Genomic DNA, 205,440 nt, shown 5'->3' with positions numbered 1-205,440 from the left:
GGTTGCCCACGGTGCCCCACTGCGCTCCCTCCCTGCCCGACCCACCCGGGCACTCTGTGAGGGCCGCCCCCCCCGGCCTCCAGCCACGCCCCTTTCCCCGCCCCCCGGCGCGCGGGCCCGGCGCGCGCGCAGCCGCGCCAGTAAACAGGCCCCCGCGGGCCCCGCCCCCTCGCACCGCCCCCGCGCGCAGGGGCCGCGCGCGCGCCGGCGGCTGCGCAGTGTCGGCACATCCGGGCACTGGCCAGGATGAGCGCTCCTTTCCAAGATGGCGGGCGGAGGGAGGTGGGAAGGAGATGAACGAGATTAAGACCCAGTTCACCACCCGGGAGGGGCTGTACAAGCTGCTGAGCCACTCGGAGTACAGCCGGCCTAACCGCGTGCCCTTCAACTCGCAGGGCTCAAACCCCGTCCGCGTCTCCTTCGTCAACGTCAACGACCAGAGCGGCAACGGGGACCGGCTCTGCTTCAATGTGGGCCGGGAGCTCTACTTCTACATCTACAAGGGGGTCCGCAAGGTACCGGGGCTCCCCCGCCGGGATGGGGCGGGGAGTGGCGGGGGCTCCGCGTCGCCCGCCTGCCGGGGTGCGGGAGCCCCAGGGCCGCGGGGCCGCGCCGGGGGCGGGGGGCAGAGGCCGCCCCGCCGGGCCGCCCCTCCCTCGCTGTCCTCCCTCCCCGCCGCCGTGGGGCTGGCGGCTCCTCGGCTCCAGCCGATCTCCCGATTAACCAGGTAGCGGCTGGGGAGGGGGAGAGCAGGCCTGGGCCGAGGGCGGTGTGAGGGCATCGGCGCTGGGTCGGTGCTTGGGGCTGCTCCAGATACGGTGTCACCGACGGGAGTTGTGTGTGTGGGCCCTGTGCAGGGATGCGATCTCTTGGGCCCTCCTTGTCGTGCGGGAATGAGGGTTGGCTTTTCCTCCCTGGGCCTCCTTCACCTACTGCTTCAGGTCAGAATTTGCTGGACACACTAATGCCTGTTGTGATTATGGTGGTGTTAAATCCCTGCTTCCAGGATCTTTGTAGCTGTGGCTGCATGGCTGAAGCATTCGCTGCAGTTTTAGGCCTTTGTTGTGACTTGGAAATGTGGGTTGATTTTAGGATTGTTTCTAAATGGGAGCGGTGCAATGAGATTAGTCTTAAATATCAGATAATTGACAGAGAGAGTTGCTTTTGCAGGAAAGATTGATGTGCTTGAGAGAGAGAGACTCCTTACCTGTCGTTATTGGATGCAGGACAGTGCATGCATTTGATCTCTCAGGTCACCATATTTATGAACAAACCCTGGATTTTATGAGATTCGGAGAACAATTCTGAATTTGTCATCCTAGGTGAACGAATGTCACTCTCAATAGACATAAACACAGATATGAATGTCAGCTTTCTGTTTTGTTTCAAATAGTGGGTGTTCATTATTTTACATGCTTGGGTCTCAGCTGCCATCATGTGAGTACCTTGAAATCTTCCTGCTCTTAGCCAACCATTCCACATGGGATGAGTGCGCAGAGTGCTAGAGACTCACACAAGGCAGTGCAGGAAGCTCGTGGATAACAAGGAATTATACCTGATTCTGCTGTGTCCTAGGGTAGTGCCCCTCACACTCTTCCTTTATATGAAATGTCAGCACCAGCAGGAGTTTTAAATCTGTATGGTTATTTGTTGAATGTGACCTAACAGATCTGATATGTCCTGTATAATTATATGGAAAAGTGTGTCTGTGTGTAGTTTAGTTTCACCCTTTAATGAATTTTAATAATTTAGTTATGTTTCAATTAGTGCTTGGACAATGGCTTCTTTAAGCATACTAGGAGTATTTAGTGTCAAACAGTATTTGCTATTTACAAGTAGTTGCTATCTTTACAAGGTATCCTGAGGAGCAATATCTCTGAAAATCTACATCCTATATTATTGCCATGGTTGGGTTCTGCTGTGTTTGTTTGTTCCGTGCAAAGTAGCTGCAGAGTTTTCTCAGCTCACAGAGCGAGCCTTTATGTAGTTTAGTAATGGTACATGTGATTCTTGCAAGTTCTCTTAGTCATCTCTTGCCACACTTCTGAAAAATAAAGATCTAAACCCTGGAACTTCGTTGAAAATAAGGAACGGAATAATTATATCAAATTACAAAAATCTCTTTGAGCTGAGTATTTGGATATTTTTTCAGATGCCAAAAGCTACTGGTATGATACACAGTAACTGAGAAGTTTGAGTTTGTGAACTCATGAGCTCTGAGGCATTTGTACCTGTTACAGTGTGAAATGCTTTTTTCTCTGAATTGAATAAAACATACACATTGTTAGGAAAGAATTCATCTCAATAACCTTTTACAGTATTAACTATCTAAAATAATACTGTATATTCTATATGTGTAATATATTAGTAAAGTGAACCTAAAGAAAGCTGAACTAGATTGACTCACTCTAAGGGAAGTGCTTTAAATGAGAATGGGAAGATGGTCTGTCTAAAATCTGCAATACTTGCTGCTTTGGAATTTATTTTGAAACTTCAGTTGGAAGCAACTGTTTTGTCTATGTATGAACGTGAAACAGGAACAGGCTGACAGTCTTGTCAACTGATTATGTAAACTTTTCAGAATCAAAAGTTCTGTCTTGTGGCTATCATAAAGGGGAGAGAGCTATTGTTACCTCAATGGACAGGATGTAATTCTGCCTTAAACTGGGCAGATTATCACATTCTGTGTTCCTTCCTGTTCCTGGGAGCAGGATGGGGAGAGGGACTTGACCTGTTTAAGACCAACCTATCTGTGCTCCTCTGCATAACACAGATGCTGATAACTTCAGTTTTAGTTGTTAGCTCATAATTATTTAAGTCTCCCTTAAAAAAATTTCCCTGATTACTTTTAAGATTATGATTTTCATTCTGGCTAAATCATATTACAGTATCGAGTTGTATTTAATGAAGCTATGCTGTGTGAATATATCAGCTAACTATGTATGATTTTATCTTTTTTTTTTCTTTTTTTTTCCCCATTTTTTTAAAAAGAATTTTTAAACACTTCTTTTCTGGATGGAAAAATGCTATATTTTTCTTAAAATGAGTGAAAAAACTACCAGGACTGTATTTTAAGTGACTGTGTCTGTTAGGTACTGAAATAACCCATTGCAGATCAGTACACATCAAGGAAGAGTAGCACTTAAGCCATGAATGACACTTCAGAATAAACAATGTAATACGGAGTCAAAGATACCACTTGGGAGGATATTTCTTGACATCAGTAGTGCTAATCTTTCTTCTTTTAGTTTCCCTTAAATCCTAAATGCATTGTGAATGTTATGTCTGGTTTCTAAATCACCTTTTTAAGTGAACTGCTGATGTGTGTGTTGTGTTTAGGAGATTTAATTTATATAAAGAAAAATGTTTCCAGGTAACCTTGATCCTTCTTCCAGGACACTTGGTGGAGAAGTTAGATCTGGCATCCAGGACAATGATGTGGAGTTTGTCTATTCATACTCAAATCATGAAGGTTTGTAGAGAGACAGGAGTTTTGGACAGCATTTCAAGCTGTCTCTAGAGACTTTTCAAAGCAAAAAGGTATTTTCTCCCAACTTCGTTCTTCAACTCTTTAAGAAGGAAGCTGAGATTTTACTGTTTAGTGTTTCGATGTTACTACTAAATTTTACTATTGTCGTGAAATGGACATGGTCCTGTAGTTTAGTAAGAAATTAAACTGTGATGGAATGAGATGTGGTTGCTTTACTTAGATAAGTATGTAATTGTTCTTAACTGCTCTGAGTGTCAGTGGGCTTTCCTCTTCAGTCCTCCATTACTTTGGCTGTAAGATTAGATGTGTGCAATGATCTCTTATTAACCAGAAAGGGTAAATTTTCATGAACTCAACTGATCTAGTGACAGCTGTAAATGATGGACTGGCAGTATAGGATCCTCTTGGCGGTGTGCTCCTATCTCCTTGTCTTTGGCAGTGCTCAGCCTCTGGGTGAGCTAGTTCAGCTTGCTAAACCAGCAGCAAAGTACTTGCAGTTTTTCTGGGTAGATTTTCTCTTGTTTTGGTGAGTTGAATGGTGTCATCTTGGGGTTGATTATTAGCAGGTACTGTGACAGCAAGGAAAGGGTTGGAGGGGCACGACCCCCTTCAGTGGCCTGGACTGTCTGCTTGGATCCACTGCCTTATGAGGTCTCTCCTGAATAAAGCCTCTGCTTCAGCCTTAAGTCAGTTTTGGAATGATCTGTTCCTAAGGGATTGTTGACTTAATTTTGATTAAGAGAGTTACAGGTGTTAAAGAAGGCTTTTCCTGATATTTTAGGCATTTCCCTCTTCATGGAGTGAAAAGACAAAAAATTATAACGTAATAATTCAAAAATTGTTCAAATTATGATGCTATGATGCTCTGGGTAAGTTGCTTTTTCCTGCAGCCCCTAATCAGGAGTGAGGGCTGTTACTTGACTTTTTTTATGAGACAGTCTTGAAGTACTTAAATATGGTTTGTGGCTAGCTTTGCAAAATGATTTATTAGTTGATTCATTAGACTGGAAAAGGAGAGTGCTATATCATCTTCCTTGCCTTAGGAATGACTAACAAGACAAGGCTTTCCAGATTGCTGCTGACATTAACTATCAAGTCCTTTTCCCTTCCTACTTCCTGCAAGGAAGCTTGTGCGTTTTCCTTATAGAAGTTGTGTGTGTGATGATGTGTTATTCTCTACATGTTGTAAAAGTTTGTGGGGAAATTAAGCTGCATCTGTCATTGCAACACAAGTACATATTAGCAGTAGTGTTGCATGGTTCACAGTCCTAATTTTTATGTAATATATCAGCAAGTTAATCTGAATGTATAGTTTAGCTTATTACATGACATAAAACCTTTTGCATTGTAGTTAAATTCTGGCTACCTACTCTTTGGTAACGTGTGGCAGACTTCCTTAACATTGGTCATTTCATTTTCTGAAATCACCTTGTTGCAAGAAGAGGCTTTGTCTTTAGTTTGACTTTTTTCTTGCAGCTACCTAAAGCAGCAGTCTGTTAATAACTACGAAATATTATAGTATGTTGCAGTAGTGTTGGATTAGAAACATACATAGGTGAGAAGCACAGGTTGATGGAGGCATGGAGGGCAGAATTTGTTGACTGTCGTTTTAAGCTTAGACTTAAGCGTCTTGGAAATTATATTTGTACTAGGATGAAAATAATCTTGTATCTCAACTTTTTTTATTGAGAGTTGGCATATTGGTAGTCCCTGCTTATCAGTAAAAAGACTGAAGTACAGGATTCCTTCTTTTGCAGTTCTCAAAATTACCTTTTTTTATGTCTGGCTTGATTTGTTGTGCAGTTCAGTGTTATCCTTGGTGGTGACTTTCATTCTATAGTCTGTTCACCTGGGAACTTGTTGCAGTGACAGAATGATAATGGGTGATATTTGTCACTGTGCTTAATATATTGCTGACAAGAGCAGGGCGAGGCAGTTCTGTGTTGGAAGCTGGGATGTGTGGAGAAAACCATCATGTTTTCTCAGGATGTGGTGGGAATGTGAATTAATATTACTGTATTCTTAGCGATCACTAAGCTGTGTCAGGCCCCTGAAAACGATGTACATTTAAATAGCATATATGAGCTATAAAAATACTGAGGTTTGTAAGGATCTTGGAAGATACAGTAGTTCTGAAGCAGAGGGAAGTATACCTACATCTTAGTCACCAGTTCTTAAACTTGCAGTAATGAGAATTCCACAGTTTCCTTCAATAACTTTTTTTGGTGTTTCTTCTCTTTCTTCTTCCTTCAATATCTGACTAAACTTCTTGTTCAGGGAAAAACAAACGTGAAAGCAAACCAGGCTGAACAGAGTTAATTTACTGTGGACATAGAGGACAGTTGACTATTGCCTTTGGCTTTTGCATATTTAAAAACTTGTTAATTTGTCCTTTCAGTTTTCCTAAGGTAAATAAATCCAGCTCTTTAAACCATTCTTTTCGGATTGTGAGTTCAAATGTTTCATTGCTCTCCTCTGTTGGCTTCTGTTGTCTTGCATTTGTGGTACTTAAACTAGACCCAGTGCTTGCACTGTGACTGCAGTACAGAGCAAGGCAGAATGGTTGCTGCTGTGTCTGTCTTCTAATATTCTTGCTAACATATTGAATAATGTTGACATTTTTGAATCCTGCTTATAGTGATGACTCACTTGGGTTGTTTCTTATCATATTGCTGCTTTTCTCCATTTTTATCCATGCCTTGATTTTTGTTGATGTTTATAAATGCCATGTAGCATTTTCATTGAATTTTGCTCTATTAAGATTATTAGAGAGTGGTTTTATTTCCAATTCTGTGCTGCATAATGCAAAAAATCCTTCAAGTCTTGATGTTATTCACGAATTTGATGCGTACTCTCATCCATTAATGAAAATCTCTCATAGAAGAGAAATCCAGCCATGTGTTGGATTTGCTGCTGACATTTCACATTTTTCAGGTGTGTTGGATGTGACTCTATTCTGTCCCTTCTTAAAAGGGTGTTGTAGATTTCTTTTTTTCAAGAAATCCCTTAATTTCTTGCTGAATTTTTTTTCTTCTCTTTGTGGGGGATAATAGTTGTTATATTGGGACTGGACTAGCCAGTCTCATGGAGGTATTGTTGCTAGATCAGTAATACTTTACCTCTTGATCTGTGATTGTGAAGGTATTTGAGAGCCTCTTGGACGTTTGTTTCAGGTGTTTAATGGGTGGATATATTTACCACTTTGAGCTTTGTGATGTAGGTAGATTCTTTCTTTCTTAATTCTAGCTGGGCTGTACTAGGGACTGACAGACACGTTACAAAATACTCTGTAGACTTTTCCGAAGGGTAGAATTTTTAGTAATGCTTTTTTTTCAACAACACTGCTGAAGGAAACAGTGAAGAGTTAATGTAGAATTACAGATGTGTAGGTAGCTTTCAGTGTTTAATTTTGTTATTAGGCTTATGTAGAGCAACTAGGAGTAAGATAAAAAGACTATAAAGCTGCTTTAAAATGACAGTTACACTGTTAAATGTTTCTTGCTCTGGAGGAAGATGAAATGTCTATGGTTGACAGAGCTTGCAAGATGATTTTTATGTAAGAAGTGGTATTAGTCTGTAGTGCTTTTTCTTGTTCTAGTCTGTGCTTCAAGCCCATATCACAACTGTTTGACTTCAGTGAGCTCTTGCTCTGTGTTCACTGAAGGATTGCTCTCTGAGGTAACAGTTCATTTGTCTATGACTGCTTGTTTGGCTGGCATGTTTGACAGTGAGTGCTGGGCTATGCTGGCCAAACCCCTATGTTGGGATGCAGTATTTTATAGGCAGGGAACTTTTGTGTGTGTCTTTGCTTGGGGTTTTTTTTGCCATAGCAGTTATAATTTTGGAGGTTTTGTTTTGTATTGAAGTGCATTTATGGTAATATTGTACTTACATGAATTCAGTTGGGGAAATTTAGGTTAGCGTAAAGCCAATAATCGTGGCACTTATTCTTTGCATATTGACAAAATTTTAGTCATAATGCTTCACAGATGCGAAGAGGGGTCATTTGTAACAAACACTTCTGTGCCTGTGGTGAGTTTTATGGGCCAGCTTTGTCAGAATATTTATAAAAGTGTTGTGCTATGTGCTTAAATTACAAGGAGTTTGCATTATATGTTGGCATCTGGGAGTCTGCAAAACAGTTAAAATAGTTAACTGTTAATAGTTAAAATGTACATTGAAGGTGCCTCACACTCTAATTAAAGGCTGCCTAGACCCACCTCTGAGAGGATTGCCAGCCATAATTGTCTTGTTTGACATTCTAGATTCAAATTTAATGCCCTAGTTTGAAGTATTATTGTAGTTTTCTGGCTAAAAGGAACCATCTGAAGTACTTTCCTGTGAAGGACATGTACCCAAAGGCCACTTGCTATCCAGTTGGCATGACTATGAGTTGACACACTTGGACAAATGACTATTTGAAAGTGGTGTCATTTAGTGCAAAAATAGTGCCTAATATTTCCATTATCTGTCCTCTTAGAAGGCTTAAGGAAAAGAAACCGCAACATTAAATGTGCTATACTTTAAGTAATAATATTTGGTTGTGTCTTTCTGGGAAATAGAGTATTTTTCCTTCCTTACATCACCCCACTTTGCGGCCCAAGCAGCCCATTTTTTAGCATCTACATCCCACCCATTTCTTGCCCCTGAAAACAAAGCAGCTGCTGTTGCCTGTTGGGCTCCTGTTGAGCAGCTGTTGGTGCAGTGTTTGCAGCCCCCTGCTCTTTGTGGGCAGGACCACCAGCTGCTGCATTTGAAACCTTTCCAGTGGCAGTGTTGTAATTTGCATTGGGATTTCTTGTGCGTTATTCAGTCCAGCTGTTCATAATGGAATGATAGATCTCTAATAGATACTTCCTGCAAATTGATTTCAGTTTTGGTTTACCAGCTATATTCGTTCTTTAATTTCCTGAGTTAATCATAATGTTTACATGTGGTTGTAATGGTAAAAAAATAATATTTATAATTTTTTATTATTACTTTTTAACTCCATGTGGGATTGGAAGGTGACTGTATTAAGTTGTTCATTTAATAGCATATAATTTTTGTACAGCTAGAGATTGTGAAGTGCTATGTCAGACAAAATACTAGTCTAAGCAAGAAATTTAACTTAGGAATATGCTGGTGTAGGGAGAAAACATTGTGTGTTGTAAACAAACTCCATTATCCCCAGTTTCCTAGTAATTAAAAAAAAAAATTATTTAGCAGGAGTTTTCGATATATTTTTTCAGGGAAGTGATATCATGTGAAAGTTGGAGAGGACTCAAGTTTATGGTTTTAATGCTCTCTTTCAGCTAAAGAAAGGGGGAGCAATGACAACAGGAGAGAGAATGGATACCAATATGCATTGAACTGTGTGTTAAAAACCCACAAGTCTGGTGAAAGAAATTATTTAAACAAGGCCTTAAGGACACTTTAGCCTGCCCAGGGCTACAGTCAAGGGGATAACTGTCAATCTGAGTAACAGAAATGTCTTCTTTTCCTAACTTAAAAACATAACAAATACAGAATCCTAAAAGTTGTAGTCTCATCCTGTTTTAACTGTGGCAGTTTATTTCTAAGGATTTTTTGTATGGTTCTTCTAAGACTTCTACAAAGGTTTTTTTCAGGTTTTCTTGGTATTTGAGGTGGGTATTGGAGCATGACCGTGATACATGTTTGAAGCTATCATTGAAATGAAATTTTGGCACAAGTTGTAAAGGATTTTTTTTGTTGTTGTCTTGATTTTTCTGGTTTTCTATTGGTAACTGTCAGTATTATAGAAAAATAATTTTGCAATGATTTGTTTTTTAAGTCATGTTACTAAGATTTAAATTATAGTCTAGTTGTTCAGATTTGCATATTTTAGTGGTTTGAATGGCAAATACTACCTCATAACATCAACTTAATACTGTATTGTGAAGCCGTAGATGAAGGCTTAGTGTGCATTTTTCTTCAGATTTTTGCCTTTCTTGCAGAACAGCAAACAGTTGGATTTCTTTTTCAGACTTTATTTTTAAATGAAAGTATTTGTAGAGATTGCTTTTCTTTAGCCTTTTTAATAAGAGAGTGGGCCAGAGACCTTCAATAGCTACCTGTTTGCACTTAAGGTGTCAAGAGGGTCTGTCTTTAAAAAATAATTTATGGGGACAGGAATAGTTGCATGGTTAGGCAAATACCACTTTTGAAATTTGATATCATATACTGCCAAATGCAGTATTTCTTATGTGTTTTGCAGCCCATTTTGCATTGTCATTTTGTGTCAGTTCGAATTATTACTTTACTGTCCATAAATAACTAAAGAAGAATTTTTTTAAAGTGTGCCTGTTCAGTGTGGTATATTGATCCAGGAGATTCTTTCTCAAAGGAGACTTTCAGAAATACAGGGTGCAGCTTGTAAAAGGAAGATGCTTGTGTTGACTAGAGAATTATTGCTATTTAATAGCATTAGCTGTATATCTCAACATGTGACTTCAAGAAATGTCTTGCTGTTATTTCAGTGTGAACTTATGCTCCCTCCCTTCTAAAGGTAACTGTCCAGTTACATTCTCATCAGTTTAACACACGGGATGGCCTCTCCTGCCTTCAGCAGTGGAACTGTGGTCCCTTGTACAGAATAACTTCTGTCTGTGTGTCATGAACTGTTTGCCAACACCTTCAGAGTTTTAAGATGCTGTTCCAGGTGACGTTTCTGACCTAACAGCATTGGCAGAATAACTTCTGTGCCAATGAAGTGACTGTTCAAGTGTAGTTCTGTGTTTTAGCCAAAATGCTGCCTCTGTAAATTCACGAGATGGAACTGGGATGGTTAAGCGTGGGCACATGTTAGCACTTCTAAATCAGAAAGATGGGGCAAGCAACTGTTCTGAAGAACTCAAATGCCCAGGTTAAGCTGCCTCTAGTGATGCTCAAGGTGATCCATGCTTCTCATTTTTAGAGTGACAAAGTACATGTTACCAGTGAACTGCTGCAGCAGTCCAGTGGCAGCTTGCTCAGCTGCTCTAGGTGCTGCTCTTTAAGATCTCTGTTCCCTGTGAACAGTAGGTAACACCTTGTATTGGCTTTGTGTGGCCAGGTTTTGGGGGCTTCTGTTAGAAGCTGCTGTGAGAAGCCTGGGATGGACCTGCTGCTGGCCAAGGCTGAGCCAATCAGGAATGGAAGTAACACCTCTGTGATAATATATTTAAGGAGAGAAAAGTTATTGTGTGGATGTATTTGCAGCCAGAGAAGAGCAAGGTGAGACTATGTGAGACGGATAGCTCTGCGGACACCAAGGTCAGTGCAGAAGGAGGGGCAGGAGGTGCTCCAGGTGCCAGAGCTGAGATTCCCCTGCAGCACGTGGTGAAAACCATGGCTATACAGGCTGTGCCCCTGCAGCCCATGGAGGGCCACAGGGATACAGGGATCCACTTGCAGCCTGTGGAGCAGATGTACATCAGAGCAGGTGGATACCTGAGAGGCTGTGAACCTGTGGGAAGCCCAGGCTGGAGCAGGTTCCTGGCAGAGACCTGTGAACCCATGGAGGGAGGAGCCCATGTAGAGCATGTTCCTGGTAGGACTTGGGACTCATGCTGGAGTAGGCTGTGCCTGAAGGAGTCAGATTGGAAAGGTTCATGGAGAACTCCGTCCTGTGGGAGGGACTCCATGCTAGAGCAGGGGAAGGACTCCTCTCCCTGAGCAGTGCCAGGAACAACATGTGATGAACTGACCATAACCCCTATTCCCTGTCTCCCTGTGTCACTGGGGAGGAGGTGGAGCTAGGAAGAAGGGAGGAGTGGGGAGAGGGTAGTTTTAAGGTTTGTTTTTACTTTTCATTATCCTGCTCTGATTTTGTTAGTAATAAGTTCAGTTAATTTCCCCAAGTTGAGTCTGTTTTGCCTGTGACAGTAATAGGTGAGTGATCTCTCCTGGTCCTTATCTCCACTCATGAACCTTTCACTATATTGTTTTCTCCTCCGTTTGGTTGGGGAGGGGAGTGATAGGGCATCTTTGGTGGGTGTTGGCATCCAGCCAGGGTCAACCCACCACACGCGTTCTGCGAAAACATGTTGGACTGGCATTGACCTGGTTGATCTGTATGTTGTGTTTTGTTAATCCTAAACTGATAGAGGCATTGTGTGTACATAAGAGAGAGCCAGAGGGGTATGCTGGTAAGATCAGGGCCTGGAGAAGCCCAGTCTTTGAAGGCTAGAAAAGGCTTTTGCTGTGCTTTCTCTTCACTCATCTGGGAACCCTTTCTTCATTTCTATCTCCTCTGGTTAGTAGGCGTCTTGCAGTTGCGGCACTTGCAGTGCAAATTGATATAAAGGAGAGTTTTGATTTGGACAGTGTGCTGACATCAGGTGGTTAAAGATACAATTATTTTTGACAGCAGAGCTCCCTAGCATGCCTGGTATTAGTATGCCCATATCAGTGGGTGGGACGATTTAATAGCTGGGCTATGTTATGTGTCCTGACGCAGTCTCCTGGGAGGACCTTCAACAAAACGCCTGACGTGGGCAGTGGCCCCTCAGTGGGCAGCACTGTGTCTGTGAGGTCTGTTGGTGACAATAGACAGTCTGATCACTCCCTCCTCCGCTTGAGACAAAAATCAGCCAGAGGAAGGAGACTGTTGTGTGACCATTTGGTACGTGGAATACTTTTGGCCCTTTGAAGGTAATTTTTAAAGACAATCATTAATAGCAGGCAAAAGGTTGTGGGATTTTTCCACATGATATCTATACCAGTGAAACTGCTAACACTTATTATTACTTAAAATATCTTAATACTTTGCTTACTTTAAAAGAAATATTTTTATTGAGAAAGCTAGTGCCTGCATTTGGAACATACTGCCTTTTGTTCTAAAAATTCTGAAGGAGGATTCAGCTTTGCAGACTGGGTTATATCCCAGAACTTGTACACATGGGATTGTGGGAAATCAGAGTTCGTTGTATTTGTTTTTGGGGTTTCGTCCTTGATACTTGTTTTCTAGTAGCTGTGCTTGTTTTGCAGCACTTTTCATCTTGTTGGGCAGGCTTGTAATGAAAGGTCTTCAGCCCCAGAAGGAAGATGCATCTTAAATTGACAACTGCAGGACAATAGTTAGAGCAAGTATGTTATTTCATCTGTCTGTTACTGTGTATGACCACAAAAAGCATAAACCAATGGGCCTCATCCTGGTTTTGGAACACAGGTTATACATTTGCTCAGTATTTTATTCACGTAACTTCTGTGGGACTGTTCTGGTGCTCTTAGGATAAGAGCCAGCTCTATCTTATTTTTAGTACTGAAGTAATTAGGGCTTTCTTCTAGTAATATTTTCTTAACATGCTGCAACATGATGGAATTATGGGCTTGATAAAAGCACTGTATCAAAAATGTCCCAGATTCCTGTAGGGCTTGCAAAATCCAGCAGTAGCCAGAAGAGACGTAATTTGGACTTGCTGGACAGACATGACAGTGTTGCATTTGACTTCTATTGAGCTTTGTAATGAAGAATTATAAATTGATTAGCAATTAACTGCTACAGTGAAGTAAGTTTCTATAGCAACAGGACAATGCAGGGTACAATTATTCAGACTGGTTTCCTTAGCAGATATTTTTTTCTTGCACGCACAGAGTTTACACTGTTGGACTAAAACATTGTTTTGTTATAGCAACGGATAATCCTCAGCTTTTGCTGCTGTTGCCTTTTAATTTTTTTTTTTTTTTTCTTTCCTAAAGAGATAACTTTTCCTCTTGTGAGCTGAAAAGGGAATGGGGGAAACTTTCTGAGATAGATAGCAGTGTGGTAGACTGGTGGGAACTCAACCTGCAACTGTTTACCTGTATGTTATTAGTATAATGAATGGAGTTATATTGAATATATTGTTATGCAGTATGAATTTCTATTTCAATTTTTCATGTTGACAAGTCTACATGAAACTGAACCTGCTCGAATTTAATAATAATGGTGATCATATAATAGCTTGCAAATTTCAAGGAAATCAATTTAGATAAGTTGTAATGCTGATTCCCTGAATCAGCCAGACTTTTTTTTATTTGTTTTTTTTGCGTTTAAAGTCTCTGTATTTGTTTTTTGGTTTCAATACTTCTGAATACCTTTAAAGAGAGGAATATTATACTTTAAGCTTCACTCTTAAAATCAGAAAACATTAGGGTTTTGTCAAGGGACTGCAGGCATTTGGGGTGTTTTGCCACAGAACACTCTCATAAAGCCCACTTTTAAGTGTTACTATATTTTGATCTTTTTAAAGTTAGAGGAAATGGAATTTGAACAACTTCAGTGGTGAAGCTACAGCAGTCTTGTTTTTTTAACGGAACACTTAGTTTTGTGTTAAGTGTTTTAAAGATACCTCAGATGTCTGATCACTTGAAAGAAAAAACAAAAGCACTTTTTGCTTTTGTCAGTCAGCCTCAATGTTTGCAGTTGATAGGTGTGCATGTATTGCACAAGTGCATTTTCCCAATATTGTCACAAAACCATACCAATGTTTTAGAAAAGAAAAAACAGGATTCAAAGGTAAAGTGAAAGTAAAGGCTTTGAAGGTGTGACTGACTAGAGCACTGGTCCAACAGGTCAGGTAACTTGTGTGTGCATGGGAAGGAGGTGATCAACTCAGAGATGATGATACCATTAAGTCATGCAATGTTTCCAGTTTGTTCCATGTTTTGGGTGCCATCTAAAAGTAGTCTGCCAGCTCTTAATAATAACTTAAATAAGTGTTGCCTTTAACAGGTATGATTTTTTAACCAGTTTTGCTTGCAGAGCTGGGCCAATTTAAACAATTTCTCAGTGAAAGTAACTTACTAAGTGTTTAATAAGTATTGCAGCTGAGTATGTGAACTGAATGAGAGCAGCTGTTGAATTGTGCCAGTGTGTGGTTTTACTTGGAATCCATTTGCTATTTACATACCTATTTTCCTTATTTTAATTTGTTTCTTATATCTAGTACATGTATTCTTATCTCTCTTAAGCTCATCTGAATCATGCCTCACTCAGCGTTAAAAACAGGTGAGAAAGGACTGATTATAAGTGTAGGCAACAGTGTGACTAGACTGTAGGAGTAGAAGGAAATAAAGGGATACACTGGAAAATAAGGAGCAAGAAGGAGATCAGAAAAGTAACTATTACTTTTTTGACTTTAGAGCAATGAATCTGTTAAAGGTACTAAATTGCAACTATTGAGAAGTGAATTATAGTTAACTAAGCATAAATATTGAGACTTGCAGAACTTAATTATGAAGTGATAAAGGAAAGAGATAATTGTTACAGTACACTTCATTTTCTCAGTTCCTCAAAAGTGAAGAGACTAAAATGTGTGCTTCAGTGCCTTCCAGTCTTTACAGAAGGTGACATGTTCTTTACACAGCTTGTGACAGTCCATAAGTAGTATTCCAGCATGAACTTTATTTAGTGCCTGTGAATATTTGGAATGCTCTGTGCTATTCTGGAATCAGTTGCTTTTTAATTCACTCTATTCCTAACAGTGAAAATTTCTGCTAAAAACCTTCTGACTGCCTTTGGCTCAGCAACAGGCAGGTATTTTCGTAAGGCTTATCCTGGATTGTATTCAGACAGAGAAAAACATGCAGGAGTGCTATTTAACACATACCCCACCACAACAACAACAACTACAAAAATCCCTTTTCAGTTTTAGCTCTTGAAATTCAGACATTGTAGACTTCTGTGTTAGGGTTGGGTTTGTTATTTTGCTGAAAGTAAAACATTGTCTCCCCGTGGTGGGAAAACATTAATGTATAATGTGTATATATAGACAGCTTTATATGAAGTTCAGGTGCTCAGCCTTTCTAGTGTAACACTTTGATAGTAAGGGAGAGTTGTAACTTACTAAGTTCATGTCCTTGCATGAAGTAGAAATTTAGATCCATGTAATAGATATTTAAAAAGAGGGAATTTTAGAACTTGGAAATTCTGTTACAAAATGTTGAGAGAATTAAAAGCTTAGTTCTTTATATCCGAGACAACCATTGGGAAGAGACTTTCAAGCTGAGGTCTTCTAGGAGTGGTTTTGGAAATAATTTAATTGATGACACTGATACAGAGAAGCAAGACCATGTACATGATACTTATAATAACTTTGGGAGGCATCACTGTTCATAATCAGAGTTACTTTATAAGGAGAAACGAGCTGATACCACAACCATAGATGAAATGAAAATTCATTGAAAAAATGCACAGGGAATTTTTGCTTCAGCAATAAAACTTTGAAAAGATGATAACCATAGTGTAGTGTTGATTACAAGCTGAGCCGGCTTGTGATACAGCTGTTGAAGGCTGGAGGAGATAAATGCAATTCAAAGATGTATCAAATGAGGTTTACCAATTGAAATAAAGAATGTCTTTAGTGCCATTGTACTAGGCATTGAGAAGATGGCTTTAGTATTGTATGAAATTCTGGTTGCTTGTGTTGAGGGTGATTTTTAACTCCTTCTACTAAAACAGGATAGTGTCTAATACAAAACAGGAGAAAGGAGTGTGTGATTTTAATTTTCTGAGCCCAGCAGTCAGTAAATATCCTTTTAGTCTCATTAAAAGGAAGAAGAGAGGAAAGAAGGGAGAGAATAAATAATACAAAACCTTCCCTGGATGTATGAGACATTACCAGATCTCCCACAAATCCCAATCATGCAAAATTTACTATTAATTTAGAAGGATCCTGCTTTTTGACCAGCCCTGCTGTAAGCAGTTAGTAATAGTTGAACTGCAGAATGAAAATACTGCGGCGTGATAGGCTGCAGACCCTAAGGGAAGTACAGAGTAAGTTTTACCAAGAGACAGAATGTTTCCACCAGAAGCCTCTTAGGGCTGAGCCAGATGAACAGAGTGAAGAAAATTTATTTTTAGTGATACAAATCCAGCTCTCTGTGTGGTACCCAGTGAGGCCACCTTACTGGCTTTCACATCAGGAGAGGAAATGACTGTAAGAGACTGAGGAGCTGGAGGCAGTAATGTTTAGTGAAAAAATGGATGTACAGCTCACTTGGCAGATGTCATGGAAAGAGCAGGAGATGTTTAGTGGTAACTAAATGGATGCTAGAGTATCTCAGTAGTTTTGAGGGGAAGCTTTAGGAGGGGATTTTGTATTTTGTGTATTCTTGGAGGTGGTTTTCTATATTCTGAGTCTCCATTTGTATAGCAGGCATTGAAGGTCAGAACTATTTCATCCTGTCTTTAACCATGAGAAGAGTAAAGGATGATATTTTCTGAACTGTAACATCAGGTAATGCTGTGTGCAGTAATTGATTACAAAAAGAGGTGACCGGGCAGTCCTTACCTTTTTTTTTAAATTCCTGTGGTGTAGTGAGACTGAAAATGATGACCAGTAAGCCTGCTTTTTTTTCCGGTTTTCCTAATCTGTTTTTTACTTTTATATAAAATTTTACTATGCTGAGGTATTTGATAGGTTTTACAGGAATTGGAAAAGATTCTGTGTGCTTAAAACATGTTTTCTCATGATTCTATTTGAGAGAAATGTTTGAAGAAAGATCTTTCTTCAAAATGGAAACTAAAAGGAGCAAGCAGCTGTGCTTTGGCTTTGCCCTGCTAGTGTTAATCCTAGAACTTCAAGTTAGCCAGTTACCTGGCCCCTCTTGCACTGGAACAGAACAGTTTTCCACCAAGGGAACAAGCTTTAATGCAGGAAACAGTCTTTCTCATTCAAATGTACTCTTGGAGCAAATTTTCCTTTCTGATGTGCATTCAAACTCTTCATTCACAGGGGAGAAAGTAGTGTCAGATAGAGACTGCTGTTCTAGTGTAGCTCCTTATAAATTGAATATACTCCTTTCCTCATATCTGAGTGCATTCTCTTTATTTGGTAGCTTTTTATGTACATCTTTGGCAGAGAAGTTTCCCTGTTACCCAGCCATTTTAAACAACAGCAAAAATCCTTTAAGGTTTGTAGTATACGGTGGTTCTCCAGTATGAGAATGGCTGCTTCACTCTTTGGAGTACTTTAGGATGTTAATGTATCTTGATCAATATGCAATGCTAAACAGTTAAATGGAATTTCAAATAGAGGCTCAGGCTGCTTGGTTACCATGGCAGACACAGTAGGAAATTCATGCCAAAGTTTGGAAACTAAGATACACAAAAGAAAACTTATAAACGGAAATAATCACTTTGGAGAGCAAATATACTTGTTTATATTTTATTAGAGTCTGCTTCCCAAAGTATACAGTTTTAAAATCCTATTTTATCAAGCAAATCTTAATTGCCAGTCCAGAGTTTTGCACAAAGGAGGCAATATTTGCAAGCAGGGAAGAGTGAGATTCTTTGTTGGCTTGCCCTCTAACTGTAAGAGCATTGAGTGAATAGAGTAGCCTCTTGGAGACAGAGGAATTGAATTGCTTAAGTACTGTAATCAAGGTTGACATATTTTCAGTGTACACTGCCTTGTTTCACAGATGACTCAGATACACTCGTCTCTCTAAAATTTGTCTGTGTTAGTGACTGTATGTATGTTAGATCATATATGTATGACATGTATATATATGATCTCTATATATTTAATGGTTTGTCTATGTTCCTGGTTGCATATATATCCTTTAATTACTTGTGTATGTTGAAGATCTTGCCATATTTAGTTCACTTTCCCACAGCTGTCTTAAGGCTTGCTACCTGTAACCAAGATCTATATGTGACTATTTTATTGGGGTGATTTTCAGTTTGATAGGTTCCCTGTGTAATTAGCTGTCTGTGAACACAATATTTGGGACTGCAGTCCTGTCAGGGTGTTGTGGCAAAATCTGATCCTGTTGCATGTGACTTGCTGTACAGTTTTCCATAGGTGTAGTCACATGCAAATCATGCAGTTATTTTTCTCTTTCTGAATGTAAATTAGTATGTCTATTTCCATGTATCTTCTCCAAAGTCTTATCCCCCAAAGGGGAAGCTGTTGCACAGAAAGGCCAATCTGTGGCTTGAGGGAGATGTTACTTTTAAAGACTTCCTGAAGATCGAGGTTAGAGCTCGAGTTGGGCATTGCAATTATGAGCACCTACCCTAACATGTGACTCTACCTTATCACTTTATGCATTGCATAACCTGGATTGGAGATTATGGTAGACAGTTGGAGGCTCAGGGAAAGCAGTTTAGGTTATTATTAAGAAACTATGATGAATTTGCCTCTGTCTTTATTATACACGGTCTCTTGGGAAGGGAGGCTTGATGTCATTATAACTGGGAAGTAGTGGTACTGGAACACGAAATGTTGGAGGTGATGGAACAAACAGTTTATTAAATGGTGTTCAGGAGTTCTTGTTGTTAACAGTAACTGTTATATTGAATTACAGGTTAGTCTGCTTTTTGCTGACCTCTTTTAGAAGGACTTACTGAGCACTTTATAATTAAAACAAAAGTAGAACGTGAAAACATCTGGAAGATTATACTAGGGCTTAACTCAAAGGAAAATAAGAATTTGGAGGCCACAGGAAGAGAAGAATTGTGCCACTGATTAGCCACAGTAAATAAAACTGTTTCATCCCACTAAGTTTAACATATGGTAATTTATAGTTCTATGGTAGATCTGTAACTTCAGGAAAAGAAGTAAAAGGGGAAAAGCAGCAGAAGTGGAAAGTGGACTGATGTGACTGACTAACTGGCAAGAGGCAACTGTAGGAAACTTGGGAGATGCAGCTAGGCTACTTGAATGTATGTGTTCCCACTAACCTCTTGGTAGCATGCAGTGGAGGAAGATACTTGAGTCAGTTTGGAGGCACTACACAAAAAGAGGGGATTGATGTTGGTGATTGACTTAACTGATCAGTACTTGAGTTCTAATAAATATTTAAGAAATGGAATGGAGAAGAATGTTAGAAACAAGAATTGAATAAATCATATTGCATTGTATAAATCAGTAGGTCCATCTCTTCATACAGGTCTATAAAAGTGTATTATTACAGAGCTACTTAGAGAAGTGGTAAAAATTGTGACATCTGAAAACTTTTGTGTAAATACTGAGGACAGGACTGCTTATTCTAGTAATCAGTGTAAGTGCTATGTATATAAGGAATGTTAGACATCATTGTCTCTTCCTGGGTACAAGACTGTGTTCAGCAAAAATCAGAGGGGAACAAAATTTGGAACTGACACTTTTTTCCACGTGTTAACTTACCAGGGTACCTTGCTTCGATTGTATAAGTGAATAATGAACAGGAAGTGGGAGTTAAAATCTGGCAATATTTGCAATTCCATACAATAGTTAATGCAAAAAAAAAAAAATTCCGTAAGGGTTATTAAACTTCCGTATTTGCAATTTAAATGGCTTCATGAAAGAAATCTAGGATGGACAATATTCCATTAATGCAGCTGACTTCGTGAGTTTACTTCTGGAACATGTATCTACCACTGTTGAAGAAATGGTAATGGAGTAAAAAGTCGCAGAGAAGAAGTCCAGTTTGGGGTCCATGATTATGAAGTATGTATTTGCTATGACTTGTTAAATCTGTGTCTTAATTTTTAAGCCAGTGAGGGGGAGATCAGTATAAAATATGACCTGTCACCCATGGTTTTTAAATAGCCCTGAGAGATCGTTATTTTGAACTTAAAACTGCACAATGAGATCTCTTTCTTACATATGTTCTTAAAAAGAGCTGAGTAGGGGGAGAAGAGGAGGAAGGTGTCTGCATCACATGCACAACATACGTGATTCTGAATTAGGTTTCTGCTGGAGAGGTTTTTATCCAGCAGGCTGAGTTACAGTTGAGGAAAAAAAGACCAGGCACTGGGGAGAGACAATAATGCTGATATCACAGCTTCTTCTCCCTTCTTCCTATTAAAAAGAAGGCAACTAATTGCTTAAACCAAAATAGAACATCTAATTCAGTTCATGTCTGTTGGGAATGTGTGATACAGTGACTTTATTCAGAGTTGTTTGAGTTTAACCAGTCTGTTTACAGATTTAGTGTGACCAAACACATAACACTGGAGTCATAGTCTCAATTTTTATCTGAGTTGATCATGTCATTAACTGGCACCCGCAATGAGGGGAACTTTGCAAAAGGAACTGTGGATACCTCTTTTGTTAGCTCTTCTTCAGTATAGGTTTCTGAGGGATTGTTTAGAGGCTCAAGAGCAAGTTAAAGCTCATACATTCTTTTTGTCTCGTAGTAAAGCAGTGTTGTGTAAAGTGTGTAATTTTAAGTGCTTTTAGTGAGCAAAGGGAGCAGGTTTTCTTCTGCAGGTGTAATAAATAATTAACTTTGTTAAATATGGAGAAAGAAACACCTTTTGAAAAGTTACAGTGTTACATCACTTGCCTGAACCTTAGTGGTTTCATTATAGTGCAGCTGAAGATTGCTGGAGTTGCTTAAAGTGCTTCCAGTCGACTTTGTGCAGTGGGCAAGCTGTTGGGTTTCTTTTGGAGATGCTAAGCTCTCAGACCTTCTCAGGACTGACCAGGACAGGCTCAGGAGAGCTGTGTCATGATCAGTTCATTAGAACAATTTGGGTCTGACCTGGCTCTTTGAACAGCACTGTCCCAAGTTGTGTTTTGGTCTTCCACTCAAAAGAAGCAGTGTCAGCATGGGTGAAAATTTTACCAAGTGAGTAACGCCTTGAATTGAAGATGCATGAAGTTTCTAAAGGAACAGCTTCAGGGACTTCAGACCTCTGTTGGGTTGTGACAGGTGGAAGCAACAGCAGCATCTGTGCTCAGAAGACAGAGGGATTTTTGTGTGGAGGGGTTCAAAACCTTGTTTCAACATCCCTTAGCCTTCCTGGCCTGCAGTAGTTCAAATGTGTTAATATTCCTGTACTGTTTTAGTTCCCTTTGCTCAGTCTTGTAAACAAAGGGTAAATTGATGCTGTATACACCTGTGAAGTGAATGGGGACTTGCAAACAATTTTTTTTTCTTTTTGAGTGTGCTGTTCTGGGGTTTTGAACACTTTTTAAAAATAAAAATATGTACTTTTTTTAGAATTATTGGTAGACTAGTGCTTTCACCTTAGACGACTTCCAAAAGAATGTGCTGATCTATACTGTAACCACAGAAATGTTTTGGTTTATAGCCTTACTAAAATGGAGTTAACATTGTTATGGTATGCTGTAAATCAAACAGTCCTTTATGTGTGTTCTTTATGGTGTTCACATCTACTTTCTTGATCTTGCCAATTATATAACCATCAGTTCAGTTAATAGGACATAGATTTATTTCAAACCAGTGCATGCTCTTTGCTCTGTTTGAGTGCTTAGAGTAATTCTTCTGGAAACAGAATATGATTATTTTATTGGATCCTTCAGAAAACTGCACTGATCTCTGCCTAAATATGGATTTATGTCCAGTTATCTGGATTAGAGCTTTTCTCTAAATGTAAGTGGTCATAGTTGTCAGCTGTATGAATAAATGCTTAAATCTTGTTAAGTAATGTTTTTCTCCTTTCAAAAGTCACGTGTGTGTCGTATGGCCCCAAGTGGGAATTAAATCTAGAAGGGAGAAGAATATCAAGTAGCTTCCCAAATTTGCAAGCAGCTTTGTACAAAATTGATCTTTAAGACTTTGTTATGGATGATTTGTGTGGCAGACTTGAAAAAAATTAGGTTAAATAAAATTACTTGGTGTCCGTGTTTTACTAGCAGAGCTGTTCTTACAGAGTATCCTAGAAACTATCACATGCCTTAAGTGTTCCTGTTCAGCATTTAATCAAGTGCTTTGTAACTTGTAAAAAACCTTCTGCAAAGATATAGGAACCCATTTATGAGGAACAGTACTGCGAGTGGCAAGCTATTGATGCTTCAATTCATGGAGTTGAAAGATCAGCTAAATTTTAAATGCAGAACTAAAAATAATATTTTTATTGATGTTTAGAAATGTGACTTTAATATAAAGCAGGTGCATTGAATGCAGTATAAAGACCTAAAATTTCCTTACCATTAATGGCTTTGCAAGGCTCAGGAGACATTTAAAACTACTCTGTGTACACACACAACACCTATTATGCAACCCTTGAAACTAAGCACATCACTCAGGTATGGAAAAAGCAGCTCTTATTTATTTAAGAAACTATCCTTACATTTAAGAAACCTATTGTCGCTATAAATAGGGCAACTTTACAAATGGTGATTGTCTACTGGCTTTTTATTGAATCCTGAAGAGAATTCTAAATTTTTATTTTCTTTTTGCTTTCTAAGTGAAAGATGAGAAGCTTTTAAACCATTTTTTCTGGGGGGCTTCTGAAGTGAACTTGTGTTGACTTGTACACTACCTGAAAGGTTTGTGAATAGGAAGGGATGCTGGAACTGATGTGAGTTCTTGTCAGACTTTAAACTTTTTGCTGAGAAAGCCAAGTCAGCAGTCTGTCAGCTTACGTGCAGTTATATTTGTAGAAGCCAGTTTGCTACTGACAGGCTGTGGCACTGTCAGCTGCACTGAAGAGTGTTTTGTTAGGGCTTTATACTTGCAGGAAGTGTTGCCTGTTGTGTATTTTATACAAACTAAGCAGAACTCTTGCCCTACATCAGTGGTTTTTATAGGGAAGGACAACCAACTTGTTCCTGGAGATTTTTTTGCTTCCTGAAGTGCCTTTAAGATGCAAACCAGACCTGTTAAGTAAGCTGGGAGTGGCCCTGTTGCTGCTGCTTTGGTTGATCCTAAGCTTAGGATTCCAGGGCTATTCAGGTTGGAAGGGACCTCTGAGAGTCTCCAGTCTAACCTGGCCAAAGCAGGGTCAGCTGTGAGATCAGACCAGCTTGAAACAACAGTAATGTAACTACAAATTATTCTGTTGCTAATATTAAGTGATCTGTATTTGGGATATAAAACCAAAAAATCTGGAAATCTACTCCTTTGGTAATAAAGTAATTAGAGAAATTTCCAGTGTGAAGTATTGACGCTGGTATTTCTGGCAGAAATTTGTGTACAGAAACAAGGAACAGAGTTGGCCAGAAAATTCTACAGAATTATTCCACTTTCTTGTGTTCCTCAGCGTTCTCTGTCCTTCGTCTAGCTCTGCAGGAAGGAGAGACATGGAGGAAAAATAAACAAGTTTAGTTTTCCTTGTCCTTGCTAATGCAGTGAGCAAGTCAGGTAGGGCTCTGTCCTGTTCACAGGAGAATCTGTAAAGCAAAGGGCTGCAGCAAGGGTTGCCTTGCCTCTTTTTTCAGCTAAGTTTTAAAGCGCATCTGTGAAGTTCAAAGAAATTCACTTAGTAATAATTCTAAGAGTTGATTTCTTCTGTTACTTGTACAGCATTATAGCAAGCACAGCTTTCTCAAATTGTTCTGTTTCTAGACCAGAGACCAGAAAATCTCTGACCAGCAACGTGTGGAAGAGATAGCAGGTTACAGGCAATCAGTTGTGAATTCCAAGCTCCAGAAATACTGAGGAAATTGTTTTCAAAAGTACATCATCTTGGTTCTGTGTCTTCTCTTTTGTTGTGCACTAGAGCTGTACATACATAGCCAATCTGTAATCTGCTGTTCAAGATCAATTAATTCTCTGGACAAGAGAGATTTTCTTAAGAGGATTTTTTGGGAGTAAAATTTCTATTAAATGTTTGCCTTCAATATTCTCAATCTCACAGCTATGACCCATTGAAAGCCAGTCTCCTGGCAAATGTAGTATTAAATACTATTAAGTATCTAAAGGAAACCTTTAATGAATACAGTTGAAATTACCTGAAATAAACTAATAAAGTAATTAATTTAATGTCTTGGCAATGTTTTCAGCTTGGAAAGAATTGTAACATATATGACACATTTCATTCAAGTAAAATTGCAGAAAGCTGCAAATATAAGTTAGGAAAAGAAAAGATACAGTAAGAAATAACAGCTGTCAAGGAGTGTGATTAAATGCTGACTTAAAATAATGTGATTCACTGTTTAGGCAATCTTATTATGGAAGCTCGAAGTCTAGGATCAATAAAATAAATTTTGGATAGATATTAATCTTTGGCTTTGACCTTAGAATTACATGCAGCTACAGAACCAAGGTTATTGATGTCCATCCGAATCAGACATCAGAATCTGAATACTTAGGTATTTGCTTCAGACTAAGTTACCTGTTTTTGGTTGGGTTTTTTCTGCCATTTTCTTCTTAATGTTTGTGCAGTTAAAGCTGTGATTAATATGTTCCATTTGACTGCCCTTCTACTGGAAGTCATGAATCCAGGGTGAATAGGCTACTGTTAGACTGTTAGATGATTTTTTTCCCCTCCCTCCCTCCTCAGCAGAGTGGCAGTAATTTTGCTAAAATAGTGTGCTGTGAGAATTAACTAAATGAGACTAGGAAGTTCCCCAAACAGTTACATGGCTCATGTTTTATTTCTAGAGTATGTATTCATCACAAAAACCTAAATGTTCAGTTTTTCTTCTGTGAGTGTGAGGTTCTCTTAAGGTAGAGTTTTAATCTGTCCAGAGACAGGACTTGGAAGCTGTTGATGCCCAAGGAATACCAGTTTTGTTCAGCTGTGTCACTGGCACTCTACAGGTGTGCGAGGTTCCTGTTGTTGCCTAAAAACTGTTATTCCTTGTCCCTTTGCCCGGGGGGTATTTGCAGTACCCGCTGTTTGTTGGAAGGAACAGACTTTTAGCACAGGTATCAGTTGGCCAAGGTGCCAGTACCAGAGCCTTGATTAGCTGGGATATACTTCAAGGCTTGTACAGGTAAGGGATGATGGTCTTGATTCCTTCCCTTGCATCAGCTGCCCCATTCTGCTTTCAGTCATGATTACTGAAAGTGTTGCTCTCATCATGAATCATCCACAATTGAGTAAGTTTTCAAAGTGGACAGGCTGGAATAGTGCTGAGTGTTTTTCAGAAGAAAATTTTAAAGGCATTGGGACAGGAAGTGTGCAAATAGCTTGCTGCCAGCTGCCATGGTGAGGGTGCCTGCCCTGTGCTTTTAGCCTCCATGTCTGGCAACACTTAGTCCCAAGATCTTTCTGGGTTTTTTTAAAGTACATCACCATTCTTCTAAGAGGGGGGCAGTTCATATCACCTTGTTCAGTAAAGAGCATCAAATCCTAGGATTTGACAGTTTTTTATGGACTCAGATCTCATGTAAAAGCTTTTCTCTTGAGAATCACATCTTGCACAAAATAGCAAATGGGCTTAGTGGTGAGCTAATGAAACGCTGAGTCCCAGGCAAGATTGAATTTTATGAGTAAGCACTTTTCTTGTTTATAGCAAAATCCGATAGCAACCTTCAACCATGCAGAAATAAAGAAAATGTCTCCTAGTTCCTGTGCCCATTGATTCTACTCTCTTTCAACTAAGAGAGATCTAGACCAAAGCAGTACTTCAGTGCTTGTAGATTTGACTTATCTCCATGAGACAACTGTGCTATAACTGAAAGCAGTAGCTGCATGTAAATAAAAGGCATGGCATCCCTATCAATAGAAGCCTGGTTAATTCTGGGTTGAATTAGTTTATTTATACTTCATTAAGTTCTGACAGCTTTTCACTGCCATCAGGTTCCCAGAGAACAGCTAGAATAAGCACAGTGAAGTCTGTGCTTAGATTTAATTTATCAGAATTTCATGTCTTGCTGGGTTTGTTACCACACAATTTCATGAGATGGGGAACTTCATTCACACCAAAGTTGTTGGGCAACAAAAACAAAAGTTAGTGATGTAAAACCTCACCCAGACAGAAGAGCAAGGTAATAGTTTGAACATAGCCACCTATTGACTCTGCTGCTTAAAGGGACAGTGAAGATTCAGAAGGTGGTGGGTGGTAATGCCTGTGTCCTCTGCTGGCTGGGAGAGTCTGTGGTTCTTTCATCATTCAGTATGATTCAGGCCAAGTTTACTTTAGAAGGGATCTTCATTCTTGGGCATTGAGCCCTGCTGCAACTTTTGTCCAGAGGACAGAACCTTGAGTCTCATAGGTTTGCTCTAATTCCCTATTTATTTGCAGTATGGAGGATGCATCTGTGTGTTTGTGTAGCTTGCTCTTCCAGATAGAAATGCTACCCCAATTCTGAGAGTTCTCTCTTGACATCACTTGTTTTGTAGTGATACAGGACAATGGAATGTTACACAGTCTAAGACCTAACAGCAAGGCCTTTAGGATTTGATCTCCAGCTTTGAATCCCAGATTTGCATCAGCCTGGGAATGCTCTGTGGCAGGCATGCACATTATCCTGCCATCTCCCAGTAGAATAGTATTCTATTTAATTTCTCCTTGAAGAGGTATTGGTAATACTCTTTTCTAGCTTATAATGGATCTCTGGGCTCTGGGGAGTAACTTTTTAGTCTGCTGACTTAAGAAATTGTAATACATCATTTCATTTTGGAGTTTTTAATCAAGAGGCCATACACCTGATTAAACTGGTTTATAATACATGCTGCAAAACATAAGTGCAACTTTAATATTGTTGTGTATATATGCTTATCATGTATATCCTGTAGTTAAATTTGCCTTGGAAATGGCTCACCTGTGTAGCTAGTTAGGATTTTTCCCTACTGACAGGTCTAGTTTCTCTTGGAGTAACTCTATGAATACCAAAGATCTGCTGCTCTTCCGACCTTGTCCTCTAAGGTTTAATACTCTGGAGCAATTCTATTTTATGTGAAGCTTGTTTACTTTCTCTTTTATTGCTGGCCTGATTTCCTCTGACTAAATATACTGAAAAAGTAGATATCAAATTAGAATTCGAGCCCCAAATCACAGCTACATCTGAGGCCTGTAATACTGTTGAGTATCTGCAGCTTTCTAATTACAGACTCTGAACCTAGTAAATAGGGAGGTTAAAAAACAAGGTTGAACCTGATGTATGATCTTGCATATTTAATGTGTGGGGTTTAATCTCTGGATGATGAAAGATTTAGTTGTCTGTTCAGAAGTGATATGGGGATAAACACGGGTGACACAACTGAGAGGGCATTTTAAATTGCTTTTCTGTTCCTTTTGATTCTTCTGACACTTAGTGCTAGATCTTAATTTGTTTATATTGAAATTCCTCAGTTTTGTTAGCACTTATTTTGTCTGAGTTATATTTGAATTCTGTTTTCAGAAGCAAATTACTTTGTAGCTCAGTGGTGTAAAATGTATTTTATAATCAAAGTATCAGTATCTTGAGTCACTGTTCCTAGAAAATGCTCTCCTAGGAGCTGGTTGATCATTTTTTGTGATTATGGAGAACAATATCATTTGTTTGCCTGTTGTTAAAAGATAGACTTACAGTTCAAGAATTGTGTGATTGAGAATATGGTATTTTTAATGCAAAATTGGTTGTACTCAATACTGAGAAAGTGCTACTAGAAAAGTAGGATATACCTTGTCTCTGTGATGGCTCTTGTGTCAGGAGAAGCCTTGTGGTATCTTGAGGGCTCACAGGAACCTTCGTGCTACTGAGTGGTTGTCATTGGTTTGTCACATGCTGTAGGTGCAAAGGCAAGGGCAGGTGTAGTTTGTAGCAAATGTGAAAACCATAAATATTGCGTAATACAAAGAGAGAAACATTTTGATAAGATCTTGGATGTCTTTCATAAGTGCAGAGCTGCTTTTTAAAAGTAGGGTTTTGTGATTGCATAAATTGTTGTGTAGTATAAACATTATTTTCAAATAGATGTGGTTATGTGCACATATTGTGATAAACTGTCTGAATTCTGTTTGCTCTCTTTGCAGGCTGCGGACTTGAGTAAACCAATAGACAAAAGGATATACAAAGGAACACAGCCTACATGCCATGACTTCAATCACTTAACAGCCACAGCAGAAAGTGTGTCTCTTCTAGTGGGCTTCTCTGCAGGCCAGGTCCAACTTATAGACCCTATTAAAAAAGAAACTAGCAAATTATTTAATGAGGAAGTAAGTAGAAATCTTAATATTGTTGCATGCAATGTATCTGTCATATTGAAGTTCCTAGATTTTCAAAGTTCAGTAGATGTGGCTCCATTTTCCTGTGTAGCTTATTGTTCAGTCACTGCCTTTGTTTTTCAGCTGTTCCATTGGCTTGGAATGCTTACACAAAAATGGTATTAATCTTGAAAAGATAAAGGCATCTTGTGGGGTTTAAGAGTAAAAATTAGAATTTTCTAGTTTGGGTAATACTGTAACTAGAGTTGATGGCCGTTTACTGATGGAAGTAAGGTCTACAAATCTAAATGTTGCTGTGTGTGCTCTGAATTCAGTTGTTTCTGAGGCTTCTGGTTGTCAGTGAAGAAGACTTTTAAGCCCCTATTTAACAATATATTATAGTTAAAAATACAAATTTTTATGGTCAGGACATTACAGCAGAGACTGCCTATATCAAGTATTCCTAAAGGCTTGCTTGGATAAGAGTAGGATATAAAGCTGAGCGCACAGAAGAAGCTGAGGGCTTATGAGGTCTTGGCCATGTGATGTTCGGAAGGAAATTCACCCTCTGCTTTTTCTGCTGCAATGCAATAAGGAAAGATAGAAGGAGTACTATGGGGGGCACTAATGCCAAGTTACAGGACCATTGGCTCTCAATATCTGGTAGCATTGACATTTTTAGAAGAGTAAGTGTCCAGATGCTAATAAGGAAAGAAATCTGGTAAGTGGGACAACTTATGACAGCATTTTCTGCAGGGGATAAGCTATGGGAATTTGGGTGGTCTAGGGGAGGTGATTTTCTTTTGGGGGTTGTTCTTTTGCTCCTTTTTTGTTTTAATCCAGCTCTGTAGAGATGTTTGCAGGTCCCTTGGTTGGTTTTTGTTTGTTTTTCTTTTCTTTTTTGAAATTTCAAATCTGTATTAGAATCTTACAAATGAAGTTAAAACTTGCTCAGCTTTCAAAGTATACCTTTCCCGCCTCAGAGAGATGTGTTGCCTTGCTCCTTCCTTGTGCAAAGAAGATTGAAGTATTGTTCTCACTGGGGATGTTTTATAATTAGATGTAATTCCTCCTCAGCTTTCTAAAAGTAGCTACATATAGATCAGAAGAGGACCCTTTTTCTTCCTACCTGGCCTTGTCCCGACTGCTCTCTCTCTCTGCTTGTGTTGAGTGGGAAACAGTGCTGGAGAATCTTTCAATGAATCTTTTGTCTGTTGGTAGTTGAAATGTTAATTTTAGCATTGTCCTACCACTCCCCAACCCCCCCCCCCCCCAAATAGTCTTATTTATTCTTGTATGATAATATTGTAAGTATTAGGAAGAGTAGCAGACATACTCTAAACAGCTGGTTTCATATCACAGAGTAGTTCCCACTCCTGTAGCTGAACTATAGTTCCTTTGAGAAAAACCAGTTCATTTGCTTCAAGATGAAGGTGCCTGTTGGGTTCTGAATATATTGAGTTTAGATGGTGTTTAAGAATAACCAGAGGCATAAGGTGGTCTGAATGAGTTTTTACATTGTTCTACAAATCTAGCACTCATGCCAGAGGTAATAGAATTCACCACCTGTCCTGTGAGTAATTTGGTGCTTCAGTTAGCCCAGAGCTCTGCTTTGACTATCAGCTGTGGTAGAGCAATCAGAGTAGCAATGAGAATATATGAGATACATGAAATAAATCAACCTGTTGTGATAGGTTATGTTGAACATAAAATGCAATAGCCCTAGCATAGTCTTAACTTGTTACTCATTTTTGTTAATTCTACTGATGTAGAAGATGATAGGGACTTTAAAGGCTGAGGTGAGTGATAGATACTGTGCAGTGGCTGCCTACATAAATCCATATCCACAGTGGTACTCCTTCCAGTTGTGTCAAACTAGTGATATTTTCTTACTCCCCAAACCAGCCAAGTATACCTCACAGATCCAGTTGTTTCCAGGCGGTAGTTAGTTATTATCAAACAACCCAGTGCTTTTTCATCTTATTTTTTAATCCTTTCTAAAATTTAAACTGAAGCCTTAAGCTGCAATTTTTTTCCTAATAAACTTGTCCTGTATCTTTGTTGCCAAAGCTGTGTCAGACCTTAATGCAAATTCTTTGATTGCCTCAGATTTTTCAGTCCTTTGTGGCCTGCGCCTGTAACTTTGTCCCTTCAAGTTCTTCAAAACATGACCAAGATAACCTTGGCTCGTGTTTCTGACCGGTGACTGAAGCTTCTTCACTTACTATTCTTCCATCAAACTGAACATAAGCTCTTTATCCCACCTCTCTCACTGATTTGGTGATACTGCATTCAGTCCATTCTTGTAATGCATTTGCTGCTCCTACTGACTGCAGGTCTGGATTTGTTATGCTGCAGAACTTTGTGAGCCCAGTTGAAAGCTTTTAAAACTCCTGAAAGTTGTAACTTTAGTTTTAATCTTGAAAAGGGGATGCGTTGTAGTTACTTGTACTTGTCAGGTTAAAGTCTCTCTGCATCTTGTCTCCTTGAGCTGATCTGCTCTCATTGCAAATGGTAACCTCTTTTTCACAGCGTCCTTGAAGTAAAGATCAGGTTTGCAGGGTTTCTTTGCAGTATTTAGGATCACGTAGCCCAGCATGGTTATGGACATAAAGTGCCATTTCTGGTATAAAAGTTGAGCAGGTGCTGTTATGAGTAGAGGTTGTATGTCAGATTGAGGTGCTTTAATAGAAGAGAACAAGAAACTTTGCTTTTGTTGCCATGTTGGTGATGAGAAGACTGTTGCCTACAGGAAACCAGTGGGCTGGTGTTCCCTGTCCATGTTCTCCTGGTGTGTGCCAGGTAACTTTCTCTCTAATGTTTATGATACCATCATTATTGAGATGTGCATGATATATATCAGTGAATACATGACAAACTAGTTAATATATCACAACAGAATCATAGACTTTATTATTTTAAAGCTACCCCATTTGAGGGAACTTTGCCATATTTAGTTACACCTCTCAGCTCTCAAATACAGCATGGCTGTTTTGACCAATGAGAAATTACAGGAGAGAGACTTTCTGGTTTTACTCTGAGGTTGACAGCAGCAGAAGTGTAATTTAAAATGGCCAGGTGCTGCTTTCCAGTGACAGTTCCAGAACAGGTAACAGTTGATGTATTGTCCCTTAGTTTGAGGTTTTTGTGTGTGATAAACAGCACAGCAAGGTTTTGGGGGGGTTCTTTTTTCTTTGATTTTAGGGCTTTTGTAACTTGTTCTGGTATTCCTTAGGCTCTATATTTGCACTCTTGCCTTTTGTGTAGCTCAGCTCTTCTTTCTGCTTATAATCAATATGCCAAATAAAAATCTTGAATGTGCTTGTAAAGAATTACTTGCCTGTAAGTTGCAGTTCAGTGGTGCCATGGCCAACGTGGTAAGTTGTGGAAGTCCACCACGACTACAGTAGTCAAGAGTCAAACTTTACCTCTCAGTTCTTAGACCATTGAAGACATTATGACCAGGAATGTTTGTTCAATGTGTGTCCATTCTTTTACAATGATGAACTCTACTAAAATGTTTTGCTCTAAAGGAAAGTGCTTAATCAAATCGTAACAGAGTATTGACAGGCCCTTGGCTATTGAAAGAAAAATAATTGGAGGTTGGGGATTCCAAGATGAAAAGTACATGGTGCCTTGTGAATTCACCCAGGCACGTGCATTTACCTACTGACTTTCCAGCCCCATGATAACAGGGTCACTGTGTATGCAGCCTTTGCTTCCTGAATCAGTAAAAGCTGGTAGAGCTTTTTTCAGAGATTGGATTTTATTTGTGATTTCAGATAAAATCAGAGCCTAAATTTACTGTTGTTGATTTGTAACCTGTTTGCTGTATAATACAGATGAGTTAACTGCCTTTTTTCCCTTCAGCTCATTCAGTGTTTTCTTGTTTACTTCTCATGCTCTTAAACCTGCACAGGGAAAGTAAACCGAAGAGCACTGCTTTTAGATTCGTAACAGATTGGCTTGATTGAAGTATGGTCTTTGTGGAATGTGACTGGACCATAATAATAACCTTTGATAGCACTTTGAAAATAATTTCCTCTTTACTGCCTGATAAATTTTTGCAAATACAGTAACATAGTTCCTCTCTAGAAAGTTGAGTTCACTTTATTTGAGTATTGTTCCTCATCCCCCTGCAAGCTCAGATTTACAGTTAATCATGAAAACTTTAATTTTCGGAGTTTCTGATGTGTATCTTCTTTGTTTTTCACAGAGACTAATAGACAAGTCCCGAGTAACCTGTGTAAAATGGGTACCAGGTTCGGAAAGCCTTTTCCTAGTAGCTCATTCCAGTGGCAATATGTACTTGTATAACGTGGAGCACACTTGTGGTACCACAGCCCCGCACTACCAGCTACTTAAACAAGGAGAGAGTTTCGCAGTGCACACTTGCAAGAGTAAATCCACAAGAAACCCTCTGCTTAAATGGACAGTAGGTGAGGGTGCCCTGAATGAATTTGCCTTTTCCCCTGATGGGAAGTTCTTGGCGTGTGTGAGCCAGGATGGTTTTCTTCGTGTGTTTAACTTTGATTCAGTGGAATTGCATGGTACAATGAAAAGCTACTTTGGAGGACTGCTGTGTGTGTGTTGGAGTCCTGATGGGAAATACATAGTGACAGGTGGAGAGGATGACTTGGTGACAGTTTGGTCTTTCATGGACTGTCGAGTTATAGCAAGAGGCCACGGACATAAATCGTGGGTCAGTGTCGTGGCGTTTGATCCATATACCACTAGTGTAGAAGAGAGTGACCCAATGGAATTTAGCGGAAGTGATGAGGATTTCCAAGACCTTCATTTTGGCAGAGATCGAGCAAATAGCACGCAATCTAGACTATCCAAAAGGAACTCTACAGACAGTCGTCCAGTAAGTGTAACGTATAGATTTGGTTCAGTAGGCCAGGACACACAGCTCTGTTTGTGGGATCTTACAGAAGATATCCTCTTCCCCCACCAACCTCTCTCAAGAGCGAGGACACATACAAATGTCATGAATGCCACAAGTCCACCTTCAGGAAGTGGTGGAACTAACCCAGGAAGTAATGGAAACAGTATCACAACACCTGGAAACTCTGTACCCCCTCCTCTTCCACGGTCTAACAGCCTTCCACACTCTGCAGTCTCAAATGCTGGCAGTAAAAGCAGTGTCATGGATGGTGCCATTGCTTCTGGTGTTAGTAAATTTGCAACCTTATCGCTACACGATCGGAAGGAAAGACACCATGAAAAAGACCACAAGAGAAACCATAGCATGGGACATATATCTAGCAAGAGCAGTGACAAACTGAACCTAGTTACTAAAACCAAAACGGACCCAGCTAAAACTTTGGGAACACCTCTCTGTCCCCGAATGGAAGATGTTCCCTTGTTAGAGCCTCTTATCTGTAAAAAGATAGCACATGAAAGACTGACTGTGTTAATTTTTCTTGAAGACTGTATAGTCACTGCTTGTCAGGAGGGATTTATTTGCACATGGGCAAGGCCTGGTAAAGTGGTAAGTTTTAATCCTTAATGCTGCATCAAAGAACTAGAACTCTGAATAGATAGTTTTCTTGAAATATAATGAATGTTGAATATAAAATTTCTTTATGCTTAATGTAAAAAAAATATCCTCAGAGCCATACTTTTGGATACTGCATGCCATATTTCTGAATGATTTGAAGTGTCTTGGATACAATTATTAAATATAGTTGCCTTCCAGCAGAAGAAATAAATACTGTGCATCTAAACTATTGATCAGTGTTCTTATACTTAAGCATAACCACAATATGGTGAAAGCTATATATGTAAAAATTGAAGTAAAACCTGTCAAACACTAAAATAATTATAAGCCTTCTAATGTTTTCTACAAAATAAGCACTCCCAATGAGAGTAGCTTATGAAAAGCTGCTGCTTCTAAGTCTAATGAGAAACTTGAGCCTCTGAAAAAATTAAAACCAAAGTGGTTTATTCCTCCATACTTTTCTGTGGTGGCCTGCCATTAATGTGAAACCACTTATTAAAACATCAGCCGTTTTATGCACAGATTTGTGAGCCCTGTACTGACTGTAGTTTATGCTCTTGAATTGTGAATCAGTATTATCAAGGAACTCTAATTTTAGCCAGATTTTGATTTATGTATTTAAGTTGGGGAAAATCTTGCAAGCTTTCTCTCAGTAGTCTCAGTGTTCTGTTCCTGTTAGGTTTGTTAGGCAGCTCAACCACTACAAGCTCGTGCTTTTGATGGCATCTGTTCCATCAGCTGAACCTACATTAGTCTATTACTAGTTTTCACTCTTGTTGTTGATGCACTTGAACACCTATAAAATTTTATTTTTCTTCTGTCCAGTGTACAGATAGCTAAATTTTGACTGAAGCTAAATGTGGTGATTCTTACATTAAAAAGTACTTCGTGCTACAATAGCTCTGCCTGCCAGCAACAGTTCAAAGGAATACAACTATGAAAACGTTTCCAGAGTAGATCTGGAAAAAGGACCATTATTTCTGTGAAAATTTCTGAAAGGGGATGTAGATTATCACCTGAAGTAAAAGAAATGATCTGGTAATACCCGAATATTGCCATGTCGAGCAACTTAAATGAAAATGAAATTGTTGTTCGTTAGGTTTTAACCATTTGGTTCATAAATCTGACTTTTGGAGTAGAGGTACTGTATATCTTTAGATACCACATCTTCATTGCTATAAACTTGCAAGTAAAACTCAGTAATTTTTCTTAAAACTGTTTGTATAATATAGACTTTTTTGAGATCTTACTAAATTTGTCACAACATAGATATGCATAAAAATCTGTGTCTGCTCTGCATCTTAATGCATATTTAAAGATTGAATCTAAAACCTAAAAGTGAAAACCCCTTTATGGGAGAAGGGAGGAGGGTATTACCTAAAAGTATTTTTTTGCTTGAGAACTACAAACCCAGCATTAATTTAAGGAAAAAAAAAAGCACTTCCTCAAAATAATAAATTTTAAAATGTTTGCTCAAAATGAAAGTCTTAAAGCAGTTATACTTTTGTGACTCAGTGCACTTCACATCTTGTTAATTACAGCAGTGCCTCAGATTGCTATTGTGAGCTACATTATCTTTTTTGTTCTGAAACTCCTTTGCATACTATTAAACACTACACTGTCACATTTATTTTCAGTGGCTGAGGTGGGTTTTGTTAGACTGAGTATAACTTAAATAGATTTGTGTATTGACTTTGATTTGGAATATGACATTTCAAATATTTCAGAGATAAAGTATGCAGTACCAAAAATCAGGATTTATGTATTGGCCAATATGGAAAACTTTAACTACAGGTAAGTAATTTTCATGCTGAAGTTATCATTTTCAAAATTAATATATTGCACACTGATGTAAATGCCATATTCTTTAGGATGTATTTACTTAGAAATTTTCAGATTAATTTGTTTTTCTGATTTCACTTGCATTTCTAGTGAGCTCACTCTGCTGGTAAAAACTAAATTTTGGTGGCATGTTTACAGGGCTTTGATAGGAAAATACTTGTGCCAGAAGGACGTTATGAGCATCCTTTTTGTTTATAGGAAAGCACTTAATTTTATTTAATGAGAATTGTCAAAGTATAAAACACTCATGGTGATGTCTTTCTTACTGGGTTATATACCATCATTTCTGTTTCACCACCTGTTTTATCCTAGGATGTCCCATTACTGTGGGCTTTAAAGTTTCTATTTCTAGTCTTCCTTTGACATATGGCTCCCCAAGTGATCTTAAAGCTCCATCACTTTTTTGTCTGCCAACTCTATAGAGTGAAAGCCTCTGAATCTTACTGCTAATTCCATCATTGCCTCAAAAGGCCTTCATTAAATTAATGCCACTGCCAGCCTAAAGAAAGAATTGGATGGAAAAGCAAAGGAGGCTTGCAGTGTCTAATGTAATTTCCACTGAGCCCGTGCTACCTTTCCCTCTCATTTCCAACAGCCATCAAAACACGCTGGATAAGTGGACAGTGTATGACAAGTTCTGATTATTTTTCTGGTTGGGCTTGTGCTGCCCTGAGTGGAAAATAAATCCAGAAGTGTCTCTTCAGCCATGATCCCTATGATAGTCGATAGTGTGTATAGTGCTGACAGTGTCCTGAGAGTTTGTTCATAAATTTTCCAAATTACTGCTTCAGTGCGTACAAAATCATACCTTGAGCTTCCTCACGGGATGTACTGTTCTTGCATTGCACTTCCAGAACTGCTCTGCCAACTCCCAGTCAGTGAGGTGAAGTGAATGGCAAAATTCAATTAGAAACAAGTTGGACGAGGCTCAGGGTTCATTAGTTTCAATTTTTTTTTTTTTTTGGGTTTTTTTTGGTTTTTTTTTTTTTTTTTTTTTTTTTTTTTTTTTTTTTTTTTTTTTTTTGTTAGCTAGTTTCTCTGAAAGAAGCTTCAGGGCAGTAAGAAAAATAGGTTGCCTTAACAAGAGTATGAACTTTTCTTCTCAACATGGTGACAATTAGCTGTCATCTCTCACCCCTGTCTTTCCCAGGCCCTGATGGGAAACCTAAATGGGATTACAGAACTGTTGGATTAATCTGAAAACACAGGAAAAGAATTAGGAAGGAACAAAAGTAAACTTTATTGCACTGTCTTTGTAGCTACGTCAAACTGAATTACAGGATCTGCAGAAGCAATTTAAAAAACCCAAGAAAACCAACCCACAAAACCACCAAAAACCCAAAGTGGTACTTGGATATGCAAAGTAAGTTTTCTCTGAACTCAGTGGTCAGAGTAACTACTTACGTGATTTCTGTGTTGGACTTTGGAACTGACTATTCACTGTCTGTACAGCAACTCCATTTCATGTGAATGGAAGCTGCCGATGAGTTCCCTGTGTAAGAAAGCTCAAGGTAAGATTGGCCAGAAGTACCCCCAGGTGAAATGGCAGTGTATAACCTAGCAAGAGAAACATCCTACCACTTTGTAAAACAAATGCACATGGAATTTATTTATTTGACTTATTGTACAGGAAAACTTAGACTTAAATTATAACATCCTTGAATTTTCTAGTTAACTACAATTGTAGTACAGTATCATGTTTTAGTATGACTTCTGTTTTAGTGAAAGTACTTAAACATTCATGTACTATATTTGAGTGAGACGAGCAGCTATACATACTAATTCTTCCTCAGTGGAAAGGAGCATTTCATCATTACAATTGAAGTTCAATTGCTGGTATTTAAGTACTATCAAATAGATTTCTTTCAACGTGATACGGTATCTGTATAAACTTCAGGGATGATTATAGTTAAACTGAAACACAGCTATACGACTTCAGGTTACCATGCTAAAATTTGAAGCTTTCTGTAATGTGCGCAATAGCAAAGTTGCACATGGCATACCCGCATTATCAGGGTGAATTAAACCTAGAGTACACTGGTGTGATATTTATAGCAAGGTATGTGTGTGTGCGTGTGTGAGGAGGTGTGACAAGTGGCTCCAGTAAAGCCAAGAGAGATCATAACCCTGTAAAGGCTTTATGATGAGGATGTCTGGATTAGGAAATAACATGACTTTTACTAAACACTTTCTAGAAAACCCATGTTCTGAATTATCACCTCTTAAAATTTGAGTATGTACTTGGAATGACTGTGTATGTCTGCCCCTTTAACAACATAAAACTACTAAATTAATATTTTAAATGCTGGCCTGCTTATGTTACAATAATAAAATTTGTGTCAGTTAATTTACTGTCAATTTACATGTAAAGATTAAACTATTTTTTCTGCATTTTATGATTCTGTATACTGGAGTTTGTTAAAGATTGACATGTTAGGTGATACTGTACAAAATTGTATTGACTACCTTTAGTGAAAATCAGAAGTAAAATTCATATGTATTTCCTTTTTACACTTCCATCTAATTTCTTGACAACTTGAATAAATTTCATAGAGCCTTTCTAACATGAACTATTGTTAATTTAACTGTTGCAATAATTAAGCTTTAAGAAGTATTGTTGGTATATTTATAATTTTAAGAAGATCATGTTTGTTTCATACTGCTTATTTTTAGCTGTTCTATTGTCACTGTTACAGCTGAAGAACTTTACTAAATACTTGACATTACAAAATAACTTGCTGGGGTTGTCCTCTGTATACTGATGTTAAATAAAAATGTGTGATTGAACTGTAAATGTAGATAACTTTCAATAGTCCTTTCCACATTTGAGTTTTAACTTGCAGTGCTTAGGTGGTCTTATGCTCTCGCGCTGTGCTGAACAAATGGCAACAACAAAACTGTTAACTTGCCATGCTTTAAAGTAAGAAGCTGATCACATCTGTAACCTGCTCTGAGAAAATGTTTCAATTCATCTCAAGACAATGCAGATGTTTTGATGTTTAAATCTTGCTGATAAGGACATGTCTCATGGTAGCTATTTTTTTTAGGACTAGAGTAACATTAAACAGAATACTTACCAAACCACTTTTCAAACTTGTTTAAACTCAGATTCAGCAGAACACAGACATGGCTGTATCTAGATTATCTCTGCACACCTGTCCGGTAGGAGCTGGGGCAGAGTGTCGTCATTCCTTCTAGGACTCTACAGGAGCTCTTTCCTCTGTGGACTCTGGTGCAGGGTATGTTCTTTATTCCAGCTTTAGATCTTGATGTTTACCTAATGATTGCTGAATTTACAGCCCCAAGTATATGGCTCATACAGATGATACAAGCATTTTCTGTCTAGAAAAAACTAGTCTAGAATAAAACTCATCTGAACTAAAATTAAACTAGTCCAAAACTTAGGCTGCAAAATTTCTTGGAACAAATTTAGGTGAAGACTTAAGATGTTGCCCTTCCATTTAAGGGGTTAGGGATTGTCTCACCCTTGCAGAAGTGATTCTTTGTTAACCAAAGAAAGAGCCAAACAAGTGCTATTTACTGAAGTGTTTCAGAGGCATTTTTGAGGAATTTAAGTGTAAAAGTAGTTACTTTGGCTCCAGTATGAGTGTGGGAGGACTCTTGTTTATCTCTTATGCAAAAATACTCTGTAGACTAAAGCCGAGGGAATCATCTTATGTAAACTTGAGAACTTTGTGGTGCTTCAAAGGTATTGATTGACCATTGTGATGATCTATACATAGAACATAGATGTATATTTAAGGACAGGGGCTAGCAGAGGAACAAAATAAAATCTGCTTGAAAGCTTCTGGAACATTCAGTTATATCAAATGATGCAAGAACTGGCTGGTCCAACCAGTTTCTCAACAGTCAGTGTGAGTCTGAAACAAAGCCCAGCTTCCACAGGTTTTGTGGTCAGAGAAGGTATTTGGCAAAAGATGTCTTGAAACATGAAGGTGTCATTTTACTTGTCCTTAATAGTATTGCACAAACTTCTCAAGGAAATAACTTGTATGATCATGTTATTTTCTGGGTTTTGAAGCTGAATTTTAGGTAGGTGCTGATCAACCTTATCAAATTCATTTGGCTCCTTTCTTCTGCTAAGACCACAGTAACTTTACAGCTAACGCACATGGGGTTGCCTTAAGTCATATGCTTTTCCCTGCGGTTTTTCCTGGTTTATCTCAATTTCATTATTTTTTAAACTGAAAATTTTACTCCTTACTGACTTTTGTAGTTCGAGGTAAGTAGAGAAACAACTGTTTCTAAGCATGTGAGCCCTTACTACTTGAATGAAGCTTAAGGTCCTATTCAAGCCAGGTCAGGTTTCTGCTGGCAGAAGCCTTTTTTGCATTTTCAAGCACACAGGTAGTTGCATCTTAATTTTTTTCTTCCTGTTGGACCTGCCTATCTTCCATTTACCTAGTACCACTGGACAGATTTTAGTTACTCTGATGGTTTTCTACTGGCCTTGAATTTGGTTTTTTTGTTGACAGTGACCTCTGTTAGGAGAAAAACTCCTTTATGTACACAGAGGAGAAGTTGCAAGTGAAACCCTGAAGCTGCTACAGTCTTTTATAAGGTCTGGTGTCAAATGGTTTATGCCTTTATACTTTTGTGTAATGTTAGCAGAACAGAGAAAAAAAAAAAGGCAAATGGAATAAAAATTTAAAAGCCCATTTAGCAAATACACAAACTGTGTAAAGATTGGTATCACCCTAAATCCCATACGAAATACTGCTCTGTAGCATTTTATGTGACTGTACAGCATGTGCTTTCCTGAGCATTTTCAGTTAATTAATTTTATTACTCCATTAGAGATTAATACCTGATTTAGTGACTATATGCAGTTCAGAAACTTTTGCTAGTAAATGCTTATTCATTTGGATAAGAAACTTGGATATTTTGTTCATGCAAATCTTAAAACCAGTTCAGCTGATTTAACTACAGAATTTTAAACAAATGTGAGAAATCTCTCTGTGGTTTTGGGGTATTATTCCTCAAACACCATAATGGACCATGGGCTCTTTCCTCAAGCAAAGGTGTCAGTCCAGATTACTTTGTAACCCTGATTACTCCAGGAATATCACAGTTGTGTACAAGAATAAACTACTCCTGGAATATTTTTCAAATAATAATTTCCCATTATTTTATATACTGGCAATTGTAAAAATGGTTTAACAAACCAGTGCCATTCTTGTATGGGCATTTGTTAATTCAGCCATATTTTACTGGGTTTAATTGCATTAGTGAAGTGTACTATGAGACTTCTTTTTTTTTCCATGGGATTGTTTGTTATGTTGGACCCTTTCCTTTGTTTTTCCTACTTTTCAATTTCAAACCAGAAAGCAGAAAGTTGAGCAGTTTGACATCCAGCATGTTCTGAGTGCCAGCGGAGCTGTTTCCCTGAAGGAGACGTGCACTTTCTGTGTCCTCCTTGCCCTTTATTACCTAGATTAGTGAAACTATGTAGATTGCAGCTTTGTCTCCAATTAAACCTCTTCTAATTTAAATTAAGAAAATATTAACTCAGTAGTTACTGTTGACTTTTTTTCTTGCTTAGTATTGTAGTATCTTCCTGATTTTTTTTTTTTCTTTTTAAATACAGCAATTACATACTGATCATTCATAGATTAATCTGTTTCTGTTTTGAAACCTTATGTTTCATGTCTTTGGAAAAACGCCCCAGACTTTTGTCTGGATTATATGTGGAATTTTTAAAAACATACCCACCCCTCTCCTCACAATCTCATAAATGGGGAGGAGGGTTTGTGTTCATGCTGCTGCAGCGAACAGACCCCAGCAATGAGTGCCACGAAGCCCAGGTGCAAATGGCCTTCCTGATTGTATTTGTTACGGCTTTTCATTCTTACCCATGCCAGCCTATTTTTACCAGATGTGCAAAGTCCTGTGTTTCAGGAAGTCAGAGAATGCATCGATAAACAGGGTAGCCCTAGCAACTAGTGCTGAAGCAGCCTGTGTTCAATATTCACAGCACTAACTGATTTAAGAAAAATTATCCCATCTGAAAGCTGCATCGCTCAGCTGTGGAGTGTCCCATTAAGAAGGCAGATGGGATAGTGGCTATTTGGAGGACCCTCTCTGAGGTTGAGATGAACATTACTTTACTAAATTTCCTGTCTTGGATCTTGTAACTCTTCCGTTTCCCATGCCTGCTAGACTCATATGCTGACGAAATACCACTGCTAATAAAACACTACGTTTATTTCCAAAACTTTGAGCGGTCTCTTAATTTGTTCCTGCTGCTTGCTCAGTGGGATCTGTTTGTCCTTAAGCCTGAAGCTGCTGCACTGCACAGCAGAGCTGCAGCTGTTGTTGCTCTGCTCTTCCATGGTTCCTGTCACAGCTGTTAAATGGGCCAGCTTGGCTGTTGCCATAATAAATTGCTGCAGCTTTTGTTCCATCTTTTCCCACCTGATTGACCAGACTTGGTAGTTCCACCACAAAAAGCACTGCACTCCAATGGCTTTATTCTTTCTTTACAGGCACGAGCTTTTTATATATTTTCATAACCTTACCCATCATATTATTCTAGAGAATGTAACTACACCTATTCCAATCCCACACCCTTTGTATCACAGATGAGACTCTTACGGTGAACTTTTGTATCAAAACAGTAACTTTATTTTAGCTCTCACTTGCTTTTCTTATATTGGTTTCCTATGTTACACCAAACACAACCTCATGAATAGCCTTGCTTGGAAGGCTCCGATATAATGGCAAAATTCTGTAGAATTTTTGTTGTAATCAGGACCCACTGAGAACTACCACTTCAGTGAAACTTATGTGCCTAAAAAACAAATTCATATTCTTGCTTTTCTTGTATGAACATCTGTCTTCTGAAATCAGGGACTTGGAAGAACTCAAAAACCTTCTGGTCTGTCCCATGGGAGTGAATTTCTGAACAGCCATCATAGCCTAGTCCAACTTTTGAGGCAGTACTTGCATACATTTTTTCCATCCGCAGGAGCACAAGGATATTGGTCTTGAGGTTATTTCCACTTCGGTGTTCCCATGGCTTGCCTGCTCAGAGTTGCAGAATTAATTCAGAGCAAGGACTGAAATAAGGAAATCCTAGTAGTCACTGAAAGCTATCTGCACTGCACTGCTGCTCTTCAAAGCAGGGAGCATTCACAGCCTACAAGATGGAACAAGGACTGACTCTTTGTTCCTAGTATTGGAAATTGTATTCTAGAGTGACTGGTAGTTCACAGGGAATAAGGCACCACATTGAATTTTAGTATGTGCTGCCAGTTTCTAGAGGAATCCTAGGAAAATAAATAATTCTTCATTTTGTTTCCCAACAATTGGTTGTGTTACAGCATAAATCCAATACTAGAATTGTATTGGAATATAGAATACTAGAATAGTGCTTATTTCTCCTTCTGTCTAGGGTAGTTATGAGCCTGTTGAAAAAGACCTGACATTATGCCATCCCTAGAGCTTTCTGTGTGCTTATAAAGCACATATTTGCATATGAACAGTTTGGATTGCTGATTTAATTAAGACTGAAACAAATACCTTTGGACGTCTTTTTCCAGGGTACTTCAAAGTTGCTTAGTGGATGTAATCTTCTGACAAGAAAGACCTTCCAGTTGCTGCTGAATTTAATAGACTTGTGAAGAAAGCAGACTTGTGAAGAAAGCTTCAGTAATGAACTAGTGAATTCTGATTCAACCTTGTCATTTTCCAACAAAACTTCCCTGGTAGAAATTTCTGAAGTGCTTCAGTGGCTTGTTTGCTCTAAAGTTCTGCCTTCTTTCACCATCTAGTCCTTAACTAATAGCTAGGAAACTTTTTGTTCTCATGAAATAGGCAGGATCTTTGCACATCCTGAATGTCAAGTGTAAAGAACAACCCACTTCAGTATACCTCAACAGTATTTGAATCAGATATTTCCTACATAAACAAATACAGTTAAAGGTGTTCAGGTTCTTTCAGGTGGTCTGTGGAGGGCACCAAGTTAAGTGCCATGTGCTTTGTTATCTATAAATGTAATATGGACCATGTGCAAATATACACACAGAGTCTGCCATAAATCCTGCAAACTATCCAAATTCATGATGTGTCTGAAATGATCAGATGGTTTTTTAAAAGGGCTTTGGTTGTAACAGAAACTTGATGACTTGAATCCAGTCCATCTGGCCCTCTTTCCCCTCTTTCTGCCTGGTCTGAGGTCAGGGTTTACTTCCATCATCGTGATCTCTCAGTTCTTGGATCCAAGTGTGAAAGAGCTCCTGTAGATTCTGAAGTAACATGATTCTTGTATGCTAATTGCTGCCTGATCTTGTCTAGTTTGATGGATCTGAGTCCTGGGATCTTAATTTTGAGGTAAGAACATAAGCTGGGAGCTGCTTAGATGAGTTGCTGAAAGTGCATTTATCATACCTACAAGGTGAGGAGTTGCATGGGGATACTTGCTGGTGTGCTTCCAGCTGCCAGTGTGCTTCCAGCTGCCAGCATGCTCCTTGGCCTGCTGGCATTCCGTAGAACTAACTAATGACCTTTTAAGAAGGCTAAATTGTATTTTGACATTAAGCTTTTCCTAAATAAGCCTGATCAAGTTTTATGTGAATGATTAAAAATGGGCTACTGTGTATAAATCTGGAGTCCGTCCATTGGTACCCACAGGTCTAATCCATAAGGTGTAGTTGCCTTAATCCAGAGCAGCAGCCTCTGTGTAGTGAGGGGTACCACGCAGTCGTGGGGCTGCATGTGAGATAAGTCTCTTGATTTGAATGGCACGGTAGTTAAAAGAGCTGGTAACAAGTTTTCCTGAATGTGAACTTAAATTATAATGGAAAATCTTTACTAAACTCTTGTCAGCGTTTCATTCTGTTTTAAAATTACCAAAACAAGTATTTGTTTAGACAATCTATTTTTCTATTCAAAGCTTGTAATACTCAATCACATATACGAGATGGAGCATTTCCCTGTGTCAGGTCAGGTGTCAAACATACTGATACTGGAATAGGTTTGTTTGTCACCACCCTAGTAAAATGCTGATCACTTCTTTGGTGTATGATTTTTAAAGTTTCACAGTTCACAATGACTCCAAGTGCAAGGTATATTAAACCAAATGCTGGGATCAGATCCATTCCATGTCATAAACGCACACATTTCTTCCTGAGAGCTCTGTGTGCTGCTTGGCTGAGACCATGGTGGCTTAGAGCCTTTGTAGGAGAGAAGGATGTCTGAAGTAAGCAAGTGTTTGTAAAAATCAATTGTACTTATTGTAGGTTCAGGTTAAGAACTTTATAAAATTCATGTCAGGTTCTCTTGCTGGATTAATGTAAACTGCTTTGTTTGCAGGGTTTATTGTCATCCCAAAACCAGGCCAATTCTCCAAGTGGAACTGTAGTATAGCCATCACACTACTGCTAGCAAATCTCTGAACACAGGACAAGAAGTAATGACAGTGGAACCAGGAGCTGTTCTTCAGGCAAAGAGCATCACAAATTATAATGTGGCAGAGTGTAAACATGGAATTATGTGAATCACATAGTGACTTGCAAAGGACAAATGTAAGGAGTTCTCACTACAGCTGATCCTGCTAGGCTGCTCACCCAAGGAAGAGTTTGCATGGAAGAAAAAGCAAAAAGCTTCCTTTGGTGCTGCAGGAAAAAGTAGTAACATTTTTGTTTTCTTTATACTTTTTAAGTCCAGTGTAATTTAATCTCTCTATAAATATATAAATAAAAGATATATATATATAGTGTAAAATAAGATATGTTTCTTAAATTCAAGTAAGTTCAATGGTTAAACTAGTACTTCACCATTGTTTATTTTGCACTGATTTTTTTAACCAGAGATGGCTAGAAGACAGCCTGGAATGCACTCATGGAAAATGAAAGTCATTACTTTCTGGCTTCAAAATGTTTTTCAGGAAGATGGATGCTGCAATCATAGATTTTTTTAAAACAAAATTGTTTTGCACTTAAATAGTTTAATGCTAATAGAGAATTACTTTAAAATTGGTGTCCAGACACCAGAAAAACTATGTTGTGGAGAAAAGATCCTTTGTATCTATTAAACATTTATTTTAATATTGTTGTTTCCAACTGCAATTGGCTCTGTATTATATGTATAAATAATGTAATTCAGTGATGGGGGAGGGGAGTAATGGATCATTACACTAGAAATTCTCATTCAAGAAAGTGATATTTCTAATTCAGAAAATACATATTAAACTATATTGAATATGCATTTTTGTTTACTTTCTGTTCAAATCCAATCACTTTTGATGTAACCAATTCTTTGTTGAATTAAATGTTTGGTACAGAAATACTATCTAAACTTTGTAGAACAAATTCCTTTCAAAAATATCTCATCTAGAACATTGCTTCATATTTAATAGAATTGAATTTCAATTAGGGAAGTGAAATACAATTGTTCTGTTCTTGTTCTTAATGGCTTATCTCCAAACATGTCCTGAAGATAAATACATCATACACCAGCAATCTCACAGAGAGGCAACTTCATGGGGTAAGGATTTTATCATGTAGTCCTGTGCATTTGGAGTTGGGAAGTGGAAGATCCCACAGTAGTACCTGCACACACTTTCTGACTTGTCAGTCAGAAACTGGGTTAACGTATTGGAGTAGCATTTCTGAGACTCGTTTGTCTTACATCAGGCATCTCATTTATAATTCAGTGGTCTTAAACGGGTAAGTGTGATAGGGATAGGTATATCCATGGATTTGCAGAGGTTAATGCTGCTTGTCTAAACACTTGTCATTTTTCATCAGTCAACACATCACTTAACTTGTTTTCAGTAGTTCTTGCCAAGATTAACCACCCATGTCCAGCCCCAGAATGACAGAAAATAGAACTATCCATCATACACTTCTCTTTTTCCTGTAGCAGTGTTCACAGTAGGGATGTGCAGAATCCTGCAGGCAGAATGGAACAGCAGCTGCTTGCCCAGGACCATGAACTTGCCCGAGGGTGCATGTGCTGTATCTGTGGGCACATTAATGCACTTCCTGCTCTCCAACAAATAAAGCTGGGTAGAATTTTTTTAATTACAAGTAAACTTAAGACATTTTTTTGGCACGAGAAGTGATTTGTTTTCAGGAAATGAATGAACATTTGGGGAGAAGCAACTGCAGTAGCTTCTAAGTAACTAAGTCTTATCCTTGCAATACAGCTGGCACGTTGAAAACTGCCAGATCAGTTTATAAACCAGGAATTAGTTCCCTACTTTATTCAAGATGGAGCTGTGCTTTACAATCTTATCTGTCTTCTTCTGTAATATGAGGAATGGGGAAAATACTGAAACTGAGCAGGATTATTTTTCAGAAGTTTTGTTTTATTAACGTAGTGGGTTTAACTGTTAAAATACAGATAAACCTCATCACTGAAAACTAGTGTAGTTATCTCCCCGTAGATTTCTTTTATATGAGTGCTTCATATGGTCTGAGTCAAAATGAAACAGTTGAAAAAATATGCAATAACTTTAAAAGACTTTTTTTCCTTCAGCTGGAAAAATACAAAACCAGTAGGGAAAGAATTGCAGTATCCAATATCAGGGTAACAACAGGAGCTACTCACATCTGTGTTGGCAGGGTATGTCCCCGCCACAAATTGTAGTTCAGCAGCACACAAGGAATGTGTTTGGGTTTTCTTTTTTCAGCCTCTTCTTTACTATTAGGGCAGTCATCTAGAAGCTTCAATTGCCCATACCACACTCTATTCCATATGGAAAAAATTTATTTTAGTAAGAAATAGGACACTAATAACTTACCTGGAAAGAACTTAAGTCCTCTAGTGTAGATACAGCTTTTAATAAAAATCTTTTTCCTAATACATTTAAAATAATAATTAAAAGTGAGCAGAACAGAGATAATCTCAGTATGGAATTTTAGCTGGAAGAATCAGGGTAGGAACCATACTTGCCAGTTTGTAGTTTAAAGTTGGGTGTATTTTAACTATAAAGCAGGTGGGAAAATTCAAGTTTGCCTATTCGTCCAACAGCCAGGGAAGTGTAAGTTGTCTCCAGAGGTTTAACAGCAAAGAACTTGTTAGGAAATAAATATCCTTGAAGCACTGTATGTGCCAAACCGAGTAAGATCCACCTGAAAGCATAAAAGAAATGAAGAAAAATTCCAATGTGGTCCTTCACTTAAGATTTGCAATTTTATAGCAAAAATGATCTGCTGAACATGAAATTGTCATTCTCATTATAACAGCCTGACAGCCCCAGGTACACAGTATGTGATAATACACAAGATGTTACTCTGGTAGCCTTTTCCCTCCAGGTTAAAACTTACCAAAAATTCTGACTTCATCTTCTTCCCCATGTATGAATAATCACCTGCCTGATGTATGAATTAGGGAAGCAAACAGTGGCAGTAACATTTGAAATCAGAAAGGTACCTTGTGCAAACATAATTTGATGGAATTTTATATTTTTTAGTCAAATTACTTGAACTTCAGCATCTGTGGTTTGAGGCTTCCAGAAAAAGATTACAGGAGGCAACCAATACAATTAATATATCTCCATCAGGAATATAGTTTTGATAATCTGAGCTTTGACTTACTCTGTATAGTGCTAGGTAAGAGAGCTCTGAGTCAGAACAATCTATCAAATGTGGGTAGTTGGATTTGTCCTCTTTTTTGTAAGAAATTAACAACAGTGGAGAGCAAGCTCCCTTGGATCCAGTTAGTTACCTATTTTTAGACCATCAGTTTTAATGCTACTCATTATGCTCAACTCCAAATATATCAGCACTAAGCAACTCACCATCTTCCTCTCTAGAAAAAAACACTGGACAAGCTCATGGCACCTTTTCTCAGTGTTCCAAAGGTAAGAACTTGGAGGTTACTGTTGCACTGTGTTGCCTATAGACCTGCAGTCCTTAATTTCATTTTCTAAGTGTAGCATCACACCTTTCTCTTATCTATATCTATCTATAAAAAAACCACTATGGTAGGTATTCAGGCAAATACTGTATTGCCTTATTGTTGAAGTTCTCTGTTCTATCAGTATGAGCTGCTAACATGAAAGCATGACAGAAGTGGGGAGATGATTCACTGAAACATAATAGAGCAGGAAAACTCAGCCACTCACTGTGGTTTTATGTACTTTCACAGCACTTTGAGCTACTGTGTTCAGGAGAACACTTTTTGCTTGGAACAGGAGGAAAGCAGCATCCATGCAGTAGGAGTTTCAGTAAAATGAGAAAGAGCAGTTAACTGTACCGCTGTGTTCTGCTGTTTCCCTTTGCTACAATGCTCTCATTCTACTGATGTAAAACACTTCCTCCACTAAAACTTGGCTTATGTATTTGTTCAGTCTTAGTATGAGAAATCTGCTCTTCCTTTGGCACACGTAATACGAGTAGAGGTTTCCCTGCAGAGCCTTGTTCAAATGCTTTAGGCTTATTTTAAAAGAATTCTTCCCAGGGCTGGGATATTTTTTCTGTTCTTGATATTAAGATTCTGAAAGTTTGCTATGAAGAAATTACATAAATTGAGCAGTGGTGCATGATGCAGGTGGCATGATAATCAACTTGGACAGTCAAATTTGAATCAGTATCAAATACTCCCACAGTCTGCACCACATTTACCTGCAAGTATTTTCACATTTTCAAGAATCTCCTTAAAAATGTCATGTTGATCCTCAGTACAGTATGTGATAGTAATACCATCTTCTAAACATGAAGATAAACATAAGGTAGACAAGTGCTTTTAAGCAGTCGATGTCAAAAGGATTCATAAAAAATTCAAGCTTCATGAGCTTCTCCACATGGAAAAGCTACAATGTGGAATTTGGGCATGCTCAAAGTTGTCCAGAACCTGAACAAGGATTAGGATCTAATCCAGTCAAAACAGAACCCTGTAAGTGCTGAGATGCCTCTTCTTACAAGAACAATCAACCAATCAACAAACCACAGCAAAAAAACCCACTTACTGGAAGACCTTAAAGTGAAAAGAAGAATTATTTTCACAAAGGCACAGCCCTGTGGAATCTCAGAAGAGCTGAGAGCAGGCATAATTTTTACTCTTACAAGATCTTTATGTTAGCCTGAATTTTACTGCATTGTTTTGGCTGCATCTTAACTGGTTAGAATAAATAGTTTGTCTGGATCTAAAACATCAGTCTCAAATTGATGGATAAGTGTTGGCTTAGTGACTTGGATGTGATGTGCTCCCCCCAGTGCCCCATTTTTCCATGGTGCCTCCCCACAGCAGGGCCTCTCACACAAAATGCCCTTTGCTTCCTGCTCTCCTGCTCATGGCTGGGGTTTTGAACAGCAGCACCAGAGCCCAGTGTTTGGTTTTGGAAAAAAATGATGATCACTTCCCAATTATGAGCAGAGTTAACTTTTCTAACTATAAAAATGTCCAAAAAAGTTATTTGCCGAACTTGTCTTGCATGCACGCTTGGTAGGCAGAAGATTTTTAACCCCCAGACAAGTATGACTTTCACAGACTTTTGTTTTCTAAATAACAAAACTGTTCTGTAACACATCACCAAATTTAAGTATTGCAAATTAATTAAAGCAAATTTTTAGATCTCAGGAATTTTAAAATCAGTGGTACCAATTTGGAATAAAGATTCTTTCCTAGTTAGATAAGATACTGCCTTTTAACTATTACCTTATATAGCAATCAGAACCATTCTATTAAATTGTCACTGATGATCTGTGTCCCAGATTTCTGATGCATGATCAGCTATGTGTTTTTACTGCTCTTTGAAGCAACTGGCTGCAATATCAGCCCCTGTTAAGACTTTTGATTAATGTTAAGATCAATGGCTTGAAGCAAATGGTGACTAAGTTTTATTTGCTTTTGAATCAGATAAAAGGCTGGTTTAACTTTAAGTTATAGTTACATAAAAATACTCAGCAGTTACAAAAACTGCATCAAAATCAAGTATCTCATATGATTGTACAATTTGCACATTCTCAGTAAAACCTGAGGTGGAAGTTACTGAATAGAGGAGAGGAATAATTTCCAGAGCTAACTGAAAAGAACCCAACCAAACCCTTACATCTAAAAAAAATACAGCAGTTAGCTGTCATTTGTAATACAATTTGAAAACTTAAATTCTGTAGATAACATTCCATTCCTAATACTTGAGCTCAAAGAATCCTTTCATGTTATTTTTAACTAACCTCCTCCTCCACCAGGTTCTAAAAGGAACAAATACTTAGGAAGTTCAATGCAGAATACTCTCTGTGCTCTGCAAGAACAATGCTTTAATTAAATATTGACCCCCTTCAGGAACAGAGTATCAAAATGGTAGGAAAGCAGCCCTCAAACTTTGTGGGGTTTTCCTACAAATTGTCAGAACAATACAAATTCAGGCACTGCTGTTCTTGTTAGATCTCTAACAACAGAAGCATGACTGGGTCTCTGTCACTGCATAGCCAGGCTTTTCCTCACTTCTGCTCCTTCTATAACAGGCAAATGGAAATGTTTCAGGGAAGACTGAAGTGCCTTCTGTTTCTCAGACTGTTGAAGAAACAACAGAAGTTTCAAATGTGCTTCAGTGGGCAAGTGAGAGTCTACACCTCAGTATTTGATCCAATAAATCTGACAGACTGGAACACAGGGGTTCCACCACCTTCCTCACATCCCTGGAAAACTGAATGCAATGTAGGAGTAGAACAGGAAGTCAATTTGGCTACTCCAGAAAAATTTAATTTTGGTAATTCTCCCAGAGGAGGCCAATGTTGCGGATTTGGGTTTTTTTCCTGGATGTTCCTAAGAGAATGCTTTTAAAATAAATAAAAAAGATTCAGTTTCTTTCTGAGAACATCTTAAGGAACACAGATAGAAGAGAAAACCCAAATAATCAGAAATAAAAAACCCTCAGCCAAATACAATTTCACCTCACTCCTTTTTAAAAATTACTTGCCTTACTTGATGTTTCTTGAAATCTTGCCCAAAGGAACTTCTTAGAAAACCTACACTGATTAACCCCAGAACTGAATTAGTGGGAAAAGTGGCTTCTCCCATAGAAGGAGAATTCATGCTTTCAAAGCTGAATGCACAACAGAAAATAATTTATAATTGTTCTTTGGTAGTTTGTGGGGGTTTTTGAGAAAAAACCTGTATTTGGAAGTTTTCCATGTAGTACTAACTTCCACCTCACCTTGTTGATAACAGCAAGTGAATACGAGTATTTTTCACATAGCTGATATATAAACAAAGTTTCAGTTTGTCAGAATTTTGAATCTAATTATTTTTTATTTCATGTCAAATACACACTTAGACTTTTCCTAGATATTGACTATATACAGGATAATTAAGTTTTTTAAAAAAAGTTTTTATTTGCTCAAAATGTAGACTGAAGCCCTGAAAAGGCAAAAGCATAATCCCTGTCTCTGCCAGAACTTCATCTGGAAAACTCTTTAACTCAAAGAGAGACATCAAAAACAGAATGATGATATTTAAAAATAAGGTGGAGCTGACCCTTTAAGTAACAGCAACTCTAACTAGAGTCTACTGAGGGGATTATGAGGTATCCGAGCTTCTAAATTTTAACTCGCGTATGTTAGGGATTTGGGGGGAGGGGTAACTGCATCACACCAAATAAAGATCTGTGTTTAGGCAGACAGAATAAACCCAAGTAATCAGCTTAAGTAAAACATTTGTTTCTAGCTAACAAGCTCAGTGCTACAAATTACTTTCTCTAAATGGGCTGACAATTCTTCCACTTAAGTACTACCTGTCTTGGACTTGCCTTTGAAATTTGACACAAATACTGAGGCACTTGCCCTGATGTATTTCCTACTAGTCTTAATTTTTTGTGCATAGTTAAAGCTTGTGTACTGGCTGCCTTAAAAAGGTTGGGGCGAAAAGAAAAATAGAGACAAACACCAGTAGTGTTTTAGGTAAGGTTCGGACTCAATGCAAAGAACTACGCTGACTGAATTATGTTCATTGTTGAGAAGCCAAGGACTAGCACTGGAAACAAATTTAATTTTACTCCACTTGAAACACGGACACAACATTCCCCCCACCTTTTGATTTGAGTCTTCAAAATTGAAGTGATTTGAAGTCACTTGCCAGAATTCTTGAAAATAAGGGTGCTGTAAGGCTTGATGGGCAGCAGTTCTCTCACTGGGGTAATATTTTAGCATTGCACACAGGAAATACAAACCTTTGAAAGGCAATTTGTGCAAAATAGAAGATTTTCCTTTTCCTTTCTTTAAAGGGAGGATTCAAAACTCAAAATTCTTGACCTGTGTTAAACAAGTTTGAGAAAAACATTTATTCATGCATATTCAGAGAGGATTACAATTTACTGAAAAGAAAGAATTCACCTGATTTAGGTAATCATTCATAAGAGAAAAGTAAGCAGTACTTGATAAAAAACCCTTTTCTTTCCTAAAAATTTATGTCATTGGCCTTAAAGGTACTAAGGAAATAAAAGGCCAAGTAAGGCTCAGATTTCCTCTGCTCTGCCTGTAAGGTTCATTAATGGGTGACTGTCTCTGGGTAGAGATTAGAAGACACTGCACAGATTTAGGTTTTCCTGGTGGTTCCCTGGGCAGAAATTGCACACAGCTGTACAGCTCTATTGTGGATATTGAAACAGTGAGATTAGTAACTATGGGAGTACATACTTACTGCTTGCACTTCCGGAGTTTTGTTACCAGGAGTGCCTGTAACTTCATGGATTTTTGAAATGTGGTCCAGCTCACTAGTTCCAAGAAAAAGAGGCTGGAAACTGCAAGCTAAGAGATGGTATTAGCACTAGAGAAGACGGTTAAACTGTCACTTTTGATTTAAAAACCCCTTCTTTTATGAGGAAGAGAACATGTTAGAATTATTCGTGGACAGTTTAATACCTATCAACAACTGGAGGATAATGTGAGCAGCAGAGCAACACAGCTGCTGGTTTGTATTGAAGGAGTAGCTTGGGTTATTAAATGGAAATCTGTAGCTTCCCTCTCCTGCTGGTTTGGGGCAAAATAGGTAAAGAGAACATCCCTTGTAGTGAAGGGCAATGGATCTGGGATTGTGTTTGTTTCTAGTAAAGTGGCAGATCCTAAAAGACAATGTGTAGAATCAAGCAGTCCCTCTTTCTGTGTATGCACATAGAAATGTATTTATAACACTCCATTCCTACACAGGTTCTTTATAAGCAGCAGTACTGGAAAGATGGTAATTTGAACTGCATTCCTGAGCTTGATCCTCAGTTAATATAAAACTTGCACGGAGTCATTGAAAACACTGTTATCATATTAAACCAATCTGACTTTAGTCAGGTCCACTAACATTTATTTCCTGCACATGTTGCTTTTTTCCTTGGGCTTATAATATAAGAAACACTTCAGTAGCACCACATGACTCTTGAAAGCAAAACACTCAGCCCCTTTGTAGACATGAGAAACTTCTTTTTAACTGTTTGCAAATTCAGTCAAACAGCTGGCTGCACACTCCTCTGAGTGTCTTCATAAAGCTTAGAGTAGAGGAAGGCGAGAAAAGATCTGATTCACATTGTGCAGCTGCATCAAGACATGCAGCTGGGACTAGCTTCTGTGTGAACTAAAAAATGTGCTGTCTTTGAATCTAAAACTGTACCAAAGTGGAGAACAACTGTGCAAGCCGCTGAAAAGTGTGATCCAGGAATCATGATTTATAGGGAACAGAAAGAGGGAGTTTTGCCCTCATGGTGAGACAACAAGATTTGAAAGATCAGCACAGCTGTGTAAAAGACTAAAAGTTCTTATACAAGGTGGTGTAAGGCATAAAGGCTTATGCAACCATTCAACAGCAACAACTGCAGGAGGCACTGAAAAAGAAACAAACCTGTCCGTAACTGCCTTTAGTTTGGCAAGACTGTATCTCTTTCAATTCCGTAATTTCCAATGAACATCCCTCCTTTCTCTCTGAACACACCTATAAGGCGTCTGAAAACACTTAGTGGTTGTAAAGCGTGAAATTTTTTACATTAAGCTGAAACAACAAGGAAATATTTTTAAGGTTTGCCTCTTTTTCCCTAAGAAAACTTAAGTTTGCAGCATGTAATTTTCTTACAAAGCTACAAAGCCCAGCTGATTCAAGCTGAAATGAAAAAACGTGGCATTCTTAAAGCTTTTGGTCCCGATTTACTTTGCAAAAGTACTGCCACATTTGGGATTTTTCTTTTAACAGTTTTCTGGCTGGAGAAGTAGAAATGTTTCTACAAGTTAGCAGGCAAAGCATAATGGTTGTCATTTAATGTGATGGTGATGGCAGCAGCTGCACTTGCCATGTGGAGGAGGAAAGAAGCAAAGCAAATGTTATCAGTCCTGGTTGCATATCAGAGACAGCAGTGTGGGAGGAGAATAAAGAACTGCTGCTGTTGCTAGGGCACAAAGATACTGGAGAAATACTCATGGGTATTTTTCCTTTTTCCTTGAAGACCAGTGACAAATTTTTTGAGTTATAGTTTCATCATTACCAAAAATCTTAAAAGACTTTGTGTTTTCCTGAACTCTTCCTTCATCAGAACCTGATTTCAAAATATACCAGCGCACAAGATCTTAGTAGCACAGTGGTCTTAGACACACTATACTGTAAATCAAAGTCATAAATTAGAGGGAGGGTATTCTCTAATCTCTGTTTTTGCAGAAAGTATTAGTAAGTCCAAAGAAAGCGGGAAACACTTTACCACTAAGTGCATTAACAAGACTGAGGGTATTCTGTGATGCTCATGAGAGGAAATGAGCCGTATTCTACACAGAGATAAAGCAGAGAAAATACATTTTTACTAAATATGAAGCCATCGGAAAAATGTTCCAAAGTGTTTCTTCGTAAATCACTTTTGTTTGTACTGTGTTCTCTTGAACTGCTTTATTACTAACCTGCCATTGGGTGAAGAGAGTGCCAGACCAGACCGGATTACTGCCTCATGAACCCTGCAGACTTAAGCACAGAAGCTTCTACAAATCCATGGAAACAAAGATCATATTACCCAAACCACATGCTCCTAATTTGAGCTATTTACCTTTGATTATCTTGATTAATGATACGCAAAACCCTCCACTGAACACTGTACCTTGTGATTTCATAGAAAGCACAGCCAGGACTCCATATACCAATTTTGTAACTATAATGCCCATTTGTAAGCAAACATTCAGGTGCTCAGTACCAGTGCGGGGAGGTACATTACCTATGTGCCTGCTGAGAATAGATATTCATACAAGATCCAAAATCTCTTAACTTCAGGGTGTTCTGCTGCAAAAATAAGTAATTTCCACAAATTACAAACAGTAAAATATTCAAGCAATGACTGTAATAATCATAAAAGAAATCACAGATTACTTTAAGAGGAAACTTTCCAAAATCCAGGGGTAGTAGTATCACAGCAGTAAAGCTGCATTAAAATAGTAAGTAGCTCCAGGTATGAAGATATCTGTGTCCATAGTATGTAATGCAAATACTGTTCTGTACATCATGAAAAGAAAGGCCTAAGAGCATAGGGACTATCACAGAAGGAAAGGCTACTAAATAGGACATCTGGATTAAGTTATTAGAGTTCTTCTGTTTAGCAGTGATATAATAGGTGGCTTTGGCTTTTCCTGTACTCTTCTATGACTTAAAAGAAAAATTTATCTTCAGAAAATAAAATTTCATAAACTAAATTTAAAAATCCTTGCTTTTCAAACATTAGCAAAATAACTTTGTAAAACTGTCAGGAGAGATGGTTACAATGAAATCTTCTGCAGGCCACTGTCTTCTGCTCTCTTTTGTATGTGTAACTTCCACTAAGTATAGGAATTGAATGTAGAAACAAAGAGCTGCAAAAGTAAACCCTGTTTCTTGTGTCTAGATTAAGACAGAAAGGAAAATATATATTAAGAGTGGATAAAGAATAGGTTTTTAGGTTGGAGGGAACACATGCAGGGTGTAATGCATCTCAGCCATTTTTTAGCCAATAACAAAATTGTTTGTTCATTCCCCTAGATCAGGAATACAGTAACCATCTATGTATTTCCTAAAAAATTTTACTTTTATTCATGAAGAAACATTACCTTCTCAGAGCAAAGAGAAAAATACTTATACATTTCACTTTTAGTTAAATATCCTCACATAAAATTAATTACCTTTATTATTATGTTTTCTGGTTGTCCATCTCTCTGAAATACTTCATTTCTGTACTAATACAAACACAGCAGAGAGAAGAATTCAGTAAAAAGATAAACATTATCAGTGCTTCCAGTTATTTGTAAAAAAACCCCAAAACTTAAAGAAACCAGCACTTTTTTCAAACTTATCAACAGAATAGTAAAAAATTAAATTTTGCCATCATGGTGAGACAACAGCTACAGATATGGGAATGGGGAATGGGCAAGTCCAGGAAGGAGAGGCCAGGCTTTCTGCTTCTGCTCTCATCAGGGCTACCAGAGGGATTGCAAGGGCCATCTCCTCCCAGGAGGGCTACCTGCAGCAGGTACTAGAGCTCCTTTGGGAGCTGGCAGCAGCTCTGGCTGCCTGCTGCCTCCTAGGGCTCTGCTGCAGGCAAAGATGTATCTGGGCCATGGCCTCTTCTCTGCCTCCAGCAGTCTGCTGCTGCCCCAGACAATTCTGTCTCTGCTTTGAGATGACCCTGAAACAAATGTATGCTACATTTGCTGTAAAGCTGTTGCTGAACCAGGTCTTTTACCTATGTAAAACCTATTGTACACAATCTAGAGATTTGCATAACTGGTACATGTTATTCCTAATTTTTTTTTTCAGGTGATGGCTTTCTCCGTCCTAGAATAAAATTTCAGGTGGTGTGAGTCCCTTTTAGTAAAGAACAGAATACAAATACCATAGTCTTCAGCTTCCCGAGGTGCACTGATACCACCTTTTTCAATTATACTGATGCCGTGAAGATTTTTGCCTTTTCTTTTATACCTCTGTTATACCTTTTTACAACTTCTGTATTCCTGGTGCTTTTTGCCTACATTCTTGGACTTGTTTGTCAAGCTAAGAGACTAAACATTTTAGAAGCTTTGTAGCTAGGGATCAGTGTGCCCCAGAGCCCAAGGTCCTCTCCAGAACACATTCTGTAAACCAAGACAGAACCATCCAGGGGAAGGTTCCTTGGGGAGGGGGGCTCACTTGAGCCTCTCATTGGGGAATCTTTGATAGATAAGCTAATTAGTAAAACCTATAATGTTATACCCAATGTTGGGGGGGGAGGAAGGGAGACACAGAGACAGAGGGGACAGAGATAGACTTGGCGGGGTGCATCTCGATGCATATGACCTGGACGTGTGCACCTAAGGATCCTTAAAATAAATACCAAGGTAAAATCCCTTTTCCCCTTCTAACTGTGTATGCCTCTTGATTTTAAGACCAGGAAAAGGCATCAATACTACTTCTGTAATTTATAGCTAGCTTTGTAATTAATTTTCCACTCAACTTCTGACATAATTTATATTTCAGTATGCACTAGAATAGCTCAGCTAACAACTGTCAATTCAATACTCTGTAAGATGCCTTAGTTTTTACTGCATGTATTACGTGCAGTATGTATTTCCTCAAGTTCTAGCAGAACTGCAGTACTTCACTTCTAAATATCTCATTTCCTCTCTACTCAAAGTAATTGTCTTTAAGGCTCAAGATTTGTATCAATCACCTCAAGTTACTGCAATGGTTAAATGACTGTGATTCACATCTGAATTGCAAATTAAAGGCTAACCTATGTAGTTTAGCTTGCTGTTGCCATTAGGCAATAATTACAGTTATAAATTTTATCTATTTTTCAGAGCCATTCAGTAACTGCTCAGCTTTTTTCTTTTATAGGCTCCAAAGGCCTTTTAATCTTGCTGTAATGCCTTTATGTAATGCTGCAATGCCATCAACGGAGGCAGAAATGATCACATTTTTGAAAAACAAAGCAGGTACTGATCTGCATGATGACAGTAGTATGAGTAATTGGCTGGGGAGGAGGAGGGAGATTATGAGGACAGTAACTCATTGAGGCCAGGGCCCCAGCAGCCAGTGGGATTTGTGTTCCCAACTGATTACAGTGCTCCTCCAGGCAGTCACATAATCCACTGAGCGGGATTAGATCACAAAGCACTTGGAACAGAGTACCATTTACATCGGGAATTGTAGTAGTAGTGCCCCTGTAGAGATAAATGGTGCTTTCAACATCAGGATTTTTGTCATTTATAGTGGAAAAAATATTATAGAATGCTGCTATTCAAATCAATTTAGATTATTATTTGTATTTAAGGAATTGGGCTTTCATAAAAAGAAGTCATGCTCAGTTGCTTTTTTATTACATGTCACTATTAAATTTGGAGCAGATGCTCTTCTGCTTCCAGACTTATCATTGGAGAAACCTTATTTGGCAGTAATGGTGAAGTGAATCCTAAAGCAGTGGCACTTGAAGTTTTTGTCATTTCTCTTGAGAGATACTCCACACCTCTCTCAGAGCCCCTTTTTTCTTTGCTTTAAATGACCAAACTGCTGTTGATTAAACAAAGGGCAAGACTGTTTTTCAGTTATTAAATGCTGCTGCTATAAATTAACAGCAAGAGAATTATGACTTTCTGTAAAGACAAATATCCTTATCTTGATTGAAGTAACATGGATCGCTTGATTTTTTAAGGAAAAAATCAAAAGTATCAGCTTTCCACATTAGCAGCATTACAGTGAACTGTCCTCATAATTACAGAAGTGTCTCCATACTCCTTGTCAAATTAAAAATTCGTTTTCAGTCCAGTTCACTTTCCTATTATATTCTATGATTTGACAAGCTCCACCCCATGTGCCACTACCTTATACAACATTAAAAATAAGGCACTGTATCATGGTAAACACAATCCAGACTCAAAATTCAGACCATAAAGAAGAATCAGCAGTTTACAGAAGTTCAGGTAAACCCAGATTAATGTTCAGATAATCCCCAACTGCAGCATTTCAGATTACTGTTGAACACAGATTTCATTTTGAACTGATTCACCATGCCATAGGAAAGGAGGTTACTACAAGTAGGTGGTGTGAAAACAATCTTCTTCTGGAAAACTTTGAAAGAAATTGTATTTTAAAATTAAAAAAAAAAAAATCTGAACATACTGAAATGATGATTCCAATTTCCATCTGAATACCATGCTAAATATAGCAAACCCAAAATGTCTTATTAAAACCAGTACACACTAATGTCTACTTCAGCAATCAGCAAACAACTCAATTTTCGTCTCACATTCTTATCTAGGTCAGAAACAGAGTTACTCCTTTTGTTAGAGATCTCAATACTCAGTGTCACCAGTGTCATGTTCAGGAACAAGTCTTTATTCTATTACACTGAATGACAGTTGCACGTTCAGTTACTTAAATTAATCTCCCAACTGCTAAGACACTACAAATTCTTAATTATTCATTTTTTAAATTAATACTTTTTATTCATATATATATTTTATTCATATATATATATGTATTTATATACTACATAATTTACTTATGAATTGTAAGCCCCTTAATTTGCTGTATACAATTCCTTTACTGTTTATATAAGATCTGGTTTTAAATCAGCTTTTGTTCTACATTTTTTTATAGGAACTCTTCCTTAAGCTTTATGGTTTCTGACCTGCTTTGACAAACAGCTCCAGAATTTATACGAGGTATCAGAGAACAGTGTTATTTTATAAAGAAAACTTAGTGAAAGGCTTTTTTACTAGGTATAAAAACTGAAAATCCTTATTCATTGATTCAATAGTTTTGAAACAAATGGGAATAATTTTCTTATTACCTCACTGCAGCCCTGACCTAAGAATCTGTTTAAGTTTTATTTTTTGTTACATAAAGCAATTATTTTGTGTTTTGCAGTCAGGGTTGTTTGACTGTAGAATAGATGGCTATGGACTTGACTCATGGGAAACCTGCATGCACCCATGCCTTAAACAGTTGATTATATTCCACTGGCAAGAACTAAAGGGTAAAGCAGTACAGCATAAAATTCCCTATGAGTTTTATAATCGGTAACAGTGAACAACCAAGGGAAAAATAATTAATTCCAGTATGTGATCTACACAAGGAGAGTTTGTGTGTTTCTTAAGCATATGCTACATACCTTTTATCAGCTCATAAATATTCATATACATAAATTCACATAACAGTGAAAGGGAGCCAGCATTTTCATCACTGCAGAAACAAATAAGGAGACTCTAAGCTAGAAATAAAACTTACACATTGATTTGTACACAGTGTAGAAAAAAACCACTTAGTTTAACCAGTACTAAAATGGACATTTTCATTTTTAATTGATACTGTCTCATAGAAGTTTTTAAACTTAAGTCTGACATATCATAGTTTTAGTTTATACTATCCAAAGTGCTCACTCCAGAAGTTAACTGATTTACTCTGTGAAGCTTTTTGAAGATATGTTTTCTGGGCATATCACACTGTTCAGTATCAAGAAATTTCCAGTAAATTCATTGATACAAACTTACAATAAAGGAGAGGGAAGCCATTACACCACATGTGAAAATACTTTGTACATAGATCTCCAGTAGTGTTCTGTTGCATGGAAATGAGTATCTGTCTGGAATCACTGTTTTGCTGACAACAGCAATTTAAAGTATAATCATGATATAAGACATCTGACACTTTATTTTCCATTTCACTGCCCTGCAGAGGCAGACATCTTTAAGTCTTCAGTTTTTCTTGTAAGATAATTGCATTACAGTACATCTCCCCTGCAATGTTGTGCTAACCCAGCCAATAAAAGGTTGAGGATACAGTCTGCAGTTCAGCTTGCAGACAGACTGCAGGAGCTCAGCAAGCTGGCTGGCCAGCTGGATTACACTTAGTTAACACCACAGCAGCTGAGGCTGACAATTCCAGAAAGCCAAACTGCTGACACAATTAGTGGCTTCCCATGTATTTGCAGAAAATGGGCCTGGCAATAACAGTGTAGTACCTGAGCCTTGAACAGAGAAATAAGACAGCCTGAAGGGCAAGAAAAAATACTTCAGAGCAGTCAACAAATTTTGTGTCAAGTATATGAATAATGAAGGTTATGTCTGCTGTTGCATAGTGATGAAATGTAACATGCAGTAGTGGAGTAAATGCTGTCATAAAACGTGATCACTCTGTGAGACAGAATGTGTCCCCAGAAGACACTGAAGTGCTTAATGAGGACAAGGAACCCAACTTTATCACTGACACCTCTTTCCAAAAGCATAGCTCAGCTACTGCCTAATTCTGACATCTAAACTTCAACTACTTGCACAGGGGTGTTTGCAAAGTTGTCTATTAAAAGATACTGCCAAATAGTTTGCCTGGATCCCTAGTTCAAATTGATAAGTCAAGCCAAGATCTTTACATACCAGAGGCTATTTCAGCTCTGAGTGTGCCTAATCAGAACACTGAGCCACGGTGTACAGTTAAAGGACTAACTGGATATGGGACATGCATTGAAATCACCAGCAAATATTCCATAGTATGAGATGAAATTTAACTATGCTTTGCATATATTTCATTTGTAATTTTAATACTGATGTTGAAATATTTTTGGTCTGTTGGAAAAGAGCCACAGAAAGCAAGAGCTACATCAGACTCTCTTAACAAAGGCAGGCATGTAGACTTCAGATTTTGAGAAACATGTTGCTTTTTTCTTTCTTTTGAAATAAAAAGCTGGTTAAGAATCTACAGGTTGTCTCTAGACCCAAAAGTTACAGGATATTGTTCAAATACAGGAATAAGGAAGAAAGAAATCAATGCACCATGGATACAAAACAACTTTATGTAAACATAAAGATAGTAAGACGTGGACTCAGCCTCCTTAGTGCTTGTATTTATCTCAGATTATTCACTTTTTCTACACTAAAGTTGAATTAAACAGAAAAGAGAAAGACTGACTTGCAGTCAGGGACTGGATTATAGTTGACTTTTTTCCCTGCCATGAGGCTGTCAGAACTTCAGTTTGTCACTGAACTTTCAAATGCAGGGCCTGATAAATTGCTTGCTTGTTGTTTCTTTATTGAGCAAATCAGTAATTAGTAAATGGCTTATTCCTTCTTGCAGCTTGGAGTAGCTGGGCTTACCCCAAGAAAAAAAGTAGTCATGTGTTGAGCTCCAGACACCAGTTACCATGCCAAGGAGCTACCCAGCAGGAATTTTGTGTTGCATAAGAGTATGTATGATACTGTTTACTCTGCGCTGCTGTAGCATACATTCCGAACATTGCTTAGTGTGATGCATTGCCAAATTTAATATTTAAAATTAAGTTTTGATGGAAACCTTTTAAATGAAAAATAGACACTATTCAATTATTGTGTATATTATTTCATTGCCCTCCTAGGCTTTAATAAACAAAAAAACCATGCTACAGAAACTCTGGGGAGGAAGCAGGAAACAAAGAGCTTTGCACACTATTGAATGGATCAGAGCAGGACATACGTCTTTTCCCAGTCAGACTTACAGCTAAACACCAAAACAATATTTTCCACTTTGAAACAAGGAGAAATACCTTGTATGGGCAGGTTCTGTTTAAAATAATGTTGTTATCTGTTGTTAAAAGAGTTCACTTCATCAAAGGAATTTGTCAGTCAATTTATCAAAGGGTTAAAGGCCTAAAAGATGTTTCAGATGAAAAGATGAAAGAGTCTGCTTGTTGTGCCTAACCACTGAGTTGTATACATCTGCCCTTGATACAGTTAAGCAGATAGTTTAAATATTGCTTTGATCATAAATTGGACAATTTTGTCAGTTGTCGGTAATGTATAAATTGACCAACAGATCTCTAACAATGTAACAGAGAATCAGAAGCCACATTCCTTGAAGATATTTGAGTTCTCTTTTTTTAACTTACATTCTTTGAAGCTCTGAGTTACATTTTGAAATCACACCCAAGAGCAAAATGTCCCATCTCACTTTGTATGTACAAATGAGTCATTCCCAGTGATTTCATTAGGAGCTTAATATATTTAACTGGGAATACAAAACCAGTAACCCAAGAGGCACTGGTTGGCACTTATATTCTTGGAGGACAATGTCAAATCTATGTCTACTTACACACAGCCCTCTCCTCTATTTTCCTAACTGATAAAAAACACCTATTTTTTTTGTGACCGTAAAACATCTGGATGATGGATGTAAATATAAATGCAAATATGAAGGAGAACTAATGCTATACATTGACTAAAGATAAATACACTGGTTTTAACCTGCAATAAAACAGTTATTTAAAGAAACTGAAAAAAGTATTATCCAAGGAGAGGACGGACACATTTCCTCCAATCATTATTGACAGCTAAAAGAAAAACAGCACAAGTATATTCAGTGCATTTTGGCAAGGCAGAGATCAACTATTTATTCCTCATTCATCTTGTTTCACCCTAGACCCAGTGGCCAGGCACCATTTAATACAGTGGGTGACATCAATTAAGAGTACTCAAGGAAATAACCCCCCAGTGCCCAACAGGAAGGCAGAGTTCCCTTTCTGTACCACATGCAAACCTTTTTAATTCATGTGTATTTAAAAAGCTTCACTTAGTCTTAATTTCGTATTCCCTCACTGAATTTAAACAAGATTTTCTGTAGAATTCCCATTATTAATTATGCATACCTTTCAAAATGTTGCTTCATGTGTTTACTTGCATAGTACTTTCCCTCCCTAAGACTCACTGTCTCCAGAACATCAGAAAATGTTCCCTCTCCTTATCTTACCAACTGGTATTTTAAAAACAAAAACACAGTTTCAGTATGTTTGAAATTGTTATGAAGATTGTTTATCAATCCTTATTTGATCTGTCAAATGCTGACTAATGGAAAACTTTCAACTAAGAGGTATTTTGTTAACATATAAGTTGAGAGAAAATAAAATGAAAAACAGCAAATGAAGTTTTGCTGCCCAGATTATTTTGCTGCCTATATTCCAGAAAGTAGAATACAGTAATTCTTAGACAATAAACTACCACCTCCTTGTTCAGAGACATGATGCCTCTTCACACTGTCCTTCGTACCTTTTTTATGCTGCAGCACATTAGCAATTCATATTTGAATTTATTCTTTGCTTCTTTCACAAAAGAAACAAAACCAAAGAACTTCCTTTATTTACAATGTACTGAAAACAAAACTGTCTTGGAAAGCAAGTGTATCATGGAATCATTGTTCCATGGGGGTTATTAGTTGGGGTTTTTGTGGAGGTGTTGTTTGGTCTGGTTTTTTTTTTATTTTAAGCAAAGCAGTTTCTGATTTTAAAGCTTTATTCCCATATTAAATTCAGATATGAGATTTGCACTGTGCCAAAAGTAATGTTTGGCTTTGATAAGTATGTGCTTCAAATACAAGGATGTGAAAAATCAGTCAGTTCTAATTCTGCACAACTTTAAGAGATGAAGCAGATAAGGGTTATCAGAAAAGTTTTATTTATATTAATTTTCAGGTCTTCTAATTTCCATCAGAATTGACTTTTTTTCTTTCCTCCTTTATTCTCCTTCAGCTTTGTGATTAACTGTTCCTTACCAATCCCAGTGCCTAGTTTCCTTCACCCACCTCATCCTCCTATTGCCTTTTATTTTTAGCACTTACAGATTCTATCCTGGATAATTTTTTTCAGTAATTTCACCTGAGCAAAATCCAGTTCTAATTAGCTTTATGCTACTGTTGCTTTTGACATGGTCTTATTATTCAAGAAAGATACAAACCCAGTCATTTTGAGGGAGGCAGGGCAGAAAACCTCTTTTATAATATTCAGCCCTTTATGGGTGTCAGAATAACTGTGGGAGTCTCAAGCTATGTCGATAGCAGTAAATTCAGTGAAGCTGCCTGTTATTAGTTACTGTGACAACAGTCCCTGGCAGGGATTTGGCCTGTGACAATCAGCACTTTCCGAGGCACCTTCCCTGCCTGGTGTGAAGACTCCTTCTAAGGTCAGTTCTCAAGCAGTTTCTGTCCTACTGCCTTGTTTTGGAAGATAAGAGAATTTACTAGCAGAGATGGGGGCCATTTCATGCCAGTTGCTCTTTGTGTCCAAGAAGATTTTCAGATATGCTTAATTTACAAGTATAAACACAGCCTTATAGTGGAGAAAGCCTGCCAAGAAATTTTGCAGAGGGAAAAGTTACTTAGGCAGGGATATTCTAATGCTGTCTTCCAACTAACAATCAATTTATGTTGTCTTATTCTCTTTTCATCTCCCCAGCTTTCACACTTGCTCCTGTTAAAAAGAAACAACCAAGTGTTTTCTTTCCTTGTGAGCCAAATGCTTGTATTTTAATTAGTAGAAACCTTCCCCTTGCAACCCCTCTTTATCCAATACAGTAGCAGCACTTACATGAGAATTGTCAGTTGCTCTTCTCATTTTTATCATCTGCTGCTTCTGTTTTCTGATCACTATTGATCATGCTGCATCATAAACTAATTAGGCCATCTAACTTTGAAAAACTGAAAATAGCAGAGCAATTTTAAATTAACCATCTAATGCACTCAATATAGACAATTTACATATAGATCTATTTTAAAAGCAGAAACTGAATTTGAAAATCATTGTGGGTAAAGGAGGCAATCTCTAACAGACACTCCCAAATGGGGAGGAGACCATGGGACTGTTTAATTGCTTTGGCTGTTAATTGATAACTGGTCAGTTAGTGCTTCAAGCGAGCTTATCGTCAGCCTTGACTAACAAGACTGAGGAAACAATGTCTTGACAGCAAAAATCACCATGCTCTCTATCCCCACCTTAAGTTTTAATTTCCTATCTAAATTGCTAAATATAAGATGGACATTGTGAATTCAGACTACTTAAATACTACTCTCACAGAATTCAGTGTAAATGGATATTTTTGGTAGCAACTGATACTCTCCAACCAGTCAGAAACACAATGGCTGTATGTTCTTAATGTCAGAGCCAGCCCTGGGGCCAAAATATACCCAAGATAGACACAAAAGAAGTTAGATATTTATTGATACACTCTTTTATTCTAATAAATGGCCATCCTGGTTTTTTGTTGGTTTTTTGGTTTGGTTGTTGTTGGGTTTTTTTTGTTTTTCTTACATGCAAGTAATTGGTTCTCTGGCATTAAAAAAAAAATTCAAATCATATGATCTGAAAATAAGATCTTAATATCTATGGCATACCAGCCATAGATGTTAATGAACCTAAGTACTTGGGCAAAGAGAAACGCTGGGAAAGCATTATTGCACAAATTTAATGAAAATATCTTTAGGCATATACAGAAGTCAGATAGTGTATGTTTATACTATTTGGTTATGTTTATATATTTTCTTCTATAAATGTATTTTACTCATACAAAAGAAGCCCAGATCACAGTGGAGAGCTCAAAACAACTTGAGTTGTTTAAATTTTTAACGGCAGAGTTCTAATACTGTACAAAGAGTTAATCCTTTACACATTTTAAAACATTCTTACAGCACTGAAGATCTTTTCCATGTAAGTGTATAAAGCTTGTTATTGTAATTCTTTTACAACAGAGTGCTCTGTAGACAAAATAAATACCCCACACATAACAAACAACTGGGGCTTTAACCTGGCACTTATGAGATACATCCAGTGAAAAGAATGAAGCAAAGGCCTGAATAATTTCAACTGACTGAATAAAGTGCAGAATCAGGAATGAAAATTGCATTATTTGAAATGTCTCTTTGATTAATAAAGTCAATGTGTAAACTCTGAACAAAACAGGTCACTAAAATAAGAGAGATTTTCTCCAGGGACACAATGAGAATGATCACATGACAAATTAGTTATTGTTTAATCAGCAGCTGAAAGAAAATCAGGTATTGTAAGAATAACAGCATAGAAGTTTATATAGAATAAGAAGAAATAAAATGTAGATGTACTAACAAAGTTTGATTTTTGCATTCATAAACCAAGATTCTTGGAGATTCTTAAAAATCCACTTCAGCACCATCCTGATCATGATGTGATCTCATCCTGAGAGTGACCAGACAACAAAAAGAATCCACCAAAACAAAAAACTTCAAACACACACTGAACAAAAAAAGCCAGGTCACAGCCTGGCAGCTTTAAGCTATGAAAATTGTTACAGCTACAAAACAAAACTTAACTTCCAGTTAGATTACCTGAATTTGGTGTACTCAAAGATGAAGACTCAAAGAAAGGTTAAAAATGTTATGAGCACTGTAAGACTGAAAGGTTTGAGGATAAATTAAAGGAAGTGTTTTAATTAAATTTGCATAAAACATTGAAGAATAAAAGAAACCTGATCACTGGGTAGCAGTTCTTTCATGCATCTGTAACAAAAGATGTTATCTAACCTCTTCCCTCCCCTCTGTTTCAGCACACATAAGCTTAGAATCGTTAGTGGAAAGGGAAATAAAGGTCGGGAAGAACAAGTTGTAGCAATATGAACTCGTCTAACACCCCCAAAAAAGTGGCCATGAATCATTCAACAGAATAAGATTTTAATGTGCAAGAGGCTAAAGAACCCAGGAAATAAGGAACAATCTAAATATAAATTATGGGCAAGTGATGGAATTCAAAGACAACACCCAATCACTGCAACTAGAGAGCGCAGAAAATTAATAATCATTTAGAATTAAAGAATCCAATACAAAATGACAGAGAAGACAGCACTACAGTAGTCAAAAGAGGGTATTATAAAAACGTAAAGCAGACACTTTGTTACAAAGATGCCAAGATACCGAGGAACAAAAAGCTATGATGTTTAAGTATGATATTGATACACGTAGGAAGAGAGAAATAAAGAAGAAATGAAGAAAGCAAGAAGTTGATCTTCAAGGCCATGGTACGTAATTATTGCACTCAGAGACACGCCAGATGTCTCTGAGTGCAGGGTGTGACATGGGATGATGTGAAGAAGGATGCTAAGCAATGGAAAGCAAGGCGTGCCGAACCAAGAAAACTTAGCAATTCCTGAGAAAGCACTTGGGAGAGACCAGCACCTAGGGCGATGCCCCGCAGGAGCCGAGAGAAAGACCTATTCGCACCCTGTTGCGGAGGAGTGGGACGAAGAGGCTAGCGTTGGCATGCGAGACCCAGGAGCTGCCCACGGGCGGCAGGGGCGGCAGGGACGGCATTTCCAGGGGCTATAGAAGCACCTACGGCCCCCTCAGCGCGGGTACTCCCTAAGAACACAGCCCCCTTGGTGACCGCCAGCCTCCCTGGAGGCTCCGAGCCCGCACCACCCCTCAGAAAGACCCCGAGACCTTCACCCGTACCCCCTTACTCTGCATCCCGCGCCGTCCCGCAGGTGACGGGATTGACGGAGGAGCGGCCGGGCCCGACCCGGCCCCGCTCCCGGCGCTCCCCTCAGGCCGCCATGTTGTGTTCCAGTCGCCCCGGCAACCGCGCACGCGCCGCTCCCACGCCGCGGCCCGCTGCACACGGCACGGCCGGGAGGCGCATGCGCGGTGTGCACGGGGCGCCGTCACCCCGCCCCTGCCCGCAAGGTGCGCGCCCAGGTGTGGGGCAATTGTGGATGTCGCACCCATGGATAAGCTTTCGTTTTAAGGAAAAGGGAAGACAATCCCAAAGTGAACGGGCTGTCTGGACGAGAGCCACCAGGACTGAAGTCAGGAGAATGGAGCAGTAAGTGGGAGAAACGTAATTTCGGCAGTGCGAGATCGCAACCCATTGGCCGCCTACCCAAAACGGACCCCAGACTCAACTGGAAGAAAGAACTGCGCCTGCGGACTAATTAGCATGAGAAGTGAGATGCAACTAGCAAATACTGGTTTCAGTACGAATTAATAGAAAACTTATGCAGGTGGTAACCAAGGAATGCTGATGTCTTTGTTTGTTAAAATGTATACGAGTTTAAAGTTTTGATGATCACTGAGCTAGACTTTCGTAGGTTACCACCCAACTCCATACTTTGCGCGAACTAGAATAAAACCCAGAAATACCTCGCCTAGAGGTGTCAGGTGGCGCTGCCCACCCGGTAACGAGCCCGCGTTCGGGACACACCACGGTCCCGACTTCCCGGGGATGGCGGGGCTGAGCCGCCCGTGGGTGAGGGGTTAAGGAGGGGAACCCTTGGGACAAGGGATGTTCTCCATGAGTCCAGCGGCGGGCCCTGGCTGCTGTCAAGTCTCCCGTGGCCGGAGCAGCGCCCCGGCGGCCTCAGATTCATCTTCGGTGATGGCCTGATCCCTGGCGGATCCTGCGCGCCACTGCGGGATGCCGAGGGCAGCTGTACCGCCAGCCCGGCATGAAGAGGAGCCCGGGGAGAGACCAGGGGCTGCGTTCTCCTAACTGAGCTGTCTCCAAAACCTTGCATTTTGGAGAGCTGTGTCGTCCCCTTCGTGCCCACCCCCTTCCCCCCCCCGGCGTTTGCCTCTTGCTAAACGGACATCCTGTGCTTTCATGTAGGCTTCAAAGGTGAGCAGAAGTTGTCTTTTATATGCAGCATATGTAGTAAAAATCAAAATACTAGGAAAAGGTGAATCGTTTGTCCGTGCAAACTAAGATCCTAGTAGTGCGTTAAACAATAGTAAATGCTTTTTAAGAATGTTCAAATATTTTAATTAAATGAAACTGGAATCATATCCTAGTAAACTTGAAGTATTACCCTACTGTCTTAGAGGGGAAGTTGTCCCCGATCCCGCTTTATGGTTGTTCCCACTACCAGGCGCTGCATCTCTCTGTAGGCAGGGCAGAGTTTTCCGGTTTGCTTTTTGGTCTTGCTGAGGAGTTAAGCGTGTGTTTCCATAAGCGCGGGCTCGGCTCCGGCGCTCCCGGGGACCAGGAAGTTTTTCGCCCAGTCTATCGTCTTCACTATTTTGGCTTGAGAGTGGAACATTGGCGCGGATCTGTCTTTATGTAACCCGGAGGCGGCAGCTGGTGCAAAGTGGCCGGTTAGCTCAGTTGGTTAGAGCGTGGTGCTAATAACGCCAAGGTCGCGGGTTCGATCCCCGTACGGGCCACAAAACTCTACCTTTTTACTTTTTTTTTCTCCACTGTCTCCAATTTGTCCCACCGATTCCCACCAACCTCGCGCGGTTCTGCTGAGACACGGTGTGACCTGCACACAAGGGCACGACCGCGAGGTGGGGTGTGTGTGTGCAGGGCTCGAGCACCCAGGGCGGCTGCAGCACTGGCCGAGCTTCATCGCGCTCCTACGGCTGATGGAGCCTGGCCGGTCCCGGCAGAGCGCGGATTTCTGTTTCTGCGCGGGCGGCTCAGCGTGCTCGGGTGACCCCTTCGGGCTTTTTTCTGCCGTGTGGATTGCCCTTCCCGCGTGACACGCGCTCCCCCGCCCGAAACCCGCCCGGTGACAGCGAGTGGGGAGTGATCCACAGAATGGGCCACGTTGGAGACCACATCTCGTACAACCTCCCTCCTCAAGCAGACTTGTCCCAGAGCACACGGCACAGGATTGCGTCCAGACTGTTCTGGGATATCTCCAGTTGAGGTAAACTCCACAATCTCTCTGAGCAACCTGTTCCGGTGTTCGGTAACCTGCACAGTAAAGTTCTTCCTCATGTTCAGGTGGAACGTTCTGTGCATCGGTTCCTGCCAGTTGTCTCGTGTCCTAGAGGTTGGCACCTCCGAGAAGAGCGTGGCTCCATTCTCTTGGCACAATCCCCTTTAGATATTTATACACAGAGATGGGGCCCCCTCTCAGTTGTCTCTTCTCGAGGCTGGAAAGGCCCGACTCCCTCATCCTCTTCTCGTAAGAGAGACGCTCCAGTCCCACAACTACCCCCCGTTGCCCTGCACTGGACCCGCTCCAGGAGGCCCACGCCCCTCTTGAACTGAGACTCGGTACGCTCTGCCTGAAGAGCGGGGAAACCCAACTCGCGGTAACTCCGCCCACAGGTCCCACCTCCAGCCCCACCCGGGGCCAGACGCTTCGGCTGCACCTCCGCCGGTTTTTGCCCGCGCGAGCCGCCGTCGGCGCCGGGCGGCCCCGCCCCGGGAGGGCGCGGCGGGCGCTGCCGGGGGTGCCATTGGCTCCGCTGCCGGTGCCCCGCGCATCGCCCGCGCCGCCGACACCGCCCGGGGCAGCTGCCGATGCGGCGCCCGCCCGCCTGCCAAGATGGCGTCTCCCGGGGCGGGGGGCGCCGAGGCGCCGCCGCCCCCTCCGCCCGCTGAGGACGAGCCCCCCGGGACGCGCGGGGCTCCCCCCGGCGCGGTAGCCGTGGCGGCGGGGCGGGAGGAGGGCGGCAGCGGTGGCGCGGAGCTGCTGGCGGTGACGGAGGAGCTGGTGCAGAGCTTGGCCGCCCTGGAAGCCGGTGCGGGGGCGGCGGCGAGCGGCACCGTGCTGTACCTGCGGGCGGACGGGAGCGCGGCGGAGGGCGCGGGGCTGAACGCCGGCGAGCGACGGCGGCGACTGGAGCGGCTGCTGGAGAGCCCGGGGCTGCCCCTGCCGCCCCGTCCCGCCGCCGCGCCGCTGGCCCCCGCGGAGCTCCGGCGGGTCATCGAGCAAGTGAGCAAGGCCCAGGAGCAGCTGAAGCCGGCGGCGGCCGCCGCGGCCCCGCCGCAGCCCTGCCCCGCGGGCGGCATCATGCAGAACGCCGCCCGGCAGCTGCAGAGCGTGGCCCAGCAGGTCGCCCTGCAGCAGGACAGGGCCGCCGCGGCCGCCCGCCTCCTCCCGCAGAAGGTAACCCCGGGGGCTGGGGGGCGGGAGGCTGCGGCGCTCCGTTGGGGATGAAAGCCACGGCTCCGGCTTTCATGATTTGTAATGAAATTTTTTTGTAATGATTTTTTTTTCTCCCCCCGTTTTCCTCCGTCACACTTGCCGTCGGGTGTAGACTCCAGTCCCATAGCTGAAAGGCACAGCTTTCAATGTGGTTTAGGAAAATCCGTGTTTGAATGTAACTAATAGCTGCTGTGGTCAGTATTTCGGTCTGACAACACGTGCAGCCAAGAACAGCTTAGAAGAGCTGTTTCACAGTGGTGATACAGAAAGTTAGTGCATGCCTTTCTTGCAGGTGACAGTATCTGGGCTTTCAACCCACGTTTGGGGTGCAGGGTTTGTCAAGTGATTGAGCCAAACTGAGGCAGAAATTTGGATGAAGCAGGCAGAACTGTGAGGGAGATGAACAGTAACGTCTGATTCTCTGAATCATCACCACGAAGTTTTTGTGAACTGAACACATACTATAGTATGTCCTGGACTGTTTTTTTTGGCCTGTGTCGTGTAGCATTGTAGTTCTCCCGTGTTTGGGGTTTGCTGAAGGTTATGAATGTGCCTTGGTGATGGCATTGACCCTGCTATTCCAGACAGGCCTGCTAGTAGGAGACAAAGCTGTGACATGGCTTCAGAGCAAACTTTACATGTTTTAGTTGAACATCAGTCACAGCAGTAAATGTGCAGGAAAACCCATAGCTTGGAGGAAGGGAAATCTGTGCTTTGATGTTAAATCTGTGCTTTGATGCATTAAAATGAAAAACTAATGATGTGCAGTGGTTTCTTCATGCTTTGCTTTAAGGGCATGTGTGTATTATCTAGATAAGTATTTATTGATTAATGCTATACTTTGTAATTGCAATTCTTCCCTTTTTCCACAAAAGCATCTGGAAGCCATTTGTGTCCAAGTTCAGCCAGGACAGATGAAGGAAACTGAAAGGCCAGTGACATCATTGGCACCAATCCAGTCGAAAACTCTAACGCTGAGTCAGCCAGTTGGTAGGAATTCTAGCATACCAGGACTTGGCATTATTAATCCCCACATAATTAGGATACAGCCTGTTTCAGGAACTGAGCAGCAACAGCTATTCCTGCAAAGTTCTTCTGAGTCTCCGGTTCAGTTGCTTATGCAGAGGCCTTTACCATCTCATGGCTCAGTGTCTGTGAGCAAGATTCCCCCGTCTAAGATGGTGAATGGACAGAGGGCTACTCGTGCCACAGCATCGGCTTCAAGGTCTCCAAATCCTACCATGGCTGCAGCCAGTTCAGCAAGTACACAATGCCTTGAAAAAAAGCAAAAAGATGACAAGTTAAAGAAATCCTTGAAGGTGAAAACTCGTTCTGGACGGATTTCACGCCCCCCCAAATACAAAGCTAAAGATTACAAATTCATTAAAATGGAGGATTTGGCTGATGGTCATCAATCTGATTCTGATGACTACTCTGAGCTGAGTATAGAAGATGATGAAGAAGGAAAGATGAAGGGAAAGGATGCATTATTCAGTTCTTCAAATTATAATCTGAAACCCAAAATGTTTAAATGTCAGACTTGTGAAAAATCTTACATAGGAAAAGGAGGATTAGCAAGACATTATAAACTTAACCCAGACCATGGACAGCTGGAGTCTTCACCTCAGAAAATACCTCTAAATAAGCCTAATGGAAGTATATTTGTGGAAGAGCAAATGATGAGTCCAGCACATTTGGATTCAACTACTGTCACTTTAAATCATGAAAAAGCACTAGCTACCAATCTGGAAGAAACTGTTGATTCAAAGGCTGGAGAACAGGTAAAGTGTTACTTAGAAAAACTGTCAGTTCTTTCATTCAAAGTAGAATGGCAGTTCTGTAGCTGCACAGTCTTGTACTGCTCAGAAATATCCATATTTCTGAAATGTAGTCATATCAGAAATATCCATATTTTTGAGCAGTACAAGTTATGATAGACTACATTAGGCAAATTTCCCATTGAAGTGCTTTAAAAATCAAATTGTCTCTTGCAGTGCTGCAGCAACAGTACTGTTGCACAGACACATATAACTAAATGTTCACTGAGTGCTCATTTGTTACTGGGCTTCTGACAGTTTTCACCTTGTCTGCATAAATGACATTCTTTGCATTTGGGTAAGAACACTGTTGTTCAGTTACAGCCTTTAGCATGACAGCAACACATCATCTGCTCTCTCATTTTCTGTTGCTGAAATAATGTCATCACAGAAAAATCTCTTATTTGGAACACAACAGTGAACTGCAGCTCTTCCTAGAGCAGGTTTTCAAAGTGGGGCTTTGAAACCCTGCACACCAAACACTGGTGAAATTTGAGTCTCCGGGTAGGAAGCTGCCTCAGCTGCTAATTTTTTCCTGTGATGTTTTAAGCTGGTCACTTCAAAGAAAAGTTTCTCTTCTAATATTAAAATGACTCTTAACATTTTGCAGCAACTTGATGCAGCTGCTGGCTAGGAAGAAGTACTCGTTTAGATGTAGGGGTGTCACATTTATTACTTGCATTTGTAATTGTGAAGTTGTTCTCAGGAAAGTGAAAATTTACAGCTTAAGGTGCCAGTGCAGCAAACAAACGTTCCTTCATTGTCTACGCTCGCTTATCATCTCTGGAAAAAGAGAATTGCAGAATACTGAAGTCTGCTCTCTGAATTATTGTACAGTTTTTTGATACAGATAGGAAGCCAATCAAGATCCCCATGCTCAACCCCATGTCTTATGACAAATTTAGAACTAATTTAGTAATTTAATCCCTGGATAGAACTGACATAAATTTGCCATTTTTAGAGCTTCCCTAATCAGTAGAATAGTAGGGAGTTACTGAATGTTGGGATGCAAATGTACAGATTATGCAAAGAAGCCTGATGTACCTCAGTACTATTATAAACTCATTTCTTAAAAGATGCTAGAACATTCTTAGAAATTCTAGCTTGGAAGGGAAGATGTTTAAGTAAGAAATCACTCCTTTAAACGGTTAAAAAGTTTTGTACTGAAATAATGATGATAACTTAAAAATAGAAAAGGTATTTTGAGTTTCTGTGTGATTTTATAACAGAAGCTACTTTCTAGCTGTGTTCCTAGGAAAGACTGGATTTTGAAATGTGGAAACTGGGCAGTACGTTTTGATATTTAATTACTGGGCTTGTCACTGTTCATGGTGCCGGAGTTTTTGTCTTTTGTATAAAGTCTTTAAGCTTTGATGTGGTTACAATGAAACCCAAGTTATTCTTTGAGTATGTTTTACTGCTAATTAAGTTTTAGTTCTGCAACTTCTTTATCTAAAGAGGATATATTTTACTTCAAAAATATTAAATGTATTTAACCCACTTAAAACAGCTCTTTTATTATGTTTATTTAATCTCTTTATTTTGTATGACATCTTGTGGTTCAAAAATGCTAACTTTGCAAATAATGACATATATGTGATGCGGAAATAGCATTCTTAACTAACGTGTTGGATTTATTCCACAACTTTATTTGCAAGTTTTTCTTGTATCCAGCTTTGCATTTTTTTAATATGCTATTATTGTTTGCATAGATGGCAAACTTAATTACAAAATTGTCTTCCTCAAAACTGTTTAAAATAGTGAATAAATACTTTTTCTTTTAATTAAGGCTTCAGAGTCTGAGGAAAGCAGACACTTGCCGGCAGAAAAACCAAATGAAACCAGTTCAGGACACCGGGGACCCGTAACACCAAAAGGACCTGGAAGACCCAGACGACCAAAGAGACGTGGTCGACCCAGGACGGGTGGAAGATCCAGGTGTTCTGGAAGGCTTAGCAGACCTGGTCAGTCCCCTTCAAAGTCACTTAGTAGTGTGTCAGCAGAACACAATGTATTCAGAAGAAAAGCTAGGTTAAAAGAGGTATGGTTCTCTTCTGCAATTACTTCACAAGTATTTTTCACCCGCCCTATTTTTTTTCCCCCCTTTTTTTTCATCACTTATTTTCAATGAACCATTTTCAAAAAGATTTTTTTTTTTTTTTTACATCCTTGTGTATGGACAAGATGAAAGCCCAAGATGGCTTCTAAGAAGAAAAAATTAAGTTGTCTTTTAAGAAAAATATATTTCCAACAGAATACTGGAAAAAGGGAAAATGGGAACTCAGTCTGGAAAGGGATTTTTGACATGTAGATATATTCTTGCTATCCTTTTTCTGGAGAAGGAAAGTTACTAGCTACTACTACATATCTTCTCCAACACAGTAAAAGAAATAATAATAAAAGAACCCTGAAAAACCAAAACAAACCCACAAAGAAGGTCTTGGGGGAGGATAGAATGGGGATTAAAATCCAACTAACACAACTTGTTCTTTGTTTTCTGTGTGTTGTAGATCCTTTATGGCTACTAAAGCTACTGAGGTTGCTGTTCTTTCTATGAATTGGCAACATTTTTGGGACTGAGTTTTGTCTGCACATGAGTAGTAACTGTTCTGAGGTCTTCTAGCTTACCCCATTTTGGAGTTAGTTTGCATGTATTCTTAAAGCTGCCTAAACATACAGCACATCTTTCAAAAAAACGTAGTGATATTTTATGTTCTGAAAATGGGGTGCATAATGTGTGGGCTGCTTTTTCCTAATAATCTCATTCTGGCTTTTGACAGCTAATACAACAATGTGATAATGAAGACTTAATGGAGCTGGCTCTCCCACGTCTTACAAAGCTTGTTACGGTGTATGAATTCCTGTTGATGAAGGTGAGTTTTTATGTAAAAATAGTAAATTATTTTAGGGATACTTCCATTAGTATACACAAAAAGATACCTTTAGAGACATAATCGAATTTCTTAAATTAGTATTGTGCAGCATGTAGATGTTCCACACATCACTTCAGTCTTACACAGGCAAAACTCTCGTAGGTTTCAACTCAAAGCCTTGCTTTTTGCTGCCTGGTTCAGTGGCATTTTGAATATTGCATAGTCTTTTGACTTGCATGTTTCTATTTTAAAATGTTGAACAAAACAAAACTGACAGATCTTAATTTAATCTCTTTTTAAAGTATAGGGAGGGAGAAACAAGCCCTTTTTTATTCCCCTCTTATTCCTAGGTTGAAAAAGGATATCCAGCCAAAGCTTACTTTCCAGATGTGTACAGGGAATTTGAAGACTTGCATAACATGGTAAAGAAAATGGCTTATGATCACCTCAGTAATTCTGATTCTGTGAGTTGCCAGCAGCCTGTTGAAATAAAAGATGCTAAGGTAATAAAGCACTCTGTTTGGAACTATGATTGGTTTGTTTGCTTGCTTTATTTTAGATGCCTTGCATTTTTAATTTTCTCTGATAAGCTTTCTCATGTAGGTAAATTTATTTGAAGACAACATGATTTTTGATGAGCAAAAGTAGACATTATTGTAAAAAGTCCAACAATTTACCAAGAAGAAAAAGAAATCCATAATAAAACTACAATTCTAGTTTGTCAGTGGATACACCTAGAAAGATTAAAACCAATTCTAGCAGTGCTGATACCTGCCTTGCATATCTGGGGTAGTATGAAGCTGCATGTTACTGCAAGGTGTCTTTAGCATTAACTGCTAATAAAAGTACATCCTGATGTTTGATCAGGAAGGAGAGGGGGGGTCTATATTTAAAATGAGTGACCTTGATTTGAAGGGATAAGTAGTTTCATTGCAAAATGAGGGCAAACTGAATGCATCTATACAGTTCACAGTGATACCAACAAATGTGAAAGGCAGGGACTGCATTAATAAAACTGCAAACTATTATTTCAGTGACTCCAGATGCATTGTTTATGGAGCTGTATCTAGAAAGACAGATGGAACCTCTTTCTTGCTTCTCTTCTGTGTTCATGTGCGTTCTTAATATAGAATGATGCTTTTTAAAAACTAAAAACAAGACCAAACCAAACCCCAAAACAACCTAGCCTTGCGAAGCTGGATAGTAGTATATCTACATAGGGATGAAGCACAGGAACGGAATGTGAGGAGGGGGGAAACTCCTTAACTACGCAGAGATATTCTAAACAGGAAGACTTAAATGTTTTTTATATGATGGAGAGCCTCAATAATCTTTATTAAACTCTGCTCTGAGTAACTGTCTCTGGATTCTATATATAACTATCATTCTTTCAAGGTTTGCCTGTTAACAGTCACCTTCAGAGGAAGATCATGTGTCAGTGTGAAGGCTAGGAGAAAACATGGGAGTCTAAATACTGGCATTGAGCTGAGGTGATTGTCAGGCTCGACATGGTGTAATTCTAGTTCAGTTTTAAGAAAACGAATCTGTATTTCAGCATTTATGTATTCAGATCTGAGAGGCTAACTTTTACTTTTTTCCCTGTATCTGTTTTTAAAGGTTGCTGAATCTCTAGGAATCACAGAAATACTCAGTGGAGAACAGAAGATGCAAGGTGCAGGCTCTTGTTCACCATGTGTAATTAAAATGGTTAGTGAGCAAGTGCCTGAGGATGTACTGGGACAAAAATGGTTAGCTGAGGTATGGAATACCTTTGTGAAAATTAACAATGAAACTAAGACAAATTAAAACTTTTTAAAACACATAATTATTCCTTACAAAATCATGCTAGTATTATCTGAGTCATGTTAAAGTAAGGCTTTTGTGGTGTTCAGAAATACTGAAAGTACTCTCTGCTGTGGTATCATAGCAGGGCATATGAACTAGCACATTAAGTATGTGCTTTGGGAAGACACTTGGTAGTGTTCAGGACAGAATATCAAAGACTTACAGGTCTTACAGGGACAAAAGAACTTCGTTGAGGTGCTGGTAACTGGGGGCCCCACAGATTCCAACCTGTGTTAGAGGAAATGGCCTAACCTACAGGAGGCTCAGACGTTGGAGAAGTGATTTCTGTGCTAATTGGTGGTGGATAGAGGGGCATGAAAACAGATTCTTTCTTTCTGACAAGTCAATTGACAAGCTTCAGTCTGTTTACAGTGTAGCAGAGAGCTGTGTTTTCTCCCCTTGGAGTTCTGGCGAAGTGTGAGGGCTGTGTTTAAATCCTTACCTTTTAGAAGACCTTTAGTGTAAACTCTGTTTTCAAGGATCATCAGTTCACTGCCATGATGTCTCCACAATTATCTCTTCCAGTATTTTCAACTGTTATAGGGGCAGCAGTTAATCATCTCTTATATTGACAGAGCTCAGGGGAAGAACTGTTGCCACCAGCCAAAAGGACCAAGTTAGAAGACGTAACAGAGAACGTGAACGATGCTTATGCCAGTCAAGATGAAGTGAAAGAAAATAGTGGAAATTTGTGTACACTGTTTGAAAAAGATGGTAACCTCTTCAGATTTTCCAGTTCTGTTCTGTTCATGGAGGAGTTGAACAAATCTTTGTTCTTCAGGCTACTGTGGTTTTTGTATTAAAGTTTCATTTCTTAACTTGCTTCCCAAGTCCTTCAAAAGCAACTGTTTAACTGGAAAGGCCTCATGAGGAGGGAAAAGTTATAGATGATGCAGACAGCAGTAGCTCAATTCTAGATGCATGATAATCCAGTTATTGATACTAAGGAGCATAGTACTGTCCTCTGCTGTGTGCTTCCTGTTTGTCCTATCCCTCAAAGTCCTTGACCATTGTGTCAGCTGTGGGAGAGCAGAGGAAGAGGAAGCAGAGTGCACATTCTTCCTCTTGATCCCTGCCAGCTACAGTAGCAGAATTCCCAGAGCTTTGTGGATCTTGGGGGAAATGGAGAGCTGGTGTAGGCTGTCCTGTATCCATCATTGGAATACATCTTGTATTGGAATTGAGGCACCATTTTTCACCAGTCTTCAGGTGGTTGCCTTTATTTTTATTATTTCTTCATCTTTCATCCTGCTGCCCTTCAGATTAGCAGGGTAACAGTGAAAGGAAAGTAAATCTGTAGTAAGGTGCGTCTATCAGTACCATCCTCTTTGTAAATACCTTGTTTTGTTGTTGGTGTTAAGTGGATTTGCTTTTGCCCTTTGCATGTTTTTCAGTCAATAGTCATTTTTGTTTCCCTCCATTAGATTTTCTTTCTCTGAAAGGCTCTCTGCATAACCATGCTTACTTCTTGCTGCACTATGATTTTCTTCTGGGCTATGAGTTTTTAAAATTATATTTTGCTTGCACCTGCTAGTAGGGCGTTTGCTAGTCTACAGTGCAAAAAATTAAAAACAGTCCTTTCTGCAGCGTTACATCTCCTTTGTTGTGCAGTGATATCTTTCATAACAAAAAAAATCCAAAACCAAACCAACCTACTTGTTCCTTTTGACCTTTAATAATAAAGACTGACAGCTCATACCACTGCAGCTTAGTAGTTATTGTTCAACTACCTTCAGGGTTTGGGACTCTGGTCAGGTCCAGGTCAAGTAACTGGTAGAACACTGCATTTCTTGTGGTTTTTACCTTTTCTGGCACAGGACAAAAGTGCCTCTGTGGCTCTTAGCACATTAATATGTAGCAACCTGATGACATATCTGAGTCCAGGATGTGCTTGATTAGGAATAGAAATTTAAACAAATTTAAATGCTTCCATCGACTTACTAATGGCGATGATGATGAGCAGCTGACAAGTTTGTGCCTGGTAAAGTCTATATCTTTTAATGTTACTGGCTGCACGGTGGAAGAAAATTGAGTTTGACTTTCAGCTCAGGTTGTTTTCAGGATTAACAGAAAAATGCTGCCTCTTAATGTAAGGTCTCTTAACATTTCTTAATATAGAAATACTTGATAAAATATCACGGTTCAAAAATTCCCTAAATATTTTTATACTGACTTTCTCATTGGGAAGTTCTGTGAAACTCTTGTAAGGTGCCTCAGGTTTGCTAATTTGGGGGAAAGAAAGCAGGGAAGTAGTCTAGCTTTTCCTCCAAAATTTTTGCTGAAAACCAATTTTTTTGGCATGCAATATTAGATTGCCCAACAAAATAATATTTCTTTTCCCTTTTCAGGTTTTAATCCATTAAATGGAGAAATCTTGCTTTCAGAAGATAGGCATATCACTTGCTGCACAAGTGGAAGTACATTACAGACAGCAGAAGAACATAATTCAGTTGCTGATTCAGGAGTTAGAAACTATGCTGAAAATTCAGGTACCTTCTCCCAAACTGTGGAAATGAGGATAGAGTATCCCCAGCCTGTGAGCATACAGGGAGCAGATCTGGCAGGTGCCACATCTCTGCTGCACACTGAAGTCGTGCTGCCTGTTGAAGCAGGTGGCTCAGCTGGGCTGGTTCAGGCGCACTTTGTGAGCGGGAATGCGGCAGGGGGACTGGCAGCTCCTGAACTCCACAGCTCCATGCCGAAGCAGGCAGTGGCAAGTCAGAGCACTGGCTTACCAACGAGTGAAGAAAATGGTCACAATCCAAAATATCAGGAACTGCAAGAAGAAAACCCTAAATTTGCAATTAAAGAACATTCTGAGCAACTTCATAATGCTGGTATGACTGATGACATACAGGAACTTGAAAAAGTTTTTTCAACAAACATTGTGCCAATAAACTACCCCCACAGTGCTCAGGCTGAATCGCATGAGAACGCTGTCCAGGGAGCCTCCCTGTCCACTCATGGGAGCCAGGAAAATGCTTTTAAAAATGAGAGTGAATATTCTTCACAGGAGCTGGCGAATACAGTTACTGTAGATGAAACTGTAGCTTTTGAGATTTCTGATGAGAGCCATGATTTTTTGTCTCAGGGACACGAACAGATTTTTATCCAGACTTCAGATGGGCTTATCTTGTCTCATCCAGACACTGCTGTTTTGTCTCAGGCGGAAGGCATCGTTATTGTGACTGATTCCAATGGTACTACAATGCACATTCGCACACCCGAAGGGATACCTTTGGAAACAGTGGAAGCACTACTGGCAATGGAAGCAGGTGGCCAAAGTGAAGATATTTTGCTCTCGCAAAGTGAATTGGAGCCATAAATTAGAAAACCCTATAAGCTTTCTTCTGGAAAAGACTGATTATAAAATGTATATTTTTCTAATGTGAATACTGAGATAATTGAAATTTAACTTATTTGTAAACTGTTTCTATGCCCTGTACTTTTTATAACTTATGTTTATATAAATCTAGCAGCATTGCAACCAAAAATTCTAGAATTAACATTGTTCTATTTGCTTTATATGTTGGGGATGGGTGGAAAGTAGAAATCTTGTCAACCCTAAAACTTGCACTGTTCCCTTTTGTTACATAATTCCTTTTCTCTCTAGCCATCTAAAAATGCAGTAAGTTGTACTGCTGTTCAGCAGTGATGTGCTGTGTACTGGCAAGCTGTATATGGGTAAAATAAAAGCTATATTAAAAATGTGCATTTTCTTTGCCACTGAGATTACAAAACACCATCATTGCACTTTTTAAAAGCTATCTTGAACATTCATTAGCATCTAGACTTGATGCACATAAATCTGCCTGGAAAAATTGGCAGTTTTAAGTATAATCCACACTTGTGCATTCCGGGAACAATGTGACAGCCTAGCTCATCCTTACTGAAATAAGCATTCACTGAGTTAGGGACAAAAATAGCCTCAAACAAGATATGTTTTGTACTGAACAGTTGGAAATGTATTTAAGTTGCTTGTCTAATGTTCAGCCACATCTTTAAAAACTGCTGTTGCGTAGACATAAACGGGAAGGTGCGTAAGTAGTGATCTAATTTTCCTTAATGAGGTACCAAATTCTTTTTTTGCTTTAGTCTGTCACAGCCTATTTTTGTTAGACTGGTATTAGACTTTTCTTTCAGATGACGCATCCTTTATGAATTCTACACTTTGACCTTCCTAGTAACTCCACACTACCTTGTACTGTTTAATCATAATACAAAGGGACTTTCTCTAGGCAGGGAGAGCACTTGGCAAATTACTTGAATTTTTGTCATACTCTCAATATGATCCTTGGATCATATTATATTTTTGTGGAGACCTACCAGCATCCTGTCTGAGGCACTGTCTTTTCTGTCAATATGTTTAGCAGGTGCAAAAGAACAGCATTAAATGAGCAGACATTACTGAAAAGTGGTAACATAAAATGTTACCTTAAAATGTGTGTGCTACCTCGTTGCTGAATAGATGCAGCTACTGGGATAATCAGGCAAATCTGCCAAGGACAGGAGAATTGTACTTAAGTATGAACACTGATTTTTTTCATGATATTGTTACTGAAGAAAACCACTAAAATTGAATCTAAACAAAAGAGAAGACAATTCACAGATTACATAAACTGCTCTACTATGTCCCTTTAAACATAGTTGAGTTAGGCTTTTTTGTTTGGTGGGTTTTTTTCTTGGTTGCCTGAGTAGGAGATGAATTTTATTACCCAAAATGTTGCCTTTTATGAGTAGTTGTGAAAGATACTGTATGTTAATGAGTTATTAATGTGTTACTATTTGTTTTGGGGTTTTTTCCCTCTTTTTTAGGAGGTGGTAATTGCCAGAGCATACAGACCTACCTTGTAAGTGAAGGTAGTATACAAAGCAAAGTTCTGCTGGTCTTGCAGTCTTCGATTGCAGTGACCAATTCTTTATGATACTCTTTTGTACTGACTGTCTAATAATTATATCTGAGGGCTACAAATATACCAATCAACTGCTTAGAGCTGGAATGACAAAACATCTCTGCAATGGTTTTGCAGTAATCTTCCAACGTCCAACAACAGTCAATAAGCAAGAGGGTCTGTGGATATGAAGACCTGTTCCTGAAGAGCTTCTTTCCTCTTAAGAAGTGAGAACAAACCACAATTACCTCCTGTGCAGAAAATGAAAATTGGCCTCAATTTTGCCTTCCCTATCAATTTGCACATGCTGGGAAATACAATACACCTACTCTCATCTTAAAAGCACAGTTCTATATGCGAACCAATCTTTTCTCCTTGGAAAATATTTTTGAAGTACGGAGATGTTTCCATAGTGACACAGGTCTGGCCCTACTCAGATGAATTAAGGTGGCTGTTAAACTAGGTGGAACACTTCCACTGAAAAAATAACAAAACCCAACAAAGCTGTTCCTAACTGTATTCTTGAGCTACTGCAGAATTTCTTTTCATATGCTGGAATTGCAGGCTAAGAATAGAACTCTTATTAGCTGCCAGAAACAACCTCATTGTTCAACAGAGCAACATTTCAAGAAAACTTTTCAATTCATGACTGTCTGTCCTGTTACTGCAGGAAACTGATGTTATTTCCCTACTAAGCTTACGAGGTTTCAGCTTGGAGCTAAGTAGGTAAGTGACCCTGCTTTTCCTGTCAGTACACAGGAACACACCTTCAAACCAAAACCACTTGACATCAGTAACAGTAATCTAAGGAAAAACTTACTGAGCCCCATGACAGGGAGCAAACAATATGGGATACAGCCTTGACTAAAGAAGGTTTTGTTTTATACAACAGATGCTTTCATGAAACATCTCTTAAAAAAAAAAAAAAAAAGTTAAAATTAATTAAAAGGGACAAGACCTTCTTATACCTTATACCTTCTTAAAACTTCCTGGCTGCTGGTTCAGGCTTGGATCACTCTCCAAGGGTGATGTACGCAACATCACCAGAATCAAAACCAATCCAGAATTTACACTATTGTCTGCAAGAGCATTTCAAAACCACATACCAAACTATGTGGATCCTTTTGGATTCTTCCTTTTGTGCTTCCCTCTCCTCCACTTATAAAGCAAGTACAAAAACATTTGCCCTGTTAATTCATGCAAAAAAAACCCCCATGTAGAGATCAAGAAGTGTTGAATTTTGATGGCAAAAGGGACCATGTAGGTATGTTAGGCTGTCCAGACTTTGGAGGAAGTAACATTTTTTGCTGTAGCTTCTCTTCTATATGCATTGAATCCCCCCAGACCATCAAGCAGTCCTTACCTCTTTCTGATTATAGAGGACTTAGCCTCCTACCTGTAGCCTCTGTGTTGCCCTAAAATAGATAAAACCAACCAAAACCAGATTGTCCCACACAGGAAAAGGAGTATCAGCTGAGACAAAGTAAGGAATACAAATAGAGAAAAATATTTTTAATAAGTTTTACAAAAAATCAACTTACTTGGTAAGCCTTGCAATTTGCCAATTCCGTTTAATGTAAGCATCACTAGAACCCAGCCATGTAACCTTTGGAATTCTAGCACTGCCTGTGTCCTGTTTCCAGCAGCATGGCTTCAAGCAGCAGTGTGCTGCTGTTCTCAATGTAAGGCTGATACAACCATGATGATAAATACACCATCATCAGATCCTGGTCAGCAGAATGAGCAATGTCTTGCACAATTGTTTGCTTGAGTTTTAGTTCCTTCTTGTACATTTCAGAGAGCTTCAGACAAACCTCATCTGAAATGGATTGAAAAACCAAACACATTGACCAGAACATTTCAGCAATTCTCTAAAAGCTAAATTATACTTGTAATATGTGGATCATAAAAACCCCCTACCTTACATAAGCTATTCCCTCAATTTAGCCATCTTTTTTTTTTTACAGCATTAATCGTGTTTTTACATTAGAATATAAAATGCTAAACAATTTGGGATATATTTTACACACTTCTGATTTTGACATGAGTCCCCATTTAATTATAGAATAAGCAGTGGCACTGGTTGTCAGGACCCACTGTAATATTATCAATTACAGCTATTCCTCAAATAACCAAAATTTGATTTTAAAATTTGGTAATGCTATCCTGCAATACAAGTGTCACATTTTAGAGTCCCTCTTGATTTTAGCTAATCTAAAGGATGCTCTCACATACTGTGATGCACTTCAGCAATGAATGATCAGCAATGAGTAACACCAATAGTGAAAAACAACAGCAAAAATCCCCAACAGATCAAAACTGAAGTGTTTATTGTAAAAACTGTTACTGGTTATGTTAGCAATAATGTTAGAGGGGTACAAATGCATCTGTAATCTTTCATTGTTTGACTTCTTAAAAAATAACCGCACAAAGTATTTTTAAAGAAAGACTGATCTTGTGTTTCTAACTTAACCTGAACTATCACTGCCTTCAGAAGGATTTAGTCTTTCATGGAGTAGACAGCATCACTAAATGATTCAGTCACAATGGGTGTTTTGACAGCAGTTGTCTTTGTCATTCTTTTAAGCTGGCAGAAACTAATACATAAGATTCCTGCTAAACTGTGGTAGTGAAGTACAAAGCAGGGCTTCACAGAGGTATGATTTTCACTTCACAAAGGCAGCAGGTGTCTCACATGAAATCAGGCTTCTCTTGAATTCCGTTTTAAAACTGGGGTAATACCAGTATGGAGGCACTACCTTTTGCCATCAAGTGAATGCTGAAAGAATTAATATTAACAGTAGACTGTAACATTTTTTTACTTGACTGACACTGAGATCAGAGGTATTTTTCTTTGACTGCTTGAGAATTAACTGAGGTATAGCTTGCTCTTTGCATTCAAGGATTTAATTTCAGTGTCAAGTAACAAGTCAAGTAGTTAAGCCTGCAGCTTAACACCAGCAAGTTGCAAATACATCTCTGCTTGCAGAGGATGTGGCTGTTGCAGCCTGGACATTGTAAACTGCTGACAAATTTAGTTCTATGCTGTAATTGTTGCATGTCAGACAATGCTTGGCAGTCATCAGCAGTAACCCTAAACCAAGTGGTGCATTCATGTGTTTATTGATTAGTCAATTGTAAAGGAGACAGCACTCTCTCCCTCTCAGGCAAGACATCCAGATAAGAGGGCTTATTTTTCAGTCATAAATTAGATGACATTGATGACACAATGTAACTAGCTAAAATAATCAATATTTTACTTACAGAAGTATGGTGTGGGCCATGTATGAAAGAAGGGTGCTGTGCAATTCCCAGCTCCATGGTGGAATGTTTCCAAGTCACAGATCGCTTTAGTAGTTGAAGTAAGCTTTTCCATTTTCAGTTGTATTTTTGTCTGAAAATGATGAACATGGAACGTTAATGAATATCTCAGGAACATTAGGCTACTGTAATATTAAGCATTTTTAAAAAACACACTATTTGTGAAGGCTATTTAGTATTAATGTTTCTAACTCACATTTTTTTAACTCCAGACAGGAATCAAAGCTGGAGTCTATATACAGATTTAGTATGAGATACCATGAAATTCTGAACTCTGCAGATATGACTCTGATTTTGCACATTCTTTTGTTTCCCTCATTTAGAAATACACTAGAGCCGTCTCATTTTTTCACCTCCCTAGTTTTTCCTATAGCAATTTAGCACTGGGGAAAAACATCACACAGGTGTAGCACAAGCCCTATCATGTTTTCTAACATTACCATATCGAGATGACTTTAATTTCAAAGGATCAGCAGCAGGTGAGAAAAGCAGCTCAAGCTACTACTGACAATATATCTAGGCTGATCTAACAGCTTGCTTCAAAAAACAGTTCATTCTATCCACTTCCTTCATGTTCACCTTACTTTGTGCATTTGGGTATGAATATTTACACCAAAATGAAGCTTGCGGGCAGTATCTTTAAGTCAAGCAGCTAAACCACAGATACATCTATGAACCTATAAGCTCACATAAACTCCTAAGGAATGAAAAATAAATTAGGTCAAAGTAGCTATGTTTAGTATCCAATCTAACACTGGCTGCTCAGACTCCTCTGTTACTCAGGAAGAGTAAAAAATTTCATCAATGCATTTATAGTCTGAATACAAAAGCACCTCAAGGAAAAAAAAAGAAAAAAAAACCCACATTTTCCCCACAGAACAAAATCTGAGGCAAATCTACCCAGTTTCCTATTTTTTCTAAATACTGGAGGACTGTATCCTGTCTATATAAAAAAAAGATCTACCGTCCTTTTAATGGGGGCCTCCACTTTGGCAAAAGGCTATAGAAGCTATTTTTGATAAGAATTTAAAATTACAGTACCAGGCAGAAAAAAAAATTTTTGCTTCCTGTCAAACTGACAGGTGACAATAATTCCTAGCAAGGTATCCAGAAAAAAAGGTGGGTTACATAATAATTATCTTACTCCACTCTCCAGAGGAGGAGATCTGCACAGCAAATGCAGGTAGGCAGGCTAAAAATATGACTACATTATGTCTGATCAAAGACAGCTGCACAGGTATGATGGCAGGTAAAGCACTGCTTTATGTTCTGCTGTTTCTTTTGTTCTAAACAGAAGGACTATCCAGGATGAGAAAACAGAAAACAGGTGCAGCTTTGGAATGCATTCTTTCTATGATTTGTTTCCAGATCACTTTATAAAGGGGGGAGCAGAACTATAAGCAGACAGCAGATGTAAAACCAACTTTCAAATTTACCAATCAATCAAATAAATGGTGCACTCTGGATTTATAGTCATTAAGGTTTGAAGCCAAAGAACTATAAATGAAAATCCCAATCTTCTGTCTACAATAAATACTTCAGGACATTTCCTTGTAACTTGAGCACGCTTAGAATTGATTCATATTGACTAAGTCTGAAAAATGAGTATTACCATATGCTTTAAGGTCTCTAGTAATTCTGCACAACAATTGTCCAACTCTTCATTGTATTTTGGGGTTGGCTTTTCAGGTTCTGTGGCATTGTTATCACATGCTATCTCCAGTTTGTTGTCTTGAAATCTAAAAGAGAAACATAAGGCAGTGTAAACAACTGCATATAGGTTTACTTGACCAGTGCAGATTTTAAATCCTTGTGGTCTGATCCTACAAAATCTCTCTCTCACAGGCTGCTTATGAGAATTCCTACATAAAAATAGCACAAAGCATAGCTGGCCATGTGAGCAAATGGGGCTAGTACCACAATCTTCAGAGAAAAACAGAACTACGCTACCTTAGAATATGTGCTTGAAAAAACATTTGCAGGTGTTAAGACAGTACTTTTTCCCTCTTTACCTTGCCCCTGTGCTGGAGGTTGTTCTCTCATAATGGACAAGGTATGCTCAAGCTTCAGCTGCTCCACGGGATAATCTGGTGCCTCACCACAAACTCACCTTTGTGCACAATTTAAGGCAAGACATTTATTTATCTGTGACACCAGAGCAGCCAATGTACAGACACCTGCCCCATCTGGCAGACTTTCCCACACCAGCTGTAAACTTAGACCGAGGAGAGAGAGCTGCTAGTGAGTAAAAACAACATCTGGAACCATTACAGCAAAATATTCCTCAGCTTGTACCTGCCAGAACCCTGTCAGACAAACCCTCTTCAGCTGTCAGGACCCTGGAGAATCTGCTCAAAGCCCTGTTGACTAAGGTTTTTCATTACAGCATGAAAATAAAAGCTCTACCAAAGTGGGTTTTTTTTCAGTTTTTTGGTGGGTTTGGTTTTGTTTTGGGGTTTTTTTATGGTGGTTGTGGTGTGGTATTTTTGTTCTTTGTTGGTTTTCTTTTAAATCATCACTGTTAAAACCTTTTTGTCTGTACAAATCAGTGATTCTTTCTTAAAATCTTCTGAACTTTTGACTTGAGTGAAACTTGGTAATACTCGCCTCACTGTAAAATGTGCAAGAGAATAAGGGAACTCACATGGGCTGAAGTTTATAGAACTAGATTTTAACTTGGTATATTATATAAGGATTTTAAATACATTATGTTTGACTATGTAAAATAAACATCTCTCATTTCTTGCAAATATCATTACTATATGAGACATTATTTGAATGTAAATAGTTTCTGTAACCAAAGAATGCAACTGCTGGGTTTGATCTAAGAGCTAGTTTATCCACTGTGACATGTTATTTCCCGATTACCAAAAAGAACTTTCTAGTGAAGAAAGCAGATTATTCTCTCAATAAAAGCAATCTTTCTGCTATCTGTACTCGAATTAGCATACTTACTGCTCACTGATCCTCATGTTGACTATTTTGTTTGCCGTAGTAAATCCATTATCATTCAGTCTCTCCCATTTCATCATTAAATTATGCCAGTCTGCTGCATTATCTTTAATTTTTCTTGCACTGACAGATAAAACAGGCCTTCTTGGAGTATTATCAGGAGGAGTTTTTGCTGTATGAGAAAATAAAGATATTGAAGCCATTTAAAGCATATAGAAAACAAATCAGTGTCCGGCAGCTATTTGTGTTAAGGATTTCCTTGCTTTACTGGTAAATATTGATTAAAGTAAAATGGAATTTACGTTAACCGTCTTTGATCATGAAATCTAATTCCTCAACTATTGCTATTTACAAGAAAACTGTATTATTAAACAAATGCAAGCACATTCTGAGATGTGATGTTGCAGCATGGACGGCAGTGGCTTTGTAGTGCTGGCAGATCTAGCAGTCTACTGACATCAAATGACAGATGCTTACGCAGGGTATGACAGAAAGAAATCATGGCAGCAATTACTGTGCATGCATGCAGTGCTCATGCCATGAACGTCAGAATTAATTCACAGCAACACGTGAGCTGTAAGAGTTTGGGGGAAGGCTGGGTCCCGCTGAAGGCGGTGAGTGCTTTATTGCTGAGCAGAAAGCCCTCGTTTCGTGGTGTCTGTTTGGAGGCCAGACAGCTGTAGGAACCCACTGCACATCCTCTGATCACACAAAGCACGCCCTGCCCTGGCAGCCAAAGCAGGGGTCAAAGCCAAGCCAAATGCCGTGCCTGAATGTTTGCTGGCTTCAACTTTTATCCACACAGATGCCTGAAAAGAGTTCGTCACATAAAAAGATGTAAAGTCGACACAGAATCGTAGAAAGGGTCAGGTTGGGAGGGACCACAGTGGGTCACTTGGTCCAACCTTCCTGCTGGAAGCAGGGCAATCCCAGAGCACGTGGCACAGGATTACGTCCTGATGGTTTTCGGGTATCTCCCGTGACGGAGCCTGCACAACCTCTCTGGCCAATCTGTTTCAAGGCTCAGTCACAGCACAGTAAAGAAGTTCTTCCTCATGTTCAGGTGGAACTTCCTGTGCATCAGTTTCTGCCCGCTGTCTCTCGTCCTGTTGGTTGGCACCACCGAGAAGAGCCTGGCTCAATTCTCTTGACACCCACCCTTTAGATATTTATTCACAGGGATGTGGTTACAGACATGGGGAGACACGGGAGGCCCCCGCTCCACCCGGGGCGTGAGCGAGGTGCTGGGCACGGTGCACACCAGGGCGTGACAGTGGCGGCCCGGCGGGCTGGCAGGGCACCACAGGCACATTAAACCTCGTTAGTTTGCTGAGAAAACGCCGACACGCGGCCTCTGGCTGCTCCCCACCGCCCCCCGTTCGCTTCCCCCAGCTCCCCCCCTTCACTCACCCGCCATGGCGGCCCCACCGCCCCGCGGAAGTTCGCTCACGTCCGGCCCCGCCCCGCCCGGCCCCGAGCGGCGCAGGCATCGGGGCCGCCGCCGCTCCGCCGCCTCGGGGCCCGGCGACGTCGCTCCCTGCTGCCCTTCCTGAGCCGCCGCCCGCGCTCCGGAGGGGTGAGTGCAGCCGCGTCCCCGCGGAGCCGGGGGGACCCTTCAGGGCCGGCCCGCTCCCGCTCCCTCCCTGGGCTCCGCAAGCGGGGCCTGCTGCGGGCGCCTGTTGCGGGCGTTGCTCCCGGGGCGCGGGCAGCGCTCGGTGAGGGGGCTCGGGGCGTGCTCCGGCGGGGGCTCGGCGGCTGTTACTGCTCGCGGAGCGGCTGGAGGGGCTGCGTCGCCCTCCCCTTGCCAGGGTTCTCGTCTGGGCGGTAAATCCGGCATAAGCCGAGGTAAAGCCGGCGGGAAGGCGAGGCAGCCCCGCGGGTGTCCGGCCGGGAGCCACTGGCTCTGTCCTTCTCTGGCAGGGGCTGCAGCGAGAAGGCACCTGTTGGGAAGGAATGATTTGGAACATCTGAATATGTTTCAATAGAATATGTATAAGAAATACATTTGAGGAGGGGAAGTTAAGACAAGGGGGAATGGCTTCAAACTGAAAGAAGGGGAGATTTGTGTTAGATATTAGGAATAAATTCTTCACTGTGAGAGTAGTGAGGTGCTGAAACAGGTTGCCCAGAGAAGCAGTGGATACTCCATCCTTGAAAGTGTTCAAGGAGAGCTTGGATGGGGCTCAGAGCAATCTGCCTCTCAGGTGCCTCAGGTGCCTCTGCCCATGGTGGGAGGATTGGAACTACCTGATCTTTAGGGTCCCCTCCAACCCAAACCATTCCAGGATCCTGTGACGGTTTCGTAGGGTGTCACAAGACCATCAGCATGAATACAGCTGAGTTTTCCCATCCCTATAAGGATGTGCAGCGACTGTGGGTTCTCCTTTTCTTACCCTTTCTGATGTCACACAGAAAAGAAACAAACCTCATTTGAGCCAAAAATGCAACATTTCATGAGTTGTGTAAAGCCAAGTGTCCGTTAATCAGGTAACCATGACCTGTGCGCCAGCTGGTCATTTGCCTGTGTGCAGGACACATGAAAGCAGAGCTCCTTTGGCAGGGTGTGTGTTTGTGGTCTTTGCTCTGCTTGGCAGCATTCTGCTGTGAAAAGCTTTGGAGATGTGACAGTGGGGTAGCTGGTTCTGGGGCTAAATGTGTGAGAAGTATTAGAAAAGAAAACCGCTTTCCTTTTTAGTTGGCAGGATCTAGCTGAGAACAGAGACTGTTGTGTGTAGCTGTGGTCATAGGGGAGTTTGTCTGTGCTCTGAAGAACTTACATTTAAGTTTTAATGTCAAAGATTTAAAAAAAAAAAATGGAGCTGTTGTCCATCTTCTACAAACAGGACCCTTGGGCTTAGAGAAATGCAGTGACAGCTTTAGCTTCCTGCAGTCTATCTGTGGCATATCCTGGCAGTGAACCTTTAACTACTGCCTGTCTGCTGAACTACAGGATTATCTCTCACTTTAGTTGCCTCCGTTAGGCAGCATTGAGCCTTATTCCTGGTTCTAAGACCAGAAAAAAAAAAATTTAAAAAGCTGCTTTTCAAAACAGCCTTGAATGTAGTATTTAAGAACTTGTGAAGTCTGAGAGTTTAGAAGGAAGGAGTCTGTCTGGTGATTGTTTTTGGTGTGCTGTTTTTCTCTACTTTATCTCTGCTGCAGGACAGCTGCTTAGCACAAGCTGATTTGCCATATACGACTGTTATGTACTTCAGCATAACTGTGGCCAATGCAGACTGAACAAATGCATCCAGTCCCAAAATCTGCTTAGAAAATAGATTATATCCACTGTTTGCCTTTGATTAATGAGGTAGGAAAACCAGATAACAATTAATCCTGAAGCTGTTAGAGACTACATGTGATACACAACTGTCATTAGAGGGATATTGAAGACTTTAGGCTCAAAAGCAGAGAATTGGGGCATTTATGCAGATGTTTTGAATGTACAGGCCACACTGGAGATATTCTAGTCCCTTACACATTTGGCTAGTGTAGATAAAATTACTTAATTAGTAGTATTTATAATGAAATTATGATTTTGAGCTTTCACTTATATTTACACAAGCAGTACAAGCATTGTGTTAATCTGTAAAGCACTCAAGATGAAACTAATTTGTATACACTGTAAAGAAATAATAGTTCATTGATAAATTTTTCCTTTTTTTTGATTGTACAGGGTGAATGGGTTATAGAGAACAAAATCTTAATTTGTTTTATTGACTACTTTGCCATCAGAGATTGTATTTAAATGTTACAAAGAGTGAGAACCTTAACCTAACAGCAGAGTTTTTTAACTTAGTATGTGACAAGAAATAATTCCTCCCATGTTTTTTTTGTGAGTGGGAAGAAAAAACCATATAAAATTCTCCTTTTTTGTGTTTTTTTAAATTAAATGTACGCTTCCAAAATATGTATCAGGTTGCAGATAGGGTTATTGTAGAGGAAAGAGGAAAAGTCTTTTTCTGGATAATACAAATTTGCATATTTCCATAGTTGGTAATTAGTTACTATATTTTAATGTTTTAGTTGAGCTGGAGGAATAAGTGATGGAAACTAAGAAAGAGGATGAATTCTGAGGGCTTGGAAGGTCCTCTAGTAACTGAGGAGTGTGAGATGGTTCTAGCTACAAGAGCAGCTTTGGATGCTGGCAGATGTAAATTGCAAGAGTCACAAAGGGGACTTAAAAACCAAAATATGTGAAATTCATGAGGCAGTAGCTGGATAGTGGTAGAAGTTGAGGTTAGATAGAGGAAGATTTGTACATATGAGACTCAGGACAAAGACTGGATTTTGTTTTATTAGAGAAAAGAAAAAAGACCATCGACTAGTAAAATTACTAAGATGGCAAAACAGCACATTTAGAACAGCAAACTAGACTAGCAGTGGATTATTTTTATATTTAGTTGACTGTAGGTAGAAAGTAGTAAATGCTGAAGGAAGGGGTAGGAGACTTAAAATATAGGATAGGAAATAGATGGTTTGTGAAAATATTGTGAAAATGTCATGATGCACTGAGGTTATCTGTTAACTTAGTAAACATCTCTGAAACTAACTCTTCATTCAAAAATAGTTTGGACACGTGTCAGCTGGCCTTTTTGCTATTTCATGAGATACATGTCATGACAGGTTGTAAACATTGGAGGAGAGTGGAGTTCATTTCTAAGCTCTAGCAAGCAGTAAAATTTATCACAATTAGGAACATCTAACAACGGGTTCTAGCATAGTTACTGAAAGTTTTTGTAACAGATAAAATACAAGCCAAATAACCAGTCTTTATTCCTATGGTGTTGGCTATGACATGCATGGGCAATGTCATGCAAACAGGCCCTTTGGATTTAGTGGAATTGTATATTTACAGCAAGTGTTGCAGGGCCCAAAGTGTGTGTGCTGAATGCTCTTGCCCAATAACTGAAGTAGTTGGAAAACTTGAGATGCCAGAGCTTTTCACAGTAATGGAGATATAAAACTAGGGCAGCTCTTTTTTTTTTTTTTTCTAATTTAGTTGATACACATTGCAAGCAATGTTTGAAGCTGCCAAACAAAAAACATTTTCCATCCTTAGAGAATTAAAAACTAGACACAATAGGACATATCACAAATTGCAGTAGGAGTACTTCACAGAATAATTGTGAGCATTTAGAAGCATTTCTAACTTCAACTGGCAGATTTCTGGTTTTTGTTTCTGTAAGGCAGTTCTAACTGCTGAACCTAAAGAAAATCTTCAGTGTTAAGATCTTAAACAACCACAGAAAACTTTCCTGTCTACAGAAATCCAAAATTCTTGTCTTGGAAAACTGCAAGTATTTTTGGTAGACTCTATACCATTCTGTTAATCGGACTTGCTCATGGCAAAATAAAATTTAAGAAGTGAAAGCTGCTTTGCTTTTCCATGTTTCAAAGTCACCCATGAGAAGCAGCATCTAGTGCTGCAAAATGTTCTTGTCATGGTTGTAGTGATGAGAAAAATTACTGGGTTTAATTAAATTTTTTGAATATTTTTACGTTCCTCATGGTCAGCTTTTTCTGAAGGTGCCAGTATGTTGTTGCTGTGATGAGCTCTGACTACATTGTTTTTCTTGGAGAAGGTAAACAGATTCTTTGTTTCTGTTATTCTTAGATATTGCCCACTAAGTATATTTACAGTATTGCTCACAAGCATGAAATTATTTTCTTATCCATAAAAGGAAAGCTGGACATATGGTACTTTTTTCCTGTTTGCTCCTTATCTTTCTAAATTCAGTTGCTACATGAATACTTTCCTGTGTCTGTCAAAATAGGAGTTCTTTCATTTTTACTTTCCCCATTTTTTCCTGCATTATTCTTATTTTTTGGTTGTTATTTGAATGTATAGCAGATGTAGCTCTAGCTGAACTGTTTCTCAGCTGTGTTTTTTCTTGGGCTGTGGGGCATTAAGGAGTGGAGCACAAATGCTGGTTTGTTGCTTTGATCTTACAGCACTGTCTGATAACAGTGAATATTCCATGCTCTTGGGCACTGGTTGGATTGTGGGTTGAGGTTGCAGAAAGATGAAGAAATATATCACATGGATTGTTCAGTGTCAGAGGCCTTATGGTTTTTTCACTAGAGAGATGAGAAATACTGCATTTGAACTCATCTTTGACAAGCTTACAGCTGCAAGAAAAAGTGGTTATCCCATATTTAATGGTTACCATACATCCTTATATGTTAGCTGAACCTAAGGAATAGACTTTTTGGTAAGGAAAAGTTTCTTCTAAGAATAGCTTACATTCACTACAAGAGTTTAACTTGCTTTTTCTTTATGCAAAGCAAAAACTGAATATTTTTTCTTATTTTTTTACTAAATTGTGGCTTTCTGTTAACCTTTTATTCTCTCCACACAAGTTAATGACATGTCTTTTGCTTTTGTCTTTCAGATTTCCTTATGTGGTCCTGTAGATGTGTTTATTTCAGCCTTAAAATTGCTGATGCAAATCCTTGCTATGGCATCTGTGGCTTCACCAGTTATATTTAAGGAATTTTGTCCCTTGTATTATCTCCTCAATGCCATTCCTACAAAGATCCAGAAGGGCTTTCGCTCTATTGTGGTTTACCTCACAGCACTTGATACCAATGGAGACTACATTGCCGTGGGGAGCAGCATTGGAATGCTTTATCTCTACTGCAGACATTTAAACCAGATGAAAAAATACAATTTTGAGGTAAATACTGACTTTTACTGTTGTCTGTTCCAATGAAGCTGAGTTGCTCAGAATTGAGCTCTCCTGTCGGTGTCTCATTAACATTCTGAGTTCTTTGTATGGTTTGTTTCAACAGGGGAGGTGTGAATCTATAACTTTTGTAAAGCTGTTGAGTTGTTTCGATGATCTGGTTGCTGTTGGTACAGCCTCAGGTCGGGTTGCAGTTTTTCAGCTTGTGTCTTCATTACCTGGAAGGAACAAACAGGTAAATCTTTGCATTTGGCTAAACTTCTGTGAGGTTTAGGATGGCCAATCCTGGTAGAGTGGTACTGTGATTCTTTATAAGAGTGAAACCCAGCAAGTGAAACCAAGCAATCAAATAGCTGTGAGTATGTCTTAGGCTTCATATGTTAAACTTATAAAACAATAATATTAAAGCATGCTTTGTGTTACAAAAGATGTATTTAATCAAATATGCTTCTGAGAGATTTCTCATGTGTAATAGTTGGCTAATCTCTTTGGCGGGGGGGGGGGGGGTGGATTGTTACGGGGTTTTTGAGCTAAGTAAACTTCAGAAGGACCTGCGCTTTTGTTCTTGATCTCCAGTCAAACCAGTCAGGAGTCACTGAATAGGCTTTGTGCATCCATTTTCTCTTCAGCTCATTCTTGTATTGCTTTGTTATTGTTTCACAGCTTCGCAGATTTGACGTTGCTGGCATCCACAAAAGTAGCATTACAGCTTTAGCTTGGAGTCCCAATGGAATGAAATTATTCTCTGGAGATGACAAAGGAAAGATTGTCTACTCTGCACTAGACCTAGACCAGGTGAGTGTCTGTTATAGGGACCTCAATTCACATTTGCGCTTTCTGAAAGAATGCTTGTGTGTTTAAATTTTTAGCAGTTACTTAATTGCTCAGTGTTAAGTGTTTAGTTGGATGGCTTTATTGGTATGTGTACACTTGGCCAAGTGTGTGCACACCCAGCAAGGCAACCATGGGATTTCCTGCACAGCTGCCTTACCTTTTTTAAAAAGTAATACATTTTAAAAGAAGTAGTGATTCTTCTCATTTTTCATGAACTAACTATCACATCTTTCTTCAGATTTCTGCCAGTACTTTCTCTTTTGTTTGGAAGGGGTACTTTTGACTGATGTGGCTCTATTGATGAAGTACTTCTTCCAAAATTGTTCAGCATCTCAGTCGAGAGTGTAGAATGAAAGTAACATTTGGTTGCTGCTGGCTCACTAGCATGTTACTAGTAAATGGAATTTTTCTTACATCTTGTTAGTTAATACAGACCTGAGATGTCAACAAAATGAATGCTAACTTGAATTTCTATATGGAAGAAAAGTTTAAACAACATCTGTCCTGATGTGTCTGTGACCGTCCCTCCGTTTGGTTTGACAGAAATCACCAAAAGTAATGATTGCCTCAGTGTGTGTATGACCTGGCAGTGGGGAAGAAGGAAGAAAATGTGTCCTAAAGTTTCTGTTGATTTCAAGAAAAATGTATGCACTCATATTGCAAGAGAAACTACATTTCATATTGTGTCACACACAGTCAAACTCCCCTCTTGCCTATGTAAATTAAGTCCATATTCATTAAGTGAATTTCATGCAACAGGAGTTCAAAAGCTTTTTTTGTTGTTTATTTGTTTTCTCTTGGGCTTATAAATTTCTTTGAAGTGTTAGTTACTACCTTGTATTTTTAGGAGGGTTTGACTCTTGTGAATTGTGTGTATCTTTGAAAGGGTCTTTGCAACTCCAGCCTTGTATTGGAAGAGCCATCTTCGATTGTCCAGTTGGATTACAACCAGAAGGTGCTGCTTGTCTCTACTTTACAGCGGACTCTGCTTTTTTACACAGAAGAGAAATCCGTGAACCAAGTTGGAACACAGCCCAGGAAAAAGTAACCCTCGTAAAATCCTGATGCAGGCTCATCTATTAATTCTAGCATTTCAAAGTGAATTACAGACAGAGTGATCTAGGCAGTGAAATTAATACAACACAGCAGTTTGCTCATAAAAAGCTAGTTACAATAGCTATGGGTGATCGAACATGAAATGACAGCTACACCTATTTAGAAAGTATGTGGTTGCAAGTATGTCACAATCATATTTTCAAGGCACTATTAGGCAAAAATATTTAAGATATTTTCTCATTGTTCAAACTGAAATCACTGCCAAACTTCCTCTGCAGTCCCTCTCTGTTTACTGTGAGAGAATGAGCAAGCGTTGTTACAAGTCTGTCTAACGGGTGATGTAATATTTGATGCAAAAGGCGAGTCAGCATCCTCATTTTTCTTATACACTGAAGTGAATTAATAGGGAGAATGTATAGTAAGCACTTAAATTTCAGTTGAAGACTAGGAACCTCTTGTGTGGCTTTGACATCTTCTCTTACACAATCTCTCTCGGGTAAGGAAGGGGGAACCTGGTCATAGAGCAGCATGACTGACTCTATCTCTAAGCAGAGGAAATTTACACTTGAGAGAGGGTTTATGATGTATCTTTCAGGGATATGAATAGTAAGAGGAGTACCAAGGGCCATCTTATAGGCAAAGGGTGTTCTTGGGTGATAGTAGTGGTGTTTCTATGTACGAGAAATGAAGGGTTTAACAGCTGAGGTCTGTTCTGTGCTTCTTGCAAGTAAAGGCTGTCAGTTTCTTTGCATTAGTTTGTAGTGTTTTGCTTGTTTTTTATTAATTCTGGGAGAAGGAAGAGTGCATAGTAAGATCTTTTTGAGATGGACAGAGGGGCATTAAGGCTATGAAGCTTATTAGGAAGAGTCATTTGACTTGCTTAATTGATGTCGTGTCTGACATCCAAAGCTGAGTGAAAACTTGTTATTTGGAATTACTGCTCTTGTCTTACTGTAACTCAATTTGTTCTTCAGACATTTGACTGACTATTTTAATCAAAGATTTTGATAATTTGTGTTTGTAAATTTGTGCCATTAGTTTTAAAAATTGTTTCTGAGTTGAGTATATAGCTTTTAAAATAAATTCTTTTGCATTTTAGCACTGGCAAATTTGGAGCATGTTTTATACCTGGCCTGTGTAAACAGAGTGACCTGACATTATTTGCTGCACGACCTGGGCTTCGTCTGTGGAAGTCTGATGTTCATGGGACTGTTCAGGCCACATTCATATTGAAAGATGTATTTGCTGGAGGAATAAAAACTTTTGAACTGTATCCTCGTTTGGAACCACCTGACAGAGGAAGTTACAGCTCTCCAGAGAAACACCTTGGGCTTGTGTCATGCTTTTTCCAAGAAGGATGGGTGCTGACCTGGAACGAATACAGCATCTATTTACTAGACACTGTGAACCAGGTAGATAAATCTTGTGGCTGCATATTTTGTTTCTTCCATGTTTTTGTTCACACTATGCCATGAGACTCTGTTTTGGTTATCCCATTATACGTCTGCAATTTACATCCATGTTTAAAATGAACAAAAAAGAATATTTATTGTCTCCCTCCTCAAGTTGTCATTGCAATGATATACTCACCAACTGGCTCAGTATGTTGTTTATGAAAATTACATATATTTAAAGCTTTCAGTTGAGGTCTTAACATCATAATCAATTTTGATGCTTAATGAAGCATACAGAAACCTAAAATCTAGGAGTTCATGCAAAAAGATATTTTTAGGCTTATAAAATGTGCCTGGAAGTATTTATTCTTTCCCTTCTACTACTGTTGGTGTCTGAAAAAAAATAAGTAATATCTTTTATTTGGTGTACAGTGTAGTGTTAGCTATTTCATTGTCTTAAAAATGCATATGCAAGTGGATACAAGTTAATATATTTTTGTCTAAATGATATTAAACATTTGTACTGTGACACTCTTCTGCCACCAAATTGTATATTGTTTAACTTGGTATATTTAGTTGCCTTTAGTTGGACAAAGAATAGATCTGTGGAATTTAGTATAAAAACGGAGCTGCATCATGATTAAAGGGTTCTTTCCTGTTTCTTTTTTTCATTTGCCTTTTTTTTTTTTTTGGATAGGATAAAAATCTTTATCCTGTAACTGCTTATGTTGATTAAAATCCAGCAAATGCTTTTGTTAAGAGTACCATGTTGTGCAAACAGTATGTTAATCTGATGCCAATTATTTCTTTCTCTGTTGACTCTTCATAGGCTTTGATTGGTGGCTTGGAAGGATATGGTGATATTGTGTCTGTGTCCTGTACCAACAATGAGATTTTTCTGTTAAAAGGAGATAGAGACATAATAAGAATTTCAAATAGACCCGAAGGACTGTCATCAATAGGTTTGTATAGATTAGTAAGTTTAATATGTATAAATTAGTGTGTACCTCATGGAACATGGTGCCTATCATACTTCTTTAATATAAAAACCCCCCAAACCAACAAAACGGAAACCAAATCCCACACAAAACTCTTCAGATTATTGCAAAAACCTGCCAGGTCCTGTAGAGTTACTCATCTGTTTTGATAGGTTATATTTAGAGATTTGGTCTATCTGCTTATCTGAGCTTCTCTTTTGGCTGCAGTGAGAATGGGGGCATTAAGAAATTAAATATGGTTGCCCTTTTTGAGAGTGGATCAGCATTAACCTAATGAGGCATCTCTAATCTGTGCATTTGAGAGCTCATTCTGAACCATGATGCTGAAGCAGTCTGGATTCCTGATCATGGTTATCCCTTTAGGATCAGTCTCAATAGCTGAATATGTTGATTTTTGCCGCCTGTCACCAGCCACATTCCAGGTGAAATCTCAGCCTTCCTAGCAATGAAAAAGAAAGAATTGGCAAATAAATCCAAAGAATGCTCACTAAAATTCCAGAAATAATTTGACTGTTGAATACCTGTTGCCATCTGAGTTAAAGATTTATGTTACTAGAACTCTCTAAAAGGGTCTACTAATGCATTTAAATACTCCATCTTAGCTTTGTATTAACAAAATGCTAGTAAATATGCTATGAAGTCTCACTGAATGCTGGAGATGTTGCTTGTCATTACATATTGGCAATAGCTTTAGTCATTTAGGCAGTTCTTTACTCACAAACTACTAGAGGCTGTTTATTATTTTAATCTCAACTTTCATGTATAGTTTTAAAGGAGCCTTTAGAAGTGTAAATCACCACAGCGATTTATCTGGTAATTTTTCTTGATTTTTTTTCTTAGCTACTGAATGTTTGAATGAAGAAGTTAAAGGTATAGGATGGCACTTCAGTGTGTGATACAGCTGGGTCTTCCAAGCTGCAGACCTGTACTGTTCTTTATACATAAACATAAATTCAGAATTTTGCTTTTAGAAGCTTGATACAGGGTTTAGGGGGGAAGTGATTTCATACAGATTAATTTTCAGGAAGTTTTATAGTGTGTGTGTGTGCAAATATTTATTTTTAAATGCTGTGAGCTTAGAAATTTTTTTTTTTTTGCATATATACTCTTTTCTTTCAATACTCTCCAAGCATTATGCCCCTACTAACTTGATGCTAGTACTTACACTTGAAATAGTATTTATACTTCTATTTTTCTTTTGGACAGTTTCAGATGTGAATTCAAAATTGTCAAATCTTTTAACAGATACAAGTCCTAAATTGCTGACCCCATCATCAGTCGTTTCATCTGTATCATCCAGCCCTTCAGTAGAAACAGAAAGAAAAATGGTTACTTCCCCTTCACTTACTGGTAATAAAAATGACACTTCTTCTTTAGTGAAAGATGATCTGGAAACTCCAGTGCTATCAGAGAAAAGTTTTGATAGAGTGGGAGACTTGAGCAGTGAAACCAGAAAAAGAGGCTGCTCTGTAGTAAGTGAATCACGGAGCAGGAGCAGCTCTGTGAACTCTGTGGACAGTGGCTCAAGCTTTATGATGTGTGCAGACCAACTTCCAGAAGCTCAGAGAGAAGGCCAACTTTCTTCACAACGGTTCAGCACCATCAGCTCTGAAGATTTTGATCAAGAACTCATTGTAAAGCCAATTAAGGTGAAAAAGAAAAAAAAGAAGAAACAGGGTAGGTCTAGCAGAACTTTCCCAGCCATGCTCGTTGTTAGAACATGTTACGTGAAAGAGTCTGTGTTTGGCAGGCTTCATTTATATTGTGGTGTTGTGCTTCTGAAATGATTGAGGGGTTGTGGTGGGCCATTTCTGTTTAAGATTAAAATCTCCTTTAAAAGTGATGAATTCATGAAGGCTTTTTAGATCTGTTTGGGGTTTTTTACTTTTAACTTTTGTTATGCTTTATGTAAACATGCTTCAAGTTCTAATGTATTCGTTAATGGAAGCATACAGTGGACTCTGCATCCAGTTTTATGTTGGAATTGTGTAATATCTATACATCCTATTCAGAATATTTGGCAGTGTCTTACTTAGCCATCCTTTTTAGTTTGATAAAATAGTGTGAGTACTTGATAATTTTAATTGTTTACTATATTAAGACTTTTCTTGGCTTTATATGTATCATTTATTATTAAAGTTGAAAAAAAAAAATCAGTATGGTTGAAATTTAGATTTAGCTTTGTCCTTCCTCCAGTTCTAAAAATATTTTAATTTCTTACTTGGCACTGGAATTTGATAGATTTTAGTAATATTATTTTTCTCCCTTCTCTTTGTGTGCGTGATAACAGAAAGTGGGACAAGGAAAAACCACAGCTCTCTGGAAGGCACACCAATTTATGAGCGTCAGCTTTCTGGTGACAGTCCACATTCCTTGAATGCAGACTCCTTTTCCATGACTTCCAGCATAATGAGTGGCAGCATTGATCATTTGAGTACTGGATCTCCAGATCAGGAAAGCATGTTCAGTATGGAGTCCCATACGATCTTGCAAGAAGATAATGGTTCAGAAACTTTCAGTGTCCTGCAGTCTCCAGAATCAGCAACTGTACTAATCAATGAAGAAAATGGAGATGTGGTTGATTTACAGAAACTTCCAAACAGTGACAGTGGCATGGGTACTTCAGCTATTATAGACACTTTGGCATCTGCATCTCCTCTGATATTCACAGAAGACTTGACAAGCAGTGTTGATGGTGAATGTAATGGTGGTGCGGTTTCTGCAAGCAATGAATGCTGTCCTGGAAAGCTGAGCCAAGAGGAGGAGGAGCAGGATTTTCCTACATTGTGTAAAATAGATGAAGACTTGGATAAAGTAAAGCTGCAGGATACTGAAAAATCTTCTGAAGATCCAGATCTTGCAGACCAGCTGTTCTTGGAATGCGACAGTACACTTGGTGTCCAGACATCCCTGACACCAAAGGAAAGTGATGAAATTGGTAGAGAAGATCAACAGCAGCTCTCTCTAATCCACAGCGCTTTGTCAGACCCTTCTGTGCTCCAGTTTGACATCTCTGACAATGTTCATTCAGATAACTGTTCCATTTCTGGGTGGAATTTTGAAAGTGCAATTGAAGCTAAATGTAGTACTAGCACTGCTGAAAGGGTAGCAGACACTCATGAAAGTAAGACTGAAAAATCTGCCTCTAGTGATGAGGAAGATATTTATGGACATGGATTACCATATTCATCCTCGGAGACCAGCATGCCTGAAGTTGGTGCTGTGCCTGGTGCACAGGATGTAGCTAAGATAAGCCTAGATGAAATGGTGCTCCTAAAATCTGATCAGGTATTTCTTCTCAGTTTAATTAAAAGTACCTTGAACCTTAAAAAGAAACAGCTTTTCAAAAGAAACGTTCCTGCAATTACTGTCCTTTACATCTTTAGGTGAGCAATTTTTTTTTTTTTTTTTTTTTTTTTTTTTTTTTTTTTTTTTTTTGGATTCAAGTACACAAGTAAAGTATAAAGCCAAACAAGAGTACGTGTTGTAACTCTTGCAAAATGTGATATATCTGACTTCAGAATGGGTGATGTGTGCTTGCAATGCAAAGAAGCTGTTCTGGCTGTATTATTCCCGGCTCGACAAAAATGCTGTTAGAAACCCATCCATTAAAAAGTGAACAGTAAAACCCAGTCACGCTCAAAGGCTGTTCCTGGTTTGGATCTCCAGCAGTCCAAGTTCTGCCTGATGCTGTTCCCAAATTCAGCTGACTTCATGGAGAATTAGTGCTAATTATCTCACATGGCTGGCTTCTGCTTAAGGATTATTTTATGTGTAAATACTCAGAATAAGGATTAGTCTTTGCCCACTAGCCAGCAGTAGTTAGTACTGTTTAAAATGTTGACAGTTTTGTTTTTCTGTTATCCCTCTTTCCTTCATCATTATTTTGTGGGTAGTCCTCATACAGACTATAGAAAAGAAGTACTGAAGTTAATTGTAAAATCTATAAAATTGCTAGAATCACTGGAACTTCTAGCAGAAGACTTAAGAAGGAAATGCAGTTCTTGTAGGCTGGGGATTTTGTTTCTTTTAGATCTGTAACAGCTTTGTATTGAGATCAAGCAAATACTCATTCATAAAGGTTGAGTTACAAGTTGGTGGTGTCCTGTCTACTAACAGCTGCAGCCTAAAGTGCAGAAGATTTTAGTTTCAGGTTAAGGTATTCTTATACTCTGTCATGTTCAGAAAACTCCCCTGGTAATGTAGGCAGTGCTTGAGTTCACCTCATGCAAGCAATCGAAATTTAAGAGAGCAGGCTATAAACCAGATTTTTGCAAGATGTGGCTCCTGTACCATACAGAGAGTACTGGAGTTGGATATTTAGCTGTCTCTGCCCTCCAGCTGTCTTGTTCCCTTTGCTCATCACTTCCTAGACAATGAATAATTTCCTGGACTACAGGCAGACTGTACATTTTTATGTATTCCTTTGTTGGAGGTGGATGATGGGTTGGAGGGGTTTATTTTTTTGCTAAATCTGTTGTTCTAGCAGTCTCATTATGCACATACAGCCTTAGAGAACAGTGACAGATGTAGTTTTATTTTACACAAGGCAAATTTCTTCATTGATTAAAGTACTTAAGTTTAGCTTTTTAAAAATCAAAACGTGAGAGCTGCTGTTCTTACATACCCGTTTTCTTATGCAGTTTGAAGACACCTGACACTGTTCTGACTGTACAGTTTTTAGTTTGCAGAGAGCTGGATGGGATACTCTGGCCCTGGTTATGGCATCCTGAGCCTGGTTGTCTCAGAAAAATACATTTGGTGCCTGGACTACCGAGGCAGCCTGTACTGCAGTGCCCTTCCTTCAGCTGGGCTGCGCTGGCAGAAGTTTGAGGATGGAGTCCAGCAAGTGGCAGTTTCCCCCTCAGGTGGGTTGGCTTCTGCTGCACTGTCACCTTGTAAATATAGAACTTGGACAGACTTGGGCATTTTGTTTGGGTTTCTTTTTTTTTTTTGCTTTTTTTTTGCCTTTTTTTGTTGTTTGGTTTGGGGTTTTTTTTGCTTTTTTTTTAATATCAGTTATTTTTTAATTAGGTGAAGCTTGTCATTTTTATGAGATTACAGATACAATTGAGTGCATATGTAATTTGCACAAAAATTGAGTTTATTGTTTGTTTGTTTTTTTCAAATAAATTACTTGCAGAAACTTGGTTGTTTAGGGCTTGTTTCATGTAGAAGTATTGTGTTGGTTTGGGTTTCTTTTTGTTAGTTTTTTAAATAGTCACAGTTATATGACTGCATCTTCACTACCTCTGCATCCCATGTTCTAGTTTAAGTGGCTTTCTTTCTACACATTTCACGTTACATTTTGGGAGGTTTTCAACATGCATTTGCCCAATTAAAGTGAACTTCAAAAGTAGCAGTTCAGTGGTAGGCACAGAAGAGTTCCTTGTCTATATAAACCTTGATTTTTGTTACAGAGCTATAGAAGTTCTTGGCTGTAAGGGTGGTGAGGCACTGGAACAGGTTGTGCAGAGAAACTGTGGATGCCCCATCCCTGGAAGTGTTCAAGGCCAGGCTGGATGAAGTCCTCAGCAATCTGGTCAAGTGGGAGGTGTCCCTGTCTGTGGCAGGGGGTTGGAACTAGATGATCTTCCCCTCCCACCCAAACCATTCTGTGATTCACAATTTTAAGGCTCTTTTTCTTGTAAATGTAGAATTGGCTTTGTGTATGCGTGGGTTAGTTGATTTGATTTCTTTTTAAATACTGGAGAAAAAAACCTTTGAAGTTTCAGTACATTTGCATATGAATTTGTTCTGGATGGTTGTGAATGAGGATTATGTTGGATTAAAAATAAGGAGGTTTTGGTTATAAACTTGCGTCACTTTTGGCCTTCCAGGTTGTTCCAGGACTGGAGTGAAAATAAGAAGTTTCTCAGCCATTTTAATCTCTTTGTCTCCTGCCTTGCCACTACTTTTCTTCCCTGTCATCTCTAAAAGCGCATATCAATCTTCCTTTCTCTCTGTAGGGGAACACTTGCTATCTGTTTTAAGAAGAAAGAAATTCTATTTGATCTGTAGCTGAGCTTTGCTATAGCCAAAACAATTTAAGAGTACTTGTACTAGGTGAGAGTGTGGGTTCATCCAGCTCAGTATCTTACCTTTAAGAGTGGTTAACAGCAGGTCCCTGCAGAAAAGTGAAAGGAATGAGCATGTGTCATGTTTGCCCTTGGTAGTTTCAGGCTGCAGTTTTTGGTGGCTCAGATTGCCTGGGCAAGATGTTGTTCCTCTGCATTTGTTATCCGTCAGTTCCAGGAGTTCACCCAGCTTTCCACTGAATTTGTGGAAGTTTCTAGCATCCACAGTTAGCCATGGATGTATTCATGCAGGAGCATGTTAACCACAAAATGTCAAAATGGAATTAAATGCAACTTTGTGGAATCATTCAAAGGGAATTAATATGACGATGTACTGTTCTGGTACAAGCCAGCAGTTAAGTTTGGAGTTCCATTTGATTTTCTTTTTTTAAGCTATTATTATGTATTAGAAGTCAGTTACTGTTCTGGTCTTGCTTTTAAAAAAAAATTGTGTTTCTTAAACTTGCATTTTTGATGCTACTGGTTTGCTTTTCCTCTCCTATTAGTGTAGGTGTAGGTAGGACACATCACCTGTGACTGTTGCAGTAATTGCTGAGTGCTGTTATGTTCTTTCTTTACTTCTCATACAGGGGCTCTTCTCTGGAAGATTGAACAGAAGACTAACAAAGCTTTTGCTTGTGGAAAAGTAACTATTAAAGGAAAACGGCACTGGTATGAGGCTTTACCTCAGGCTGTATTTGTAGCTCTGAGTGATGACACCGCCTGGATTATCAGAACAAATGGAGATCTGTATCTACAAACAGGTACCTGAATTAATTGCAGGCTCTTTGAATTTTTGTGGGCTGAGATTATTAGATTTCAAGTCTGAAGAATGATCACAATTTGCTATAAACTTTGATCTGCAGCCAGGACATAAGGATACCTTTTTATCTTGAGAAACACTAGGAAACAGTTGTGAGATTTTGTGTAATTAGGAGAGTGGAAAAGCCAGTTCATGACCACTTGTTTTGTGTGTGCCAAGTGGAGTACATATAGTACAGAGGATTTATGACATGGGGAGGATGTGATATGGATAGAGATAAATGGAAAGGGACTGTAGAAAATATCAAAATAATATCCTTGCTTTGAAAGTGATATGATGCACTGAAACGACTCAGCCTTAAGTGGGCAGAATAGGGGAAAGTAGAAGCTTTGTGTTTTGAAAAGCACAGATCTCTTGAAGATATGAGTTACCACTTAATAATGAAAGGAAGGTATTCTGAGACAGAAGATCATGAAGTGCTTTGGAAGTATAGACAAGTGGTATGTATTTTACGTGATTTTATGTGAGAAAGCGAAGCCATGGGGGAATGGAATGGGCTGTGGAGCAGGAATCTTTGCAGCTGCCTTCTGGATGTGAATGAGGCACAAATTGGAAAAAAGGATAGTGCAGTGACAACTTTGAAGTCATGGCTTTAGTTTTAAGCCCTTCAGTGAATAGAAGAGGATGTATTTGAAGGTGTTATGCAATCAATATTCAGGCTAAATGCAAAGAGCTAGGATGAAGGATGGCAGTACTAGTTTTAGAGTTAAGGGAGAAAAGTATGAAGGACTCTCAGGCATATGGGGCTTGCACAGGGAGCTGAGTTACTAAGGAAAAATTGCCAATAACATGATGAAGGAATTACTGGTGAATGAAGAGGAGGACTGGGTTAAGGGGAAGCTGTGTAAGACGTGCTGAAACAGGACAGCATCTCTGAGTGGCTGTCAAAATTTAATTTTGGCACTCTCGTAATTTGTCTTTTAGATTTAGTTACTGTAGCACAATACAAAAATTATTTGTGATTAAGAAAACTGTTTTAAGTACACATCACTGTTCCGAAGACACGCTATTAAAATTATTTTTTTAGTTAAGTGTAGTAGTTCCAGAAAAATCAAGTGGCCTGCCCATGGTCACATGCATATCGCCAACAGGCATGGATAGTGGTGATGGAGAGTGAACTTTGGATACTAATCATACAGGGCTCTGTGGAAGTTTGAATCAATGTTTTTCTTCCCTTTGAGAGACTGGTTTGATTACATCAGCTTACATTCTGCTGTTCTTAGGCTTCCAAATTTGTCTTTTGATGCAAAAAATAAATTCTCAGTATATTCTGTCTTCCTAATGTGAGGCAACCAGTGAAAATTGTTTCTCCAGGACCTTTTCATTCCCTCCACTGTCTTGTGAAACATTTATAACAAAAGTGTGTGCTCAGAGGTTTAGAAATGAGCATTCTTGTTAGTCTAGAATATCATACAGATGAGTCTTTTCATACTGGCTTTGGCAGCATGAGAAGATGAAACAAAAGCTGTGTCTCCTGAAGTGTTTCCCATGTAGTTTCACATGTGTAAATCAAGCTTCAGTGTAATTGTAAAGAAGACATGTTCCTGGAAATTAGATGTAGAAATGTGTGCAAGCTGCCTGTAAATCTACCAGAACCTCTCTGCTCCTTTCACTACTACACACTGTGGCATGCTCTTTTGTAATTGCTCTGCTGTCAGTATTCAGATCAGGTTGCTTTCCTCCCTGGCATGTTTTGGGAAAAAGTTCTTCCATTACTGGCTTTTTTTTTTTGATGCTTCTGTCAGCTTTAATAGAGGTTTTATAAATGGAGATTCCTGGTGCTGACACTAGAGGGAGAAAAGGAACAGAAATGACAGGACTGGACATGCACTGTGCAGGATGTTTAAGGATATGCAGTGTCTTATTTTTTAAAATGTAAACTCAGCTATATTAGAGGAAATTATTAATATTTTATAGAAAGAACAGTCACTCATGGAAATTATGATCAAATGACAGATGTTAGCATGTCAAGGAGATTCCCTTCTGCATTTTCTTTCACTGAGTTGCTTTATCTCTTTCCTTTTTGTTGCAAAAAGCCAAAGTTTGTAAAGCAATCCTCATTTTCTGATTTCTAGGCCTGAGTGTGGATCGTCCTTGTGCCCGAGCAGTAAAGGTTGACTGCCCTTATCCACTGTCACAGGTCACATCCAGAAATAATGTGGTGTGGGCTCTGAGCGAGCAGCGGGCCCTGCTGTACCGGGAGGGAGTGCGCAGCTTCTGTCCTGAAGGAGAGCAGTGGAAGAGTGATATTGTCAGGTAATAACTCTAGTGGGACATTCTGGGCGTAGGAATGACACAAATAACTGTGCTGGAACTCCTTGATGTTTGAAAAAGTGTTACCTGAACTCGTGTGTATATATCCCTCTGTGTGTGTATATATAGCTGTTTTAGCTATCTGTCTGTCTGTCTATCTGTCCTTCCTTCCTTTTGTCTTTGTCCAGACGTATTCAGAGTAACTGCTGTTTTTCTGTCAGGTGAATGACTGCTGTGTAATGAAAGGAATTGTCATAAACAGAAGCGAGTTTAAAGAGTGAGAACAATTAAAAAAAAAATCTTTGTAACGTCTGTCAATGTGACTTTTTTATTAAATATTGCTTCTTTAATCTGTGCCATAATGAGGTGTTTTTTTGAGGTTTTGTTGTTGTTTTTTTTTTTCTTTTTTTCTTCTGAGATTAAATCTGTGCATTTTCTTGGTCATCCACACAGCTGGGTAACACTTCTGCACTCCCCAGCCACAGCTTTTTATAAATATTTTGTGTAGTTGGTATTTAGCTTTGTAGTTGATCCTAGGCTCATGGTAGTTCCTTTGTGATAAAGTTAAAAGCACTGAGTCTCTACTGCTGGCTTTGAGAATGTAGAATATAGTGTCTCTTGTGACATCAGCCTGAAGCAAGTTTAGGAAGAAATTCAAGTCTTGTCTTCAGGTGATTTTGTCTACTGAATATCCTATTGTGAAACCTTAACTTGTGCTACCTCCCAGCCTGGTACTTGGCTCTTGAACAGTCTAAGAAACTACTGTGTCTTTGTTCAAATGTGAAATTTGCATGTACTTTAATGAGTTTGTTTAATGAAAATACCTGCTTGACCTACCTTAGGTACATTTCATGTTCTTGGGCTTTGTGTTAAAATTGCAGAAAGCAGTCACTATTTGTTCTTAAATTGTCAAGAAAGGTTATCTGAAAGAGCTAGCATTGTTTGCTGCCTTTTCAGTGTCTGATACGATCACCTCACCCTGTTGACTTTCTGAGCTTGAAAATCGTTTACTTATGCAGGAAACTTACAGTCCTGGATTCAGCATTTATCTTTGTCACATAGTTAGGTTGAGTTTTCTATTTGTGGTCCCTGAACTGCAGGTATTGTTCTCGGAACAGGTCAAGGAAGCTGAGGAGATACATTTATGAGGCTATTTTATCAAAAACTTAAAGAACACAGCTCTTGATTGCTTATTTTACTGAACAAAATAGGGTTTGTTTAGTTTTATTTTTATGAATCCAAGTTTCAAATCTTGAGTGATCTTTGAAGGACTTACGGTTTTTTGGTCGTTGTTGTTGTTGAATGTTTTTTACTTAAACAAATAAAATATAAAGTACTGAATAACTGAAAATTTGATATCAAATGTGTTTTTTAGCTTGGCTACACTGAGTTCAACCATGTTAAACTATTAGCATTATAATAGCTTTCTTAAAATACCATCAAGATAAATTTGAAGTAAGGTTTTAACATTTTTACTTGTTTGCATTTCCAGTGAAATGCAAGCTTTGGAACCAGTGTGCATAACCCTTGGAGATCAGCAGACATTATGGGCTCTGGATATCCATGGCAATCTCTGGTTCAGGACTGGTATAGTTTCAAAGAAACCACAAGGAGATGATAATCATTGGTGGCAAGTAGGCATTTTTTTATTTTACTTTCAGTTTAGTTTTTTACCTTGGGTTTGTTATTTGTGTTATTTTCCCCACAAGATTCTAAAAATAAATTCAATTAATCACTTGATATTTTATAGCACTCCTTATCGTGTATATTAAAACTTCAGTGTGGCTATGGCTGAAATCCCTTTCTGGGTCTATTTTAAAGAGGGGAGGAAAAACCATCCCATGGTCATCCAGAGCAGCATTGCAGAAGCTTTCAAGAGCACAAGAAATGCTCTGCCAGGTCATAGGACATGCTGTTGAGGCTGAGTATCAAGTCTGGTTGCTGAATGCAGCCTCTTCTCTTGTCTTCCAGTGCCCATCCTTTTCCTTAGCTAGATAAAACAAATAGTAAGTCACCATGCAAAAGAATGTGTTCTGCATTTTTCCATTCTCTTGAGGTTTCTTTGGGCCATGTGGAGCTGCTTGCTTAAGCCACAGTTCATGTGGATGAGACCAAGTCGGTTACTTCAAGTACTGTCTGGTATTGATTTGGAATTCCTGACTGGTTTCTCCAGCTTTTCTTGTTTTCTCCAGAGAAAGGGGTGGGGAAGAAGGGAGTACAAAAACAGTTTTACAGGAAATTTGTCTACATGCCACCTAAATTACAAGAATTTTGGTCTATGAGCATATATAATCCCTTTTTGCTTGTGGGCATCGTGAGTAGCTTGGCTTTGAGGTTATTGGCAAGCTGCTGCTGTTTTTGTGCTCTTAGGCATTTTGTTCCTTTCGAGGGGTATCCCAGAGTGTTGCCAGCCTAGTTGTCCATGACGGAACTTGGGCAATTGCTTATTTAGACCTCCATCTGCACTATGAATTAAAATGTCCATGAGGTAGTTGCAAAGGAGTATTGCATACAAGTTTTTGTCATGTGGTTTGAATTGCTACACCGCACAAGTTTCTCTCTTTCAGAAACTGAAAATTCACCTCTTAGTTTGCAGAGTTCAACATGTTTTCAGAGGGAGACATCCTAAAACAAAGGGCTTTCTTAGAATGCAGATTTCTAAATGGATTGTTGGGTAGAAGGGAGTTGTAAGATGGTGTTTAATATTGATTGTGGCTTATTAGCAAGACAATTACTCAAAATGTACCATTTTTATTTTTCCCTTCCTACACTTTGAATATTTCTAAAAAAGCTTCTGGTGAAAGATTGTGCAGTTCACCCCAAAGCTTAACTAATTATCAAGAGCATTTTTTTTCTTTTTCCCCCAGGTCAGCATCACTGATTATGTAGTGTTTGACCAGTGCAGCCTGTTCCAGACCATAATCCAGGCAACTCACACAGTGGCAACAGCAGCTCAGGCACCTGTGGAGAAGGTGGCTGATAAGCTTCGAATGGCATTTTGGTCACAGCAGCTTCAGTGTCAGCCCAGCCTCCTCGGAGTTAATGGCAGTGGAGTCTGGATCTCTTCAGGCAAAAATGAATTCCATGTAGCAAAGGGAAACTTAATAGGTTGGTGTGCTCTTGCATCTTAATTTTTTTAAGTTAAGAACATTAAATAGAAGGAAATAACTAACTACATCTCTGTCACCACTGAAATTATGCATGGCAAGTCAGAGCAGCTTTAATATGTTTAAAAATTAAATTAAATTATTCATTAGCATTTGGTCTTAAATACTTTCTCATTTAAAGGGAAATGTTTTTCATGGAAAAGTCATTGTCAGCCAGTGAGCTGTGCACAAGTTACTCTTTTTAACACCTACATGTTTCTCTTCTCTGGGATAAGAAAGCAATCTTAAGCTGTTGAACCTATTTTATCTCACACAGTGAGTTGGGCTCATGGCCAGTGTGACTATGTAAGACACTAATGTTACGGTTTTACAGAGCTAATAGAGGAATTGCTTTATTTTTCTTGCTACAGTTCTCAAAATAGAATTTTGATTTGCTACATTTCTTCGTTTAGGAAAACTAGCAATACATCTAGGATATTATTCAACCACATCACCAAATTGGTCCCCTGTTGAAGACCATTAATATTCTTCTTTATCCTCTTCTGCATTCCCAGTTTTCTCTGTGTGTGTTTACGTAGGTGTCAGGAGGAAGTTTCCCTCTCCTCCCAACAGTTTCTTGAAAGATTTTCATATACGATCTTGTCTAAAATATATTTAATGAATGATTGCAATAGAATTTCTTTTAAATTTTTGATAACATATTTTAATAGAAAACTAAGTTTCCTACTAATACTACTCTATTCTTTCTTTCAAGGCACATATTGGAATAATATTGTGCCTCGTGGTACTGCTTCTGCCACAAAATGGATTTTTCTGTTGGCTTCCACAGCTTCATCTAAAGAAGGTTGGTAAATCAACAGTGAAGGCATATAATATCTGATTTTTAAATAGAGTGGAATTGATGGTGTAAGTAATTAAATATCCTGAATTACTTCAGATTTTGGTTGTCTTTTCTGTTTGCAGGGATCTAAAGTAGTTGAAGTAGGGTGGAAATAGGTCTGTAAAACTACTGGAGATTAAAATAACATGTTACTCACTCTCACCTTTGGTGTGGAGTGGTATCCAGCAGAGAAATGGGTGGTCCTCAGGAGCAGCAACTTCCTAAACTGCCAAAGCATGAATTGCCAGAATTTGTAATTGAAGTTTTGGAGCATGCTTTGCTGGAATGCCTGTACTAACCAAGTGCTTCTCCTGTCAGTGCAGTTACTGCAGCAAAATCGCACATTATTAGTAAAAGTGAGACCCTGTGAGGGAATTGAACTGCTGGTTACAATAGTTAGCAATTGCATTATCTAAGTACAGTGGCTTTAGTGGCAAAAAGGTTTAGAGCTGAAAAGGAATGCTGCTTTTCAAAGGCTATTATCAAGGATAAAAAAGAGCAAAAGAATAGAGAGGTGATAGTGCACTGTTACATGTCTTCTCTGTATTAGTTTTGTCAAATGAAACATTTCTTCAAATGAGATCACTTACTACTTTCTTTATTTGAGAAAGGGTGTATTTAGGTGCCTAAATAAGGGCTTAGGATGTGTATCTGAACTTAAAAGGCTTACCCTATGAACATAGCCAAGAGGGTTTAGTTTTGCCTTCAAGTGTACTGATCACTTTTTTCAGAAAAAGTAGATGTGTAAGCTTTCTCAGAGTGGATTAGGAATTATTTTAATAACAGAAGTGTCCTTTCCATAGGAAGCTTTTTGTGGCTGTGCCAAAGCAACAAGGATCTGTTTTGTGTCAGTGATCAGAATCCTCATTTTCGTCCTTCTACGGTGCAGCTGCCACCAGAGGCTGAAATGGTGCACTACTCGGCCTGCCAGGATGCCATTTGGGGCTTGGATAGTCTTGGACAGATATTTATCAGAACACTTACCTCCAGCTGCCCAACAGGGATGCACTGGACAAAACTGGATCTCTCCCAACTAGGTATGACATTTTTATTGAGTAGACTATCTCTTAGCATACTGTATTTCCCAGAAGTATCTTCCAGTTTACTGATGCAGAATATAACATTTACTGGATTAAATAGTACCTACTGGCAGATGATTGTAAAACATCAGGAGCAGCTGTGGCTTTCAAAGAGTGTTCTGTTTAGCCTTTTCCTGGCCACAAGAAGTCTCCTGTTTGCAGGATACTTTGTGTGTGTTCAGTGCATCTTGCAGATGGTCAGTCTGAGGTGGCTTGGCCTGACACGGTGCTGTGCAGGGGCTCCAGCAGCTTTAACTAGGCTGGCTCTTGTACCTCAGTGCAGCCATAATCACCTGGTCTAGGGCAAAAAGGTCTGAATTTTGGTTAAAACACATTTTTAGCAGAGTCATCAAAGCTTCCTGCCAAGGAAAAATTATGCTTCAAGAGTTGCATCGTTCATGAGTGATGCAGCTGATACTCATGTTCAGGTTTATAGTGATGTAATAATTCAGCATAATGCTTAGAATGTGATGCTGGTTAACTGCTCTTTTCATTTGCTTAGGTGGTTGACCACTATTTGATCATTAAAATGTAGTCCCAGTTTGGAATTTGCTCTGGGGTAATTAGGTTATTTGCCAACTTCATCGGTAATATTCCAATCAGATTTATTTCTTGAATAGTCTGACTGTTAGAGCATTCTTACCTTCATGCTGATCTGCATTCCTATTTCAAGTGAAGATAAAGGAAATTGAGACTGTGTACCATTCTCTCACCGTTTTAAAAATAATTCAACTGTTTTGCAGTTTTTCCATTTTTGATGGCAGTGTTCATGACTGGTCTGAGAAAAGCAATTTAAACTTCAGGTGTAAGGAAAGGCAGACACAGCTGGCAGAGTTTAAGCTTCATGTGTAAAGAATTTTTGTGTATAATTTGTAATACTTCATGGAAAAATCCTAAAATGTGTATTTAAGAATTAACTTTTTTGTCAGTTGTATACCAGTAGTATTAGAACTGATGAATTGGTTCCAAATCACTCATCAAACCATAGTTAAACACTGATTGATGCCTTTTACTTTTACTGACCTGCAGGATAGATTTGTCCACTCTGTCCTTTTCATGTTCCTTAGTGGGATTTGAAACTCTTCTCATGAACCACTGCTTTCCAGCAGTTCAGACAGTAACTGTTTAAGTGAAAAAATAAATAACTTCTGGCTATTGTCTGAAAACCTCAGGAGAATTCATACAGGAAATCAGTGTAACTAGTGTTGGCTGGCTGTAATACCTGGCCTGTGAACTTCAGCAGTTCGGGAGTTCAACCTTCACATTCAGCTGTTCCTGTCAGCTCTGTGGTGCATGGTGGTGGCATAGCAGAGATCTGGGGTCAGGAAATGCTCAAACACTCCACTGTACCTGTCACTGTGGGTTAGCTCTGAAATGTGAAAATGTTTTAGGCATTTTTCCTCTAATTAATTGCATATGGTAGATTGCTGCTTAACAAGTGCATATCCATGGCTGTAATAGAAGAGCCTTTATTTGTTCTAATGGGGCTGAGGAAATTGGAGAACTATTGTTACTGTTCTAGCGTATGTTTAAGTTTACTCCAGAAATATTAGGACTGTAACTGGGTAGGGCAGGCGGGGTGAGAGCAACTTTATGTAAAGTTCAGTTCAGAATTCTGTATAGAGGTGATGGGGTTTGCCAGCATTAAGGTTGAAATATTCATCTTATGTTGGTAGTATCTTGCCTTTTACATTATGTAGTGGGAGTAGCACCTAGTAGATTATTTTGATTAGAGTTCCACTATCACTGTCAAGATTTCTAAACACAGTAGAATGACCTTTAGGTTTTAACAACAAACAATGCTGCTGGTTCATGCTGCTTGCTCTAAAATAGTAGGTGAATGTGGTTAGCATGACCTTCTCCTAAGATACAAGCGGTAAGTGGGAGGAGGGAGAAACCCCAAAACATTTACATAAGGGCTGTGTTTTTGAATATCAAATTGTACTGTAGACGTAAATAATATCAGCTATGCCGAGTAGGTGATATGTGATTCCACGTTTGAGTGCCTGATGCTTGTCTGGATCAACACTTTGACAGCTGAGGTATCATGTGACAAAGCCATTGCTTCAACTCATGCTTTATTAGAAGAAATAACGAGGTTTTAAGTAAGATTTTGGCTTTGCAGCTGAAAGTCAAGCCTCTGTCTACAAAAGAAAGTTGCTATAGATATTCTCATACCAAGCAGTAGAAGTTTTTGTTTGTCATTTTAGTTTTTATATGAAGCTGTATGGTTAAAGGAAATTTTGGGTTGAGATAGGTTGATCCGTGTTCCTGTGATTCAGAAAGTTAAATAATTTTGGTTAATGGGATCTGTTTACTATTACAGATAATTAAAAGATAAAGCTATGTTGTCCTGTTGCTTCCTGTCCTTTCCCCCAGCAAGCCCTAACAATGGGGAATATTGCCTTCTGCAGAAATAAATACTTTGAACTTGAACTCTGTGGGATAAAATTCCACGCCCCTCTTTAGGGAATGCTGCGTCTGATGCACTTTACAAGGATTAGTTGCCAGATTTCACATCCCTGAAGACAGAACTGTTACCAAGAATGGGATATCCCAAGCAGCATGGGATGTTCAATTAACCAGCAAGGCCTATTTTTAGAGTCTTTAGTTTGGAGTCTGACCAGAGCATTCCTTCTGTAGTGGATCTGTACTGCCTGGGTCCCTCTTTCTTTGGAACTTGTTTTTTCATTACTTAGCTTTGTTTTGTCCGACATGGAGTGAAAAAAGGAAATCAAATGTTAGATACATTACATCACATGGCTATTTTAAAATGAATGTGAAAGAGTAAGGGTTTCAGTAGACAGTTAGCTAGCAGTTTTTTGTAGTCTAAAATACCAGGTATGCATCTCTACTGTCTTTGCAGGAATCTAGACTAAACCCAAGCATAAAGCACACCAAAATTCCAACACACACTTCTTTTAAGGCAACTTTATTTTCATGGTGCTGACAGGGTTAAAATACTGCTGCACATTTCAGATTGATGTAATAAATATGTACAGTGGTGAATATAAATCCATTTGAAAATCAGTTCCTGTATTTACAGATGTGGCACTGGTATGTTAACACTGAAATGCATAACCCATGTGCTCTCATATTTTTGAAATGCTGGTGGCATTAAGAATGTTCTTTGCTGACTGTATTAGCAGATCAACACCTTTAAAAGTCTCCAAGCATGGCCAGCTACAGAGAAGAGTTCATGTTAGGTCATGTGAAAGTTTGTCTAGGTACTGATAACATTTATCACGGAATGGTTCCCTGCTTGAATTTGGTTATTTTAATAGTGTATTTGTAATGTGCTTTAGAAATTGCAGTCTCCTATGACTAAAACATTTATTTTTAGATTTAGGAGAGAAATGTCTCACAGATGCACTACCTGTTGGCTTTGTTCTTTGTATCCAGTGATTTTTTTTTTTCTCCCACAAGTTGTATTAACTTCTAATCATTTTTATGTGACTGTGTTTAAAGCTTGTTTAATACAATGAAGTCTAAATACAAGTTCTGATTATTTGCTGAATTTGAAAGGAAAATGCCAGGTTGCTAATACTCTCTTTGTTATTAGGTGGTGTAAAGCTGATCAGCTTGACCTGTGGAAATCAGCATGTTTGGGCCTGTGACACAAATGGTGGCATTTATTTCCGTGTAGGAACTCAACCTCTTAACCCAAGTTTGATGCTTCCTGCATGGATAATGATCGAGCCACCTATACAGGTAAAATGTTGATTACAATTCTTTGTAACCCGCTGTTTTAGCTCTATGCTAAACAATAAAACAGTAATTTTAGAATTCATGGAAGACAGTAGAGCCAGGTTTTGTAGTAGAGTGTAGCATTGAGCTATACCCTGAGTACCTGCTGTGTGCTAAGCAAGGGGCTGGATGGGCAAACAGCACAGGGCAGAGGGTGTGGGAAGCCTCTGCTCAAGTGGCGTGGTGCTGAAGTGCCTGCCTCCCTCTTCCTTTATCCTCCTCACCTCTGTGAGTCTGGGATGCTTGCTAGGGTGCTGTGCCTGAATTCAGGGACTTTTCCATGTTATGCAGTGATTCATAAGCATGCAGTACAAATGCAGCTCTTTTCCCTTGTTACCAGAATGAGCAAATTTTATATCCTTTCTACCTGCCAGCTGGGAGGATCAGAGTTGAAAGAAGCCTCATAAAGTAACCTGGAAGCATATTTGCAAAATACAGAAAACTGACAAAATCTGTTTCTCCAGTGTCTGTTTGTTGTTTAGTTTTTGGTTGTTTTCTTTTTTAATCTCTCCTTAAACCACAGTGCTTGCTTTCATTGCTGCTCTAATACTTTGCAAGTTAATCTATGAAATGGGAGTAATTTCTCTTGTGGTTTGGGACTGCTGTAATGGAGCTGACCTCTGACTACTGATTTCATTCTTTACTCCTTGGCACGAAATCGCTTGAACTGAACCATCTGCTGATCTAGCACAGTAGCACTGGATGTGTTTGCATACTTGATTGACATTTTATGATGTTACAGCATTTCTCTTAAAGATTTTGAAATATGTGGTACTTTCAAAAGTACACATTAAGAAATAGAAGTAAATCTGTGGCAGTGGAGTTGCAATCATTTATTTGGTTTTTACATAATTTGCTTTTAGTTTTGCTTATCTCTCATCGGCCAGTTGTTGGCTTGTGTGTATCTGAGGGTGTAACAGCAAAGAAGGGCAGGGGAACAGGGAAATGAGAACTGCAGATATGCATCCCATCAGTTACCACAGCATGGGTTAGATGACTAATTCTGTACTGAAGATGTGGTCCTGGAGAAATTGTACCTTGGTTTGCAGAATAGCAGGGCGGGCTGATAAATAGGTGCCAATACCACTTGCAAAAAACACTTGGTTACAGTGCTCATTCTTGATGTGCTGCAAGTGGGTCTTTCCGATGTTATCTGTAACATGTTGTCCCTGCTGACAAGGGTGTAGGGCAGCAGGAAGAGGAGATTGAACGTGTCAGTAATGACATCTCCCATTAAGGCAGTATTCTTAAAAAAAAAAAGGGAAGAAACATTCAATTTAAACTAAGTTTGCCAAGAGACAGAGAGTTAAACTTGTGTAGTACCTTCTTACCAAAGGTCTATCCAGGAGAATAGCCCAAAAAGCTGTTTCTGTATGCTGATACTATTTTCTCTGTACTAAGTGGTGCTCTACTCCTCCCCTGAAGTAGATTAAACTACTCAATACAAAGATGTTTACAAGAATTGGGATTTGCTGTGGCTAATGATGTGATGCAGTGACTTTCTTATGTAGAAAGTGGACAAGTTTGAAAATCAAATTATTTCCCATTATCTTATCAACAAAGCTGGATGATGTTGCCTTCCAAAAATTATAACCTTCTGGTACCCAGAGCAGTGTCATTCCCTTTCCTGTTATCTTGCCAGCTCCTGGCATGGCAAATTTAATGAGTCAATATGAAAGGGCAAGAATTCAAACATTGCTTGCAGAGAAGATGAAAACTCATGGGTTACATGCTTGTTTTGAGACAATTCCAGCATGTTAAGTCATTAAAGGACCAGCCATTCATGCTTTTACAGTGGCTTAATGCAAAATAAGAAAATATGTGAACTTTAAAAGCATTTCCAAATGCTAACTTAGTATTTGGAAAACAAATATAACATGATATCTGAAGAGTGAACTCTTCAGTGAACACTATTTGCTTATTAGGAACACCTTACTATTATCTGTCCCTTAACTGACTTTGCCACTGTTCATGCTGCTTCGCTCTTATGTTCAGAGCAACAGAAATACTGTAAGAAGTATTTGTGAATGATTCAGCCATTTTCTGTTTGAAGAAGGAAATCAAAATTGCTTTTCACTTGCTTTAAGTACAGGAGCACTCTCAAATAACGTAATTTAAAACCAACTATGGATATTTCATTCCCTAGTAAATGTCAGAGCCAATATGACTTGCCTGTCCCAGATCTCATGACTCATGAGCAGCTTGTGAGCAGCTGCAGACTCTGCTTTTATGGTGTCACTTCTTCCTAAAGGAGTTCTGCAGCTGCACAGCATCCATCTTTGCACAACTTCACAAAGGTATTCACAGACTTTGATGAGATTTTGCTCATGCTAAAATGAGTGAATATAATTTGAGTTCAGTCTGTGGCTCTGTGATGCAGTATTTTTTCTTAAATCAAGACTAAACCCATTCTCATTTGTTACTCTTCCCGCTGTACCTCCTTACTGAAGCATCTCTTGAGATGAAGAATAACATATGTTCTCTGCCCTCCTCCTTTTTTATTTTATCCAGTACTTCAGAAGTGGTTGATAACATCATTAGAGTATCTTGAGCAGTAGTAGTTTATATATAGATGTTTTCTGTGATTCATCAATTTGGTTCTGCAGTCTTAGAAGTCAAAATAATTATGTAGTTAAGCAGCTTTTTGGAAGCTGCTTCAAGGACATTGACAAAAGTGGTCAAAATGCTTTGATTAAATTATTTTAGACCAGGAAATAGAAAATGTTTTTCCATTCTATTGTTAACATTCAGGATAAAACTATCATCTGCTGTAGCTTGTCTCAATATACATATATATTTTTACTTATATAAAAAATGTAATTTAAAAAAAAGAGCAGGAAAAAGTATTATTTATATAGATAATATAGAGTATCTTTTTATGTGTGTGTATCTTTATTGTCATTTAATGTTTTTCAGATTTCTGGCCTAAAGGAACAATAACTAAAAATAAAATAGAAAATTGGTATAGACTGTAAGACTAATTTAGGTTTTTAAAGAGTAGAGCTTAATCAAAAGGTAAAAGTCTTTAAATTGCTTTCAAAGGTCCCCCCAAGTTGAACTGTTTGAAAATAATTCTTTGAACCTTTCAGCTTTGATTTCTGGTACCTTCTGAAAAAGATGCTGAGACAAAATCTCATCTTGAGAAACTCTTACTTCCCACAAGTACAGTTTAAAAACTGGCCTTGAGAACCACCTTCTCAGATTTACATTAAGGCATCTATCATCTAAACAACTTTATCTGACAAAATTACAGAACAAGTATTTGTAATTAGTGATTAGTCATCTATTCATTGTAAATAATCAGTCTTACTCTAAAAATAGATTGAGACATTTTATTGTCACTTCTTTAATTGCTGCTCTTTGTTCGTGACCAAATTTCATAGAGAATAGAATTGAAAAAGCAGTTTTATTAAATCCAGAACTCTGTTCAAATATCCACATAGCTTGTCTGAGCTGTGGAGTACAAGGGGTTTGTTTAAGGAAATGTTTGGCTACTGCATAAAGCTTTAGTTGATCATTTGTAGTTCCCAGGGTCTCAGCAGATGAGCACTGCTTAAATTAGTTTGCCATAAAATTGTCACCTGTGGTATGTGTATTTCAAGTTAGAGAAACTTCTGATTTATTATTCTTCCCATAAACAGCCTGGTAACTGTGTCTCTAAGCTTGATATCATCGGTAAGAGAAGTTACTACAGGTAGTAGAAGTTCTTACTGATGTAGGAGGAGCTATTTTTTTCTTACACACAGACTTCCAAAAAACTGAATTAAGGCTGTTCATGCTTTCACAGTTATTCAAAAATTATTAAAACTATGAAGCAAATGGATGTTTAAAAATACCATTTGAAATTAATGGAAATTATCTGTAATTCTGAAAAATCAATACAGGATAGATTTAACTTCTTTTCAATACCTTATACTGAACGTAGGTCAAGAAAAGGTAAGGAGGTTGGTTGTGCCTTATGGATGGGTGTTGACTTGTTAGAAACAGTGGTCAACATCTTTGTTTTGTTTCCTTTATTTAAATAAAATTATGCTTACCTTACAGAACACTTAATGTGGATCTGGGGACTTTCTTCTTCTGCGTCTGCCTTGCTTTTGCATTTCTCAGTGAGATTTCTGTTGTTATTAAAGCCAGTTCTGCATTAAGTGGTACTTAGAGGAGAAAGTGGTGAGCAGTCCTCAGGATTTAATTTTGCCATTGAGCTGAAATGTAGGAAGGGTTTGTTTGAAATGATCTTCAAGGATTGAATATTTAGAGGGGAAGGGATTTTTTCTGTTGAAAATACTTTGTAACCTCAGAATCATCTATGCTACTTTTGAACACACTTGGCATGGATATCTCTGTTCTTTCCGATGCAATATCCACATGCCTATTCTTTCCAAGTCCAGTGGTTTTCACTAGCACAGACCAGCTTGCATTGCTCAGCCATTGCACAGACATCTTCTGAGTTGATATGAATTCTGCTTTGGAATGCTAAGATGAGATTCTGAGGAAGCGTCTTTTATTAGCCAAAGTCTGCTTAGGTTGGAGAAGTAACACACTCATTAGGCCTGGTTATCTCTAGACCAGACTAACTAGTCTGTTGTTCTATATATCTTCACTGATGTGAGGCCTCTGAAGACATTAATAGGGAGAAGATTTTCCTGGAGGACTGCACTTTTCAAGATGATGTAGAGAAAAGCTGTTTGGCAGTAGTAAGAGCAGCTGTCTCAAGGTGGGTTGCAAATAAGTATAGGAGATCAAAGCTTCTGCAGATGTGTCTTTTGTTTAGCTCATTTAGAATGCCATAATGTTTAAGTTCAAGTCTGTGCTATTCTTCACAGGCATGCCTGTCTTAAGTAATTGTAAGTTATATAAAAGGTGCTTTTAGAGGCTGAAAAAATGCAATTCCAGCATTTCTTCTGAAGTGACCTCATGCTGATTCCATTGCTGAGTGTAGTGCTTACTATCTTCCTCTATGTTGCTAGTTAAGAAAACTGCTGTCACTGTATTTCCCTGTATTTTGCTGCTTTGGAGTTATAGCCTTCTGATACTTGTTTTAAGGCATTGCTATCACCACGTTCAGAAAAGTATGTGTGTGGCCTGTCACAGGAGATAGCAATTGTTATCAGCACCAGAAGCTTCAGATCACGGGAAGTGCTCAAAATGGGGTACACCCAGAAAATTCAGTAGGCAATCCTCCTGTGTCCTTCTGAAACATGATCTCAAGGTGGTGTATTTGCTTTTTGACAAGACTGGCTTACACTGAAAACAATTGTGGGAAAGAGAACTGTCAGTTTTCATACTTCAGTTTGGTCATGACTTGGAACTTCCTTATACCTGCAATTCTTCCAATATTCCCATATTTTGATTAGTTAACATAGAATTTGATATTATTTTTCAGAGAGATGAAGAAATACATTTAATATTCAGTTGGGCAGATAAAGTAACTACAACTATCATTAAGTTTTGAGAGTTTTTCAGAGCTACTCTATTTAAAAATAAAATCACCACAGTATAAAAATTCATGGGTAGAGGATGCACATCATGGTCTAGCAGGTACAAGCTGTGGTTGCACAGGGTAAGGAGACACCTTGGGATATCTGCTGGACACATCAGACCCTTTGACCTTGAATTAGGAGCTCGAAGGCCCCTCCCTATAATGTATTACTGTCTCCCTGTTTTATGATGATGCTGTGAGCGGACAAGGTGCCAACCACCTCTCTTTGCAGACCAATGTAGCAATCATTTGCCTTCCCAGGGCTGGGTTGTGTGTCTTTCCTGCCTGGAGGTGGTTCCCTCTGCCACCTCCCCTGTCATATTGCTCAAAAAATTTTGTCATTTTGGTCACAGCTGAACCACAAAAAAATGCTTTGCTCTCCTTGGTAAGGTATCTAAGTTTCAAAAACTGAAGAGATGCACTTTACGGGCATAGGCTGCACGAGAGGGTGTTTCACTGGTGCTCATTAGAAGTGTGTTTATAAAAAAAATAAAAGCCTTGGTTACTTAGAGCTTTGTTTATACAAGGTTTTTATTACCTTGTGCTAATCTACATTCTGTTTCGTGGGAATTTGCACTTAGTGTTTACTTAACACACATTTCTGTAAAAAATTAATTTTTATTCTCCTAACAGTTCAGTTCTTCAGTATGTTATTAAAAATACCTGTAGTGGTAATTACAGAGAGCTTATCTCCTACATTACAGTTTATAATCTTAGTTATAAAACAGTGCCCAGAAGGCAGTTGGGCAAACCTGAGTAGGCCTGGAGTTTGTATGGTCTCTAAAGTGGTTACATGAAATTTATTATTTTTTTAGTTCCTTCTAAGGAACGGTTGTACTAAGTATTTTTAAGGTATTTTATGATTCTGCTGAGAACATGTTGAGTAGTTGCATGGGTTTGGTTTGTTCTTTTCTATGATTTGATACCTTATATTGTTGTCTTCCCCATGTTTCTGCAGGAAAAAAATGTTGGAATAAAAAATTTAGAGCTAACAGAGGGGAGAGGTCAAGGAATTTACTCCTTGCCTTTGTTTTGTCTTTCAGATTGTGCTAGTTATAGACAGCACAATAGATGTCTCCTTGGCTGGAAATACCTGACTGAGGCCTTTGTCCCTTTATTCACTAAAGGCAGAAAGTAGGGGAAAGGGTCCTTGTTGTTCTAAGGCTTCTGAGGAAAATAATGCTCCAGTTTTACAGACAATAAACAGTTATGTTTTTCTGACAATTTAATGCCAGCTTTGCTGAAAAACACGTGGCATCGAGGAAGACCAAACACAAATTCATCTTTCCTGCTCCTGTATATTGCCTTGAACTTCTCTGCAGAGAAAAAAGCAGCACTTAATTTAGCAAGCTAATCCTGAAAGGACTTCATTTAAGTGGAACTCAGAAAATAATGTGTAAATAGGCCTGTACTGGGGGAGAGTCTCTCTAAGCTGCATTCTTTGTTTGTTGTCCTCATTAGGAGGGTCTGGATGCTGTTAGTCATGAAAATAGATTCGTCTGATACACTCAGTGCTCAAGAGTGTGCGAAGTATCTCTGATGTGGCCTTCTTACAGCCTGACCTGGACCAGCTGAAGGTGTTTCTGATTTGTCTTTTGAAGGCAAGGAGAACATTTGTGCTGAATGTAGCCACCAACCTGTTATTAAAAGGATTGGGCTTGGACAGACTGATAATGTTATGTTTAGTCTTCCTTATCCTGGATATTTGCAGCAGAACAGAGATAATGGAGGTTTGCTGGTACGTGGACTCTGTGCTCCTGAAAAGTGACGTGGAAAATGTTCTGGTGCCTTTTTTGTGTGCGTGTGTTTGTCCTTTCTTCCTTGACAAGGAACTTTAACCATTTGTGTTCAGCTGTGACCAATAAGACAAAACTTTTGAGTAGTATGTAGGGGAGAGTGGGTGGGGAGAATGTGTTAGTTTTTACTTTGGATTTTGTTTGATACTATTGTTTAAATTAAATTCTTACACTGAAACTTACTTCTCTGTGGTTTGCAGAAAGGAAATAACTTGCGCAGAATTATAAAGCTAATGGACAACTTGATAACTTAAATATGTTTAGCATAGACATTGTTTCTTGATACCATTTACCAATTTGCCAGTTATGTGATTCCTTCAAGTTTACTTCATTTTATCAACACTGTTTTCTCAACAGACGTGGCAAGCTGGTTTTTGTTGTTTTTATTTGTAGCAGACAACAAATATATCTACATCTCATAGTATATTGCTTTAATGTTGAAAAGGACGTAGTTGATAGTGTTGCAGTGTATGGTTGTGGCGGGAAATTCTTCATATCACAAGACAGAGTGACTGGGATGTTTGTAGCTAAGGCACAAGACTGGAGGATGGGGAATCTGCATTCAGATCTGACTGGCTAAAAGAGTCAGACTTCTGAGATTTTTAGAGTTTAGAAATTTTTGGCACTACAAGTAATAGAAAAACAATATTCTGTAATTTTTTATCAAATAGCACTGGATCCATGAATGATCCATAATAAGTTGATCTCTCACAGTGATGAATATTATGGATAAATGTATAAACAGTTTGGTGTGTCAGCGTCAGAGCAGGAAGGCTGAGAGACTGCTGCAAGGTTCTTTAAAATTCCAGATTCTCCAGTAAATTACAAATAGGACATGTTTCACAGTCAGGGTATATAAATCTCATGAATGGTTTTGGAAGTTAAACCAGCTTGTAAAGGCTACACTGAAATAATTTATTAATTTTCATGGTTATCAGTCTCTGAAATGTTATCAGCAGATTTATTAATTTGCACAGGTATCTCTCTTTAGTGCTGTGAGAGAACTCTATATAACCTTTAACTGTAGCTGCAGAGATTTTCTTGTTATGTAAACTATAAACTACTTAAAGCATGCTTATGGTAATTAGAACTTAGTGAAAATGAGAGATATCTGAGATAATATCAGCATGATTGTTGCAAGAAGATAGTACATTGTGTCAAGAAAATTTAAAATTAATTTTACCCACCTTACTTTGGTAGCCGTGAGAGTACTTCTACTTGTAGATGGCTGCTTTCTGGGTAAAAAATAACCCAGAGGTCAAACATTTGCAACAAGCTCTAAGAATTGCCTCTATTTGTTTCCAGTGTCTTGTCCCTGGTTTGTGCCAAAAGCCGCTGTGTATAATGATGTCACTAGGTGTCCTGTCAGTTGTGTCCTTTACTGGCTGTTCTGCAGCAGAAAGCTAGGGGGTAGAGGAATTGCCTGGATCCTTCACAGTAGGAATGAGTAAGAAGATTGTTGTATTGATGCAAGGTTATCAGAAAGAGCTAAGTAACACAAAGAAGGAAGAGAAGCTGGAAGTTAAATACCCAGAGAGGTAGGGAAAAACTTAAGGAGGAAATGAGCTCACTTAGAAAAGCAAAGAATGAGAAGAATATTTTGCCAAGCTTTTAAACACATTACTTTGAATTTGATGATTTCCTTTTGTCTCTTAGACGTGTTGGTGCTGCAGAATAGGGTGGAAGTAATTGCTTTGATTACACTTGAGCCTGCAGTGGTATCAGGAGTAATTTAGCTGAGATTCATGCAACTCCTTTTGTGGCTCTCCTTTTGGGTGTTTTCTCTGCTTTTCTTAGCTTCCACTACCTGTAGATCTGTAGTAATGCACAGGCTTAGGTACTAGGTGTAAGCACTCAGTAAGTCTTTTTGGATGGAAATACTCCTCTAGCTCTTTCTCAGAGAATTCTCTTCTAGACAAATGACAGTGGAAGAGAGGCATGGGATCCTGACATATGAGAGTGGAGAGCAAGGCACACAAATCCCAACAGTTCAGCAACAGAAGTCCGACCAAGGTGTCCAGGCACAGTTTGGGAAGGACCCTGGTTGGAACCTGAAGTGTATTGCAGGGCATAGGCAGACACACTGTCAGTTTGTGGTGTGAAGGACCACATGTGGGAAAGGTGGCAGAAAGTCCTAAATCTGGGAGAGGTGGCTATTTAGAAGAACGTGGTAAGAAGGAGATAAGTGGATTTTAAAAAATAAAATACAAAAAAAAAGTTGAAAGGCAAAGGTTTCCTGTTCATGTAGTACTTCAGCCTGCACAAGCTAGTAACTGCCCAGCTCCCTTATGTGAAAACATGGGACTGCAAGAGCAGAAGTGTGGAGAGGGATGGCATGGAGCTGGAAGCTGCACAGGATTGAGGCGCTGCCCCATGATAGCGGTGTGGGGAGGTGAGCAGGGACAAGTGGGGAGTGAGAGCCAAGGACCTGTAGAAAGAAGCAAATAAAAGATGGAGGGGAGAAATGGAAACCGAGCCAGGAATAAGGATCACTTCTAGCAAAGGGGCAGAAGTCCAAATGGGAAAATTGTAGGGGGTTTTGGGCTGTTTTGTTTTTAGTGTGGTTTGGGCATTTGATGGGTTGGTCGGTTGGTTTTGGATATGTTTGGAGGTTTTTCGGTGTGGTTTGTTGTTTTGGGGTTGGGGGTTTTTCTTGGTTGGTTGAGATTTTTTTTTTCAGTACAGTAGTGTAATACCAATCTGAAAGTAGCTAGGCAGCTATATATTCTATGTAGTCAGTGCTTTCCAAGACAATTAGTGGCTTTACTTGTAAGGGTTCAAACTGCAGCCACTTGAGAATTTACTTTGACCACAGGTAAATACTTGATCAAGCCTCTACCAGCCTCAAGCTTCCAACAGAGGGCAAATACCTAATGAGAGCAAACATGAGGAGACAATCTGTCAAGGGCCTTGAAACTTGAATAGACAGGATTGATTTGGTGATGCAAGTCAGACTTGGTTGTAGCTTGGTCAGACCCAAGTCAGCACCAGAATTTTAAAAGCAAAGCCAAAGCAGGTAACTGTTATGTACACAGAAGGCCCATTTGGGACTGGGTTATATATATATATATGCAGATCATGCTTCTGTATCCCTAGGTTTATGCATACAGAGAGCTACTAGCTCTTCTCTTTAGCACTCTGGAAATTCATCTTATGCCCATGAGGCTAAAGCAGGGAATGCAGTGCTGCTCTGTGAGGAAGTGATGTGTTTCAGACATCCTACTGTCTTCTGCAGTGCCTTTATTAGGCTGGTATGGAGAAAAGCTTTTTTTTTAATATGCATATTTTATTCAAAGTACGTGTTTTGCAGGATATTTGCAATCATCCAGCCTGATTGGGTGATATATTTTGCTACAAAATACCAATGTTATAATGTCAGTACCACTGCTTCTGAACAGTAGTTAAGGCAAATCTCTGTAGAAGCAGGTGGAGTAAGGACATGCCTGGGAACAGAATGGGAACTGTGTTTCGCTTGTGTTTGCCAACAGGTAGTGCTGTGGATCCTCTCCTGCAGGTGTGGCTGCTCCAATACTGCAGTGCTCTGCAGCGAGTTCCATGATTGTATTCCTGTAGAGTGGAGTAAAGGCAAGAAGGCAGATCATAATTTCATTGCAAAGAGGAGACATTCAGACTGTAAAAATATACTGCTTTAGAATATGCTTAGAAATAAAATTCAGAGTTAGTAATGTTAGGAAAACTTTCTGTAAGGCAAGAGGAAAATACTGCATTTTGTGTATTTCATTGGAAGATTTCCCTCTTCCAACTTGCAATTGAAACTATATCTGATTGGAATTGCAGTGGTTAAGCAAATACTAGCATTATTAGACTTGAATGCTGAACATTAAATATGAATATCATTATCAGTAATGATACAGTCATTCATGTTGCTTTTGTACTTACTAAGGGCTCAACTTCTTGGAAAATGGATAATTTTGTACAATAGCAGATAAAATATCAGTTACATTTCTCCCTGTCTTTAGTATCTGGTAAATATTTTACTTCTCTTGTGTACTTCTGTGAAAAACAAGTGCTACAACAGTACAAAGATACAGTAGTACAAAGTTTAAATACTGTGCTTAATTTTTATAGCCAGTAGGAATCAACTTGGTCAGCATTCATTCAAGTCCAAATGATCAGATGTTGTGGGCAATTGATAGCAAATGGAATGTCCACGTACGAGTTGGAATTACAGATGAAATGCCTGTAGGCACTGACTGGGAACATGTACCAGGTAAAAATTAATGCATCAGTTCCTTGTTTCTGCCATTTTCTCAGTGGTTTTGTTTTGTTTAGTTGTTTTTTCTTGTTGCTTTTTAAATCGGATATTGATGCTTAAGTATTTTTTTTGGCAATCAAGTGTTTGATAAGGGTTATCTTTTAAAGAGGACCTTGGTTTTTACTTAAAAACACTGAGTAGTTAACTGGGAGAAATAAGATGGTTTTTTGTTAATTTCTGTTGTGTTATTTCAGGCTGCTGCCACTCAGTGATACAGTTAGTAGTACAGTTCCCTTTCAGTTAAAACTAAAGCAGAATTCCTAAGCAGTAGGAGACTGTTGTTCTATGGGGTTTTGTATTTAATTGTGATATCACATGAGGTTTCTACCTAGGTGTTGGTAGAAAAACCTTACGCTATTTTGCACATCTTTCTACTAATCCTGTGTGCTGGATATGTTGTGGATTAGCTAATTACACTTTTGGCTTGCCTTTAAATAAAACTGAATTTTGTTTGTTTCTTTCTAAATAACTGTGCATTGATGCTGTCTGCTTTTTAAAGATTTGTCACTGCATTTACTCATGGCACTTAGTTGTGGAGTACTTGTAAAGTGGGGGCAAAAGTCCACAATGTCTATAATATTAACCATTTTTAGACAAACTAAGATTGTGATTGTTGGCTTATTCCCCATGTGGTAGTCACATACAGTGGAGGCTCCAAAAGCGTGTTAAGGTCCTCTGATTGGACATTGCTTGTGGCTGTGGCCACATAACAAATTGTATCCATGTTGGGATAACCCTTAAGGTCAATAGATGCAGGGAATACCAAGTCTGCAGTTAAAAAGCTTTTCTGTTCACCAGTGTTTCATGTAAGAATATATAAATATATAAAAATATAAATATACATAGACTTTTGCAGTCTTGATATCTGCTTTTATTGTATTTTCTGCAAGTGTATTTAGTGTCTAGGAAAGCCTGGTTATTCCCTCCTCATGGCCAATTCCCTGTAGGTTTGCAGGCCTGCCAGCTGGCTCTAAGTACCAGGACTGTGTGGGCACGCTGCCCCAATGGAGATGTTGCTCGTCGATACGGCATCACTGACAAGAATCCTGCAGGAGACTACTGGAAGAAGATTCCTGGGAATGTCTCACGTTTAACAGGCAAGTTGGTTCTGCATGACAGTCTGTCCAAAACATTGTGATGTCTGCTTTGAGTTCTGCCTGATGGTGCTCAAGCTGACCATATGCAGGGAGAGCTGCACACGCTGTAAGTGTTTCACCAAGGATGCTTTTATCACATTAGTAAAAGCCTTCTCTGGGTATAATTGGGAAAACAGATCCAAATATTAGTTATTCAGTGTTTAGAATTGGAACCTGCTACTGTAATTAAAAGATGGATAATTTATGCTTTGCAGTGACCCCTCTAGATGAACTGTGGGCAATCAGTACTTCAGGATCTCTGCTCCAGCGCCTCACTAAGACCTTTAGCCATTCCCATAGTTTGCAGAAAAATAATGATGCCTCTGTTCTGCTTCACCCTGATGATTTTGAAGATGAATGGGAAGTGATATGAAGTCTCTCAAGCTTGTGAAGCAGTGAAAAAAACAGGAGGACAGAATTTCTGTAATGTATGTACAGAATATTGGATCTAAAAGCCACTCATATTGGACCTGTGATATTAGCACTTTTGTATTGGAAAACTGACCTGGTAAATAGCCCCCAAGCTGTGAGTTCTGATGTTTGTTACATAATCTTTTGGGAGACTCTTTAGATGTGGCATACTGCAGTTGTTATACCGTACTACTGTAGAAGCTCCTTCGGAAATATAACTCTTAATTTAACCTTCCTAGCAATGAAAGTGAGTACTTCACAACAGCATGCACACTAATGTACTGATTTTGAGAAGGAATTGTTACATTAAATATTTCTCTACAGCAGAAACATTAAGCATTTCTCAATTTCTTCTTGTACTTGGAACTCCATACCGTACTGATGGGATCACTCCCTGACTCTTGTACATATATTTAGAATTATTTTTCCTTGCAGCATGGAAGAAAATATGGTGAAGTATTTTTTAGTAAGATCTGAGAATATCGTGATTACACTGTATTGTTGAAATGAACTTAGTTTGATCCATTTCCATATAAATAATTGCAAGGCTATACTAACCTTCCTTTTCCAGAAATTCTGTTCATAATTTGGCTTCATTCACAAGGTAGAAGTTTGGATTACACCTAATATCAGGGGGACTTTTGCCTGTTTCCATAGCCATCAGGACGCTGACAGAGCTTTGGGGGTGAGTCCCAGTTTGGAATAAGAAGAGGTAGCTTGTTGGGTTTGTAGTACAGAGCAGGAATGTACAAGGCAGCTTTCATAATTCCTGTTGTGCTGTATTTGTGCCTCCAGCCAGTGCTTTAATATTTGGACTCATATTGTTTTGAGTACCAAACTTAGATGTAGGAAGAACAAAAGGGTAATTGATAGAATTACCTATATATCCCATTAAAAATTGTGATATTGTGAGAAAATACTTAACAATATTCTGATTTTTAGCTATGTTAGCTAAATTTTGAAGTGTCTTATACTTAACAGATGTTGCAACAGGAGTATGTGATGAACTGGGAAGTAACCTAAGTTAATCATTGCAGTTTATTTTTCTTTATACTAAATCTTCTTTGAAAGATACCTCATCTTTTTTAAGCAATAGAACTATAGATGAGAGAACCTGAGTTCAGTATGTAGGCGGAGGAGTTATTTTGTGTTCGTTCTAAGCTTATAAATCATCAGAATGTTTTAAGCAGCTGCTAACCAATACTGTAAAAGAGCCAGCTTGAGGAAAGGCCAAGAGTTGAAAAGTGGGGATGTTTCTGTTTTCAGAACTTAGCACATATGGAAAAGGATGTGTTTTCTTTTTAACCTCTGTTCTCTTTCAGAATAGTTCATGCGTGTACTGCACTAAACTTGGAACAAACGTGGTGCAAGGTGAGAATGGGAATTGGTGGAGAGAGAACCAAGTTATGTCACGTTTTTTTAGTAGCACTTGTGATATTGGCTGTCAGTTCTAAGTCAGATCTCAGTCCTACAGGAAGGACAGATTTATTTCCCTTTTACAGATGATATGTTTGCTTCTTTGTTATCTCATCTCTATACAGAGATTATCCCAGAGGGATTCTTTTAGCCTGTCTGGAAGTGGATGGTAATGGAATCAGCTTGTGAAGTAACCCAGTCTGTTTTATGCAAGCATAGCTTGGTGTCTTGAGGACCCCAAAGAAGCTGAAATTCAGCTTAAAAGTATCTTATGGCAACTCCTGAATCAATCACTTTGGAGAAAGGACATGAGAAAGAACAACTCTGTGCCCTCCAAGCACCAGATGCTCAAGTACAATGGCATTATTTAACAGTGACACTTTTGTATTACATTTTTCAAAGTCATCTTAGTAATGGTTTGAGCTTGCTAGTTGTTTATTTACTGTATAATACTGTTCCTTGCTATGGTCATTAATATTAAATTGGTGTCAAGAGCTCTTACAGACTACTTTTTAGGGTAGTTTCAACAAAATTAGGATGGGTTTTTTTACTTTTATTTCTGTATTTAGGTTTTTGGTTTTGTTTGTGCTTTAAGACAAGTGCAATAAATTAGATTTTTAAGAAATAAATTACCGTGGTAAGACTCATCTTTTGTATGATTTACAAGAGAGTTCTCTTATGTCTGGCAATTGTGTTGTTGTGAAAGACTGTGCTTATGAAATCCCTGCCCTAATGTTGTCCCAGACAACATGGTAACTACAATATAAGGACCTTGATACTGTGAAGTTTATTTTGCATATTTTTTAAATTGTGACAGGCGTATCAAGCCAGCAAAATGTTCATCTTTTAAGCAAAGGCAATTAAACACATCTCATATTTTAATATTAAGCTTGTTGCCTCCATATTAAGATAGTCTTGCTGTAATAGCAGTAAACAAATGTCTTTCCTTACAATGCTGAACAAAAATTGCATGTTGACTATTTTAGCTCAGTGAAAAATACACATTTGTGGTCCCAGCTAGAAAATGGTCCAGCAGAAAATGGTGATTGTACCACATGTGCTGTAACTGCACCCTTCCTTGAATTTTACATTATCTGAGGACTTCCTGTGTTTCTGGCATTTTACTGGAACTGCAGCTGGGGCTTAAAAGAGAGCACCTTGGCTTTGCTTCCCAGAGGAGAGAGCTGTTTCCTGAGTGAGTCGGGACCTGGGTAACTTCACACAAGAAAACAACAGTGATTAATGAGGCTTCTGACTCTTAAACACACTTCCAGCCCCAGGAATCTTGTTCAGATTCAGATGGCAGTGTCCTTGCCTAATTATCATAGCTTTTATCTTGACAAACTGGTTGAGCTGCTTCTCTGACTCCTGCAGGAAAATAGTAGTCTCCTTACAGCACTGGCTCCTTGCTATTGTTCAGGAGTAATCCTGATGTCACAGTGTAAGCAAGGTGACTGTGATGAGTTGTTGTGAAACAACCATCTTACATAGATGAGAAACTCTTGGTTTTCTTAGTCTCACAGCAATAAAAGCAAATAGGATCATGTTAAATGGTACAGAGAAAATCTTTCACTAACAAGTGTCAAAAAAAATACATTAATTGCTTAGGTAAGATTGCAGAACTGTTGATATGAAACACTGCTACTACTAGGAAAATTGAGAATGAGAAACAATTATGAACTTGGGTCATTGTCTAAACATAGCTTTATTTGTGCAGGTACAAAGTTTCACATGTCTTCAGCCTTCACATCCTTTTCAAAGAGTGTCTGATGGAATGGACCAGAATTCCCCCTTCTTCCCACACACTTGTTATCATGAGAATGCTGTAAATCCCATACAATACTTTTCAATAGATGAGTTCTGCCGATCATTTCAAAGGCACTTCTGGGTAATTTCAGACTTGTGTGACATTCTGGCTTATATTTTTGCTTTTCTCTTAGAACTCTCTTTAATGAGTAAGCTTCTGCTAGTTGTTTCTGCAAGTTCTGGATAGATTTCAAGGAACAACCTTGATACACCTTTTCAGTAAATGCTGTTCTGAGTATAAAGGCTTGAAATTCAAGTGCTTGTATGCCTATGGCTTTGCCTGGTTAATTAGCAATTAGTGAAGCATAAATTGTTTATGAAGGTACGGAGTTCTCCTCATAACCTTGGTGTAAGTTCTCAGGTCTCCAGATTTTACATTAACTGGCCCTGTCTACATCCCATCCCTGTTGTCAGGAGTAGAGAGGTAAGACTGGATTGAGGATTTCCAAAATGTAAAATGTGAGATGCAAGCTGTATTCCTCTTGCAGCCTGCTGAAAGCAAAAGTTACATGTTGGAAATAGTATTGTGGTGGCAAGTAGCCAGCTAAGAAAACGGATGGATCCCTTGCCAGACAAAACCCTGATTTTTTGATAATGAGTTATTGTAGTTAAAAATAACCACTCTTGTATCAGCAGGACAGAAGAGAAATTGTAATATATAGGACTAGATTTTAATTACTGGAAAGCAAAAATTGAGTTGCAATCATTATCTTTTGTGAATTACTACAACCAGAGCTCCACCAATAAAGATTAAAATGTCTGGATGAATGAAATTATCTCCCTAGTGTTCGGAATAGCTATATCTAGGTTATCAGTTATGGATTTCTCACTGCTTGAAACTGAGATGGGAAGTGAGGTTTGGGTTCAGTGCAGCAAATGTTTTAGAATGTTCTGTGGCTGGTATCGCCCTAGAAGCTGGGTGAAATTACCATGATGATTCCTTTGGTCCTTGAGTCTTACCTGACTTGAAATCTATTTAAATATATCTATCAAATTGTTATATTAGCCATAAGGTTAAACATAAGGTTAAAGTCCTGCTTGATGCTAGTGGAGGAAAAAAGCATAGGAAAAGTAAAGATCTGTTTGAGAATCATCATGTTCTTATGGATGGTGGACTTTTTATATATGTATATATATATGCACATACATAAAAGCTTTGATTTCTGTTCTGTAAAAGCTAATAACAGTGATAATAAAATACCAAAAAGTACTAAATCCTCCAAACTGAAAAATGCCCTTTCCATTTTGGCCCTCAGAAATTACTTCTAAATACAGGGATTTTTATAGCCTGTGATTCTGGTAGAGGCACTGAATAGTACACAGCTGAATAGCACTGAGTGGAGCTGCAGTTACAAATTAATCTTTCAAACATCGTTCACTATTTCTGATATTGAAGAAACCAGTGACTTTCCATTTTAATATACTTTTCTCATTACCTCAGCTGAGATACACTTAGAGCAGATAAAGGAAGGAGACTTCCATTTACAACACTTGTGTTTTGAATCTCATATCCAGAGAAAATGTACCTAAAGATGTGTACAGAATTTTATTAAGGTCCTGCACTTACCATCCTGGGTTTGCACAAGTGACTGCGTGCTTTATTTGTATTCAGTGGACCTGCTGTCTAATCAGTGTGGGGAGCCTGTGCTGAGAGCTCTCTGTAGTTAAGGATGTGCAGAGGTATCTTGTGTGTGGAATGGGGAAGTGACACAGGTGTTAACATCTCTTAAAGCATGAAATGAGAATACTCCACAGATGACTCCTTGCTGAGGCTGTCACGCTGCAGTATTTTTCCCTAGATGTGGACTGGATGAATTTAGCTAAGTTCTGCTAGCTCAGGTGAAAGATAAAGCTAACTAGATCTCTCCCAGAAAAAAAAAAAAAAAAGACTGGGAGGAAAGTTCCAGGGAAGCCCCCAGCAGAATTCCTGGCACATGTGCCTGGCTACAGAGTAGGGGGATGTACCATAGAGAATGAATTTGCTTGAGCTGCAGGGGAAAAACTGCAACTGCCAGCAAGAAAACCCCACAATCCCTGGTTGTTCTAGGGAACAGACCAGCCAGCTGATGCTGGGAAGTGCAAAGTAAGTAGGGTAATTGCTAGAATGACTGAGATTTTACTTGCTCAGCTCCCACGCTTGTCTTGCTAAATCCATTCTGTGCCTCAACAGATGGTCTAAGGTCTGTTCCCTCCATGAGCCGCACCCAGCACTCCAAATTTGGGATAAAAACATGTGAAGCAATGGACCTGCACTTGGTTCCATGGTGCTGTGGTGAAAGTCAGACCTTTTAAGTTAAGGAGAAGATGGTAAATGATCAGTGTAACACTTTGAAATAACATGCGTAGCACTGTTGGTTCTCTCTGTAACTGCTGTAATAATGATGCTGACCTTGTTAAATATTAACGTCGATGCCATAGGTACTTGTGTAGGAGATCTGTTGGCCTTCAGGTCTCATCAGCTGATTACTTAAAATACTGCCAACATGAGGCCTGATTAAAACAACAACAAAATCTGAAACGTGTTTGTCCATACTAGGAATGGATACACTGGGGAGCTGAATCTCCTTGCTTTTAAGGCCTGCTGATGGCTTTTCATACTGTTCTTTGGAGCTCTTTCTCCTATCCTTTCATGCATTTACATGATGCCCATATAGAGCAAATCCTTCCAGGAAAACCCAGGCAACTGTGTTTTGTATGGCACTTTCTTTCCTTCCTCCCCATGTTGCCATTTCTAATTGCTATAGGATGGGAGTTGAGGTCCAGGGATGCAGTGAAGCAGCTCCTTCTACTTCAACTTTGGTTTTAATATAAAGACGGTGCTTAAACTAGCAGATATTTGTTTAACCTCTTCCTTAGTCCTTTGCAGCATGTTTTTCACCATTGCTGGCTGCTTGCAATATAGTGACTTCCTAAACCTGATTTTAATAGAAGACTTTTGAGATGGAAGGTAACAGATGTTTGGTTGTTTTTTTTTTAATGGGTGAGAGATGCCATATTTTTCCAGATGAGTTTTCAAAGCATACCAAGCAAGGTGAGCTCGGCTTTCACTTCAAAAGCCGTGCTTCATTCAATCCCTGAGTGTTGCAATCATACAGCCAGTGATTTCTCAAAGCCACTTTTAGAAGCAGATTGGCATCTGTCTTGCTGTCAGCTTCAGGGACCTTAAGAATAACATTGTCTCTGCAGAACTGTACTGCCAAGAGCCCAGACTTCAGTGTCTCCTTTAGCACATTTGTTCTAGGCAGCATGGACAGGCTCATCACCTACATAGGATTCCCTGCCTGGTAAGTTTTGCCAGCCTCTGTGGGCGATAATAGGAATCTTTTGCAGATCTGGACAAATGGGTAATTTCTTATGTCTGTCTCTAAGGATTCTTGCTTTAAGTCTAGGGTTCCCTGCTAGAGTTCCCAAAGTCAGTCAGGGTGGAACACATCAGCACAAAAGACACAAATTGCATCCTTGATCAGTTAGTACAAATGAAACTTTGTTCATGCCCTCTTCAGGGTGAATTTCACCAAATTTTATGCAGTTTTTAATTTTAAAAGTTGATGTGGAGGGGAGCAGCACAGCCCTTATTGTATCTACCATCTACAATTATTTTAGGACATTGAGTGACAGTGGTTTTCCAAAAGTCCCCATCTCTGACCTTGAGATGGGTACTTTTAAAATCCAGTGCCTAATGGACCCAACAATTAGGCCTCTCACACAGATGATTTGCATGTTATTATTCTGTTTGCATTTTGCATTCAAGATTCTCACCTTTTGTTACTTTTAGTTTTACAAGTACAGCTTGTTCAGAGTGAGTAGATTTAAAATAGCTGTTCCCAAATTCTTGAGTGGGTTGACCTGGGTCACCACTAAAACTTCCTTGTAGATTTTCTTGCACTTTTTCCATCTAGTTTTTAATAGAAAGCACCACAGAAGTTGTACGCTTCTGTAAATAAATGTGGTCCATCAGCAGTGCCTGATGAAACATCTTTGAGAATCACTGCTCCAGAAACACTGCTGCAGTGGGAATATGCACACTGCTTTCGCCCAAAAAAATAAAAGAAAATAAATCTGAGTTTATTTTTACTAGTACTGGTATTGTTGATGTCTTGACTTGTATTTAGCTGTTTTCCCAATAACAGACTTAGAGTATCTGAATTCAGTTGTCATGTTAAGCTCTGGAACTGAGCTTAACATGAAAACTGGTCACAGTTATTACCCTGCTGACTAGAGGAAAAACAAAAATTTTTTTTTTACTATTTTGAAAAAATACTTTGTGAAAACACAGCCAGGCAAGTCAGGTCAATCCTGGAATGTTTGTCTTTCTTATTTAATTCTATATATATTCATGGCAGAGCTTTTACTACAATGGACCCTGGATAGGCTTTGGAACATTATTAGTAGGACCTAAGGCTTTGCCGTATAACATCTCTGGAGGCAACTCTGCTTATGTTCAGCCAAGTAAGATGTTTTTGGAAGCCATCCCAAGCAAGTGATTTTGCATAATAAATGCATCTTCTTTCTATAATGTGATAGTCTTTCTTCTTTGGCAGTGACTCATAGAATTTTAACATGGATGACACTTGGGGAAAGAACCATCTTTTTTTTTTCCCCCCTCTCTTTATCCCAATGTCTCTGCTGTAGTCCACATAAGTAAGGGGTATCTTTGGGAGCCATTCTGTGCCACTGGTTGAGAAATAGGAGTATATATTTTCAAAAGATAGACAAGTCGTAGGAGGCCTGTGGTAGTGGTTTTGTGTAATATTTGCAGTTTTGTTCCTGGTTTGGGGTGAAGTCTTTTGCATTGCATGGCATAATGCTAATGTAACTTTGTTTCCCTCTGATATTGATGTGTTTACATCAAGGTTACTGCAAACAGCTGGAAGCACATGAATTTCAGAAAAACATTCTGAGAAAACCAGTATGAGCAGAGATAATGCTCCTCCCGCTTGGGGAGTGGGGCAGGGATGGAAGTGAGAGTCTTGAAAGAATACCTACCTTAATTCATGGTTGCTAGGGCGAGTAGAAGTAAAATTACGGTTTCAGGGAATGTTGAATAAAGTAATTCTGACCTGTGGAAGATGAATGAGGAAAGAACAGGCTTAATGGCAGGAAGGATTTCCTTATCATAAGACTTACTATGTTGTGCTGTTGTCAGGAAATGGTGGCAGTTCCATTCCATGAAGCATTTAAGATTGGACAAAGGGAACAATTCCTGTAATTATATGAGGGAATGAGAACATCTATCTGTCAGAGGCATTTAATGTTCTATTGCTTTGCTTGATTCTTTTATGCAGGTGGTATCACCTTGCTTTCACTTCTTTAAGTACTCTTATGTCCCTTCGTGTTCTGCTTGGTAGATCTGAATGACATTAGCAGAAAGTCAGGAATTTTGAAGGTGAAGAATGAGTGCATCTTCCTTTGATGTCATTTTCACAGAATCACAGAATGTTATGAGTTGGAAGGGACCCACAAGGATCATCAAGTCCAACTCAGGAATGAATGGCCTGTACAGTCATTTGGTGCTGTGAGCACACAGCAGTTTTGCACACTAGTCCTCCAGCACTTCTCTTATCCAGGAGAACATTCAGGGCTTATTGATGGCCTGTCTGAAAACAGTGCTTTATATTGCAGAGGAGGCACAAAAGCAATGCCACCAGCAGGCTAATAACACATGACATCACCTGTAAGAGCTGTAACATAAGTGGGGTTTGGTTTGGTTGTTTTTATTTTCAGAACCAGTATGTCACAAGCATAAATAAGAAAGATTTGTCATTACAACAATTTGGGAGACTTGTAAAAGGCAAGTGGTTAGACTTGTGTAAGACATCCATTTTTGTTACACTCTAGGTGTTGGTTCCAATAGTCTTTCTCCACAGAGGTGATACCTGCACAAGTGGGTGCTCATGCATGGTATCAGTCTTTGACTTCAACAGGCCTGAGCTGTCCCTTTTATTTATTACCTGGTCATTTTCCCCAAAACCAGCCATCTCATGTTTTTATTGTGGTAAATCAGCAGTAAACTTGTCTTTACCTAAATGCAGATTGAGAAGGAGAGCAGGCAAACAGGAAAGAGGAATTGAAGGTTTGCTGCTGACAGACTGACTGGACAGGTAGTTCCCAAAGGCTGCTCAGAAAGGAGCAAACCGGAGTGGTGAGCAGAGTGAGGTGACTCTCACTACCCAGTTCAGCAGGACATCAAGCCTGGAACTTATAGTGAGGGTGTGGGCTTGGGAGCAGCGTGATGGGCAGATACATCCTACAGCAGTAGAAAAGTGAGCAAGAAACCAGTAGAGTTATGTTTTCCCATTAACCCATAAAGAACTATGTTGCAGAGGCTTGGGAACTAGGAAGGCAGGTAGAAATGCCCGAAGCATTGAGCTAGTTTCATGTTTTGATACCACAAAGAACATGGGTTTTCTGTAGGCTCAGAGCTCACGATTTGCTGTCACAGGGGGTGCAGCCCTTCTGCCAGCTGAGCTAAAAGTCATCAGCTTGGATAGCCAAATTGGCTTTTTTCTTCACAGACAGCAGCTAACAGAGAGAGGTAGGACACGTCTTTCTGCCACACTGTATTTAATGCCAAGGTCACCTGTGGTCAATGTGGCATTAAAACAGCATGTGTGGTATGTGTCCCATCAGGAAGGGTGCCTCCTACAGAGTGAGCTGCATCAGTGTCAGGTTTGGATCTGAGTAAAGCTTCAGTGTAGCCTAATTAATGAATAGGGCCTGGTAAGGTCACAATCCAAAGCAGGGATTTGGTTACATAAATTTCTATGCTTTTGTTTTAACAGGGAGTCTACACAAGATTTGTTTGGTATCTGAGCAACCAGTTTCTAAAGCATCAAATCCCAAGTAGGAGGCAGGAAAGGCTTCTTTTGATTCTGGAACAAAAGACTTCCGAATACCCTCCCAGCTCTGTGTCCTTGGTTCAGTACGGTACAGTGCCACTTCCCATGCATGAACTACAAATGCTGAAAAGGTGAATAGATGCAGATCCAGACTACCAGCTGGGACTTATTACCTCCCAGAGTGAGTACTCAGTGCTGCTTAGCACCCTCTGAAAGGCACAGTATTTGCTCAGCAGAGCTTTTCTTTCTGAGTTGGAGGTGGGCAGAGCCAATCTCTGTGTCACTTCTTCCCTCTTCTGCTTGGCTCTAGCTCAGAAAATTACTCCCTCACTGTCAGGGCTAGTAATGCAATTTGCTCCCCCTTTTTTCCTCCCCCATCATTCAGCTAAAGTGGAAAGAGGATGGGAACACACGAGAGTCCTGCTGTTTGAGCAGAGCATTGTGGTTCTCTCTGTAGCCCCATGGAGCTCAGCTGTGCAATAGAAACACCAGCCTGACAACCCATGGGCTGCTACCAGCAAAAACGCTGTTTGCAGGTGCAGCATGGACTATTGCAGGACAAGGTCTGCTGCTATCTGGCTTGTGTTGTGAGTGCCTGTGAGACTTGAGGAGTTAAAGGCTGCTGCGGTGGCCACTGTAGGGCAATATGGAGCCAGAGACCTCTGGTGATAAGAATATTTGCTGATGTTCGTGATAAGAATGTTTGCTGATGTTACTCAGAAAAAGCTTGGCCTCAGAAGCTGGGATTTAACTGCTCTGTGTCTCTCTAAACTGGCAAGGGGGAGATGTGATGTGAGTTGGCTGTTCATCATGTCGGCAGTGGCTCAGTAGCACAGGCATATCATTACTAGTCATTTCTAAGCATGTGTGTAAGCACAGCTGATACCATGTGGTGCCAAAGGATTAGGAACTCGGATTCTCACAGCATTCATGATAAAAGTGTTAGGGTGCTTGGCCCCCGTGTCTGCCTGGCCATGCTGTCTTCCCGAAGCCCCAGGTGCCTCCTCCTCTGTGCTTCCATGGGGCCTGGTCTCACTGAGGAACTGGGACTTACCCAGTCTCTTGAACAGTGAAGGACAGCTTGGATGCTCTTTGCCCATCGCCATGCTGGTAGTGTGCTTCCCCTGCCTCCTGAGAGCAGGGGTGTAAGTGCTGGGAGGAGTCAGTGGCAGACAAAAATCTTGTGACAGGCTGTGCTGGAGAGAGGACTTTATTCCTGAGAGAAAGAATGGAGGGTGGAGTGCCTCTCTCTGCACACCCAGTCTGGGGTGGTGACTCTCAGGAAGAATGACACTCTCATAAGGACCAGAGTGACTGGAGCAAAGGATTATGAGGAAATACAGCTTGCATCTTTCACCTAGAGCTTGATACCACAGCCCTGGCTGATGGGATGGTAGACTACTGACCTGTCATAAAGGTTGGGATGATGTTGCTGGATGCGAACTGCTTATCCCTGGTCAGGATGTTGTACAGACCTCTAACACCTCAGCTGATGTTCTCCATAGTGATGGCAGCCTGGATGATAGGTAGCTGGCATTTCACTTTGAAGGAAATTACCTGGTTTTATCCTTCAAAATATTCTACCTGCTGAGTGACTCAGTGAGTGACTCACCTGGTCTGCCCTCCCAGCAGCTCTTACCTCAGGGCTGTCTCAGAAGGTGGTTTTCTGCCAGGGCATTCTTGGTCCAACCACAGCCCTGATGCTGCTGCTGGCAGGGAAAATGAGGCAGCAGCAAAGCTGAGTCAAACCTTGAGCATCTGAAGGAGGAGGCAAACCCAAGGGAGTGCCACGCTCTTCCCACTGGCATGTGAGTGTTTTTCCCAGAGCGCTGAGAGCTCTGCAATGGTTCTGTGGCTCTACAGTGCTTTCAGCAGTTTTCCTAAGCTCTGGGGCCCTTAAGGTCCCAGCCCTGCTCCTGCTGGGAGAGCCTGCAGATATGTTACCAGAAGTGATGTGCCCCTCTCCTCACAGAAAAAGTGGACAAGCAGTTATTCAGATCACCTCCTTTACTAGCTGGGGAATTTTATCCAGCCTGCCTTTGGCCACAGCCCTGACTGAACATGGCATTAGCAAGGGACTGAAATCAGTGTGAGAGTCTGCATCCCTCTGTCTTGTCACTTTGAGTCACTAACCATCAATAGCTTTCCTTATTGCAGGAGTGGGAGAGAGCAGGAGAGCACTAGCAGATGGTTTTAGAGGAAAGCATGTTCAGAAACTCAGCTTCTCAAGGGATTTCATTCTCTCTCTTACTGTGAGTTAGAAATTACTTATCCTTTTGGGCTTTTCTCTAAAATGCTGCCTCAAACATTGTCAGAAAAATGACATCACATTAAAAATATGAGTGTGATGTAGTATGTGTTTACTGCAATTTACTTGCACTATTAAAAATAAAAACCCCTAATGATTATAAAATAAAGCCTGAATATTAAGAGCATGATGACAAAAACACCCCTTACATCAAAATAATAATTACCACTGGGATGGGAACAAAGGAGCAGAGGGATAATTTTGGGCAAAGTTGCTTTGCTGGCTGAGAGAGAAGACAGGGTTGCCCAGTCTTCCAAACAGAGTCAAGGTCTTTGTACACTGCCTGGTCACTGCTGGGAGGACAGTCAGTTTGCCCACATGAGACTGTGGAGAGGAACTATGGCACTCACAGCAAACTGTGAGGGAATCAGAGGGCCAAGAGGCAGGGAGGGTGCTGCCCTCCTTGGAGCTGGAAGCTGCTCCCTGTCCTGGCTGAGCCAAGTCCTTCCTGCCTGGAAGTCTCTCTCTCCTCCCTTGGCCTCCTTCCATTGCTTTCCACAGAGGATCCTGAGGGAAGGACTTGTCTAGCATTAATTGTTCATCTCCCTGTTGAGGTCCAGGGAGTTTATTGCCCTTGTGTTTGCCTTAGTTGGGCAGCACAAGGAAGGGGAGACTGGTCCATGGTCACCCCTCATATCCCAGGCATGCAGGTGTCTTGCCATGGCTCCTGAACTGGGGAATTGAGCTTTTCAGGCCTAATTTGCTTTTCTGAAGAAAAAGTGTTGATTTGCTCTGTTTCCCATTAGATTTCCAGTACAGGGAAGAACATAACCTTACAACAGCTGGAGGGTCTGGAGCTCTCACAGGATCCCAGCTTACTGGCTCAGACTTGCTAAAACTTTGCTCAGAAAGCTGAAGTGTGGGACAGATCAAAGTTCCTCTCTGCCTTCCTTGTTTCTCTGAATTGCCTCTGCCTCTCTCCTTGCTGATGCAGATCCATTATGGTCAACTCCCACATTTGTATTAGGAAAATAATATTTTTTCCTACAGAATAAGGAGTCAGGGTTGATGGCAGGGCATGTTTTGGGGTTTAGGGACAGATGAGAGATTAAGGTTAGCTGGATGGCACCTTTGCTTGACTCAGCTGCAGGTTCCTCAGAGAGTCTTGGATGTACCACAGTTTAAAAATCAATAAAGTAAGGTTGGATTTAAAGCAGATACTGTAAATCAGTCAGATGTGATAAGCCCAACATGGGAACTGCTGGCCTGGGTCATATACAATTTAGACTAGATGACCAGGCTCTTCTGGCTTTAGCAGTTATTCCTAAACATGATCAGTTTCTCTTCATTTGAAGGTTCTGAAGGTTTGCTTTGTTGATTTATGTGATTTTTTTCATTTATCGACTAAACCACTGGGCAAACAGATCCTGGTCATTTCAGAGGTCATCAGGGCAAGTGGAGGAAATCTTTGTACCCCAGCTTAACTTGGTTCCTTTTCTTGTAGCAGCAGGGAGGGATTACTGATGTTTTTGCAAACTGTATTTGTGTTTCCTGCTGAGTTAGGTTTTGTGGGGGAGCTCAGCTCCTTCCACTCTTGTGCTACACGTGCACCTGTACCTGTGTGGTGGGAAGAGGAGTAAATCAGTGCTAGCAGCAGCCTTGCAGCACCATAGATGAGATTCTTGGTAATAGAGGACAGTTTGGTGTGGTCTGAGCAAGTCATAAGCAGAACTTCTTCTTCACATGTTGTAGGTGGAGGAGGAGAGACCACTGAAGCCACACAGAGAACGAATGCCTATGTAGCCTCAGACAGGTGCTGACACCAAGCAGGGATGGAAGTAGTTATTAACTCAGATGTTATGAAACTTGGTTTGCAAGGATTTACAGTGCTCTTTAAATATTAAGCACATGGCACGAGTGCCTTGTTTGCCTGGATGGATGATGCAATGCACAAGGATCTGCTGATGCCAGTAGATTTCTTATACTGCAAGTCAAAAACCCATATGGCTTGAACACCAAACACAGGACAAAATAGGGATTAGGAAACCAACCTGGCACTCTGGCCCCTTTCTAGTCTCGGTCTTTCTTTGTCTCTGTGCCAGGGTAAAAGAAGACTTTTAAAGAGCACAAATCCAGCTTTTAAACAAGTTACTCAAAATTACAATAGACTTCATCTCCTTCAGCAGACTCTAGGCAGGCTGAACTTTGGGAGCTGCAGAGAGGAGTCAGTTGCAGAGTCAAAACTAACTCAGTACTTCATCTCTCCCCTTGCTTCCTGGATGAAAATGATTCAGGCATTTTTTACCTGTCACAGCAAATAAAACCACTTTGTACTACAAGGTGGGTAGTATATGAATATTTTGGTTTGAAAGTGCTTGAGCAACCAATGGGACATATTTATTAGATTTCATCACTGTTTCATGATAGAAAGTCATTTTTTAGGGGACTAACTATAACCAAGCTTTTCAGGAATGCTGGTTCTATCTACTGCCTGGCATGCTTTTGGAAAGCATGTCCTATGAATGAGTAATTTGCCTTGTGTGACAAGATTAACCTGTGCAGGTAAGACAGAAGCTTTTAACTACTTATCTCCTTACCCCTGTGCTCCCATGGTGTTAGGACTTGGTGAATCTTCTTTCCCATACCTTTGTGGCCAGCTCCCTGGCTCTAGTACCACAGTCCTCTTCAGTGACATAATCACTGTCCATGTTTGCTTTATTAAGCTTGTCAGTGGCTGTGCAGCTGGCACTTACTGGTACTTTTGTTCCAAGAGAAGGAAAACTGAATGGGCTGTGGAGCCTGCACTCCACCATGCCCTAAAGATGGCAGAAGACAGAGATGTGCTGGCAGGTCAGTCTGAGGAAAGCTGATGCTGCTACTGCTTGGACTATAAACAAAAGACTTCTGTTTCCAATGCCAAGAAGCCCCAGCCTTTTTCCAAGCTGTGACTCTGTCTGAAAAACAAGCCTGGCCCCAGCTGCGTGAGTGATCCATGTAGTCACCGATGTAGTTTGCCCACAGTTCCTCCCCAGATGCAGCATGGCAGACACCAGTGAGCCACAGGCAGGGAGGGCTCTTCGGCAGAGCCATCCCAGTGTGGGCTTGGCACCAAGTCTGACTCCTGTCCCAGAATAACAGGAAGGGCACAGCAGTCAACTGGCTTTGGACCCATCACAATATGCTGAGGGGATCCGTTCTGTTTGTTGAAATGAATTACTCCAGAGCTGGTGGGAGGGCTCTAGGGAGTCACAGGGCAGCCTTTGCATCGAATTTGTGTTTTATTAAAGGGCTCATTTGAAGGTGTAGGATGTCCTGCCCAGCCTGTTGTGCTGTTCCACTGTGTAATTACTCTCAAAGCATGGGAGCAGGAGTGTCTTCCAGCGCTCAGGTCAGTCAACCAACCAATTCCCCACTGCTGAAGCTCGTTATGTCTTTGTCAACAAAACTGATAAACATTCCCTCCCACCCCCAGCTCTGTCTCTTCCACCACCTCATGACACTTTGCCATGTGCAAGTGAGACCTGACTGCTTTACTGCTTGTCTGTTTTGAAAGATGTTTCCACACCACTGTTACAGAAGCAATGGGGAACACATACACTAATAAAGAATGTAGCAACATAGATATTTAATTTTTTTTTAAGTGGCTAGATTTAGAAGATTAGGATTAATTCTCCGAATTTCTGTATTTTTATAATCAACAAGGTAGCTGAAGAGAGCAGTTAGAATTGTTCCATATTTTCCAGCAAAGAATTTTAATTTCCCATGGTAATGGGTTTGAGCATGTATCAGCTTGGTTTCTTAGGAAAAAGGAACACTTTCTCTTCTAGGAAATATTTTCAGTGCTATCAGCCTAAGAATAGCAATCTTCTTTCTGTTTCTTCTCAAATTTCAGAAGTATGGTTTATCTTTTACTGTGCATGCAGTAGAGTGATTATTTTAGATGAAATACCACTCTGTTCTGATGAAACACTAACAGCTTATAGCATCTAATTCTATGGTTTTCTTTTTTGTTCCTTAACCAAAATTAAGTTCATGTGCCTTGAACATGGCTCTTCTCTACTAAAAACATCAATTCCTTGATGACCCTAGAGGGAACAGCAGTGCTGAAATAGTTCAAGTGGCAAACAACTTCCTGGCTATGAATTTAAGCAGTGAAACAAAACCCTACCGTTTCAATGATAACTTCCAAGAACAGAGCCAAGGCTCCAGCGCTGCGGCCCAGGAGATCACTATCATTGCAGGGCTGGTGGAGCCAGCACAGCTCCCTGCAGAGCACGCAGGGGCAGTGCCAGTTACACCCAGAGTGCCTGGAATGCTGGAGAGTAAAGGTTGCACAGCAAAGCTGTATCCTTTGCCTGGTCAAAACAGAAGCGCTAGAAGCGGGACATTACTCAGAAAGGGCTTTTTGATATGGAGCAGCTGTGAGGATGTTGTTTGTACCTTGGAGTATCTCAGAAGGGATAGCTGGGGAAAGGCTGGATATCTAAGCTACTGATCTGGTAACCAGAGTGCGCACCAAGACTGCCATGGTGCTCTCAGCTGAACCTGAGCCATCACACACTGATGGGGAGTGGCACTGGAGTGGCCAGACTCCACTGAAAAAAGCCATGATCTAGGATCCTGGGCTAACTGTCATATGTCCTTACATCCCTCTGGGAATAGCAGGCTGACCCTCCTGCTCTGAGCTACCCTCCTCACCTTGCAGCAATCACACTGAGGGGCTGCCAAGGCAAGTACATTTTTGGCCACAGCAATGTGTGTGCTCCATCTCTGTCTGCCTGACAACAAACACCTTGGCCCTCCAAGGGGAACAGAGACAACTTTACAAGGAAGCCAACTGTTATTTATGCATATTTTAAAATACATTTTGTTCAGATGCACATCCTTGCCAGCCTTGTTTAGGGAAGTTTTAACAGTATCTGGCTTCTCTTTGGTCTTGTGTACAAGACAAGGAAGTTTTCATCTGTGCCTTTAAAAAATCCCCGCATCTCTGCCAAGATGTATTAGGAGAGCTGTAAAAAAGGAGTCATCCTGTTCCAGGACGGCAAGGCTTATGTAACAGGGAAATCCTAACAAAAAGATACTCCCCCACCCTGCACATGCTTTTCCAAGGCACATGCCACTCCAGGGTTTTCAGCTGCTTGATTTGTATTTTGATCACATCTGCCACTGGTTTATTCGATGTATTTACAAATATGTTCTTCCACATACCCTCATTTGTACATGCCATAGAACGTCTTTATAAGCCCTCACCTCACCACAAGGATCTTTAAATAAAATATATTGTAAAGTGCCAGATACAATGCTTTTAAAAAATACTGTTCTCAGTAAAACAGACACTTGGCCACTGCATTAGCAGCTTTGTATACTGATACATTTTTAGCACAAGTCTATTTCTGTCAGGTGAGCGGGAGGCCCTCATACCACCCCTCTAGCTCTCCAGTTTCAAGTCCAAAGGCTTTAGAAAATGAGGCAGAGGCAGATTGTCCAGAGCCTCTGGGAAGTGCTCAGGTGAAATGGTCCTGATCAAGACACGCATGGCTCCAACAAACAGCGATGGGGGAGCTAAGCCCACCAGGCACTGGAACCTGTTCTCCCCCAGGAGGTCCTGCCACTGCTGCCGGTTGTCCAACAGTTGCTGTTTCATTGCAAACTTGAGGTCCTGAGGCACGAAGAAGAAGAGGCAGTCGAGGCAGAGGAGCTTGGCACGCATGTTAGCTGCCGGCACGTGGGAGATCTGCTGCAGCAGGGTGTCGAGGGGGGTGTTCCCAGCACTGTCCTGCAGGCAGGGCGACGCGCCGTGCCCCAGCAGCAGGAGCAGGCACTCGGGCCGCACCAGTTCGCAGGCCATGTGCAAGGCTGTCTTGCCGCCCTCCACGCGGCTGCAGCCCTGGCGGTCCAGGTGGCCGGCTCTGTCACTCGGGGGCAAGGCTTGGATGGCCTTGAGGATTCGGAAGAGCACCCGGACGCGGTTGTAGCGGACGGCCATGGCCAGGTGCGGGGCTGCCTGGCAGCAGCTGAAGCTTTGGCTGGGCACGGCCAGGGCACTCTGGGGGAACTTAGCGAGCAGGTGCCGGGCGTAGGGCTGGTGGTCGTGCACCAGCGCGTAGAGCAACGCCTCCGAGGGCGAGTACACGCTCACCTTGCCCCCGTCTTCCCAGTGGAAGACCTCCATGGTCCGCATGTCCTCCAGGAACCAGACGGGCAGCAGGTCCCTCACCGCCTGGTAGAAGGCGAAGGATGATTTCTTGCACTGCTTCTGGGACTGGGCGCCGCAGCCGCCGACCCAGCGGACGCTCCAGGGCATGGCGTGCGGCCGGGCTCCGCCGGGGGCTGCCTCCCACCATCGGCCCGGACCTGCGGGAGCGGACGGGCGGTCAATGCCGGGCGGCCGGGGCTCCCCGGGCTGCTTCCGGGGCTCGCTGGGCTGGCCCGCCCGCCTGTCGCCGGTGTGGGGGACAGCGAGCCGCCCCCGGTGCAGGAGATACCCGTATCCCGGAGCACGGGATCGCCATCCTTCCCTCCCTTCCTCCGTCCCTGCTCCCGCTGCACGGGACCCCGGTGTCCCCGGTACACGGAGACCCGGTAAAAGGAAACGGCCTCCCCTCAGCGCACAGGACGCCCATATCCCTGGCGCACGGGAACCCGGTAAAAGGAAACGGTCTCCCCGCGGTGCACTAGACACCCTTATTCCCATGCACGGAGACCCGGGTACAGGAGAACGGCCTCCCCGCAGTGCACAGGGACCCGGTGCACGGGAATGGCCTCCCTCCCCGCCGCTCACCTCCCCGCCGGTCCCGCAGTGCCGCCCGTACCGTGTCCGCTGCGGTGCAAGGGCAAGAAGCGGGAGCGCCGCGCGCCGCCGCGGGGCCCTTTTATCGCCCCCCCGCCCGGGCGGTGAAGGTCGGTCAGGACCGGGGAACTGTCCGGCCAGCGCCGATTGGCCGCCGCCCCGGCGCTCCGGCCGCCCATTGGCTGCGCCGGGAGGACGGGGCCCGGCGCCGGCGCGTGCGTCACAGGAGGCAAAGTTCCAAGAAACTTGGCTGAGGGCTCGGAGTCCCGCGGGGGCGGGGCGGGAATGCCGCGGGGCGGGAATGCCGCGGGGCGGGGGCCGGCGGTCGGGGCCGTGGGGGTCGCGGGCTAAGGGGTCCCGGGGCGATCGTAGGGATCGGGGCTTCCGGAAGCGAGAGGTCCCAGGCACATGGGGTTCCTGAGGTATGGGGTGTGGGGTCCCGAGGGTGTAGGGATCGGGGTCCCCGGGGGCATGAGGTCCTAGGGATATGAGGTCCCAGGAGTGCGGGGGTCTGGGGTCCCAAAGGTATGGAGTCCAGGTACATGGTGTCCTGAGGGTATGGGACCCTGGGGATAAGGGATGCAGAGAGCACAGAGTCCCCGGAGACATGGGATCCTGAGTCTGTGGGACCCGGGGCGTACCAGAGCCTGGACACATGGGTCAAGGGCACATGGCGTCTGGGCCACAGCGGGGCTGTGCACAGGGACTGTGGGACACCCGGGCCCCTGGGCGTGGGACGCTGCAGGCGTGCAGTGCCCGGGTACAGGGATGCCGGGACAGGCGGTGTCACACCCCCCTGCCCGCCCTGGCAGGGCCCCAGCCTGGCCTATGCCAGTTCTGGGCTTGCCCCCTGCCCGCCCCCGTGAGTGGCTCGGGCTGGGGCCTGGCACTGCCCTTCCGCCAGCGCATGTGTGAGCACGTGTGCTTGTTGCTAAACTTGTGGCTCTCGAATGTCTCCAGAGAGTGACATTTGCCTGCAGCCATTCCCTCTGAGAAGCACCTGTCAGGTTTGGGCTTCAGCAGAGCGAGGAGGTGGTCATGGTGTGGGGTGAGCCCGGCACTGCCCGCAGCCCTGCACCAGGGGCTTCCCTTGCACACCTGCAGTCCCTTGGCCCTAAAATGCATGTGTACAGGTAAGAGTCACACACTGGGAAAGCAAGTGCTGGCATTACTGAGATGTGCTCTCTCATAAGGCCTCCTTACTGATAGCAAATGCTGGGACCTGCTCTATCCTTGTCCCCATCAGAGCATTTCCTTCTTCCTCTGTGTGTTTGGCCCCAGTGTCTCCCCCTCTCGCAGTCATTGTCCTCTAAGTCAGGAAGATCAGACTCCCTGGCATCTGCAGGTGGGTGATGCCAGTCACTGATGGATTCATGGGCCACAGCTCTGGTTTCTCTGTCCTTGGAGTTCTCCCACTGCTGCTGTTAGCTGCTGGAATAGGAGACACTCATGCACACTGAGAGGGATTGCCAGACATGGGCTGAAATGCTCTGCTTCCCTGCAGCCCTCACTGTGAAGCTGCTTGGGAGGCAGGAAGGGAGCCCACATCATGCTACCAACCATCCCCATGCCCCTGATGAGCATGAAGCTGGCGAGGAACAGCCATCCCCTTTGTCGTGCCTCTTCTGAACCACCATTGATCCAGGGAAACAATGCCTAAACTGTGCTTGGTTTGCTTTGTAACTTCTTCCCTGCCACGCGATGCTCACACCAAACCCTGGGGATCCATGTGAGGGGGTGCAGGCAGGTGGGGGAGCTGGGCAGGATACTGCATGCCACTGTCACACTTAAAAACTCTTGCTGACCACATCTGAGGGAAGAGAATAAAATAACATCCACTGAGCTGCTTTGCCAGAGAGAATTACGTCCAGCGTTTGTCAGCACGATTCGTCATCCGAGGATCCCCACAGATCCACCACGGCTCCTGGTGTCTTGGATGTCAGCCACGGCACAGAAAATCCTCTTTGACTGCTCATTTCCGATTCCAGGTGAAAACCCATTAAAGGCAGCCGCTTCACCACTCCCTGCTACCACCAGGGCACTCACCTGTCAGTTGGCTCCTATGACTGCAGGCATGGGATAATTTGTACCAAAGTGCAGGATCTAAAGAAATGGTTTTAAAAGAGCTGATTCTACAGCCCTTCCTTTGTGTGTGCCTATGCCTTGCTGCCCATTGCTGATGGCAGTGGTACCTGCCATATCTCCCTGTGCTGCCTGCTCTGGGGGATGCCCTGATGAAAATCCCAAATCCTGTTCTAGCTGTTGCCAGGACATTGCCATTGATTTGGATGTCCAGTGTGGTGATAAGTCAGGTTGCCCAGCCCTTTCTACTCATCCTCCACACATGCCTGGGCAAGCCAAGTGGTGTCAGAGCTCAAAGGCAAGGCATAAGCACAGTTGCAAAGCCAAATTGGCTTTTGTGTAGGAAATTAATGTCTTTGGTGTAGAAGTGGGACTGTTATTCACGGGCCAAGCTCTCCTGTGGAGGTGGTGGGAATGGTTACAACCATAGTGTGCTTTGGGCCCCAGCACTGGCTTAAAAACAGGCCAGAGTGTGCCAAGTCCTTTTGGCCTCACAGCTGGTGGGTAACCCTTTGCAAATTGTATTTGTCACATACATTTGAAGTGGGAGCCTTCCTACAGGAAAAGCAGCCTGTCTGTGGGCTGCACTGGATTACATTTGCCTCCAAAATTGTTTATAGGGTGCTCAGCACTAGCAATGTAACAGGACAGCCCAGAAAAGTTTTAATTTTGTGATATGAATTATTTTTTGCACAGACCCATGAACATGACTTGTTTGTTTGCAGTCCAGCCTGGTTTTACTCACTTTGAATTAAGTAACTGATCTTATTACTGATCCGACTATGAGAGGGCTTATCACAGGTTCCTTGGCACATGACAGAGATTACTCTGTCGGTGCAACCACATCCAAGTAATGTGACGTGTCCTCTCAGAGCTATTTTTGTCTTTAGCCTCCTCCAGGACCTTGATCCTTTGGTTTCTCCAGCCAGTGACCAACTAAAACCTTCTTAATACTACGGAAACCCCAACTACGTAATTGGACGAAGGGAAAAGCTCTGCCATTTCTTATGGCAGACGTCATTTGCTTCTTAAAGCTTTCATTAAATTGAGGGCAGGATGATTTTGACTTAATAGACATGATTGTGGGTGTAATTAAAAGCAAAATAAAAATAGGCACTATCAGGGACTACACTGAACATGGTCTAGTGTTGGGTTTGAGAATGAGATTGAAGATGGGCAAAGAGTACATCCCTCATTCTTGAACAGAGCTGAAGGATACAGGGTTTACTACAGTCCTGGTAAGAAATTTGTGCATGGGTTTGACTCTGAACACTTACCGGTCTCCTCTGGAAGAAGGCAGGCTCAGGAACAAAGGTCAGCAGAGTTTGGACAACAGCTCCAGACCCATGGTGGGCTGGAGCAGCACAGCTGACATTTCACTTTAAGCCTCTGGGAGCTTCGTCAACAAGTCCGAGATAAATGCCTTATGTCCTGTTTGGCTAAAACTGCCACATCTTCAGAGTGAAGCAAGGAATGAGGAGAGCCAGGGGTTTTGCAGTAGGGGCACTTGGCTGGAATATGCACACTGTATGTCCCCCTCTAACCACAGGTACATCACTGGTCTTTAATTTAATCTCTCTGTGCCACCAGCATCCCAGCTGCACAGGGAGTGCCGTAATGCTGCTTTGACCATCCTATTTTAGCTGGTGAGTTCTTTAGGTCAGGGATAATATGCAAGTATATTGTTCTGGTCCTTGGGGTCCTGGCTCTGGATGGGGAACCCTCTGCTCTGGTGTGTTAGACAGGGGACAGAGACTGGTCATCCTTCGGGGAGACACAGTGGCAGAGCTGCTGGCAGTCGCTAGACAGGATTTGTTCTCCTTTGGTGAGGACATGCCATGTGAGGAGGCGGATGGCAGCCCCAGGCACTCTGTTCAGCTCTGATGAATAATAGCTGTTGCTGACACCTCGTGGAAGCCTCACACAAACATTTTCTCAGAAACATTTCGGTTTCATTTCTTCTGCTGCTGCTGGTTCTGCACCTGATGAACTTGTCCTTTGTTTCTGTCATCTCAGGGCTCTTGGCTGCCTGCAGCACCAGGGATGGGAAGGCAGCAAGGGAAGCTGCGTGGGGCTGCCTGGTAAGGAGGAGTGCACATCTTCTTCCTGCATGGTGGTGAGTGAGGGCTGTTCACCGTGGATGGCTTTTGCACATCAGATGCAGAGAGGAGAGCACCTCCCTCCTATACCCACCTGGGTCTGTAACACCTATCATGTACATGCCTTTTGTGTGTCTCTTTGCCCATCTCCATTTTTCAGGGGAGCATTTTGGCAAGTGGCTGTCCTTTCATTTCAAAATATCAAATCACTTTGGAAAAGATACAGAAGTTTTCCTGGGAAGTGCAAAAATATTTTCATTTGAGAAACAAGACAGCTGATTAGAGAGTCAGCGGTAATCTGGGTTGGGGCAATGCTCCAGGCTCCCTTGCCGGAACCATCAGTCAACATCACCCTGTCCAGGGGAGGAGTCGTGGCCTTGAACCTCGCCCTGTTCTCATGACTCACCATTGCACTGTTTTGCTCAGCATCCACCTCTTCTTCCTCCTGTCTTCATTTGTATTACAGTCAGTGTCTGCTTGCTTGACTTTGTGTGAATCATTATTCCACACTGAACCTGAGCTGCCCATAACTTCAGCTGCTCTGCTTTCTCTGCTGTGTTACAGGGTCAGCTCCATCCTGACCCATGGCATGAAAGAAAAATCTGCTTTGGAAACAACAAAGTGAGCAAGTCTTCTCTTGTTACTCGTTTCCTGGATGCTGCTGAGCAAATTCCAAAACCCTGCATCCCAAATGATTCTTGGTGGCTGCCTGGACGCAATCCAGAGTAATGTGCTCCTGGGGACTCTGCATGAGCAGGGGTGTTGGATTAGATGGCCTCTAGCAGTCCCTTCCAACCTTACCCATTTTTGATTTTTGGGAGCCCAAGTGTAGCTCTGATACATTTTGTTTTGGAACAGGAATCTCTCCACTGGCTCTGTAGGAAGTACACAATGTGAGGGTTGACTGCTGTCAGACATCAGTCCCAGCTGATGAGAGGCTGAACTGATGTCATGGATTTGTTGAGGTTGGCCACCAGTGGGATAAACCAATTTTTAAGGTTTTGAAACTTATTTTTTATTCTGGTTCCTTGATAAAGTGGTCTGGCAGAGTGAGGTGGGCAGCAAGGTGATGAGCTCCTTCAGCTGCAGCTGCTTTGCAAGCCCTCAGGGATGCTCATTAGCTGTGGTCAGTGTCCTCTTCACCTTGGCCGGGTTCACAGCCCACCTCTCATTAAGCCTTGATTTTGGCACCTGTAATAAAAGAGCCACATTTAGCCTTTTGGAAACTTGCAGAAACTCCCAGAGCTGCAGGAGAGATTAAATTTCATCCAGCATATTACAGGGGGAAGCTGAAAAGTGTGCTTGGCCCTTAAAAGACTAAAAAGTACCTTTCGGGGAGCCTTTCTGTTTCGTAAGCAAGCAGTCAAGAGGGGTCAGAGAGCTCCTGGCGCCTTTGGACCGTTTTGGCCTTCAGCTTGATGTTGGTTGTTAAAAATATTTTCCCAGATGTATTAATATGACCAGACTGGATTGCATCTGAGCTGAACATTGTGAGCCTGAGGCAGGACATAAATATAGAAGCAAAGCAGGCTGACATAAGAGTCATCTGTCCTCTTCTACACAAGAAGTGAAGGGGAAAGAGAGGGAACTTACTCTGTTGCAATTTTTAGACACTTCCAGGAATTAGCCTGAGCCTCAGATAGTGCCTGCATGGGGTCCTTAGGCACAGAAGCCCCCACGTATCCCTCTCCCAGCCCCTGGTGTGCTGTGCCACAGGACTGCACACTCAGCACATTTTTAGCCCAGGGTTGGATCTGCCTAGACAGGGTCTGCAATCAGGAAGGACTATTTGTTTGATGTGTTTGCCCAACAGGCTTACCCTTATCATAATGACACAGCAACCTGGCCTTAGCAGAGCAACCCCCTAGGGCACAAGGGGTCAAACTCTTGCCTCCATTGCCCCAAATATGCACAGTGTAGCTTGTCTCTTATCGTGCAATATCCAGCCATGCTTCAGTTGGCATTCAGTGCTCTGCTTTGGGAAAGAGCAATTGTGCCAGGTACTGCTGCCTGCTGACATCACACTTGGCATTTCTCTCTCCCCACCTGAAAAAAAAAATCAATCATATTCAAAGGTTAGAAAAATGATGCAGTGTTTTATAATTAGAGAATAGGATGGCTTCCCCAATGGGAATTGCTCTGAGCAGGTGCCTGATTGAATTCAATGTGAATTTGTTGCCCTCTGGCTCCCTAAGAACCAATGAATTGCCTACCTTTAGTATTATATATCATGAACATGCCTTAAAATCATTACTTAATCATCTCTTTGTCTACAAAAGTATACCTGTGATTATAAAATTTTGCTACTTAAAACACTCAAGGAAGGTTCGGGATGAAAGCTCAGTTTTCCTGTAGATACATAAGATAAAGGTTTTGCTAAAGCAGAGCCTGGCCCCACAGGGGATCAGTACCCAGACTTACTCACTCCAGTTTCTGGCCAGGCCAGAGACACCTCCTTGTTCCCTGTTGGTGTCATTTTAACCCCAGCACTTTTCAGGCTGGTTGATGTGAGCTTGTCCTCACCAGCTCCCGGGCTATTTGCAGAAGCAGAACCTGCCACTCACTATGTGCCAGTTCCAAAACAAGCAGGATCCTTTGTTTATAATGTGCTATAATTGGCCTGAATGAAACCTGTGGTTCTTCAGGCTGTAGGGCCCAGGACTGCTGATGCAGCAGCACCCTAATTCCAAGCAATGCTGCTGGGAATCCTGAAATGGCTTTGCATAAAGCTGAGGGATGTGTAGGTACATAGTGTTAGCGTTATGTTCAAAAGCTCCTGGTTTCTGGAGCAGGCTGTACTTGTCAGGGCTGTGTAGATCTCCTTCTCTAGATGAGGTTTGGGGGGATGGAGCCTCCCTGGAGCAAAGCAGAGAGATCCTCTTTCTGCAGCAGCTTCATTGTGTAGATGCTTGGGTTGCCACAGGGAGCATTACCCTAACCATCCTTTTTTTCCCCCAAGGCATTTGTAGTTGGGATGTGAGCAGGGCTCTGTGACTCAGAAACTACCTATCCAACCATTGGGCCTAAATGATTTGAGTTCACCTGTGATTAGTGTATATTTAATTTTGGTGGTATGTGTGGCTGTTCAGACCCTGCTGTTCAGCATGGAACTGTTTTGACCTTGTAGCTCATTGCAGGACAAACTCCTGTCTAAGATAAAGCAAAGCAGCCCCCCACTTTTGTTTAGAGGCTGGTACATACAGTATAGTGCTCACCCAAGGGTTGTATTTGATCTGGCTTTGCTGTAAGAAACCCCTCTGCTATTTCAGTTCTAAAACACAATAGATATATGGCCAAGCAGAAAGATTAAAAAAAGTACTGGCTAATGCTTTGTGTGTCTTAGAGGACTTATTTTTATTCCTATTTGTTCTTTCTCTCTGCTTTTGGCTGCTGCTGGGTCTGTTGAAATAACAAACAGGGATAAAGAAAGAGGGCAGCTCTGTCATGAGCTTCCTTTGGTGGGAAGTGGCTGTGGTGCAGCAGTTAACTCCAACGGTGACGGCAGCCTCTGCAGCTCTGCTGCCAACAACCCAACGGGAAACCCGTCCTGTTTTTCTGAAAAAAGATTGGATTATCAGTCAAAGGCCTTTTTGCTGCAGAGTGGTGTTTAGAGTCTGTCTTTTGCTTTGTAAAAAAGTAGTCAGAAATCTTCTAGTGCTGTGTGCAGCTGCTCTGCTGCCAAGAAAACCTCCAGGGCCTGGTGATGAGGCCTCTGCAATATTTCCGGTTTCTTTGTAATTACTTTCTAATTAAATTTTCAAATCCAAGTACAATCAGGAGGTTAAACCATAGCGAGTTCATAGTAGGGTCTTTCCATTTGCTTTTTCTTTTTCTAAGTCAGTAGCTATCACCTATGTAGAGGTGATAGGTAATTTTGTGCGTATAAAAGTGCTTAAAATCAGGGTGGCAATGCCTTTTACCTGATGGATTCAGCACTAGCATAATTTTATGCACTCTCCATTTGGAAGCACTGCTTTTGCATAGAAATTGTTGTAACTGCCTGATCAGATTTGTCCATTAGTATGTCTACTCATGGCTTATTAAGTGGCTGGGGCATTAGAGTCCAAGCTTCCCTTGCCAGGACTTCCCTCTACTTCTCCACACGCAATTTAGGGAAATGGGAGGACCGATGTTTCCAAGGTGTTGCAAGAGTTTTGTGATGCCTCCATCTCAGAAAACAGAAATAAAAAAGGTCTAAAATGATGATGTAAAGTAATTGGGAGATGAGATACATGACAAAAACTAGCCATGTGTAAATAGTGAAGCTGAGAAACACCTGAACTCAGTTGCTAAGTGCTGCACAAAGGTCTGCTGGCTCCCTGCCACCACCTGAGCCATGCAGGGGTCCCAGTGGTCTCCTCCCCTTTGGCTCTGCTCCCTGCACCTCTCCTGCTTGGATACTGGGACCAGGACAGGCTAACCATTGCCTTCCATCTCTGCAGCAGGGCTGCCCACAGTGGAGCAGCCACTGTTGAGGTGAACAGAGTGTTTGGATTTTGTTCTGCAGGTTTTTTTACTGCAGAAAGGTGTGAAGCACACTTGGACGAGGTCTTGGCCTCCTTCAGACTCTTTTAGAGTGCTGTGGGCAGAGCCCATCCTGGCTACCCATCCCATCTGTGTACCCTGCCCATGCCAATGTGATCTGTCACCAATGGGGGTTATTTGATGGCTCTTGGGAGTGCTGCTGTTCAGAGCTGGGTATGGCAGCACCTGCTGGAGCACCCAACAGTGCAGGTGGGAATTTCAGTCATGCTAAGAAGCATTGCAGGTGACAGACAAAATTACGCAGGCTCACCTCTTCACATCTCTGCTTTGCTGCTGTCAGCCTCTAGCCCTGCTCTCCTGCCCCCAAACTGGGGATGGCAGAATAAGAAGTGCCTGTGTCCTGGTTTACAGCCAGGTGGTTCAGCTTAAACCACTGAAGAAAGTGGGTCTGGGATAATACATCAGTGTTACAAAGGAAGGTAAGCCTTGGAGTAAGGTTTGTGCTTGGGAGAGGTAATGCTATGGGGTTGAGTGTTCTTTGAATGATGTCAGCATTTGCAATCCCTTAGACTTGTGTTTGGGTTAAGCCCACAAGAGACATAAGAGTTCATTTGAGTTTACCCTGGAAACCTTGCTGCCATCTCTGAGGCACAAATGTTCCTGGAGACAGCCTGCTCTTGAAATTCATGTATTCTGTGAAGCAGAAAGAAAAACATAGTGGCCAGGGTTCAAGCACATTTCTTGGTTGTCCTGGTGATAAGTGCCTGATAAAGGTTCAAGATCTTTGCTTGTATAGAATAAAAGCAGCTTTGCTTAAGTTACTGCTGGCATCCATGGTCTCCCAGAGGGTGCTGCTCTATTGTTCCCAGTGTCTGGGCCATTCTTGGTGAGTGAGACAAGGTTGTGTTGTGTGGGTTGTAGTTTGTCCTATGACAGAAGTGACCTTCCAGGTTTTCAGTCTGTGGCGTGCTGCAGTGGCTGTGTCATGCAAACATTTGCAGTAAGCTGGATTCCCCCCTCTGAGGGACTGGGGCTTTGTGGAAGGAGTATGGGATGGTGGCACAAGCCCACTGCAGTTGACAGCCTGCTGCAATGGTCCCTGGAAGCAAGCCAAGAGTAGCTGGTTAGCACCACCATTAGGTTTCGGTGTTGACAGCCTGTGGAGATATAAAGGCAAAAAAAGCCTCCTTGGCGCTTCCACTTCCAGCTTTTTGTTGTCTGGCGAAGAAGGGACTGGTTCTCTGACTCTTGGTTTGTGCTCTGAGAGACTAAGTGTGTTTGAGGGCAGGATTTTTTTAGCAGAAGTGTGAGGATGGTGTTGGGGGGAGAGGTGAGGCGAGGTCAGAGCAGTGGGATGTGACATTCAAGTTTTCTCTCAGGGCTCCAGTGGGCTGAAGCAGATGTCAGAACCTGAACTCCTTGAGTCACCTGCAGTAGTGAGGATGGAGCTGCATCCCCTCTGCTGCCTTCAGCCCCTGCTCTCATGGGGCTTCCCCAGCCCCATCTGCCTGTCACCATGGGCAACTTCCCAAAGCTGGAGCCTGAACTGCTTTCGTTTCTGCACAGGCCACTTAGTCATTTCCCACTTGTAAACAAACATTTTGGAGACACTGGAGAAGCTGAGCCACCAAGAGGACAAAGTTCTGTTGCTTTTAAAGTAGCTCATTCATCAGCAGCTCAGCCACAGCTGAACTGAAACCACCCTCTCCTTGTCATACAGGGAACAGGAAAATATGCTTCTGGAACAGGCCAGTCATTCAATCGTCAGCTTGACTTCCATTTAAAGTGTTGTAGTTGAGGTGGCTTTGTTATGAGATTTTTTAAAATCTGTCTTGTGACCTCTTCTTCTTCCTTATATGCAGAGGTCTTCCTGAGTGTCTCTGAGGACACTTGCATTGGCAGTGCAATGGAGATCTGAAGCGTGGTTGTTGCTGCAAATTAGAGGTAAACAATTCCCCTCAGTCCTTGAAAAAAGGAGGAATCTGCTCATCCACGTTTAACTGCTGCCTGGCTTCTGTACTTTTCTAACCTTCATTTCCACTTGTGTGACCTGCCCGTAGGTGTGGGCTCACACTTTCCTCCCGCTGACCCAGGCAGGTCATCACGCGGTTCCACACTGATGTGGTTCTTGAAAATTCATTGTGACTGAGGTCACGCACAGCTTGGAGGTGAATTATTGCCAGGTCTCCTGGAGTATTACCCAGCAGTGCTGGAAACAGCCCTGGGGATGAACACTCTTGCAAATGATCAGCCAGCCCCTTCCTCAAAGAGGTCCTCATACAAGAAGGTCTAAAGTGGAAAATTGTTTTTCAAAAAAATCACAGAGAGAGGGATAAAAAATCAAAAACCTGTGGGAACTGTTTAAATCAAATTTTAAACAGCATAGTGGACATTTTAGTTGAGAGATTATTCATGTCTCATTAAAAAAAACCATACAAACTTAATTATTTACCAAAAAGCTGTATCACAAGGGGCAGATGCTGCCAGCATGTGGGGCTGAGCCAGAGCTGCTGCTCCTGCTCTGTCCATGGGCTTTGGGCTGGCACAGGCACAGTGCTCCTTCCCGCCTGCCACCTGAACATGGCTGGCTTGTGCTCAAGCTTAGCACAAGCTGGGTCAGGCACCTGATAAATCTAAGCCAAAACCGAAGTGCGTTTGGCTGCTGAGGATGGAGCTGCTGTCAATTTGTTTTTCTCGGCTCAGCAGTTCCCCCTGAGATCTCCATCAACAAATCGATGCTCGGCGTCGCACTGTCCTGCCTCAGCTCCTCCTCCCGGGAGCTGTGTGTGTCCTCAGGCTGGCCCTGAGGGACGTGCGGCATCCCATGGCCACTCAGAGCAGCAGCCTGGGGCTGGCTCAGCGCTGAGCTTAACTCCCATCGGAGCTGCTGGGATTCACTTCAGAGCTCAGCGAGTGCCAAGGGCTCCCTGGACTGGGACACGCACCTGGCTGCCGGGTGAGGGGTGTGCCACTCTGTTAGATAGGCCTTTTGGGTTCCCTCTGGTTTGCTGCACTTCATTAGGAGCCAGAATTTAACATTTTCTGCTGGACTTGCCCCTCTGCAGTGACAGCCTGACTCTGCGTCTGTGAGGCGGATTCATGTTTTCCGCTTGGGTATTTCCAGTGACACTGGTCAGGCACAAAATCATGTGATTTGAAAGAACAATTTTGGCTATCTTACCCCAAATGTCAGATTCTTTCTGTCTTTTAAAAAATTATTTTAATTTTTAGGACTCTTTTCCCTAAACTGTTTAAAACTAGAAAAAAACTCCAGAAGTTTGCTGTAATAAAATTGGGACCATGGTACAAATTGTCAGGGCTCTTCCCGGCGGCATTCCGGCCAAAGTTGACTTGCGGTGCCTGTTCCAACTTGCAGCAGCCGCGAGTGCATCCGCAGCCAAAGGTTCCCCCCTGCAGCACAGTTACAGCTACTGCAGGTGCCCCATCAGCTGGAGCTCATTTATTCATGAGGATTGTTCCTGTTTTTAAAAAATGGAAGAGAAAAAAAAAAGGCATCTTGCGCCGCTAAAATCCGGAGAAAATTCTACTGACTTCAGCAAAAGCAGATGGGATTGTTAATGTCATGATGGAATTGGCAACTCTTGGCACTCCTTTTCCTTTGTGGGACCCGATCTGAGGAGTTTCCCACGGAGATATGTTGGGTCACAGGTCATGATATAATGACTACATCCACGGGTCAGCGCCAGACATAGTTTTGCTCCTCACTCGTGATGAGTCATGAAGAAAAAATGGGCTAAAGCTTTATGTGGTTCAAGGGACGACTGAAAAAATTCATAGTGAAATGTGTTGAGGGATACTGAGGCAACACCACAGTGCAAGGACAGGGCTAAGAATCAAACTGTTGGAGTTGGTGGGGTTTTTTGGGGGAGAATTTTGGTTGATTCTCTGTTCTGGTAATACCCCCTCTTCTGGGTGCAGCTGGGACCGATGGACCTTCACATGATCCAGCCCCACCACTCCTGTTATCTCATGGGCATCTGTGCCAGTGCTTGCCAAACCACTTGGGCTTGCTGTTGCTTCAGGCTCTAGCCAAATTTAGGCAAATGCAACTAAATGTACTACACAGAGATCACAGACGAAATGTCCTTTCCAACTTCACCTGGTTAGATTCTTTTCTAAAAGAAAATGGAACTCCTGAAAAATGTGCTGGCCTTGTGCATCACCTACACCAAGAGCATCTACATGAGTATATATTGACCTGCCCCATTTTAGGGATGCAGTGGGCTTGGCCAGAAGTTGGCAGAGGCTCATAAAGCAGTTGAGGGGCTTTGTTCCCCTCTTACATGCACATACAGACCCCCATAGCTCTTAGCTGGATGCTGGCACAGCCCTCAGTGTAGCACAGACTATGTTTTCTCATGTGCAATTCAATAAATTCAGCATTTTCAGGACCTCGGCATAATCAGGGTTTTCAATCTTCTCCTTCATTGCCTTCTAATATACCCTCCTAACAATTAACTCTGTGTGTTGGGAGAACGCCAAATGCAGGGTAAAAGACTTCGTTTTTCTTTCCCATAATTAAATGTCGTGTTCGCTGCTGTCTTTCCCACTCGATTAAGTATCCGTGTATGGTCTAAAATGCTCTTTGGTGAATTAGCATAAAGTCTGTCAGGATTTCAACCAACATTCTCCCTCCTGCTGCATCTGTGCAGCTCACAAAGGGCAATGTTGGCTGGCAGCGGGGGCTGCCAGTATTTTTTTAAAATTACATCTAAAGATATATTGGAGAAATATTCCCCAAGCTGGACTCTGGCAATATCTACAGCACTGCATGTGATGGCAAAAAATATAATAGGTTGTCAATGACTAATAAATGTGTGAGTTATGGGCTGGGAGGTGAAATATCAGAACTTTCCACCAGTTCAGGATGAGCTGGAAGTGAGATGATGACTGGGATTCTCAGCACGAGATGAGCAGTGGGGTTATCCTGGTTGGCAGCACTTTCCTGGGGAATGGCCACTTGGAGGGTTTCCCCAAAAAGCATTCTCTGGAGCCAGTGCACTTTTTCCTACATCCCCCAGGGCTGCTCTGTGCCACCCAGTTCCAGGTAGAGGGTGCTGGTAGGTGCCTGGGCAGTATGACATTCCAAGGGGAATTTCTAATCAACTTTTCAGCACAGCCCCAGCTCCTACCAAGAGTCTGCCCTTGTCTCCATTACATCCTTCAGTGCCCAGCTCTCCTCTTCACCCTTCAAAATGTTCCTTCTCCCCCCCCCCCACTGTGCTCATTTTTTAAATAACAGAGTGGGTTAGGTTGGAAAAAAATTTAAGATCATTGAGTCTGTTAACCCAGCACTAAACCATCTCCCAAGTGCCACGTCTGCACATCTTTTAAGTTCCTCCAGGGACAGTGACTCCACCACTTCCCTGGGCAGCCTGTTCTGGGCAGCACCTTCCCTGGGCAGCTTGACCACCATTTTAGTGAAGAAATTTTTCCTCATATCCAATCTAAACCTCCTGGCACAATTTGAAGCTGTTTTCTCTTGTCCTATTGTTCGTTTCTTTAATTTTCATAATTCTTCAATCTTCACAACTTCAGGTTTGTTACCAAGTGCAGAAGCAGTCTCTGATATGGGAGGATGGGTCATTATAAGTTGGGAGAAGACTTAGTGGTGAGGGGAACAGAACTGGCAGATAAACCTGGGATGTGGCTGAGTCCCAAGCCCTCCTTGTCCAGAGATACCTCTGCTCCCTGATCCCTGGGTGGAATCTCATACCACTGCTGTTTCCCATTTCCTCCTGCAGCTCTCTTGGTGTCCTTTGGATAAACAGCTGCAGAAAGGGAGCCTTTGTTTCCAGAAGCGTTGGGGGAATGGCTCGTGGTGGTACAGATAACCCTGCCTGTTGAGGAGAGGCTGCAGTACAACTGGGAGGGTACACAATGAATTATTCACCAGCTGTTTCCTCTCCTTTCAAGACATTTTCTGTAAAAACAGGGGCTGGAAGTGGTGCATGTGAGATGTGCAATCAACCACACAGAAGGAGTTTGAGCTTTTGGCTTGCTGGGTACTCAGACCATCCGTCACGAATAACCGGTTTGTGCAAATTTGTCTGGGCCTCCATGAGGTTTGACTGCAGGTGGCCCATAAATGTGTTTTCTTTTTCTCTGAATGCCTGCTGAAGACCTGAAAGTCTGATTTACAGAAGTGCCAGGTGCCTGCAGCTTTGACAGGCATTGGTAGGAGTAGGAGGTAGGATGCTTTAAACATACAGAGAGAGGCACAGTGCCATGCACCCCCATGAGTGGGCTCTTGGGACCTTCTGCTTGGGCCCCCGGGCTGTTTGCAGCCTCTCCTTTGCATGGCCCAGTCCCTAAGGAGGAGACAGTGACAGCCCCCTCTCCTCGGGCTGCAGATAAAGGAGATGCTCTCACACTGGTGAGCACTGGGCTGCATTGGTGAGGTGCTATGGAAAGAAGCCCATGAGAAAAAAATACAGGTCCCCACGCCTGAGTCCAGCACTGGCAAAAAGCAAGATGTGAATAAAAGGCATTGCTGGTTTGTTTTTTTTTTTTTCTTTTCTTCAACCTGGTTATTCAAACTGCCATGAAAAATATATCAGTTCTTTTCTTTTATAACCTCTTACAAGCTCTCAATTTTAGCGTCCACTCCCCAGAGCCCATAAAATAAATGGGTAGAAACACCATAAAAATGAACAAAATCACAAACCATAGCTAGTTCATATTCTGAGTGTCTCATTAAATGCATATTAAGGAAAATCCCTCATCTTACATAAATATGTAATTGTTTATAAATCTGTAACTAATTTTAAGCTATTTGGAACAGCCTTATAGTAGAATGACCTGGAAATTGAAGGAGGTGCCAGCTGACTGCACTAAAGGACAAGAACAGATTAGATGTGAAATACCTCTATTTTAATAGATTTGAAAAAATTTTCCAGAAAACTTACAGGTTAAAAAAAGGTAAAATTGCTCATTTATTTCATGTTTTTGGCTTTAAATAATAAGAATATTTTCCCCCTAGGAACTCAGCACCCTGCCATACTCAGGAACTGAGAACTTAACCAGGAACCAGCTGGTCAGGCCACCTTCCTCTCCTGCTGTCGCTTTTTAGCAGTGGGTACTCAGCCTGCTTTCTGCCATCACCTCCACCTCTACAGGGCAACAGCAGAGATGTGAGAGAGGTTATTGGGAAAGGACAGTATCCTCTTGTACTGCCTTGCCTATTTGCATAAGAACTATCTCAGAGCTGGAAAATAGTCTTTTGTGCCTGCAGTTCCAAGGGAAACTCATGGCAGGGGGACCAGAGGAATAGACATAAAAACAAATGGACACACACATTTCATTTCTGTTCCTCATGCTGAATATTGATGCACAGTGCATTGAACACCTGGCCTTTGCAGCCAAATCCTACCTGATCCCCTGGCCATGGATGCAGGGGATGACAAGTGCTTCCCAGTCTCCCAGGTCGCATGCTGACAAGGCCTAGGCATCAAGTTGAGACTTTCCCAGCCATTTCCCAACCCTAGCCAGGTCCTATTCCAAGAAAAGAAGAGCAAGGCAAAGTTCTGCATCCTCTTTCAGCATTGCCCCCCAGTTGAGGAGCATCCTTCACAGCTGCCCTCCAGCTCCCAAGTGTACCTTTGTCATGAAACCAGAGGGCGGCTCCAGGCTTTCCTCAACCTGCCTGGGGAGAGAGGAAACGCGACCCTATCTCCTAAGGGAAGCTGGAAACAGCCGAGTTGATAAGAAGGAAATCCATCCCTGTCCTAGCTGTGCCTGGGCTCCAGCACTGAATCCCTCCCTCTCCGAGTGCTTTGGAGAGGAGTTAAAACCTTGCTGCCCCTTTGGTGGAGACTGAGCCGGCCCCAGAGTGGGGTCGAGCCTGTGCTGCTGCTATGGGTGGGTGCACGATGACAACCCAGAATGATTATGTTCCCAGCAGTGGGTACAGTGAAGTGCTGCCAGATGATGACACCTCACAGGGTCCCAGGGATGCTTTTAGATTCATCTATTAATAGCTCCCTGTGTTTTCATTTCTGGAAACATAAATATGTATCCCCAAATGCTCCTGATTTTCACATGCCTGGAAGTTGGTAAATTGGTGACTGATTTCAGATCTGTCCAACGTAAGGCTCTGTGATTGATCGGCATGTCCGGAGCCATCCTCACCTCACTCCTATGCCAAAATCCTGGGAGCGTGTGCTCATCATAGTGACAGACTGGGAACAATCTGAGGAGGAAAGCTGCAGGAGCTGGGTCAGTCCTGGAGCAGGCTGGCGTAACTTCAGCTGATTTGAATGTGAATTACACCCATTTAGGCCAGGCCTGGAATTTGCCCCTGGCATGGGCTGGCTCTCTGCAGCTTCACTAAACCAGTTGTTTTTGCCTCAAAATGCTGTCTATGGGAAAAGAGTTGAGCAAAAGCAACTCACGGTGCCAACCTCAGCTGTGACTTTGCCTATGAAAAACGCAACTAATATGAGCGATTCTTACGTCTCGTGATTTTAGATTTTCTTTAGAAATTGCAGTAGTTAGTGAGTGCATACAAATGTGTGTGCATGGGATGCAAACACATAAACTCCCACCCATGAACACACACTCTAAATACTAGCTGATTCAAGTATAAGTGTTTTGTTTCTGGATTTAAACTTCCTCCAGATTTAGTAATTTTGGAGTGCAGATTTTGTCACACTGTACTGCTGAGGTGCTCAGTGCAAATGTTGGGTTTGATCTGGCTGCTGACAATTTCTTGGGTGATTTGCGTTCTGGGCTTTGTTACATGGTTCTGTCTCTGAACCCAAACATCTCTCTGGGCACTGGACTAGCTGAGCTGCTGGTTTTAGGGTACATGGGTATGTAGGTAGGGCTCCCCACAGACCGGAGATCAGCATTTCCACCTTCCCAAAAGGTCACCTTGTAGCATCTTTTAGCTGTTGAGTGACTAAATTAAGGTGTTCAACCTAGTGGCAGCATAGGAGGGACATCAGTGACCCCACTGATGGGAACACATGCGTACAGGCGTGTTTAAGATCAAGCACAGTGAAATGTCTATCAAGAAGATATTTGCAGGTGATGACAAATGCAATATGCTGAGACAAGAGCCACCCTGAATCATCCGCAGCTGGTGGGACAACGTCCCTGTGCCCAGCACTGCCTCTCCATCCTCTGGCAACATGAAGATCACCCAAGGTGAGCTGCTGCCTCCAGCCAGCTCAGCATGGACCTGCCAGCTTCAAATATCACCCTGAGCCGTTATCTGATACAAATGCAGCTCTTCCTGGGATCAAAGAAAGCAACCTGCATTGAAAAAGACTCATCAGAACTTTGACTCTGTGCCCCCTGCACCACCCTCAGCAGTGACAGAGGACACAGCCATGCCCTGCAGAGGTCACGCTTCACTCCAGATGGAAATGGCATTTCTGGGCACCCTCTGGCCTCTTTTAAAAGTCTTAATAAATTTAAGTCCCATATTTGGCTAAGGTAAAACAATTTGCAATTCTAGTCACTCACATGAGAATTATTTTAGGATAAAGAGCAGAGGCATTTGCAGTCTGGTGAGACACTCCTTGCAAGTATTAATTTGGTCTTGTTGCTGGGGGGACTTTCTGGAGAAAGGAATGGTGAGAAGAGAAAAAAAGAAAAAAAAAGAAAGCAGAGAAGAAAACCCGAAAGTGAAGGTCATGTCTTCCCTGTCTGGAGATGGTCTTTACCAATGATGGTGAACTGTCCTTGTCTAGATCTCTGTGCCTGGACACAGAAAGGGAGAGAACAGCAGTTTTGGCCCTAAAAATGCAGAAATAGGAGGGTGATATTTTGCTTTTCTGCTGCTCACAGGGAGTCACTCAAAAGCCTACTGCAGTGCAGAGCAAAACATGGCCATAGTGATCCAGCTGCTTATCGAGCTGGGGAGGGCCTGAAGTCAACTAATTTGGTAGCAGCCTGTTTGTGTAGTGTAATCCCATGTTAGCCTTGAAAATGCTAAATCAGGAGTGAAATCAAGATTTTTCTCACCACTGGATTTAGTTTAGCCTTTCCAAATGGGATAATATAGCAGAATGCTGCCTTTCTTGGAGCTGTTATATTTCATCCCATTTTATTTCCTTGCTTGTTTTCAGTAGCCGAGGACTTTCCAAAAGAATAGTTTTGTGCTCTGCAGGCTGCTCAGAGCAGGTCATATTAACGAGCTGTGGATAATGTTTCAGAGAGCATCTCAGAAACCAGAGGCTGTGCCTCAAACCCCGGCTGCAAGCCCCTGGGCTATCCAACATCAGTTTTCCCATTCCAGCACCGGTTTTCCCCAGCAGGACAGAGGCTGTATGAAACAAGCTATCGGTGAGATTACTGCATGGCTGGGCTCTGCTTCTGAGGGACAGGAAACTCCATTAAAGAACCAGTGCAAGCTGCAGGGCACAGTGTGCACTGTGCTGAACTGAGTGGCACTGGTTTGGAGGCTACTGCTACATGGAAACAGTGGGACATGGTGCATCCTGGTGTTTAGTCCCTGTGTGCGAAGGCTGTCACAGGATGCATGACTCACACTTCGTGGCCTTAAACTGCTTTTGTTAATGTTGCAGGCCCAAACGGCCTGGGAAAGGCTGGCCAGGAGAGATCCCATGGCTGGCAGTCCATGCACAGCCTCCTCTGCCGCCGCAGTGAGGTTGGAGGGAGTTCCCGGGGGAGGGCAGCAGGCTCAGGGCCACAGCCGCCCTTGCCTGCCTCTGCCTGACGCAGTCCACGAGTACCTTCTTCCCGTGCTGGGAGAAAGGCATGTGAGCATTGGGAGGACCTTTTTGGCAATCCTTTGCCGTGGGGTTTGCCATCCCTCGCCCCTGGTTTCCACCAGCAGGGTGAGGAATAGGCTTGGTAGCAACGAGGACTTCCCAGTGTGTTCCTTAGGACCGGTCTGACAGAGGCATCCTGTGGGCAGTGTTGTGAAATCCAATCCGGTTTTTCTTTCCCTGTGACACAGATCTCACTTTACCTGCCCTCTTCCTGCCTACCAGCAGCTCCAGCCAGCTGTGTCTTACACTGAACTCTTGCTTGAAGTCAGTGGATTTTCCACAGCTTTCAGTCACAGATGAGTGTGCTGATAACTGATTACAACTTCCAAGGACTCTCCCATGCAGTCTTCTCTGTCCATTATGAAACAGAGAGGTATGACAGAGAAGAAAATCAAGTAAGTGACAAGGACAGAGTCGGTCACAAACTGGATGAATCAGCAAACACCCAGTTTTCAGTTATTTACTTTCAATAGGCCAAATCTTCAGGGCTGAATTTTTCTCTTTCAGTTCCTCTTGGGTGCTTAAATCACATGCAATACTTAGCAAATATAGATTTCCACCTCATGTGTAAAAACAATGAGATGAATAATTTTAGCACAGATGGCTCTTCTAATACTGCTCTGGTTCCAAATATTCAAGGATCCCTTTAGAGCCCTGGGTCCTCATTCCTGGTATTTGAAAGCTAATGTTTGACTATTTTTATTTTTAATTCTATTCCATTCCATTTCTCAACTTCAAGGTTATAATTTTGCCCTAGAAAGGCTTAGGGAAATGAAGAAATCAAAGGACACCTCAAATACGTATTTTTTGAGATCATTGGTGATTTTAACATTAGATAATTTGAGCCTCTCTAAGTTGTAGAATCACAACTGATAATGTCAAAAAAGGGTATCCAAGAGAAGGTCCCTTTTAAACAAATAGTATGTAAGGAGCTGACCAATATTAAAACCTCTTGAAAAAACCCTGTGTCACAAAGAAAAGTAGATGGTGTGAATGCAACCCAGCATGGTTTCTGCCTAGTTCCACATGATGCTGGGTGGAGTGACCCTGACCCAGAGCAGCTTATTTGCCTCTGACCCCTTGTTTACCATCACTGCCCAGATACCCACAGAAACCCCCTCGGCTGATGAACTCTTCACCAGGTAGGTGGTTAAAGCTTTCATTTAGGCATCAAAAAAGCCCCAACAACCTACAGCTTCTACAGACTGGCCTTCAGGTGGTTGCTGTTAGCTACTCATGCTGGATATAGAGGGCACTTAGAAGCTGGAAGGTTTGGATTGGGAATCCCAAACAGGAGGTGCTGGTTGTGGGTATTGGTCTTTGCTGGTGTGTCCAGTAGCAGTGCTGGGATTTGGGCTGGAGGTAAGTTTGTTTTGTTAAGCTTTCTGGTGGGGGCTGAGTGGTGCCTGCAGGGAACCTTTCTCTGCCTTGGAAGATGAAGGTGGGCTCTGGCTTCCCTGGAGAATGTAAGAGCTGGGCTGGAGGCTAATGAGGCTTGTGTGTGTTTTGAAGGATGGAAAATTGCAGAGCCTGTGCAATGCATAGGGGTTGGAAAGCTCTGTCAACCTGACGACAGCAAGTTCAGTGTGGGCTGCTCCCTGATATGGGAGAACAGGCCTGCCCAAATTATCCAGAGCTGGGGCTTAAGGAGCAGGAGAGCCCAGAGTGGGCAGTTTGCAGTGTGAGGCTGGAGCAAGGCACATCTGCAGACAGATGCCCTTGGGGAACACATCCCAGAGGTCTCTCACAAAGAGTAGTCAGTGCTTTTAGGGGTTGTTGCTGTGCTGGTTCAGAGACTCCCTGGACAAAGTAATGCTTACTCTCAGAAGTATCATCTTGCTGCTTCAGATATGTCGCTTTTAGGATGATTTGTGGCTGGATCTGGCCCTTCCAACAGCAACTGAGCATTAACAGCTGAAGGCTTAACAGTAATATGCTTAGTGTAATAAGATCAATTATATTAAATGCCTGATTAAGAGCCTGAGGGACTGGAATCCTTCCTCTGCAGGGGTACCAGTGAGTGCCCTGGCACCAGTGGGTGAGGCTTCCCCTCCTCCAGAAGCTGTGTGTTCTACACCTCACTCTCATATCCAGCCTGTTTTTAGTTGTAAACAGACATTTTTTTCTCTTCCTACCACTCTTCACTCCTGGTGCAGGTTGCATCAGGGACTCCTCTGACGTGGGTTTCCACCCTTTGAGCTGGATGGCCATCACTGAGTTGCTTCATCCTGGCTAGGAAATAGGATGTACATGAGAGCACTTCTAATGTGGGGCTTGGGGGCACAGCCCTTGGCACCTGAGCACCTGTGTTCACATGGGGAGCAGTGCTGCAAAGCACCTGTGCATAGCAAAATTAGCTTTACACATAATGGTGTTACATGCAAAGTGCTTCAGAAAGGGGGAACCAGCTCAGAGCAGGTTGGGGAGGAATATGCTTCTACTTCTATCAGCTCAGCCTTCATATTCCCAGAAAAACATGAATTTCAGCTGGATGTTACAGTCTACTAAATGTTTTCAACTCTCTACTCAATATACTAGAGACACACACCAGAAATTTAGAAGAGAATTGAATCTGAATATTAAACCTGCAATTCCCCAGAGGGAAATTTTCTCAACTTGTCTGATTCTCCAAGGAGATGGTATTCCCAAAGAACTAATTTTGTTACTAATGATCAGATGAAATAAGGCTCTGTCAGAGGTTTAGAAGACCTAACTTGGCACCAGTTGAACACATACGGAATTTGTCATCAGTAATAATGAAAAAGATAGTTTGAAACTTTATCAAATGTGCATTTTTTTCATTGAAAGTGCACTTGGAACTAAAACCACTGCTCTTCTCAATCCGTGAGGTGAGTAGATGATTATGTCCTCTGAAACGCATATCAAAGGGGATGCTCTACCTTTCTATAGTGTTTTCCTTTTATTTGAAGTCATTTTACAGAAACTGATGTTGGAAGTTGTCATGACGTGAGAAGCAGAAGAGTTGCCAAATGTCTTGGAAACACAGGCAGCTGCTTCTGGGAAAGTGGATAGCTAAGGGCTAACAGGAAGGCAACTGCTTGATTCCAAATTTAGATTCAATGTCCCAAATAACATAAATCTGCTGAATTCCATCTCTGTCTGTTCAGGCCTCTTAAAAATCTTGTGCTTGGGATGCTGTGTCTCAGGACTTTTGAAGGTAAATTCTGTCCCCATTTGGCACTACCAGAATGGCTGAGCAGATCAGGGATTATTTATTCTTTATTATTCACATACATTGTAAAATATAGGAATTTTTCAATGTGTTCTGCCCTGGGCAATGGAGGAACATGCAGAGCACAGCAGCTTTGACCTGGGTTAGGTGAAGGAAAAAAAGGACTGGGGGAGGAAGTGTGCAGCTGGGGCGAGGTTGGTGCTGTTCCTCCCGTGGATGGACTTCCCTGAGGGGGTAGGAGGTTCTTTGCTTTCCCCCTCACTCAGCAAGAGCAGTGCTGGCCCAGCAGTGGGGACCATCATGTGATTGAAACAAGCCATTGCTAGGTGAGTGTTTGTCGGGTGATGGGAGGATCTGGGTGGATGTGTGAGTAAAGGATAGGAATAAAATTGGAAGAGTGGGGAAGAGAAAGATCTGACTAATGGGCCTTTGTCTGAGAGGCATATGAAATGTCCTGTAGAGTCCAACAGTATATCCTCACCAAAGGTGAGTCATCAGCTGCATCCCACTGCCCAGCTGAAGGGCACTCTGCACTGCAGTCCAGTGTCTTGCACAGCATCTGCTCCCAGTTTTCAGGGGAAACCTGAGTGCTGTTTGTTTCCATGGTTCTTCTCTCAGCAGGGACTGGCTGTTATCCTCTGACCCAAGCTTAGAGGAAAAGCACATCTTGTGCACTGCCTTACTTTTCTTCCCCTTTCCTCCTTTTTCCCTTTCCCCCTTTCCTGTACATCAAGACCTCACTTGCATGGGCTTCATACCTGAGCCATGGCTGCAAGGAGTACAGAAGGAGAAATCAAACCCAAAAATCAACTATGGACACAATGTGCCTGACTCTCATTGAGTGTTGGTGAAACTCCTTCATGGAGGGCTGTCAGCTAAATGGGAGGGTATGAACATTCCTGGTTGAGGTGGATCAAGAAAGGAGGACTTTTGCTCTGTATGTGGGTCCCTGCCTTCTTGCCCTGCTGGGGTGCAGCAATCTGACCTGTATCCTGACCAGGTGACACTCCCAGGAGACATGAGGATCCACATGCTCCCACCCACAAACCTTCTCTTGGCCGGTGGCTGGTGGTGCTCAGAATCACCCCAGGAAGAGTGTGGAGGATGCCTTTATTGGAGTGGGGTTGTGACTGTCCAAGGGTGACACCAGTCCTGGGAGGCTCCCTGCAGCATCCAAGCCTGGATGAGCTTCCCCTCAGCAAATGCTCCAGCTGATGACTCGGTGGTGCAGTCATGCAGTGGCAGCCGTCCAACCCTGTAAACCACAGAGCAACAGAAACTTTAAACAGAAGTTGCTGAAGAGCACTTGCAAGAGGCCCAAAGTACTCTGGTTGGGCCAACTCTCCAAGGATAACTGGGATGATACCCTGAGCCAGTGTGGCCTCAAGCTCCTGGAGTGACTGTTGGCATCCTGGGGTGGGCGAATCCTTCTATGGAGCAGAGGGGGAGGATAGTCTGTGCTGACCTGTAAAACAAAATAGCCATATTTTTTACCTTTAACTATTTTTAGGTGGAGGAGTGGCTTGAAAGTTCATTTCTTCTCTCATTTATGTTGGTTTTCCATCAAGCCCTGTCAAGAGTCTGGCTTGTTCCTTGGAGTTAATGTAATGAGCAGGCCAGGTCTTGCACTGATACTCCCTTACTGGATTTGGAGTCAGGTTGGCAAGGAAAATCAACCCCTTGGGAAACTGAGCAGCTTTCATAGTAGTTAGTGATGCCTCTTGGCTTTTTGTGTCTTCCTGGGAAACTTCTCTTGTAGCTCTGTCCTGTGGGAGCTGGTAAGGATTCATGCTGAAATCACTGCTGGGTAAAAGGGCTGCTCCAGCCTCCCCCCAAGCTTTACGGGTGCCTGTGTCTCAGGACTGAACCGTGGCTTAAGGGTTTGGCCCCAGCCATGGGACACAGGTGGCCTGTTTGCCTTCCTTTGGGAAGGGATGAGCTGCTGTCCTGATAGTTCACAGGTCCTGCAAAATGCTTTGAAATCTTGTTCTAAAGGGGATAATTGATCCCTCTCTCCTCAGCAGCTGTGGGTGTGGGAGCAATGTAGCGAGCCGGGTGGGAGGCTGGAGGAGCTTGGACCCATTGCTTTGTTGGCGTCGCTTTGAACCCACCACTCCGCCTGAATAGTGGGAGTGTTTCCCTCTCAAAAAGCACCTGCATTTTAGAGTTCGGTAACTGCCAACTTAAAATCCTCCCTCTCTCTCAAGAGGAGGCACATCTCTTGTTGCTTTTTCATCCAAAGTGCAGCAGCCTGTGATAAGCCACGCTCCAGCCCTGGGTGTGGAGGGGAAACCAGGTGGTTTGTGGAAGGTCCCGGCCTTGTCCTGCAGGATGGCTGGGAGCTGCACCATGGCTCCGTAAAGCCCGCTTTGCTTTGCAGGGGAGTGAGCACTTGGCTCTGGTATTTCTTACTGCCTGGCCAGGGGCTCCCTGGGCCGGGGGCTCCGTCCCCCCGCGGCTCCGCGCTGCTCTTGGATCCGGTGGTTTTCAGAGAGCAGCTCCGCATGCGAGGGAGGAGCCTGGTTGGGTGCTGCTCGGCTGGGTTTGGAGTTTCTATTTTTTTTTTTTTTCTTAATTTCCCCAGTCATTGTGGCCACTGCTGAAGGCTTTTTGTGAATCCAGCTCCACTAGAGGGCAATGTGATCTGGCGTGGGAAGGACCGAGCCAGCCAGGGAATGGCACGGCTGCACCTCCGCATGGGATGGTGCTGGGCACTGGCCCGGCCTGGGGCTGAGCCAAAGGCTCGGCTCAGCCTGAATGGGACCCCACTGCTGGGGCGAGAGCATCTCCTGTTCACTGCCACAGTGCAGAGACAAGACGGGACTTGACAGTCAATGAATGTCACCGAAAGGGGGGGGGAGGGTAAAGCCCCAAGGACTCCTGAGCACTGCTGAGATGGCAAAGCAAAGGCGTGGGTGGGGGATGGATGACACGCACAAGCATGTTCCTGCTGCGAGCAGAGGAGCCTACCCTGGACACATCTCCTTGCAGGAGATGTCAAGCATGATTGCTCTGTGCATTGAGCACAGTCCAGTGTGGTGGGAGGTGAAGCTGTCTGTCACAAGTTGTCTGTTCTCTTGTCCTCCCTTGGGGTTGGGGGGGAGGTGGGTGCAGGGAGCACTTTGTTTTCATAGGGTCTGGGAGATTGTAGTTTATTCAATATATTGAAGATAATAGGGGATCAGTTTCCTTTCCTGGTCTGGGTAAGGTTTGTTATAACATCACATCACTGTTTTGAGACAGTGCGTGATGCAGTGTGGCTTCTCCTGGGAGTCCAGAAAGCTGTGAAAACTGAGTTTCCTTTTTTTTTTTTTTTTTTTTTTTTTTTTTTTTTTTTTTGAGTGTGGAGGATATGTGATTATCTGTGCTTCCTTACACATGATCAGGCACAACAAAATGAGTAGGAGTGGGCCCAGACTGGTATGGAGGCAGGGGAATGCTCCAGACCGGTGACCAGACTAGCTGTGGAGTGGAGGGCTGGGTGGGGAGGGAAGGGTGACTGGGTTCCTTCACTGAAGAAAAGCTCCAGGCTTTGCCAATAGCGAGGCCAGCATTGGCAAGTGGCTGTGGCAGCTGGCCAGCAGCTGCGGGGTGTAGCTATGAAGTGCCCACACCTTTGGATATGGATTGTTGGCTGCACACTGATTGCTCCCAGGGCCCTTCCTCTGCAGAGGATCATTCTCTTCCAGGCCAAATGCTGTCCCAACTGTTACAGTGGCTGAGCAACACATTCCTTGTCTTTAGGGAAAAAGAGAGGAAGAAGATGACCTGAGGGAGTCTAGACCTACCCCAAATGTGGATTTGGGGTTTAAGGCCAAGTCTCCTCATAAGGTTCAGGGGAATGTGCTTTGGCAATAGACTAATGCTCCAACAGTGACTCTTGGCATTCTTGCTGCTCTGTCCACCCTGCTTTAGGCTGCCCATGCTGGGCTGGTCATTGTCCCCAGGGAAGGCTGTGGAGCAGTGTGAGCCATGCTGGAGGGGCTGTAGGACCCTACCACAGGGTTGGGCCAGCTCTTGGTGGCCAAAAAGCTCTTGGGCCTAGGGTGGCCCTGGCTCTGCCCTAAGCCAGTTTCTGGAGTAGACACAGCCAGGACTAAGGGCTCCCCATGGGGGAGGCAACACCACAGCAGCTGCCTGCCCTGCTGGAAATTGCACCCATTAAATTTAACGTGGAACCTGCTGCAAGGTAGCATATCAGTAAAAAATGTGAATTGCTGACTTTGACACTCCCTCGCATGAAAACTGACCTTGGGAGATGACAAAACACAGCTGTACTGAGGAGTGACCTAACGAAGTTTGACTTCAGTTATTCTAGGCTTTCTTCAACTTTTGGTAGGTGTTTTCACTGCATTAACACTGTAGTGGCTCTCCTCTCCTCCTGCCCAACACCTTGGGCATGGGCATGTGGGACTTGGTGACCCCTTCCAAAAGGCTGTCAAGAAAGAAAAATTAATCCTAGCTCAGTACATTATGTCATTTTGGTTTTCTTCTGTGGTTTATTTTTCTTTAATTTCATCTGCTCCAAATTTGGTTACACAGAAATTTCCACTTCAACCCAATCCGTGAGCTTTTGACAGACAGGTTTATTTAAGACCTACAGCTGGAAGAAGTAATTAAGGTTCCACTGAAAATGCAACTTCTTGACCTAAGGCAAAAGTACTAAATTTCAACTTAGTTTTACTTTATAATCTCAGGTTCAGCTTCATAGCTGTGTAACATTTTATTGCTGATAGTGGAAACAGGGCTCTTGTATCCTCCTTTTGTTTTTGTAGTGGAAACTCACAAAGGTATGAAAAGCCCTGAAAACCCATTTCCCTCCCTTCACAAACCAAAGCCTACAACAGGGGGCAGATATTTTTTCTATTTAGGGTGCTGCAACCAAGCACTTTTAAACATTCACTTCCAATGTAGGACTGGTGGTGTGGGGGCCAGGGTTTGTCCTTGTTTCACCAGGACTGGGATAAGTTGTCTCATGATGTGTGGATCTTGTATTGCTGAGCTGAGGTTTGGAGCTTCCAGCCCTTAAACCCTTCTGGGTGATACCTGCCCCAGGTCAGCTCTGGCCCTTGGAGCTCTAAAAGTGCTACCAGCCCCTCACCCAACACTGGCAGTAGGGATGGGAAGGGAAGCTGTACCTTACCTGCATCTCCCTGAGACCAATTTCCATGCTAGAGGTGGGGGGAAGTTCAGGCCTGGCTCAGGGAGAGGGTGTGTAAAACTCACACTACAGCTGCCTGGAAATGTGGCCAAATGGGAATATAATCAAACTTCTTAAAAACTCAATAAAGCAAGAAAGTAGTGTGGAATCTTTAGAAAATAAGATGCTCACATTTTTGTCACAGAAGAGCATTCCACACTGGTTTTTTTATTAACTTGCATTCTTGAACAGCCTTCTCCTGTCATCCCTCCTTCTTCCCCCTCAACCTTTCTAAAGGTTTTCCTGGAAAGAGTGGACAAGGAAACGGCTGATGATCAATGGCAGACTAAAAGCCAACTCTTTTAGAATGAATTACAGGAACAAACCTTGCTCTGTTTTTCTGGGAAAACTTTACTTAGTTAACTCTCGTGGATGAATCACTGCTGTTAGCAGGAAAGCCCTGCTGGTCTCATCTCTACTGCATCCTCTTGCACCCGTACTTCATCTCCAGAATATGTGCTGTTAATGCTGTCTGGAGCCTGTTGCTGCCTTAGAATGCTCCCTTTTTGGCTGGGCAGGGTTGCTGCTATTGTTTATTAACAAGAACAGTTAAAATATGCTGCTGCTTTTTGCTTTGTGCCATCACGCAGAGTTGTCTGACCTCAGCATCAGGAGATGGATGAGAGGAGAGCCACGAGCCTGGTTTGCCAGTGCAGTGAATAGCTGCTCATGGAGCCTGGATCACTGCTGTCACAACCCCCTTGCTGCAGAGTAGAGGTACAGCAGGAGCTCCCGCTGCACATCCACATGGGCTTAAAGCATTCTGACAAGTAAACTGTATGGGCTGGCTTGATGCAAGATCAGATAGAGTTTGTCAGGGCTGCTCCAGCCTCGTGGTTCATTGGAGATTACCCATCTTCCCACAGCTGGCATGGCCCTGGCACGTAGCTCCCAGCCAACTGCAGTGCTCAGGGTAATCCAGGCCCCCTGTGCTTGTACCTGACCAGGACCAGTTTTGGACTGTGGGGCACCTGCTGGTGTTCACACCTGGTGAGGGTGATGCCATGGCTGGAGAGGGCAAGGTCTGTTCCACCCTGCAGCCAGCAAATAGTGCAAAGGAACAATATTTTAGGTGGGCAGAGATGCAGATCCCAGGGGACTGCCAATGTTCTTGGCTAACTCAGCCCAGGCAAAGCTTTGCTGTGGCATGGACCACTGACCCTGGGGAGAAGCTGGTGTGGTCCTCAGCCTTCACAAACCCAGAGGCAGCTGAAGGGGTGCAGCCCAAGCCTGGAGGATCTATCCCTGCTACAGTCAGAAGTTCAGTATTTGTGAAAGAGGAGAAGGATTGTGTTTGCTCAGTGGTTCCAGGGGAAGCTGTGTCCTGGGGAGTAGGGAGTGGGAGGCAAAGGGAAAACCAGAGAGCAATTTAAAGGAGTCCTTCATTCACTGCCTGTGCTGTGAGGTCAGCAAGGAGGCTGTTTGGGAGCTTATGGCACTGCTGCTGCACTGTGGCATTTGCTAACACAGCTTCTAAATCCAAGGGGAAGCAAGAGAGAAAGAAAATTCAAAATAAACTGAAAATTTTGTTTTAATTTAAAATAAAATCCGTTATATGCAAAAAATGGGAATAACTTTATCCCTGTCAAAATACTTTTTGATACGGTTTTGTGTGCAGACTGCTTCATTTTCATCCGTTTTGCAATAAAAAGCACCCGACTTCTCACCGGGGCTGGCTCTGGCAATATCCCTCAGTGACGCATTTGCAGTTGGCAAGGGAAGGAGGGAGAAGGTTCATGTGGGGTCAAACACATCCCAAGCGGGTGTTCCTCCGAGTGGGAAGAGCTGCAGTGCAGAGATGCAGCTGCGGTGGCTTGTTGTCCTTGGAAAGGCCCTGCAGGGCTGGGGAGGGACAATAGTGTTCCTGTGCCAGCTCTCATGTGTGTTCAGCCGAGCCCTTCTCTGGTTTTTGTCCTACTGGCTCCATGTGGGCTCCTCGTGGTTTGAAGAGGGGCTGTGATGAGCTGGAGCAGATCTTTCTGCCAGGGCTGTTCTCAGCAAAACGGGGCTTTGGGCGATGCTCAGCTAGAGTTAGCTGTGCACTTACATGTCTCAATACCCAGTTCCTCAGTTACCTCCTGTTACCTGCTCTCCCCTGTAGCCTTTAGGGCAGCCTGGAAAGAGACAAAGTCTGTGTGTCACAAGTAGTGCTGGCCAAAGCCCAGTGCTTGTGTTCCCCTCCTGTGTCCTCAGGTGGATTATGTGTATGAGCCACTGCTACTGCCAGATAAGTGATGTCTCAATGTTTTCTACATTTAAAAAATCTACTTTTCTTGTTCCAAATGATTTCAAACATGAGCTAATTGTCTAGATGACTCTTCTTGCACCAGAGAGTTCATCTTCCCATGTTCAGCACAGGGTCTAGTCCAGTACTAGGGCTTTGGTTGCTCTGATAAACAGTGATGATCAGGAGGAAGAATGACAGTGATGTTGAAACAAATATACTGAGCTGGACTGGTTTTCTTTGCAAGCATTTTGTTTTCTGACAGCTGCAGAAATCTTTGCCTGGGGATCCCATGCTAAGAAAAATACCCCCGGGAAAAGCAGTTCAAAGGCTGGGAGAGGGAACTTCCTTCCAGTGCAGCTTTGACAAAAGCACACACAAGTGTAGTAGTATAGACCAAAACCCTTCTGCCCTCTCCCAGCAATGGGCTGGGCTCCTCAGGAGCCACAAGCCCTCCTCTCTCTGCATTTTGACTAAAGACACCCCAGATACCGAGGGTTTGGCATCTGAACCATACAATTTGTCGGTGACCTGTGCTATTTGGAGACTTGGGAATGTGGCACCAGGATGCAGAGCAAGGCTCTGTTTGTAAGTCACGCTGCTGCTGTAACATATGTCCTCGAGGGCAAGTTTCATGAACAGCAGCTCTGAGATGAAATGCTCCCACGTGGCTCTGTTCCCCCTCACAGGGAGAGATGCACAGCCCTTCCTGGCAGCCAGCATTGGTTGTGATTTGGGACTGCAGTGGAGGAGTTTTCACGCAGAGCTGGGGATGCGGGGGGAGGAAGGCGCCTGGCCTGGCTGCGCTCGCAGAGCCAGCGGTGGCGGCCTGACCTGCGGGTAATGATCTGACCTCCTTCTCCTAATTAAGAGAATGAGCCCTGGTTGGGGTGATCATCATCACGGTGGCTCCTCACTGGTGCTGAGCTGCACAGGGTGGCAGCGAGGGGATGCAGATTGGGCAGCTTTCTGAGCAAGGGTATTTTAATGGGTGTTGCCCAAGCCCACACAGACCTCTGGAAGCACTGAGTGGACTCTTTATCCCAGAAGGGCATTAAAGGCAGCCCTAGAAGGGAAAATGCCAGGACAGGGGGGTTAGGAAGTCATGAAAAGGGAGTGAAGGGGAAGGGAGGCAGAGACGATGTTTACCAAGGGCCTAGTTAGCACGAGTGAAAGAATGGTAACAGGATGAAGAGAGACTGGGAAGGAAGGGGAGAGCTGTGTGTATGTAGAGACCAGCTGGTAGAGAGAAACCAGATGAAAGGGAAGAAACCAGAAACAGGAGAGGAGCAGGGATGGGGAAACAGGAGTTGGGAGGCAGAGAAGGAAGGCAGGAGGATTAGTTATTTTGAGGGACTTTGTCAGCAGAAGAAATTTAAGGTTAGGGGAAATGGCATCTGTGGAAAGTAGAGAGGTGAGTTGAACTGAGGGAGGAAAACCTGTGCTTTAATATTTCTCCTCTCCAGGAAGAGGATAAAATGGTTTCAGGATAGCTGTGTGCTTGGTTACACTGAGAGGAAAACCTGCATAGAGCAAGAAAAAGACCAAGGTCCATAATGAACAACAAAAGAACAAAGGAACAGAAGGAAGCTGTCAAGCAGTTGATTACAGAGAGAAGGCAATCGGATTTTCTTTTCTCCACTAAGCAGGGTAAAAGTGGGCTCAGCTCTCCTTCTCTCTCTGAGTAACCCTGAGGTGGCTGTTTTGCTGTTTCTCTGTTGATTATGCAGCTGTTGGGTTATATCCATGCTGTGCACATGTGAGCAGAGCTTGTCCATGGAGCTGTTTCCCATTTCCAGGCCTCTCCTGGGGGTTTCTCCAGCAGGGCTGGGTATGGGCACTAGCTGTGCCTGGGTCTGCAGCCCCAACACAGGGCTCAGAAATGATGGGGGTGCTCTCCCTTGACAACTGCGCCCCAAGGAAGCTAAACCTTAGCTGCAGCCTCTCTATCTCCTAGCTGTGTGCCAGGTAAGAACTCAGTTTTAATTACTGAGCAATAAGCTTTTTCACTTTCCCTTTGGAGCCACTGCTGTTGAACTGTGCAGTGCTCAGTATGCTGAGCCCCTGTGTGCATCTCCAAGGCCCAGACCACACAGCCAGGAAAGAAACACACACCAGGGAAAAGCCCAAACCACGGAGGCATGGCTGTGGTGGGACCGTCTCTGCTCTTGGGCAGAGCTAAGACCAGGGTGCAGGTAGGTTTCTCCTGTTTCTTTCTTTCTGCAATATCCACCCTCTGTAATTCCAGTAACATGGGTGTAATCCTGTCTAGAGGTCTCAGATGCTCTTCTTCCCCAGTTTGTACAGCAGTACTATAGGCAGAGGAACTTGGGTCTGATTCAAGAAACTGCCTGGGCAGTACAGGCTCTGCTCATACCTGATGTCGAGGCACATGCAGAATGGCACTTGTTGGCCTGGAAACTCAATTGTAGGAATTTTTGGGGGTGTGTGTGTTTTTTTGCAACTTCATGTTCTTTATGAGAATTTCTGACAGACCTGGTGAAAATGTTTAACAGCTTCCACAACACTTAAAACATCCCCCTGCCTCTCTTTCCCTTACTATAGTGGGCAACTATAATTGTAAAATAGAAGGAGAACTACCCTTGTAGTCTATCAGAGGTGCTCATGGAAAGGGTCCTTCTGTGAAGTATAAATAATTTTGCATTTTAATGAACTTCTGGATAGATTTTGGTTCTGTGTGAGGTTTGCACCCAGCAGAGGGGGGGAAAATGTCTGTTAATCAGAAATCATTACCAAAATAATGACACCATAATACAGGCCCAAATCCTGCTCCTTGTCACCACCTAAGTAATCATGTGGAACCAAATGCATCCAGAAGTGCCACTCCTATAGGAATCTCTAAATCAGCTGTGGTGGTGGTGTAAGTCAGGAGTGACTCCAGAAAGTCAAAGCATCACCTTTCTGCTTGTGTCCTGCATGGGGAAGGCACAGTATGTGCTGTGAGGTCAGGGATGTGAGCATGGTGTGGTCCTACATACACCAGCCCCCTGGGAAGGACTCCACAGCCAAGGGGGATCACTCCTGGGCAGTGTCATGTTCCCTCCCCCACACCCTCCCAAGCGTGGGGGGATCCCCCCATCTTTACAGCTGTCCTACAGCACAGGGGGTCTGGTTTGCTGCCCATGCTACTTGTCCTTGATGCAAAATGAACCATTGTGCAAACATGGCTTTGCCTTTGATGGGGGAAGGGAAAATCCAGGACTGGGCAAAACTGAAAGCAAGGTGATCCCAGGTGAGTGGAGTGAATCGTGTCTGAGGACATGAGGGATGGCAGCAGCCATGGGTGTTATGAGAAAATCCTCCTCCAATGGGCATCTCTGCCGTAATATAATTGCACTTCAGGCAAAAGGCACGTCTGATTTGGCAACAGATAAAGGCTAAGTGAAACTCTTCTTGTTTGTTTTTCTTAGCTTTACAGCTCATAACTGGACTGGCTGGGTTTCCTCCACAAAAAATGCAAAAATTTAATGACATTGAAACAGCTGAAAGGCAAAGCAAAGTAAAGCTGAACAGTTCCCTGTTTTTCTAAAAATTTCAGACTTTCAAACTTCAGACTTTTCTTCTGTCTTTACTGCATTTTTATTAATTTTAATTAAAAACCTGAAAACCATGGTTCAGTACCAAACCAAGCATTTCATTTCACATCAAACTGAAGTGTCAGTAGCAATGGTAATCATATAAACAGCCATTTTCGTAATACAAAGAAAGGGACATGCTGAGGCTGGAGATCTTGTTTGGAATGGGAGACTCAGTGGGTGCCCTGGTGACAGCAGCAAGAGCACAAGTGCATGCAGAGGTCTGTCCCTTTCACTGACAGAGTCAGACCATACAGTCAAATTGTACAGTCACCAGCCGTACAGACAGAGGGGCCCTTCTGGGATGGAATAAGGAAACTACAGTCCCTCCTTTTCAGCCTTTAACAGCAGTTCCAGTTCAAGGCCCTGGATCACACTTCTCTCCTTCCAGTTATAGAAGGCCAAAGTGGTTTTGCTTGGTGAAAAGAAAAACAAACCCAAAGCCTCAGAAGAAAATATCAAACTCCTTCCCCCTGCTGAATTAGGTATTTTTTATAGGATGACATTTTCAGGGAAGCAAACGTCATGAGAGGCAGTGAGCACTGAGAGATCTGTATGTGATACGTGATAAACTGAAACCATAGCAGGTTGGGGTGGTTTAACTGTTTTAGCAGGCAGATGCAGGGGGGTGGGAGGATGTGGGGGTGTACTGACAGTCCTGCTGCCCTTATGAACTGAGCTGTGAGCAGAGTGCGGAGCAGGTGGGGCCCTGGCCTCCGCTCCCCACGGGAGTGAGCAGGGAGCAGGACCAGTGCTTGCCTTGCCCTGGGCTCTGCCCATTGGCTTCACCCTTGATGGTTTTGTTTCCTGTGCTGTGGTGGACAGGTTCACAGGCAGTGATTCCTGTCAGGCATCAGTTGTGGACCACACAGTGAGTCAGATCGATAATCTTACTGCTGTGACGTCCTTTTGGTTAGCACGCTGTCTTGGTGGCCAGATCTGAGTGTCATATCAGCTGCCCTTGGCTGGAGACCGAGCCAGGCTTGGCCCCTCTTGGAAGTGACAAGGTTTTCTACAGCATCCCATTGTTGGTCACTTCTCCTTTGCATCAGAGACAGGCAACAGACTTGTTAGTTTTCCTCTGCCAGAGGAGAAGCAGCTGTTGATATCTCCCCTATGTAAATCTGCACAGCCAGGTGAGGAGCACAGCCACCCACAGGTAGTCAGGGTCCCTCAGAGGTCTCTGAAGATCTCTCCAGTATTCTGGTCATGAATCCTTGTAATAAAACCACACTTGCTTCACTCTTGCCCTCCATCTTCAGAATGAAAAGAATTTGTAAAGGCAAAACATTTTATTTTTATTTTTGTTGTTACCTTTGCAAACACACGCAGTATGACAGGACAGAGGCTGCCCCAGGAGGTGCAGATGTTACGCTGCTCAACACAGTGAGTCTTTCACCATTTTGGTCAAAAGCATTCTTAAAAGTGAGGAAAACCTTAGCATTGGCTTGAAGCACAGAGTATTTACATTTCAGTTTGCCCCTGAGGCCAACCTAAATACCAGCTGCCCCCACAACAGAAATGTGCCTGGGCTGCCCACCTTTGACACAGCTGAGAACCCCAGCAGGGCAGGTGTCAGAGGCCACCAGCTCCACCACTGCACTGTCCCTTCCTACTACCAGAAGGTGCTGGCATGTCCTGATAATCCAATATTGTTTGATGTAACTGAGGAAAAATGCTGTATTTATCTTCTGCTCATCTAAACTCAGTTTGAAGAAAAGGCTCTGCTCTCATAGCTTGAGGAGAACCTGTCCAGAGAGGTTAATGGTAGAGGATGTTTATACAGGAATGGAACTTCCCAAAGAGGGAGCTGGGTGGAGGTGATGTCTCCTCTAGCCGTCACTTTAATTTCCTGTTTTTAAACGATCGGTCTCTGCCTTTCAAGAAGGAGGTGTGTTAGGTGAGAGCTTTGCCATTGTGGTGGTGTGAAGTGAATAAAGTGATCCCTCTGGCCCCACTCATGGAAGGCAGAAGCCCAACATCTGACATGGGTTGGGTAGTCCTGTCTTTGTAAAACAGCCTCTGGCTGGAGGCCCCCTAACAATGGGAGGAGTGCACCAGCAATGAGGGAGACTTGTCCTACCTTCTGTGCTGCTCAGTGTGGTATGTGCCCCACCAGAGCCATAGGACAGGTGGTGTGGTTACCCCATGGGGTTACCCCATGGGCTCCTGAACCCTCTTCCCCACTCACACCCACACAGAGGTTGCACCCAAACCTCTTACTCTACTCTTCCAGTAGTGTCATGTCAACCTTCTAGCCAGGAACTTGGATGGAGAAAGACATGCTGGCCATCTTCTGAAGGTGGGGGCTGGAATGGTGTTGTTTTGCCTGCAGATGCCCAGCCAAATTTATGCATCAGCACAGCTTCTTTCCCCATCCTGAAAGCCTGAGAGAAATTCTTCCATTGCTCTTCTGCAGAAGTCACCTTGGAAGAGTGGGGACCTAAACAGTTTTGGGGCACAATTACCTGTGTAAAGACAACAGCAAGAGCTTGGAAGATAGATGTGAGCCAGTAGACTTGAGAGGTCCTTCCTGCTGCCCATGGTACCAGACTGTGGTTGAAGTATTGATGGACCAGGGTTGTTTGTACCAGTGAGGATTGCATTATAAAGGGGGTATCAGATGGATATTTAACATAAAGGATTATCCAGTGTTGCTGACCTGCACCAGGGGCAGCCCTTCAGAGGGCTGGCATGGGGTACCAGTCAGCTCCCAATTTGTCTCAAGTGAAGCCATTATTCTAGTTGGACTCTATTATAAGACATGAGGTTTGTTGTGTTAGTGGGAATTGGATCAGAAATGCCTATATAGAAGACACAGCACACAAACAAAAGTAATTTTGCAGTTTTTCACAATTTGGCTAACATTTCTGGGAAGATAAAAGGGCTCCTGATGGTGATGCTTATTTAAAATTTCTTCTAGGTAGATGTGTCCTGCCATGTCCTGCCCTCACCCTCCATCGGTTTCAGCTGTCACCAGTTGTCCCTTGCTCTTGCCTTGTGAGCTATGTGAAACAAAACAAGAATAAGTACAGTGTGAAAGTGTGAATGGCCTGTGCTGCAGACTTCCCTCAGGCTCCCTCCAAGAGCAGAAGCCAGGAGTCAGCTGCTCTGGAGATGTGCCCTGTGCCAGCTCCAGGAGGGACAACCTGCTCTGCACGCCCACAAAAACCTTGCCTGGCTGAGGGCACCGGGCTCCCAGCACTCACTAAAGCAGCCAGGGTGGAGCAGGGCAGAGAAAGGCCAAATCCTCAAGGTCTCTTTGTGGTTTTCAAATGGATGGACTTGGACTTCAAGGCAAGCAGTACCCACTGAGCACCTTGCCTTCCTCTTCCCAGGGGAGCATAGGAATGGGGATGATCTTCCTCAGCTTTCTCATGTGATGCCTCAGAAAGTCTGTTGATGCTGCTGGATCTCAGACAAGCTGCTCGAAGTCTGGGTCTGGCTGACTGCAAAAAGCGTCATCTGGCTTTTGTTCCCTTGTCCTTGCTTTTCTCTTTTGTTTCCCCTCTTATTTCTTTTTCATACTGGGTAAAGCAAGCATTTGAATCTCCAGCAAAGATAGACTTTAGGCAACTTAACATGTCCAAGGCTCTCCTGCAGTCGGAAGAAGCCAGCAGAAGGACTGTGCTGAACTGCAGTGCCTTGGAGGGCCTTTAATATCCTTGTCCACCAGCATTAGATCTGGCAGCTTGCAGGCAATGAGAGCAGTCGCATGTCCTCCCGCCTGCTGCCACCAACTCACACTCCCTGTGCTCGTGCTGCCTCCCTCTCTGGCAGAGACACAGGTCTGTGTATATGTGTATATGTATATATATATCAAAATGTGTGTCAGAAGCAAGATTAGGTTTACTTTTGGGTATCAGTGGTTTTTCTGGCACTGCAATCATTTGACCTCTCCCAGCTCTGCAAGGAGAGGAAGTTGAGCGTTTATTACATTTGTAGTTACATATGCCCATCTACAGCATATGTTTACAACGAATTTATAGACCCCTATAAAGGGGCTAACAGGCATTATATTTAATTAATGTGGCAGAAATTATATCATTGTAATAACTGCCTGGCCTTTAGAGGTAAAACTTAGTGCCAAGGATTCCCAGATGAATCATCTCTGATAAGAACCAGAAATGACATAGGCCATATATTGTATGGTGAATTTGTTTGGATTGGTACCTTTAGGGTATTCAGCCTTGCCAAGTCTCTGTGGTGCTGACACAGTTTATTACACATTTTCATTTATTAAGAGATTATTTGACTGCAGTTTGTTGTTTTATTGTACAGCAGGTGATAATTTTACACTAAATTAACTGTAACATCTCTGTTAGGAACAGGCCGAAGAGGCTTCTTGCTATGATGCTAAATACTAAGTAATGGCTTTTATTCATCAAGGGAGTAATTTACTGCCATGTGTAGGGCTTGAATAAGACTTTCCACTAATCTGTTATTAGTCTGTGTGTGTTCAGGTTAGGGTTAATGGTCTTGTGCCAACACAGGCTCCCTCTTAAAAACAGATATCTGTGTTAAAATCTCAGAGCTCGCTACTTTCAAGCTGGATGAAAAAATAGTTTGTGGCTACTAAATCTACACACAGGCAGAGAAATGGCCACCAAGGTCTGGAGATGGGTGATGATTGTTGTGTCAGTCCATGAGCTTGGATTTTAGCATCAGAAGAGGTTACAGATGGGCAGGCAAAGAAGTGAAAGCTCCTTGCAGTTTGACTCTTCAGTAAAATAAAAAGGTGTTGTTTTCCCCCTTGGCTTAAATATTTGTTATTTCAACCAAATAAATAATTCAGCCAGAAAATCATTTTCAAACACTTTATGAAAACAAAGGCAAAAATAAGCAAGAATAACCATCCCTCTTTTCCCACAGAAATTAATAACTTTTGAAGGAAAAATATTTATTCAAAAGCCCTTTTTTTCCATTTAGAATAGATTACAGATGAAAATAATTTGCCTATCCCTTAATGAAGTCCATTATACCAGACTAGTTTCATAGTCTGTCTCACACAGATACCATTGAGTTAAGCTTTGTGTTGGGAGATGGGAATTCCACACCAAATTGAATTGGAGACTGAAGCAGGAACAATTATGGCTGCAAATTATTAAAGCTTTGCTATATTGGAAATTCACAGCATGCTTGTAGTGGTAACTTACTATTAAGAAGAGCCATACTACAAAGCTAAAAAATAGAGGAAAAAGAACCATATTGCTTTGATCACAATTCCATGTTTAAAGAAACCAATCATTGGCAAAATAATCCCCTTCCCAACTGCGCCGTGGATTAGCTTTGGTTAATGCTAACATTGCCTTTATATGGAGCACATCAAGGGAAAAATTATCAAATAAAATCTAGGGCTGCCTAAGTAATTCACAGTAAATAATGTGCTCGAGGGAAGCCCCTGACACAAACACACACACACACACACACACACACTTGCACTCGTTCTCACTTAGGACTTTCCTGTGAGCCAGTTCTGCCTTTGAGTGCAGGGTGAGCGACAACTTCCCGAGCAGGCAGCTCTGACTCACACACATCTGTTCTGACTGGACAAGCACATCAAATGTTATATTTCCAGCTAATGAAAGGAAGATCAGAGCTCCTAAATTAGCTGTCCAGTGTGAAGTTTTTTATGAATAGTTATTCCAAGTTGTCTTCTGGGGAATCTTTTCTGGGCCTTCTTTTAAAATTTGCTGCTCAAAGATTGCTCTGCTGCAAGCTTGTTAGCTGGAGTGCTTATGGAAGGCTGCTCCCAGAGCAATGCACATCCATATGCTGAGGATATGAAGTAATATTCCTAACTACTTTTTCAGTATTCCCCAGATCTACAAGCACCGAATGGGTATGCCTCTTTTATTTATTTGGGGGTGTTACTGATTTTAGGTGAGGGAATGTCAGACTATATAAACAAATGCTGTCTTGTTGCCTTTTAGGAATGACATTTGATTTCCAGCCCCCTCCCCAGTTTTTTGGAATCGCTGTTTTCTGCAAAGGGAACATACAGCGAGTTTCAAGCTCATCCTTAATGCGGGATTTTTTTTTTTTTTTTTTTTTTTTTTTTTTTTTTGGAGCAGGAGCAGTACCAGCCTATGAAACAAAACTCTCCTGGGCCCCAGGCCTGGGAATTAAGTGTTAGTGAGTGGGAGGCTCTGCCCATGCATCCCAGCTTAGGTGTGAACACTTGAGGCAAAAAGCTGCACACTTGAGAGTGGGGGAGGTGCCTGGCACCCTATGGACACCCGTAAGAGACAATCTGAAGATCCCTCATCTGCCTCACGATCATCGCCGAGGAGAGACTGAGCACAGGAGTCCTGGCCTGGCTGAGGTGGGGTGTCTGCCAAGTGTTGCCTGCAGGTGTGCCCACTGGGAACTGGTACGCATTCCTGAGGAAATTAGTGCAGGTCACAATGGACTGTGCCATTCTTGCTGCCCAGGCGGGAAGGACTGCGCTGAAGCGGAAAGGAATGACCTGTCCTGTCCACCTGTCCTGTCCACCTGTCCTGTACGTCTGTCCTGTACCTGTTTCCCAAAGCAACGGGCCCCATAACAACAGCTGTAGATTTCCCCACCTCTTGGCCAGCTGCCCCTCGCTTCTGAAAAGGACTATAGAGGGACTTTCTGAAATAACTGAGCCCGAGATCTCCCCACGGAAAGAGGACTAATCTAATGGTGGAAGACCACGAGGACTTCGTCTCATCCATTGGTAGCTATTGCCCCCCTTTTTCTTCCTCTACTCTTTTACTTTGTTTTGCTTTATCCCCCTCTCTTTCTCTCCTATCGCATTACTCTGTTGTGGGCACTTAATAAAGGTGCACTGTTCTGATTAAAACTGAAATCTCTTGTGTCCTTTAACACTCTGAGATCGATAAATGAACCATCACGACCCCCGCTTGTATTAGCAGATCGCGACAACACCACAGGCAGAGCTGCATACAAGGGACACTTGAGAATGAATCCTTTGCTGGACAGCCAGAAAAGCTGCTGCTCTGAAAGCCACCAACACAAAAAAGATAAGCAAACCTGAGAATGAACTGACATTCAAACAAATCTTTTGTGTATACTCAATGTATTTTTTTTGTGTAGTTGAGATTTTAAATGCATTCAATCCTTCAGAGGGAGCTTCATTCACAGTGTTTTAGAGGGATGTGGTCTTGCACCTGCGCCTGCCTCAGCACTAGCCCAGTGATGTCCATCCCTGTGCTTTTTAGCCAGCCTACAACAGCACAACATGAGCTTGTGAAGCCCTGAGAGATCCCTCAGTGAGGGCTGTTCTGCAAGGACCCATGGACATTACAAATCCTGTTGTGTTCAGGCAGGATTGCAAACACTGAGATGAGCTAGCATGAGTGACATGAACATCAGCTAGATCATGTCTATTTTTAACATCCAGCAAAATTATTAGAACCAGTACTGTTATCATCTGCAGGGCTAAATTCCCCCTAAAAGGAGAAGGTATTGTGGGACATCCCATACAAAATGATGCTTGGAGGTTACACCACAGTATATGCTATTACATTACATTTCTACCCATCTACCATCCCTGTAGCCTGTTCAAAGAATGGTAAGTAAAAGCTGAGCTGCTGCTAACCACTTTACAAATGAAAACCTTGATTTTATTTGATGGTGTAAGACTTGAGGAGAAAATGGGGGGAAGATCACAGAACAGAATAAATTTTATTAGTAGAGTAGATGTGGCAGAATAATTACAGTTTCTGGGGGAGTGTGGGGAACAGCATAAGAAGGCTGGAAAAGAAATAGCAGCTTAAAAATTGATTGTCTGTTTGGGGTGATAGTAAAGTCAAAAGTGCCATTTCCAGTCTAAAATCCCTATATCCAATACTAAAGAGTATTAGAGCCTAAATAAGGATTTGAATACAAATGTCTTCAACTCCGGCTCACCACAAAATTAAAGGATCTGTTCCAGGAAATACAGTGTCTGCATGAAGAGACCCCCCTAGATCTATGCCTTTGAAGCTTAAGTTTTAATTTGGGATTAAAAAAAAAATAAGTTGCACAGGGCCATGCAGGAGTCTGACACAGTATCCTAGAAGAGATCCTCAGCTGCTGCAGACTCCAGCAGAACAGGATTGAGGGTCTTGCCACTTGCCTGCCCTGGAGAAGGAACACTGCCCATGGTGATGCTGCTGATGCAAGAGTGATTCAACTGTGAAAGAAATGCTGCATATGGGAGAGAAGCAGGGAATCCAGGGCAGGCAGGATGGCACACAGGCTGGCTGAGTCCTGCTGATGCTGGTTTTAAAGCCAAACACACGTGGTTTGAGTTAAGGCTGGCCTCCCTCTGTCCAAATGCATTGCAGATTATGGATGATGTGGGCTTTGCATGGGTAATTTTTTTCTTTTTCATCTCAGTATAAGGCAGCCCAGGAGACACCATCATGTATGATGTGAGCATTTTTCTTGTGCTCTGTCTTTGATTTAATCAAAAGAACTTTCTTAGCAGCCTGGATATACTGGGTGACCACTTCTACTATTCTCAGCATTTTGTAACATGATTATTTTACCTGTCCTCTCTTATGTGCACTCAGAAGTCTTGAGTGCACTCAGAAGCACCAGGCACAGCTCATTGATTTAGGGACATCTGAACTGGGATAAAATAAGACAGTGGGTAGCTTGTACCATTGTGTCTTTACCTCTTCCTGTAGACAGGGCTGGCAGTAGGGTTGCCTTCAGCAGGTGCCCAGCCTCACTGATGCTTTGCCAGCTGCCCAGCTGCTCTGCAAGCAATCCTGAGATTGGGGTTTGTTTTTGTTTATTCCATGACATTTCAAATTTGAAAAAAACCCCACACCAATACCAGGAAAACCCCCAATACCCAAAGGTATTTCCAGAGAAGGATATTTCCCATTTTCTCCTGCTGGGCAGGGTTGCTGTCCCTTTGTCCCATGGTGCAGTGCTTTCCATTTTATGGTCTGCTGTTCTTGGGTCAGACCTGGACACAGGAGCCTGTCCAAATTAGGGGCCTTCTAAGCCTGGTTCATGGACCACTTGCAAGCTCCCTCCAAAGTGAGTGTGTGCAAATTCACTGGTTGTATTCCTCGTCTTTCTGGAGCTTGTTGTGCAACTAAAGATTGGTTTCTGAGTCATCCTGCTGTGAGTCCCAAGTCCTGCAGGGAGACATGCCAGTATGAGCCATATTAGCACAAAGATCTAGTGAAGGGGGTCGGTGACTTCATTTTAGCCAGTGGGAGAATTTGTACACTGCAGCTCAGCTTGGGCTCTGAGGGCAAGGAAACCTTTGGTGAGGGGCAGCTGAGAGCAGACAAGGGTTAATTTTTTCACCTGGAAGAGCTGCATTTTCCTGAAGAGGGAAGAGCCTCCAAATCTCTCCTGTGAGCTCTAGAAAACATTTTGAAAGTTTTTTTCTTCTTCAAATAAAGAATTCATTAAGTTTTCTGTTCCTCTGAGTCCCCGTGCTTCCCATTCCCAGAGGCATAATATTGAGCCTAATCACGAACTAGAACAACTGAGGCCTTTATTTTGGTGTAAAGCTGCATGAAAAAAGAAAGTCCCCTGTGTATGCAGCTGTAACATTTTCATAATTTTAAGAAATATGGAGAAATTCACAACTGATTTCCAAATCTGTGTCTTCCTTTTTCCTATAACTAGTGTGATGCATACTTTACACTGGCAAGAAAATATAGGAAGCTGATTCTTTTTGTTGGTTTTTTTTTGTTTCTTTGTTTTTGTTTTCATTCAGTTACAGAAGGGCTGGAACTGCAGAAAGCTGAGATAAGAGCCCTACCCCTTCCTTGGTGCGGTGAGCACAATATGGAGGATGAAGAGGAACTCAGGGTACAACCACAAGGACTTAGTTGGGTCTTTCCTCAGTTATCAAAAACAAATATGTCTCGTCTGTTTCCTGTCTTGAAAAGGAGGAGCATGAGAGCCATGGAGCGAAACACTCAGTGATGTTGGGGGCAATCAGAGCCTCAGCCACTGAGATACCTGCCCACACCCACAGCTCTGGCAATAAACTGCTGACTACAGGGAATATTATAAAAATTCCTCCCTGGATGCCATAGACACGTCGACGGTTTTGCATATGTTGAAAACTCCCTGGCTAATGACATATTTCCTCTTTGGGCTGACTCATGAGCTGCTTCTCCTCGTTGCTATGAAAGTTGGAAGCACTTCAATGCTGCCTGCTGCAAGTACACTTCATGAAAAGAGAGGAAAATCTCAGTATTATTTCTGGATTTGCAGATTTGACCCTGTCACTTTTGCAGTCAGTGAGCTCTGCCACTCTGGCATTTATTAAATAGCTTGATAGTGGCAGAAGGAACGACAATAAAATTTGTGTGTATAATTTAAAGCAAACAATCTCCGCTCTTAATTTGGCCTTCAAGGCCTGAGGTAAACAACTGCATTTCAAGGGAATGCTACTGAGAAAAGGAACGGTCTGTTGGGTGCTACTTGCTTTTAAACATTGAGACAAAGTGCTTAACAGCCTAGAAGCTCTAAGCCCTGCGTTGTTACAGGGAGATAACAGCTCCATTAATTAGATGATCAAATATTACTTTATTTGTAAATTCTTGCATTGGCCTGGAATGGTTTGTGCCTGCTTATGAGACATGTAACTAAATTCTTTTGAGCATTTGTAATATTCCAGTAGATTATTTAATGTAATTGCCATAATTCTTAAATTTACGTAATATTTGCATCAATGTTGTGTGTTGTGGTTCAGGGTATTTATCTGTGCTGATTTTCAGCAGTTCTTGGGGAAAAAATAGAAGGTCTTTTCATGATGTGCAAGTTTTACACAATGTCAAGCCTTGTTTTCTGTCCCTTACCAGGAGAGGTGAGACTTGTGGGTCTGTGTACTTGAGCTCATTTTTAGTTAGCACCATGCCAGCACATGAGCAGAGGGAAACGTGAGAGAAAAGAGGCTGGATAAAGCCTTAAGGGCTGCTGACACAGCGACCAGGAGCCAACCTGGCTCCACTGACTCCTGAGCAGGGGCAGTTTATATGGAGATGGACAACACCTTCCTCTGTGTCTGTCTGCCCTGGTGGTTAAACCACCTGCAAGCTGCTGACGGCCAGAGGTTACAGCCTCAGGGCTTAAGAGAAACTAAAATCACTGCTAATTCACCTTGAAAAGTGGGCTGTAGGCAGAGAGCTCAGGGGTGCAACAAGAGCCAGAGTGGGGAGCCAGGGGCACACACAGTGGCAGAGTTGTGCCAGAAATCACTTGGCCCTTGAGCCAGCGCCAGGCTGCCTTGCAGGGATGTGGGCTGCACAGACTGGAATCACTGGTGGATTTAAATCAGTCCTAGCATTTCACAACCTCTCCCTGTAGCTCCCTATGCAGGGCCCCTATACATTTGTGTATCATACAGCTCCTTCACAGCCTGCAGTACTTTTAACACACAATATACATGTTTATCTTAAAGCAGGATAGACACCAACTAACACTGCTCGTTAATGAGGGCACAATCAACTTGCATAACCTTGAACCACTGAATGCACACAGCAATGTATGAATGAGAGGTTAACTGCAGATGACAGCTCATTTCTTTTTGCTCTTCTGCCCAGAACATCCTGCCAATACACACATTATAAATAACATGTTCTTGTGATGGTAATGGGGGGGGGGGGGGGCATTTCAGAAGCAAGCATTGCTAATTTTTTTTAGGAGTGATTACATGACATTTGGGGGTTCAGCTCTAATGCCATCTGTTACCTTGGCTGCTGGGATCAGCTGTTTCCGCTGCAGGATCTCCACTGCTGGTACCCTTGACCACAGCCCAGTTCTGCATTCTGAATTAGAAAGTTAAATGTGAAACAAATTAACATAAAAACCTACGGAAAAGGGCAAGTTGCATTTTTGATGTGCCTGAGACACCGGTGCCCATGTGACTCACAGTTCACGACTCGCAGAGTGGTGTCATTCGTAATTCGTGTAAGCGCTCACTTGCTCACCCACACACACCCGTGTTATATCCTGCTTTTCCATGCAAAGCACTCAGCCAGCCATACAGCCCAGTTAGCAACACGCTAGCTCTGCTCTCACACAGATTATGCCACATCAGAGTTCTTTCTGTGGGGAATATATTTACTTGCTGTAAGGAGCCATCTAGTGAGGGTTTACTGCACATAAAATTAAAGTCACTGTTTCTTTACTGTTTCCAGGCAATACCGAAAGAAAACGTGCTAATTTTTTCCCCTCTTTCCCCCTCTCCGTGTTCTCCTTGCCACACTTAAGGTGCAGCTAAAGCAAACGGCTTGAGCAGGTGAGGCTGTGCAGGACTGAATGCTCTTTCCCCCGGCTGTCCCTGTACAAAGGACAAGGCGCACATGTGCTCAGCCTGGCTCAGCTCTGCTCTCGGGGGACCCGCACGGAGTCAGCACAGTCCCAAAGGACCTGCCCTGTGCGCTGGCAAGAGCGAAAGCGAAGTGTGTGGGTGGAGAATGAAGGGAAGGGCCACGCTAGGCAGAAATGAAAGGCCTTAAACTTGGTCCTGCTCTGGTGTGCGGGGAACTGAAGGCAAAGGCAGCCGGTGAAAGTGCCCTTCGTCAGGCAGGCAGCGATGGCATAGCTGGGAGCTTAATTTAATTGGCAGAAGGCTGAGCCAGAGCCTCCGTCAGCACACAGATAAAAGAGAGCAGCATTTGAATGGTGGGCACTTCTTGCTGATTTGCTTTTTAGGTTTGTTTTGTTCTTTAAAGAACGATGAGCTCGTGCAGATGGAAATGCGAGAGTAGAGTTGAGAGTGTCTGTGCACTGCAGAAATCTGAAGTTACTGCTCCTGGAGCATCAAAAGCACAGTTACAATGCAAATCCATATTGTGAGGAAGTGTACAGTCTGCAAAGGGACCAAGCGCACCAAGTTAAATATTAAGCCCTCGGCCAGGGAAATGACAGCAGCTTTTCCACAGGTTAGAAGTAAGATTTTGTTATGCTCTGAAATTATACCCAGTAAGTGCAGCTGGGTGCAGGGACAGGGTGGAGGGGCAGCATCGCCTGTTTCAGGTAAGCTGAAACAGTCTCCAGACTGAAACCGAGCAGGCAGTGGGATCTCCATCAAGGTGTGCCTGGCATGCTCCACAGCAGGCGATGTGCTGGAGTCTCCATCATGACATTCACTGAGGGGGCTCTTCTGGTCCCTGCAAGCCTCCTGGGGTGGGAGTTTGCAAGCAAGCAAGCAGCTGCACAGCACTTTGAGCAGCCTTATGCTGTGCTGGCACTGGAGTAATCCTCCCCATCTCCTGCCTGCCTATTTGCAGTGCTGGCTCTTAGTAGGCAGCTTTTCTGCTCCTCGATAGCTCAGCTCTGCGCTCTCCCACGTTGTCCTCAGCTCAATTCCCTTAGGCACAACTGGCCAGCCCTCAATGGGAGAGCACCAAGAGACAGCTCCGTGGCACACTGCAGGAAAGAGACGCTGAGGCATTTGACACTGCGATACACAATAAACAGGACAGTCATTTTTCACAGCTACGATGCATATCAGGATAGGGAAAGTAATCCAACTTTTATAAACAAGCCTGTATTCTACAAAACCCAGACACTCTCTCATGCGCAAGAAAATGCCCTGAATTATGAATGTCTGCCATTTTACAATAACTATTCCTTGCTTTTAAGTTTTTTTCCCTTGAAAATGCAATAAATTAATTTTTTTTTTCTTTTGACAGTGAGAAAATCCCCAATTTTTCGGTGGAAATTATTTGACTACATCAGTGATTAATAGGTTTAATGTAATAGCTGCAGTGGAAATTTAGAAAGCAAACAAGCCAAACAGAGCTGAATGGATTTGTTATAATGATTTCATTAGGGATTTTTAAAAGTTTGCTTTATACATGCAGTTTGTTGTCAGAAAGAATTGGCTGAATTCAGTCAAATGGTTTGTTCTTTGTCTGTCCATGGTCACCATAGCTACCATTTCAATCTGTTAACATATGTGGTATTATTTTTGTTCCTTTCTCTTAAACTCTGTTCACAGATGCTGTCAAGATTTCCCTTTGTACACATCTGATCGGTTCATGCCAGGTTTGGCTCCGTGCCTTTCCAGGGGAGAGCCTCTCTGATGAGGACAAGGTGGTTAGGCACTCGGTGCAGCAATGGAGACAGGATTAGAAGCTGGGGTGGGGATGGCTCCTACTCCACTAAGGCATGGGATCTGTGAGAAATACCTTGGGAAGACATTGTCAGAGGTGTACCTTTATTCTGGAGAGGTGGGTATTCCCTGCATATGCTGTGGCAGATCCTTGGCTGCCATAAAGCAGTATAAATGCATTCATTTTAGTGGAGGTGTCGTGTCTGCTGATAGTGAGGTCCTGTGATGTTGCTCATTACACAGGTTTTGGGTAAGGAGCCAAGAGATGAAGGGAGGCACGGCTACAACATTTTAAATAAATAAGTAATAAGATTGTACGGTCTCTATTCTTTTGCTTTTTCTAGTCTTAGAAAAGCAGGTTGCCACTGAGTGGAGGTGTATCCGTTCTGTGCTATGGAAGGGATTGGAATATTTAGTGGAGATCAGATTATCCACATTTCACATTTTAATTGGCCTTTAGTGAGGAAAAAAATCAGCTTTTTCTTTTGCTGAATGTGAAGGTGATTGAGATGGCTTCATTTTCTTTCCAGCTGTGAAGCAGGCAGGTAAATATATTGATGTATGTATGCAATACAGTTTATAGTGATGCTGTGAGAGAAATCAGATAGTCTGGAAAATACACAATTTCCTTTCAACAAAGCACTCACAGTAGAGAGTAAAGTTAAGGTGAGTCTATATATTTGTATTTTTAAGAGCATAAAAGCATTTGTTTAAAGCTCTGTGGCTCTGATTTTTCAGAGCCACTGAGCACCCTGCTCTCTGGCTTCTTTTAACTGGAGATGTAGGTTTCCAGCATTTCTGGCAGCCAGGCCCCCTTTACTAATGCCTGCAGAGAGTAGCTGGAGAAAGTGTGAGAAACATTATTGTAATGAAGGGCTAATTCTGCCTCTCCTTCCTGCCTCTCAGTGTGGATGAAAGAGTGCCTGCAAGTCGTGTTATGTGCACAGGAAAAGGGAATTCTGATTACTGGCTCTGGCTCCCCAGGGGCAGGGAGGCTCTCCTAGCACAACTCACAGTAAGCCACATCTGCATTTCCAGTATAAGGCCCATTTTTAAGGACTCCTAGTTTGGCTATAAAAATTCACTTAGCATGCATGAATAGAAACCAAATTGACAAGATAGACCATAACTGCTCTGAAAGGGCCATTAGTTCCTGTCGTATGAAAAATCCACATTTTAAAAAAGCAAGTATTGTTCACATTTGCACAACAGGCTGTAACCTGTTATAGACTGTATGGAAATAATAATTTTCAAAATCACTATTGATACCACAGGCACAGAAACAGCAGGAGGCAGGTGCCTGTGCTTGATATTAATCCAGAGCCTTCTGGTGCCACTGAGCAGGTTGGGATCAGTTTAAACCCTTGATTTACCAACAATGTAACTGAGAAGAGGAAGACCACAGAATAAAGATTTGGTCTGATATCTGGGTTTGGTGCAAGGTTTCTGGTATCATCAGGGGAATCCCAGAGGGGCAGGGCTGTGAGAAGGTACCAATGAAAGACCATCCATCTCCTGTGCTCAGTGCTGCTGGGCAGGGGAAATGAATCTGTTTTTGGTGCATTCCATGTTTAATAAGGGGAAAGCTTGGGGCAGATAGGAATGTAGCTTTTTTTTTTTTAAATTGTGATTTTAAGAGGTACTAGGTCATGGCTTTTTAAAAAATTGTTTCTTTTGGTTCATGATTAGTGCCTCACGTGACACCAGATAGAGGTTTCATTGCTTTTTTAAAATTTCTTTTCTGGGTTTTCATGTGTTGCAGGTTTTCTTTAGACAAATACTGGCAAGGAACTAACCTGGATTTCTCTCTCCTCCCTCTGAGATCACTAGCATTTGAGATTTCCAGATTATATTTGGGCTGAATGAAGAGAAAATGTACAATCAAAGGCTGGCACTAGAGTCCCAATGAGCTGTGCTGCCTTAGGGGTGTGTTCACAGAAGCTGAGCCTGAGCCTTCTACTGGTTTTACAACAAAGGGAATTTCCAGGAATTTCAGCAGAGTGATCCCTACATACGTCAGAAGGATGTGAATGATTTTCTCCACTCTCACATGCATGTATGGACATACCAACCTGAACATTTTCACTCTGTTACAACAGTTTGCTTGGACCTATGACTATGGGTTTTGAAGGGAGTTTCAGATTAATTCTAATAGTTCCCTTTCCTGTGGGAATGCCAGTGCTCGGAGGCCCTGTAGGATAGCCCTGGCTGCATTTCCCTAAGATCTTCTGTGTCATGGGAAGAGATTGGGCTGAGTGGTGGAGTAAAGGGGGCTGTGTTGGCAGAAAGTCAACACGGGGATTTTTTTGGTAGGATTTCAGGAGCAAGCAGCTGCCTCTCAGCTGGACTTCTCTTCCCCATTGCTGGGATTACCAGGATAGCAGAAAGACAGCAAGACTCATGGAGGACCTCCAGGGAGGCAGGAGACCACCTGGCTGAGGGGTTTGCTGCAGTCAGAGCCCCAGGCACCAGTGTGTCTCCATGGGAGGGTGCAGGGACGGGGCTGCCTGACATGTTGCAAAGGTGCAACACCTCTCTCTGGGCAGTCTTTTCTGCTCTCACCATGGACTGCAGTGACACTGGCCACTGGAAAGCTGCCACCATGGAGGGGCTGGCATAGAGGAGATTTCCTGCTGGATCTGGGCGATATTTCTCATAGTTAGTTATTCTTGACATAGCAGTATCCTTCAAAGGTAATGCCATAGTACTGCACAAGCTCTTGGGGAAAACTTCTTCCCTCACCCAATTAAAAAAAGAAAAAAAGAAAGGTTGATTTTAACACTGAAATGCAAGGGACTGTATTCCTTGCAAAGCTCTTACTATGGGTATCTACTGTTAAACCTCAATCCTTGTCCCACTAGGTCTTGTAACAAAGAGCTCTCTGAAGGGATTGTGTGCATTTCTTGTTCAAAATCTCCTGTGAGAAGAATTATGTTATTCGACTCCCAGACACCCTAAAAATGATAGCAGCTGTCCCCTGCAATTCCATTTCCCTTCACAGACTAGCACTGCTCACTGGCTGCCCCGGAGACAAGTAAAATGGAAGTTTATAAAAAGAGGGTGGTATATTCCCAGGTTAAATGCTGTGCTGACTGCAATCATCCCTATGATTAAGTGGCTCCCAAAAAGGAAGTATTTTTTTCCCCATATGTTTTCTTAAGGAGTGATGAATCTCTTCACACAGTGTATTTCTCATCAGATATGGAGATTAGCTTAAACAGAGAACTGAGTGAAGGAAACCCATCAGCTGTCTGAGGCTTTCTACTCTGATTTTGCTGCACGACTCTTTGTCATCCTCAGCCAGGGAAAGGTGCCTGTCCCACCTCACTCAAGGTTTGTTTTTTGGGAGAAGGCACCAGCTATGGAAGGGTTAATACCACCGAAGCCTGTCTCACCTCCTCTGACTGCCATCATTTCCCACTTTCTCCTCCTGAGCTCTTCTCCAGGGCTGATCAGAGGTGCAGGATGGGGGCCAGAGAGGGGCTGCCTGCTCTGGGTGCTGCCTCCCAAGGGTGCCCCACTCTGGAGCACTGCTGGCTGGGCAGGGGGGGAGCTGAGGGGGAACAGGGCTCCTCCACAGCCTCAAGTTTAATTAGCTGAGAGGAGCTCCCAGGAGGAGAGGGAGGAAGTGGAGTCCTGTGAGAGCAAGGTAGGGTGGTGGGGAAAGCCATATGTGCCAGGCGCCAAAACTCTGCTACGGAGATGGTCACAGTAGCAGGTACAGATGTGTGACTCCTGTTCCCATCAGCTTCACAAGCTGTGAAATAGCTCCTAGCACGGATGCTGAATCAAACCCACTGGGGGCTGTGTCCATGCTTTGCTGGGGACAGACAGGGTGTTCTCTGCAAGTCTGCCCACACCAAGATGGTGGTGTGCTCGTCCCACTGCTCTCCCTGGCATTGCGAGCCTCTGCCTGAGCAGGATTTCAGTCTCATCCTCTCCGTCCTCCCAGGGCCATCTCTTAGTGCCTCCCCTCTGGGTCAGCCTGGAGCACTGCTCCAGGCCAAGACAGTGTTTCCTCGGCTGCTGTGGCTCCCCTGGTCCTGCCATGCTCACCCTGCAGTCCTTTTCCTGCCTTCCACTGCTGATCCAGCCCAAGCTCTGCACCCTCTCACTCCCACCACAGTTCCCCGCCTCGATTTTTTCCACTGGCCTCCCACTCACTACAGGATATGAGCCATTCTCTCCAGTGGGAACTAAAAGTTTGGATTAAAATTTGCTATATTACTCCTTCTCTAAAAGCAACTTTTAGGCTGAAAGGCTCTAATGACAAATTTCCAAAGGCCTGCAAGAGATTTAGGGACAGATTTTAAAAGTCTTTCAGTTACATTAAAATGAAATTAGATGCCCCTTGGTGGTTTTTTTTCAGCAAAAGGAGGTGCTTTTGAAATTTGCACATTATGCCTGTTTATGTCTTTTAGGCATGTAAATGCTTCCAGGAATTTGGGGTTTGAACACCCAAGTCCCCTTGAAACCTAAGAGAACCAGGCATCAACTCATGTGCATTCCTTCCAAATTCCAGCCAAAATTGTTGTCGAACTTGGAGCACAAAGTTCTAAAGTAAGAGATTATAAACCCGATTTCCACTCTGCATTAGCAGGCAGCTTAGCACCAGGGAAAAAACCAACCCATACTGTTGACTGTATAAACATCTTCTTCAAAGGGTAACATTTTTCTGATTAATAGCCTTTCAGTATTAAAAACAATCAGTCTAGAGCGTGATTAATTGTCCCTTTTACTACTGGTAACCAACTGTATGTATATACATATGCACATACATACATACATACATATGCACTTGTGTAAACACATGCACGTTCTCACTGGGGTAAGCATTTTTAGCATGTCTGTTTTCAAGGAAAATACAGTATGAAGGAGGTGAGAGAGCTGCTTTCTACAGCTCCAGCTAATGGGAAGGGTTTTAGCTCTTGTAACCCTTCGTTGCAAAAACTAGCAGCCCTGAGGATGCACGATGAGCATTGCTGTCCTGGGAAAAGGCTTGAAACACTCACCTGGGCAGGAAGGAGGCCAAGAAAGAGGCAGAAGACACTCTTCTTTTCATCCAGGGAATAAAAGCTGCTCAGTTGTTGGGCATCCTGACTGCATTTCTACTTCATCTGTATTTTACTTGTGGCACTGACAGGGTTAATGACAGTACAAAAAGTTTTCATTTAAAAATTGGCAAGGAGAGGTGTTTTTCCCCTTAACAAAGAGAAACAAATTTCAAGAAATTTTTTTAAATTACAGTCCTGCCTGGTCCAACCTGTTAGGCCACAGTATATGCACAACGGTGACGCTGTCTTCATAAGGAAGAGACTTTTTTTTCTCCTCTTTTTGCTGTATCTAAACAGGTGAGCAAGTTAACCACTACATTACAGTATTGTCCAGAAGTTGCAGCCAAGCTCAGGTGCAAGGAAAATACCATCCCTGCTTTACATAACAGCATCTGCTGCGGATCATACACGAAATTCCTCTTGAAGAGCCTCAGCAGGACATACAGGTATGTGCAGCCAAGTGTGGGATCATGGCCTGACATGTCTAAATGAAGTTTTGATCCAGGTAAACAAGACCCTGTACCTGCCAGAGGCTCTCGTAGTGCTCAGAGGGTTTCCTCCCCATCTCTCCCACTTTGCAGAACTTAAAAAAAATGAAGTTTTAACAAAGGTTTTCTCCAGAGCAAGCACTGTGAGCCAGAGGAGTAGAATTCGTTGCTCTTTTGGCATTAGTTAGAGGCTGCATAAAGTGTATTCACTGCTGCTGCTAAAAAATAAAACACAATTCTGTATTTTGTGTATGGTCTCTGTGTACACACTCGCCTACACTCTGCAAAGAGTTTTGTTTATGGCCAGAAAACAATTTTTCAAAGTTTCCTTCAAGAACAACACCAAAATCTGTTGTGCTGTTTTGGGACACTCTCAAAAATTCAGGCTTTTAGCTGAAGCATAAAGAAACCCAACACCAGTGTTCAGAAAGCAAAAACCAACAGGAAAAATTTTCTCAATGGTTAGAAATAAAAAGCTCCATCAGCACCAGAGCTGTTGTATTCAGGGCTCATGAATTTCTGCAGAAAGGCTGGAAATTGAAGAGCAGCCCTGCTGTGGATGAAGAGGGTGTTGTTGGCCTGGGACAACAGCTGTGACAGGTGCAAACAGACTGTGACGGTGACAACGCTGAGACTTCCTGCTCTGGGGACACACGCACATGCACAGGGCACACACACAGCCCTTGGCAGCCAAGGGAGAAGGCATGGATCTGCTGCTGTTCCTGGGCACCTGCTTATCTTCTGCTGGGGTCAAGGAGCAGCCTGGTGAGCAGGCAGGAGGGGCAGAGTGTGCCTGGCTGACCTGGGGGATGGCTTCGGCAGGGGTGGCATCCCTCATGGCACTGCCAAGTATTGGGGATGCAGGGAATGTGCTGCTTCCCCAGCCCACTCTGACAGGATGGAGCTGCTCAACCCAGCTTCTGGGAGGGGCTGTGGGGCCAGGGCTTTGGGAAAGGCAAACTGTGGTGAAGTGCCGGCAGTAAATGTTGTTTCAACAGTTCAAATGAGGGAAATTGTGTTATAAATAATTTAGATGATTGATTTAAGATTTTAATCCTGGGGCCTAAGTGGGTAATGGCCATGAGGAGAGGAGGACGGAGGGAGGAAGAGGAAGTGAAGGAAGACCAAAATTAGGCCCAGATTTGCAAAACCGTGCACAAGTATCTGTGTCTCAGCTGTACGCACGTTTCCAAATGTCATCTGTGGTCTCAGGTTCAAGTTCAAGTTCAGG

At 41.7% G+C, this 205,440-nt stretch overlaps 6 protein-coding genes and 1 non-coding gene across 15 annotated transcripts; 4 read left to right on the top strand and 3 right to left on the bottom strand.

Moving 5' to 3' along the window:
* Nucleotides 1–218: 218 nt before the first annotated feature.
* On the top strand, nt 219–45,784 carry WDR20 (WD repeat domain 20). Its single transcript, XM_039552958.1, has 4 exons — nt 219–515; nt 28,042–28,224; nt 32,429–33,706; nt 44,891–45,784. Exons 1-4 carry the CDS (start codon nt 294–296, stop codon nt 44,942–44,944), a joined length of 1,737 nt encoding a protein of 578 aa, XP_039408892.1. The 5' UTR covers nt 219–293; the 3' UTR covers nt 44,945–45,784.
* A 1,084-nt stretch (nt 45,785–46,868) lies between these two features.
* On the bottom strand, nt 46,869–68,898 carry MOK (MOK protein kinase; the record flags this gene model as incomplete). The annotated part of the gene is given in 10 exon segments (XM_039552182.1): nt 46,869–51,072; nt 51,075–51,303; nt 52,555–52,755; nt 53,144–53,264; nt 55,581–55,759; nt 56,629–56,682; nt 57,209–57,256; nt 57,258–57,280; nt 60,594–60,664; nt 68,690–68,898. Coding segments are annotated over 10 exon segments (1,263 nt in total), but the record flags the coding sequence as incomplete, so codon positions are not given.
* Nucleotides 68,899–70,322: 1,424 nt separating this feature from the next.
* TRNAI-AAU lies at nt 70,323–70,396 on the top strand. The gene has a single exon. It is a non-coding gene; the product is annotated as a tRNA-Ile (tRNA).
* Nucleotides 70,397–71,474: 1,078 nt separating this feature from the next.
* On the top strand, nt 71,475–82,361 carry ZNF839 (zinc finger protein 839). Of its 2 annotated transcripts, none has more exons than XM_039553078.1 (8): nt 71,475–72,075; nt 72,990–73,895; nt 75,721–75,972; nt 76,712–76,804; nt 77,155–77,307; nt 78,422–78,511; nt 79,225–79,363; nt 80,998–82,361. In XM_039553078.1, the coding sequence occupies exons 1-8, from the start codon at nt 71,512–71,514 to the stop codon at nt 81,972–81,974; spliced, it is 3,174 nt and encodes a 1,057-aa protein (XP_039409012.1). In that variant the 5' UTR covers nt 71,475–71,511; the 3' UTR covers nt 81,975–82,361. The 2 variants fall into 2 exon arrangements, with proteins under 2 accessions (XP_039409012.1, XP_039409010.1); XM_039553076.1 differs by having other exon boundaries at nt 71,476–72,075; nt 78,422–78,562.
* A 2,664-nt stretch (nt 82,362–85,025) lies between these two features.
* Nucleotides 85,026–91,330, bottom strand: LOC104686649 (cyclin dependent kinase 2 interacting protein). The gene is made up of 5 exons (XM_010395249.3): nt 91,225–91,330; nt 89,818–89,986; nt 88,475–88,601; nt 86,806–86,935; nt 85,026–85,360 (listed from the first exon to the last, which is right to left on the bottom strand). The coding sequence occupies exons 1-5, from the start codon at nt 91,229–91,231 to the stop codon at nt 85,158–85,160; spliced, it is 636 nt and encodes a 211-aa protein (XP_010393551.1). The 5' UTR covers nt 91,232–91,330; the 3' UTR covers nt 85,026–85,157.
* On the top strand, nt 91,295–133,761 carry TECPR2 (tectonin beta-propeller repeat containing 2). Of its 7 annotated transcripts, XR_002273212.2 has the most exons (22): nt 91,297–91,390; nt 96,210–96,494; nt 96,610–96,738; nt 97,167–97,298; nt 98,224–98,381; nt 99,493–99,805; nt 100,617–100,749; nt 102,031–102,462; nt 103,076–104,073; nt 105,470–105,653; nt 107,453–107,626; nt 109,761–109,941; nt 111,431–111,572; nt 112,806–113,046; nt 113,800–113,889; nt 114,729–114,962; nt 118,567–118,715; nt 130,116–130,257; nt 131,250–131,399; nt 131,654–132,534; nt 133,172–133,220; nt 133,391–133,761. XR_002273212.2 is itself a non-coding variant. In XM_020583795.2 (21 exons), exons 3-21 carry the CDS (start codon nt 96,261–96,263, stop codon nt 131,809–131,811), a joined length of 4,374 nt encoding a protein of 1,457 aa, XP_020439384.2. In that variant the 5' UTR covers nt 91,297–91,390; nt 92,977–93,124; nt 96,210–96,260; the 3' UTR covers nt 131,812–133,761. The 7 variants fall into 7 exon arrangements, 3 of the variants coding, with proteins under 3 accessions (XP_020439384.2, XP_010393539.3, XP_020439385.2); XR_002273207.2 differs by having other exon boundaries at nt 133,172–133,761; XR_002273210.2 differs by having other exon boundaries at nt 131,654–133,220.
* A 13,998-nt stretch (nt 133,762–147,759) lies between these two features.
* ANKRD9 (ankyrin repeat domain 9) lies at nt 147,760–151,135 on the bottom strand. 2 transcript variants are annotated; one of them, XM_039553167.1, is made up of 2 exons: nt 150,974–151,135; nt 147,760–150,515 (listed from the first exon to the last, which is right to left on the bottom strand). In XM_039553167.1, the coding sequence occupies exons 1-2, from the start codon at nt 151,128–151,130 to the stop codon at nt 149,590–149,592; spliced, it is 1,083 nt and encodes a 360-aa protein (XP_039409101.1). In that variant the 5' UTR covers nt 151,131–151,135; the 3' UTR covers nt 147,760–149,589. The 2 variants fall into 2 exon arrangements, with proteins under 2 accessions (XP_039409101.1, XP_039409102.1); XM_039553168.1 differs by having other exon boundaries at nt 150,943–151,020.
* Nucleotides 151,136–205,440: the final 54,305 nt, after the last annotated feature.

Source organism: Corvus cornix, chromosome 5 (assembly GCF_000738735.6).
Source record: "Corvus cornix cornix isolate S_Up_H32 chromosome 5, ASM73873v5, whole genome shotgun sequence".
Classification (NCBI taxonomy): Eukaryota; Metazoa; Chordata; class Aves; order Passeriformes; family Corvidae; genus Corvus; species Corvus cornix.
The sequence above is the reverse complement of the archived record's forward strand: the minus strand, read 5'-3'. Positions and strand labels throughout refer to the sequence as shown.

What these genes read in the sequence shown, in the direction of transcription:
- WDR20 (XM_039552958.1), top strand. Translation starts at nt 294, where the DNA reads ATGAACGAGATTAAGACCCAGTTCACCACCCGGGAGGGGCTGTACAAG. An exon ending in TCTACAAGGGGGTCCGCAAG is followed by an intron (nt 516 to 28,041) that starts GTACCGGGGCTC and finishes CTCTCTTTGCAG; the next exon opens with GCTGCGGACTTGAGTAAACC. An exon ending in GCAAATTATTTAATGAGGAA is followed by an intron (nt 28,225 to 32,428) that starts GTAAGTAGAAAT and finishes TGTTTTTCACAG; the next exon opens with AGACTAATAGACAAGTCCCG.
- ZNF839 (XM_039553076.1), top strand. Translation starts at nt 71,512, where the DNA reads ATGGCGTCTCCCGGGGCGGGGGGCGCCGAGGCGCCGCCGCCCCCTCCG. An exon ending in ATGAATTCCTGTTGATGAAG is followed by an intron (nt 76,805 to 77,154) that starts GTGAGTTTTTAT and finishes TCTTATTCCTAG; the next exon opens with GTTGAAAAAGGATATCCAGC. An exon ending in GACAAAAATGGTTAGCTGAG is followed by an intron (nt 78,563 to 79,224) that starts GTATGGAATACC and finishes TTATATTGACAG; the next exon opens with AGCTCAGGGGAAGAACTGTT.
- LOC104686649 (XM_010395249.3), bottom strand. An exon ending in AACATGAGGATCAGTGAGCA is followed by an intron (nt 88,602 to 89,817) that starts GTAAGTATGCTA and finishes TTTCTCTTTTAG; the next exon opens with ATTTCAAGACAACAAACTGG. An exon ending in ATGGCCCACACCATACTTCT is followed by an intron (nt 85,361 to 86,805) that starts GTAAGTAAAATA and finishes AATCCATTTCAG; the next exon opens with ATGAGGTTTGTCTGAAGCTC.
- TECPR2 (XM_010395237.4), top strand. Translation starts at nt 96,261, where the DNA reads ATGCAAATCCTTGCTATGGCATCTGTGGCTTCACCAGTTATATTTAAG. An exon ending in GAAAAAAAAGAAGAAACAGG is followed by an intron (nt 102,463 to 103,075) that starts GTAGGTCTAGCA and finishes GCGTGATAACAG; the next exon opens with AAAGTGGGACAAGGAAAAAC. An exon ending in AGCAAAGGGAAACTTAATAG is followed by an intron (nt 113,047 to 113,799) that starts GTTGGTGTGCTC and finishes CTTTCTTTCAAG; the next exon opens with GCACATATTGGAATAATATT.
- ANKRD9 (XM_039553167.1), bottom strand. Translation starts at nt 151,130, where the DNA reads ATGGGCGGCCGGAGCGCCGGGGCGGCGGCCAATCGGCGCTGGCCGGAC. An exon ending in CTTGCACCGCAGCGGACACG is followed by an intron (nt 150,516 to 150,973) that starts GTACGGGCGGCA and finishes CCGCTCCCGCAG; the next exon opens with GTCCGGGCCGATGGTGGGAG.